Genomic DNA, 288,358 nt, shown 5'->3' with positions numbered 1-288,358 from the left:
GCAAGGCAACAAATTATCCACCCTGCGAACTCGCGGAAAAGGAGAGGCAGCGGGGGTGTTCGACCTGACTGGCCTACGCCACTGACTCGGTCATACCGGGGGCCATCTCTATACCTGTCCTATACTCCTAGCTCTGCGGGATTCATGACACGCGAACCTCGACTGTCTTTTTCTTTCTTTCTTCTTTATAACATGCGCAACATGTATGCACGCGCGTACGTTCGTACCCACACGACACGTGTACATACGCGCGCACGGGCACTGAAGTATCGTGCTTGCGCACACACACAGAAAGACTCGAATCGCATAACCAAAACGGATGCGTTATCCAGTTCTTACCGTTCCGCTCTCAGCCGCACATGCAGGTCGATGGGGCGGAACATAAAGTAGTCATTTTGTAGCTCAACTCCAGGTAACTTCTCCTCATGCCCCGAGCTCGAAGAGAGCGAGAATGTGAAGGGAGTTGCGTAGCTGGGGAAGTCGTCGCCTCGGCGCAGCCATGCATGAGGGACCTGGCGGTGTTCCCGCGTGACCTTTCCTCCCGGAGGTCACTCGGGGGGCTAAGACTTTGGCGTCGGGGCCGAGCTGTTTCCGCACTCCAGTCTAGATGACTTGCCACTCGGAGCGGAGCGCAAGCAAGAAGAAATATTGGCCGCGAGGAGCGGATAGAGCCCGCTGCCGCCGCAGGAATGTCTCGGAACCACGCGCACCTGGGATGCTGCTGAGCGGGCACACCGTCGTTCACGCCGTAGGGGTCGAGGGCCAGCACCCAGTCACGTGGAAGCGGCCTCTCCCCGCCCTCGATTTGTGCACTTTTTGCAGACGGCCTTGGGCCGCCGCTTTCGCTACGTGCCAATTCGTGGTCAAGATGTTTAGGCGGGCCGCCGCCGTGGGCGCCGGTCCGGCACTCGGGGAGGGAGCGCTCACCGGAGCGCCGTTCTTTGGCTGGGGAGGCCGCCGCGCTGCGGTTACACACTAAACGGTCCGGGGTTCCGATAAATCACTCTCGCCCGGGTAAGAGGACTCTTCAACTGGCCTCACTATATCGCGCTCACGACTCCGAGATCGGAACTTTGATTTCTGTGGCTCCGATTCCGATGGGCAACTCGCATCGGTGCGCGAAAGTGGCGCTTGAACCTTGCTGTTTGCGCGAGGGTGTAACCACCATTGTAAAAAGTCCTCTGCAGATTATTCGAAGTAGGCCTATATCTTCCACTGGCACGAAGAGTCGCAGTAACTATACTAAAAATGCCATGCGGCGACCACCTCCGCTTTAGTGACTGCGCGTCTACTTTCTTGCATAACGTTTTGAGGGCTACACTCCAGTAGACGGTAGGAGCTTGGCGGATCACGAGGCTGCAAAAAACCGCTTTGGCCTGCAAAAGTTTGGAATGCAACGCTGAGCACAACCTTGAACGTGCCAAACATCACACCCAGTGTCGGATCTCAGACTTCATTTTTCGGCGAAAACGTAGCTCTGGTAACATGACAACTCTCTCTTAGTATTAGTATTGCGTGACCGCAATACCAATCTGCCTACCGAGTGCTCTGCGCAAAATTGACGTACGAGCAGTTTTGGCTGAGTTATGGCGCGAATGATATCACCCTCAAATGTACAATGGTGTTACTCGCTCTCGAAGTACAAAAGTATACGCTTAGCTGTCGTCAAACAAGCAGCAATAAAAAAAAAAAAAGCACATTTGGGTAATTTACTTAAGAATGAAATTTAACTGCAAAAGTACAGTGTTGTGATCGGTCCGAGTCATTTTGGAGCACCTCGCTTGGAGCAGCCCAAAATTCATTTTGGAGCAGTGCGGTTCATTTTCATTCATATGACAGCAAATATTACATTCATATTCATGTGTCGGCCTGTCGAACTGAAAAACAATGTCTACCTTTTCTTCCCACTTGTGTGCAACCTTTCGTTAGTATAATTTGCACGGCAGGCCGGATTCCCTCAGGCACGGAACTAGCTGTTTAGTTTCGTGCGGAAGCTCCAAGCACGGCAAAAAGGTCAGCGATGAAGGACATAGTATGAACGGCCGTGAATGACTAATTAAGGTACGGAATCAATTTTAGGTAAAGAAAATACAGCCCCGGAGAGAGGGAGAACGACAGGGCGCGTCTTTTTAACGCGCTCCCCCCTGCCTTCCGCCGTGCCTCTCGAGCTGCGCCCGTGCGCTCGAGGGTCTCGGGGCGTCGAAGCGTTGTCAAAGGTAGGAAGCTCGCGCTGGAGGCGGGGAAACTAAAGTTCCTCCCTGATCTTCACACCTTCTAACACTGAAATAGTGTTAGAATATTATAGTTTTGAGCACCCAAATTGTTGTTTCGTAGTTCTGAACGATTGTAATAAAACTGCAATAGTTAATTCAGACTAAAAATAGTTGTTCTTTGATTATGAACATGAATGACGTTATTTGCGTAGAGATTAATGATATATATATATATCTTCCTGACGAAGGGAAGACTCTTGCCGAAACGTTGAAATAAACCTTCCGTGTTTTTGTTTCTCTGACTTGGAATTTTCAACTTTATATATATATATATATATATATATATATATATATATATATATATATATATATATATATATATATATATATATATATATAATAAGAGCATATCACACATACTGGTCGGTTTTATTAAGAAATTTTATTTCAAGGTGAAGGGTTGTTATATCAGCCTTCACCAAGTTCTTTTTCTCTTTTTATTTTTTAAATGTACTCGGTGCCTGCGTTTGTAAAGTTCCGCTCTCGAGGAGTGCTTTCCCCTTAGCACTTGGAGGCGCTGTGGCGAAGCAAGGCACAAAATCGCGATGCCTACTCCGCGGTTCTCGCTTTACTGCAGTACACCATCGCGCGGTGAGAGGTGCAATTAACGAAGCAAGCTATAGTCCGCCAGAATAGACCACGAACATGATAAATATTTAGCAACTGGCGACTACTCTCAGTGTTTGATAGAGAAATAAAATAGGGTAGTATTTTATTTGAGGCGATCACTGAAAGCTCTGTACATTCGCACACGCTTACTGTATCGATCCGGTCGTGCAGCGGGACCTGCACTATTATAGTTTCACTATTAACCAAATAAAACCAAGTTTTGGACTGGAGCAACGTTGGCGCGAATTCTTCACATTTTGGCGAATTCTAGACAGATGTAGTAGAGTAAGCACTTTGGCGCTCTTTGGCGCAAATGCGCAGCAATCACATCACTGCAACTACCTCGTCTAAAAAGGAGTTTCCTACAATAAGAATTACCAGCACGATAAAAGTAATTCATTGCAGTCATGCATTTCTTCTAGAAAGTAAACTTCGCAGTTACTTTCCTTTCAGAGCTACCCGACTTCATAGATGTTAATGTGATATCCGTTTAGTTCTGCACGGAAGTGTATTTACCCATTCCTTATCTGTCTTTTGAGGATTCAATACACGGAAATCGTACCATTTTCTGTTTTTTTTTTTCCCTACCAAGTTTTGAGAATGATACGGGTCAGTTGTCCCATTACCATTTGCAACACCATGAAGATTATGAATGTTCTTTTTATCACTGCAGTTTAAGGTAAAACTTATCTATTAGTACTTGTAGGCGTCGAAACATCCAAGTGGAGGCTCACACTTCTAAATGTTCTGCAAATGGCCAACATGAGTGTTGATAAAATATGCGATGTACACATCTATGCTGACTATGAAAGGCACTCTCGCTTTATGTGGAGCATCTTGGGCGCCGTACCTTTGACGGTTGCTTAGTTGTGCATCCTAACCTTCGTCTGTCCGCATTCGTCGGCCTGACACAGTGTCGGGGCGCTTTCAATGCACCACGTTTTGGCAGAAGAGCAATGAGCCGGATGCTTACCTTTATTTTCGCCTGTCAGTGACTGCACAATGAAGGTCTAGCCTCATAATACTGTCACGAATAAGAATAGGACATGAATGTAAAGCTGAAAATAAACCGCTTCAAGAGGCGAACTTGTGCATACAAACTTGAAGTGTCAGGTATAGCATGCATCTTGAGTCAGAGACGGAAGGGCAACTTTCGCCAAGCAGCGCGTTGTTCAGGAGTGTTCCGAACACTCACTGATAGCCGAGAAGGGGCTGAAACGTTCCACACACACACACACACACACGCACACACACACGCACACGCACACGCGCGCGCGCACGCACGCACGCACGCACGCACGCACGCACGCACGCACGCACAAACAAAAAAACTCGGTTACACGAGGTTTGCACGGGGTTCGAACCCCGTTCCTCCGCGTGGCAACGATGTGCGTTGCCAAATTCGACTCGCACGCGACATTACACCCCTCTAAGAAGCAGCGGCCCGTTATTTATCGAAATAGAGGCAAAAGGAAATTATTGAGCGCCCATAACAAAGTGTCTCGGCATTTTCACAATTCATCATGGTAACAGTTCCATCGTGGTCGCCTTTGTCGTGAGAAGTTCTTGTCGTTCGCGGTCAGCATTGGTCGTCGTTGTTAGGTTGTCGTTGTTGAGGCCGTCGTCGTTGGCCGTCGTCGTAAGCTGACGTTGTAGGTCGTCCTCGTAGGTTCGTCGTCGTCTTAGGTCGCTGTCGTCTTACGTCTTCGTTGTAGGTTGTCGTCGTCGGTCCTAGGCTTTCGTCGTCGTAGGTTATCGTCATAGGTCGTCGTGGTTTCTCGTCGTTCGTGTCAGAGCTTGCCATCGTTTGAAATGACTCGTCGTGGTCGTTGGGCATCGTCGGTCATTATCGTCTTGGTCCACTTGCGTACGTTGCCCTCACCGAGGGCGTTCGTCGTCATCTTCATGGGAGCGTTGAGCGTGGGAGAACGTTACCGGGCCCGAACCTACACCAGAATGTCACGAATAAAAATAAGAGATTAATGCAAAACTGAAAATAAACGTTTAATGAGGCGAGCTTACGCCTACAAACTCGAAGGGAAAGGTACCAGCATTTTGCGCCGGAGAAGGAAGGGCGCCCATTCCCAGGCAGCGCGTTACCGCTGCTCTTGTACGCGCGGCACGTTCAGGGGTGTACCGAACCAGCATACTCGCTGACAGCCGCGAATGGGCTGGAACTTTTCAGAATCGTACAGAAATGATAAAAGTAAGATCTGTGCCAAACAAGTTTTCACGGGGTTCGAACCCCGATCCTCCGTGTGGCAGCCACGTGCGTTGCCAACTTCGCTTTTTAAATTTTTTTTTTTAACATATTACGAACAGCCATTCGTCGCTAAAAAGCGATGTCGTGATAAGCGCTCAAGTTCTTCCGGGCGCACTGAAATTATTTCGCTTTTTTCGCACACAATCAAACAGATGAGCCTATTCCGGAGTCACCACTTCTGAGCGACTGTAGACTGACTGCACTTGTGCAACAAGCCTTTAAAATGCTCACTCACATGTCTTACGTCAACATCCCCGTGCCTGAGTGACAAGCGTGACTTCCATATGTTAAGCGGACCCAAAGCATTGAACATATCGTACGGAACACATCCGTGTTTGTTTACGGGTAATACTAAATAGAAAATGGTGACAGCTGTTATTTCCAGATCTTTTTTCAGTGCCCGTTTTAAGATGTCCTCCCAAAAGACCGCATCCCAACACTCTATACAGATATGTTTAATGGTTTCTGGGACCTTACATAAAAAAATAATTGACGGATCAAAGCACAAAAAATCCCCTCTCCTCGAGCCACGGTTTACCGGTAAGGTGCCACTATGAAGTTTGAAAAAAAAAAAAAAAGCAAAAAAAAAAAAAAAAAAAAACACAACGCTTTTACACTAGCGAAAATGCACATCCTTTTAAAACGACAAAGAATGTCTGGCCCGGGCTCCAAGCGTACATCATGCGATAAAAGGGGTAGAAAGTATATCTACAAGATCTCATGACAATTTCAGTTCAGTGGTATTGAGCAAATGCTCACGTGAAAAACGTGCTTGCGGAAATAAACGGGCGTCTCGCACTTCTTTCAAAAACCCAAACAAACTCTACTCGACACACTGAGATGAGAAAATTATTGTGGGAAGAGAATTTGCAAGTTTAGTCCAGATAATTGTTCGCAGAAAGGGATGGTTGTGAACGCGAAGGAAGAAAAAAACGTGCTATAAGCTGTCCTACAAGAAGGTATAGGTGAGGCCGATCCCGCCATGTTTTACATGTCTGAACAATTTATCGCGTTTCATTCTTTCCCAGAAGGTTCTCGAGACAAATGTTGCAAATACTCTATGCATTTTCTGTACATAAAATTCAGCGCAATGCAAGACTTGCATAACATACCAAACTTTAAAAAAAAAAAAAAAAGAAAAAGGTTACAAAACGGTGGTTTTAGCAGAGATCGACAATTCACGGTTTTCCCATTGCGATACTTTGTTTGTCAGCTCAGACACGACCTCGGACAAGTACACGGTGCTGATGCAGTACTTTTGCAGCGGTACTCCAATGTATATTTGCAAGGCGTGTTACTCCAGGTAATTCCCTCATGAATGCAGGTTTGGCGGCCAAATTTCCGTACCACATTTCGCAACGCTTTTGACAATTAATGACCGCTCTCGTAGTATCACAAATGGTCGCGGACACTGCCTTTTTTATGCTCTCTTTGTTCATGCAAAAAACAGCAGCATTATAGGCATCACCAGTGTTTTGATTTCGGTTTCGCTCAACACAATCCCGCGGATGCCGTCGTTGGCTGTGACGTGGAATATGGAAAGGCTCCATATATGAGAACAACAATGGTGAAAACGGACAACCTTGTCGAACAGGAGATGATAACGATATGTCTTCTGTTACATTGTTCTTCACAACAAGCCTTGTCATACATCTTGCATACGCCATTTTCACATCTTCAAGAACATACTTTGGTAATTTTTAATTACAGTAATTGAATTACTGTAATTTAATTACTTTTCTTAGTAATTTGTAATTGTCATTAATTACTTTCGGCTAAATGGAATCGCAACTGTAATTTAATTACTTTCTAGCGTCAGTAATTACAAAATTTCAGGCACAATTACAATTAATTTTGCAAAACTTCGCGGCTCCGACGGAACCTCTCTGAAAGCGTTAGCGCCCACACAAGCGGGCCAGCTCTCGGTGAAACGCCCGTACAGAGACACCTACTCGCACACACGCGCAACATAAATAGCTTCGCATTGTTTGTTGTTTTGTTGCTTACACTGCGGGCTGAGAGACAATTCCTATTTGCAGTCTACCTCAACAACGCCGTGTGGCGCCATTTACTGTCTCAGCAGAAAACAATAGCGTAAACATGCCAAAATATTGAAAGAAAACAAATTGTGCTTCAGCTTTCAGCCGAGGTTGGGAATTTCAACTGTCTATGAAGTTATTTTTCAATATTTTTTTGCCAGTTTTTTTTACGTCCCTCTTCCAGTACTGTCGCATATTTGTATCTTTGTTTTGTTTTCAAGTTTATTTCCTGTTGGTTTTACTTCGAGTATTTTTTGCGTACGCATTTTGGAGACTTACCTCGCGCCTGTGAATATTGTCACCAATGATTCGTGAGCCCCGATTCGGTTCTTATATATTTCTGAGCCATCATAATTTCAACTCAATGTAAGTAATTTATAATATTATGATGTTCGTATGTGAATGCGGTCGTATTAGCGCGTGTGGATTTTAGTTTTATATTAAAACTCGTAAAATATTCACATATGACTAATTGACGCATTTTTATTTGCCTGGCTAACAAAAAAAAAAAAGAAGTCGGTCAACCCACTTTAAAAAAAACTTGGGTTGTGTGTATGTTTATATAGCCTAGAACTTGGTCTGCCTCAACGGGCGACGAGTGTCCCCCAGCTGTAGATGAGCAATTTAGCCAGTGCAGTACAACCGCTAGCCTGGGGTCTTTAACGTGCACCACGCAGTAGTGATACACGACCCGCACGCCGGTACGATGCTCATCCAGATCGAAACGGGCGGGGGTGGGGATTGAACCCAGGATCCTGAGTTCTGCAGCGCGAGCTTTCGCTCCACGTGCTCCGAGCTGGTGTGCGCTAGACCACTAGTCCGCCATGTGCTTTTTTTTCCCCTTTATTTAAAAGTTTTATATATACATGGCTAAAAGGATGAACAGGCTTTTCTTCTAACCAGAGAAACATGTCTTGCGTGGTTACAGTGTCGCTCGGACAACGGCACGCACACCCGGCTTCGGATCCGACAAGAATAGCCACTCTCCGCTATCGCTTCATCACAATCCCCGATAGGTTTATGGCCTCAATGAGGTAAAGAGCTCATGTTCCACAGACAAAAGCGGCTGCCGCCCGCCGAGGGTCATGGCGCTTCAACGTTCACCTCTCGAAGTGAGTTCTCGCTTTTGCAATCTTGCATTCAATTGCGACCACCACTCAAAACCAGGTTGCTCCGTTACTTCAGTCAAAGAGCAGACGTACTTAAACCCGTCGACAAAATGCTGCCAGGCGGGCTTTCCTCTCTCCGCTACTTGTAAGTGGTCCGTCCTCGATCTCCATATTGCATGGAGACCAAGAAGGGCTAGTACTTCCCACGTCCTGCTCTCTGGCCCCTCTCCGAACTTCAAAAATGTTGCCGTTTCCATCCCACATACAGGTCGATCCTCAAGACCGCTCGGAGTTCTGCCCAAAAAAAGTTCCGCATTGGTGCAATACCAAAACACTCGGCCACCATGTGCTCTGTATGAGCCGCTGAAACCGCTCCCGAAGAGCACATGTCTCTGCGTCCGTTCGCTATCGCTGCCGTGGAAGCTGAGCTCGAGCTCCTCGTTGACCACTCCGCCTGCCGCGATATTACGGAGAATAGTTACGCAGGTTACACGTAATTAAATTACGACTACAATTACTTTTATGCAAAAGCCAAGAATTAAAATTACGAATTACTCATAAATATAATTAAATTACTAGCAATTGTGTAACTGAATTACTATAGTGGTATCCAGAAAAGCATGGCTCAGGCAGCTCGTACGACACCAAGGAATCGAACGCAGCTCGACCGTTCTGACTTTTGTATAGCTTTGACAAAGCGAGTCTCAATTGCTTCTGTCGGCTCCGGCGGCAGCGGAATGCGTCTTTCATGAGTCGGCGAGTCGACAGGCGTCGTCCCGGCACCGCAGGTAGACCGGTCAGTCACGGGGGTCTCTGGTGTTCGGCTGCAAACTGCAGCGTGCATTCGGCAGCACGGGGAAAAGCGACATTCTCCTGGAAAGGCTCCGAGAAAGACGTGAAGTATGGACGAGGGCCGACTTCGGAACGTACTCTTTGGCCAGGGCAAACAGAGGCCAAGTCCGGCTGCTTCCGCCGCGGAGACGAAATGGCAGGTTGTTTGTCCATCCGCATTCCTTTCATTATTGTGTCGGTGGTGGATTCTCGCTAGCCACTGTTTGCCGCAAATACGGCGAGAAATGGAACGAAGAAAATATTCGCGGCAGTCAAGTCCTTCGTCTCGAGTGTCTCAAAGAGTCGACCCGTTTTGTTTGCGGGGAAAAACAATCAGAGGAGGCAACGGGAGGGCGGCGCTTTTCTGACCTCTGGCGCGGGGCAGATCGTAACAGATAAGACCCCACGGCGTCCTGCTCCCAGGACCGGGCGCCGCACCGCGACGCGCACCACGTGGGACCGCCGAAACGGGCATTCCACTTACCGCGAGTCAAACAATGCGTTGCATGCGGCAGGGGATTCCGTCGTGAAGCGCTCGTGACGTGGGTGTCCGCATTACTGCACGGGGCCCGCACTGTTATAGGAAACGGCACCCTGCCGCTTCGCGGACTTTCGGCGGCGTTGCAAGTGCAATTGGGAAAGCCTTACAAATGGGACCTCGAACCGGAGTAATTTATGTCTCGCTACTGCTACTTGAAAAGCTATAATGCTCCCTAAAAGTATCATTGACCGAGATAGAATCTGGGCGCGGTAAGAAAAATATAGAATAAAGGCCCGGGAAAATGTGGTGCTTCCTCCACGGGGGGTCCGAAAGACGCCCCTGGATGGCGGGTCATGCGGCCCCTGCGGTGGCCAGCGTAGATACAAGGGTGCAGACGCGCACCTTCGTGTGTCTGGCGGCAGGTTAGCCCAGAGTTGTTGAAGGGTAAGACTGAGCGGCGTGGAGGAACACGAGAGATATTATGATAAACGTGGGATAAGTTGAACAGATACCAGACTCGTCTGTCGAGTAGTACACGCATTTATGCTCTTTGCATGTGTTTGCCACATGAATTTGTAGAGGAGGAACAACGACAGCGCTCATTTGCCTTTATCGTCGTGGACATTACTCGGAACTACGAAATCGACCGCGTGAGTATACACTAAACCGCCATAGGCGGTCACTTCTTAGGCAGTTGTAAAAGAAAGGGCCTCGACGCGTGGGGCGCACAAAAACACTTGGGGCTTCATATTCGAAAACTCTCAATTTTCCCATTAGATAAAGCGCATCACCCGCATGGTCTGAAATGAATTCAAGTCTAGAACATAGCTATGGTAAGAAGGTCATGCGTAGGTGCGGTTCCGTATTCTCGCTCCAAATGCTTTAAAAAAATTTTGTCTTTTTTTTTTTTTTATCTGGTGTGGCGAAACGGAGTATAGCACAACTAAATGCACAAGGGACTGTTAAAAACGCAGTCCCTCTCGAAGGTATCTACCACAGCACTGCGCGTTTAGAATCTGGTCTCAGTTCGTAAGAGTGGCGTAAGTTGGAACGGATACTGGGGCATAACGTTTTAGTCTCCAGATGTTTGTGCGAAGGATAGTTAAAGGAAGCAAAAAACAAATACTTTACAACGTATCTTGCTATATGCGGCTTTGAACAATTAGTCAAAGTCACAAATATAGCGGCGGGCTGCAAGTGTTTGCGATATCATCCTGAGCAACCTTCATTCATACCTCAAAAATACATCCGGCGACGGTAATAAAGTCGCACACATTAAGTGCCAATCTCTGCTGAGCACGTTCTAAATTTGGAAAACTGTTACTCCTAGACAGTTCCAGGTACGGAGCCGCACTCTAGTTTTGAAGGTAACATAACAGGGGTATCATTTAAGTTTGACGACAAGCGACGGCTCTTTGAAATCACGAGTTAGAAAACAAAACTTAAGACGCAAACCGGAACTAACGAAATGTGATTTATGGGCATTAAAACTAAGGAAGGAATTAGGGGCGTGCGAATAGTGTTCTGAATGGAATAGGGCATTATCAGTCGTAGCGTCAACACTACAGAGACAGCCGGTAATCTTGGCGTTTCTTTGCGCGATAAATGATACGGGATAACCCCACATTTTCTGCCCGAGAAAGAAGAAAGATAAGCATGCACGTCATGTTTAAACACAATTTCTGTTGAGCGCACCATGGCGAGATAGCAAATATATTGTCCTGGAATATTTCACTATCAGCATGCGATTTGACCTGTTTGTAGCACAATGTCATCAACGAATTGAAGCAATTCGAAATGTTTATACAAAGGAAAAACTTGCTACCAAAACTAATGAACAACAATGATCCCAAAGTATAGAAATTCCTGGGGAAAGCCAGATGAGGAAACGTACTACGATCTCTAACTCACAGCCGACGCGAACTTTGTTAGTGTGTTGAGAAAGATAGCTTGGAGGCCATAAATATTACGGAAGGCACCCCGGCATCCCTGTAGTTTACGCAGTAAGAGGCCGCCGTGTACTTAAGGTTCACAAGATCAAATAGATTGCTTGAGTCTAAATAAACGTCGTCGACCTTCCCTCGAAGTAGCCGGAACCATTTTTAGGGTCGTCGAGCTCACCACAACAATCCTTTATCTTCTCTCTCTCCCCCTCTCTCTTTCTCTAGTTTTAACTGACTTAGATTTAACAGAACCATGTTGTAAATCCTTTATAGATTAAAAAAAAAATGAGTTTAGATTTTTTTTTTTTAGATACTGCCCTCTGTTGGCAGCTGTGGAATCCCTGAACAATGGCGGACTAACGCCGCAACGTCACGGTACAGTTTATGCGTTTCGTTGGTTCGGAAGGCAGAAAAACACTGCGAAAGAGGTGATAGCGTCGAAAGTGACGTTGCACTTTTGACGCTGTTTGATTGGCTCGTTGGCTCCTAGCGTTGGCTGCACTCCGACGTTTTCTATCTTATGAAATGACTTGCACGTTCCAGGACGTCAGTTGTTCCGCCATTGCGTAGGGGTTCTGACCTTCTGATAAACTGCACGTGACTTTCGAAAGGGGTGTATAGTTCGTTTCACTGCACTGTATGTCAGACCGCAACCGACGTTGGCCCGATGGGGCCAATCAAAGAGCATCAAGAGTGCAACGTCACGGAATTCGTCATCTTCTGCATCTGCTCAGCGGTAACTGACTGAGCAAACAAGCGTAGTGAATGCGCAGTGACCTCACGCTCGTATATGCGTGTACATGTTTGAATGTTTTCTTAGCTTTTCTAGCTTTTAACTGTGTCCTTACTTAGAGTGAAACAAAGTACTACACTCTTTAAGAGTTAGAAAAATGTGGACAGAAAAGAAAATATGATAACAGCTGCCGAGTCCCTATATTTGGAAATATGCGCTGAAGTAACCGACTTTCATTTTTTTTTGTTTTGTTTTAAAGTGAGAGTTTGAATTAAAAATATAAACATATTGAAAAACCGAGTCTCTCCCTCTCTCTCTCTCAAACATACATGCATACATACATACATACATACATACATCATACATAGAGCCCGTGAATATATATATATATATAGAATGAGTGAAGATTCACAAGTGCAGCCGTAATAATATTGTGAACGAAGAGGGGAGAATGTGATTATTTAATTTATTGAATTAAAGATAAAGAAAGGGATATATATATATATATATATATATATATACAGGGTGTCTTTTTTAATCTTACACATTTGTTTAAAAAAAAACGTGAAAGCTACACTAATGCGGTTTGTGCAGGTGGGTCAGGCGGACATTATGTGGGTTGCTAATCTTTGCGATAAGTCGGCTAATTAAATAATATTCGTTAATTAACTTTTTAATTAGTGGAAATAAACATATGGTTTCAATTAGAAACTTGTAGAGCATCATCGAAAACCACTAAATCAACTAGTTTTGGAAGGATATAACGCCGGGGAAGCATTTTACGGCGTTCTGTAGAAGCGTTCCATTTGGACGCGTTTCTAGATTTCGGTTTCTTATCGGAGCGCATCACCGCGCCCGCGGTCCTGCTCCCCAGTGGCTAAGACGCGCAACACACGTGCGCCGTACTTACCTCCATTCTACGAGGGAGACGAGGAGATGGCTTCGCGCCGCGACCGCCGGGGAGCAGGATCGCGGGCGCGTAGATGCGCTCCGATAAGAAACCGAAATCTAGAAACGCGTCCAAATGGAGCGTTTTTACAGAACGCCGTAAAATGCTGCCCTGGCGTTATATCCTGCTAAAAATAGTTGATTTATGGGTTTTCGATGATGCTCATCAAGTTTCTAATTGAAACCATATGTTTATTTTCAGTAATTAAAAAGTTAATTAACGAATTTTAATTAATTAGCCGATTTATCGCAAAGATTAGCAACCCACATAATGTCCGCCTGGCCGTATAACCCACCTGCACAAGCCGCATTACTGTAGCTTTCACGGTTCTTTTTAAACAAATGTGTAAGATTAAAAAAAAAAAAAAACACCCTGTATATATATTTATATATATATTTCTCTCACTCACACGCACAACATAGAACTATTTTATAATACCGGCAAACAAAATACTTCCGAGCAGATTTGAAAAATACATGCTGATACAGCATTATCAGACCCGGATGAAAGTTTAGATTTCAACTGCCTAATGCATTTATCTTTTACTTCCAGGCATTGTTTAGATTAATCTGCACTTCGTTTCGAGTGCCATTACTGAAGTGTGCGTCCTCTTTCTGATAAAGGGACTTTACTTCCGTGTTAAACTTGGTGCATCATGTATCACCTTGGCAAACGTATATTGACGGTAAAACTGCAATGCTTATCTTGTGAAAACCAGAATGGAAACTTGTGCTGTTTACTCGCCATAACTGAAATAAATCAGTTTAAAGTGCTCATGGTTTGAATTCTGATTTTTTTTGCAGTATTTTGATGTGAGACTACGGCCCTGACTATTTTGGATACGTTTTTTGAACATGATAAAGTGTAAAGTATAACGATTCATTCATCTGTGGTTGTAAAACCAATTGATAACCTGAAGGTTTCTTCTTCGAGCGGTGAAGCCGAAATGAATTTGAAGGTTTTAATGAATACTAAAACAATTTCCATTTTCATATCGTCGACATTTTTTTTCACAATCTTTGCTTTATTGTTCTGTTCCCAGTGACTGGAAGGTCGGTGAAATTGTCCCGTTATTTAAATCAGGTGAACATAGCTCCCCCTTAAACTATCGGCCCATATCCATTACAAGCGTAGCCTCAAAAGTATTGAACATATATTATATTCGAACACCGTTCGGTTTTTAGAGGAAAAGCAATTACTTTTTAATTACCAGCGTGGGTTCCGGAAGGGTCATTCCTGCGAAACTTTACTTGTAGGATTCATTCATGATATCCATCTTTATATTGACTTCAGTTCCCAAACTGTTATTTTTCTTGATTTCGCCAAAGCGTTCGTAAGCGTCTGTTGAAAACACTTACCCATCTAAAATTAGATAGTAACATCATCCTGTGGATCAAAGACTGGCTTTCTGACTGAAGTCAGTACACGGTCGTAACCTCTCATAGTTCAACTTCTATTCCTGTGTTTTCGGGTGTACCTCAAAGGCTCCGTCCTTGGACCCTTGCTTTTCTTAATATATATTAACGACTTACTCTAATGCATTTCCTCCCGCTTTCTCTATTTTTGCAGACGACTGCTTTGTATACAGACAAATTTCTAACGAAGAAGGTAGCATTCAACTACAACAAGACCTCGCTAACATATCATTGTGGTGATCGACTTGGCTCCTGAAGCTTAGCCCTTCTAAATGCAAACTCATCTCATTCGTTAGAAAATAAACCTTTTTTTTTCTCATAACTATTTTATTGATCCTAACGCCTGTTGAGTCTGTTACATTTTATAAATACCTAAGTGTTCGAGTCGACCCGCATCTCTCCTGGAAGATATATATTCGGTCACTGTTATCATCGTGCAATCGTTTCTGGGATGCCTAAAACATACATTTTGTTGTGCTCCTCTTCACTTAAAGAAAACTGCATACCTTTGATTGATTCGGCCGAAACTTGAGTACGCATCGAGCATCTGGGATCCTCACCAAGCATATTCGATCACTGAAATATAAGCTTTTCAAAACCGAGTCGCGCGCTTTATTTTTTTTTTTAGTATTCTCGACATCGCAGCGTAACCTCATTAAAACAGCTAGAAAGCCGACCTTCCAGAACTGGCATTAAGGCACTAGCTTTCTTGCTTATGCCGTTTTCATCGCATTTACTATGCACCACCTCTCAGCCAATAAGGCACCCTAAACCCTGACACAGTCGGATTTAATTAGACCTCGTCTTAATCGTTCATGCAAGATTGACCGGTTCACCTGCCGCACTTCTTTTTTGTATTTCCACTTCCCCAAAACAGCAGTGTGGTGGAATTATCTAACAGAGCGCATCGTCACCGCGACGAACCCTGATTGTTTTCGTTCTCTTATCAGCAGCCATTTAGGTAATGTTTGAGCTACGATTTCTTGTATGTTTGCACTGCTGTGAAAGTTTTTATTTTAATATTTTATGTGTGTTTGATATATACTGTACTGATCCACCCCCCCCCCCCCCCCCCCCTTATTTAATGTCCTGCCCAAAAGGACCTTTGAAAAATAAATAAATACCATCTGCTACAAGCTGAGTGAAAGCGTCGCGAGTCAAATTTACGTCAGGGTTTGCCATCATCCGGGGCCACTCCGTGTTTGTGAAGTGTTCTTAAAGACCATAATAATTTCAATGCTTAAAGCCAGAAGAACCATAGTTTCACGTGGACAAGCTGAAGAAGCAACCTTACAGTTTATATAGACGGGTCGTGCCAAACATTTATTGGAACTCTCGATGCGTCAGTTGATGAAATTACAACAGTTGTTAGTAACGCATAGGTTCAACGCATTAGCAGCAAAGACACTGGTGATTTCACCCGCGCCTCTGCCTGTGGCTCCCTATCTTACAGAGAGAAACACAGGGGCCGTTGAAATCGAGCGCTCGGTGGTGTTCGAGAGGCGCCAACGACAGTCCCTAGGCCGCGACTTGACGGACCACCGGAGTGCCGAGCCTGGTGATGGCGGCGTGCGCCCGCCCTTGGGAGACGCCAGCCCCGAGAGCCACTTAGCACCCGGGAGGCCGCGACGGAGGGATTCGGGGCTGCCCGAGCAGCCCTCGAGGCAGGCGACCCGAGTGGCGCGAGGGCGCCGTAATGCAACGGTTAGGAGCTGCTCAGGTTTCGCTTCGTCGCCCACGGATACAATTTGCGGCAGCACTCAGACTAGACCGAGAGCCTCTCATTTTCACGGCAGTTAAAGACGCCTGGTGGCTTCTTGTTGGCAGCTCGTTCCTCCTGTGATCCCGAGCGCCGTCGCCTGTAATCACTCGCTTCCTGCGTCGTTCGTCAGTCGGGAGCTGGGCCGGCCGGAGCACGGCCAACCTCTGCGGCATCGAACTAATTGGAAAATTAGAACGCGGTGCGCTCGGAGGGCGGAGGAACGCCGTGAATGCGCAACGCGCACCCAACACACTTCGCGGACGACCAGACTTTGGCCCGCTGGATCCGGCTGGAGTCGTGCGCTTGGGCCTCGCTGGCCCGCTCGCCGCGGGATGCACCCCCCCCCCCCCCCCCCCCCCCCCCCACCTGCTCCTGGACTCTCTCGTCGGGCGCCGCGGCTGCTTGCCTGCGCTTGGTTTGCGCGCCCACCGCTGTTTCTTCGGCCCCTCTGCATACATTAGCGGCGAACAAACGAATATCGATAGCCTGGAGACTTCCCGCGGTCTGGATTCTCGCGACATCTCAACGCAGATGGGCTTCCCCGAAGGGCCGCGTACCGACTCAATTATAGGAATCGCCGCCGTTTCCAACATCTGTGTACAGTGTACTGTCCAAATCGGAGCGGCTTTTGAGCGGTGGAACCCCTTTACAGCCGGGCTTATCTATAGTTCGTTTGCCACCGAGTCGCCTTTGTCGCTCAGGCAGTCAATCGGTTTGATTGTTGGCGCAAGAAATAATGTTTCGTTTTAAAAGCGTTCAGATTTCACGAAAAGGGGGCTCGGTCATCGATTTCAGTTGTCATTTCGTGTTTCTTGTTTTCTTTCCTCACGGCAGGGAGACATTCGAACTTGACAGATGCGCCGGTCTTATCCCTTCATTTTCGATATAATGTCAAGGAGAAAAAAAAATAAAAAATAAAGACCAGAGGGGAGAGGAAGATCCATAGGCGGCGCCTTTCAGCGCAAGACGCGCGCTTCCGCCGAACGAAAAGCGACTCCGAAAATCGCGGTTTGAACAAATAAAACAAGATATGAACGGTCACCAAGTATCGAACTCTGGCTCGTTCGCCCGCGCTCGTGCGCGTGGATGAACACGTCTCATAAAATTTTGTTTGACAATGTCGGAGGCGAAGAAACGAGAAGGAAACGTCAGGCGTTGCTTACACAGAGTTGTAAAAGGAGCACAGGAACATGCCATTCGTAAATAGAGACCCCCGAAAGGAACCTTTTGCCGCTTGATGCATGCTCACGCCGGCAACAAGAAAAGGCCATAGAGGCGACAGAGGAGTCGTGTCTCGCCGCAGCCCAGCAAGTCGTCAATGTAGGTCCAGCGACAATGGGCCGGGGTGTGAGCACGGAGGGAGTGTTCTCGCGAATCCATTCTGCTTGTGACCGCGAACTAAGGAAAGGCGGCGCCCCGAACAAAGGCTGCGGTGCCGGACTTCAGCCTGACCAGTTCGGTCTCGCGTCGCACGCTCCCCACCCTGCCCCCCTTCCCTGCGAACCCCTCTCTCGGCGGCCTGATTTATTCACCGGCATCCACGAGCTCATAACGGTTGCTGTCACAAGAAAGACCGAACAGATTCCAGTTTTTTTTTCTTTTTTCTCCGGGTTCCAGACAGACAGGACACGTTTCCAAGAAAAAGAGTCACGGAAGCCAAGTTTTGTTAAGATATACTCTTCCTTGGTATCAGAGAACTTGTTTCGAGACGGGGTGTCCTATCTTGAACATGCCAACACGAAGAAATGATTGGAAATATGATTCCTATGTTCGCTAGATTGAATTAGCCGTGGCACGCGTGTTTTGCGCCTACGAAATCAAAAAAAGAAAAAAACTTTGAATGTGCATTACGTTGAAATAGCCTCACCCCGCGTTCCGAAATCCTGTCCATAAACCTAGCCGCTCTGATAACAACCGGGCTGCAAGCGCGACCAATGGCATGCAATGACCCGCGATATCTGTCCGCAGCCTCTGACGACACATTATTTATAGACGGTAGGTATTTTTTGCGTTGTTAGCTCCGAGCTCGGGCAAAGACGTCGCCGCGGTGGCTTTTATCATCACCCAAGAGCTCACAAATGACATGTGATGTGGTATTTCGGATGTTTGCTTTGCCGTAGATTACTGTCTGCCAAGAAAGACAAATTGAACGTTGCTGCTTGGTTTTCTGTTTTCGTCGAGTTCTTGACACATTACCAAGCCTAACCTTTTCTTTTTTTCCTCAGCTATAGGCGCAAACCACCGTGCCCGAGCGCCCGAAACTTATCCTCTCTAGTGGGCATGAACGAGATATGGTTCTGCCGCAATATCTCGCGGCAGCTCCAGGCTCCACGAGGACAGGGTTCAGAATTCTTCAGATACTTCCTCCGGATGCCGTAGCGCGTCCAGGTACACGAAAGCCTAGGCAGGCGGACAGGATATTAGCCATTAGAGATAATTTCTCCACCCTCCGCCTCCCATGCCCTCTCTTCCTGTCTCCTTATCTCGGAATTTCATTGGCGGTCCCTGGGGACTTTTTACAGGTGGCTCAGAATTTTTCGGGGGCAGAGAACTGTGCGCAGTGTTCTTCGCTAAAACGCTGAGACTGCACGGAGCGCAAGTTTGTCTGCTTCTTGCACGGGGGTTGCGATATGATGTCAGAAGGCCGAGATCTTATCGGCTGATTGAAAGGAAAGAAATAGTGGATGAAATAGTAGAAATAGTGGACTTCATCGAGGCATCGAGCATTGAGGTCTACCCACTATCTTTTCGATCAAAACCAATCACAGCTCGGCGTCGTTTTGACGTCACCGCAACTCCTGCGCATGAAGCAGACGACTTGCTCTCCGCATACAGTCACTGACAGGGTGAGAACGGCAGGGAGGAGCTTAAGTTGTCCCGCCTCTGGCGCGAAATGTTTGACGACGCTTCGGCGTCTCCCCGAGCGCGCGCGCGCAGCCAAAGCACGGCGGAAGGCGTGGAGCGCGTGCTCGACGCCGGGCGTTCGAAAGACACGCCCTTCTGTTCTTATTCTCTCTGTGACTATAGCCGTAGAGCGCCTAGGAGGGAGACTCGTCGTGTTGTGAACTCTTTGTTTTGAGGCCTTTGGCGTTTTTCATTGTCCCTTTTCCGCCCAGCCGATTTACGTCACTGAACAATAAACAAGGTTTCCACCGAGAACTAATAGAGGCTCGATCATTGTCCCAAGAAAACAAAAATTAAATCAGTCGTCAAGATCTCTACATGCTTGAATTATTGGTGATATAAACGCTATTCACAAAAATTAACGCTGAAATCGGGAAACAACAAAAAAAAAAAAAAGGTCAGCATTTAAACGTTGCGGGCGAATTGTTATTCCCCTGTAGCGTTATTTAACGAAGCGCCATCTGCAAAAACACGCTTCACCGCTGAAAAGAACCGCGTCAATAACCGGACTTCGTTGATAGTGCCACTTTCTTCCGGAGACGGAAACATTAACCGAACCTATAAAGGAGTTCTTTTATTCCTAATCTGAAAATGCAATATTGAAGAAACTTGTAACAGCAGACTCGACTCATCGGCACACGTGACTGTTCTCCTCGCAGGTTTCACGTGAACGGGAAGCAGAGTGAGGTCAGTGAGGTGGCATAAATAGGTTAAGCGTTGACTGGCCTTGCATGTATACACAGCCTCGACTGCACTGCGAGATTTGAAAGACCTTGAAACCATTCAATATGCAGCATAATACTGGCATAGCCGAGAAAAAACTAAGGAGACCGAAACTCTCTCTCCCGTCCCCCTCCCTCCGCCCCCCCCCCCTCCCCCTTTCTAAACTCCTTCTCCACTCAAACGAAATTTCGGTATCATACCTTGCCTTTGGGGTTTTATTTTCTACAATAACTTTTCTATTGCCACCGGAGAAGCTAATAGAAGACGTGGCTTGTTTTAAATTTCCGAAGTTCTCCCGGAGTAGCATTCCTACTACAGAATTCCCTCGGTTGGCTCAAAGGCTACTAATTCTTTATTCCTTTATTGAAAATCTCAAGCTACACCCATGAAGGGAAACGTAATATTTTTTTGTTTGTTTGTTTATAAACCATTTTAATAACGCCTGTTGTCAGAAAGGATCTAATAAAATTTCGGAAAGAAGCAAAACTGCCCTAGCAGGGATATTTTCACTAAACCATTTCAGTGTTTTGTACATATTCAAGCGCATGTATACAACGACACCCATAGACCTGTTGCAAAAAAATACAGTGCCGTCCGCAGCCTCGAAACGAATGCCGGGAACGATAGGTAAGAACCGGCTGCGCTGCAGTAGAAAACGAAGTCAACGAAGGAAACGCGGGCGGGCGGGCGGGCGTGGGCAGCGAAGCAAATGCGCTACCTTTTGTTTCTAGCTCTCTCTCTCTTTCTTTCTCTCTGCGGGGGCAAGAAAGAGCGTACAGGAGTTCGCGAGCGGTCTTTTGGGATTTTCGCAAGACGGACCATTTGCTTTTGCGAGGAAGCGACAAACGCAGTCGTCTAGCGTCTTCAAAAACCGACACTGAGAACAGTCTTTTAGCCTGTTACTTTTAATTTCACCACTTGCCTAGTATCATCCATGCTCATATCTGACCCTCTGAGCCATGTGCCGTCGTTGACCACCTCAGCGCGCTTTTCGTTTTCGGCGGCGCTTGCTCGAAAGAGTCCGGGGAGACTTCGGAGGGGCTCGTCGAAGGTCCCGACGCCTTGGGCGACCAAAAGTCGGGGCACGCCCACTTCACACACCTCACGGCGGCCGAGGTTGTTTTCGCACCCAAAGGGGCGCCACCCCAAAGGGAGTCTTCAGAAAAAAGCCTCGATGCCACGACAGTAGCGCCAGTGGGTTCTTCGCACGACGCCATGCACCGCCATCAGGAGGCCAGGAAACGCGTCCTCGAACAACTTCTCCGGTTGCCGGATGTAGGACTGCGCCTCCGTCGACCTAAAGAAAAAAAACAACAACACCCGTAGGTATTAACTTGGGAAAAGTTGGACGTAATCAGGCAATACTGCATCCATTCTCGCGAAGAAAAACAACATGTATAGAGAAGAAAGTTTAGAAATAACGCCGGCTTTTATGAGGATTTAAGAAAACGAAATTTTGGCACGATCCCAGCCTCAAAAAGTGTCCACTGCGCCTAAAACTTCCTCTCCATATTTTTTCTCCTTTATTCGTTTAGAAATGATGATTGCTCCACCAACACCACCTAGACGACAAGGCCACGGAAAATTACATGTTCCGTGTGCAATCGTTGGCGTTGCCTCGGAAATAGTGATTTCTTAGACTGACGTTTTATTTTATAGAGAATAAAAATATAGGACCTCCATATGCTTTCTACCTTTAAGGATAGTTCAAACCGCACCTTGAAGGCTTTGTTTCTACTAGATTTGTTGACTATAGAAGGGTCCATAGCGGAAAATAACTTCGTTGAGCAGACGTCGAGGCGGAAGGCGGCATGATTGAAACTTCTCGTATATTCTCTGTTTAAGAAAGCTCTTTCTGTGAGTACCGTCTCCATCCATAGCAGTAAAGATTATAGTGGCCTTATTTTTTAAAATTATTTATTCAATACTACTAGCTCCATTTTGGCTGCCAGGGCAGGAGTGGTTACATACAGTTTTTATTTTTATTTTTTATACATGTGACATCTCATGAGGAACAAAAGCATCAGCAAGAGAAACCAATAGGGCATATAGTACATACAATTGATAGAATGGGTAAAAAAGAAAACTGCTACACTCAGGAGTGAAGATAGCAACTATAAGACCAAACAAAGTTATTGGCAGGGGACATAAACATAGGGTGCCACAATCGCCGGTAAGAAATGACAAAAATAGCGGGGTGTTGCTGTGAACTTCATTCTCGAAGAGATAATGGAAAATAAAAGTAAAATAAACTCACTTTACTCACAAGTAGGTACCAATAGAACGTACAAAGACATCCTGGGATGTTGTACCGACCACGTCACGCGAAAGATCGCTCCATTCGGTTATCGTTCTCGGAAAAAAAGGAAACCGATATGGGCGTTTGTCCTGCATTGAGGCATCAGCATCGTTTTATTGTGTTGATTCCTAGTCGGTCGCGCTGTGCTAAATTGCATATAGTCGGGGAAATTCAGTCCTGTCTGGTTATCGACTACGTTAAAGAGGAGCTTTAGTCGATGACGCTGGCGGCGGGATTTTAATGTAGGAGCCCAGAACGGTTCAGAGTTCTGTCACCGAGACGTTTCTACCATAAGCGTGATAAGTGAATCGAAGCGCCTTCCTCTGTACGCGCTCGATGCATTCGGTATCGGTTTTTGTGTGGCGGTCCCAGATAATGTCACCGTACTCTAGTAGTGGTCTTACAAGAGATATGTAGGCTACCAACTTTGTTTTGCTAGTGTAATGTTTTAGCCGGTGTCTTAACAACCATAACCCTTTTCTAGCCGCCGAGACAATTCTAATAATGTTGTTCTTCGAACTTAGATTAGAAGTTATAATTATTTTAGGTAGTTAAACTGTGTGACTAGGCTAATCTCAGTATTATTCATATATCTGTACCTGAGCGGTCGTTTTTTTGCGTGTAATAGTCATATGTGTGCACTTAGCGGTATTTAAACTCATTTGCCAAGATTGCCACCATCCGGAAACGGCTGCTAGGAAATCATTTAGAGTTACCTGGTCGCCTGTAGACCATATACTATATATATAGCTAAATACGCACTGCAATCCTCTACAAAAAACAAAAAAAATCCGGCAGCGGACAGGTGAGTTGTATGCCAAGTCGTTGAAATAAATTAGGAAGGGAAGTGAGGGACTCCTGAAAGAATTGGTGGCAGAGGCGATTTGGTCCTGTCTATTTTAACGGATAAGTACGAGTCAAGCCACCGAAGACTTTGGTCGTTTTTTTTAGTAAATGTCGAAGTTTTAACATTATGTTATAGTGAGACACCCGTTCAAAAGGTTTTTCAAAATCCCCCCAAAACGGCATCGATTTTTCCGCCCTTGTCCAGAATGGACACAATTTCGTTGCTCGTGTGGAGTAGCTGGGCGACTGTTGAAAAGCCACGTCGAAAACCGCGCTGGCTACCCAAGAAAGAGTTCTTGTTCTCTAAGAGGGTACTTAGGTTCCATTTCATTACTCGCAATACTCAACAAGAATATTGGCGATAGTTAGAAACGGGGAACTTATCACCCGCTTTACGGACAGGGGTTACTCTAGCGATTTTCCAGTCTTCGGGCACTTATGCTTTTTGTAAGCGTTTGCTGAAAACGATATGGAGGTATTTCGTGCACCTTTCGGCATATCTGTAAAAAAATGCGTTTGGTATTTTGTCTGGCCTGGTCGACGTCTTTGTGTCTAAGTGAAGCAGAGCAGAGAAGATTCCCACCTCGTTGATAATCAGGTCTGGCACTTCAATACCAGCGCCTTGAAACTCGCACAAAAGCATTACAAGCAGAGTTTCGTGAGCACATGAAGTGTGAATTGATTCGAAATTTCCGATTCTTTTGGGCGGCTACATTTGACTATGTCGTTGTCATTTTTAATATTGTATGCTGAACGGTGACAAAAGTGCTGAATTAATCTTGTTACATTTTAGACCCGATCACTTTGCACCCGGATTAATACACTTTTCATATGGCAGCTGTAAATTCCCAACATCACCGTAATAAACATGAATCTTTGATAATATTCGTTCAGTGCTCTCAAATAAACATGCAAACAAAAATATATATAAAAAAACGTTTTGGGAATATTTTTTTTGTCATATGCACGAAACAAGAACAATGAACTTGAAAAAAAATATTCACCGAAAAAACCAAAAATTTAATTTTGCGATTAAAAAACAAAAACAAACAAAAAAAAAACCGTCAAATTTGAAGAAATAAAAAACGCACACACACACACACGAAAGCTTCAAACCCTGGTATACTTTTTCCCCTGTCCTAGAGGTCAGCAACTTTTTGTGCAACCTGTAAAAACCGATAGACGCCTTTTTTTCATTATTTTTTCAAGCAAAAAACTGCACAAGTCACCATAACTGTGGATTGAAAAAAACAAAAAAAAAAACAACAACAACAGAAGTCATGGGCTTGTTTGCAGAATTTGTGGGCTCAAAGGTCGCATAACGAGATTAAAATGTGCGCTTTTTCTCGAATCGTTCCCGCCGCGGAGGTTATAGTCGGATAAACAAGTCGTCATATTAGAATACATGTTTTACGTCAGTGTTTACCGAACTCTGGGTCGCGACCCCAAGGGGTGCTGCATAGTGACTCAAGAACTAAAAAAAAAAAAAAAAAAACTGGCTTCTTTGCGGTAAGGTCAATAAAAGCATACAGGTCGCAGCTCAACACCAATCAGAAACTGAGACTTGCGGTGTGGAAACTCAGCCCTCGTTTTGAGAAACTGCGCTCTAACAAACAAGCTCACTTTAGTTGTTATAAAAACAGTCATTTCTGCTGGCCTGTGTTCATTTCTCGATGGTTTCGGGCCCCGCCGATTCATTCTATTCAATAAAATGTCAGTGCCAATACTGCGTATTACCGCATACAAGCACTAAAATCGAAGGTGGCATGCATCGCCACAAGCCGAGGGGGTCGCGCCGCGCCACGCCGCGATATTTTTGTTTTTGGTGGGTCGAAGGGTAGCAGATTGGGAAGCACCGTTTTACGTGACTCGAAATCGGTGTCTGGGAAGTAAGGTCAGAAAATCAAATATATCTTAGCTCGGTGTTTTTACAGGTGTTAACCATGGTAGAGTCTCTACTTGTAAGTATAGTTTATTTATCCAAGCCTTCTGTCGCCTTTGCCAATAAAAAAAAAAAAAAACTTTTTAAAGAAAGAGCAGCTTTGAAATCTATTTTAAGTCGAACCGGCTGATCTATTAAGTTTATTTTTTATCCCGCTAATTAGGAGTATAAAAAGAAAAACAGCAGTCATTTTACTTGCCCAGGAAAGAACTATCATAAAAAAAAAAAGAATGAAAAATGCCGCTCTTAAAGCTTCTGGCCTCCCTGCATCTTCCAGCTTATCCAATATATATATACATTCGTTCGTCGCCAAGAATAGCTGCGCTACAGTTCAGGTTCTCGGTGGAATCTAGGCGTAATCTGTTTTCAGACTCTATATACAATTTTAGCGCGGTCACATCATATTTATCGGGCCTTCTGCACGATAGTATATATCTCAAACATGCTGTAAAATACCAACGAAACGCACATAACAATTTGTTATGCTTACAAATGCGTGCAATGTTTTTTTTTTCTCTTCTTATAAACCTATTTTGAAAACGCTGTACAGCAATATTTGAGAATTCTTCAAGGGTCTGTTGACGGCACATTCTAATGTAATAAATCTCCGGGAAACATTTTTTTTTTTAAACTGTGAGTTAGATTTCTGCTCTGTAATACAAATCCCGGTCGCTTTTCTTCTCGTTTGTGTTCAATTTGCAGTCTCTATAGCTCGGCTCTGCCAGGATATACGTAGCGTGAGCTTATGCGCACGAAATGAGAGGCGCTATCAAGTGGCTCCGGTGCAGCGTCAGACTTGGCTACTGCGCAACGGAGGCGCACAGCTGGGCACGCGCCGGCGCCAGTGCGTTTGCCGCGGCTATGATGTCACTCCTCCGGAATGCCCAGACCGTCGAGGCGGGCGCGGCGGCGGCTCCGGCGCGCCAGCTGTGCACCGTGTGAGGTCACTGCTCCTCGCGCATGCGCATCACGGCTCTTTGGGAGCCACGCGAAACCAGGGTGTCGAACCGGAACCGAACCGAACCGAAAACCGGAACAGAACCGTTATTTTTAGCCGAACCGGAACTGAACCGAACCGAAATCTTCGCCGCCATCCTGGAACTGAACCGGAACGGAACCGGAAAAAAATATAACGGTAACCGGTTCAAAACGGTTCACGGTAATTTTTTTTTGTTAGTATTACAAATTTATTATTTGGGAATAAAAAATTGGCACGTTAATTCCTCTAAGTATTGATCAAATCGTCATATACAGAATTCCAATGTATAATAAATCCTGGTTTTTTGCGGCGCTTTCTTATCGGCACTATGAATAGCCATGTGTCACATCGTCACGTGACGTCATAATGTCAAGACATGCTGTCAAGTAATGTCACATCACGTGACCCCGTGACGTCACGTGACTCACCGCGTAAAGTCGATTCAAATTGAGGACGTCGCTAGATCTATTAACGTTGTTGATACCGTGACGTCACATGACATCACAACTTCGCACTGAGAGTCCCATGACACCATGATGTACCCGATTGTCATGATCCCAAGTCAAATGCTCTGGTTCATGACAACCAGTATCGCCAAACATTCGGGTAACGGCTCGTGTTCAACTCAAAGATTATGATGGGCCCGAGTCCCACTAGAGCTAGAAGCAGAAGCAAACGAAAGCGACAAGCCTCAGACACATGCAGCATGTTCGCGATGGTACCTTTACACGGCTTTGAGTTGTTCGGTGCTCGCGAAGTTAGCAGGAGTGTTTACAAGCCTGCAAATGGTACCATCGTGTGCATGATACTCGTGTTTAAGCATAGCCTTCTTTATTCTACAAAGCCTGTCAAATCGCGAAATACTCTGGTTTAAGGCTAGCCGCTGTCGTTTGTTTCTGTTTGTCGCTTTAGTTGGGCTCGGACCCCATTATAGCCCAACTAAAACTATATCTGAAGATCAGCCCATGCTTCGCTTTGCCAACCCTGCTTATGACTATGATAAACACTGAAGCTGCATATATTAGGATCAGATCACGGGGCTGATAGTTCTAATTGCGAGTTGAGGAGGGGAAAGCTGTTTCATTTCTTTTTTTCGACTGTCTCTAATTTCTCGGAGGAACAAACTAATGGATGCTTTTGCAAGTTATCAACGTCAGGGATTACAACTTGGCGGTATTTATTGAACTGAAGGTAAAAAAAATGCTGCACGGCCCATTTTACATATATGCACACCATTGAGGCTCCCAAACATGTTTTCGTTATTGCTGAATTGCCTCAGAAAGTTGTACCGAGAATAGAAGTGTTAAAGGGTCTAAATGTGACGTATTAGTCCCACGTTACATGGAACTATTAGTGTGTACGTGAGGGATAGCTGAAAAGAAAGATCCTAGTGGTCTCACGGGGATAGCCAAACGTTGGCAGCCGCTCTAAGTCTCACAGGAGCGTCGTTCTCAAGTTCTCCAAGTTTCGACCGCCCTGTATTTTGTTTAACCTTCACAGTTTGGTGCAAAGTAAAAGCAAGGAAGAATTACTGTTAACGAGTGACACAAATATAATTGTCGAGTGAACACCACTCAATACGGAGCAGGCAATCCCTGAGGAATAAAAAGTATCTTGAGGAGCAACTAAAAAAAAGGGAGTGGGGAGGGGGGTAGTTTTAAAGCATACTGCGTCGTAAAGATTCCTCTACCGCGCACTTTCGGCGCAGACTAGAAAGCGTGGCCTGGAAACGATAGTGACAGATGGGTAGTTGGTACAACTTTTATTTGTAAAAACACTCTTGCCAGAAAGAACGTTTTCGCCGCGCCAGATACTCGCGCCGTGTCTAACGACGATACACCAACAAGAAAAATGTGTGCCTCTCAAATACATAGCTTGCACTGAGCGCGAAAATTTTGCAGCGTGCATTTTGCCCCATCGGGTTTGATATTCTCAGCAAGAACAACTCGCAATGACAACCAGTATCTAGTGCGATTACGTCACGTGCAAACCATGTTAAATACTTCAGCTTTCTGGTGAAGTGCGACGTTCGCAACACTAGCAGTAGACGTCCAAGGTGTAAAGTTGTGTAGTATTTATAGCAGTCTCGCGATGATATACGGCAGCCTAATGAAATGTTGCAGCACATGACTGATAAAGAACAGAGTCGTGAAGTAAGGTCCCAAAACAAGTGCACGTAAAACCTAAGATAACATTAGTAGTATCTCGCGACGTTTCGAGCTGAGGCAAGCTGATGCCCAAAAGTGACTTATATTAGGATTCTAAAAATCTTCATTTGCCCTGCGAGGAATCTATGTTTAATTAGGGATATCATTTTATGCATTTCTATGCATCTCTTTTTGCAGTAAAGCGTTGTGTAAGGGATTATTTAGAAAAAAATTGCGTGTCATCTCCTTATTTCTGCACATTTCGTGTATTTGCCTTGCGATATATCATGTGACCACAGTGTTTTTTGGCATACCCTGCAACCCAGTATTTTACACTGCAAAACAGCTAACAAAAGCACGTTGCCGAAGTCTCAACAGCTGGCGTATTTTCGAGTATCGTCCTTCCGTGTCGGTCTCAGGCGGTTTTGTGAACTTCATAAAGTCAAATTTATCGATGATAATACAAATATACTTAATTCCTGTAGGTGATTTGGAAAAGCTTTAAATAATGTTTTTTTTTTTTTTATTTTGAAGCTAATTTAAATAACTATATGTGTTCCTCACGCATATATAACTTCTCAAATATATAGAAGTTTATTATTGCGTTTTTTATGTGTTTTTATTATCGCCTTTTTTTACTGGAACGAATGATGGAACTATGACGATTGCACACTTAAACTCTCAGAAAGTGTCCAATTAAGTAGCTTCCGAATTGAGTAGAGCATGAAATCCCACTTTGTTCTATTTGACAAAAATCATCAATTAGAGAGGGTGATGCTTATTTGCAAATTAAATTGACCGGCATTTTGTCAAGAGCAAACCTCAGAACCAGGCTATGCCAGTTTATCCAATATAGAAAATGTTCGCATGGGTAAGCACTGTTTTAGGTCAGATTCGATCTCAGTACGAAGGAGCTCATAGGTTAGAGTGAACAATTTCAGCCACTCCTTTTCGCATGATTCGTCGCCCGCATCATGGTGCTGAGAGCAAACAATGCTAGTTAGAAAAAACAAGCATTGCGATTGTCGCTTAGTGTTTTTATAAAATATAGAGTGGAAGGACTTGTCCCATGACTTTCGTGACATTTTAAAAATTATATTGCCTTAAGATCAGTCGTCTCGTCGTCATATATATATTGTGAAATGTATTCCGTAAAACACATTTTATGGTATATATGGCGACGAGGTGCCCATTTCATGATTTTATTCACTGTAATTAATTTCTTAGTTCAAGGGCCAAACCACGATTCAACATCTAATACTGCGATACAAAGTTGTACCTGTCACGGGTATTTTAGGCAACCTACTTCACTTCGCGAAAACATTTCGATTCAGGTACAATGTATGTGACTCTGGTAAACGAAGGGAGGTTGAGTCGTATAAACACGACGTTTGGTATGTTAATGGAGATTTTCCTTTCTTGTTGTGTAGGTATAAATAACAGAATTTTATAATTTTTGTACCTGAAAACAAAACTGGATTGAACAAACGATAAAAAAAAAAGAAAACTATATACTGTAAACGACTTATTTTTCGTGGGCTCAATATTTCGCGATTTAGGTCAAAGCTGAAGTTTTGGAATAATTCGTGGGTCGTAATTTTCTCGACGCGGTGGAATCTCACTATAAATTTCAATCTGTTTACATTTTACCGAAATTGTTCGCGGGACCCATTTTTTCGCGAATTGTAGGCGATTCGCGAAATTATCAAAAATAGGTCCTCGCAAAAATCAGATTGTTTACAGCAGTTAGTTTCATGGCCTAAATAGTGCCTATTGACAGAACAACGCAGAAAATATATTCTCAATTTAGCGGTTCAAACCGGTTCGAACCGGTTTGAACCATTATTTTTGCGCCCCGGAACTGAACCGGAACTGAACCGAAAGCCGTGAACCCGAACCCGAACCGAACCGATAAAAATATCGGTTCGACACTCTGCGCGAAACTGCTCAACCTCGGCCAGATTAGCTCACGCTACAAAATCGCCTTCTGTGCGCTACCATCTTTGTCTGCAGGGCTGTGGAACGCCTTCCGAGCATGCGCTGTTGCTCTGCTGCGTGATATATATCGCACGCTGCGCATGCGTCCACAGCTCAGTGACTCGGCATTTTTCGCACGGGGTGATAAGCGGTGCAAAGATCTATACCCCATGTCAGTCCGACCGCAGCTGGCGGTTCGATCCGAAGGAGCCGGTCAGGGAGCGCCAAAAAGTGCATCGTCACGGCATTCGTCGCCTTTGTGCGTCTGCAGTCACCGACTCAACCAATCAAGCACAGTAAATGCGTCGCAATCCTGCGCGCTTTTTTTTTTGGACTTAAAGCGATAAGCTGGCAGCTGAAAGTGACCCCCCCCCCCCCCCCCCCCTCGCGGCCGCCGCCCATGTTGCCATTTTTGACCACTACACACGTGACCTTATGGTGTTACGTCTAGATTTTAACAAAGTACCGTGCACAGAATAATTGCTTATGGATCTTTAATAAAAGTACCGACGAGATAAGTTATGTGCCGTTCGTTTTAAGTCCAAAGTGTGCTTTTACGACAAAAACTTGTGCAGCTTCGCAAAGCCGCGGTTCAGTATTTTGAGTTTTTATCGGAGTTAGACACTGATCTCTTGGGCCAACTAGGGTGCCTACATGTTTCCGCCACTCCGTTGTTTAGGGTGGCGACAACGTTTGTGATACCTGTTGCCGACAAACCAGTGTTGCCTACCTCGTCACCATGGCAACCTCCGCTGTTTTCGTCGACCATTTTGTCACACTCGCCGGTCGCGCGCTCGGACTACGCCGCTAATCCTCGTTAGGGCTAGGGAGCGCTCACCGATCTCGTTCCGACGGCGAGGTTTCGGCGTTCAATGCCGGTCTGTTGCGTTCCATTTTGTCGCGGGAACTCGCGTTTCGATAAAAGCAACGCACACTTCCTGCTCGCAACTTCAATATATGAAACACCCGAATAAAGAGAGCGACAGCCACGACGACCGCCATCCCGCTGAGCCTCGCACTCCTCTCATGAACGGAAACGGAAGTGGCCTCACAGTGTTGCCGGTGTGTCGAGACTACAGAAACTCAACGTTGTTTACGTTTAGCAAAATAAGAAGTGGGAAAAAATGGCGGTGGGAGAGGATCTGCGAAAGGCTAACAAGAAGTTGGCGCCACTCTAAAGCGGAGCGGAGACATGTAGGCACCCTAGGGCCAACAGCATTGCAAAAGAAAAAAAAAATAGTTTGTAATGTTTTTTTTACAGCGATCGCAATACAAATCTCGGCTCAGTTTTGCGTATAAGCCTCAGGATTTGGTACGGTCTCGTGTCTAGTGGTCAAAATTGTACAACACAGTTTTTCGCTCTAAGCCTCGTTGTAGAAAACGCACAAAGGTGACGAGCGCCATGACGATGCACTTTCGGGCGGCACTCCCTCATTGTCTCTATGAGATTATCGCGTCGGCTGCGGTAGCGGACTCAAGTGAAACGGAGTATGTAGGCGAATGGTTTAAGACAAAAGCGAGTGAAGTACGTCGTATGCCCCCTGTCTTCTTAAAAAAAAAAAAAAAAAAAACACTTCAAACTGCTTACGTGTAGGAATGCGAGAGCATTTCTACACGCAGCGCATTCCTCCAAGCAGCGCGCCACGTCTTCCCTTTTTCACACGGCGTTCCGGCGGTGAAATCACGCTCCCCCACTGCGCAGGCGCGGCGAACCCCGCCTGGTGTTGCGAGGGCTCGGGAAAAAAACGGAAATTCTTTGGGGAAAAACCTGCTTTTTCTGGTTTTTCCCCCCGACATAGTATTCGAAAAAAAGAAAAAAAAAAAAGCAAAAACGAAACCCAAGTTTCTCAAGTATTAACAAACCTATTAAGCACATTTCTGCAATGAACTTTATAATTGATGTCACTGACCCCATCGAAAGGGAAAATAGTCATCACGCACCTCTGAATTGAGTTTTGTCGGCAGAGCAGGCGGAAACTTAATCACGCTATACTAACCATAATACATCTTTCAGCCCCCAAGAAAACAAAGCAACGCGACGACGGGGCAAGTGAGGAAACACGAGCACCTCGGGTTGTCTGCCGCCTCGCTCCGTCGTTGCACCGTTTGCGTTCTCTAAAAACTATGCACCAACCATCCCGAATGACCGTTGCTTTTTGTTGTTCAGCATGGCTATAAATATTTAAGACTTTGGTGAAAGCTTTAGACGGAGGAGAAATTACAGTGCTGTCTGAGGTTTGTTGGTGTAGTGTGTACGCATGCGATGAAGTCGTGTTTATAAGTCATCTATGGCGTGTTTCTCGGTCAATAAATTAATATATGAAACTCTCAACTTACAGCCAAGTCTCAACTACCGCACCAGCATGAACATAGCTTTAAGTGACATAAGAGCAGATTGACGAAATATAGTCGCATGCCAAACATTAAAGAAAGGAATTGCTGTATGTACTATCATGAAGGTAGTGCCATGTATTAATGCAACGTTAAATTATCACATTCAAGGGGCAGTGAAGTTTAACAACATTGATTTAGTTTGTCATGACCCATTTCTCTTCTAAGGATAGAACTAGTTCTTCACTAAAGAGTGCAGAACTAAACTAAGTACCAACCTTGGACGTGGTAGCTATGCACGCATTGACAAGATATCTTCTGTAACTTAAGACGGATATTCCAAAGCAGTCTGTTAGTTAGCGCTACTCTGAGTCTCTGTTGAGTCATCTCCGTCGTCGCATTTCAGATCAGGGCTGCTCAGATCGAGATTGGAGCAAACAAACACCAACTTCCGCACTCTGTGTCCCTTGAGTCGGTTAATACTTTTGGTGTGGACGCCGCTGAGCTTCGACCAGTTTCGTTCGCACGCAGCGGAGGAGGGTGTAACCTGAAGAAGGCGACAAGCAATTGGTGTCAGGGGCTCAGAGGTACACAGCCCTTGTCACCACGTGGACCGTGGAATATGCTTCGCCGAGTCCTTCAATGCCTTCTCCGACCAAGCACCTGACAGGACCCGATTTTCGGCAAGATTTGACAGCACTTTTCCAGCATCGAGACATAACCTCTCTGCCGTCTCTGTGATGTAGTCCATTGCGTAGCATACCTCTTTTTCACTTAAGCACACCGCTCTTCGAGCTTCGGGTCTAGCAAATTTGCGCCCGCATGTACTGGACGGCAAATAAAGTTGCGTCGTTCACGCAGAATTTCTGCTACTTTTTCTTTTCGCCCTGTGTCAAGGCAGAGTTTGGAAGGGCCTTTCGACTAGTCTTGTTTCTTTGAACATGATCCCATAGACGTCTGAGAGAACAGCAGTGTCTGAATCAACCTCTGAAATAGCACGGGTAACTGGCTGCAACACGTGGAAGGTGCTTGGCACATCTCGCCGAAAGTAGTTTTCATCTAATACTGTTCTTCCTATTTCCCTGCTCACTTGAAGCTATGCAGCGATCACAGTTTTCTGTAAAGCTTCTTTGTTCTCCAGTATGCCTTCCAGTGACATCAAAGTGCCCGCCCAGCGAGTTTCAGCTGGTAGTTTTAATGTGGTCTGGTTTCCAGCATAGCAGTCTTTTTGCCTCTTAGCAAAGTGAGCCGCAACCACGTGACTCTAACATACTTGATTACAGCCTTGGACCTTTTACATACTTCTTGCAATGTCACCAGTTTGAGCATGTCCGGCAGCAACAAGTTTTAGTCCATGAGCACAGCATCCAAGAATAGTGACGCTTCGATAACGCATACTGACTATTGTCCACGCGGTCTTCATGTTGCTTGCATTGTCGGTAACAAGAGCGAAAGCCTTTCTCCACAACCTTCAAAATCTCTCCGCGTTGTAGTTTTCTGTGAGCCTGTGATCTTCCGTCTCCACGGCGCTGTAGAAAATAGGCTTTGGTGTAGCCACCACAAAGTTCAAGATGCTCTCGCCCCGTACATTCGGTTAGCTGTCTGTGAGTACAGTGACGCAAAAAAGCGGCGTGGACTTCTTCTCCCACCTGCGTCATCACTCGGGCACACTCGGCCTCCAGGAGCCGTCCAGCTAAAAAATGCCTGGAAGGGGGCACGAACGCGGGCCTGAGGAGCTTGAGCGTTTCTCGCCAGTATCTGCTTTCCGTAACTGATAAAAGCGTTCCACTAGCATATATCGCTCGAATAGCGCCTCGTCAAGCTTGCTTTGACGCTCTTGCGTCATTCTATCAACGAACGCTTCTATAGATGTTCGCTGCTTGGCATACCTGTCGGCCTTATTTTGAGGAGCTTGGGGCTTTCATTTTCCACAGGTGCGCGCTCTGATCGTAAAACTTCCATAAATGGGCTCCTGGACCGACATGTCCCAGACTCTGATCTTGTCGGGTCGTCCGATGCTGCAGACCTGATGTTCGGCGGGCGCTTCGGACAAAATGCGATGCGCTGCCGCAAGCGGGTTGCGTTGGGAAATTCGTATTTGGCACAGCAAAACCTTCAGACCACTGGCCCCTTATCACTGTTTAGCTCGTCAAAGTTCCCCCAAACGTTGGAGCGCGGCTCACCATGGCGCACAGCGCACAGTTTTGACGGATCCACGGCGAAAGTTTATACCCGATCGAGAACGATGCACGCGAGGTTTCGGAAACGGCGCTGGGGAAGCTAAAGCAATATAGCTGCCCTGGATGGCCTCTCCAAGGCGCACATCACACAGTTTTGACAGATCCACGGTCCACGGCAAGCGTCTACACCCGAGTACGAGGCTCACGACTTTCACTCAGGGGCTGGGAAAGCTAAAGTGATATGGCTCCTCCGGCTGCCCGTCGAGAGTGCGCACGGCACTAACGGCGGGAACGAATAACTGCGTAGGTGCTATCGGTTGCTACCATATGAGTAGTCGAAGCTCAGCTAAATTAAAAAAAAAAAAAAAAAAGTTGTGTAAATGCTAAAAAAAAGTTCATATAATATAATAATCCACCGTAAGATTGGCGGAAATATCTTGTGGTTTTTGACCTCTGTGAATATATTTCGAATCATTACAGAATTATAGCAGTTGATAGAATTTTTCGAATGTTTCCTGAATTTCCGGAAGAAAACTTTTTTTTTGTAGTTTTTTTCCGGCCTTCAAAATGTCCGGAAATTTTCCATGATACCCCGCCGGCTTCACGACGGCTTCCGTGAAGAAGCATTGCGTTGCTGTGCTTTTGGCCAATAGGAATTTAACTGCCGTTTCGCTGTACAGACAGTTACGGCCAACGCCGGCTTCGCTTCATGGGACAGTTAATGCTTTCGTATTAAAAGTCAAACCACTGCAAATCAAACTCACAAGCTGTCGTAGTGCAATGCGCAGCATTTGATGAAGCGCAGGAGGCTCACGATGGCCGTGCTCGAGTCCTCGGTGGCGAACTTGTCTGTCACCACACACGGCGGCAAGCGATTCTTCTGCGCATAAGAAAGGGGTATTTACTCAACGGTGAAATGGAATATCACGCAGTGCTCGCTCTGGCATCGGAATACATCGAAGTGGCGAAGACCACTATAGAAGGAAAAGGCCCGCGCATAAATGAAGAGTTGAGTTTCTCATTGTGGCCAACTCGGGAGTAGCGATAGAAACGAGAAAAAATACACAAAATAGGAGGTACATGCGAATAAAATAATACAAAACATACGAGACAAATCGACGCTCCGAACGCCGTCGCAACTTTACGAGCATATATCGGCGGTGTCGACCGAAATCTCAGTAGAAAGTGCTGTTAGACGTTTCTAAGTATGTAAATAAACTGATTAGATACAAACAATATTGAGCCCGAGGCTGTGTCACGAAGATGATACAAATGCAAAATCAATGCTTTAGTCAGTATGTTAGACCATGTACAAGCTCGTCCTCGTTCTCAATATTTGAGCGTAGTATAAGTTTGAGATATCTTTAGTGTTCTGTTTAGTCTCTTTTGACATTTGTAAAATTAATCGAAAGCTGGTTATCAGAATCACATTTCTGATCCTCAATTGGTTTAATCTACCACCATGCCTATGACCGCCAAGGGCGCATAACGGGCTACGCAAAACGTGAAACAACTGACACGTGTGTAGTGGATCCAATTGCAATCCAAATGTGTCAATGGGTATTCCGTTTCATTGAAACATGGAAATGTCATACTTCTAACAAATAAATCGCCAACGGTAGAACCCCTACTCCGTATAGTATTTAGAGTCAATAAACAAACAAAGACACCTATTTTTAAATAAATAAAGAAACAAAAAAAAAATATAAATAAAACAAAACAAATTTTAGTCTGATAAAAAAAACGCGTCACATTTACTAATGCTAGTCTTTTTATCATTCAACGTGTCCATGAAATGCAAAACATATACTCTCCTAGAGAAGCAGGACAGTAGAGGCCAGTATTGTTTATTGCTATCTATGACTGGCATTTGGTAATAGAGTTACTTACTCGCCTAAACTGGACAAGGTGATATGCTCCGTCACCGTTCCGGGTCCACTTTTGTTTACGTCTCAACAGCGACGAAACGTAAATATAGATTAAAAAAAAAAGCCCCCTAAATCACTTAGTATTAACAAGAAGCGGCAGAAAGGTTCTCAAAAATTGATTGTGCGCGCAACCAGCTAAAAGCTGAAAAACGGCTTTGCAGGTCGTGGTGCACATAAGTGTTTTTTTTTTTTAACTTTCTATGTTGCAACGCCGAAATCACTAAGTGCACAAGAGTTTGCGAGACAAATACCCAGGTGACGAAGGCACTGCAAGACACCTCAAACTGCCTCAAGACGTCATCGGGCGGCCTGAAGAAAAGAAGGAGAAGATTGCACTGGAAAGTTGACAGTACGCACAATGATTCAGTCAGCCGCACGAGGGTGAGCTGCATCTCTAGAATATTTTGTTTTCAAAGTCTGATTTTACGATGCGAACGAATGTGACTATAGCTGACGATATCTAAATAAAAAAAAAAAAACAACTAAAACGTAATACGAGTCAATAAAATCCTTTATAATCGATGTAGGTAAGACATAATCCGTACAACCCCGCATATTTAAGTGTCGTACGCCAGGGAATACAGGATCATGGCCATTATTTTCCTCGTTGGACACAAGAACGCCGAAGGGATGTTGAAGTGAATTTGTTTAAATAGATTGCACAGGTGTTACCGACAATAGTTCAAGTTTTGATTCAGACAGCCGATTCTTACCCTACTTGAACAGTTAATAAGCCCAGCATACTGGTAGCGAGAAAGAAACGAAATTCGCAAGTAACGGCAGTGTCGCTGAAGTCGACAGGCACGTCAGAGCTGATTTCTCGACTATTAAACTCCATGATGATAAGTGACGTCACGGCACTCACTGGTCACGAACGCGAATCCAATATTCGTCGACAGATCGACTGTTGACGAGAACATAAGGTCCGAGTGACGCAGTGGACGTGTCCATCCAATACGTGAGCTGGCTTCGGCTGACGTGCTTGGTCACCGCGGATGTATCACAGTGAAAAGGCGGAGTGCTTTCAAAGGAAAGGTGGTAAGAAATAGTCCACTATATTTTAAAAATATCTTACCGAAAAGCGGGCTTTTTTCTCTCTATACCCTCGTGTACTAGTTCTGTTTTAACCCACTAAACGACCATGCGATTAGTACAAACCCAATCTAGAATCATTTATTCCTGCCAGAATTCATTCCATGGTCCGTTGCCGAATTACCGCTAGTGTTCCACGGCCTAAACGTGATTTTTCTCAGCTGCAGATGCGCACATGCTCAATTTGGTGCCCTAGAGATGCATTGTGTGCTTGTGCTCGGTGCATGCGAAAATGTATTGCGTGTAATTCTTTATTAATTTTTTTTTTATGCTTTGCCGCTCGACGTGTAACTTCGAAGTGATCATGGCCTCGTCAGGAGACATATACTGGTGCCCTTTTGCCGCACCTCGTGGACATATTGTACTTCTGTATTTATGCTCAAATAAACTTTAACTTAGTCACTGACAGAGTGAGAAGGGCAGGGAGGAGCCTCAGTTGTCCCGCCTCCAGCGCCAGCTTCCTACTTTCGACAACGCCCCGGAGTCCCGCGCCCCTCGAGCGCGCGCGGTCGGTCAAAACACGATGGAAGGTATGGAGCGCGTGTGGGAGGCCGGGAGTTCAAAAAACACTCCCTGCCGTTCTCACTCTGTCAGTGACTATGGTGCATCTCGTAGGTTTGAAGATAAGCTCATCGGGACCGCGTTATGCATATGGTTCAGGCTCCCTCCCTCTCACATCCTACAATGATGGACGTTCCTCGCTCTCCGTGTTGGAATCTGAACGTGTGTAGACATTTAAAACAACGGCACTGATCTTGAAGGACCTTAATCGAAAAGGGGGAAAGTGAATGGTGTTACCATTTCAGGTGTTGACGCTCCATCTCGAGCGCGACAGTCGACAAGAAAAACATGCGCTTCTTAGGTCCCCAGAATACGGGGTGCCTGCAAGGATTAAGGAGAACCAGTTGAAACTTGAACGACAGCCTCGCAGAGGATCGCCCTCCAACCAGGCAGGCACTGATTCTTCCTGCGTGTGCTGTAGCTTACAATATCAAACAGACAAAAGAATTTGGCAGAGACAGTTAAGATTGCGTACCTGTAGGAATGCGAAAGCATTCCTGCATGCAGCGCATTCCTACAAGCAGCGCGCCAAATCTTCTTTTTTCACACGGCGCTCCGGTGGTGACACCACACTTCCCCACTGCGCAGACGCAGCGAACCCCGCCGGCTCCACGGCTTCCGTGACGATGCATCTGCGTTGCTGTGCTTTTTTTTTTTGTGTTTTATTCCTTGGGCGCGTCCGCTTTGATCTCAAGTGCCAGGCCGGCTTCCGTGACGAAGCATTTGGTATGACGCGTCGCAGCCAATGGGGATTTAGGTGCCGTTTTCGCTGGACAGACAACGCCGGCTTTGCTCCATGGAACAGTTAATGCTTTCGCATTAAAAAGGGAACCCTCATTTCGACCTCTTCACATATTCAGGGCATTTGAAAATCATGAAAACTGTGCTTTAAGTGACCGCGAAAAAAAACACAACAAAACTGCGTACCGCCGAACCCTTATTTTTCGCCCAAATGCACATATATATATATATATATATATATATATATATATATATATATATATATATATATATATATATATATATATATATATACCATTACTATTTATCGAAAGATGGTGGTGCCAAATGCCAAAGTTTAGAATTTGCTGGTATTTTATTCAAAAGTTATGCGTGATTTTCGGAAATTTTCACTGAGACAATCGCGGCCATCAAAGCCCACGAATGTGCGGAAACGAATGTCATCGAACGTGCTCCATTTTCTCTTCGAAAATTTCCGAAAATCGCCTTCAACTTTTGAATCAAATAACAGTGAAGGCGTATTCGCACTTGCGACTCGCAGCAGTCGCGCAATCGGCTAGCGACATACGACTATTAGCCTCGAGAGCGAACCGTGTCGCCACCGTGCGGCGTGCGGCCGAAATAGGAAACATGCGAAAGCGGGGATACCGCCGTGCGTCCTCTGCTACGGGCGCACGTTGAGAAGCAGGGATCTTGACGACGCAAGCCCGTTTCCGGCTGAGCTGAGCCCTTTTCATTTAACGCTTGTTGGTTTTGTTGTCGTTTCTTCCTACTAAAGGTTGTGTTGTATCGTTTCACGTGCGTAAAAATTCTGCAAAGCGATTTTTGTTAAGTCGGAAGCTTCCATAATCGTAGTGTTGTGGTTTGTATACAACCGCTGGTCCCACACATTTTTCGTTTCTCTCACAAACCATAACTTTTTTAAAACTTTGAATGTTGATTGAGGTATGGTTTGATTAAAAAATGAAAGCCGTTTACAACTCCCTGTAACGCCCAATTAGAGCGCAGCTCTTGAGGGGGAGGATGGAAGGGTACTAAGGGAAGGGTATACCCCTCCTCCCTTCTCCTCACCACGTCATCCTGCCTAGTACTCCGCCACGGGGGCCACGTGGCCTCCGTGAGGTCACGCGACCCCCCTGAGGTCACGCGACCTCAGGGGGGGGGGGGGGAAGTCACGTGACCTCACGGTTACTCCGACGCCGCTCAAGCCGGGAACAGGCGCCTAAGAGCTGCGCTCTAAAAAAAATAATCTGAGGGATCGGTGCTCTTTAATAGACTAATCAATTGATATTGTCACGAATTACAATTGATGAGGCGATAATAACTGAAGAAACTGTACGTTTAATGGGGCCGAACTTGTGCCCAAAAACTAAAAAAAACTGGAACAGAAGAAAGCAGAGCGTCGCGGACGTTGAAGTCGGCGTGACAGCAGAGTCGAACGCTGGGGCGAAACTGACTGAGGATCGCCACGCGGAGCCCCTTATGTACAGTCGGCACGGAATGAAACACGAACAGTGGGTGCATGGTTTTCGCTAGATGCTGCACCTCCTGAACCAGATGGGAGCTGCAAAAAGATGACTCCTCCTTCGATGTGTTAGACTCTTGCTCAGTGCGTCCAAACCTTCGATGTTGCGTCTCTAGGTGACTCAGCGTGGGTCGAAAACCATGCGCTCCTTGTTCGCGTTTCATTCCGTGCCTACTGTACACACTTTGGATTCTGGAACAATCGGCCTAAAAGGTTCGGCAACGAGAACATTCGCACCTCGAACAAGCAAGAGGATTCTGGACTTTACTGGAACACTAAATTGCAAGGATAAACAAAAGACGCGTCGCTACTAGGAATCGAACCCTGGCACTTCACGTGGGAAGGAGGCACGATAACCGTTAGGCCACGGCCGCGCTGCCTACTTGGCTAGCTGCGCGCGCGGCAATATATTTGTTAGCTGATTTTTCACCATTCATATTGCATGAAAGAGATTAAAACTAACATTTTTTTGGCATAATGCATTCCTATTTTAAACTTCACGTTGTGACGTCTACAGAAATATGAACACGGGAAGACTTTTATCTAAAGTGAAGTCCTTTTAAAGTTATTATTTAAACAGTATAATCACCCTCGCTGACAATAGCAAGCATGCTGAAGTGGTTTGCATGTGTCCTAAAAGAAAGAAATACGTCAGAAATATTAAAGCGTCTATTTTTTTTTTTTAACTTTTTCCTGACTTTCTTTAGCACAAGATTCCGATTAAACAGCAAAAATATATATCGCACTTAAAGCATCACTTGAATGTAATCTGAAAGATAATCGATGAACTGCCCAGTCCCGATATGCGTTAGGTGAGGGCAGAGGGTGATCGGAAAGTCTCGTGAGAGTCGCTAGCCTTCATCAGTAAAAGACTAGTGTCACTGCGGCCGATATTGTCCATGTCGTAGTGCGGGTCGTTTGTTGAAGTTGCAGAGTCTACCATGTTTAAATAGAAGATTATATTAAGCGAACAATTTATAATATTAGCCTTTTGACGTCCGCGGCCCTTACCGAGAAAATTGAAGTGGGTGAACCCACACTACCGAGAAATGCATCGTATAACACGCACGCGACTGCGTTGCTCGGTTACACTCGCTTGTTCCACAGGTGGCAGACATATTAGAATAATTCGTTTCACTTGTTTCAATTGTCCTGCCAACGAACAGTTTCAGGATCGCAACAAGACGAGACACTCTCTCTTCATCGCAACGTAGTCGAATTGTTCAGACTCCGAAGAACTTACCCGCACCACGGTAAAGGAAAACATTGGCGACAGCGGAACTCAATAGCACGGTAATTTCCAACACAGCACTAACTTCTCTTTATTCTAAATATTTATATTACTGCATAAGCTAAAATTAAAAAAAAAGGCCATAGAACCTGCGATTTCATAGCCCACAGTACCTGTATTATGTTATCCGGGTTGGAATTCAATGTTTCGTTGAATTGCCACGGTAGTGAACCGATACATCTCTTAAAAAAAAATATTTAACATAAATATCGCAGCTCCCCCGGAGACAGGCATCCGTCGTGGTAATCCATGCTTCCCAACGTCTGCCTAGAGCAGACGACGCATCCACTTGAGCGTTTTTTTTTTTTTTTTTTTTTTAAATTTAGACCGTACGCTGGTAAGACGATTCGATCTTTACTGAAGCGCCGAACAGTACGGCCCCTATTTTCGCTAAAATGGTTTTCCCATTGATACTATGTGACAAAACAAACGCAAGAATCTACATGTGCACCGTCTCGCGCGCGAACGTGGAGAACATATATGGGGCGGCCCTGCTTCTATCCCTTCTTTGATGATGATGATAGCGCGACAGTAGCTCCAACTAGAGCCACTAAATGAGCTGCGCTTAGAGTATCGGTACAGTGTACTAGAATACTTGGGTAGTGTTGGGGACCGAACCGGCTCGGCAACGAGAGCTCGTGAGGGCGCGTGTATTGACAGTTCGTGGCGGTGCTGTAGTCGAGTTATCCGGAAAAAATCGCGCAGCCCGTTTTTTTTTTTTTTTTTTACTTTGAGCGGTGCACGTGTCTCCGTTTCACCTTATGTTGTACCGCAGCGAAGGCTAAAAGCGCGAGCTCATAGCGTTGGCACCTGCCCTTGGTGCACGAGAGCTTGTGCCGCCGAGATGTGCCATAGAGCAAGGAGCTCGCGCTTGTAGCCTTTCCTGCGGTACAACTGGGTACAACACAAGGTGAAACAGAGTATAGGGCACATAAAAAAAAATCGGTATTCTCAAATCTTTTTTTTTAATGCGGTAGGCAAAGGGTTAATGAACGGTTCAATGGGCCATGTTGCAATTGCAGCTTTAATGGGAGCCATTATTAAAGGGGAAACCCAATTTAGAAAGTTCGCGAACAGAACAACGAGCTTTGAGTGAAAGCAACACGGCGCTCGTTTTTGTTGTGTTTGTCCCTCCCTTCTCGTTTTCTTCCTCAAGTTTCATTAGACAGTTTTAGTATAGCGTTGCTGGCTCTTACGTACGCAATACACAATAGTATAGCGTACGCTAAAAATGACCTGCTCGGACCGAATTTAGTTGTGCGTTACGTTTTCGAGTGAACACCGCGCATGATCTTGGTTAGATTTGCTAGAGCTGCAGAATTCCACGTGCTTATAGCGCAACCATGCTCCTGGAAAAAAATATTGAAAATGAAAACGTGTCCAATCATTTTATTTCAAATTAAACCAAGCTGCAGCTGCCTCGTCAAGCGCGCTTTTCTGCGGGGTACAGTGGCTACGAGTAAAGGCCGGTTCTGACACTTGCGTTTGAGTGCGTTTGACTGCGTTGCGTCGAGAACCGAAAGCGAGTCACCGGCACATCTGTGCTTCGTGTGAAGCGTGCAATCTAATTCAAAGAATCATCTTTATAAGTAGCAGGGATGTCCTGGTTTCTCGCTGCCGCAACGCAGTCAAACGCAGTCTGACTGCGTTGCGGCCAAACTCGATCTGGGTCTGAACCAGGCTTAAGGGTGCGTAGCCAAATTCGATCACGGAGCCTCCGTCAATCTTCCCTTTGAAACGGCACCTTTTATCAATGCTATCGCGGAATAAAATTCATGACCTACTGATGTCCAGTACATAGCGAGAACTTCGGCGATTTCTTTTAGAGTCGCTCGTCCATCGGCGATGAACTGTGCGAATAGGCTTAGCGTTGAGCAGATCGCAGCGTTGACGCACATTCCAAGCGGCGAACATTTTCACTGTGCACTCCTTCAGCTGCACGGCGATCTGATTCGACCGCCGTGGGTCCCGGAAAGAATTGCCGAGCTGAACACCACGCAATTTCACGTAACACAGAACTTCGAAAACACCACGTCGCCTTTGCTGCGCCAGTCGAGGTAACCGCCATCTTGAAACTGGCGCTCTCGTTGGGTCCGAGATCTCTCGAGAACGTCCCGCAGAGCCCGCTAGCCCGCCACGCAAAATCCCCAGCGTTGCGTGCGTACGCAATACGCTAGCTCTTCTATTGCGTTCTGCGCACGCGCACTCCCGACCCGCAATTTTATTGCGTACGCAAGGCTTTAGCGTACGATCCACTAAAACTGTCTATTATCTCTACCAACCCGCTCGTTCTGTCCTGAGATATTCATCGCTAAAATTTTGCCTTTCTTCGCTTAATTAAAAAACCGCGCGCTGAAAGCGCGAATGAGGTTGTGCTGATATTCATGCGTAGAAGAATGACATAGTTGTTTCTGTCCCCTCGTCACTAACTCGACAGCGTGTCTTCGGCGGACTCGCCGGCGCCACACATCAAGACGACTAAATCACTATTCTACGTATTATTTTCATAACGCGGTTTCTGAATCATGCGAAGAAAGGTTAACTTTTACGATAAATTTCGCGAACCTCGTTGCTTTGTCGCGAATTGTCGAAATTGTGTTTTCCTTTAATAATTATTCTTTTTAAAACTGCAATTGCACCATAGCGAATTGAGCCGTTAATAAACAAGTTAACTAACAGATTTGGGTTAATTATTAAACGGTTATTCACCCATTAAACGGTTATTCACCCAAAACGGTTATTCACCCATTTATTGTCCACCGAGCCCTACAGATATAACGAAAGACGGCATCCACATATCTGCCACATTCTTTTTTTGTAAAATATGTAAAGTTCTGTAAACAATAAAACAAAAACACCCTGTATGTTTGCGTGAACCAGATACGCCCCCTGTGGAACCTTGGGTCTTTCCCTTCGGATACCCAGCTCAGGCGAGACTTATCTGGTTGTCAGAAAGCAGCTGTCGGTTAAATGTATTGTTATGAGCGTGTAGGTTTCAGATGGTTTACCCTCAAGAGGATAATGCGCTGCGTATTGTAACCATGCATGCGCTGCACATTGTAACCATTACTTCAATGCCGTGCTGTAAACTATTACAACTTTTTCTTGCCTGATCTACGTGTGCTCATGTTTTCTGCTCAAAATGATGTGAAATAGTTGCTTGTTTTCTTTGAATCTTATAAAGCATAAGTTGTTCAGCCCACGCTGTCTTAGTTTTTGGACTTAAGTTCAATGTTAAAACGCACGATAAAAATTGTCACGGCCTATAAGCCATTTCTTAGAAGTGAACGTCGGGTGGTCCTCGGATGGTCGTGGCAGCCATTAAGAAATAAAAGATTCTCACCATTTTGCGACCGTCGCTTGGGTGGTTCGTCGCATAAATGAACAGAAGAATGAGTGACAAGTGAAGCGAGCTGATTAAGATAAAAAAAAAAAAAAGACGGACAGAAAAGAAGTTAACCTGGGGTATTAAAAACATACGAAAACAATCTCGGACTTTAGTGTGTGCCGTTTCGTTTTATTATAAAATAAGATTAAAAAAAAAAAAAACTGCTTCCGAGTTTTAGATATTCCTTGCAAATATCTAGTGTTCGGCCTTTGCGACCAAGAAAATGGGCATTTCATTTAAAATGCTCACCATCCGACAAACCGAAAGTCGCAGCTAATTCTACGCTGAAACAACTTGCCATCCGCTTCTTTAAAGTCGCAATTGTTTTTATGAAAAGGAAGGGTAATGTAGTTTTTACTGCCCAATACATTGAAGCATCGTGTTGCTAACGATCGTGCCGCAGCGTAATTGATGCCGCGGTACGACCGCTGGCAGGTCGTAGCTGTATCAGAAATCCTATGTGCACCCCACCAAAGCGGCACCAAAGATTCATACTTTCGCGCGTGCAGCCGCGCATGCGCACACCATCTGGATAACGCGCCGGTGTCGACACCTGTCGCGATCAATACCACGCGCTTCAGGCGAGCCCCTCCGGTCCCCAACACTACCCAAGTATTCTAGTACACTGTATACTATCGGCACGCCGTTCCTCGACATTGTTGTGTGCGCCGCCATTTTGGCTGGTATGCAGAGCAGACGCAACTGCCCATCGTCATGATTCAAAAGTGCAACTTCTTCAGCATTAGACTCGGTGTTAGGAAGATAATTTAATATTGCTTTGCTCTGTCACGAACTGTTTAAACATTTGTGGAGGGCGGAAACGCGTTTCCTGTGATTTCAGATAAAGCTTCAGATAACTGGCGACCATGATTTTAAGACACAATATGGCCAAGTGTCGTTACTCTGAAGCGTAGCTTATTTAGTGGCACTAGCTCCACCTCAAGGTAGATCTCGAGGCCAATACTTAGTTTCACCCAAAGTCCAGACGCAGCCGGCGCTACGAGCTGATGGGACCAATCAGACAACGTCAAAAGCTTACCATCATGGTGTTCGTAATGTTTCGGTTTCTGTACGTGTTCTATATATATCATCGCTGAACCAATCATGAACTGAAAAGGCCTAATCACTTGCGCTTTTGACGCTGCTTGATAGATATCTTTACATCAAACGAGGTATACCGCGATCACCAATGTTGTTTCACACCCATTCGCGCGATCAGCGAATCGCGGCTCTTAAGAGCCGTTGACGATTCCATTCTTTCCGCCACGCGTATTCCGAAAAGCTTGCGAAAAACGTCAGCAGTCCGAATTCGGCACTCTGATTGGCGTGTTTTCGTGAACGTCCCATCAACTGGTTTACGGAATGAGGGAGAAGATGGGAAGGAGTGTGGCTTAGACACGCCTCAGTGATTTACGCCCTAGCCCTTAGCCGGCTCCCAGAATTATTGCTCACCCTTATCGGGTGAGCAAATCTGGGAGCTGGTTGAAGACAAGCGCGTGAATAACTGCAACAACCCCCCCCCCCCCCCCCCCCTCCTAAAGCAGGTGATGTGACATTTATGAAAACAAGCTAATCGGAGTGTTGAAATTGTGTTGACTTGCTCCACAAGATTTTCCGAAAACGCTTCCCGCAACAGGACGGATTCGAGTTACGCTGCTTTCCCCCTTAAATTGTCTTCGTCATAAAAAAAATGGTCTTGGGATATTTGTTTGTGGGTGGACTCGAAAAACAAGGGCATCCATGCGTATTGCACCAACACCACCTCGAATAATCGAAGCCTGAGAGACACTCGAATTTTGAAATCATCACAGTGAGATCGAGCGAAGGCGCAGATTGGATACGAGTGTTACGTAAGTGCTCGGCTCTGCCTCGTGTCCAATCAACGCATCGAAGGACGCTCGGCATGGGGCTCGGGTTCAATCGCTGAGTTGGCGTCATTCGACTGTGATGACGTCACATAGAAGTGCGTTTACCTGATAGCTTCGCTGGCGGATAATCGATACTCGGGCTCCAGAGTGACCAGGTGGTGCACGAGATCGTCAAGCTCCGCGTTGACGGGATTCAAGATGGGTCGGCCGCGCAGAATGTTCGTCTGGCATTCGAGGTCATTCTTGCCAAACAGGTGGTTCCCAGTCACCATGTAGTAGATCAGCATACCGGCAACCTTGCGAAGAAAGACGCCGAAACTGAAAAGGCTGTTCGTGTTTCTAACGGATGGCCGTATTTCTTGGAAAAGAAGCGTGCGATTGAACACTACCGGCGAGGCTGGCGAAACATGTGACGTCACAATTCTCATTCCCTCTCCTCTTCGCTTCGTCCCTTGGAGCTCGTGAACCGAAGCAGGAGGAGAGAAGCGAGGCCGTTTTTCCCCATTCCCAAATGATCCAGGAGGATCGTGAAGGTTATAGTCATCGCTTGATCGCGCCCTTCTTTTCCAAGAATATAGCCATTCATTTGCGATATCCATGTATGAGTTGTGTTCTTCGTAGCGTCCCGTTCAAAGCTTCTGCGGCCTTACTTTGCTTCGCTTCAGCATCCCTTTAAACGTACAGGAACGCGCCTACACTGAATAGACTGTCAGAAGGGAAAGAGTCCACTCTAAAAAAAGCCCGTGCGTCTACTTTCCCGCACAACACTCGGAGAGTCAATCAGTGTAACTTACGGAGGCAGCTCAGCAAATGACGATGCCGAAACTTATGTTTAGACCAAAAAACGCAGTCTGAGTTGTGACATTAAGCAATGCGAAACGTCACGCTTGCATTGCTTAATGTCTTGCATATTTTGCTTCCCCACCAAGCGCCTCGGCAAGTTGGTGGCGGTCGTAACGCTCCCCGAATTTAGTACACTCTAACACCGTTGTATAATTAACAGTGAACGAGGTGCTATTTGTAAAACCGTACTTTCGCGTCCCAATAAAGTCATATTGTTTTGTTCAGCACGATGCCAAGCAATAACTAAGTTGGATACTTGTCGGATCTGTCGCCATACGTAAAGTTCAAAGTAGGCGAGGTTTGTTTCCTCCGTCAAATACTTGTTTCTCAAGTGTACACAATTTACGACTCTCCACGAGGCAAACACAAACGGGGGCGACGCCGGATTGCATGAAACACGGCGACACCGGCGGGTTGCATGCAACGTGGGTTGCATGCAGCTTGGACTAAATGCATCCTGGGTTGCATGCAACACGTGTTCATACTGGCACCGGCGGGTTGCGTGCAACGCGGGTTGCATGCAACCTGAGCTGCATGCAACGCGCGGTTACGCCGACGGCGACGCCGCTCAAGCCGGAAACGGGCGCCGAAGAGCTGCGCTCTAAAACAATTCAATTCGCTTCATTCTGCTACGTAACTATTTAAGAACTGATTTACTTAACTATTTAGGAACTGATTTACAGAACTATTTAAGAACTGATTTATGGAACTATTTAAGAACGGCTTTACGAAACTACTTAAGAAGTAATTTAAGTTACTATATAAGAGCTTCTGATACGTAACTATTTAAGAAAACTGACTTACGTTACTATTTAGGAACCGAATTACATAACTATTAAGAACTGATTTACGTAACTATTTAGGAACTTCTACTTTGTAACTATTTAAAAACTGATTTACGTAACTATTTCAAAACTTCTGTTACGTAAGTATTTAGGAAATCTAAACAAAGCTACTGGAGATAACAATGTTTGTCCTAAAAATTTCACATGAACAAAATGCATATGCTGCGATCTATTCAGTCCTATTACAACAATCACTTGACTTAACAACCCATCCCGCGGACAGGAGACTCGGTAGAATTTTGCCTATGTTGAAGTCCGCAAAAAAAAAAAAAAAAAGAACGATTCAAATTATAAATTCATACTATTAAATAAAAAACAACGCAAAAAAAAAAAAAAAAAAAAAAAAACGAGGCACGAAATAAAGAAACTGAACAGACCAAGCGCTGACCTGTCCACTTTTTTACTCGTCCTTTTTTTCTTCTTCTTTTTCGCGCTGTTTTTATTTGAGATGCATTACTTACTAACCCATGTGTGTACAATATAATTAACTTGCATACCTTGCAAAATTATGGAACATTTTTTCTACTCTCACAGTATGAACGTTTTGTGAAAAAAAATCATTTAGTATACAACCATCAACATGGTTCCAGGAAAAAATGTTCGTGTGAGACCCAGCGTCGTTAATTCGTTACTGATCTGTATAACAACTTTTACTCGTTAAACCTACACGAACGCTGTTTTCATTGATTTCTAAAAATCATTAGGCATGGCTCATCACCATTAACTTCTGTAAAAACGTCATAAACTAAACATTCATCTTTCTATTATGAACAAGATAGCTGAATTTTTAACTAACCGTAAATAAGCTGTTCATCTTCGTCAGGACTAAAGACAAATCACCCACCCTTCCCCCTTATGTAAGCTGTTCCCCAGCCTCCAGGGTAGCGTTCTGGGTCCACTTTTATTGCTTATTTATATTTATTTATTTATATGCTTGAGGACCAGTTTCCGGGTATTACACAATGAAGGGTTTAAATACAATTTCAAAATTCTGTGTAATACATAACAAAAAACAATATGAGCATAGCACACAGAGGCATACAATTAAGACAATAATAAAATTACAATTCTCATTATAAGTTTAAGTTTCATCACTATGATTAATAAAGATAGTGATTTTTTCTTGAAATTTAGCGCTGTACGTTCTTGTAGCAACGTTATTTGGAAAGAGATTCCATTCCGCAATTGCAAGTGGTAACGCAATATGCGACGAAAGAAAGTGAAGCATGAATGAATTTGGTGTTACAAACATTGCCAATTCTGGCGGAAACGCGACCGGGGGTGTCGAGAATGGTTGTTTGGATCTGCGGATTGTGATAATAGATCTTATGAAGAAGGAGTAGCCGGGAAAGCTTACGCCGTAAGGAAAGAGTCTCGAGGCCTGGATGATTGCGAAGTGATGTGACGCTTGCATACGAAGAATAGTCCGAAAGAAATGTAGCTCAATGCTCTGTTCTGAATGCTGTCAACTTAATTAGTTAGATAACTTTAAAACGGTGAGCATATCGGCGACGCCAATTTAATTTATGATGTTACCAGACTAAATCGTGAAGTATAACGTCTTAATATCTGGTGAAGCGAATTTGAGGTTAGGACTTAGATACCCAAGTGTGCGAGGAGTCTTTAAAACAATTTCTTTAATGTAACCATTCCATGTGAGTCTGCTGGTGATGTGAAGTCCTAAATATTTATATGATGTGCAGTGACCAGTACTAATGCTGCTTAGTTGAGGGAAACTCGGGGAGGTGGTACTACGTGTGAATGCTAGTATTTGCGTTTTACCACGTTGAGGCTCATCCGCCAGTAATGGCAGATGATATTAATGACCTTCTTCTCCATCTAACATCTCCATTTAGGCTCTTTGCGGACAAATGCGCACTTGCCGTTCTATACTTACCCTAAAGATTCATTGTTACCACGGCAAGTTAAACACGCTATCACTATGGTGTAACATGGCATGGGAAGGTGAATGCAACCAAGAACAAACTACTCACAGTACCATTCACTGGTTAAAAAAAATCCCGAAATATAGAACGACATCTTACTGATATGATGAAGACGGCATGGGCGAGCTTCAGTTGTCCGACCTCCAGCGCTGACGTCCTACCTTCGACAGCGCTTTGACGTTTCGTGAACCTCGAGCGCGCGCGCGCAGCCAAAGCAAAACGGAAGGCATGGAGCGCGTGCTGGAGGCCGGGTGTTCGAAAGACACACCCTGCCGCTCCAACTCTGTCAGTGACCATAACACTGCCTATCAAGAAAACGTCGAGGTATAAATATCTGTAGTCGGTGCACAACCTCTCCAGTGTTCGCTCTGCTCAAGGGGAAAGGTTTCCCCTGGAATCTTAACCTGCAACCGACTGTTAGCGGCGAGATGTTTTGGTGGCACCCTTGTATGGTTAGCTCTCGTGACGTCATTATCTTGCGAAGAACAAATTCGATGGTGTGTCTAATGAGCATGGTGGAAGCTTGAAATCATTGCGCTCTGAAACCAACACTGCCAACATGGTTAAAATTGAAGTTCTTACATTCCTTTTATTTCCGTCGAAGAGAAATCCTTTGCTGACGTCATAGTCAGCATTCGGCCAATCGTGGAAGGCCGACATAGAGACGCTTTCAATCGCGCACGTCGCCAACAGGGAGTATTCACTGTCGGCCATATCTGTGTGTGCGACTGCTGAGCGCGCGCTGACTGCGAGGTTCCGCAGTTCCTTTGCAACGTGCATTCCGCACCATCAAGATTGCCGTCTTAGCAGGCTATTAATGTGAGCTAGTTCTGAGCATGCGCTCTCAACATCGCCCTCAAATATGACGTCCAGTGAATAGCCCCTATAGGTGTGAGATTTTCTGAAAACCTAAAATGGCATGCTCATATTAACACCATAGTGGTTAGCGCTTGTAAACCTTTAGCGTATATTTAACGCAACCTAAACCTTACACACAATCTGTTAAACTAACGGCTTATAATCTAAGTTGGACTACGTTAACTTCATGTGGTGGTCTCATCAGGCATATCTTATGAACAAACTTGGAAGATGTTCAAAACAACGTCTCTCGATTCATTTCTCATGACTACTTCCGGACGTCCAAGCATAACTACATTAAAATAAATCCTAGATATTTCTCCATTGACTGAAAGAACTAAACTTGCTCGTATTCTCATTTTCCACAAAATCTTGCATTCCTCTTCTTTTCGGTGCCATAACTGTCAACCGCCATCATGCACCTAGCTCCTTGCGTCGTGACTAGAACTTAGAAGTAAATCCTCTATTCGCGAGAACCACGTAATTTCGGAATACAGCTGCTTTTTCTAGCCATTAAAAATATGCATTCTCTCCCTGAAACGATTGTACTCAGAGCTAACCAGGATAGGTTCAATGATCTTTACAAGGAGCACCTGAAGCATGTCTTTCATTAATCAAGACGTTTTATGGTATAAATTTACTATTTATCGGTTCATTGCATTTTTATTATCTGTATGATGTGTATCTTGCTCCTAAGCAAACAGTTATTAAGCAACTCTCACAGTTAAATCTTGTTTACTAGATCAAACCCCCCTCCTCCTCATGTAATCTACTTCAGGTGAAGTGCCTCCGAGGAATAATAAACTGCACTGAACTGAACACAAATTTACGGTCGTTGCGATCGTCTGAGATGACCCACATAAAAAGAATGAAGAAAAAATCCGCCGCAAGCCAAAAAAGAAAAAAAGAGAGAGGTCACCGTCAGGCAGTCTTGTACACTCTACTCGATAAACTAATCGATTAAAATTACAATTACTTTTGCTTAAAAGGTACTTAATTAGATCACTCGATTACACGAGATAAAAAGTAATTGGCCCTTACTTGAAAAAGTAACCGTTACTTCTCTGATTACTTCAGATTTTCAAAGTAACAGATTTTTCTGCCGGTTCGATAACGGGTATTTTGTATTATTCATTAATGAATTAGAATCACCGAATTATGAACTATACATACCTTCTTAATCCACCAATTTTGCTAAATTATACTAATGTCGAAGATTTGGTTCGATGATTCCGTGGTAAGAAACTTGTAAGACAAAGGTCACCATAACAAACGGGAGGGGGAAAACAGTAACAGTTACGAGTAACTTCTAAAAGTAATCAGATCAGTGTTGCGATTACTTCCTGATAATCAAATAATTACAAAATTACTTCAAAAATAATCGATTGCAAGTAATTTGATTAGTACTTGGAATGAGTAGCGTAAAAGTCTGTCATCCGCTTCATCGGATGGACCGGGACGGCAGATGCGGAATTGTTTGCGGCGAGTGTACGAGGTCTCGGATTCCATGAATACGTACACCTTTTTCCGTTATAGGAAACCAAACGCGCGAGTGGCGCCCCGAGTGCGCAGGCAGCAACAGTGACTAGCCGAGGTTGGCGTGTCTGGCATTCTGACCGACGCTCGACGTCTGGACCGGTACACACAGATCGCTCTTCGGGTTTCGACCGTCATTCCTTTCCGGATTTTTGGGATGACAGCCGAAGTGCCTGCAGGGCTGCCGCGGCATTCATGACGTGCCATGTGCAACTGGAACCGCTCCAGCTTTAACTAACACCACCTGGAATAATCAAAGCCTGTGCACTAGAATTTCGACGTCATCAAAGCGAGATCTATCGAAGACACGGATTGGCTACGAGTGCTGCGTCAGTGCTCGGCTGGGCCTCGTGTCCAATTAACACGTCGAAGGACGCTCGGCATTGGGCTTGGGTCTAATTGCCGAGTTGGCGCCATCCGACTGTGATGAAGTCACATGGAGGAAGAGTGGGGCGTTCGAAGGCCGCCATTATTCTAGAAGATGGTGTTGGCTTGACTTGACCTCTCTACGCACGCTCTCTTCAAATAGTTTAAGCAAGATATTCTGCTGAAAGGACATGCCAATCGAGTCACGTGGCGGCATCACAAGTCCAGGAAGTTGAAACTCAGTTGACTAATGACGTTAGCCGATCTCTTCCGAAAATATCCGAAAGTACACGCGTCTACACAGTTCGTGCCGGGATGCCAATCTCTGGTCTTCTTGTTATCCGCTCCAGAACCAATGACGTGGCGGCAGGTTGAATATGCGTCAGTTCACGTTTCAACCACCCCGTTCCTGATGAACGGGACGTATATGTCGCCTCGCCGCATGAATGTTGAATCTGGAAATAGACCCTTTTCAAAAAGTATAAACTAGTAGCTGTAGCGCCAATTATCTGAGTCGGCTGTAGTTTGATCATATCCCCTGAGAATGTATTCAACACGAGAACCGCATCAGCGGTCAGTGTGAACTCGGATCCAATCAAACGCTTCATGCCCAAGGATGGATGGATGAATGGATGCTAACGGCTCTACCCTTTATAACGGGCGGTAAATTGTGCCACCTAGCCTAGAAATTAAGAACCAAAAGTATGATTTCTTTCCTTCGCCAATTTGCTAACCCTCTGTAACTTCCTAACTATCACCAGAAGGTGTGGAATATCACCAGGATGACCTTTATGCAGTGGCGCCACAAGGGGGGTGCGGGGGGGGGGGGGGGGGGGGGGAGCGGGCCGCTCCGGGTGCAGCGCTTCTGGTGTATATCCTATACGCAACAGCTCTTCTGGTGTATATCCTATTCCGCTCCTGCGCCCACAGTTCTATCTTGTCCGGGGGATACGCAAGAGTATAGAATTACACCCTAGTCTGGAAATCTTTAGTGTTTTCTTATTTTCTCGATAGAACCAACCTGCATGTCAGAGGCAGTAGACATCACCTTCGCTGCCAGCTCACTAGCCACTGCCTTGATAAGTTCTCGTGGCCGCCAACTGACGTCACTGACTGAAAGAAATATTGAATACCGTTGCGTGAAGTCTGTCTTAAGGCCCGTTCACACACCTGCGTTTGACTACAACCGACTGAGACAAGACCGGTTTTGAGGCGTCTATACTCCGTTTCACCTTCCGTCCGAGCACAGCGGACGCTAGGAGCCATCCCAGCCAATGCGGCGTTGAGGGAGTGTCATGCGACCTTGAGCTCCCTGTGTCGCCCCGCCCCACCGGCAGGTCACGCGACTTTCTCCCGGCGCTGGATCGGCTGGGATGGCTCGTGGCGTCCACTGCGCTCGGACTGAAGGTGAAACGGAGTATAGTGACGGCTTGCGACCAGCTCCGGAGCAGCGCATCCGGTGCTAAGCCGTTGCAAGAAGCTTAAAGGGGCACTGACACATCAAAATCATATTTTTTTTTATTATCCGAAACGGTTGAAAACGATGCCGGGGCATTACCCTCAAAATTTGAAATTTGGGAATTCAGTATTTGTGAAGTAAAAAAACAATTTCCAAATGCCGAATTCGAAGTTCCCGCGCGATCGGCGCCGGCGCCTTGACGTCAAAAATTGCAGAGACCTGAGAGTCCACTTTCCTGTCACCACTCCCTGCTGTTGCCATGGCGACCCAAAGCGAGGAGGATAGGAGCGAGCGCCGGCTAGCGCCGGCGTTGCGGCGGACCGGTTTTGAGCGGTGTCGCCTGTTTTCCGTTGGAGGATACAAATCCAGGAGACGGCACCACAACGAACTCCCGATTTTTGGTATTTCAAAAAGAAGGGCCGTAGTGCGTTCGCAATTGCGTTAAAAAACATGTTTTAGGATTGCCGTCATTAAATGTTATAAAGATGCCGCCTACAAAGCTTCTAAATTTCCTGATTTTTGACGTCACCGATCAAAAGAAGCGAGGAGGCGAGAGGCGGGAAAATCAAACGCCAAAAATAAAAAGGCGCGCGTGCGCGCGGGAAAATTTTTTTTCGCGATGCGGTTTTTTTTTGCGTGTCTATGGCTGCAACTTGCATCGTTTTAGACAATAAAAATAAATACGACCTTTGGGGTGTCAGTGCCCCTTTAAGTACCGGTTTTGTCTCAGTCAGTCGTACTCGTTTGCCAGTGTGTAAACGAACCTTTACTACGGGAAAACGCACAGTACAGAACTCCTACTCTAGGAAGGTGTCATTTTCTCAGCAATCTAATCTCACTCTAAACTTTAAGTACCACATGAAGTACCAATAAAAGTTACACAATACCAGACATACTATCGGAATAAAATGGTGTATGGAAGCTACTTGCTGTCTTCAATCCATATTTCTTTTTATACTAAGAGGATTTTCAGTGTCTATATATAAGGCATGCATGAAGCAGTGTAACTGCCCTCTGTAAAGCACGCTGAGAAGTAAACACATTATTTTTGCATTGATAAAACTAGAAATGCTGACGAACCTGTGTTTTTGCCTCTGCCTTCCACTGGAGTTTGGATAAAACCAAGTGGGACGTTTGTTAGGACTCCCTGCGGCATCAGATCAGACAGGAAAAGGATTCCCTTCGATGAAACCAGGATGTTTGAAGGCTGAAAAAAGGCACACAAATATAACGGAATTTCCACGGCCCACAATGAGGTGCTCTAACTTGTTATTCAAACGAATCAAGGTTATTAGCTTCCACAAACGTTCGAATAAATATCAATCGAAGTGGCCGGATTGTCGTTTGAAAAGACCCGATCACATCGAGAAAACACGGACGGTCGCGACATCAGCACAACATGTTCGACAACAGTCGGTCAACTTATTCGTCGTTCTCTCTGTTGCCCGACAATCCTGTCATAGTGTTGTAACATCAGCACAACACGGACGACAGTGGCAATGTTGCCTCGGTGTGACAGCCTTCTGCAACCGAAACAGTAGCAAATTGCGTTGTTGGACACCGCGCGTCGCCCGGTTCGGTAGAGGAGCAAATTTTGTGCCGAAAACACAGCCTATAGACGGCTTCAATGGTGAAACGCTCGATGAGTAACGTGGTTCTAACCATTTTCTCGAAGACACGAAAACTTATATTTAACAATAAGCAAGCCCGATGTCCAGCTGATATTATTTGATAAGTGAATAGCTAATTACAAAAAGCAAGCATAGAAAAGGTCACAGCTACAGTCTTGAACGTTCAAACCATCGTTGAAATAAAAATTGACCGCAATTGTCAGCATAGCTAGATGATTAATAATAACGTGCTATACTCGGATGTTGTATACAAGGTTAAAATCATGAACGAACTCGTACGATAGAAAAGACGGAGTGGGATAACGACCGCTGCCGTTCATGGTTGTTGATGTTTCGAGCTCAAAAACAGGCGCTGCCGGACACCTAAAATTGTTTTAAAACTCCAGGACGTTTGAGCGAACGAAGTGATCACACAGCAGACAGAAAAGGCAAATACAGTTTTGAAAAAATAGTATTACACCGATCGTTGTGACGACCGAACCGTCAGTCGCAGTTTTTAAACACTGAGAGCTCAGTTGAGCGTCACACATCAGAAAACGCTCGGGGTACAGTTACCGCTAATTTATTTTACACTAGAAATTGGGACTGCATGAGATGCAGGACCACTCCATATGCTGGCATAAATTGTGAATCTCATTTTCGTCGGTTAGGCCCACGTACTCCAAAAGCAACAATCTAAAAAAAAAAAAAAAAAGCCCGTGCGTCTACTTTCCCGTTCAACACTCGGAGAGCCAATCACCGCAACTAACGGAGGCAGCCCAGTGAATGACGATGCCGAAACCAGGACCAACTTAAATAAGGGGGAGACTTGTCTGCTGAACTGTGGCTCAACGCCGGCTTAGAAGTACGCGCACTCCTCACGAACGCTCGTGGTGGCGCTCGGAGCTCCCCCACCCTAAAGTATAGAGGTACCTTACCCCACCCTTCCCTACCGGATTCAGTCCGGGAAGCCTTGGGGAACACCGAAGTTCGGTGGCTACGCCGCTGGAATCTGTGTGTTACGATACGAAAATTGAAGTGTCGACTCAAACTGCGGGTAAATGGTACACTCTTGTGTGCAGCTGTGTATCTCGCACAGCATAAAGGGCAAATGATTTTCCTTTTACGAATTTCCATCATCGAGTGTCCGCGAAGAATGGATCAAAAATCAAAAGAATCTCGAGAGCCGGTAAGTGCCAATTTTTTGTTTATCTCTGGCATTTCGTGCAGTAAGAATAATAGTTTTATATTGTATTCGAAGAAGAAAAAACAATCAAAACATCTTTCAGTTTTTTTTTAAGGCGAAATGAATTTTTGTGGCGCCCAAGTAATAGCGGGGGCACTGTCCTATGCTCACTGCATTTTATAGCAGATGACTATAAGGAGAATGTGAATATAAAAAAAAGCTGAAAACCACAGCGGTGCCAACGGTGTTCCGTGTTCGAGATTTATCCGACCGACAAGCAGTACAATTCAAAGCAGACTAAAAAAAACGCGGTGACACCCGCACGACCGTCGCATAAACGAAGAAGGTATGCATTTATTTTCTTTTTGCGTGCAACTAATTTTTCAGAGTATTTGTAACACAATTATACATGGCGACACAAGAATTTTATCTGCTACGGACGGCGAGCCCGGTGAACGAGAGAAATGCTGCCTCGGAGGGGCCGAATGGAGCCGATGAATTTCTCGATATTTTGACTCGAGAACACATTCCTCGAGTATGTGAACAACTGAAAGAGAACCGCACCGTCGGTCAGCGTATTTGTAACGTCCGAGACTCACGAACCCCTGGCAGTCACAACGTTGTCTACTGTATTGTGCACACGTCATTTGATGGACCAAGGATTCAAGTACGTTTTAACGTTCAAGTTCACTTCAGACAGAGTATATTCGCCCTTTTCTACGGTGAGGCAGCTGAGCGGCTCCAACGACCGAACGTATAAATAAGGCGCCCTCTCCTCTCTGCACTAAATTCTTGTCATCATCATCATCATCACTTATTATCCTTGAAGGCTCTTACGGGCATTACGCAAGGAAGCGTCACTAAAGACTCAGAGTTCGATATCGGTGCGTTGCTGCAAAAGCCAGGACTGCAGCCTGCTGCTTCGCCGCGAAATATGAAGATTTTGCAACCCTTAAAGAAATTTCAGACGTTCTCAGGTGAGGAACATTTTTATCGTTTATAAAAAGTTAGAACTAGCCAAAAACGCAAAACAAATTTTTTGATAGGTTTCCCAGCTCCAGGACTGCAAACCAGCACGCTGGCACTTATCGGAGGTTTCCTCGTGGGGGCGGCTGAAGACAACATTGTCTGCGACAGGCGCTTGCACCAGCTCAAGTCCCCTCCACACAACAGCGCAATCGTTGCGATAGCACACAACCTGGACAGTGGGGTACCGTGCTATCCCAGCCCCCGCTTCGTCAACTTTCTGAGAACGCTTGAGAGCGCATCCAATTTTGCCAAGACGGGGTTATTAGCACTGAGGAAGCTACTGCTGACGTTTACAAAAAAGGTTCTGCCGGCAGTTGCGAGCAACCCGCTATTGGCCTGTGGAGTCAACGACTCACAAGATCACAGAACGACCCTGGTTACTCTCGTTGTCAGAAAGTTCACGAGGCCGTTTCTGACGAACATGGCATCAAACACGATGAAGGAGCACCGGGCAAAGCAGGTCATAAAAGAAAAACCGACTTCCCGAAAGGTGTTGAAGGTGCAGGACTTCTATGAGAAGCATGCATAGAATTTGTTTTATAATTAGTGTAAAAAATGCAGTATACAGCTATTTATTACTGTGCGAATCAAATAAAAAGAATTTTTAGCGCACAGAAGCGGCACCAGTGTTAAATAATTTCCTGAATGACGCCTGTAAGACAAAATCACAGGTTTCAGTACCGCACCGTGAATCGCGCAGCCTTCCCCATTCAAAACGATGGGGGGGGGGGGGGGGGGGGGGGGGGGGGGTGTCTTTGCGCGCCACCTCGTAGCCGCAACTTCAACTAGAGCTCCAGTAGCTCTCCCATAGTAGGGGCGCGCGATAGCCAGGTCTCCCCCCTATTCAAGTTGGTCCTGGCCGATACATATGCTTAAACCAAAAAACGTAGGCTGAGTTGTGACATTAAGCAATGCAAGCGTGACTTTTTGCATTGCTTCATGTCACAACTCAGACGGCGTTTTCTGGTCTAAACATATGTTTCGGCATCGTTATTTTCTGAGCTGCCTCAGTAAGTTGCGGTGATTGGCTCTCCGAGTGTTGTGCGGGAAAGTAGCCGCACGGGCTTTTTTTTTAGAGTGAAGAGCCTCCCAACAAAATAAAGAGCGTAGAAATGCTTCTCAGCTTGATTTTTCCAATTACTTGAACATCTTGGGAAGGAACAGTGGCAAAAAAACTTGGAGAAGGTTAAAGAAACACACGACAGGACGGCGCTGAGTTAACAACTGGTTTTTTAATACACAAAAAAGGAAGAAAGAAAACAGAAGCATCTTAATCAGACCAAATAGACACCGTCGTGTCGGGTGTGTTTCTTTACCCGTGTCCAAGTTTTTTTGCGGCTGTTCCTTCCCAAGATGTTCACTTCAAAGAAACTAGACGAATACGTCACATTATTTTCCAATCACTATCACTGATAGATCTCGTCCCGTGGTAAGTTTCGGCTCTTCGAACGCTCTAGCACTTTGTAGAGGCAAATTTCCAGTGATATCGCACAGCACACGAACGAATTTAACAAACAAGATGGCGGAGTGTTGTCAATATTCGCCGCGTCAACGCGGTGTGACGGGAGGGTTTTTCGGCTGCCGGAGAATAAGGCGGCGAAGATGATTTCTAGGTATGTTTCCCAACAGTTGCTTTTGCTTTAATGGGACTGGGTTAATGAAAACGGTGAAAACATATGTTTTACACGTGTTGACGGACAAAGTGCTCTATAAAATCGTGTTCACACTGAGGAATCAATTGGACAACTCTGTCCATCAACACGAGGAAATATGTTTTCGGCGACCCTGTCACAATGAGGCACCAGAAACTGTCGGGAAACACAATTTTTTTGTCGCCCGGCAACCGTGTTCGCCTATTTGTTGTCCGACAGCCGGAGAAAATCCTGTCACACCGTGTTGAAAGCGGGGCCAACACGGGGAACACTCTGCCATCTTGATTGTTTACCTTCATTCGTGTGCGGCGCGTCGGGACCGAAGATGTGACTCTACAAAGTGCTGGTGGGTTCGAAGGGTCCGAAATCACCACGGTACAACAACAACCAGTGACTGCGATTAAGAACTTGACAGGGAGAGTATTTTCTACTCTTATTTTTTCTCAAAATGTTCTTTATTCGCTGAAGAAGCAGCTACTCCTAACCGAAGAAGATGAGATCCCTGCTGTGTTCGTGATTTACACCACTGTACGAAGTGTTTCTGTTCGGTTCTGTTTTTCATGCAACTCCTAATTTTAGTGTAAAATTGAGTTAGCACTCGCAGTACACAAAAGTGTGTTTTATATACTCCGTTCACCCTTAAGCCGATACAAGAAGCTTCGCTTTCAGCGCGAGCTCGCTGGCTTCCGCAGTGCTTTCGTTGCGCGTGTCTGCGCGTTCGCGCTTGCGTTAGCAAGGGCAGAAAGCTCGCTCTGAAGGCGGAGCTTCTAGGCTCAGCTTAAGGGTGAACGGAGCATAGCGTGTTGTTGAGCTGAGCTGACAGTGTTTAAAAACTGCGACACCAACACGATCGGCCTTCATAACAATTGGTGGAATAAATAATTTTCAACGCCTGCTATGTCATCGCTTCATTCTCCAAAACGTCTTGGCGATTTTCGAAACAATAGACTGATCTCACAGCCAGTTTCATTTACGCCACCGCTGCCGCTATGCATCGTGGGATCTGTAGCCTTTCTGTACGCGCGACAACTCCATTGAGTGTCTCCGCGAGCAGAGCACGAGGCGGCACGAACTGTCTCGTGCACTGGCGCCTGCTTCTTGTGAACTACACTTAGGGCGGCTTCACGCATGCGTGGAACGCTTAGTGAGAACGGTCTTTTCAGGCGTCCGGAAGCGGCTGTTTTCAAGTTCCAAGCATCAGCAATCATGATCAGAGTGGTCATTTTCATGTTTCGATTTTTTAATCGCTTGCTTTCGTGGACGATTTTTATAAATTGTATCAACGGGTGAGCAGGTATGCCATTTTATGAATTCACTGGCTGTAATGTGAGCTGATCTCTCGGCAGTTCTAAATTAAACAACCGAGTGAACGTTCACAAACGTAGCTGTGACCATTTCGACAATCGCTCTCCGTAATTACGACCGTAAAAACATTAGTAAAATTATTTTACCTGCGCGCCAGCCTTAATTATTGTTAGATAGCTTAAATAGCGTTTTCTAGGCTATTATTTGAATACGTTCTTAAAAAAACGTGTTATTGATAGAAAACTCTGTCATCGAATCCATCTGCGTTGTCGTGTTGGCGGCACGAGATTCGTTCATTCACCGATCTGGGACGCACGCGTCGTCCAACGAAAGCTACTGGTGTTTTTGTTGCCAAAAGCTGTCACTCTGAGGCAACATTGTTGCTGTTGCCTGTGTTCTGCTGATGTTTCCGCGATGTGACAGGTTTGTCGGGCAACAGGGCGACTGAGATGAAAGTTGACCAACTGTTGACGAACATGTTGTGTAGCTGTCACCACCGTGTTTCCTCAATGTGACAGGAACTTAACTGTTTTCCCTATGTGACAGCGGCTGATGAGATGTTGGGAAACTGATTCATGGAAATCATAAGTTCAACAATTAAATGCACGACTATAAATCTAACTGAAGAGGACGTAAAAGACATATCTTATTTGAGTGCACTCAGAGTCCCCCCACGCAGTTTTACACTACAAACTAAAGGAACCCCGAAAACAAATTAAACGACTTACGAACATTAGCGCAGTTTTCGGTATGAGTGGCTGAGTTTGGTCACAATGATTTAGTTGTTCTTTTGAACGATGCGTTGAAAATAATGACAAGTAGCGCCGTGTGTCATATTTTCTTTTGATCAAATTTCTGTCTTAGAACGTTCAAGGTGTCTTCAAATGGACCGCACCTTTTTTCCTCAAATACAAAAGAATCGCTTCATTGAACAGCGTTATCAAATTATAACTTTACGGTTCTAGTTTTTTATCCGTTATCCACATAATCTAACGGTCGGTCTTGCGCATAGCAAACTGATAAAATACAAAGTTAGTGTTTTGGGAGCACATAAGCACACCGTCAGGTGCAAACTACTTGTTCTCCTTTTAACAATCAATATGAGGACCAACGGAACTAAAAGAGCAAGGGCGTGCGACGTTCCACGCCGTTACGGGGGGCCTTTTAAAACCCGGGGCTCTATCTACGAACGCAAGATTTATTGACGAAGCTGTCACACAACGAAAAACGCTTCATCAAAATGTCGCATTGTCGGTGCCGGGTCCGGTTCGCCGTTCCCGCATTGTTTAGTCATTCATCTCAATACTTCGTTCGGTTTTTAGCAGATTTTTCTTGCGGTGGTTTTCTGTGTTCGCGTGGCCATTTGTAACGAGGGTCCCATATGCGTACTTTATTTCGGGTCTTAATCATTCACAAACGTCACAGTAGACAAGTTTGATAGTACCCCCTGCCTAGAAGGCAGTTGGAGAGTGGCAGTCTATTGTAACGCGGTGAAAAATGTAACGGGCTTTTTTGTAGTGTTTGACTCCTCGCTTGTTGCCAGCTTATGGCAATTTTCCGTCAAAACAACACATGATCCCGACGTTTACGTGGTGCTCTGAACAACCTTCAAAACGTACTTAAGGGGACATAAACGAAATAATTTCTTTCACTACTTACGTTTAAGGCCCGTTCACACTCTTGCAACCGAGTACGACTGAGAGAGACAAGACCGGTTTTTAATCCTCTTGCGACTTCTTAGGACCAGCTCCGCAGCAGCGCGCCTGGTCCTAAGAAGTCGCAAGAGGATTAAAAACCGGTCTGGTCTATCTCGGTCGAAGTCAGTCGCAAGAGTTTGAACGCCGCTTTAGAGTGATCTAATAAACAGGACCCAGTAGAAAAAGTGAAACACCGCGTGTTCCATGGAACGTCCAATTGACGCTTGCTTCACAGATTCGTAGGTGAGATTTTCTCCACATCCGCCGGTTTTGCGGTGAGATTTTCTCCGATGAGTTTATCTCCATTGAGCTTTTGTTCCGCCGCCCGTAACTCCTATGCTCCACCCAGTACGTGAGCATGAGCAGTTTTGAAGACAAGGTCATTACAAAACAATAAAAAAAAAATAAAAAAATGAAACATATTTAACCGAGGTAAGGCAGCCTCTAATTCTATACTTGGAATCTCTCGCAACTTTCTGACGCTGTTAGGTCATGATAGCCATGCGTAGGGCAACTCTGCGCCATTTCGCCCTACGCATTTCACGGCGCTCGGTACAATATTCTCAAGAGAAGAAAAAAAAAACACTAAAAAACATCAATAATTGTAGAGAGTAGTGAACTTCTCGACTTTCTAGCGCCGCTGTGTTGGATCCGCGAGCACGGGGCGTCATTCATTGCACTGAGGTATTCACTGGACACCATATTTGAGGGCGATGTTTAGAGCGCATGCTCAGAACGATCTCACATGAATAGCCTGCTAAGACCGGCAACCTTGATGGTGCTAAATGCACGCTCCAAAAGGACTGCGGAAGCTCGCCGTCAGCACGCGCTCAGCAGCAGCGCACACGGATATGGCCGCCCAGTGAATACTCCCTATTCCAACAAAGTGCGTAAGATTGCTCCCTACGCCATTCAGCCCTTAAGGTGCGAACACTCCGACCGTCGAAAAAAATCACCACTAAAATCGCTCGTCCGTAAGACTATTAGTCGCTTTTATATAGCGTCCTTCACAGGCGGTTTCGTTTCGGCTTCACTGATCGTCCGAACGTGATACGCGTTTGAAATTACTTAAGTATAGGGTTCGAGTCTGTTTTCTTTAGTGGAAGCGTTCGTTCATCACCATATAATGAGGCGATAGAGCGTGACCTTTTTTATGGAAAGCTTTTGAAGTCGATACGTTCTGTGTTAGAATTATGAACCTTCTACAACCCGGATTCCCAGAACCGGCGATACCTTGGTCAGCAGTCTCGAACGTCAGTTAAAACCTACTGCTTTTTAAAGGGGCGGCGCAACAATGTTTGCACTTTCCGCAAATACCGCCTAGAATTATTCCTTGACATTCATAACCCATGAAACACGGGTTATTTTTTCTCCCCACGCAGTGGTAGTCGGAGAAAAATTTAAAGAAAAACAAGCAGCGTTTACGCCTTGAACTCGCAGCCAGAACAAGCGGCCACTTGATATGGAGCCAATTATATGGCGCCAACGCTTACTTATTTATTTATTTATTTTCAGTGCCTACCAACGGCCAGAAGCCTAGGATGGTAGAGCACCAAGTCATATTACAAAGGTGAAAACGACAAGCGAAATAAATCTAGAAGACGACCCGACGACAACGGACTAATTCAGATTGTCAACGCTTTTCTTGAATGATGTGATGTCCTCATTAAAAAAGTCAAGGCGCGTATCCAGATGATTGAAATAGTTCTGTATGCGACAATGCCTGGGATTAACGGTAAACGTGCGGGTGTTGCGAAAATGTCTAACAGGAACATTTACATTGATGCAAGACACCCTAAAAGGACAGTCATAATACCCATGCAGACACTTGAACAAAAATATGAGATCACATCTGCCACGTCTTTTTTTGAACTCCACCAATCGTAAGCGATTGAGCACATCCACATATGAGTAGGGCTCGAACAGGTCTTGTCTTGAGTGAAACCTATGTGTAAATCGTTTTTGGACACGCTCTACGTCGCTGTAGCAGTGGCACTAAAATTGTTCCAGGCAACTGGAGCAAAGTCTAATTTGGCAAAATAAGGCTTCTGTACAATACAAAAAAAAAAAAACAAAAAAAAAATAATCGCGAAACACAGAAATAAGGCGAGTAACAATGCCCAACACTTTAAAAGAGGCTGAGAGAATCATTCAGAAATGACTGTTGAAGTTCAGCTTTTCATCTAGCATAACGCCAAGATCCCGCACAACCGAGACACGTTTAATAACAGCGTTGTCTATACTGAGTAATAAAAAATAACAGAAAGGGTTTTGCGTGTGTGCGAAATGACCTGCGTTTTGCGAAGATTTAGGTCAGTCTGATTATCTACACACAATGTACTACATAGCACCGATGTCGATTTGCTACAGGTTTTACTTGAGCTAGTTGGTACATACTTGAATAGGATCGATTTGCGGCATGGCGCAGTCACGAAGACATTGAATTTTGCGATATAGCTTCATATCGTCAACGAACTGGGACAGGGTGGAGTGGTGTATCACTTCATGAATGGCCTTAACAAACACATTAAAAAGCAAAGGACCTAAATCTGAACCTTGCGGCCCTCCGGAGAGAACCGAGATCAAATGCGGCTTGGCTCCCCCGTGGGAAACGCAGTTTAGTCTATCTCGAAGATAGCTAGAAAACCACGAAAAGTAACAGACACTTAAACTATAAAAAGATCATTTACGAAGTAAGATTTCATGACTAACACGATAAAAGGCCTTACTGCAATCGAAATAGATTGTATCAGTTTGTTCTCGACAGGAAATGCTTGGTGCCACATCACTCAGGAAAGTGACAAGTTTAGTTGCAACGGAACGGCCACTCATAAAGCCATGCTGATTCTCAATATGACTCGTTTGAAGATGCTAGACAGATGCATGTGAACAACTTTTTCAAAAACTTTAGAGAATGCCGGTAACAAAGAGATTGGTCTGTAGTTAGCCACAGGGGTAGGTTTCCTGATTTCAGTAACAGAATCAAAACGCCTTTCTTCCAAACGCTCGGAAACACAGAATGTTTAAAAAACAATGTAAATACGTGAACGAGAAAAGGAGAAAAAATATCTGCACAGCATTTTACAATAATGCCTAGCGCTCGGGTTGGCAAAGCATAGGACACGCGCTGGGATCCCGACGTTGTTAGGGTTCGCCTATTGTCCCATTCCAGCAATCGGACACGAGCCACTACCCGAATACTTGTTGAATTATTTAATATCACGAGCCCGAATCGAGCGCTCACGCAATGCTTGAATACAATCTATGAGCAGCATTCAAATATCGTCACTCGCCGCAGGGGTGTCAGAACAGGGAGTGCAGGGGGAGCCACAGCTCCCCCTGTTTTACCCTAATGAGGTAGTGAACTGGACCAGTTGGTTGACGTTATACATAATGGGGAAAACAACTCAGAAAACGCGGACTACGAAGAAGAACAAACACGACCGGACAATGCTGTACTGGCAACTGAAGGATTTCAATGGAGGAGGGTATCTTAAAAGATTATACAAGATTACACACTCGCCAACTGTGAAGCGTATCAGTATTCTACATTTCTCGTTCACTATGTGACTCTTTTTTTTTTTTTTCTCGCAGGAAGGACAACTCTTTTGCTGACAGCGCCAATGAAGGTTCACTAACACATGAATGCCCATGACGAGAAATGTGGAAGGTCTCTATAATATCTCTCTCGTCACCCTAACCCCCTTAACCCTGTGTATGCTCAGAAGGGTGACCCTGCCAAAATCAGGCCGACATTTGCAACCCCTACAAATTTCTGCAATGAATTGGCAAAAGCCCCGAACCGTGGCTCCGAGCGAATACGAATGTTCTCTCAATCTATCATTCAGACATCTTTCTGTCCCACATAGCACCCGTTACATGACAAAAGGATCTGTACACCACACACGAAACACAAGTGACAAAAGGTTTTCTGTGCGGCTTGCTACACTCCGCCTTCGAACAACGCTCTGCACCCGTACCAACCATAGAACATATCTGTCCTATTTTTGGGGCGCAGAATACACTACCGGTATCCCATATCTGCCACCTACTTGTTTCAAGTTATGGGACACACGATGGAGGTAAGGGACCACCACCACCAGAAACGCATGGTGGTGGTGCCCTACGAACGAAGGACATCTGGGAAACCGAGAGAGACGGCTAGAAGTACGCAGTAACACTAGATCAGTAACTCCCTGTTCGTGCAGATGATCAAAATAAGGTGGAAACCAAGTAATTATAGTCCGAGTTGCAATAAATAAGCATTGCTCTATTCTCTCTGCTCGTGTATATTTGCGAAGATGCTTGTTCTGCGTTCGAAACATCACCCGCACGCTCGAAATCTCTGAGAAGAGGGAGAAGCCAGAAAACAGGTGCCCGATAGAAGCTGCCAGGTATATGAAATAATGGAGAGACACCTTAAATAGCTCGGGTACTTTATTATTTATGTGTTTGGATATTTTTAAAACGGTACTCCGGCGATTTTTTTAGCTGCCCCAACTTACTATAATTTGTGAATCCCCGACCTTTACCCGTTCTGGTATGCTATTTAGTATCCCGAAATTCAGAATAGTTATTGTTCCATCAGTAAATGAAAACGATGCCAAAAGCAACACCCAACTATACTTGCGCTTTTGAGTTCTGTGACGTCAGTGGCAGGGAGGCTTCCCAGTCGTGCCGGCAGTCTAAAAAAATGGACGATATGCCGAGCATTTACTTCGTGCTGCTGCGCGGGTGCTGGAACGAGCTTCCCAATCTTTCATTTGACACCATGAAACTGACTGTATTATCAGTTGGGAGCAATGTCTACAGTTCTAACAGTGACCTCCAGCCTTCTGCTGGCGGCACTTTTTCATTGTTGAAAGTAGAGACTTTCAGCTTGAAAAACACAGTGACGACCAAAATTCTAAAGTCAATAACGTTCCGAAAAAAAAAATTTGGCCTATTATATGTGATAATATTTCAGTGATGTTTGTTTGTGTCTAGAAAATTTTTAGGCAAATCGGAGACCATGAAGAAAACGCCAGAGTACCGCTTTAACCGCTCGTGAAGATGCACGACAAGGTCGTTATCATATAGTGAGGCCGGCATATTAGCAACATATCTATAAGCGTCCCCTTGAAAAAAACATACACTCCTTTCGATTTTTATTTTGCTTAGATTCGTGGCTTGTTTTTAGACACCTGCTGTGGAACGCAGGTTTGGCCTTCTCCGGCGTCTTCTTTATAGTTGCCGATTTGCCTGAAAATTCGTTAAACAGACAAACCAACATCACTGAAATAGTCCCCCAATATTGGGCAAACAAATTTTTTTTTTGCGAAGTTATTAAATTTACAATATTTGTCCTCGCCGTGTTTTTCGAAGCGAAAGTCTCTAATGGCAACAATGAAAAAGTGACGTAAGCGGAAGTGAGCTGTCCACTATTTTGACTATGGACTTTGTTCTTAACTGGTTACAGGCAGTTTCATGGTGTCAAACGAATGCTTTGGAAGCTCGCTCCAGCGTGCACCCGCGCAGCAGTACGAAACAAATGCTCGGCATAGACAAATTCTAGACTGCCTGGTCGACGCAGCCGGGGCTCTAAACTCGTCAAACACAAAGTTGTGGCCGAAGTTCACGGAGCGCACCGATCGGACTGTCATGCCGATGACTTGGCGCTTTTGTCGCCAGCGTCCAATCGGCGCTCTCCGCAAACTTTCGGCTCCAACTTTGTGTTTGACGAGTTTAGGGCCCCTGGAAGCATGCCTTCCACTGACGTCACGGCATTGAAAAGTCCGGGTATATTTGAATATTGTTTCGCATCATTTTCACTTGCCGATTTCGCAATAACTATTCTGAGTTTCGGGATACAAAATAGCATACCGAAAATGGTAAAGGCCGGTTATTCCGAAAATATAATTAGTTGGGATAGCTCAAAATAGCTTTAATTATAGCGAAGTTTAATATCGTTCAATAATAAAAAAATACTGCAACTAAAGCAATTCAACTTTTACAATGATAATAGGGGTACATACTATTCGGTACGACCCAAATAACAAAAATGATCCATGTTATTCTCCGACGAAGAGACAAAATGCACGCGCGTTTTTTCACACGAATGCACGGGAGCCCCTTTAAAAGTAGACTGGTTGCTGTCTGCTTAATTCCCAACTCGGAAGTCGCGTAGACACTAGTGTCAGTTGAACCTCTTGCGTACTTTATAATAACCCCATAGCGCGGTGAATCAGTCGCGCCATTCGCTTCTCTTGCAAGAGCGATACTTCGAGTAAACATTTGAGACCATTGCAATACCCTGTTCCGAAAGCGGAGCCATATACAGTTACTCTACTCCCAAACTACCCTGCCCCCTGCCCCCCCCCCCCCCCCCTCCCACCACACACAAATAGCAACTTCGCGAACGTCTACATCTTCACAACGCATGCTTAGAGTTTGACGGATTACCCACGCGATCGTCCAGCGTCGCGGAATCGACCGGTGGAACCTTTTAGAAAAAGAAACGTGAAGTCAGGGGCTCGTGTTCGGTGCACCGGAAAATAGAGACATCGGAAGCTTCGGGCAACATCCACTTCCAGTCCTGGCATATTTAGAATCCCGAAAAGCTCGTGGCTGTCTCTTCAGGATGATTGTCGTCTCTAGCCGTCTATTCCCGTGATATATAGCATCTCCGATCGGGCGGCCAGCAGCAAACACGCGAAATCGAGGCGCATGCTTTGGCAGATTACCCTGGGACGGGATTGCCCAGCATCGCGCACGGCCCGCGGCGAGGGTCAACCGACGCCAAAAAGCAACCGACCTGCCTAGTACTGTCGCAGGACGCCGCCTAATTAAAGGAAGGTTACCCGATGCCGCTGCCAGCGGACTACCGGGCGAGGTTCCCGAAGGACGGCGCCACCTAGTGGAGGCAGACATCGGGTACAACGGATAGGGCAAGCTGGACTTCGCCGAAAATAGAAAGGTCCCGTTCGGCTTGACCCTCCATTTTCTAAGCAGGATTAGTGGCTCATTCTGCAGTCCAGACATCTCTGGCGACGTTAACGGCCCAGACAGTGCCGGACATTGCCAGCGCCAGTGATTCGGCGCCAATGTCTGCCACGTCGAGGGGGAGTGCCATCTCCGCCAATGTCGGCACCTCTACGGGTAAACGGCAGTCTGTGTGTATTGACATCGGCATCTCGCGAGTTTACAGCGGGCCACTTTTCGACCCGTCTTCGAAGCGGCTTTGTGACCGCAGGTGCGTGCGCGCGCGTGCGTGCGCGTGCGTGCCCATAGGAATCGACCAGGGTGAAGCCAGGCAGTGTGACGTCGTCAGCTCTGCCGGCACTGGCTGCCAATGCTGATGCCGAGAAAAGCGAACCAGCGAGTTGCATCATCGTAACTTGTGCGCTCTCTGATACTGTACATTATAGTGGGGGAAGGTGATGAAAAGGAGGCGGTCGAATGATCCGGCAAGCGCGTGACTCCCACCACACTGCCTGCTTAGGGGTGAACAAAGTTTGGCAAAAAAGAAACGCAAAGCCGAAGGCTAATGTTAGGTATTTTTTTTTTTTATGTTTGCTCTAGGATATTGAAACGTCAGCGATTTATAAAATATTGCCTTCGCCTTTCAAAACAATTTTTAGTTTTATTGTGACTTCCATAGTTATGTGTTTAGCAAAACAAATACATTTGTGTATGTGTGTGTGTGTGAACCAGGCCGGGGGGGGGGGGGGGGGGGGGGTGGCATTGATTGTGCCGGAACAGTCGCTAAAATTAGTGTAATCTAAGCAAAGAAGGAAAAATTTTTTTTTCTCGGGACCGCAACACTTGTGGTGGCGGACGCGATACTTCATAAATAGTTCGCTAATTAATTAAAAATGACTAATTAACTTTCAGTTAGTGAAAATTGAAATATGGCTCCAATTAGAAACTTGCTCAGCGTCATCGAAAACCACCGACTCAATAATTTTCAGAGAGAAGTTGAGCACGTGGGAAGCGTAGTAGTTCGCTAAAGTTACCACTCGTGGTAACTTTAGTGGTTTTCGATGACGTTCAGCAAGTTTCTAATTGGAACCATATGTCTATTTTCACTAATTAAAAGCTAATTAGCCATTTTCCTTTAATTTGCGAACTAAGGGGTAAGTGATAATAATGCAATTAAATGCAAAGGTGCAAGCGAGCTGGACAAGAATGACGAAAATAATTCTTGGAGAAGGGGAACAAGAGGGACACAGGACAAACACAAATCTCCAAACACAGCTAGGTGACTGGTGCGCTACCGAAAAAATCCGCCAGGTCCGTGCATTTCCAGTGGAGCGCTCTACCAACTGAGCTAACGACTGGTTAGACGTCAGTAGAGCAGACAGTTTTTATCAGCTGCCACCTGCCTAACACCAACAAGGGTGAAAGACTTGCCATTTAAGGTTATGATAATAATGCAATTAAATGCAAGGGTGCAAGCGAGGTAGACAAGAATGGCAATAATAATCCCTGGAGAATCCCCTTCTCCAGGGATTATCATTGTCAATCGTGTCCACCTCGCTTGCACCTTTGCATTCCAATACAATAAAAAATAAATTCAACATAATTCCAATTAAACAAGAGGGACAACATTCTCTGACGTCCACCAACACGAGTAAGGCGGTCACGAGAAAATGATCTGTTTACCTCGAATACACTAATTTTAGGACTTTTTGGTCAGTCTTCGCTGAAACACCCGGTATAAAGCCTATTTCACTGTGTCGACATTCTGTGTTTCGTTTTCTGAAAATCTTGCTTACTTTTTTTCTTAAATTCTCTCTATACTTTTTGATTCTACCTTTCTTCCGTCTGTACAGAATTGAACTGTTATACGATGTGAAACTGAAGAATTTATATCTTTTGGCATTTTATATTTCTTTGAATTAATAAAAAAAGCTTTCACATAGGTTGCCTACTTTCACTGACAGGTTCCTCTCTGACGTTCCCCCATATCAATGCATACATGATGTCACTCTGTTTCGGTTGCAGATGCATAGATCCTGTTTTACAATCGTGCAACACACGTACCAGTACACAGACCTCGAGCAGCTGCAGCCAAAGCCTGGATGTCAAAGGCATTGTATTAAATAGGCATGAATATATACCACAGAATATCTGCAATATTTGATGAAAAGTCGACGCGCACAGAAAACACTATCCTGGCACTATTTTTTTAATTATATTCCGCAGCCGCTCCCACCTTCCACTCTGCTCACATAACTTGTAGTATAGCTTAAGCCCGCGTTTATGTAGCCGTGTTAATTGCTTTTTGGATATTAGTAACGTAGGCGTACCACTTCCTCCTTGTCTCCCATACGAACCCCTTAGAAAATAAGGGATTAATTGGATTGGATTGGATCGTGTTGGCCATTCCTTTGCATTGGATGAACAGAGTTCATGCTCTGCTCCACTGATCTCCACTAGAGGGGGCTGGATGGCGCATTGAGCAAGCAGGTATGAAGCCACCGGTAGTGAGATGCTTGTCCCGGAAGTGAGCGCTTGGCAGGCTTTGTAACCCTTCCGAGTGCTAATTCGAAAAGCGTCGAGGGCGCTGGATTTTCGCTTGTTCCCTCAAGAAAGCCTGCTTGTTGCGCAGTAAGAGCCCATGCGGACCCGAGAAGTATCATGGGAAGCCATTCATTGTAAACATTTTGAGATTCTAGTTGATCAAGTGTGAATATGTCCCAAGTTCAAATGCCTCATTCTCGGGATTTAATTCAGAACGAGAGTATTAAAACACAATCAAGGACACAAAAAAGCGTGGTCCAAAATACCAACTGAATGCACTAGGAAGCCCAGCGCACGCCCGACTTCCGGGACAAGCATCGAACTTCCGGTGGCTTCACTTGCACCAGGCTCGGAGACAAGGAGGATAGAAGGGTAGGAGAGGGCATGACGTCGGCCGCGTAGCCGCCACAAGCCATGCTTCCTTGACGCCTCACCTCTTTCTCATTTTTCTCCTTGCTCATCTCACTTATCAAGCCAACGTGACCACGTCACGTGACCGTAGCTAGCCTTCGTCTAGCTATGGGGTACTAGAATACACCACAGTCTAGCCTTCGATCTGATAAAACCTACCGGACGGAGCGCGCGTAAGCCTGCAAGGAATCCTCCTACAATCAACCACCCATCTCGCACGTGACATGTCACGCGCACTAATCGCCAGAGAGATCTGCGGTCACGCTGGGCACAAAATCGTTTAAACTTTTTATGGCTAGGCTTCACCAATATTGCAATGTGCCCCCTCCTAGTACTTATAACCTCCTTGCTCGGAGAGCAGCTAAGCGCCATCCAGCCCCCTATAGTAGAGATCAGTGCTCTGCTCCAGTCAGAACTAACTAGGTGGTGCATCTCCACTGTTTTTTGCTTTGACCTCACCAGTCCTCTCGTCTGCTATTTGTGCATTCTGCAATGATTTCGAGTCTTCGCGCCGATGATGATGATAATATTAACAACTATGACGACTGTTCTTTTTCTTTTGCTCCCCTCCCCCCCCCCCCCCCCCCCTCCAAAAAAAACAAAAAACATTTGACGTTTTTGTTACTTGAGGGACTACGCTAGATCTGCGACCTCGGAGATACGTCAAGTTTTGCAAAGCAGAACGCTCGCTTTTATCCTTGAAAATACACCGCAACAAAAAAGGTTCTCAGTCAGTGGCGTTGCGTGAGGGTATACTTGGGTCCCATATAGTGTCAGTAAGTTCGTGTAAAGTGAAAAAAATTCCAACATAATATCGGCTGCACTGCCTCTTTGAAAAGGCGCGGTACAAAACGCGAAAAACAGTGTATGGAAATAAATTATACTTACATTAAGTAGTTTCCGCTTACTAAATCTTTATCACGCATTTGTTTGATAGTAAGCTTTTAGCAAACAAGACGGCTTTGAACGTATTTTACTCTTTCAAAATTAGTTTTGCATACGTTTTTGATACAAATAAAAGTTTACCGTAACTATTGCAATTGCATATTGGTTTGCTAATTTTTATTATTTTTTTCTGAGTCACGCCACCGTGCAAAGACAACTGAGCAGCGCTTGGTGGGAATACTGCTTCTTTTCGTCGCGTCTTTGCGCTGTTGGTTTGAAAGGTCTAATTAACAATTAAAAAAAATACCGGAAGTCTTTTTTAATATATATAAGGTCATTTCGGTCCCAAATTATTAAACACGATGTATTAAATACTAGTTATTATTCCTACCTCACTTTACTCTCCACCCACTCGCTGGAGGGTGTTAAAATCAACTTCGGAAGATTTAAGTAAAAAACGAGTATATATTCTGTGAACAAATATGTTAGAAGTCAGAAACATGGAAAGTCTCCTCTTTGATCCAAACACAAGAAACCTTACGGAACTTGCGTTTCTTGGGCACGAAGGCGGACAAGGCGCACAAACTGATTAATGCTGGCGCTTTTGCGTTAATTAAAGTTGTATTGAAAACGTTATTTTCCCGCCCCTTGGAAGAGTGCCCCCTGAGAGTAACGGACCTTGAGCCGACCGTGCAGCACGGGATGTGTCCTCGAATGCAGAAAGGAGAGTGCGTCCAGCAGCTGAGGCATTGCAATTCTGGCCCACTGGACCAGCGAACACTTTAGTTCCCGGAGCATAGCGATGTGCTCTTCCAGATTTCGCTCTTGCGGCTGCCAGATCATATTCAGCACCTTTCCGGAATTCTCCCAGAGTACCTGGAAGACCGAGTTTATGCTTGAAACGCCCTGAAACTTCATACCTTGAGATCCATAACTTATCCACGAACTGAGAAGTCGAGTAGCGTTGACGATCATAGTTGGTAGTTCATTCTTAAAATTAACGGAGCAAAGACTCGGAAAGAGTAAGATTACACGCAGCGTTGTTGTATGTCAGTCTTATTTTACTCGGTCCGTGTCATTGCGGTGTTCGTACTTTTAAGAATGACAAGTCGATGGACGAATCGCTGCTTGCTTGCTGGGCGGGGATCACTGCTTTCGTTATATCAAAGCTCGCCTAATGCTAATATTCAGAATTAAATTATATATATATATATATATATATATATATATATATATATATATATATATATATATATATATATATATATATATATATACACATATATATATAATGTTCCAGGTGAGCAAAGCGCACATTCTTTCCCTGATAAAAAATATCGTATCTTGAAACCCATGACAAATAGAAACACGGAAGTTGTGGAGTTGCGCATCGATGAAGAAGAAAGCTCAGTGTATTTTGTGGTACCACGAAAGTTTATCGCCGGTTACAGTTCAACGACACTTGAGAAATAAGTAGGGGTGAGATCCATACTCATTTCATACGTCATGAATATGACGAGTTGACTTCTGAGGACAGCCTTGAAAATCGGTTAGCACGGCGTCAAGCAGTCTCTCCATTCACACTATACTCGTTTTCCCCTCAAGAGCCGCAGTGAAATAAAAGTCCGGCTCCTCGCGGAGCCTTACTAATTTCCCTGTTTATGAGGGGAATTAAGATATATGTAGGTGCATTGTAGATTAGATATGTGTTATCTTATCAAGACATACACGTTTCAAACGCCAAAATCATCGCTTCTTACTGCGACGGTCAGATCTTATAAGAACTAATTCGCGCGGTGTATGAACAATACGCAAAACTTCCTTTTTCTTTCTTCTTGAGGTGAAAACGAGTATAGGCCTACTACCATATTTACTCGAGTAATATTACACTGTTTATGAAGAAAACCTGTGTTCGGTTTTCCGCGGAGCACGCAGATTACCAATCACCACGATCGACAGCATGAGCTCAGCTGTTTACAGGACAGAGATAACGTTTTCGTTCGAAGATACCATCTGTATAGATTGCATTTGTATGGAGAATCGTGTTTTCGATCTGGTTATTCGCTATGTTATTTCTGCGCAACGCAATGATTGGCTGTATATGTGTTCTGTGGGAAAGTACACGCAAGGGCCTTGTTCATAAATAATGCGGCTATTACTCGAGTAAATACGGCAGTTCTGTGCCAGTCGCCGACACTGCCAGTTTCTTTAAAGTTTGCACACGATGTTTCAGTTGCTTTCAACATCTAGCGAATCTGCACACTCATCTCTGAACTGTCGTTGACTTTTTACCTGTGATATTTTTTTTATACAACAAAACGACACTGCGCTTTCTATTTCATTGATGCCACCATGAAACCGGTAATCACAGCTGTAGCTAAAAAAAAAAAAAAGATCGATGAATCGGTCTACTATAAAAAAAAAAATACTTGTGTAAGGTTACGAGTTTTTTGGAGTTCACGTTTGTTACACTTCGGAGCATTATTTTCCCCGGAGTTTATTGTATATCCAAGTCAGCATCTGCAATGGTCCCGATTCCAAGAAATTCTGCGTTTATCGGGGTCCAATTTTTTAGTCTCAATTTTCTGAACGCAGGAATAATAAAAGGGATGTTCAGAAATAAACGCACCAAAGGTCACAAAAGGCCGTTTTAATTTTGCGTAACATTCGCACGAGATCCGCGGATTACTGAATCCAAGGTTTTAAAAACACCGTCTCCATCTGCTACCAGTGAGCAGCCCAAATGGTACCGTATTTGCACGAGTAATAGTCGCACTATTTAAGAACAAGGCCCTTGCGTCTGCTTCACCGCAGAGCAGATATACAGCCAATCATCGCGTTGCGCAACAATAAGATCGCGAATAACTACATCGAGAACACGATTCTCCATACAAATGCAATCTTCACAGATGGTATCTTCGCTCGAACACGTTATCTCTGTCCTGTAAACCGCTGGAATCATGCTGCCGATCACGGTGATCGGCAAGCCGCATGCTCCGCGGGAAAGCGAACCCTCAGGTTTTCTTCATAAACAGTGCGGCTGTTACTCGAGTAAATACGGTATATGCACCCTGAGAAACCTGGAGCGTCTGCTGTCCCGCAAGGCACTCGGGGGAGCCAATCGCTGCAATCTACTGAGGGACTTCGGACAATGATGGGGCTGGTAATATGTTTAGACTTCAAGAAAACGGTCTGCGCCGTGGCACAACGCAGGAACAGTGGAGATAAGAGCCTTGATTGGTTACAGTCATGACTCAGATATGCAGCAACACTGGATCCTTGTCCTGAACTTACGCTGAGAATAAATACCCTTTGTTAATCGTCAAAACTTAGAAGAAAAAAAAAATACCCATGACCTCTCATCGGGCTTTTATTAGGACCGCTGACCAGGGTCTTTATACTAATGCGAGGTGTTCCATTTCTTTCCACCGTTCATGTTATTCTCGATTGACAATGCTGTTCTGTCGAAAATTTTACCGGCCCGTGTTCTTCCGTTATTTCCTGTTTTGTTATATCCGAGAGCCCGGAACCTTAAATGTACGCTATATTCCTGGACTCGAGGAGGCCAGGACCAGTTGTATCTGAGAAAACTGATTCGAATTAAAGTGCCGCGAGTGTTCTGCCTGCCGGAGGCATGCTCATGGCGAATTCCGGTGGTCAATCGCCGGCGAGATTGAGCCGGCGGCACCGACAACCAGAAACGCGCCGGCTGCACACCAGGTGACCCTCAGCACCCGAACATGAGACGCCAGACGGTGGAAGTGTACTTCACCACTGACCCGCAAGACACCGCTAGTGATAGGTGTTCGACAGTCGCTGCCGTCACCTATGTCCTCCATTTTCCTTGTGGTATTGTCCCAACGGCTTGGATTGACTCGAGTATTGATCGCTGAAGTGACTTCAGATTAGTTTTTCGGAGATGACGACACCGGATACAGTCTGGCACCCGTTCGCCCGGCCGTTCGAAGCTCGGGGAGGGAAAAGCGCCGGAAAGTTGCCGGTGCGAGCCGGAGAACCACTATTCGAACGGTGCTCGCCGGTCGGAAAGTGTCCACGCGAGCACTATAGCTGGTTTTCCGGCAAACTAAGTTGCCGACGATTGACCGCCCGAATTCGCTGTTAGTGGGAGGGCGGACATATTTTAAATACTTTTTAGGCCTTGTCCTTTGCTTGGTCCCTTCCACTGAATGCAATGGTACGCGTTCCAAAAAGAAGTAGACACGCGGTCATTTCATACAATGTAGCTCTGGTTTGTGCTGCAGTAAAACTCAAGAAAACGCAAACCCGGAATATTGTCATTCAGCGACTTTACGCACCTGTAGGCCGTTGATGTTTCTGTGGGCAAGGTCACAGTGCTTGAAACTACGCAGGCGTTCAAGCATAACTTCCGAGATCGGCGACTGGAGCTGTATTTTTTTCAGGATTACTTCCCGGCCGTTTTCGGCGATGCCCAGGTACACCGAGGTTGTGCCATCGTCTCTGGAGGACAGTTGTTTTGGGCAACGGATAAGTTGGGGCCCTGGTACGACTGTTAGGCAATGTGGGAACATTTACTATACCAGAATAAAACTAAAGCTTACTGTAAATACCTGAGAACTATACTCTCTTTGTTAATTTTGACCAGTCGGCGTCGCATAAATTATATCATACTCACAGAAAATATCGTAAAGACTTGACACCACATGAGTGGTGTTTACGCAAAATGTTCACGTCAGAGCGCGTGAAGGACCCGCTCCTCGCGTACACATAACTGTATCACATTGAAATTAAGTCGAAATACCTTAAATATAGTTTGAGTACAAATAAAAGATAAAAGCAACGTTACTAAAGTTCCTTTTAGAACAGTTGTTGTTATCCAGACTTAACGAATTGAAGAGCGCGTTGGAGGTGGAACGGGTAGTGAAAGGGCACCAACATTCATAGAGCTGCACGTTTCATTCCTCGTCCTGCTCGTTTTGGTCTTTTTCGTTGTAGTTTTTTTCGTCCCAGGATTTACGATTTTTTTGCGATTAACTTATAAACCAATCTGGAAACACTCAGTTTATTGACATTGCGTTTCATGGTACTCCAAGGAAACATTACTTCGGACAACCCTCTCTTTGTTTATACAATCATCTCAAATATCAACTGAACTCAGGGCCTCTAAAGTCATCAAACACTAAATTCGGGCCGAAGTTAATGGAGCGCACCGATTGGGGGGAAGGGGGGGGGGGGGGGGGGGGGGGGGGGGACTGCCGATGACTTTGCGCTTTTGTCGCCGACGTCCAATCGACGCGCTCCGCGATCTTTTGGCTCCAACTTTGTGTTTGACGAGTTTAGGGCTCCAGATGTCAAGTGTGGTAAATGAGGAACTATATATGGCAGCGGTTTTCTTTTTGGCCGGCCTCTATCACCCTAAAAAAAGCTCGTGCGTCTTTTTTCCCACACAACACTCGGAAAGCAAATCAAAGCGACTCACGGAGGCAGCTCAGGGAATGACGATGCCGAAACATGTGTTTAGACAAAAAAAAAAAACAAAAAAAAAAAAACGCAGTCTCAGTTGTGACATTAAGCAATGCAAAACGTCACGCTTGCATTGCTTAATGTCAGAACTTGGACTGCGTTTTTTTGGTTTTAACATCTGTTTCGGCATTGTCATTCGCTTGAGCTGACTCCGTAAGTTGCGGTGATTGGCTCTTCGAGTGTTGTGCGGGAAAGTAGACGCATGGACATTTTTTTTAGCGTGTATGATTACTCTACTTTCAGAAGTACGCTTTAAGAAATCATGCGCGTCTACTTACCCGCAAAACACTCAAAGAACCAATCTCTGTGATCTACGAAATCAGCTCAGCGAATGATGAGGCGGAACGTCCGTTTAGACCTCAAAATTAAGTCTGCGCTGTGGCATTACGCAATGCAAAGCGTCATGCTTGCATTGCGGAATGCCACAGCGCGGGCTTAAGGCCCGTTCACACTCTTGCGACCTCTTAAAACTGGGTTCCCTGAAACCTCTTACAACGAGAGGACACACTGGCGCCATCTATTGGGTAGCAGTGTAAACTTGGCGGTCCAGCATATTTTCTATTTCTCTCGCGCATTATTCTTACTTTCTTGGCTCGAAAAACTTTTGTCAACGTTATAAACGGGCCTTTCTCATAGGTATTACGCACATTTGACCTCGGAAATCTCGCAAAACCTTCGCTCTTGTAAAATGCAGTTCCAGGGTCACCGCATAGATGGCGCCAAAACGCCAGTGTGTTCCCTCGTCCTAAGAAATTTTAAGAGGTTTCAACAAGTCTCGTCTCTCTCGGTCGTTCTCGGTTGCAAGAGTGTGAACGGGCCTTTAGTTTTGAGGTCTAAAGCGATGTTCCGGCTCATACTTCACTGAGCTGATTTCGTAAATCACAGAGGTGGGCTCGTCAAGTGGTTTGCGGGTACGTAGACGCGCAGGCATTTTTTAGAGTCTACGTAAGCTGCACACTAGCTCTGGTTACGCCAACGTACTTAAAAAGACCCTGCAACAACTTTTGACTGGTTTTTAATTTGCACTAAACCTGAGCGCACTGAACGTAGTAACTTAAAGAAACTTTTCTTTTCTCAAATTTCGCTTTATTTTAAAAGTTATAGGCAAATTAGAATTACAAAAAACAAGCAAAACATAACCTCCTTCATGACGTCGTAGGTTCTCGTTTTAGTGGCCGTGAACTAGAGGAGGAGTAGTGAGATCATCGAGCGGTCACGGCTGCCGTCGACGGCTCGAGAGGGCGCCACTAAAGCCGTGTTGGATAGGCTGTATGAAGCGGGCGGCCAGGGCGGCTAGCATTGCTTTTGCTGCGCGATTAAAGACTAATTCGGCATAACATTTCATTGGCCACAAACGGCAGCAAACAGGGGGTAAAGACCAATTCAGAACGGGAGCCACTTCGCGCTGCCATACCGCCAAATGGCCAAATCGCCAGCCAAGCGAGCGCCGAAAGCCTTCGGAACGCCTGGAACCGGTCGGATCCTCGAGCCGGTATACGACCGCAGCGCCGCCGCGTACATCCGGGACCTTTCTACGCTTGCCGTTCGTTGGCACCTCATCCCACTAGCCCTTTCTAAAGGCTGGTTCAGACATGTACAACGAGCGCGATGCGTCCGTTGCAACCGGAGCGACCGGAACGACCGCTCAGCGCCGCGCGTACACACACATGCAACCGCTGCAACAAGCGCAGCGGATCGGCAGCACGGCGACCGCTTCTACGCCGCCGTCAGCTGTTTCAGCGGTGCCTCTAAAAAGGGGACGCACTGCCACTCAATGCCGTAACAGAATATACAGACAGACAGTTTTCTATAGCCTAAAGCTTTATTATTAATATTTTTTTTTCATGATAAGCTTGCAGGATACAGTGGATGAAAAAAACAAAAGAGAAGGATGGAGTACGCCGTCTTGGACGATCACGGCTCTGATACACGACTTTGCCGATAGTACAGATGTCGCCACACGCCTTTTCTACGATTATAAAAGACGATGTAATCTTATTAGCGATATAGCAACGTAGAAATATGATTTGGTAATCAGATAGACGTTGCGAGCGTTCAGGATTGCTAACACTAATCACTTTTCTCCGGTGATGAAAACGCGTGGAAATTCGCATCCTTTATACAGTACGCGCCAGTAATATCTTGAACTTGAGCACACGCATGAAATGCGCCAAATAAGAAATCCGAGCGATGTTCGAGGACACAAATGCTAAGAAAGCACCACTGTAGTCAAAGTAAACAAACACGACGGCATGGGCGTTTCTGCTGTCTTGAGAGTGCCGCCACGACATCGCCGCACGAGTAGGTGGATCTTCCCTTCTAGTACGTGCTGGGTTATCTAGCGACACACGACGAAAATTCTCAGTCAAGGATAGCGCTTTTATGCGGAACGATGAGCCTTCACCACGCCGTCCACGTCGACGATCACAACCGACGCCATGTTTGCAAATAGAAGGAGCCGGCCCGCGACCGGCGTGCAACGCCCGCGACCCATTCTCTTCGACGTGTGATTGGTCTGTCGTTGCGGTCGTTTCGGTTGTTTCGAACGCAGCGGGGAAAGTTGGGCTCGCTCCAACTCCTTGCGTCGTGAACGACACGTGCGTGCGTCCCTCCGTCGCTATGGCAACTGACGGTTGCAGACCCTCGCAACCGTCGTTTCGGTTGTTCCGGTCGTTCCGGTCGCTACGGACGCATGTTTTTGAACGGGCCTTTATATGCGCCGCTTTTTCCGCCGCTTGGTGGAGGGTTTGTCGACGGTTTTTTTTCTTGTTTCCGTACTTCATAAACTGTTTTTGCTTCTTTTCTGATCTAAAATACTGAACAAAAACTACTTTCATACATAATTGAAACGATTCGCGACACTTATATTTTGTATCTCGACTAAAAAAAAGCTCTTCGCTGCTCTGACCAGTAGTATGCTTAAGACCAAAAACGTCACATATTGCGCGCTTTCGGCAACGGGGGTCGCCTCCGTAGGTGAAGGAGGTTTCCGCGTCGTCCGGTTAAAATATGACTCACTGATATTTAGTTACTCTCTCCGTGCCCGCTGGCTTGCCCGAACCCCAAGAGACGTGGAAACCGCAAAAAAGGTAGACGCTTAATTATGATTGCAGGGCCCCTTTAATGAGCTAAAAGTCGCGCACTGGTTCAACAGCAGCTTCGTTATCAAAGGACGCACACTATACTCTAACGCTCCTTACCTTTTAAGGTGTTTAATAGCTTATGTGCTGAACGAGTTGCTACAGTTTGTTCAGCCTGCGAGATTATAAACAAAGAACGCTCACCGAGACATTGTAGGGATATGTTTCTTTTCCTCGTTGTAGAAGACGCCATTGGTGAGGGTAAGACTGCACAGGGGAGCGTGGGCGAGCTCCCGAAAAGTGCTTTCCCAACGCAGATTCTCAGACACCCAGACGCTTGACAAACTAGTCGGGTCTTCTTGAACCACAGTCCTCTCAGCGGTCGAGGCCAGGCCCTCAAACCATTCTCCAGCCAAATAGCAGTCCATGTTAGTTTCGATTAACGGCCTTTTCCTCCCCTCTTGTTGATCGCTGACAACTGCGAAGTCTTTTTCATCGTCAGTGCGCAACAAGAGCTCATGCAGACGAAAGTCGCTTTTGCCTTTAGAGTGTCTGGGCGTCAACGTATTTATGGAATTCATCATCGACTCCATGAGTGTCATTACGGTGGTCATAGCGTCTCGGTCTTCCGCCTTTGTCATTTGTAGAGACCGTATGATTTCGCCGAAGAGGTGTTCTTGCAATGCGTGCAGTCGCTGGCAGGGAAGCTTCCGCTTACATTGGTCGTAAGAGGATAAACATTCTTGGGCCCTTTGTTCGACGGCGCTCCTTGAGGCAGCGACATCATCTGTGGACTGGCGAGGGTTTGAACTCTCAGTAAGTCGCTCAGTTAGGATGCTTCTCCCGAGTGGTTCATCCTTGGTTGCGGTCAGGAAGGAAGTTTGCCTCACATCAGTCAGCTTGGTGTGAATCTCGCCAGCTGGAAGAGAAGAGTCAGGCGCATTACTTGTTTTCAAGGGTGGAAGCTCCTTGAAAAGCTCGATGGTTGCCGGAAAAGATGAGTTCGGGCCTGTGGAGCTCAACTCAGGATCGCTCTTCGTATGTCGAATTGCAAAGCCACCGCTGAAAGCATGCGGCAAAGTGGGTTGCGAGGAACAGCCAGCAAACTTCTGACAGCCCAGGAGACTGATGTCAGTCTCCTTCCAGGGATACGGAGTTTTCAGGTCGGTGAACTTGTACTTCGGCTGGTCACAGTCTCCCTAAAAGAAAAAATGAACGCACAAAATTCGTACCGCTTGCGGTTTGCCCGAACATGGTCACTGACAGCATAACAAAGGCGGGGCGTGGCGTATCATGATATGGTTTCTTAATTTGTGATTGGTTCTTCGACCTTGTTATCAGCTAATTCTACATTATGATTGGCTGCGGTGCAATAAGAGGATTATCCGGGACACGCCGTGCCCTGCCTTTCTACAGCCGTCAGCGCCTAAAGTGTCAAAGCATGAACGCTTATTCGAATACGATAAAAATAAAGGAACGATAATATTCTTACCGTTACCTCCGGAGAATGAAGGGAAGTCACTTCGTTAGGAATGTTGCTCTTAACAGCATTTGCATATCCTTGGAGAGGAAGGACGGTTGGAGTCACTTTGGGCGCCATCGACATCGCTTCAAATACATTCGCCGGCTCTGTTGAGCCTGCCCTGACATCGATCGGTTTTTGTGGATAGGTTAATGTTCCTCTTGCTTTCTTGGGAAACCGAGACTCCTCCGTGAACGTAACCTGAATCATTGTCTGAATAGCACGGGGACGTGCAATCTTTTTGTTCTGTGCCTTCTGGCCCGACTTTTTAGGAAGGAGCGCTGGGCCCTTGCCCCTGCTTAGGGTGGTCTGCGCGACGGAGTGAAGCGAGAATGCCGTGTTCGTGTCGAAATCCTGGCCATGCGCAGGTTCGTGTACGCAGTCTGGCGGCGAGCCTTTGGCCTCCAAATAAATTCGGGAGAAGTTCTCCTTGAACCTCTCCCACATGACGGATGTCTTCACCTGCTCGCCGTCTGCCCAATACGTGATTATGTCCTTCTTGTAAGCGAACTCGCGAAATGTAGGAAGCAGGTCTTCCAAGTGACTGCGGACCCATTGCAGTCCATCTTCCAACTCGGCCGCAGGCAATACTGGGAGCAGCACCGAGCATCGGCACAGAACATCGCACGGATCGCCGACTTTATAGGAAACCTCGTGTGTCAGATCTAATCCGCCGGCTTCGATGAACGCCTTCGCCATGTCGTAGTGGACGTACTTGCTGTAATCCGCCTTGTCGTGCAGTAGACAGGCGCACAGGTGGAAAAGGGGGCTCGTAATGGACGGATCACACGCGTGGCGCCGACCGCAGGCGATCAGGGCCTCGAAGACGTTGTGACACAGCAGGAGCTCTGTGCCGCCTTCCATTTGGCGTCGGATGGAGAGAAAAACCCTGAACAAGGTGTCTCGGAAGAAAGAGCGCTGATCGCGCGTTGGCGTGCTCGGCGGAGCCAATAGAGATACCCTCCTCTGCGAGAACAACGTGAGCACGTTGGACAACCATAGGGACACTTACCACTACCTTATCTCGATTAATACGTTCAGCTCAACATTTTGTGGCATACTTCAACGTTCGTTTAACGCGAAAGAAATTAGTGAGGAATTATCATCAGCTATCTGGCGTACTTTGAAAATTCCCGCACATAAATAAATAAGGATAACTGTATATTCCGACTTCCTATTTCAGGAAATAAAACTGTCATGAAAAAAAAAGACGACGCCTCGGTTTTATTTTTTTTAAAGTTAATAAAACGTTGAAGAATGTCAGCAGATTTATATGAAACAAAAATATATATCTTAGAATCCCTATTGTTTTTATTGTAGATATATCAGTTGAGCAACCTTGGTCCGCGCGAAGGAGCGTGAATTCAAATAAGCCTGGGGATTTTCGATATCTTTTAATCAAAGAATACCGACTAATGCTGTATCTTGTTTTTAAACTGAAAATCTCCCTTAAATGCCCTAGACACTAACAACCGTCATCTATTGAGGTTTATCCGGCATTCTACGCCGACCTTAAACAAAAACGACTGGTATGCTGGGAAGACAAGCTGCCAGGGGTATGCTTACCTCGACGTAGTGGTTTTTTTCCAGGGTGCCCATTTTATTTAATAAAAGATTAGCGGCCGTCCCGTGGCGCCTAGAGATTGCCAAGCATGCCGCAGTCGATGCTGACTGCAAAAAAATAATGGCCGAACCACGGCTGTTAGGATGTTCTTCATCGCAGTCAATGGAAAACAATCAATGGAAATCGGCCGCGAGCTAGGATACGCCCGAACATTTCAGACATATCTCGCAAAATATTCGCCAGAAGGGAAAACAATCTCCCTTCTCAACTTTACGAACAGTTCCGACCCGACCGCCGAAGCAAAAAAGCTGAATCCATTAATAGAAATGAAGAAAGAAGACAGAAAATCAGTCTCTTGCGTATTTTCCCTGCTCGTTGGTCGTCGTCTGCCTACGAAAACAAATAAATAAATTTAAAAAAAAAGCAGAAATCGCCATCTTATGCGCAGCCCGCCATGCTTCTCTTCTTGTCACGTGGTTCCCTGCCGCCTCGAAAAGTTTCCAACCGTCTGGAACCGCCACCGCTCTGCCGCTGCGGCTGCTCAGAGCGCCGCGGCGGCGGGAATCGCACCGCTTCATATCCAAAATCGCTGCATGTGAAGCGCGCACTGCTAAGAATCGTACGGACAGCTCCCTTCCCCGGCACCTAAAGCCCGAACCACATAGGGCGTATTTGCGGCGTATTTACGGGTGTTTTGACGGGCGTAATCCCGACATACAGCGGGCGTCGGGACGAGCGCTTCCTTGGTCGGCGTAAATACACGCGTATTCGGCGATCCTACCGAGACAGATCTCGGCGCTTCGGCGTATTTCGGCGTTGCCTATCTGGAAGCGTACGGCGCGGTGCCGGCCAATCAGCTCCAGTTGCTCGTGAATCGGCTTGCCTAGCGATTCGTCCGGCTGGCTGGCTTGACTCAGCCGGTGAAATGGGAGCTCGCTTGTCGCGTTCGCCGGTTTATAGGCGAACTGTACCAAATTGCTATATCTCTTTGGAACGAGCGATGAACGACTGAGACAGAAGAAAATAACATCGATATTGCGGGCGTTTTGAAGAGATTTACAAAAGGAGAGGTTTTGAGCAGAGATCGCGGCAGTCCTCCTGCGGGGAGTTTTTAACAACTTGACGTTTGCAACAAACATTTTTGAAACAGGTGTTAGCAAATTAGGCTTTGGCCGCTTATTAACATTCAGTTATTTCAGTCTCCTCGCGGAACGCAATAATATAGCAGCCTATCTACATTTTGCCTCCTTTCATGAAAGGCGCGAGTCGGGCTACACTGCACCAAACGCCGAGGAGACGTCGACGAAAAGCGTCGTGTGTGGTTTGGCGACCTTCCCCTCCTCCCTTCTGTAAAAAAAAACGCTCGCCAAATCCCGTGATTACGCCCGCTCAAACGCGCGTAAATTCGTCGAGAATACGCTCTATGTGGGTCGGCCGGCCAAAACTCCGGCCAAAACTCAAAATGAAATAAATTTCTGGTATCGCTGTAGTGACACAAAATACGACCCCAGCCAAAATATTACGTCCGTGGGACGCCGCATTCTCAACTAATGCCGATAATAAAAATGCGACCCGCCGCGAGCCGCTGCTCCTTAGCGGGCGGCCAGCGGGTTGCCGATCGCTAAAGCAACATTGGGCCGTGACGTCAGTATCGTTCTCTTTTTTTCCTCCGGTCCGGGCGTTGCGCGGAGTGCGCTTCTTTGAGCCGCTACCACCGCTACTTCGGCTTGTGATTGGCGTGTTTAGCCGTTGCTTTTATCTGTAGCCCGTGTAGCTTCTGTATAGCCTTTTGTTTATTTGCTCTTGTAAGGACTCCAAGACTCGTTTTAGCGAGCAACTTGGTGCGCTCAAGACTGCCCAGCTGTTCCTCGAAAGATGCCGAGTGCAGCTTATAGCGCTGTGGGCTGCTCAAACAACCCGCTGCGCAACCCGGAGGTGCTTTTTCACAAGTTTCCAACGGACCGGAAATTGAAGAAGGTGTGGGTGAACGCTGTTCGACGAGTGGACTTTGGACTTCTGCTTTTACGCGCCCGAAGAAAAAAGAACGAATAAACAGACGTGTACAGCCCAGCACACGTGTGTTCGGGCGCCGCAGCCGGCGCCGGAGAGCCTCAAAGCTTCGTGTCTGGGACTGACCCGCAGCGCGAAAGCGAGAGGGCCCCCAGTACTGTACGTCACTGGCAGCGCGGAACACAGGCTTGGGCCTAGAGGCTAGAATATAGCGCAGTTTAACATCGTTTACTAACGAATAAAAAAGCTGTAACCAAAGCCAATACACTTTACAGTGTTAATAAATGTAAATACTATCCGGTACGACCCAAATAACAAGTTATAACAAATAACAAAAAAAAAAAATGCACCCGTTTTTCATAAGAATGCACGGGAACACCGCAAAATATCGACTGGTTGCCGCCTGCTTCGATTTGCATCCCGGAGGTCGCATAGACACTAGCGCCAGTTAAACCTCTAGCGTACGTTATAATAACTCTATGCGTTTTCGAGCAAACGGCAGGAAGAACGGTGTCCCCCTTTTTTATATTTTTTTGTCAATTTACATATATGCAATTTTACCCGAATTTAATAGGCATTTAGGCCTATTATCAACAGTTTCAAACTCCTACTTTAAAGGATCGGAAATTATCCTAAAGATAGTAAAAAAAAAAAAAAAAAAAAAACGAGAACAAGAATAGTGACAAAAAAATCCTTGAGACTAGGGACAAAAATGGGACAACAGAACAGGGTACGTATTGTGTTGTCAGATTTTTTGTCCCTAGCCTCAAGGTCTTTGTTTTTTCACTATGATTGTTTAACAGCTCGCCTGCGGAGTAATTCTTATTTCAAGAAATGTGATCGTGGCGTTACGACACGTAGTTCAATGTGGATGTTTATTCACTTGCATGCAATAGTTTATCTACGGATTATCGAGCACAATATTTCATTAAAAGACGCAAATGTAAGGTTAATGCAATGACACGTTCCAATCTCAAAAACGTAACGGAAACGCGTTCCTTTAGAACCGCTGGAACTTGTAAAGGTGACTCGTTCCAAGATTGTTAAGGAACGGGGAAGGAGCTTTCGTTCCCGTTTTAGAGGAACGTGTACGACACTGATTTTTGTCGAACAAAATCTCTAACAACCCCCGCTGTAATAAAAAAAAAAAACTAAACAAAAACACAATAGGGGGCATGGGATACCCCAAATTTCAGAAAACGTGTGCGTGATCTGAATAGCTCGAAAAACGTCCCGGTACCCGTATCTGAAAGTGAAAAGATAAGATGCCGGGTTTCGGAAGAAAATACAGCCTCGCAGACTGTTCAGCGGGGTTGTGTTCCGACTCGATGAAAAATTAAGCTGTTTTCTTGCCACAAAGCCTTTTTTTTTTTTATACAAGGACAGTTATAATAAAGGTTTTTCAGTTTTCTCTACATTTTCATCGAACTAACTTCGGGTTTTACTTCTCGGAGTGTATCGGTATATAGTTATATACCGAAAACACGGAGCCTATTATACTTTTGACTAGAGGAATTCAGGTTCAGCCCACTGAATCCTTTGTCGAAGATTCAGGTTCGATGGAATGTGCCCATTCTGCATTAACTTAGGCGCGGTGGGAGCTTGGAGTTGGTCTGAACTTTCAATGAGTAAAACACAAAACAATTATGTTCATGGTAACTGTATCGCTCGGTGTATATGCCGACGGCCTAATGGGTCGATCAGCAAAGCTTACTTGCCATTATTTGAACACGTTGAAGCTACATTCGCTTACCTGATCTTCAGTTAGAAGGCGTACGCCTGCCTGGAGCAAGCGCTCCACCACTGCGGTCTGGCCCTCAGCGGCAGCACACATCAAAGGGGTTCTGCCTTCCTGAGAACAAATGATGTACAGAGTTATCTTGCAAGACAAGGGCTCTGATCGTTCCTTGAAAGCAATCAACCTATAAGTGATATTGTTATGTGTACCAGCGCACACCAGGCGTCATGTGCGGTGCGGTACGTATGAACCCTGTTTCTCCTATCGCTAAACTCTGTGTCAATATAAGTATGCATAAGTTTATGAACAGCTGGAGGTCGGCTTAACTTACTAAGCTTTATAGCAAATTGTCATTTTTCATGTCACTTTGTGCAAGCATTTTAGTCTTTGTGTGATTTAGATGTGTTCGTTTTCACTAGTAACAACCTAATAATCGCAAAGCTGCACATTTCTGTCAATTTTCAACTGTTTTTTGTACTTTTTTTTTAAGTTTTGGAGCTCTAGAAAGCACTCAGCTTGCACACACCTTTGACTAAGCCTGTTTACTAGTTGCTACAATATAAAAAGTGTTTCAGCAATGGATTTAAAAAACAATTACTACAAATAGAGTGGTTCAGGAAAAAAAATAAGAATCTCTTCCGGACACAAACTGCCACGTCAGGAATTGTAAAAAAAAAAAAACACTAATTAGCGAACTATATAACTAGAATTTACTAATTCTATTTTTAATTAGTAAAATTAAGCATGTGGTTTCAATGAAAAACTTGCTAAGAATAATCGAAAACCACGAAATCAACTCACCTTAGAAATATATAAAGCAGGGGCAGCATTCTAAGGCGTTCCGAAGAAACGCTAATTTCTGACGCTTTTATAGGTTTGGAATTCCTATCGGAGCGCATCTTTGCGCCAGCGGTCCTGCTCCCCACTGGTCGAGACGCGGAACACATGTGCGCTATATTTCCCTCCATCCGTCAAGGGTGACGAATCGGGGACTTCACTCCTCGGTCACAAGGGACCGGTACCGCTGGCGCAAAGATATGCGCTCCGATAAAAAGAACAAAAACCAAAAAAACCGAAAAAGCGTAAAAATCTTTTTTTTTTCTTTTTTTTTTTTTTGGGGGGGGGGGGGGGGGGGGGTGCCGTAAAACGCTGTTTTTGCGATATATAATTTTAAAAAGAGTTGCTTCAGTGGTTTTTGTGATGCTTAGCAAGATGCCCATTTGAGCCTTATAATTATTTTCATTATTATAAATATAATTAATAAATTTCTCTTAAATATCCAGCTAATTAGTCTGTTTTTGCAATCATTGACACCCGCCGTGGCTGGCAGTTTGTTCCCGTAAAAAGTTTATATTTTTTTCTCGATAACCCTAGCTTTAGGGATTTTTGAACGCCTTCGCCGAAACGCCCAGTACATGTGATATGCGTGCGGCACAAAATTCTCTCGAGAACGCTGAAAATGAAAAGGTCACGCTTCGCCGCGGTTTTAGCGTCGGCGGAGGAGATCTGGTGAAGCACACGACTGTTCGAAGGCGCACCACTGTAAACTTTTACTCCGTTGTCATAGGTTTCTGCCATGAATCTCGTATAGTGAGGATGTCGATATATGTGTCATAATGGCGATGAAGTCAGCACGAATTTCGGATCGTTAGATGCCATCGTGAAGGACACACACGGTCCCTCAAATAGACCGGACAAATAAATGGATGCTACGCGGCTCTTCTTATTTCTTTGAGAAAGATAGGACTTCGATTTGCCTTGCTGGTTTGCTCGACGTTTAGCGAAGAACGAGACAGGAGAAACGCAACACAGAAGTCCCAGCCGAGTTCCGCTGCAGCGTGGAGCATGTTTTTACCATTCTGAAATATGAAATGAAAGGTACACAAATCAACAGGGGCATTAAGAAGCACTCCAGTGTTTTTTTTTTTCTTTTTTTTTTCTTTGCAGAAGCTTGCTTTTGATGGGATATTGTATGTTGGGCTTTAGTCAATAAATGTAACCAGTTCTAGACGGCAATACGTCATATAGTAGACTCACAGCAATAGAAAATCACGGGCACTATTTTCTTTAGGGGGGAGAGGGGGGGGGGGGGGGGGGGAGGCCTTCTCGGGTCCCTACCACCCCCAAACAATGTGACCAGTGAAAATAGTTAATTGCGTAGAGATTCCGAACGTTAGTGTTATTGTTATTCTTAGACGCGTTGTGCATTATACTCTGACAAAATACGTCCAATAATTAGTTGTAGAAGACGTAATACAGCAATTATTGTTTGAAAACGACAAACGACGGCGCCCCCTGGTGTCTGCTCCAAGACACAGAAAAAGGGGCGCGTCAGGATGTTCGATTAAATCGTTAATATGAAATTCGGCCACACATGAATGTAATTTCGGGAGTTCTTTTTTTAGGATGCTTAGAGCCCGTTAGATTCAGTCATCACTATATATAAATCGACGATCTCAGAATCCACTTGAGCGACTCTTTAAAGCTGGCTTCCACACTTGCGACTGCTTACGACCGACTGCGTCGCAACCTCCTGTGTTCCCTTACGACGCGAGAACATAATAGGGAGTTTTCGTAGACCGTTTTCGCCATTCCGCAACGCCCTCCGCAACCCGCTACGATACCCGGAACTCTACAGTCAAGGCTATCGGCGCGCAGGCGCAGTAGCAACTTCTTCGTTGGGGAGGGCTTAGCGGGGGGCAAACGCGGTCTACGAAAACTCCCTAATGATGCCATCTATCGCGTAGCGGTGGTATACTTACGATTCCCGTATATTTTGTTTCGCGCATTATTCTTCCATTATTGGCTTTAAAAAATCTTTTTGACGATGTTGTAAAGGACCATTTTTCGGATAATGCTTGATGTCGCAAATACCGCAAAACCTGTGCCCTACTGAAATGCAGTTCCAGAGCCACCTCACAGATGGCCCCAGCGTGCCAGAGTGTTCTCGCGTCGTGCAAGAGGTCGCAAGAGGTTGTAGCATACTCAGTCGTAAGCAGTCGAAATTTTGCGAACCAGCGTTAAAGATATGCTCGGAAAAGATCGGGCATTTCGAGATGTGTATACGTTGCGCGACGACACAGTTTGCGAATTCTCGACTGCTGCTTTTTGCCTCCCCACACCGGTCGACTCCCCCTTCTTTTTTATTTCATACCTTTTTTTTTTTTTTTCGAAAGAAACTTTAAGATTTATATTCCGTTTCACGTTAAGCCTGATCGCAGCCAACGCTATACTATATACAAGTATAGGAGGGTGCCTATGAAGCTGCGCCAAAAGTTTATCGTCACGGCGTTCGTCGTCTTTGTGCGTTTTCTGTCACCGGCTAAAAGTCAATCACGCACATTTAATGCGGCGTGATCCGACGTTTGTTTTTTATTGGTTTAGTTGGTGACAGCAAGCGCACAAAGACGACGAACGCCGTGACGACTCACTTTTGGCATTGCTTGATTGGAACCCTCGTATATTGTAACGTTGGCTGCGGTTTGAACCTAATGTGAAGCGGAGCATGGCATACCGCAATGTGCCACGTGCATTCCGACGCACGCTTCACAATATATAAAAGAGCCCCCCCCCCCCTCGTTGTCGCCGATTGGAAGTGACGGTCCAAAAATCAGATTTTGGCCGAGCTGCCAGGGTGTTTCACGAAAGGTGGACAAATTTGATACTGCGAAAGCTACGCGTCGCGACAAGAAAAAGGATTGTGTCGTTTTGGTCCTGGGCCAGGGGCCTATTTAGCAAAATTATTAACGTCCGGAATAATAAGATTGTTAATTATTTTTTCGTAATTAACTTCTTTATTATTGTGTTTAAGGGCATAGTTTCGATTAAAAAATTGCTCAGCATCATCGAAAAATACTAAATCAAGAAATTGCAGAACGATAGAAGGCACGCGAAGCATTTTACGGCTTTCTGAAAAACCACACGAATTCGACGGGTTTTTAAGTTTCGGTTTGCAATCGGAGCGCATCTCCGCCCCGACGGCACCGTACCCCGGGGAGAAATAGTGCAACCAGCCTCTGCCGCGTTGCGCGAGGACAGCGCAGCAGAGGTTGGTTGCATTATTTCGCCACGGGGCGCTGTGCCGTCGGGGCCGAGATGCGCTCCGATTGCAAACCGAAACTTAAAAACCCGTCGAATTTGTGCGGTTTTTCAGAAAGCTATAAAATGCTGCGCGTGCCTTCTATCGTTCTGCAATTTGTTGATTTAGTGTTTTTCGGTGATGCTGAGCAATTTTGTAATTGGGTACATGCACTTAAACACAATATTGAAAAGTTAATTACGCAAAAATAATTAACAGTGTAATTATCATGGACTCGTGCACTTTAATAATTTTCCTAAATAAGCCTCTGGTCCAGGACCAAAATGACACAAGCCTTTTCTTGTTGCGACGCGTAGTTTTCGCAATATCGAATTTGTCCACTTTTCGTGGAACACCCTGTATATAGTCTGATGGAGGCTCATTGTTGTGCGGGTGTCGTGTAACTGGGATTTAGGTTACATGCCAAAGATTCCCATGACTGGCTTGCGCGAAACGAACTCGGATAAGATCACAGATGAGAGAGTCTGTAAGATGAAAGATTCTGTGCTCTTATGCAAATTTCACCCGGTTCAGTTTTGAAGAGAATTTCGGTTCTTCCGAAATAGCAATAGTGTGATGCTGCTAATTTTTTTTCTAGCAGTTATTTGGTGAATTTCAACACATCGATGACGCATCGTTGAGATCACTCGACAAATTTCATCGATGCAGTTTTGTACTTTTACGGGTTCTCTATTTTAAATAACGAAAGAGCGTGCGGCATTGCGTTAGCAGTAACTTGGTCTACAAAGTGGGAATTCTTTCTTAGAGTGAGAAAGAAAGAATTCTTCAAACAAGTCAACGAAAATTTAATAAAATCGAAAAGTGTTCTCGTGTTAGTGCTTCGGCTTAGGAAGCATCTAAGTTGAAACTATGCCACAGTTCGCTCGTAGCAAGTGCACCCCGGATGTCTAAATTAATCCTCAGTCCGTCGCTGGAGGCCAAACGTTTCTCGCTGGTTTAGGAAGTAAACCCCAAGAATTAGCTCGCATAATATTTTGTGACAAAAGGTGCTTCCTCTACGTTTTATTTTCAGAAATCACCACTTCGGAAAATTTTTGGTAGTGAGCGCGCGTGCGTATACAGCAAGAACTGGCACGGCCTCTCGATGAAAAGCCTGTCATTGTTGCGTGTAAGCTCGTAGAACACGACCATATTTTCGCTGCAAAATCATTATGCATTTTGTTTTCCGCTCATTTATGTAACTCTAAGTATCTTTCCAGAACATCTTGAACTAAGTAGCCTGCCGCTCTGAGAACAAAAGCTTGAGAGTAAATGTGAACGTTACGAGCGATGATCAGGCTGCAACGCGGACGAGAGAGAGAGAGAGAACCTTTGGATATAGCCGTTTCTTGACAAACCAAATTACCTTGTCGACTGCCGAGATGTTGATTCGGCCAGATTTCTCAAGACTGCTCCACAAATCATTGAACATGACGGCGTCCATCTTCCGTACCATCATGTGCATGGCACTCGTGCCATCCTGCAGTGATTTAATCGCGTCGGCAAACACATACACAAATTAGCAATCGTGTTCTGCACGGCCCAAGGCTAATCAGGTTTCATAATCTCACATACTCAATTTATACTCCGTGTCACTTTCGGCCGACCGCAGCTGACGCTATAGGGCCCGATGGTCAAGCAGCGACGAAATGAAGCGCCTTCGTGCGATCACCGACAAAACGAAGCACGCACAGCGAATGCAACGCGAGATCCTGCGCTTTTCTTCTGCGTCTTTGGTTTAGCCGGGGGTAGCGAACCCACAAAGAAAACAAGCGTCGGCTGCAGTCAAACATAAAGTGAAGCCGAGTTTAGCAATGCTGTGTGCAAACGTTTCTGCTGCGTCTGTGCCTTTCTGCGCGCGCCTAGTTAGCTTCTCGCCCGGTGGTCAGAGTGTGATTTGAGACGTGTGTGGACGGTGATTTTCGTAAACAGCAAAATCGTCAGTAGGTGTATAAGAATTCGTTTGGTGGGATACACTAAAACCTGGACTCCACGCAGAGGAAAAAAAAAAAAGAAAAGCGACGAATTTCACCCAGCGACGTTCGCGATCTGCGCGTGGCGTGGGATGACTTGCGCTGCGCGCAAAGCCCGGTGGCCGAAATTTGAGTCGGATGTTCGCCACGCCGCATATTCGCTCCGCGGAGTTGAGCTCTTGTAACGTGGGAGAATAGTACTTCTTGAGATCGTACTAGAATAGTTTCAGCGCGAAAGAGAAGCAGACCTAAGACAGACGACGCAGAGTATGACCCAAATCTTTTTGGGGGAGCCTATCAAGTCAACAGATGAAGGTTGTGACCGCGACTCTTGTAGGGAAGGAAACTGTCGTCCATCATTGTCCCCCATCGGGTTATTTCCTCCATGGCAGATGTCAGCAGAGATGTATGTACGGCTTAACAGTGGTGGGGAAACAAATATACCCACCTGGTTCACGAGGCACGAGTCGGCTCCTTGTTCAATCAGCTTGGAAGCAATGTCTCGGTGGCCTTGATTAATGGCCAGCATTAGAGGGGTGCTGCCATCCTTATCACGTGCAAATGTAATGGGAAATACGAGGTACGACATTAAATTGCTGTGGCATTTTTTGTTTGAAATAATTTATTTATTTTGTGCACTTTTGAAACATTATGTGATATCATATTTTTCTTCCGATGCACAGGACCCTACATTATAGTGTAATAAAGCAACGTAAAAAAGGAATGGGGTAATATTATAAAGGGAGCGGCCACATTGATCTCGCAAGAGTCGTGTTGCCCACCACGTAACTACTCTTGTTGCAGACATTATCTTGCAAAAGAATAAAACTCAGTTGCGTAATATTTAACTTCTAAAATGTGAAACGCAAAGCAATATGTCATTATCAGGAATTAATTTTATATGAGACCTGCCCAATGTCTTTTGACGTACGTCCAAAACAGCCGCACTAAACAAGGGACTATACACTCTAAAAAATGCCTGCTCGTCTACTTACCCGCAAAACATTCGTCTGTTTAGATCTCAAAATGAAGTCCCCGCAGTGGCATTACGCAATGCAAGCATGACGCTTTGCATTGCGTAGTGCCACAGCGCAGACTTCATTTTGAGGTCTAAACGGATGTTCCGCCTCATCATTCGCTCAGCTGATTTCGTTGGTCGCAGAGACGGCTCGTCGAGTGTTTTGCGGGTGAGTAGACTCGCAGGTATTTTTTCGAGTGTACTGATATTACTAATAAAACATTTTGTATAATAACCCCGAGCTCCCTAATTATGGTATACGGGTGCGAAATTATCAGTATTAGTAAATGATTTCAATTTTTATTACCTTGTCGTAAAACAATCCCGTTTCTTTTTTTTCTTTTTTTTTTCGTTTTTAGTAGGGAGATGACATGATGCATCATGTTTGGCGCGATGCATCACGCCAACCATGATGCATCGCGATTTTAGCGCGCCTCGAAGTAAGTCACTTTCCAGGAAAAAGCTTTTAATTCGTTCCCAGACTTCCAAAACTTTAAGCTCTGTAACAAACTCTACGACGTTTTGATGTCACATTTCATAATACTTACCCTAGCCGTTACATTCGGATCGTGACCCGCCTTAAGTAAAACGTCGACTGCTTCTCCGTGTCCACAGAACGCAGCAGCCAGCAATTGAGACCGTTTGTACTGAGAACAAACAGAAACGCAACGAAGGTTTTATTGCAGGTGTGTGGACATAATCAGCAAAGAAAAAAAAGAGAAGTTAGAGTGCAGCGAGCGCGTGGAAGTTTACCACGATGCAAATTAACCCGAGACAGGAGTAAAAATAAATTGTAAGATGAAAAATAGTAGAAGGGACAAAATAAAACAAAAATTTCCTTTGGTTGGTTTAGGAAAACTCCCCAAGGTGAAGACAATATACCCCATAAATAAATTTACTTTCACCTGAGGTCCAAGGAAACCCGCAGGTTGCAACTGGTATGCCGCTAAAAAACATCGGCGGCCTATAGGAGCCGCGAGTTGCGCGCCATCTCAGGTAGAATTTAGATGCCAATTAATTCTTGAATGAAAACAAAAATGTGTGTGTGTGTGTGGGGGGGGGGGGGGGGGGGGAGGAGTGCAGGCAGCGTCTTTGAGTGAAAATATTGATACCGTATTTACTCGAGTAATAGCCGCACTATTTATGAACAAGGCCCTTGCGTCTACTTTCCCCCAGAACACATATACAGCCAATCATCGCGTTGCGCATAAATAACATAGCCAGTGGCGTAGGCAGAGGGGTTTTGGGGGTCGAAACTCCTCCCGTATGTCAAAGCTACCCCCCCCCCGCCCCCGGGCCCGCTCGCTCCCCTGCAGACGCGGTCGGTTTTGCAGGAGGCAAGGAGAAACAGGGGTGCACGGACCATCTCGAACGGCTTACGGAAAAATTGTTTGCGGGGTATAAAAAGCTCAAATTAATCAAATATACAATATTGCTTAATTCATGTTTATTCGATGGGATGCGGAACTTGATCTCAGATATATAGAGAACGAATATTTCGAAACATTTATGGCCTGAAGGATGGCAATTTCAACGCAAAGTATAATAAGCTATCCTCACTGAAATACACAGTTCAATCAACCCAATGTGAACATGATAAAACGAACACACAGTGATAACATAAAACAATTTCAGTGATGTAAGGAATAATAAATGAATTGTAAAAAAAAAACAATCGCACTGTAAGCAACGGGTGGCGCTGCGCTAACGCACATCTTTTGTGATCAGAGTTACGTGCTTTCGACTAGAAATTACCGCGGATAAAAAGGTAACTCTGACTAGTTATATTAGAATGCAATTTACAGGTTCTCTTTATCATCTCATTTATGCCAAGCGCCTACACATTAAAATGAAGCCGCCTGCGTCCACGGAAAAAATATCCCGGACGTCCTCCGCTTGAACTTCAATGTCGCGGTGAACATTCAAAAACGCTATACTCGGTTTCAGCTTCGGTCCAGACGTAGCCGATGCTACAAGTGCGAGCTCCGGGCTTTCAGCGCCCCTGCCACGCACGCGCGCTCGTGCAGTGCAAGCACTGTTCAGGGCCACATGTTCACGCCTGTAGCATCGGCTGCGTCTGGAATTAAGCTCAAACGAAGTATAGACAGAGCAGTCGCTCACTCGAAGTGGACGCTCTCAGGTATGTTTTCAACCGTCGTAGTGAAGAGAACGAGCGCTCAGCTTCCGCCGTTGTTAAGGGCTGAGCCGCTAGGATCTTGAGGAGACGATGGACGTTCTGAAATAGGGCCTCCGGACAGAGCGCGACCGCCTGTATACCGCAGACGTGACGGGCGCTTAACGTTTCTCCCTCTTGCATTGGACGCCTAAAATTTCCCTATTTTTGGCGAAGTTTCCCTCACTTTGAGAAACTCGTCGCTCACGGATGCGATGAAGTTCGTCTTGCCTTCTGTTTTGTATGTCGAGGTGGCATCCGATGCAATTCCTTATTACTATTAGCTTAATCTCTTCGTTGCACGGAACATCAGAAACTTGAAGACACAAGCCTTCATATTCTCACTACGCACAGGCGCAAGGCTAGTCAAGTTCCTTTCCACGTTCGGCGTGCAGTCTCTTTGTGGTGCGTTATGTCTTTTCTCCGAGTGATGGAACGACGAGTTCGGGCTGATGACTTCTCATGACCCTGAGGATACGCTGCTGCTGTCTTTGGACCACGCTGCAAGATAAAACGGCCTAGAAAAGATAACGCTCTCTTTCCTTCGGCATCTGGTTCTGTAGCACGAATGTGTTAAACATTTAATAGATAATAGGTTCTGGTTTTGTGATTGTTCAGAATTACCTTCGCCCTAAAAATAAGCCCCTGGTGTTTGTGCGTGATCGGTTGCTCCAATTTTAATTGTAAAAAAATTTTGTTTGCTGTTTAATTTTTTTTTTTTTTTTGAAAGTATAGCTATCTTTGGTGTTTTGCCTGGCTTTTACGCGTTGGTAATGAAGTGCTACTTCGAAAAGCGGAGGGAGTTGTGTGTTCTGAGGAAGCTTTTAAAGTTGGTGGGCCGCAATTACGACGACAGTAGAACTGTGAGCCACCCCGCCCTTATCCCTGTAAATGAAGCCTGCTCCGTTTTGAAATATAACAATGCAGTTCGTTTTATCTTAACAGCGCCTCCCAATCTTTGCCTGAGCGTCCGTGTCGGCAAGCTGCACCCTCCGTCATTAAGGGGGGGGGGGGGGGGGGGATGCCGTTGAACCCCTCCCGAAATAAACTCCTGGCTACGCCACTGAACTTAGTGAATAACTAGAGCGAGAACACGATTCTCCACCCAAATGCAATCTTCACTGATGGTATCTTCGCGCGAAGGCGTTATCTCTGCCCTGTAAACCTCTGGAATCATGCTGTCGATTGCGGTGATTGGCAATCCGCGTGTTTCGCGGAAAAGCAAACCCTCAGGATTTTTTCATAGACAGCGCGGCTATTACTCGAGTAAATACGGTACATTTATTTCATTTTTTTTTTTTGCTTTTTTACTTCAGCTTTAGGATGATGATATTCAACAAGTTTTAGCTGGACCCTCTGTCTTTATTTATTTATTTATTTATTTATTCGCAGAAAGAAAGGCTGCAGGTTTTAACACTGATCATAATGCAGTTAATGCAAAGGTGCAACTGAGCTGGACAAGAATGACATTCACGCTAAAAGAAGCCCGTGCGTCTACTTCCCCGCACAACACTCGGAGAGCCAATCACCGCAACTTATGGAGGCAGCTCAGCGAATGAGAATGCCGAAACATATGTTTAGATTAAAAAACGCAGTCTGAGTTGTGACATTAAGCAATGCAAGCGTGGCGTTTTGCATTGCTTAATGTCACAACCCAGACTGCGTTTTTTGGCCTCAACATATATTTCGGCATCGTCATTCGCTGAGCTGCCTCCATAAGTTGCGGTGATTGGCTCTGCAAGTGTTGTGCGGGAACGTAGCCGCACGGGCTTTTTTTGGAGTGTTGATAATCTTTGGAGAAGGGGAACAATGGGGACAAAGGCGATTTGTGTTTGTCCGTTGTCTCCTTTGTTCCCCATCTCCAGGGGTTAATATTTTCAGACTTTAACTCGTTCGTAAACTGCAATTCACTCCCGTAAAACGTGTAAGAGAGAAATTTAAAGTACACATAGGCTCTCCTACGAGCAACTTTTTCAGGCACCAGTCACCTGACGCAATAGCAACACTACCGCTCACTATATGAGCGGCCTCGGTGGCTCCGAGGCCTGAGCGCCGGCCTGGGGATCCCCAGTTGGCGGGTTCGCATGCCAGCCGCCGAGCGCGCAATCTGACAGAGGCTGATTGGAGAGAAGGCGCCGCGAAACCGAGATTTCGGTTGCACGTCGCAAGATCCCCAGGTGGTCCAAAGTGATCCCCAGTTCTTCACTAGGACATGCCAGATGTCATTTGCTGGTATGGCACGTAAAACCCGCAAATTTGACTTTTGTCCCCGTGTGCTTAAAAAAAATTATAATATGTATTTCTAAAAGGCGAACTGCAGATCGCTCATCTGTGTTCATCTTTTCGTATTTTCGTTTTTATTGCTTCCTTTACAGCTACCAATATTTGGAGACGCGACTCTATAGTTTTAGTTTTCTTTAGCGCATCAGAAAATTTCGCACTATCATCTGATCATATGAACGGATTACTAGGTGTTTTTTTTTTTTTAAACTGGGGATATATTTAAAAAAACAAAAAGAGTAAACCGTCGGGGCAAATCATTTAAGCACAAACGAATGTACAGTTCTATGCTACCGCATAAAAATGCACTTAAATAAATTAGTAAGTCTCTTAACGTGCTTGTTTTAAATACGACCCGTTAATATTACAGTTGATAGCGGTCAAAGGAAAAAAAAGAAAAAGAACACTAACAAAATGGTTTGAGCTTTTTGGTGTGCTGCACCGTCCCCTTCAGTCTGCCGACTTGGAGTCCATTAAGATAATAAATAGCAATGTCAATGTCGTTAGCACTAAATCAATCCTGCACGCGTCTTGGGTACCTATTACCTTTATTTCTTGTGTGCGTTTTTCCCCTAAGATTTCCAACGGGGCGACTTAAACAACGTTTTGAGTTATATGCATTCCTCTCTTCTATAAGTACGTGCCTTAAATGCGAAAATTCGTCGGGTGGGTTATATTTCTCGTTCGATTCGTTTAAGAGAATATTAAAAACTTGCTCTCGCTCGCGTCTAAATCGCGATCGTAATACTCATATGCGGCCTTTTCAATGCAGTTTCGCCGCGCACTGTACAAATACATAGCGTACGTGAGGCTTATACAAAGGTGCGTCTTATATACGACCTTTTTTTCTGAAAACAGCCGTTTGTAGGACGGTGCCACTTCTAGGGGGTATTCACTGGCGGCCATAGCTGAGTGCGTACCCGCTCAGAGCGTGCTGACGCCGAGCTTCCACAGCGCTTTTGCAACATGAATTCCACACCAGAAAGATTGCCGGTCTTGGAAACCTATAAGTCTGAGCTCGTTCTGAGCATGCCCAGTGAAGAGTTCACTCAAGTATAGCTGTTTTCCCATGACGCCAATCCGTCATTTTGTTGTTAGATATCAGCGTGATGAAACTTATAAGCTTTTACCTACTACCAATTTGAGGGTGGTATGTGAATCGTCGGGGTGCTTGCCTTCTGCACACGCCAGACTGTTCATAACAACAAAATGATGGATGAAATTACGTCGGTGAAGACACCCTATACAAAGGCAGGAATTATAGATACTGAGACTACCGTAAATCGAATCGGAAACGATTTGTGTTACCACCAGGAAATGCTCATCCCCGTGGCAAGGGCTCAATGTGCGTACACCACGTCAGAAATGAAGGTTCGGGGTGCCCACCAATTCCTTGAGGTGCGCAGTCTTGCAGCGATCGGAGGTGGCCCCGAAGACCGTAGCCTGCAGCGCGTCCAATGTCTGACTGGCGCCAGAGTCCCAGTTGGAACACTCCTCGGCGTCCGTCTTCCAGCGGGACCGCTTTTTCGTGTGATCAAGCTGCTTCTTGCGAACCATGGCTCCGAAAATACGCAGACACCAAGGGCCACCTTTATACACCGTGGCAGACGTGGCATCACGCGAGGCACGCGGCTGCCGTCAGGGACGCAGCTGTTGCTGACCGAAGCGAACCCTACGATCGCGGTGCCCGACAGGAGTTGCGATTAATTCGATCAAGCATAAAGTGGGTGTGACGTTTCAATGTCGCGTGGTTTCATGGCACTGATTGCGGCGGTGTCGCCGACGAAAACGAAGAGAGGTTCAATCTTGCAATGTGAAAACCAGGCCAGCAGGCTTGACGCGGCTCGACCTTCTCACAATAAATCCAGAGGTGTGACGAGCACTCCATATCGAGCTCTCAGCGAAAATGGCCCGTCTCCCGTTGATTTTTCAGCATCGATTGTTGGAACACGATTTCGGCAGATATGGGGGCCTAAAACGCATTAACGCCCAGCTCGGGCGATATCCATTTGAGAGGATTACTACTAATTTACTATTGATGTATGGTGAAAGAGATTATAAACGAAACGAAAATTTTTAACTAGCCGACCCTAATCACTTTTAATTAGGGAGTCAGAAACCTATCAGGCCATATGCTCCATACACTGTGATTGTGTGCAATCACAGTGATTGTGTGCAATCACTGTGATTGTGTGCAATCACAGTGCCATCAAAGCCCTGGGCGCAAGTGCGCAGCTCGACAAGGCGCTTTGTTTGCTCAGCTCGAGTAAGAAGAGCACTTTAAAGCTACGCGCTCGTGGGCCGCGACTTCCAACACTGCACAGAACACTTGAGATCAAGTATTTCCTTATGCTCTGAGTGGTCGGACTCGAAGGGGCAGCTGTTTGAATGTTGAATATGTTTTTGTTGTTCCAAAGATCAAACAAGCGTATCCTCTTTCGCTTCGTTCGTTTTTGCTCCATTTTCTCCGGCCCCAAAATGTCAAAAATGTAATCGAGTCAAATCTTATTGTATGCACTGACCCAACCCAGCGCCACAGTTCGTTTGCATGATCTTCTTGTCTCGAAACCTCAAGCTCATCTACGCAGTCTGACGGAGAATTTATTTCGTTCAGGGTGCTTTGTTTTTTCTTTTTCAGATGATTGAACTTGGAGGCAGGTTTTTCTCTTCCTGGAATCGATGCAAAGTTCTGCTATACTACTCAGAGACGACGAGCTTGTGCTGTCAAGATCACAACTTCTGACAATTGAATCGCTATGTAATTTTTTTTTTCTGGATAAAATGAAGATTGATTGCGCATACGTAGGATAAACTCTAAAACATTGAGTAAAATCGGAAGCGTCTGGTGATCAAGACACAATGCTGGGACAGCGAATTCGCTACTTATTGGTGAATTTTTAATTCTTATTCTTACACGCTACTCGACTCGAGACTCCATTCGAACTCCACTCGAGGCCGGTTTTGCGTTTCATAGTTCAAACTCAGTGCGAAACTCGACTCGACTGAGGCAACACTCAACCATTTCCTCGAAAATTTTAATGTCGCGTCGGAGGTACGTCGAGACTTTCATCGAGACACGAGTATGTTTTTGGGTGTTATGGCGGCTGACATGTCATTCACCGAGTTAATTGGTTTTGTCCTCAGAACCGATGAACTCCTGCATGACATCGAAGATGGGAGCCTTCCAGTGCCACGGCGTGGTTTCAGGAACAGGCTGAACGCGATGGAGGTGTTCAACGGCCGCGAATTTCTGGCACGCTACTGCTTCACGAAAGCGACGGTAACGAGCCTCCTGAAGCTCCTGTCACTGGAGGAGTACGAGAACAGTCGCTGTCTGCAGATCCCTCCAGTGCCCCAGCTTTTGATCGCGTTGCAGTTCATGGCGTTGAGACATTCAGTTGTACGATTGCCCACAGTGTGTCGGGTCGTTGGGCAAGTGTGGCGGCTCATCGCCAGCACGTTTTTCCGCCGTCTTGGCAAGGTCCCGGGGAGCTCGGCGGACCTGAACCTTGTGAGTGAGACTTGTATAAACTCAGCTTATGCACTAAAAATTCTTGTTCGACACTGTATGAGCGAAACGTGCCAAAGAGGTGAATTCGCGTTTGTGCTGCTAAACACCCATTCATACTGCAGCATTTCACTACGATGGACTACCTGGCGGAGAAGTGACGGTCGTACTAAGGTCCCTTGATACACCATTGTTGTGAAAACGAAAAAGACATGTGCCACGAGCAAAAGCTCCGCCGCCATTCGCTTAAAAAAATTTAAAAAAATTGGGGAGTGTATATGTTTATAGAGCATAGAACTTAGTCTGCCTCAACGGGCGACTTGTCTCCCAGCTGTAGATGAGCAATTTAGCCAGTGCAATACAACCGCTAGCCTGGGGTCTTTAACGTGCAGCAGGCAGGAGTGATACACGACCGCACGCCGGTACGATGCTCATCCAGATCGAAACGGGCAGGGGTGTGGATCGAACCAAGGGTCCCTATGGTTCTGCAGCGCGAGCTTTCGCTCCACGTGCTCCGATCTAGTGTGCGCTAGCCCACTCGGCCATCAATCCCCCTTAAAAACAGCAACAACAACAACGTAGATCGTCCCAACAACTATGGCTAGACTTCCGTCCACTGCCACCCTCGGTGACTGCTCTGGAATGAAAGCGCGTGGTGGCGCTGCGAGCAATCGGCGTGCTAGAATTTGGCAGTTACCAAGCCACAAAAGAAATCTGAAGAAAATACGAGCGACATCAGCAAATTAGCACTTCGCAGATTAATTATTTACACCTCCTGGTCTTCGGAAGCCTTAGCCGCTCTCGCTAGTGGCACTAGCTCTCGCTTTGCTACCCTCTCGTTGTTCATTGCTTTGGCGCAAAGACGGAAAAGGAGGAGGATAAAGAACATGAGTATGCTTGTTATCGCCACTGCATGCACCTCACAGCCTAACAAAAGTAAATCTCTCCTTGCTAACAAGGCAGAGAAGTCAAAAATGCTTTCTTCATTAAGCTTGTTGAGACCGAAGAAGGTAAAGAGTGAGGAAGGTGGCAGCTATAACAGCACGCCCATCGCACGCAGCGCCCCCTGCAATTTCATCCAGACTTGTGCCCGCTACTTGAAAAATGTAGTGAATTACAATTACAAATTACCGAGACTCTAATGTAATAAATCACCGTTTCAAATTAATTTCGTTGAAAAGTAACGGATTACTTTACTCGTTACGTTACAAATTACTTTCACGTTACTTTTCCCGTAAACTCATCAAGAAAACAATAGAAACAATCTTGATGTTTTTTTTTTAAATTGTTCCGCAATACGAAGAGAGGAAACTGTCAACGTCCGGGTCCTGCCATCCCAGTCCGTCTTTGTCCCCGTCCCCCTCTGGCTTCTGGCGGCCGTTCGCGGTAGCACAAAGAGCTGACGGTTTTGTTGACCTCGGATAGATGGCGCAACTAAAACTCCGTACTATAAAGGTTTTGTCAATGATACCAGGTTCTTCAAGCATTTATATTTATGTTGCAACGACAAGATTTATAAAAAAAATACTTTTTATCGAGCAGGTATTTGTACAACTTGCTATCTTTTTAAAAGTCCCCCATTGTCGTCAGGCCACGTGGTACTCATGGCCGCCGCTCGCGGCTGCAGGTCGGGGAATATTCTAATTTTTGCCTCGCGATTACGCGGCAGAATCGCAACATTTCGAAGAAAGGATACGTGTTGCCTGTCCTTTGTGACAAGATAAACAGTGTCAAAAGTAGAAGATGCCAATTCTTTCAACATTAATATCGTTGCACAGCTCCGTTAAGGCGGTATGTCATAAGGTGAAATAGGAAAGTATATTTGATGAAACAAAGCCTGCCTTCTGCATAAATGCAATGTCCTCAGTTTTCACATGACTACACACTTGTTCATCATTATTGTTACAGTTTATAATCCCACTGGGATTCAGCTCGTGCTATTTCGTGTGCGGCATGCATTAGAGAGACCAAGCTAACCCAGAAGCAAACTATTTCGCGGATTGCAAAACACCTATGCTATTGGCCACGTATGTCGCAATAAACACAGAATATTCACAGCTTCGCATGTGGTCGCTCGGGTAAAACGATGTTGTTTGAAGAACAATTATTAAATCACGTGGCAAAAGCTCGCTGTCGGCAGGCGCTCAGTCGCAAACCCTAGGCAACCAGTGAATACTCATCATCGGCGCCGAGAAGATCGGTAGCTGTCAGCAGGTGGAGTTTTTCTATCGACCTTTTGTTCTGATTGAATCAATCAGGAGATAGCTTACAAAAAGCCCGAAGGTAATGAGGTAAAAGTGAGCGGTCAGCTAGAAAGATAGGGACAAAACACAGACAGGGAGAAACAGGGACATACACACCGCTGACTATCAAGTGAGACTTTATACTTCTTCTTCATCACTTTGACCCAAAGATTCACACCTAAAGTAATTCCAACAATACCCAAATCACACGGCAGCGTAAAGGTACCTTTAGCCCAGGTACCTGTCGTAAAGGTAGATGGAGATCGTGATCACACGGCGCATAAAGGTCCTTTTCGCTAAGGGAGGTCCTGTTTTAAACGTAGCTCGCCAAGCTCCCCTTACAGCCACAGGGAGCAGCCTCGGACCCACGAACTCAAAATAAAAATCAGGGATGCATAAATATATCTTGTTTAATGTAGTATAACAAATTGAATATATATAAGTATCAAATTATGAAATGATTGTGAACACAAATGCGATGGAATAATACATTAACGAGGAACGCATACTCTAGCTATCAGGTAGCAGCGGCGGCACGTGGAAAACAATATGTCTGCTACGAACCCGAGCGCAATGGACCACTGCGAGCTCTTTTTCGAGGTTGTAGACGAGTCGGCAGTTTGATACTTTAGACCCATGTTCTGGATAAAAAAAACAGGACGCGGGATGGCCAAAAAAACATGCTTTTCGTGCAAGGCTCGTCAAATTATGAGGCGCTGGAGAAATGCAGCCTTCTGCGTTAAGTCCCTATTTCGAACTCTTTTTGTTCGCCTTCCGCCCATTGAAAACCATGCGGCAAGGGCCTTAGAACGCGCCTGGTATCGCTGCGCCGCACCGTTCTTCCGCATCAAAAAGTTCGTCTGCTTTCCTCGCCGTCACCATGGCAACGAACGCCGAATGAATAGAAGCACGCACGGTACCGCCGCGTGAAGCCAGCAACAGCTGACGCCATTTTACGAACGCCGTCTGCTAGCCAAAGCCGAACGCGGTGTGTCAGATCAACCGCCTCCGCCGGTGCGCCGCTAGCAAAGACGACAAAGCTGAGACACGCCGACGGCGATCGAGCAAGCAACAACACCACGGGACGACTGCAACGGCGGCATTTATTTGGATCAAAGGCCGCCTTCGCCGGTGCGCCGCTAGCAAAGACAACGAAGCTGAGGCACGCCGACGGCGAATGGGCGAGCAACAGCACCGCGGGACGACTGCAACGGCGGCATTTATTGGGATCAAAGGCGCGAAATAAGCAAGAACAATTTTTATTTGAATCATAACACCCGATATCCAAGTTGGGGACCACATACCTTTGCTGAGTCTTTACTGTGAACTTTTTACAGAGACACGGGGTGCCGCATTCAAAACACAGCTCCGTTTGCAAAATATGGGGGCCCTGAAAAGGACCGTTAAGACCGCTACCAGAACCTATAACTGACGTAACGAGCACTTGACGAGCGGTTGGCGCATAAGTCGTCTTTATGCATGCAGGCGGGTGACGGGCTCAGCGCAGCGGATCCCTCGAAGTCACCGGGGCCGTCAGAATCCTCGCCCTGTCTGCGTCGGGGCTCTAGATTTTGGCGGCCGCGGCGACGAACGACTGGAATCTATCAGTGTTTCCGCGCGCCTTGTCTCTCCTCCAAAACATGAACTTTGCAAGGTGACCAGTGAAATGGTGGCTCTCGCGCCGTCCAGGTGGAAGAGAGTTTTTGACGTGGGCCCAGGTGCCCTCCGCCGTATTGGTGTGCGCACCAGTGTTCGGGTCGACAAAGTGCAGCTTGTGGTTAACGGTGAGGTGCGTGAAGCGAGCGTCATCTGCAAGCTTGCGATAGCCAGCCCAACAATCTGTGATTATTCTTGTTCCAGGGCGGACCCACTTGGCTATTAGCCCTTGCAGGGTTTTAGCGTCACGGGTCTCCACGGGAACAAAAAAGCAGCACCCGCTGCAACGCGCCACACCGCCGAAAACCCACTGGCCAGGCCTTAAATACCCGCGATGGTACTTGTGCCGACCGATCATACTCTCGTCTAGTTCTACAGTCACGCCTTCGCCACCAATCATGTCTGAATGCTTAAAGACGGCATTTACCACAACCTCCCGACAAAGGCTCGCCCAATCAGTTATTGTCTTACTTGCGATATCAGCCTCCCGCTGAATGACGGCGCACGGTAGGTTCTGGCATCCGGAGGATGATTTTCATGAGTTGGAGAAGCGTCAGGTGCGTGCGATCCTTCGAAAAAGGAACCGCTCCGTACCGAGACCCCGCCCCGGCACTGAACTTTGACCGGCTTCCTCTTGGGCACCTCACGAGTCATCCACACACCGCACCGCACCGCACCGCACCCTCGGCGCTTTGTTCTTCCAGAGGCGAGCATCGCAGTGCCATGGTGTTCAACTTGTGCCGTCTTCTTGGCGCCATGAAAGACCCTCTTGAAGCAATTAATTTGCTTTAGCGCGTTGGCCTGCTCCTGGCTCCTGGGTTTTCGTGCGTGTCCAAAGTGCGAAGCTGCGATGACAAGCTGCAAGTCCGCGCTAGATCTGCGGATGGCTACACGGGGGGGAAGGGGGGGGGGGGGGGGGGGGGGGGTGCGGTGTGTGGATGATTCGTGAGGTGCCCAAGAGGAAGTCGGTCAAAGTTCAGTGCCGGGGCGAAGTCTCGATACGAAGCGGTTCCCTTTTCGAAGGATCGCACGCACCTGACGCTTCTCCAACTCATGAAAATCATCCTCCGGATGCCAGAACCTACCGTGCGCCGTCATTCAGCGGGAGGCTGATATCGCAAGTAAGACAATAACTGATTGGGCGAGCCTTTGTCGGGAGGTTGTGCTAAATACCGTCTTTAAGCATTCAGACATGATTGGTGGCGACGGCGTGACTGTAGAACCAGACGAGAGTATGTTCGGTCGGCACAAGTACCATCGCGGGTATTTAAGGCCTGGCCAGTGGGTTTTCGGCGGTGTGGCGCGTTGCAGCGGGTGCTGCTTTCTTGTTCCCGTGGAGACCCGTGACGCTAAAACCCTGCAAGGGCTAATAGCCGAGTTGGTCCACCCTGGAACAAGAATAATTACTGACTGTTGGGCTGGCTATCGCAAGCTTGCAGATGACGCTCGCTTCACGCACCTCACCGTCAACCATAAGCTTAACTTTGTCGACGCGAACACTGGTGCGCACACCAATACGGTGGATTGCACCTGGGCCCACGTCAAAAACTCTCTTCCATCTGGACGGCGCGAGAGCCACCATTTCACTGGTCACCTTGCAAAGTTCATGTTTTGGAGGAGAGACAAGGCGCGCGGAAACACTGATAGATTCCAGTCGTTCGTCGCCGCGGCCGCCAAAATCTAGAGCCCCGACGCAGACAGGGCGAGGATTCTGACGGCCCCGGTGACTTCGAGTGATCCGCTGCGCTGAGCCTGTCACCCGTCTGCGTGCATAAAGACGACTTATGCGCCAACCGCTTGTCAAGTGCTCGTTATGTCAGTTATAGGTTCTGGCAGCGGTCTAAACGGCCCTTTTCAGGGCCCCATATTTTGCAAACGGAGCTGTTTTTTGAATGCCGCACCCCGTGTCTCTGTAAAAAGTTCACAGGAAAGACCCAGCAAAGGTATGTGGTCCCCAACTTGGATATCGGGTGTTATGATTCAAATAAAAATTGTTCTTGCTTATTTCGCGCCTGTGATCAAAATAAATGCCGCCGTTGCAGTCGTCCCGCGGTGCTGTTGCTCGCCCATTCGCCGTCGGCGTGCCTCAGCTTCGTCGTCTTTGCTAGCGGCGCACCGGCGAAGGCGGCCTTTGATCCGAATAAATGCCGCCGTTGCAGTCGTCCCGTGGTGTTGTTGCTTGCTCGATCGCCGTCGGCGTGCCTCAGCTTCGTCGTCTTTGCTAGCGGCGCACCGGCGGAGGCGGTTGATCTGACACACCGCGTTCGGCTTTGGCTAGCAGACGGCGTTCGTAAAATGGCGTCAGCTGTTGCTAGCTTCACGCGGCGGTACCGTGCGTGCTTCTATTCATTCGGCGTTCGTTGCCATGGTGACGGCGAGGAAAGCAGGCGAACTTTTTGATGCGGAAGAACGCTGCGGCGCAGCGATACCAGGTGCGTTCTAAGGCCCTTCCCGCATGCTTTTCAATGGGCGGAAGGCGAACAAAAAGAGTTCGAAATAAGGACTTAACGCAGAAGGCTGCATTTCTCCAGCGCCTCATAATTTGACGAGCCTTGCACGAAAAGCATGTTTTTAGACCGGAGTTTGGAGATAGTTTTTTTTACAACAACATGGGTCTAAAGTATCAATGTGCCGACGAGTCGCCCGACCCTCCCGCCCAGGACGCTTTATCTTCGTCGCCGTCCATCCCTTTCGATCGCGTGACTGGCGTAACCGTGAGACACCGTCGTGGTTCGTTTCTGCCGGGCACTATTTAGCTACTTCAGTGATAACTTTGCAAGAAAATGAAGCTGCTAAACATAAAAAGGGCGCCCACCTCGCGATGCAAACTCGTAAACGCAGATTATTTAGGGCACGTGTGGCCAGACGGGTAGGACGTTTTAAAGCAAGACTCATTTAGGTGCTTCCTTAGACTTAGAGAAAGAAGCAAAGTGCCGCAAAAGCAGACAGAAATAATATTTCGGTTTTAAATGTGATATTTCACATACAATAATTAAAAAAAAAACAAAAAAACTGAGCGTCAATCCGATTTCGAGGAATAATTATTTATCACGTGCTCCTCTCGCGGTTAAGCTGGAATGCAATTGACATCAACCTAAAGTGCTCCGTTTATTTATCGTGTGATCAAGAACGCCGTTTGCTACAGGTACCTTCAGCTAAGGGACCTAAGCTAAAGGTACCTTTGCGCTGCCGTGTGAATTGGGTATTAATCACCCTAAATCGTCACATTACACTACTAAATTAAAATACTAAATTAAAGTAAATTAAAATAAATTAAATTAACTTATTAAATTTGGTCACTAACACATCCCTCACCCAACCCACAAACCACCGCCGACATATATCCCTCCTATTCCTGTAATGAGATACTACGAACATTTAAAGAGTACATTCTGAGCAGTATGTGTGCAAGCTTTAGCTTTCGATGCACTGAAGGATTTTGTGAAACGTAGTGCTGTTTCAGTGTGCTCATAAGCGTGGGATGCGCGTACTTACACCATACTTCATACAACGTTGCACTCCACCCTTTGCGTGAAAAAAAAAAAAAAAAAGTTCGACAGAGACATTTAAGACTACTCACGTGCGGGGGAATGCGCAAACATGACGCACGCACTGCAGTGTTGTACACGTTCCTCAAAAAAAGGAACGAAAGCTCGTTCCTCGTTCCTTTTGAATTTTGGAACGCGTTCCCGTTACAAGTTCCATCTGTGAGAAAGGAACTCGTTCCCGTTACAATTTCAAAAATGGAACGTTTCGTACATATACGTTACATTTGTATTTTTCGAATTACCATATTTGGTTAGATCAAGCAAAGTTTTTTTTTTTTTTTTTATCTATCCCATCAAATGGGAACATACGAATTTATATGTCGTGACGGAAAGGCACCAGGAGAAAAAAATAAGCGGAATCAAAGTTTTATTTGTATATATATTCAGGTTTAAAAATCTCAGCCTTTAACCAGATTCACGTTTGTGGTGAACGATTCAGACAAGCCAAATCTACGGTTACCCCACATTGCACGAGCGTTTTACAACAACCTGACACGTTTCCATCTAACAAAGTCCCTTGTTCGAACTGAACAACAGTTGCTTCTTGATGTTGCTCTCCGCAAGACGAACACGTGAAGGAAGGCGTATGCTTTTGGAAAGTCAGGGTTGGATTCGTTGTTCAGTTTGAAGGTGGGGGAAAAAGGGAGAAGGAATAAAGGTTAATTTTCTGTATCGTTTAAGTGACCAATGTTCGGGTTACAAAAGTGCGTTCGATGTCTCGTAACCTGTGATTTTGCTGTAACTGTAGGTCTCTCTATAAAAGTTCAGAAATGGCTGTAGTCGGCCTTAGATTTCTGGGTGTATGAGGATTCGTGGAAGCCAATAACGTAGCTGAGTTTGAAGCGTCCCTCTTTGTGTCTTTTCGTGGGACTAAACGTTTTGCTTTTTGTACCAAAGTCTCAGGCACTCAAAGAAAACAAAAGAAAACATTTATGTCCACTTACTTTCCAGCAACCGCCTGTTACTAAGCGAGGACCACACACTATAAATCCTAAGATAAGTAACCAAAACGTAAACGATTTAAAAACAATATTTTCGTAATGATACAGCTTTTATACTTTTAAAATTTCCCTCGTAAAAAATAGAATAAAAATTGCCCCACTGAACAAAAGAAAGGAACGCCGTTCCTCTTTCCGTTCCAGTAAAAATGTAACGAGTTCCCGTTCCAGTTCCACCGATGTAAAACGGAACGGCGGCGTTCCTTCGTTCCTCCTAAAAGGAACGCGTTCCAGGAACGCCGTTCCTTAGAACGCCGTTCCGTACAACACTGCGCACTAGGCACAGTTTTAGTCAGCGGGAACCGTGGAGCCGCCATGGCGTCGGGGAAGCGTGTCCGTCTCGCTCCCCGGAGGCCCGGGTTCGATTCCAACCCACAGCGAAATGCGAGAAATTATCTTTTCAAAGCCATTCATTTACTTTGCAGGAACCTCTCCCTGAGACATTTTTCGCAGCCAAAAGGAATTTAGGGACAGTTTCGTTGCGACAGACAACGCCCAGCCAATGGGAATCTAGTTGCCGTGTTCGCCGGCTTCACCGGCTTCGCTCCATGAAATAGCTAATACTTTCGCATGAAAAAAAAAAAAAAATCACAGCGCTAGTTTGCCTGCACTGGCTGCACAAATCCCCAAATTAAGACGGCTACATTGCTTAAACACTGTGCAGCAGCTATCCACAGAACCACATTTTTTGACTGGCCAGTCATTTCATTTATCCCCGCACTCGTAGTAAAAATAATTCTGAGACTTTTAATGCTGCGCGTGTCCTTTTTAACCTCGCCATTACTTTGGTATGTTTTTGTTTTCTATTAAGGGTAAGACTCTCGTCCTACTTTGGGTTTACCAAACTCAATGTTCACAGCTGAGAGTAAGTTTATGTTTTCCAGTCTCGTGATTTTGGTGAAAATAAACACGCCAGTGACTTAAAGTACCCGACCAAAAGAAAACAGTTTATTTCTTTCAATTCTCGAGGAATTTTAATTCCTCAAGCTAGAGTTTTGAAAACCCATGCCTGAAAAGTTTACCGCATTTCCCTACGACGCGGAATTTTAGGTCACGTGACCGGCAGAGAGGGACGGCATGGAAACATGCCCCTCCCAGTGAGCGTCGCTCGCTTTGGAACTCATATGCAGTAGACGCTGCACTGTTTGTCAGCAATGAATGGTGCAGGAGGCTTTCACTTTGCCCTCCCTCACTTAAATCAAATAATGCTTGGAGTTGGGCTAGTTGGTTTGACATTGATGGAATGCTGCGCTGCGTAGTTACGCGGAACTACGCAGCGCAGCATTCCATCAATTCCATCACTTAAATCGGAAAGCATGAGCTTTCTTGATATCGTCTTTCGATTCTCACCATTCCTAAACCTAAAGGGAGGCGGTAATTCTCGACACGGCAACGTCTTTGGATTCCTTGTGGATTGTCTTGACTCGATCGGCCGGGTATTGATGGCCCGCAGAAGCAGACAACGTACTAATTTCCGCTGGAGCCGAAGCACACGATTTTAACCTTATGACGAAGGTTTTATGTACAGTTCTTACATGCTGGCCAACCATCCTGCCGGTGTGTAACCTCCCCCCCCCCCCCCCCCCCCCTTCGGTCTTTCACTGCTCATTTCTTCCTCAATTTCGGAAGTTTGCGGCGGGGACGAACGTTTTCCACGAAGGCTCCGCATCTCGCACCGAACGACGCGAAAATTTTCCTGTTTTCCGGAAAAGACTGATACCACGGAAGGAAGGAGGACGAGAGGAAAAGAAGGATAATACGGAAACGTGAGTGGGTCGCATATTACCGGCAATATCGACATTTTAGAGACAAGCCTACCCCCACGCGGGGATGGCATGGAGATGGACGAGACGGCCGCCGATGGCGAGAAAAGAATAGGCGGAATACCCGAGAGGGGTTGGAATTACATTATTAGAAAAAAGGATAAGAAAGTCAGCTCGTCCACCAGCGATGTCAAAAACAACATGGGGTCAACCGAGGAGCAGAAGCCAAAAAGGAGGAGATTCGGACCGATGCCGGGAGACGAGATAAAAATTACTGTTAGACCCGAAAAGGGTCTGAAACTCGGAGACACCAGAGAAGGATCCGTAGGCAAGGCACTAATTAAGGCCATCCGAAGAAACCATGCCCTCCGAGATGAGGAAATCACAACAAGAATATTGAAAGGTACCAACGCCATAATAGTCAGCACGAAAAGGGAAGACATCGCGAAAGCGGTGACAGAAATCGAAGAACTTGAGATCGAAGGGAAGAAGCACAGCTTCAAAGCTAAAGTCATCATGGAGGACACGGTAAAAGGAGTGGTATACAGAGTCTCTAAAGAGTTTACAGACGAAGAACTGGGAGAAAACTTCAGTGTAAGGGGCAAGTACGCCGACATTGAAATAATAGAAGCCAGAAGAATCAGGGATACGGAAGTTGTGGTCCTCACTTTTAGCGGGGACCGTTTGCCAAACCAAGTGTGCTTATACGGGCAAATGGCACACGTGTGGGAATACAGGCCGGTGAAGCAAGTATGTTTCGTCTGCATGAAGCCGGGACACAGGAGTGACGTATGCCCCACGCCAGACGCAAAGGGGTGCCGAAATTGCGGCCGAACGCACGCGGAAGGCGAAGAGAATTGCAGGGCAAGATGCGCATTCTGCGAAGGGGAACACCCCACCGGGGACAAGGAGTGCAAAAAGCGATACAAAGAACCGACGAAAAAGGTGCAGCCCAAAACTACTGATACACTGACCGACGTCAGCAAAAAGAAGGCGTGGGCGGAGGCGCAGAGCAACATAGAAGACTTCCCTACGCTGAGGTGGGTTACTGGGCAAGCCAACTACCCCACAATAGAGGGAGAGAAATCGGACAAGCAGAAAATTTCCGAGATGGAGGAGACAATTAGAGAGCTAAAGAAGGTGGCAGAGATACAAAGGGAACAATTTCAGAGAACAATGGAGATACAAAGGGAACAATTCCATAAAATGGAGGAGCAAAACGCCAAGATGGCGGAAACCATTAAAAGACTGGAAGGAAACTCTTGGAGACAAGAAGAGAAGCACAAGAAAGAACTGGAGACTCTCCGAAGACGGTGTGAAAACAAAACGGACGAGCCGAAAACTCAGCCGAAGCCGGCAGAGGCACCGAAAAAGACGCCCAAGGAAAGAAAGGGTCCGCTCGAGGAAAGAAAGGAGCAACTAGACAACAAATTCGAGAACAAGTTTGAGCTACTAGAAAGCAAATTCGAGCAACTGGAAAACAAATTCGAGCAAAGATTCGCTAAAATTGAACAGATGCTCGCAAGTTTACTGGACGGGGCGGCGGGCCCGCCTAGGAGGAAATGTGCAAAGGACGGCTACGAAAGCGATGTCAGCTGCGTGAGCAACGAAGGAGCCAAAGCAGAGGCAAAGCAACCGTATGGAAGGTAGGCTTCTGATATGGCAGTGGAATTGCAGAGCCTACCGAGGAAAACGAAGCAATTTTACATTTTATCTACAGGACGAAGTGGAAAAACCGCACCTAATCTTGCTGCAAGAACCGAATTCAGAAGCGAATCTGAGTGGGTACTACGTTTACGGCAACGATAAGAACAAGCCCAGGGTCGCCACGCTCGTCAATAAGAACATCACGGTCATACATCACGAAACAAAGCAAGAAGTAGAGAACGTTCTGACGGAAGTGGTGCCTAGCAACAAGGGAGGCAAGAGCACATTCGTGCTAAACGTGTACGCGCAACACAAGGGCTACAAGACCGAGGACCTCGCGGAAATCATGGAAACGGCATGCAAGATGGCCGGCAAGGACAACGCGATAGTCGTCGCGGGAGATTTCAACTCGGCGCATACGGAATGGGGCTACGTAAAGGACACGAAGAGGGGCAAAGAGTTACTCAAGCTAATCGAGATGCACGAACTAACGATCATCAACGACACAGACTGCCACACTAGAGTGGGAAACAGCGTGAGTCGAGACACAAACCCGGACCTCTCGATGATCAGGGGAGCCACGGCGGGATGGATAAACACGCAAGAAACCCTCGGAAGCGACCACTGCATCATTAGGATCGAAGTAGTGGCAGACGCCAAGCGTCGACGCATAGGAAAGAATCAGAGAACAGACTGGAGAAAGTTCAGACAGGAAGTGGAAACAAGACCCATAGACGACCTTGCGCGGTGGACAAGGGAACTAAAAAGAGCCAAAGAAGACTACACCAACGAGGTAGAGCTGACCGAAAAAGTCACTGCAGTTGACTCGCGACTCGAAACGCTGTGGAAGAAAAGGCGCAATTTGACTGTAAAGTGGAAAATCAACAAACTGAACCGGAATTTGAGACGTCGAGTGGCGGAACTCAACGAGGAAATAGAAAAGTACGCCGATGACTTGGCGCGACAAAACTGGTGGCAAAAATGCGACAAACTGCAGAACACTTTGGAAACAAAACAGACCTGGAACCTGCTCAAATACCTGGCGGACCCGGCATCGACAAGAGGCGAAACCAACCGAACTCTCACGAGGATTGTACACAAATTCCAAGGAGACGTGCTAGAATACATCAAGAACAGGTACGTCCCGGATCAAGGGACACCCGAAACCGGAAACGAGTATACGGGACGAACCAACGAGAGTCTTGACAGAGACTTTGACGTTGGGGAGCTGGTGGCAGCCGCCGCCGAAACGACCAACAGCACACCGGGGAGGGACGGCATCACCAACGCCACGCTACGGAATCTACCGCAGAAGACTCAGAAGCAACTCACAAACTTTATTAACGAGGTATGGAACAGCGGAAAAGTCCCGGAAGAGTGGAAGCACTCGCAAATCAAGCTCATTCCCAAGCAAGGAAAAAAACCGCATATAGACAACATGAGACCTATCTCGCTAACGTCGAACGTAGGCAAACTCATGGAACGCATGGTGAAAAACAGGCTACAGCGCTACCTGGAGGAAGAGGGGCTCATGCCGCACTGCATGTACGGTTTTAGGCCACACCTGAGCACTCAAGACGTGCTACTTCAGATCAGGGAAGAAGTGCTGAGCGGCAAAATCCCCGCCAAAGGGGAGCACATCGTGCTAGCCATAGACCTAAAGGCGGCCTTCGACAACGTTGCCCACTCCGCCATACTAGACAACTTGAACGCCACCAACGGAGGCGAAAAGACCTACAACTACGTACGCTCCTTCCTGGAAAACCGCAGCGCCACCATCCAGATTGATGACACAAAGACTAAGACGTTCGACATGCCCAACAAGGGGACGCCGCAAGGAGCGGTGCTGTCACCCCTACTTTTTAATATAGCGCTCTTCAAGCTATCCGAGAGACTGGCAAAGATCCCGAACATAGAGTACGCGGTATACGCAGATGACATTACGATATGGATCACAAAAGGGTCGCTAGGAGAAAAGGAGGAAAGGCTGCAAAAGGCGGCAGAAGTCATACAAGAGGTGGCAAAAGCAAGCGGACTCCACTGCTCGCCCGAAAAATCAGAGATTCTGAGGATTCATGGACGAAGGTACGACAGAAGCATACCCATCAACGTCACGATAGAAGGCCACACAGTGCCCGAAGTGAAAGAACTAAGGCTGCTGGGTATGTGGTTACAACATAATGGGAAAGCCACGCTACAATGGGAAAAGATCTCCAAAACCATAGACATCATGGGAAGGATGATTAAGAGAGTCACCCACAGGAAGTGGGGTCTAAAAGAACGAGACGTGGCGAAGATTGTTCAAGCCGTCGTCGTAAGTAGGATCACTTACTGCATGCCGTACCACCGGATCACCAAAACAGAAGAGAGAAAGATCGACTGCAAAATGAGGGGAGTGTACAAGCTAGCGCTAGGACTACCCATTACCACATCAACCGAAAAACTCATGGCCATGGGCATCTCTAACACGTACGGAGAGCACAAGGATGCCATGCTGACGGCGCAGAAAGAGAGACTCGGACGCAGCGAGACCGGAAGACGCCTGGCGACCAAACTCGGCTTCAACGACGTGAGGACAAAGGCGACCAGAACGGCCGACCTAAGCGATATGGCGAAAAATACGTACATCGTACGACCCATACCAAAACACATGAGACCGGATACGCATGAACAACGAAGACTAGCCAGAGCCAGGTACTACGAAAGGATAGCCAAAAAGGGAGAGGTGGCGTACGTCGACGCTGCCGACTACCCGGACCGGGATGCAAAGGTAGCCGTATACCTGGACAAAAACAAGATGGAGAAAAATAGCTGCTCGATGCCCAGGGCAACGACGGAAGAGGCCGAAGAGAGAGCCATAGCGCTCGCCATGATGGACGGCTATAGGAAGGGCAGTAGCATGCTCATCCTGTCGGACTCTCAACAGGCCTGTCGAAATTTTCTAAAAGGCAGGATTGGAGCGAGAACCGCCAAACTTATAAATAAGGTCACCCCGAAAAGTGCTGGAGTAACGCACGAAATCGCGTGGATTCCCGCTCACGCGGGCGTCACGGGTAACCAGGCAGCAGACGACCGAGCCCGTGCTCATACCTTCCGGGCCGGTCTGACGCAGCCGGGGAAAACCGTTATCGTGAACCCGAGCTACTCGGAGCTACTTGACCACTACAAGGCCTGCCGATTCCAGTTTCCGGAGCCCGCGGACAGGTTCGACAGAATAGATGCCGCCCTATGGAGGAGACTCCAGGCGGGCAACTTCCCGAACAAGGTGCTGGCCAGACACGTGGATCCGGACAGGTACGAAGACGACAGCTGCCCCTGGTGCGGCTCCCGAGCGACACTCTACCACTCCACGTGGGAATGTACGAATAACGACGAGCTTCCCAAGCTCCAAGACGAAGAAAAAGGCCAAGCCGGCTGGGAGAGGCTGCTGCGGAGCAGGGACCCCGGAGAGCAGCTTAGGCTGCTCGAAAGGGCCAAACTTGCTGGCCAGCTTCTAGGGATCCTGGAATGAGGAACCCTCCCCGCTAAGGCTCCACTTCCGTCATCATCAGCATCATCCCTCATGTTCCAATAAACGTTTTCCTCCTCCTCCTCCTTCCTCAATTTCTAGCACTGAACTTCGTCGTCCTCTCTCGCTCTGGTAGGGAAAGTTCAACGAGGCTTGCCTTGACTTCAGACAGCCAAAGACGGAATACTTCGCCAAACACGGGTTGATTTGGTTTTACCGTACCCATTATTTGTATACCGCGAGCACCAAAAAACGTTTTTCTTAAGCTCAAATTATGCCGCGCTGCTCCGCGAAAACCCAACAGCCCCCGTACTCGCGTCCATCTTTTTCAAAAGCTTTTCCACTAAAGCCACTTATATTCTCTAAAACAGCAGGTGACACAAGTTCCATAATAAAACACGGAGCCATCGCGCATCCAGCCCTCGTCGAACTTGGCTAAGTACTTGTACGTAGCTAGTAGTGAAGGGCGGTTAACTTTTGGCCGCGGTAAAGTTAACCGGCTTTGAGCCAACGGACCCAGGAATTCTGAATTTCAGGCAAGTGAAAAATACCACACTGTATCCAAGTGGCAGCACACACGATTTGTTGCGTTGATGTACAGATCTGGATGGCAATCCCATCGCCATCTGCTATATCAGAATCACACCAGCCAAGGTTGGTGTTGCACCTTAAAGGGATACTGAAACGTAATTTCGAGCTCACAAAACAAGGCTGGACGAATAGGCGGGACGATGTAAAACCCGAAAACATCACTCATACAGAGATATCTGTAACGGATCGCCGTATGTGTTGGAACAGAAGTGCGCGATCGAACACGGCGGACGAGGCCGACGAAACAAGTTACGTCACAATTCTCATTCCCTCTCCTCCCCGCTATGTACCGTCGAGCTGGTGAACCGAAGCGAGGAGGAGAGAAGCTAGGTCGCTTCCCATCATTCTCAAATTTTTCAGGATGACAATGACGTCATAGCCAGCGCTTAATCGCGCCCCTTTTTTTTTCTTTTCTCTCCAAAAGTACGGTCATCCGTTTGAGATGTCGATGTATAAGTGATGTTTTGGAGTTCGTAGCGTCCCGTTCAACGCTTCTGCGGCCTTATTTCGCGAAATCCATATTTCGGTTCAGTATCCCTTTAGCGTGCATCACGCAGCAGTGACACACGATCGCATGCTGGTACGATGCTCATCCAGGTGGGGAATTGAACGAAGGCTCTCTGCATGTTTAGCAGAGTGAGCTCCGTGCTTGGAACGGAGCTCGCGCTCCCGCATTTCTCCGCGTGCTCCGAGCTGCAGTGCGCTGATACACTTGGCTACCGATCCTCCAACGCACTTGGTTTAGTCCGATCGGGGTCCCTATCATTTCGTCGAAACTCGTTTCGTGGAATTACGTTTCGTGGACAACTTTTCGTGGACACACGTTTCATGGACACACGTTTCGTCGACAGTGTGACGTTTCGTCGACAATCGTTTCGTCGACAGCACCACAGTAAAACGTTTCGTCGACACACTTTTTTTTTTGCGGTTTTGAAAGGAATGCCGGAAACTTAAGGTACATGCGCTTGTAACGGATGAAAAAGACGATGCCTAGCACAGTTGCTCTCCAAGGTGAGCAACTGCGCTATCCTCTCGCTCTCATCCGTGTCAGATGGAAAAGCAAGAGCGCGCAGGACTTCGCGCGCGGCCTATTCGGATATTTGCAAGTTCCGATGCGCGTTTATAGAACCGAAAGTTACTGGAAGAAGAAAAGCGGTGGGAGAAAAATATCCGTAGGCACAATGCAAAACTTCGATCCAATGGTGGGTTGCGGAAAAGGGCGTAAACAGTTTTTTTTCTTCATAGTGGTTATTTTTAAACAAAACTACAGCTTGAAGCCTTTTATTGCAACATTACAACCCTAATATTTCAATTTAAATCAAGCATGTTCATTACCCTCAATCATTCAAAAGGAAAAGTGATGCAGTGTTTTACTGGCTACTGCGACTTATACGCGAAAAAACTGTTTAGTCACACTCGTTTCATCTTCATTTATCCCTAAGGGTCGATTAAAAAGGACATTACACAATAAGGGGGCTGTAAACAATGTCAAATAAGAATAAATAACAAAAGCAGGAAAACCAATAACACCCGCACTACCAGGAGCACGCTGCCCGCGAGTAAACCTAAAAAAAAAAGCAAAAAAAAAAAAAAAAGAAATAACCACATTGCAATGCAAAAAAAAAAAATGAACACGAGAATTGGTAACAGATAAGTAAAACAGTACATCAAGTTTAGTCGTATTACACAAAGTAAATCATAGTTGATATCGAATGTGCATCTTAATGCATTATATAGCTTCTCTCGGGCAGCCGCCACATGCAAGGCCTTGGAGGCGGTAGTGCCACTAGACGAAATCTGTCGGCAGCAGCCGACTGGTCCTCACACGCCACATTGAATTGTTCTTTTATCGATGCCAGCAGACAGGTACCTGGGGCAAGTTCGTAGCTCTTTTCATAAAAAAGCGACTTCCAAATTTAATGTTCTTTGGTCACATATTGGTTTATCTGCATGCAAAATTTCAGTACAGGCATAACATATTCAGAACTATTGTGTTATTCATTATCCAGAAGCTAAATAATTCTAAAGACTAAAAATCGTATGCGATCTGGTAAGTACAATACGTTCAATACCCAGTGTTTGGAGGAGAAAACAACCGTGTTTTATCACCGTGAAAGTAAACCACGCGTAGAAAAATGCTCAGTCTCCTTCAAAGTTTATTGCTAGCGGCTAAGACCAGATGCCAATTAGCTTGAAAACCGATTTTATACCATTTCCAACGGTAGGAAGGCTGTGCGCACCGCAAACAGACCTCGTTTATTCTTTCAAATATTCTTTATAAGAGCTTCAGTGTTTTGACATGTGGACTATCTATGCGATGTTCAGGTGGCTCTTGAGTGTTCTGCCAAAAGATGCGACGCGCAGAAAGATACGCTTGCTCTGGAAATGACCCAGCCACTTTTTCAAAATAGTCGGAGTGCCAGCGGCCAGCTCGCGAAGGGTTGCATTCGATGACGTACATCACGTATGCTGCCGAAAGCGTAGCCCTCAAGAGCAGCGCATATTGTTGAATGTTTTAAAAATCTAATTTGAGGAAGGACACTGGTCGATAACAAAACTTCCCGGCTTTGACTACGCTTCCCCAAAGGTTCGGGCAAAGACACGAGCGAAACCATTCAAATCGTAAGTTCCGAAATCAGTGCAATCGGCAAACCCCCCCCCCCCCCCCCCCCCCACGCCAAAAAAAAATTAAAAAAAATGTGCGATAGTTTAAGTTGGTGAGGCAAGATGGCTGAGCACTGGTTCGCCATACTTGGCTCAGTCGGCCATCTCAGAGCCGTATATGTAGAGAGTTTGGCCATTCGTTGGGAAGTATAGGATACAAATGAGGAGGCACCATTGGCTGAAAGCGGGCTGGGCGTGTTCCAGGGCGTCTGCAGAAATTCGAATGTGACCAACCAGAAGCCGGAAACAATACCCCGGCGGTGGTCACGAGAAACAAACCTGATAACTGCATTAGAGTAACTCTCGATGACTGAAAATATGGTACACGTGATGTTTCAATCACGCTCATCCAAAATGGTGGTGGAGGAGTGCGACTAGCGGAACGATCGACATAATCCGTACGCCAAGCGCCGAGGGCCGGGAATCCGCCGTCCGAGCGGTCACACTCTTCCGAGCAAAACGGAGCTGAGCGGCGCATTCGTTTCTTGCATCTTTCTGCATGATCATGATCAAAACAACACGTGCGCCCTATTTTAAACCACAAAGAGTTACTACACTTCACTCTTACGCGCTTATTAAAACCATAAACGGACATGTACCTTTGATCAGAACTGTTTCTCGCTACCACCGCTAGAAGATTCTTTTCGGCTTCTGGTTGGTCAAGAGAGCATGCCAAGCCCTCTTTCCGAGTCTGATGCACGCCCTGGCTCTGCCCGCGCCTCCCATTGACCAAACTCTCTAGATATACGGCTCTGGGCCATCTTTCATCCATCCATCCATCCAACACAAGGCCGCGCGCCGCGCAGGCGCAGAGGTCGCGAGGAGGCGCAGCTGGCGGTGCTGGCGGTGCCAGGAGCTGGCAGAGCGAGCTGTCGACGAAACGTCGCAGCATCTGTCGATGAAACGAGCGGGTGCTCGTTTCCACGAAACGATCTGTCGATGAAACATCGCAGTGTCGACGAAACGATTTGTCCATGAAACGTCGTTCGACGAACTGATTGCCACCGGTCCGATCGCACAGACACAAAAAGAGAACGTACTGCCTGAGCTCGCGCTCTTGACGCTGCTTCAGTGGCTTCATCAGCCTGTAGCGTTGGCTGCGCTTCGAACTAAGGTAAAGCGAAGCAAATATTCAGACCTTAGAGTTTTACAAGCCAAACCAACAAAAATCATCTGGCGCGCCCAGCGAAAAAAAAAAAAAAATCGCGGGCTCATTTTGACCAACTCGAGATCTTTTGACATGCAACCGAAATCTTAGATTAGCTTCCATCAGATTGCGGGCACCTCGGTCGGTATTCGAACCCGCCAAATAGAGATTCGTAGACTAGAGCGTTTATTCAGAGCCACTGAGACATTTCAATGTTTTGTGTTTTGTTTTAACATCCTTGCCAGTTAAAAGCCATCGAGGTGGTTGTGAAACAAGGTATAATCGAACCATTCCGACATGCCACAATCTGATTGTGAAAATGATTTCTGCAATTGACTCCGTAAGTGTGACGTCATGGGTCCAAACAAACCGTTGCTAGGGTCGTTGTTATGGACAAATACATGTGGCTAGGTTTCGCTACGAAAACCCGACCGTTCAAAAATCAGGAGTAGGATTTAAACTTCTAAAAATGTCAGATATAGAAAGCTTCTATGTCAAATATGTTTCAACAGAAGTGTGCCGGTAATCGCTTGTTTCTGAAATACTAACGACTGCAACTTCCGGTCCTCAAGATGCCTGCAGCAGACGACGAATGCAAGAAGTATGCCGTCTGCCACACGCCGGCAGGCCAAGCCGACGCCGTCGTTTGAATCGTGTGAATAAATACGATATTCTGATATTGCATTTGTTTGAAATATAATGAGTTTCAGACACCTATAAGAATTCATAGTGGGGTGCGATGCAAAGTATGGTTTATCGAAAGTCTGGGCGTCGACAGAGATGATCGTCTGCTAAACGATCGCACTGCACCCGTGAGAAAAGCACTTCAGGCGATCGGTTAAGATTCCAAATTTTGTTCGCGGACTCGTACTATGGGAGGGTTCATGGTACCTGGTTGTAATCATCGCGCGGAGAAGGATTCTTGTAGTTTCTTCAGATTTCCGCCAGACCCCAAAGCGCGAAAGAACTGGATACAAAACGTAAGGTGAGTACATGTGGCACTGGCGGACAGTTGCCTTGATGTAAAAAAAGGGCCAAACCAACCGAGAGCACGTAAAACCCATATTCTGTTCGCTCATAATGTCTTAAAATATGGCCGCTATATTTATATATTATTACTATAATGTTGATAAGGTAGTTGCATGCAAGAAGTAGTCAGAGTAAAATCCAGCTTAAACTTGCAGTAGTCGTATGCTGCTATATGGTAGAACAGCATTGAGAAGTATGCCTGTGTCCATGCGCTGTCCGGTTATCTTGTTTATGCTTTTGAAACACAATGAAAAAGCATCACCTTTGGTGACGCTTTTTCATTGTGCTCTTCGTATGCTGTTCGGACTAGCTTTTTAACTTAGTATTTAGTACAAGCCTCAATAATAATAATAATAAACGACTTACCTCGACGTCGTAAGATTTGTTTCTCATGCTGGTCAGCACTACGCCGATAATGCACTTCAGGTCGTCGTCATAACTGATCTGCATGACGTGGTTTGATTTTATGGCATTTTCACCCCTCTGAACTAAGCTGGATTCTTCACCGAAAAAAACGTACATTGCGGAGGTCTCTACGGCCACGGCGATGCACTTGTTTTTGTCGCTCGTTTACCGACGCAAATCAATGAAGACGCCCGCTGCAACAGAGGCCAGCAAATCTATCGTGTCGCCTGCTACCGAAGCAAAGTGGAGTGTAACACTTCAGAAATGACTTCCATCGTTGCAATACGACACTGAGACGACAAGAACATCTTCATAATTATTAAGCTCGCGTTGCGCCTTAAAGGCATGATTTTACCGAGCGCCAGGAGCGTTGCCGTGCTGACGGTGCCTGTGGTAACGCTATGCTAAAACTACCTATTAACGTCATCGGCGTGTTTAGGGGTTTTATTTATTGGTCTGTCAAGAATAAATATTTTAATATACGGTACGTTTGTGTACCGTGTTATTGGCATGCAACGTTGTGACCCCCCTCGCTAAAACTGCCTTTCTAAGCTCTCGTCACGAAAGGCTGGCTAACACAGATGCCCTAAAAATTCTTCGAGCATTTATTTGTTTGTTTTTGTAATTACCTGAAAGCAAGTAGGCGTATACTGTCTTTTGAAAGTGCTTGAAGGAAATGGTCGTGTTTCTTGTAACGGCCTTAAAACGCGAACCCCTTCCCGATGTCTATTGCTCGACCATAGCCTCCTCTACTCACAACGCCTGGCAGTTCGATGACGGAGCCATAGAGTGCCCGGTCGCAGATTTGAAGCGCGAGGATCTAGTATCACAGAGCATTTCTCGGGGAGTCTGGTATTCAGGGCACAGCTTTTGCAGCGGCGAGGACTAGAAACATGGTTTTCAAACCCGACGAGAAAAGAAACGATAGCCCGAGCAAAGCGAGAAGAACGAGCGGATATTCCATCGCTCGGGACAGGTGTGTTTCTGCGTCTCGCCACAGCGGGGCGCCCGTTACATGACTCTTGCCTGCCGCTCTACCTTTTCCCTTTCGGCGGCCGCGTCTCGTGGCGATCTGCCAGGCTTTGTCAGTATAGAGGAGGCTATGGCTCGACATACCGTTGCGCGATCAGGTTTCTCCTACTTAAAGCACACAATAAACTTTCCATAGACCATATGCTAGAACTCTACAATACTAGTGGGAGCGTTTGCCGTCACGTTAAACACAGATTGAGCTGGTGCCCACAAGAACAGAAATCCGCTGTGTATGGGGTATATGTCCCTAAAGAAATGAGACATCTCGGTCCCTTCGTGCAACGCTGTTGCGAGGCGGAACACAAGAACTCATAATTTAACGCACTCACTTTTTCGTTAAAACTGCTTCACGCACGTACTCGCCGACCAGAACCATACGGTAATAGCAACACCAAGGCGCCAAGGCCGACAGTCAATGCTACAGTGCCACCGGCTCCGCGCCGCCACCGCCGCTGCCGTCCCCGGTCCTCTAGTTCTCCCTTCGTCCGCGAGAGGGCGAGCGGCGGGCTGGAGTTGGTAATACCCGAGGACAACGTTTTGTGGCTATATAGTGAAAGCCAGCGATTCTATATAGTCAAATCTATGGGGGCACGGGCGCTTGCGCACCTTGAGCGTCGATCACACCTCTGTGCGCGCACTCTCCATTTCTTCTGAAATGCCACAGAAAGTTGTTCCATAGTAAAGCCGGTGGGCGAACCTCGTCTCGTTGTCCGTCGCACATTAGCTGCATGGCCTACAGCTTTTACCGGGCGAGTCCGGATTGGAGCTCACACGCAGTCGAATCACAACCGAATTGAACGGGCACGACGTAAACTTCCGTTGGTTACCTGTCAATGATTAGAAGGAACTTGCAACTGCGACAGAGGGAGAGAAGGAAAAACGAGTGCGACATCACTAGAAAAGAATTTATTTGAGTGTGTCGACGTCACATCGCTCTATCTCCAAGACAAGGAACAGGAGTGCTCGAGTAAGTCATTACAAAAAACTTCAGCGAGGAAGAATGGCAGGAAAAAGACAAAAGGGCTAAAGCGCGGACGAACCGGCACGCGTTAACCGTCCTAAGACGGATCTCACGACGGCGCTATCTGAAGCAATGTACTTATTGGTAACTTGTGCCTTTCCCATGTCTCGAAAAAAAAAGAGAAAAAAAAAAAATCTGATTTTACGCAAGGACATCATCGGCAGGGGACGGGGTCAACATTCAACTTTCATTGTGGGTCACTTCCATAAAGCCCAGACATAGAGGTTACCACGTTAGCTTTAAAGGTAACATATGATGCATTGTTTCCGCTTTCAGGTCCCTTTTCGTTTCCTGTCAGCAGAGAGAAAAAAGATGTCGTACTCGCTGTAGCAAAGGTTGTGCATCAGAGACAAAAAGCGTGCACAGAAGTAAAGAACAGTGGGCAATGTGAAAAGGAGACATTCAATGGGGCACTACCGCAAGAAGCGTGCAGGCGCCGGTGTAAGTATAAAGAACGAGAGAAAACCATAGCGGAAGAACACTACATTGGAACACAACTGTGAAGCGGAGTTTTTTTCTTTCTTTTTGTAGCTGACACGACCCAAAATGACTGGCACCTCAATGCGACTCGTCACATAACCAACAGTGTTCGCCTATTTGGCATTTCCGAGCGGGCAGTACCCGCGTTCACGTGAACGTGATGTCGCAATAGGACCGGCGCGGTGGTACAGACCTCAACGTACCGTGCGTGCGCCCATGAAGACCGACTGATGAGCGTCCCGGGGACTGACGTGAGAGATTTGGGGCGTTTCCTGGCGGTTCTCCCACGAATGCTTAAATGCTATGGCCAAACACGTGCCTTTGACTGGTGAATGGACGGACGGGAGTTTAGGCCGATTCTAAACTCGGAGGATATGGCATCCGGACATAAATGACTGGAGCTAAGTTCGGCACGCTACTACGACATCCGAGTTCTCTATCGTGGTCAGTGAATGAACGCCAGAGGGATGCTGGATCGTAGTTGCAAAATCTTCGTCAGTTAAGGAGGGCTAAAATATAAACAGAGATACATGAAGTGACGACGGGTTGAAATGCTAGAATAGGGATCTCCAGAAAGCTGCGCGCGACCCCAGTATTCTAAGTCCTTGCCCTAAAGTGACTTCCGGTGCAACGCGGCAAGTATTTGGACATTTGATTAGAAGCCGTTGGCAACCTTAAACTCGTGAACAAAGCAGAATACTCTCTGTTACGGTGATTCAAATACGCGCCTAGAGTTTGCTTTTGTCGTCAAATTGTTAACAGCCGGAAAGACCGGAACGCTACGCATCTGCACGTTTCGATCTTATCCTATACCTCGCTTTAGCACAATTTCGAAAACGGCAGTAGCTACGGCTCCAGCGAACTAAGAAGGATATCCCAGTGAGACATTTGACAAAGCGGTGACAGACACCACTCCAGCGAAGTGCTATCACTCACCTCGCTTCGACGCTATTGGCCGAGAGAGGCAATAGCGTCGGCAATGGCGTCGCGTTTGCAGGGTCTTGCTGAAACGAAATATAGCGAAAACGAAACTCAAGCTGTATTAGGTTTCTTAAATAAAAGATTGGCTGTAATGTCCAGACTAAAATTCTGATGGCTAGCGAATGCGCTTCAGTTGTTGCGAATCGTGTCACTTTCTGTTATTCATTTCAAAAGTGTTCTCGTGATAACCAATGAACAGTAAAGTACGCGTAAAATAATAATAATAAAAAAGACAGATCAATAGGAACTTCACTTATTTCTGGCACGTCGTTCAACGGCAGCCGTAAATATAATAAATCTCAACACATGTTTATTTGCCTCCTTGAAAACTGTAATGAATGCAAGAACAACAACAAACAAAAAATAGCTGGTTGACTAGAAATTAAGGTAAGATCTTGCGTGCTCCTCCGAGTGAATAGGACGGTTTAATGTAAACGGGACTAGGAGTTTTTCGCAGAGAGCATCTCATGACGGTGCACAATGCCCAACAAGAAGGACGTGGACATTGTATTTGTCCGGTGAAACAGCGGTCGGAGCCTCAGCACGCCAACAGAGTGCACACCAAAAGAGTGGGAAGCAAACCAGGCAGGTGCAAATTCCGCTCAAAAGAAACTGTTCGTTCATGACTGGTGAGGCACACTGGAGACATTCCGTATCACGGATTCAGACAGATGCCCGAAACAATGATTTGCCACGCACAGACGCACACGCAAACTGAGCACGGGAAAGCCACAACTGAATATGCACGTACACTGGTGAAAAATACAAACGGTGTCATCTGTGTAGCAGACACGCACACGCGTCAGGGGTAAAAATCACTCGACATACCCAAGCATCCCACCGACTCAGGGGACACAGAGGTGGACGTAGGGGCAAGGGGAGGCGCACAAACGCAACAGAAACGGCACTGGTCAAGTAGAAGCAGCATAAACCGGAAATTTGAGAACTGTTTTGACTTGGAGGGACTTACATCACTGAGCCATGTGCTTTCAAGAGAAATAGGAAAGAGAGAGAGTGGGAAAGCGGGAAAACGCCGAATCAAAATTCGAGTAGACTCAGAAATCAGGCAAAGGCTACAGCGTCGCTACTACAACTCGAGGCACTATTGGTGCTGCGTAAACGCTGTTAACGAGAGCCGCTTTGCACATCCTCGCTACTGGGAACTGCAGCGTTTCCAAGCAGCTTGATTTCCCCAACAAGTTATATTACGCAGCCGAACAACCGCGACGGAATAACAGCAAAAACGCGCCCGCTCGTCCCGCGTCAACACAACCATGTTCTCTTGGCAATAGGAGCACCGCAGCGCCAGCAAACTCGAGCGGTTGGCTTGTCGGAGACCACAGATAAAACTAGGAAAGAAACCGAACACTGAGAGTTTTTCGTAGCGCGAGGTAAGAAAGTGGCTCCTCCTTGGAGACGTCTGCCAGACACGGCGGATATGTCGCCACACGAAGGCGTCATGTCTGACGAGCAACGTAGTCCTCCGCGTCATGCAGGCGCGAGGGAGGCCATTTAGGACTAACGGTATATTTATGTCCAGTTGGGGCTTATTTATACATATATATGTTGTTGTTTTTTTCGTGAGCTGCAGGCTTTAGGGTAGAGTCTGCCCGAGGAAAATTCGTCATCAATTACCATACGCGAGCCTCTGCGGACTTCTTTCCCAAAGCTGTACGTCCTTTTCAATCAGCGTTTTACACAGCAACTTTCCGAATACCAAAAACGTCAAAAATTGCGGAGATTTAGTTTAGCGCGAGTGTTTGCTCTCGCATCCAGTAGACATAAACAAACAAAAGAGCACAACATTGTACAAGTGACCGGAGAAGCAAAGATGCTTGTACACTCCGCTTCGCCGTCAAACTCGGTTCAGACACTTGCGTCGCTTGCGGTGACGAAGAGTCACCGGAACAACTGTTTGCCGAACACAGCGCGACCAATGTAATGAGGAAAGCCACGTGTTTAAAAGCACAAAAATGCGTACAAGCGTGCCCACTTTCTATTCAACACGTGGTGTTCGTCCTTCAAATATTGAGTTCTTTGCCACGCGACATCCAATGCCATGCTTATCCAGATCACTCTGTCGCTGATGTCATTTCCGTTCAGGTGAACGCAGTCATCGCAAAAGACAGAACCAGTCTTAAGTGCGAGCGAAGTTGAAGCAACAAGAGCCAGCCCCAGCGTGCTGCAGGTGTAGAAATACGTCCGTGGCGTCAAGCGTTCTTCAAATCACTATGCTCGCGTTTGTAGCTCCAGCTTCGATCGCACTTACCGTGAAACCGAGCGTAGAAACGCATCCGAGGGCACCTGGTTAACGTACCTCGTTAAGAGCACATTCCTGCGAATTATCATAGGGATATTAAACGAGTGACTTCCTTTATTTTTTGGTTGATGGAACTCTTCTCATTTTCCAGCACCTGTGCTCCCTACCATAACGTGCTAGAGCTATCACGGAATTTCATCTCACAGTGTGTCGGGTGATCAGCTGCGATAATGTTACAGCGTTCGTGACAGTGTGTTCTGTGAGCTATACAAATGCTAAGCGAGCGACGGAGGAGAAACGACTATAGAAGAACCATACATCCCCGTGAAAATCACCTTTCTCTCGCAGTCGCGTCAACACGGTCGCGCTGAAAATGCTTATCACTCGGGTCACATCACCACCTCGCGTGTGCTCGTGGACTCTTACGTAGGGTGTGTGTCCCGCTTGTCTCCCATTACGACATGATCGTTAGAAGTACATTAGTCAACAACAACAACAACAAAAATTTTCGCGCGGCAAAAGCTTTTCTCATTCTCTGGCTCTTTCGGAAGAGCGCACCTGTAGGGAAAGTGGGTGTATACGATTCACAGCAGGAAAATAGGGAGGGTGTTAGCCTTGACGAATGATGATGGAATACAGGTTCGCGTGCGGAAGCTGAGTACGTCAACAGCCTGCGTCGAATCGCAGACGCACAAAAACAAAACGGGCACGTTCCTCGTTTCGCTCGTTTGTAGAAGATAGAGCACTGTCCTGCGTCATTTCTACACTAACCACCGTGTGTGGGACACGTGGTCGCCGGAAGTCCTGTGAGTAAATCCGATGCACTGTCGACGTTCAGGGTCGATAAAAGGTGCACGGAGAGAGAGAGAGAGAGAGAGAGAGCTGCGTGAAAATACGTGGAAAAAGTTCAATCCTATAGAACATCCGCATCGCATAGTCCGGTCCGGAAGCGTTGTGCGAGGGACATGCTCGGATAAAGAAACGTTTATTTATTCTGGCAAAGTATATATTTTCGTTTTACTATTTTTTTTTTTTTTTTTGCAAGTGAACATAGAGTGGGCGCAGCAGCATTTACTTCCCGCGCAACTCCGATAGGTCGTTGCCAAGAATAGATACGGAAAAATAACATATAATAAACTTCACCACATTTTGTTTAACCTTTGAGTCCCGATTGAAGCGCTGGCTCGGTAACGACTCTAATTGCCTGATGATGAGCGCAAGATAATCATGATCAGAAGAAATCAGCTCAAATAGTTCAAGCGTACCCCCAAAGAATTCAAACTTCTGATACGACGTGAGCGTCCCAGTTTTGCCTACTGGATGCACTGGTTGAAAGTCCTCGAAAAATTGAGCAGAAAGCAGAGGCGCCTAAAAGTGAGAACAAGCTACCGCGTGCATCCACAAGAGATATTTTTTCACAAAATAGATCGTATAATATTACCGCCTTGACGGAGCGAAGTCGAGCCAGCCGAGAAGGGTCTCTTTACATGGCGCATTTATCACAGTAAAATTTCGTGAGTAACTTTTAGAAATACAACATTTGAAACGAAAAGGCAAAACTCGTTCATGAAGGGGGCATAGGAACGTGACCAGGAATTCTGGGTAAGACAGATCTAGTTCTTCTACGCTCAGGAAGGAAGTTCAGCTTGCGGAAATAAGGCGATGCAATATCTCTATCATCTCGTTAGTCCGGTGGTACTAATATTAGTCACGGTGCTATCACGCGTTGCTGAGCTTCCTAATCACAAATCACGAAGCAAATCACTTTTTCGTTTCAAACTTGTACCTCAAAAAGGCTAGCTCATGAAATTTTAGGACAACAAATACAAGACATGCACCACCTAAAGACATCCTCGTGGCAAGTCCCCTCCGTCGATCCACTGACACGCGAGGTCCACTTTTCGAAGGAAGAGAGCGTGGGGGACAGGCGGTTGAACCGCGATAGACAGAGAGCGAGTGTGTGTCGGCGTGTGTGATTGTGTGTCTGCGTGTATCATCAACCAGCTAGCGACACGGACAATCGTCGCCGTCGTCAACCACTCCGTACAACAGAGCCCTAGCAGATTCCCGCCTCAGGGACAAGGCGACGCCCATGCATCGGAGTGGTCCAACGATGTCCCGGACAAGGGGACTGGCAAGGAGAACGTCCGCAGCCCAGACGGCAGTCGCCCGGAATGGCCGCCGTATGGCACACGCTTTGCTCTGATGAAGTGGCGGACGAACCGCGTCTGTGGCTGATCACTGCTGGCCCGGGGGCCTCTTGGTTCGGTGCCCTGGTGGCTTCGAGGGACGGCTACGTGAGAAGCTTGAAGAACATAATCGCCAGGCTGATGTTGATGAACAACACCAGCATCACCAACTGCTGCCTCGAGAACCAATCCTGGAAGGAGTAAGCAGCAGACGACGGCACGGGTCAGAGCAGCTTGGAATCTGCCGGGTGAGATCGAGAAAATGATGCATCCAGTGCTTTGGCCCGCATAAATAAACCACGCATCGCAGAGGGCTGAAACTCCGTGAGAAAATGACGCTAGTGGTTGTGATAAAACGCGAAAGTTTGGGCACATGCCGTTATCTGAATCAAAAGATAAAAATTAAAACAAAAATATATATATATGAGCCCACGTGCACTCTATAGCCTAATTTGCATCATACCGATATTTGAGATTGTGGGCGCTTGTAGGGCATTTATTTCAGTGAAAACTAGTTCATTCGGAAGAAAATATTGTTCTCTTTCTTGCTGCCAAGTTTTTTCACTTACATAATTGCTACACGCGCCCACGATCTCAAATGTGAATGTGAAGAATATTAGGCTTAGGCGAACATCGGCTCATAAAGATTCCTTTTTTTTTTTATCTTACGGTCTGGGTAGTGTCACAGGCTCAAACATTCGCATTTTATCGCCACCACTAGCACCACATTCTCACGGAGTTTCGGCTTTCTGAAATGCGTAGTTTATGCGGGTCAAAAAAAAAAAAAAAAAAAAAACAGTTTCATTTTCTCGATGTGACCCTGTCTATACGATTTCCGGTTGCAAACAGACGAGGGACTCAATGTCCGTGGCAGGCAGTTGCAGAAATACACTTTGGCAGACCGGGAGCTCCGCATAATGGAACAAAACACGTTTTGTGAGTCATTCGGCTAAATAAGACTGCTGCGGGACAAACACAAGCCTAGCATCCCAGGTCAAACTCTTACTGCTGCAGCATGGCTGTCAAGAGCCAGAACTCACCGGAACACAAAAAGGGTGATTCGGAAGCCTTTAAGATTTGTTGAATTTGTGCGGTGCCCCATTCTTATGCCCTCAAGGAATAAGAGAGCGTCAGACGAACCAGCGTTCTCCCGCTGAAGCCAGCACTAAATTGTGGCAGCAAAGATGCGCGCAATGCGCGGAAGAGGCAGCTGCGGTGCGAAAGCGACAGAGGGTGTACCGAGGAAAGGGCGGCGCACCTTGACGTCGGAATTGAAGAGGTAGAGCAGCGGGTTGGTGCGCAAACGGATGGCCTGCTCCTGCATCCTACGGAGCTCGTCCCTCCGCTGCGAGCTGAGCACGGACACCTCCTCGCGGGACATGAAGGCGGGCGTGGCGGCGGCGGCGTCGGCGATGTTGGGCAGGCTCTTCTTGCGCGTCAGGGTGTCCTGCGCCGGGGCGGCCAGCCGGTCCCGACGCCGTGGCGCCGCCACGTACAGGCTGGCCGTCCGCTGAACGCTGCCCTCGTCGGGCAGTACGTTGGGCAGCGTGGAGCGACGCCCCGCCTGCGGCACCCGTGTGGGCGACGAGTCCCCGTCCATGGACTCCGACACCCCGGAGTCTGGCGTGCAGTCGGCCCCGCCGCCGTAGATAGACGTGAGCGGCGGCAGCTGCTGCTCAGTCTTGTGAGGAGGCGTCCGCGACGGCGGCCTGGACGGAGGACGGGAGCTGGGCCGTTCGCGCCGGTACTGCTCGAAGTGGTCGTTCATGGCCTGCTGGAACGAGTAGCCCTCCCTCTGCTGGGGCCGCCCATGGAGTGAGCCGTGCGGCGTCCGCGGTGGGGGCTCCGGGGCGCCGGGCACCTGCGGCATCGCCTCTTCCTCGGCCTGCGCGCGTTGCTGGGGCTGTGGCTGCTGGTGTTGCGGCTGCTGGTGCTGAGGCTGCTGGTGCTGCGGCGCCGACTGGCCGAACTGCGGTGGATGAAATGGCCCGGGTGGCTTGGCGTTCGCTTGTGTCACGGGCGGGGTTCCCTGGCGCGAGCCAGGAGGATTGTGCTGGGCTTTGGTGAGGGCGTTGAGTAGCTGCTGCTGGGCAGCGTCGAGCTGCGGCGCCGTGAGCTCTTGAGTTCTCGTCGGCTGGAACAGGGACCGCCTCCGCTGAGGCGTCGCGCCTCCCGTGCTCACGCGTAGCTTGGCGAGGTCCGGTACTTCCGCTAGCTTCTTGAGCAGGTCCACTGCGGGAGAAAACGGGCCAAATCGTGAACGGTCGCGACAGCCAGAGTGCTACGAATGGAGGATCTATCACTCGGACACCTCGCAAAGCCAGGCTGGCTTGTCGCGGTAAGAGTTCGAGGGAAAATAGAAGCCCGCAACATGTTGGCCACTCCTTCAGACAGGAAAAGATCAGTTCCAGAAGGAAGGACCTGCAACGCTAAGGCAACCCTTGTAGGTCCCTCCTCTGAACATCTGACTCGGGCATTGCCCCTGAAGTCGGATGCTACAAAAGTAGTACGCTGCAAACATCCGAGTTCAACTCGATTTCCAGTGCCTCGAGGTCATGCAGCAGAGCTGGAGCGTGGGACCTCGCATTTCTATGGCATTTCCGAGCAGAGGAGTGCGCGTGTACTCGCACCACACCTATTGCTGAATTATCACAGAAACTTGTTCCCGAGCTTAGAGACGCCCGTGTCGCATTCAAAACCGCCCTGATCATGAGTTAAAAGTATTCGCGATCCTTTAGTTAACTTTAATGCGTCCACAAACAAACCACTACAAAGAAATAATTGTATATTCATCATAATATTCACCTAAGTCGGTTTTCTTAAAACCTGTTTACCGCCAATAAGACAGTCTTTTTCGCTCATGTTTTTATGGAAAGCGGAAGCAATACTAGCGCATAAGGTCGGTAGTGATCAAAACGCTGCTTGTGAACCACCGGTCTTCTTCTTGTTATCTTCTGTGAGGAAACTATAGAGGGTATTCACTGGATGCCATATTTGAGGGCGATGTTTAGAGCGCATTGTCTGAATGAGCTGCGGAATGAACGACGGAAAAGGACTGTGGAAGCCCGCCGTCAGTACGCGCTCAGCAGTCGAGCACACAGCTATGGCCACCAGTGAATACTCCCTATACTCTGTTTCATACTTAGTGCACAACGATGTCAGAGCTGCTGGCGCAAGAATGGGGTTTGATCTCGAGGGTCATTTGTAGTGTTCTAGCGCAAACGCAACCACATAGACGATTGCAAGCTGGGCCAGTGGCCGTCGCCATGTCTCTGCTCGAGCAGGTACGCCCGTGCGATTACAAGCATTCCAAAGCGACGTTCACGCCCACGGGGCACCATGCATTGCGCCAGGCTTGCCAGCGTCTATAGACGAAGCCATGCGCTCGCACCAATAGCTTTGACAACGTTGTATACTACGAATGAAACAGATTATAGATACGTACTATTGCACGCCGAATATTAAAAAGTATTACAGTGGGAACAACGAACACACATAACTGTCTTTTTATCATAGCAATCAAATAAAACAAAAGCTCGGAAGACGTTCGAATCGACGCGTTCGTGGGCGCGCTTCCCAAGATAGCCATCAAACTTTAATCGAACTGCATGGAACACATTCTGTAGAACGCACCACGGCGAAGAAGTTTCACGTGATGTCACTACGGCTCGCACCCTCACAAGAATTCATATTGATGAACAATCGCCCTCTGTTTCCCTGCGCAGACATTGTTTTACGGCTCAATTGGGTCATTTTGAGTCGTGATCAAAGATATATATGTACACACACACACACACACACACACACACACACACACACACACACACACACACACACACACATAAAAATAATATGCGTTCCACATAGTATCGATATCAGGGATTTATTCTGAACAGCACTCAAACGTGTTTCACATGCAGCGATTAAGCGGCGTGATTTCTGCCGTCGCGGCGCTCGTGCCGCTCAACCGCTGGTGCTGGCCAGAGCGCCGCGACGGCAGAAATCGCGCCGCTCTAGGGCCGAAACCGCTGCATGTGAAACACGCTTTAGGTGGACTGAGAAAATCGCACGGCCCATTTGAGGTTCATCCATACCTTTGACTTGTAAGTTTCAACGCATAGCTCCGAGGCGCCCGTTTTAGAGGTGGCACTTGACCACATTGGAACTTGGAATTCACGAGGGGTGAATTCCAAGTTTCAGGCCCCGCCTTTAAACGTGACCGGAAATTATTCGAACCTCGAAAATAATTTACAGATCGTTTGCTTTCATTTCCTCCATCATGGCACAAGCGAAAGAAAACAATTCGGCCGAGGGGCAAATACGTTACACGTGCATAACGCAACTCCCGCGAGCCTCACATCGCTTGCCTTTACATTCAAATGAAAACTATGCCCAGACAGCGGTTCTCACCGGCCAATGGTTGAGCAATTGTGTTTTACAAAGGCCGGAGCTGCGCAGGCGACGGCTCGCGGACCTCTCGCGCGTCTGCCATGTTCGTGCACCTGAGCGCAGTCGGCGGCCGCCAAAAAAGAACGCGGGTCTCGGAGCCGGTCGGCACACACGCTTCCAAGCGACCCGGCAGGCTGCCAGGGGGGATGGATATGTTGCCCACCAAAACGGAGATTTTACCCGTCCCGCAAGGTCAAACGTTGGTAAACAATGAAGACAGCCGCGGAGCCGACCGAGCGCCGTGCAAAGCGGCACCGGAAATCAAGCGGGGTTCACCGGCGGTTCGCGTGGTCGCGCACGCCGAGGGCAATAACGGGAAATTCGATCTCTACTCCGTCGTTCACATCAATCGTCCGACCGCAGCCGACGCTATACGATGGAGCCAATCAGGGAGCGCCAAAAAGTGCATCGTCACGGCGATGGTTGCGACCAGGGATGGGCAGTATTTGAAATACAAGTATTTGAAATACGTATTTCAAATACTTTGGGTATTTTGCCTCTGTATTTAATTACAAACTGGGTAATGTATTTGACGTGTGTATTTAAATACTAAAACGTGGGTATTTCAAATACAATTGTAATTAAATACAATTTTGTGGGCGAAAATACATCTTGTTTTTATGCATGTGGTTGTAAGATATAGTCTCTATCCTTTATTCGGCCATGGGGCTTTTTTTCTTTTTCTCCTCCGGCTTTATTTTAAAGGCACTCTCCAGAGGAGGAAGAAAACTACGTTCTGCACCGAATGCAGTGTCTCTCAACCAAGCACAAGCGTTTAGTGACATTGTAATTACGGTGCTAGTCCAGGGCAAGAGTAGTGACGAAATCGACGTTCACAGGCAGACTGGCTAAATAAGTGCCTGTGACAACTTGTGATGCTTTCCAGCCTAATTTCCATTCATATTTTTGCCTGGAACATTCTAAATGCGCGGGTCGTCCAGATTTTCGTAACTGGTGCGAGTTGCAACAATAAAGAAATTATCTAGCTAGTGCTGCGCGTCTTGGTCGTCTCGGTTCTTTGTTGGTCTATGCCAAAATGTAATCAACAAAAAAAGCTGCTCGAAGCACTGTACTTTTTTCACCTATTACGTCCACGCTGATTACAATTTTTTTTATTATATTTCTATTACGTTACTAGAGCCTCGCACACTAACTCCTGAGTGTGCGATGCAAAATTGAAATGAGATACCCAGAAACCCGTTGCAGGTGCCCTGAAGTCGCTGACGCAAATTTTGAGGAATGTATTTGGAAAAGTATTTGGAGGAGACCAAATACATTAGGTTGTATTTGTATCTTGTACTTAAATGCTTTTTTGGAAATGTAACTAGATTTGTAATTAAATACATTTTTGACGAAGTATTTTGTATTTGTATTTAGATACATATTTGCATGTATTTTGCCCATCCCTGGTTGCGACGATGGCCGTCTTTGTGCGTTTACTATATCGCCGGCTAATCCAATCGCGCGCAACGTGAATGCGCCGCAATCCTAACAAGTTTTTTTTTTGTTTTTTTTTTGTTTTTTGTGCGCGATTGGATGAGGTACAGTAAACGCACAAAGATGACCATCGCCGTGGCGACGCACTTGTCGGCGCCGCTTGGCTATCGGATGGTGTAATGTCAGCTGCGGTCAGACTTCGAGTGAAATGGAGTATAGACGACCAACTTTGTATAGGTATATCGTCGTATTCGCGCTCCTCGTTCGCATTGTCCACGAGTGTACACGTTCTTCGTTTGCAAGTATGTCCGGCGGTTTAACCGGAATCGTTTCCAAATAGATGGAGAGCCGTGAAGGCCCCATAAGGCAGGACGTTTTCGGAGCATATTGTGATTTCACTCGACCAATATACGCCTCGAATAGAAATGGGGAAAATGTGGACTTGAAATGGACGTTTCTTCCCGGAATCAGAAGGAAGAGGAAGGCGCGTTACGAAATATCTCTGCCAAAACCGCCAGACACTTGAGCGGGCCACTAACGATAAAAACACGAACAACAAAGAAGAGCAAAGGAAAGGCTGGAAGTACTAGAAAGAACTCATGAGAAAAGAGAAAGCGTAACGTGCACCATTTGTATATATTTGTAACGTTTGTGTAGGCGTTTTTGTTTTTCAGCATTCATAAGTTTTTATGCATGAAAAGTGAAATCGGTTGGAGCCAAACCGCAATCCAACCATGCTTTTCTAAAAAAAGAAAAAAAGGTTAGGTTACACGTTTAGCCCCCGATCAAATAGAAAACCGACAATAGCAAACATATACAACAGATAGTGTGTATAAACCAATAATTATATGGAACATATTCAGCGAAAAACTACACTTTCTTATGAACAAAAACATACGCACTAAAAAAACATTAAAAAGGTAAAAACAGTCAACAGAAAGTGGGCCACTCTGACCTTTTACAACTAATAAAACGCCGAAACAGAGCGTTCGGGAAATACTGTAAAAAAAAGTCGGAGATGACAGAAATAGGCTAAAGAGCTTGTCGTCCGAGTAGAAGTAACATGTTGCAAAATGTAAAATCCTGTATTTTCATAAGTCAAATAGCAACTTTGCGCACAATAAAAAAAAATAATTTTGCCGATTTGTGAAGAGCAGCGAGAAAGCTGACACTACCATACAGGCACTCCTTTTCGGAGGCGTCGATGTCACTGACGTCACTGCAAAAGCGAACTGTTTAAATGAGTACTTTAAATCCGTTTTCCACGCCAAGATTCAGACTGGGGAGGACACGTCACGTTTGGCGAATGCAGGATATGATCCAATGTCGTCGCCTATCATACAATACAAGGGAATCGAAAAACTACTGCTTATTCTTGGCGCGTCGAAAGCAACCGGGCCTAACGTCATTCCTGCTGTGGTGCTTAAAAGCTGCGCATCTATCCTGTCGTACTATCTGCAGATTATTTTTACAAAAAGCCTATCTGATGACAAGCCTCCAGATGACTGGAAAGCTGCAAATGTTGTGCCAATCCACAAAAGCGGTAGCAAAAATGCTGTTAGTAATTATCGGTCTATCTCCTTGACGTCGGACATATGTAAAATTCTTGAGCATGTCGTTTATAGTAGCGTAATTGCACATTTAGAGAAACATGAATATACTTTACAAAGGAGCAACATGGTTTCCGGTCCGGTTCATCGTCTACAACATTGTTAGCTGAATTTCATCATGACATCGCGCTTGCAATTGAGTCCGGAAAAAAGGTTGATTGCATCTTTCTTGATATGTCTAAGGCATTCGACAAAGTGGATCATTGTCAGTTACTAAGTTGGTTAGAGTGTTTGAATATCAATTTAGATGGCTTTAGCCTACTTGAGTGATAGAAAGCAATGTGTACTTTCCAAGGGTTGTTCATCCAATTAGTGTGACTCTGACTTCTGGTGTTCCCCAGGGTTTGGTGTTGGGACCTCTGCTCTTTTTGACGTATATTAATGACATCTGCTCATTTGTTTCTTCATTCTCTAAGTTTTTGCTGACGACTGCGTCATATGCAGAACAATTGAGGATGACGAAGATTATTTTAAACTTCAATTACATTCGGACCGTATATCGAATTGGTGCAGCAATTGGCGAATGGAGCTGAATGTAAAAAAAAAAAAAAAATGTAAAATGGTCAGATTTTCGTGAAAAGAGCAAGATAGGGAAAGTATGGGCTATGCCATTGACAATCAACAACGTGATAAAACAGATGCAATTCGTTATCTCGGTGTTACTTTTTTAGGCGACTTACTATGGAATAATATTATTAATTTTATAACGAATAAGGCAAACAGCATGTCCCGAATTTTGTGTCGTAATTTCCGTCATTGCCCAAAAGAACTGAAGGATACTTTTTTTTTTTTCGTTCGTTCAGTTCTAGAATATGCATGCATAATTCGGGGGGACCCCCAAACTAAAACTCTATCAGATAAATTAGAACGAGTACAAATTCGCTGCGCCAGATTTGTCTGGAATATTTACACGTCCAAAGCGAGCGTCACGGATATGAAAGAAGAGTTACGCTGGCAACTGCTCTCATGCAGACGGAAAAATTTAAGATTAAAACTTTTTTTATTGTCTATATATTGATACAACTTACATCAATTAAGAAAGTTACATCCGATGTCCTTTCTACGTATCAGAAAGAGTTGACCGTCAAGACAAAGCTGCAACTATTAACTCTTGTTGTGGATCATTTATTATTCGAATAGCATTAGAATGGGGAACATGCTCGATGAAAATATGTTTCCCTCCGCATTTTCACCTCAAATGTTGCTTGATAACCTCTCCCTGCAATAATGCGACCAAGGCGATGCGGGTAATCTCAATAAATAAAATAAATAAAGAAGTAGTAGGCAAGGCCATTGAAATAAAGAAGTAAAGCTCATCTTGGGCGCTCGCGGCAAATGGCTTAGGATATGAAAGATGCGCGGGCCACATCCCTTCCTTCTTCAAAGCGCGTCGCAAAAACCGAAGCTGTTTTTAGATTAGCTACAGTCACAGGATATACGTCTTAAATATTCTTCCTTGACAAAAGAGAAACACAAAGCGAAAGGAAGCACACCGAAATATCTATATTAATTTACTTTTTTGAAAGACTACAAAATATAAAAGCCGGATCAAAACTGTTCCACGCTTATACGACCCTCGAAGTATCAGCCGCGCAACAGTTACGAGAGTTTTCAAACGCACGCATTTTTTTCGACGTGTCGTTTTATCGTTTCCGAACCGATGAAAAATCGGACGAAATCTTGGGCAAAAGAATGATGGCGGCAGCGACTACCGCGCGCGCGTTGAAACCGAACGAGGGTGCGCACAGCGCCGCACGCTGCGCTTCTGTCGTCAAGGCCCAGAAGAGAGATGACATCATGTATTACAGGATCGCGCTCGACGCGAGAATTGATGTCGAAATATCCCGCCGAATCGTATACCAACGGTGCGCAGAGATCGAAAGCTATGAGCCAACTATTTCTCATTGCGGTTAGAATTGTACGGTAGAAGCTGGAGCTGAGCATAGATGTCGGGCCCGGAAGAGTTATTTCCAACAAGAATCGACTCGAGACGCCGAAGAGCTTCTTATATCGCTTTCCGGATAACTGAACATAGCTCTCTTCAAAACTTGAAATCAAACTGCTAGAACATAATATAAAATAGTTAAAAAACAAAAAAAAACTCGGTGTGCTCCTGGGCATTACTAAAAGCCTGTTGGTAAAGTAGCCAACACTTGACAATGTACCGCGACACTGAGTGCTTTACCAACCATCTTTTTTTTTCTTAGGTTATTTGTTGGCGATGTCACCGATAAATAACGGGAGCTGTCATTTAAATGCTACATCTGTCATGCAACCTCGCGTCTTTTATATATAAATTGGCGGAACTCCTTTTCTGAAAATTTACCTAGAGCTCCCCAACCCCGAGAAATATCACAAGAATAAGCTCTTGAGATTCGGCTTAATTCAGAAAACGTTTGCAGAGGTGCGTAGCTCGGGAAAACGATAACTTCCGAACCGCTCAGCGTAAATTGTTGCGCAAAAAAAAAAAATATATATATATTTTGGTCAGTAATGTTTTTAAAGGCATGAGTATAAAGCGAAGTCAAAGCTAGTGCTTCCAAGAAAAGTATTAGCTCGCCATATACCACCTTGTTCACTATTTACAAACAAGCTCCGCGTGAATGAAGGTGGTAAAACCAATAACTTTTTGTCACATCCTCTCTAATAGCATACGCTGTATGCCATTAGACAAATCCATAAAGTAATACCTCTGTCAGACAGGCACCTAAAAGGACCTTTTCCAAAGGCCTTTAGGATTTTCGAATGACCTTTAAGTTCTCCTTTGCCAGACAGCGAAAGTAAATGTCATTTAGACGATGTTTACAGCGATTGAATAATCGTAGGACTTTCAAACGCACAAATCACGTCCACGCCAGAAAAATAATAATTTGGCGATATAAATAATTTTTCAGGTTTTTCTTAAGCAAACAAGATATTAAAAAAAGCAAGAATTACCAGTTCCCAGTTCATCGCCGTCGTTCGACATATCGCACGACGCGAGAGTGAGATACAAAAATATATATGTACAAAAAGAAATGAAATATATGCAGTACAGCTAGCAATACACTATTAAAGGATGATAAAATATAAAGTAGAGAAATAAAAGCTAGACAACTATGGTTGTAAGGAAAATCGAGAGGAGGAAAACCGAAGTGCCGAAGAGGACGATGAAAGCATAAGAGTTGCGGGACGACGAGGCCTACTAGATAGCTGGGGCCGTGAGTACAGAAAACTATTAGAGCGAGGTCTGTGCAGAATATACGTGAAACACGCTTTTTTTCAATACTAAAACTACAAAAAAAACATCGATTTCAGATATCAGTACGATCTTTTATTTCAATTCGCTTCTCTAAGGCCGCTGCTGATGAGAGTAGGCCTTTAACAGCCGTAAAGGAGTTGCGGGAACTCAGGTTCACAGAAAAGGCCTTTACGCTACCTAAATGTCATTTGAGTCTTTTGGTCTTTTGGCGTAAAGGTCCTTTTATGTGCCCGTCTGACAGGAATATTACAGTGACTGACAGTGGAAGGCATTATATCGTGTTTTCTTACCAATATTGGCAACGGAAGCTTGCGCTGCCACCACTGCCATACCTAAGCATGTACTTTATGAAGCGTGCCCAAGGACCGGTATCCGACCTGCGACAACGATTTGCTAAAACTCCTTAATAAGTTAAAAGGCATATCTCGCCATTACTTCTTTACTCTAAAAAAAAGCCCGAGCGTCTACATTCCCGCACAACACTCGGAGAGCCAATCGGCAGTTCAGCGAATGACGGTGCCGAAACATATGTTTAGACCAAAAAACGCAGTTTCAGTTGTGACATTTAGCGATGCAAAACGCCACGCTTGCATTGCTTAATGTTACAACTCAGACTACGTTTTTTGGTCTAAACATATGTTTTCGCATCGTCATTTGCCGAGCTGCCTCCGTAAGATGCGGTGATTGGCTCTCAGAGTGTTGTGCGGGAAAGTAGACGCACGGGCTTTTTTTCAGCGTGTTGGTACTACATCTCAAGTGCGGCGTTTGTCTGGGGTACAGACCATGGTGTTTTTTTTCCGGTTTGTGTACCAAACGTCTAGCGGATTTGCCGTGAACTTGCAACCAGAACATATACAAAGCAGCTTGTCATGAAATTCTGCGTTTTATCGGTATTCCGAGAAAGCCCGATGAATATTCGTAAAAGCTCACACGAGCGCAAGGCTACAATAATCACTTCACTCGGAGACCGGCACCCGGCGCATTTGCGAGCCAAGGGGGGTAGGGTGTCAGGTTAGAGCTCGACAACTCGGAGGAAATGGCGAAGTATAGGTTATACCCGTGCCACACGGACAACTCAAATGCCATTTACAACGAATGACATTCGTGTGATCAACGAATCGGCTCGCGATCTGTCGCGCGTGGAACGACCCACGCTCGGAGTGTCGTGCGTTGATTGGCCGATCGTTCAAATCTCATTCGTTGTAAATGGAATTCGAGTTGCCCGTGTGGCACGGGTATCATCAGTCACGGAAATGTTGGGGTGCAAGAATGCTGCTTGTTCGCACAGTTCTTGACGTATGCATGACGGAGTTGCAGCGTGTACCACAGTGACAGTTCCAACGCCATCGTCACATGCCTGAGGAAGGGATGGATCGATGATGTTCTTCCGAAGCAAGACACCGGTGCACTTCTATTTTTCTCCTTCCACGGGGAAGTAAAACAAAATAAAGATACGAATAAAAACAAATGAAACGGGGGCGCCCGTCTGCATTACACAGAAACTAACATCCTCAAACTTTGCATGATGAAAATGCAAGCTTCCTCGTAACAAGATCGTCCAAATAATTGAAGACTTGTCTAAAGTACTCAGAAAATTTGAGTTCGCGTTCTCAGAGAACCGCGTAAAGCGCGGCAAATCAAGTCCCCAAAGGTCAACAACTTTCGAAAAGTACCTCACTTCTTGCCATTGGGCATGCGCAACAACCAATTTCCGGAAGTGTGCAAATAAACGTCCTTGCCGAGGGTTTTCCGAGGAAGAGTTCGTCTTATTCTTTGAAAACATCAAGTTTTCCGGCAAACTTCATACTTTCAAAGGGGAGTGGTAAAACAATGCGTGCAAACAACCACCAGCTAGAGTCGTCAAGGGGTACGCGCTAGAACTGGAGTGTGGTATCTAGACACGTCTGAACGAAACCGCGTACGCAAAAAAAAAGGGGGGGGGGAAGAAAAACATGACGAGGGGGGATGCGATCAGCGTAACGCGTCGCCACCACAACGTGCGACACGCCATGTAACGCTTCATTGAAACGCGAACTAAGCAAGCGCCAGAGCACGCATTCGTCTTTTTTTCTTTCGAGAGGTAGCTGAGAAGACAGCTGTTCGCGAAGCTAGTCCCAGACATCTAGCAGCTGGAGATCGATCATCCTCGAACGCAAACAGGCCAGAAATCGGGCGAGTGGCGCTTCTACGCGTCTTCCGAAAACGCGGTCAAGTGCAGAGAAAACTTACCAGGAGTCACCTCAATTCCGACGCACAGTGCCAGCCGCTTTGGGCCAGCCTCGATTTAGCAGTGGCGCAAGGTGGCGCCGCGAAACGCGGGCAAGCCTCGCAAGCGAGACCAGCGGGAATCCTCGAAGAGAAAGAGACATTCCGCGCAGGCAACGGTGGCTCCGAATGCGTGCCAAAATTCCAGCCACCGTCGTCGAAGTCCCCTCGCGCGCTGCTTTCAGCCCCCTGCCACCCTGCGTGCGTCCGTGTGCAAGACCCGTGGCTCGCTGCGATTTATCGCGCGTCCCTAGCCGTGGCTTAGCCTTTGACAGCCAGCAATTCTCGGGGGTGCGGCAGCAAGGCACCGCGGCTTGAGTCCGTTACCCAAAGCGGCCGGCTATCTGTTTTCGCAAAGTTATATTCGAAAGTGCTTTCACGTTCGCATTCCGGTTTAATTACACGCCGCAGTGCTCCAGGCGGAAATTACTCTTCCTCAAGTTTGGCACAATCCAGCAATTATTTGTGGAGTCGGCGAGTGGTTGCGAGCAAGCGCATGCAGAGAACCGCGGTGGCCGCTGTCCCTTTGCTGACGCTCATCTGTCTGTTCTTCCCTTGTCGAAGTGTTTACCACTTTTGCAAGCGTAAACAGTGGTAGATAACTGTAACCATCTTGATGTTCAGGCACTCGTCAATCACTCGAGTACCATAGATACAAGGAAATAGCACGTCTGTCCAGGCAAAACGAAGAAAGAAAAAAAGAATATATAACTAGGAAGCAACACGGGTTCTGCCCGCGCGATTCATGTTTAAAACAAAAAGCTATTGCCTCTTTTTTTATTGTATTCCTGGCAGAAAACAAGCCCTTGTTTGCACAGCATTTATAGTACGGCGCCATATCAGCCGGTCAAAGGTTGTCAAAACAAAACAACACGAGTGGATTAGACCGTTTACGGGTCATCGCGATCGCAGACAGGAAGACGTCTAGGTTCTTCGTACTGCTCAAAAATGGTTTTGTGTAAATAAAAGGCAGGGAACACGCACACACGAAAACGCTTCTGTAGTATTAGTAACGTGCCGACGAAAGCTGCTTAGAAGTGCCTACTTCATCGTTTGCTCAATAAAACGGAAGCTGTTACTTTTTTGTGGGGCAGGGGGGGGGGGGGGGGGGGGGGTTACGCCGTTTGCTTGGATCAGCAGGTGGCGTGAACGTAGGTACCTCTAGCAAGTCGGCGTTTGCCAACATCAAGTGTGCACGCTGCGCGTGCGCCGTGCCCACAGCAGCGGTACCTCAACGGCATGATCTCACAGTCGCGTGTTGGCCCCTATCAACATTATTCGATTAGCTCAGTTCTGGAACTCCCTTCAGTTCGCCACCTGTCGTTTGAAGCGCCATCTAGATATTCGCTTCAAAACTGTGTTCCATAGAGCACGGTGAAACGCCATCTAGACGCTATGATTAGAAACATACGTGTTCCATATAGAATGCACTGGAATTACTATAGCAGCCGTCCCTCAAAAACGGTGGCGCGTCGAATGACGGCAGGCGAAGCGGAGAAAGGGGGGTACTGCTCGTGCAAGCAGCGTCTTTGGGCAATTCCGTAACTGAGCTAATTGAGTAAATTTGGTCCGTATATACATGCGATTAAAAAGTTGCAGAAATCATACAGAACTGTAGACGTCAACATACAAGCAACACCAATCACAGACACACACACAAACATACAAAGATAAAACAAACACGGGTGACTGGGATGCGTTTAAGATGCACATTGGGGGGGAGGGAACTTCGGCCGATGTTGGACCAATACGAGAAGTCGCTTCTTTGCGACTGCAGAAGTAATATTACTAGCAAAACTGACCAGTTTGAAGCTCCTGTCAACCTCACTGCCAATTTCCATTCGCCGTATGTGCCCTTTGATTATGACTTTTAGTTTTAGGTCAATCGCACGGGGTGAAAATTTGCGATTCGGTTCAACTCTAAATTTGACGCTTGTTTGCCCTTGCCACGATTTGGAGCTTTGCGGTTTTGCCATGAACCCGTATCGCGGTCGTGTATACTGGATCGATGGCAGAAAGAAGAAGCCCGTCGTAGCAGACCCTTGACGTGATTTTAGAGATAGTGCGATACGGCTGATGACGTCGTATGGCACGATACACATGGAAATCGATCGGCGTAATCATATCTAGCCCTGTGTCGTCAACTGCATATCTGCTGTGCAGAACCTGACGCTTGATAAAGAAACGTGAGCAGCACGTGAAGAGTCGAATGGTTCGCTATGCTTTCTTCACCCTAACGCCGCGCACACACGATGGCGGGAGGGAGGAAAAACGCGCGTGTGATGTGTTCACAGTTGCAGGCATGTTTCTTTGCTCTATCATCGGAGCTCTGGATGGAGTCGCTCTGCTGTTCAAGAGCCTGGGCCGGTGATGCAGCTTCTCGCTGCTGCTCAAACTAGCACTTGGATTACAGTAAAAATATTATGCGCAATGTTTGGCCCACTTCAAACTCACTGTACACAGCTGGAGAAGTAATGAGTTCAGTCAAGATTTTTTTTCTTCTTGCAGTTAGATTTTTAGGAGAAAAAATTAGATTTTTTCTTTGTGGTATTTCTATTGAGTATTTTAGTTTTTGCGGTATTTGTATTTCAGTATTTTGTGCACCACAGTGGAGACTGAAAAGTTGTTTGTGGGCACAGAAACTAAAGAGTTACTATTATTATTATTATGCAGTGATACAATATGGTAAGGGTTTTTTTTTCCTACTAAAACCTAGTTAACATATGGCAGAGTTTGTGAGGAATTTGGGTATGACAGCGACAGGGACAATGACGCGATTTTCCAACTTGGGCTAACTACTGCTTAGGCTGAACTATTCATGTTCATGAAGCATGCAACTGAGAAAGACATGTGCAAGTTCGCAACAAATGAATGCTACAGATTTAAACTTGACATTTGTATAAGACAACACACTTCTACTTGCGCTTTCTCACATCTATAAAACAGACTTCCTTTTCCAACTGTAGTTAGGCGTTTGGTCTAAGTCATCCTGGAGTACCTTTCGGAGCAGCCAGAAGTCGAAAGCCAAAGTTGGTGGTTTTATGTGGCAAACCAACGAAGGTCATCTGGCACGTCCCGGGGGAAGACGGGAATAATTTCGAACACGTGTTTTGATGTACAACCGAAAGCTCGGTTACACGGCGCCTTCTCCGCAATAAGCCTCCGTCAGAATTGCGATCACCTCGGTTGGGAATCGAACCGGCCACCTGGGGATCCGTAGGCCTGCGCTTTGCCTCAGAGCCAATATAATGGATATATTATCCATTATATAAGTCACTTTTGAAGCTCAGTGACACGTTAAAGCGCCTCCATTCACACACTTGCAACCGGAGGACCGAGAGACAAGACCGGTTTCCAAGCCTCTTGCGACGGTGTACGACCTGCTCCGCAGCAGCGCATCCGGTCCTCCGCCGTCGCAAGAGACTTAAAAACCGGTCTTGTCTCTTTCCGTCTTACTCGGTTGCAAGTGTGTGACCGACGCTTTAAAGCTCCCCCCTAGGGGAAGTTCCTCGCCCCTTTTTCCACTTTGGCACAGCGAACACTGGGGTTGATGTCGTCTTCTCTTTCGCATACCCTCTGCTAAAAGTGGAAAGAGTTGGAGGAGCATCCCCTTTTCTTTCGCCACAAACTTCTCATTGGCGGAGAAGGGGTCACATGCGCCAAAAGTTAACTTTCGTGAATGCAGGAAAGCCACCTTGCGGAGCGCCGGCTTTGGAGCGGGACATGCGGATCTTGCACTAAAGTATGTGACAAACTGGAAGCTTCTTGAACCTTTGGACATTATGTGTGCTATGTAAATGGGTGTAATGGCGTTATTTTTATAACGCGAGCGCAGTTTCAAAGCGGCCGTGAGCAAGCAGACGACACGACGTCCACGACGGCCAACCCCGCGTCGCCCGTGCGCGCACGCCTCCGAGAAATTTTTGGAGATGTACGACGGCGCATACGCGGTGGTTCCGTCGCGACGTCGCATTTCCTGCAAGAGCGACGTTCGCTTCTCCCGCAATACTTCAAGTGAAAAATTTCAGACCGTTGCATTACTCTGCTTCGCAAGTGAAGCATATACTACACTAGAGCCACCGAGGCAGCTGAGCAGCCAGACGTCCACTTTGGAGCCAGACAAAAAAACGAAAAAAAAATGTCTGCAGCACAACGATAGAGTCCATTCCCAAACATTACACTACAAGTACCATGTTAAGATTCATGTGTTTTCCTGTCGAACTACAAGACGGCTACTTCTTTGTTTTCTCACTCATGTGAAACCATTCATTAGCGTCTATTGTACAGCAAAAACTCAACCAGCTATTTAGTTGGACCTAAAAGCACCAGCCATAGCAACAAAGATGTTGTGACAAGAGCTATATTTTTTATTAGGAAATATCCATTATATCAGTCACTTTTGAAGCACACGCTGAGTAATGAAGGGATATTGCAAGACCATGTGGATATGGTTAGTTTAGAAATAGAATCAAAGGTAAAACAAATAAATAGTATTCCACTGAAATAATGTTAAAATAGAATATTTTCGAGTATCAAAGTGGATGTTTCGTTTAAATTCTGATGTCCGTATTAAAACTGTGCACGTCTTCAATATGTTAGAAAACTCAAGCTTTTGTCATTTAATTATGCACATCGGTGGAATATTGCATGTAGAGTTTTATGATGATACAAAATCAGCACGTAGACGATAAATATATAATTTAAAAAAAAATTAAGCTGAACGGGCTAATGTGATTCCAAAACGTCCATTGGCCATCTGCTAAACCCCATTTAGTTTCAATTTATACCTTATTGACCACACCCTCCAAACGGTTGGATGCAGATATAAAACTGATAAGTAAATGAGGAATTTGACACAAAAACTCAATCTATAATACAACCTAACTATACCTAGTTAAGACTGCTTCGAAACGGGCAAGCTAGCGCTATACCCAAACATCCTGCCTCAAACCCCGAAATTTAAAGAAAAAAAAAAAAAAGACACGACAAAAGACAGACGTAACTTGTCAGGACTTCTCAACTTATCGCATTATTTTTGCATACGAGCCGCGCTTCTATTATAAACATTTTATTGCACGGTAGATTTGTCATTAAAGAATTCACTAAGCCCCTTTTTTTTATGTGAAACGTTTTTTGGCTAGGTGTTCAGTATTTCGTAAAGCTTGATAAGCGTGGCGCGAAGCTCGATGCTGCTTGGTTAACGGGGAAGGTCACGTGACCAGAGGGATGGGCGAGGAGGATCTCGACCACCTGTGCACACTGAGGGAGAGGCGCTCGAGAGTATGGAAGGCTCTGGAACATCGGCCAGGTTTATCAGCCCGATTAGCGGTAGTATATCGCCTCATTCTAGGAACAACCATCAAGTGTACACATGACACGCGTTAAACTATCTGATGAAGAGCGCCGTGAACGCAGCTGTCTGGCGCCTGGAAATTCAGAGTGTATCGCTCAACGTTTGCGACGCAAGAACGTTTCACGTATCCAACACATATGTCTAGCAATTTGCCATACATTTTGTTGTTGTTGCTTTTTTCACAGAGGATTTTAGAGTTGGGTTTCACAATGGCACAAATGCATCACTTGTGATGGGCGCGGAATTGAGCAGTACCTGCACTATCCTGATCCGGAGGAGGCCTTTTCCCCAAGCACGTGGCAGCGCTGAGGCGAGGCGAGATACGCAAAAAAGCGATGTCCAGTCTACTTGTGATGCTTCTCCCCAGTGAACGAGTGCGCGGTGGGAAGCGCACTTCTCTGAACGTCCTAACCGAACAGGTAACAAACAATGAGGAATATCGCGGAACTTTAGAGTCCTGTCAGTATCAGAAACGAAGATCGAATAGAATAGTACGCTATTGAAAGCGATAATTGAACGTTTTGAAAATTATCAAGATTATCATGAAACTCGGGGCCCACTACGACGTCGTCCGGCGTCGTAGTGGGCCCCGAGTTTCAGTATTGAAAAAGTAGCAAAATGTAGCAGGGCACTTTGGCATAGTTTGGTGCAAATGGCGGAGTACCTATTATATGTGCTTCTTAAGAGATCAAGTACGCGCTCGAGAAAAACATTATAAGCAACTGGAAAGCAGAAGGCACAACTCCAAATGTATGTTGCTCTTTCTCTCTCTACGATTTTTACAACCGTCGCAAAGCATTCATTAATGGTCAAATCCATAATGGTGCCAAACTTTAAAATTTTTGTCTCGTTTAAATATAGCATTTTTACATGCTTCACGATGGACTACCTACACACCTGAAGCTACCCTACAAAATGACCTGGCAGTGCCTTTCATTCTGTGTTAGAGATCCGCCAAAAGTAGGTAGCGAATGTTTGCTTAGAAGACATTCAACAGTCCTTCTGGATGGTATAACCCATATATTTGAACAATTTTCCGCTAATTTTAGCGGAGAAAAATTTGTTATTTAGGTCACGTAATGTGAACGTGCCCGATACATTTAGCGGGGAAACGGAATTGGTGTATAAGTCACGTGACGTAAATTTACCCACCAAATGTAGCGGAGAAACTGAATTGGTGTTTAGGGTCACGTAACATCCGTTTCCCCACTAAATTTAGCGAGCAAGCGGAATTGGTGCTTAGGTCACGGGACGCCAGGGGCCCTACGTCGGACGTTCCGCGAGAAAGTCGGCGAGATCGCTGACCGCCGCGATGGGCCAGTGCCGTGTTGCGATTGGCCAGTGCCGTGTTGCGATTGGCCAGTGCCAAGGTCAAGCGCGGCGCTGGCCAATCGCAACGGCCGGGGATCTCGCCGACTTTCTCGCCGTATGTCCGACTTAGAGCCCCAGGTCACATGACGTTGATTTCTCCGCTAAATTTAGCTCCGAAATGCCGGAAGGAACGGACGGACAAGGACTTGGGATTAAGAGGTTCCGTTAAATAGCATTTCATGCTTTAGTAAATAAAGGGAAGTTGACTGGAGAAGACAGTGACAGGAATTCACATCAAACTTCTCTGGCGACCATCATATTTCTACATCTCTATAAAAATATGAATCTCACAGCATCTGCTTTATAAAAATATATATGAATTTAACAACATTCGAGAGCATCTAATGCACGCAGTTATGAAACAAAAATTGTAAAAAGGTCTAATATCTAAACAAACTTGTAAAGTATGTTGCTGGGCTAACTGGTACATCTTTGGTACAAATTAGACAGCTAAAAAAGGACAAGGACAGCCGAGTATGACGGGACAGGCACAAACTTTCAACTACGGTAGCTTTTTTCGGGAAAGAGCAAGCACATATAAATTTTCTATCCATCATGAGTAATGGCATCATGCCGTAAAGTCAAAAAGGGAAAAAAAAAACTTGCAACCGGCGAGCAGTTTAGCTAAACTAAACAAATGTTTGTTCCTGAAATGTTATACCTTTTTTTGGCTTTACGCTATGGCAACATTACACATGCTGCATAGAAAGTTTATACAGGGTGTTTTATTTTAGGGTTTCCAGATTTGTTTTAATAAAAGCTGTAAAAGCTACAGAAATCCTGTCTGTGCGAGGTTTATAACCAGGGGGACATAATAGAGGGGGGAAAACCATCATAAGAAGTCGAATAATTAACTAAAATAGGTTCATCAACATCTTGTAAAAACAAACATTGTTTGAATTAAAGCTTGCTGAGCATCATCGAAGCCCACTGAATCAGTAAATGTTAGCAAGATTTGGAGCGCGTGGGAGGCGTGGTATGGGCTGAAGTTACCATTCGTATAACGGGCACAAGGCAAGAGGTGCGGGAACGCCAATGATAACACCACTGCACGCTTATCATTAGCCTGATACACGAGCGGTAACTTTAGCGTACTAGCGCGCTTTCCATGCGTTCCAAATCTTTCTAAAATTTACTGATGTAGTGGATTCCAATGACGCTCAGCAAGTTTTTGATTGAAACCTTATGTTTATTTTAAAGAATAAATAAAGCTCATTCACAAATTTTACCTCATTATTCAACCTGTCGTGACGCTTTGCCCCTTACACCATGTCCTCCTGGCCATATAGCTCACCTGCACAGACCGCATTAGTGTAGCTTTCACGGCTCTTTTAAAAACAAAAAGAAAACACCCTGTATATAGCGGCCTTTTCCCGGATAAAGCTAGTCAAAAGTTAGTGCCTGTCCTTCTTAACTTGCAATGCTTGTCCTTGTCCCATTTGTGCTATCTTATTTTTACCGGATAAACGAACTTGCCCTAAATGGGGCACGTGAAGGACAGTCGACCTTTGCCAATCGAGAAGGAAACCAACGCCATCTTTTTGTGCCCTCAGTCGCGGTTTGTCCACAGTCCACAGCGCCTGCTGGGCAAAGCTTAAAGAACATCCGTGTTTATTTGGGTGGCTATGTATCAAGCAGTGCTATCTGCCTAGAACCTAAAAAAACGTGTACACACCATACAGTAATGCGCCTATACCAGAAAAAAAAAAAAAAACCCTTGGAGGACGCTTAAGCTTTGTTTTTGAAAGCGGAGCGTAATACCGAAACATATAAAAAAAATTCCCAATCGGTCCCTAACAGTGCAAGCCTGCCTTGCATGGTCCAGACAGTAGCGTGTCTGCCTCGCAACCGAGGGTTTGCGGTTTGAATCCCTCCTAAAACTCTTCAATTTTTGTCTTTAAGTCCAATCAATTACTTCATAGACACGAGACCTTTATTCCGCATTACATGACATGCTTTTTTTTCAATTCCTTTCATTCTACGCGTGACCTCACGTTTTACGTGAGCGTTGTGGGTTGTGTGAAATTCCCGCGCGAGGTCACGCGGCTGTGACGTCATGACCCTATGGATGAATCAGGATTTTCGAGGCTCACCACCGATTTTTTGCGACACAAGCTCCTCAACGCTATCGCGTTAATATGGCATGTTTAAAAACCACATTGAGAGGTGTTCCATTAAACTCGAGGATACCGAAAAATATCCCAAGCTGTGCGTAAAATAACAGTTCGTACCTGGAGTGTAGAGCTCGGGTGCAAACTGCTTGGAAACGCCCCGTGCTACCTCGGCATCATCTTTGGCGTGCAAGGCTGCCACATCTGCCTGCTCAGCCTTGCCTCTCGCAGTTGCTGTCCTATGAAAGGGAGACGGGAGAAGGAAAGAATTGAAAGTCACCATAAAACCTGGCAGGGAATGTTGAACCTAGCATTGCAAGGTAGAATTTGTGATGTGTCTACGTGTTTACTACCTGAACACCGGCCATCTGGAAGACATACAGGGAGATGCTTTGATGGCAAGCACCTTAGTATTGTAAGATATGTGAAAGAGATAATAAGAGTTCCCGAATGTTTGTTATCTAGGAACTAAGGCAACTCATAAGTTGGTAATAATATATTTCTGGCTTTCCAATTTCCTGTATATCACTGGAGAAAAACTGTTGCATCACCTCCGTGTTTTCCAATCTATAAGTCGCACCCCCACCCCCCGATAAACGGCTGTTTAAAAAAAAAAAAACTGGTACGGTATATATAGATGGCATCTATATTCTATCTACGGTCGGTGCGGCGAAATTGCATTGAAAAGTCAGCATATGTATATTACGATCGCAATATATGTGCAAAAAGGGAGCAAGTTTCAATTATCTCGTGTACGAACCGAACGAAAAATATAAACCCCCGTGGCGAATTTCAGTAGTTAAAGTGCACGCTTATAGAAAGGAAAATGTATATGAGTTGTATAAAATGCACGAACAAAATTTTCTAAAAAAGAAAAAACAAAAGAAAACGCGATTTATACATTGGAAAATACGCTACGTCAAACACCGAGCATGAGCTCGGTGTTTGACGTAACGTTTGTCGGTGGTCTCAATGAGAGACCAATGACAACTTTTGAAACTTTTGAAAACTACGCCTGCCTCGGGCTCCTGAGATCACCTAGCTAACCGAATGCTCCTCTGCGTCGCTTCTCCGAGCATGCCCGTGCAAAGCGGTGAAGCTTAACGTGAGCGCGCCGGCGCGAAGCGGTGAAGCCCATCCTACCTTGAGACCCTAATGAAGTTTTGCTTTAAGCTTTAAAAAGAGCTCATGCCACAGGTTTTCAAGATTATCTCCAAATTGTAGGTGGGCGCTTGCTCTGAATTTTACGACCAAAATGCCTTTAGCAGGAAGAGGAATATTAGGTAGGTACTCTCCTGACGAACTGCTGCTTGTGTCACTTCATCTCTATAAAGTGTTGACAGTAGAATAACTCTGCAAATGTAATGATACACAAAACACTTAATCTTCAAAGTCAATTTTTTTCTTGTTTTTTTGTTTGTTCTAGCTTTAGTCACGTTATGCTCCAAATAACAGACACTGTCTCTATCTTCAGAATCAATATTTTGGAAAAGTATTAGAAAAGCTCGAAGCACCAGACCTTTAGCTTTCACAGCATCGAATGCCCCAGAATAGCGCCTTAGCACACAAGCACACATGCACCTTAAGGGGACTTCAAGCCTAAAATGTAAAAATGTCGAAATAAAATTTGAGGATGCAGTTCAGATGCACAATCTTGATTGGGTATATATAGGCCACTGTGGTTACAAATCGAATTCATAAAAATATCACACTACTTTTTTAAAGCGAAACACTCTGAATGTTAATCATATTTATTTCACATTTATTTTTGTTTGTGAAATCACTTCTGATGGCATACTGTACAGACTTCTACAACCCCATGTTTCAGCTGCCCTCTTTCTCCTTCCCTCTTGTCTCTGAAGACTTTAAAAGAACATACTGTTACAGTTATGTCTCACAAAAATGAACCCCGTTCATACGGCTGCCCTGCTATGAAGACAACATTGTTCGGGACAAACTGGTTAGCTACATGCATTTTTGTATCTTTGTTATGAACACCTCACATTACAGACTTAATGTCGAGAGTTGGGCTAGTTGGTATTCCTTGGGGGGTGAAGGGGCTGACACTTACATGTCTGAGTGAGAGTGCTGATTTGGGGGGTCTTCCTGGTGTGTGTGTTTTTATCTTATTTTCTTCCTTTTTCAAGTAATAAAGTTTCAGTTGCGAGTCAGCGCTTGTCCCGTCTGCGTGTTTCTTCTCCTTCGTCCGTGTTTGTTTGCGCTGTTTTTACATCATGATGACATTACAGACGATTTTCCGGAGAACACAGGTGTCCATAGTAACAAGGTATGACTGTCTACATTTTAAAGTGAAATTACAGCCCTTTCTCTAGGAAGTTATAATTTTACTATTAGTTCATTCCTATGCCTTACAGTGATGACTATACTATGAATATGCTTATGCACATAGAAGCTGGATTTCTCCAACTTAGATTAAAAAGTTAACGATGCAGTAAGATTTTCACTAAAATGTTTAATGCCGCATCTAGAAAATTATAAGCTCAGTGGCAATATATTTCTAGTTCCTTGTTGGAAATAAAATTACTGATATAGACAAACCATGCATAGCCATATCCCACTTTATCCAAAAAAGTTACTTTGCCTATTGGGGGTATTCACTGGACGCCATATTTGAGGGCGATGTTTAGAGCGCATGCTCAGAACGAACTCACATGAATAGGCTGCTAAGACCCGCAATCTTGATGGCCCAGAATGCACGTGGCAAAAAAAAACTGTGGAAGCTCTCCGTCAGCTTGCGCTCAGCAGTCGCGCACACAGGTATGGCCACCAGTCAATACTCCCCATACAATGCATACAATAAATTATTCAGTTTTTATGTCAAACACGTAGGAGCATGTTGGTCCCCAATAGAAAGAAAACAGCCTCAGCCTATCGAATATCAAATGAATGGTATCCGACCGTACGTAAACAGACATTTGACTGGCATGCTTTTTATGATAGTCTAACTTCACTTCGTTTGCCTGCTCAATACTCATAATATAGGCAGAAGGCTTTATTTCTAGAAGACTGCGAACAAGAAACCTGCGAGATACCAGAGGGCGCCAAAGCGAAGTATTCGGCTAAACATTACAATACTTTCAGTCATAGCTGCTATAGTTGCAATCCTAGAGAACAGTTTTTGACCAGGCTAACCACGGCTGACGTCAGCTTGTTCAGAACACAAGAGCCAACCTGGAAATGGCGATGTCGGCCTTCTGGAGCGCGATCTGCGAGGCCCGCACGGCAGCTGCCACTGCAGCCTCCACCCTCTCACGGAACTTGGCGGAGCGCAGCAAGAACAGGTGCTTCTTCTTGCCCGAGGTGACGAGCACATTGTTCTTGTACTTGCCCTCCTCACGTGTACCGTCCTTGAAACTGGTGACGCCGTAGCCGTACTTCTTGTTGTTGTACCACTCGCCCTCATACTTGAGCCCATCTGACCGCTCCGCGATGCCGTAGCCAGAGCGCCGGTCATTCTTCCATTCTCCCATGTAAGTCTCCATCACATTTTGGTCTGTTGTGTCCTCCTGCAGTGATGGCCGGTACACAATGTAATGCCTACGGTCTAGGAACTGTGTGGCAGAGCTTGTCAGTCTCAATTAAAGGCAGAAGGCTATGAACAGTATTCATAATATAAACTTTTGTACTGTTTATGCACTTAAAATGTATGCGTGCTTGCATTTTGACAAACCAAGGTACAGGTTCAGAGAGGAAAACTTATTGTGCCTTGCCTCGAGGGTCACAGGATCACCTTTTTAGGGACTTGAAGGATCGTAAAATATTATTTTGTACTTGTGGTTGCCGGCAAACCTTCAAGGGTGTGAAACAGTAATTTCTCACACCTTCCGAAGCCTGGTTAAATAAAAACAAGTTATTAATTATCAACTCTGTTTATCTTCAATGAGAAAACTACATGATTTGCAATGTCGACTTATGGTAGCAATCACTCAAACAATCCTTACACCTCACTCTAAATGTTTATCTGCATTGACTCAGAAAAAAAAACGGCTATAAATGAGTGTACTAATTATTTTTATTATGCAGTTTCAGGCTACCAAAACTATGCTGCATGAAAGAAGCCGTCAGAAGTGCACGAAATATGCGGAAAGATCTTCGGTCTTTATTTTCTTCATTAGTTCCTATCTAATGTATTCTAGATGAAGATCACAAGACAATTTTCTTCAATCGAGACATGATAGCTGATTACAGACAGATATTCTAAGTGAAATTAAAATTATTATGAATGTCCTGAGCAGGACACGGCATGTGTTGGGGGAAGCCGCATATATGGGTCATGGGCCTGAGTTTGTTCCTTCGTACCCTTGTTCCTACATGCCCTAGAACTGCAGGTTATTATTGCAAATAAAGTATATCTCCAAAATATATATAACTGGCCCTACAACATAAACTTTACCATGAGAAAATTTTTCACCAAATATTTTAATAAAAACAAGCCTCGTGAGGCTGCCAGTGTGTTTACTGGCAAAATATAATAGGTATACCAGGTTCTAAAGAACAAAACACAAACTGGCGAGGTTTGCACTGCAGTATTTGGTTTATAATTTTTAAGGTGGGTTTAAACTCGAAAGATAATAAATACGAGTCCTTTCTCAGCATTCGTTCATTTCGACCTGCTTACTCCTCAACAAGGCTGATTTAGTTTTGTCTCCAAAGGTTAAAAAGAGAGTTATGTGAACACCCTTATAGTGTTTTACTATTCCAAAAACAACAGTTACAGTCGCGATGCTAAGCACTGCAGGATACCACACAAGTACAATTCAAAAGCACAAGATAGCTATGACAGTAGTATTTCGGGGGTGGGGCACTCGATCGAGTCCAAATTATGCATAATATGTAGTATAATCTAGCCAATTCTGAAGCTTATGTAAACAAAGGACAGGCGCTCACAGATTCAATATTTTACAGGAAGCAATGTCGTATACAGGCTACAGCCAAGAGCCGATCAGGGGAAAAAATCCAATAGGTAGACATCCTCATCTCCCATTGTGCCAAGTTATTCCAATGTATAGAAAGAAGCAGAGGCACGAAAGTACAAACCTGAGACACAAAGGAGGCATTTGAATCGGTGTGCGCTTCGGTGAGCCCGGACTGGGCAGACTCAGAGCTGGCCGAGCTCATGTTGGAGCCCGACGAACGCAGCGACGAGCCCGAGCTCACGCCCCGCTTATCGATGTCGCCTGTGCTGTGCTGCTTCTTGATACGGAGGCCCTACAGGTGAAAGAAACAAAAATCAAAGGGAAAGTCAGCAACTGCCACATTTCACTTGTTGCAAATTTGAATTTGCAAGGCCAAAGGCAAGTTTCTTTTTATTCAATTACTCAGTGTCCACTATAACATGCGCCCAGTGAAGAATGCAGTTTGTGCAAGCACACTTTTCCATTGGCGCTAGTACAAATGAAAAAAAACACGTTATGATGACAGCTGTAACAAAAATAGTGCAAACATAAATACTTTGAACCTTCGAATGCTGTATGCATTCAATTGAAAATTTCTATAGTGAGTTTTCATAAACTGCCGTAGGGGTGTCCACACCCTACATTTTTCACACCCTTCAAAAAAGTAAATAAAGGTTCCACACATTCGACAACACTGTCTATATGGTTCGGCCAGCATCTCTGTAAATCGAGAACTGTAGTCACAATTGTAAGAGATTTATGGTACATAGTCTGGCTGATTAAATATCACAAAATGGTCACCCCTACTGCCAAATCTGAGCTTCATCTTATATACTTTCTGCTTAAATAATCAAGAGGTCAAATTAACCCTATTGTGGAGTACGGATCCTTATATAGAAACAGATGTTAATCTGCTGTATTCTACCCAAGCCTTTATTTTTAACAGGGGCGATTGATATTTTGAGAAGCATAAGGCTCGAGTCGCTGTCTTTCAAACATAGTGCCAAGTGGTTTAAAATAAGACACAGCATTTTAACAAGAACTTTATTTTTAACAAATGAGCACTAAAATATTTAGTGCGCATTGAGCGCACTAAATATTTTTTTTCCTTTCTCAGATATCTCATGCACCAGACAATTCTATCCTTTAAACATTTTGCCATTTCAGTACCATATTAATTCTTCTGTAAATTATGGCTTCCCAAGCATGCCTGAATTGTGGAACAGTATTGAGAGGCCTACATGTATTATATCTTAAAATGACTTTATTTTAGCTGTTGTCAAGCTTGCTTTTCCTTGATGTATGCTTGTGGTAAATGGTTATCTTCTAAAGTGTTCTTGTTTATTTACCCTTGCTGCAATTTGTTGTGCTGCGCCCCTGCAATAACCCGGTTGCCATATATGTAAATAAATAAATAAATAAAAGCCTATTCACATAAGTTTTATTCATGTGCTTCCAATACACGGTAAGTACCAAGTTTATATTATTCAGACGACATTTCTCTGCTGAGCCAAAATAGTTAAGACAGGATTATTCAAGCAATTTTACCCAAAGCGCCTCCACCTTCCATCTTATCCAAGAACAATACCCATGATTACCATATGCAAACTGCCTACTATACACATTTTTGGTTCCTTAATCTTAACAGAAATTCAACACATTCTTTGCCTTGCTAAAGTTTCGTATTTTGACTGAACTTTACTCATCAGAAGCCATTTTGGCTTCTCATGATGAGTAAATTGTAGATGGTGAAAACCCTGAACGTCGGCAAAGTATCTCCCACCACAAGCGGGCTCAAAACTGGCATTTTATTTGTGCACTGAGTCAAGTGATCTCAATTCAACACCAGCCCACCATCCCTGAGATCCATCACATTCATTTTAAAGACTCGGGAAATCTGCCAACAAAATCTAGGACTGAGTCAAAATTTAGTGCCCAGCATTGATGCACTATTAAATAAATGTACATAGATTGTAATTTGTATAAAAAATGATCTCCAGAATAATTATAGTATTGATGTCAAAAATATTCACAAAAATGCTGATTATTGGTAATCATTGCCCAATGACACACCTTGTTCACATATACAGGGTGCTTGATTTTAATTCTAACACATTTCTTAAATTAAATTTTTAAAAGAGATCTGAACTGCGTACCTGGAGAATGGACTTGTTGAAGTTGGATGATTTCTCGTATTAGACGAGTTTCATTTTCAATAGGTATTTATCAGGCTCGGTGGACATTGCATGAGGAGACGCTCGTCACGGTAAGTTGACTAAGTAACTAAAACCTGTGAATTAACTTTTTAATTAATGGTTTTAGAGCTCATGTTGCAATTGCAGTATTGACGACAATTACTATTAGAGGCCAGACCAGTTAAAATAACTTGTGAAAAGGTAATGGTTTTCTTAAATATGAGTCTATAAACTTTCGCATTTTATCGATCGATTTGAAAATTGCACTCTAAAAGAGCGTCGCAAGCCCTGCCTACAATAACGCTGGAAAGAGTAGCCTAGTCGTTTCGACAATGTCGTCACTATCTCGGCAGCGCGTCCTTTGCGGGTGCGCCGACAACACAAGTGACGACGTGACTTAAACAGCTACTTCACTCTTCCAGGCGTCATTGTGAGCAAGGCTTGCGATGCTCTTTTTGAGCAAAATTTTTCAATTGGACGAAAAAAATTCTAAAACTGAACCATTAATATCTCAAAAACCCTTACCTTTCCGCAAATTCTTTAAATTTCTCTGGCCTCTAATGGTAATTTCCGTCAATACTGCATTTCCGACATGATCTATAAAAACAATATTTAAAAAGTTAATTAACAAATTTTAGTTAATTACCATAAAGTTCCTAAACAACGCCCGCTCCGGAGAGATCGCCCATCCCATTTTTTTTGGGGGGAGGGGGGGGGGGGGGGCTAAATATCAGTAGCATTAAAATTCCGAAACATCGCCCACACCCGATTCCCGTCGGACGTCGCGCGATGTCCGAAGGGAGTTGCATCAACCGCGCAAATGAACTCGCGCCTGACAAGCGAGTTCATAGCGGGTTCCCGCGCTTTTGCCCGCGATGTGCGCGCGCGATATCGGCTCCCGTACCACGCGAGTTGTTCCCGCGTGTATGTCGCACCGTGAAATCCGAATCTGCTGCGTCCGCAATCTGCGGTATCCGTCCCCGTGACAAAGTTTGCAGCGGATTCCCGCATTTTTGTTCGCGATCTGCGCGCACTATCTCAATTTCACGGGAGTTGGTCCCGCGTGTATATTGCACCGTGAAATACGATTCGGCTGAGTTCGCGACCTGCGGTATTTGTACCCGAAACATACACGAGTCTGTAGCGGATTCCTGCGTTTTTGTCCGCGATCTGCGCGCGCGATATCGATTCTCGTGTAAGGCAAGTTTGTAGCGGGTTCCCGCGTGTTTATTGCACCACAAGATTTGCATCTGCTGCATCCGCGATTTGCGGTATCCTTTCCCGTGACACGGGAGTTTGTAGCAAATTCCCACGTGTTTATCGCGTCGTGAAACACGAATTTGCAGTGTCCGCGATTTTCGGTATCAGTTCCCGGGTCACGTGGTTTGTAGCAGGTGCCAGGGTGTTTATCATTAATTTTTTATAAGGTATTGCTGTGGCGTCCCCAAAGATAGCCCACTCCATGTTTTTCACCATTTATCTCTTCATTTTGGGTGGGCGTTCTTTCGGAACTTTACGGTAACCAACTTAACAGGATAATTATCTCCTCATCTCATATCCGCCGAGCCTGGTAAATATATGGTAAAAAGAAAGCTCGTCTAACCCTCACTTCGTTTTTTTTTTAAGTATGTTTGAATTAAAATCGCACACCTTGTTCAGTATCACCAATGATGGGAAAACTGCCAACCACTGGTGTTCCATCTTATTCGTGACCTACCTTGTTAGTGAGATCGGTTCTGGATGCTCGCAAGCTTTTTCTTTTTTTTATTTATTGATACTGTCAGCCCTTCTAGGGCTATTACAGGAGTGGTAATATACTATAAACAACATTTATGCACATGCAATTAAAGAAACGTCAATATATACAAACACATAAGAAAGCATAAATTCATGGCTTATTGTCAAATGCTGTGCTTTTTATATTTTGCACGAAATCACAAACATTTGTTTGTAAAAAGGAAGGCTTCACTAGGAAGTTCGTTCCACTCCCTAATTTCCCTTGGAGAGGAACTAAATTTAAATTGTGTCAAGGCCTGCAACAATGATCCAAACTGCGTACCTGGAGAATGGACTTTTTGAAGTTGGATGATTTCTCGACGAGGGAGCGCCTGCGCTGTGGGGGCTCGTCACTTCGTGCCTTGAGCACGAAACCCCCGCGGCAGTCGTCGATCTTGCGGTCCCTTTCGGAGGCTGGGTCCACGGGGTGGCTGCTACTGTCCAGCGACGTCTGCGAGGTACGCACCTCGGTCTTGCCTCCGGGGCCGGGGTTGCGGTTGTGCGCCGCCAGTCCAAAGGGGGCGCTCGACCGAACACCATAGCCGTGCCGTGTGCCACGCAACCACTGACCCTGGTATGTGCCTGTCAACAGAAAACACAAAGCAATGTTCACGGTCAGATGCTACGGGGAGGCAGAGTGCCCTCAAAGCTTTAAAGTGGCAGATAAGGTTACACTTGGAGCTAACATGGCAAATACAACTTGCAGTCCCATCACTGATGCGTCAGAGGAAAATAAAAAACAAAGATCATGTTAGGAAATCTCGGCTCACAGCTGACCATGTAGCAGTTCCAATAATAACTCGATACGAAAGAATCAAGCAGTGTGAGATACAGACATGCGAACTCCATGTTTTAATTAACGGAAAAATATGATTGCACATAGAGTGAAACCTCGCATTGCAAACTTAAATGATATGAGTTCGATTCCAACTCTATCCTTTTTCAATATAAGCCATCGTGCATCCAGGTAATCAATATAAGTGATGTGCATTAAAGCCCCCGGGTAAGTAGTCATACTGCCCTGACCCAATTTCTCTTTTACACTTTCGTGACTTTGGGACGTAAGCCACAACATTTCACGGCGACTGACTTTCTGCTTTAAAAATAACCATGGCATTCCATTCACTGAGATTGTTTGCACCAAGATGTCTGCTACTTCAGTTTTGAGCATAATGGCCGTGGCGTTGTATTATACAGTGCAACATATTTTCTGCAGTAAAACTGTGGAATACCCTGAAGACTTTTCTGCACCCTTCTTTCAGCTCTAAATCTACCTTTCAAAAGTTAGGTATGCCCCTCTTATTCCACTGCCAAAAAAAAAAAAAAAACACCTTGGCACTGCTCCTGAATAGAAGAGTGCTTCCAAGCCACGAAATGACTGTCACACCGTAAGTGCCAGATTGTTGGAACAGGCCCATTTGGCACGGTAAGCAATGAGCCACTGTTTATTAAAGCGGCATGTTTTGTTTAGTGTTCATTATGGGGACCAGAAATGCTAGTAACAGTTCTTACTCCCAGCCCAATGGCTATAGAAGAAATCTCACCTGCTGATTGCAATTTGCAAAAACTTTGTACCAGAGCGTTCTTTTGAATCATTAATGAGTGATTACCACTCTGTGATGTTTATTATCGATACCTGTGTTAAAACTGTACTGTAATGTATAAATTGTGCGGTTCAATAAGTTGAAGCTAGTATCACAATAACTCAACATACACTTCAGAAAAATGTCCTCGCATTCACTAGGACAAATATCATCAACGAGCTGTTATGCATAAAATAGTTCCATCGCAAGTTTCTTCGTTAGAGGCTACCATCAAATAGAGCTAAAATCATAACCAGCAAAATAACTTTTGGAGCATGAGAGCACATTTAATTTTAATTCGAACCACTACACATATTCAGATTAATATGTCGGCCTGCTTAACGAAAAGGCAATGTCTACTCTTCTCACTTACGTGCAACCCTTTGTAAGCATCAATTGCACAGTAGGAGCGATTCCCTCAAACACAGAGCTAGCAATTAATTGCGTGGAGAAGCACCAGACACGGTAACAAGATGACTGATGAAGGACAACACGAACTGCAGTGAAAGATTATTTTAGGCACTGAATCCCAGTGAAATAATGTTAGCATCCAATAATTTTAAGTGCCTAAATTAATGTTTCCTTGAAGTTCTAGAGGTTGTTAGGTTGTTATAAACTGCAATTAATAATTCAGATAAAAGCAAAGCACTTGTCATTTGATTGTGAACGATCAATGTGCCTTCTTAAAGAAATCCCGCCGAACTCGTTAAGGTTTTCCCAAGCTTCCATCCACTGCTCCTGTTAATTTAGTTCATTCAAACCACCTACTAAAAAGTGATAACGAAATAAAGGAGTTGGCATAAAAAATAAACCTACAAAAAGTTCATATGAACATTCTTGCAATACCGAAGCATCCTTGCTAAATTTGGAATTGGAAAGAGGTATCGCGAGCATATCGCAGTCTATCATACAAGCCGAAATGTATTCAGAAAGTGTCGCGTCTCGCTCGGGAGAAGTGCTTTCTCCTTACCACGCAGGTGCACTGCGGCTAAGCAAGACACGCGAAATGGCGATGCCTACTCCGCAGTTCACAGGGTGCGGTGAGAAGCGCACTGAACGAAACTAGCCTTACAAAGCAGACCAGGAACATGAAAATTATTGCGAAACGTCCGAATACTGTCAGTCTTTGATACGAAATACAATTGAATAGTACGTTATATGAGGCGATAATTAGAAGTTCTGAAAACTCGCATAAGTTTATCGTAAAGATCCGGCTGGTTAGAGAGGCCTGATCTATTATATTTTTCAGTATTATTAAAGTGAAATTAAGTTATGGCGCAATGTTGGCGCAAATTCTCCACGGTTCGCTAAAAGGTAGCAGGATGTGGCAGGGTGATCACGTTGGCGCCGTTTGGCCGAAACGGCGCAGCAATCACATCACCTCTGACCGCGCGTGATTTTCATCACAGGCTTCTCCGCAGCGCAGCTCTACTTAGGGGAAAGTGTGCGTTCCAGGCAAATGACAAAACGGAATACAATGGGTTTGACCTGCAACCAGGGGTGGATACAGGTGTCTCCAGAAAAGGGGGGGGGGGGGGGGGGGTGGAGAGGGCATAAGCGTATCAGATGTTTAAGCCCCCCCCCCTCCCCTTTCCCCGCCCTAAAATTTTTCACATGCGGAATCGGGAAGTGAGTTAGGACATCCGGATTCTCCCTCTGTGCTCGCCACTGCCTGTGACACCATTGCTGGTTGTGATTATCACTCCTAGTGGCATTCGGATTCAGTTTTGAGAAATGAAACTCTTCGACTCGTCATCTGGCAGCAGACTCTTGTTAAGGGCAGGAGGGGGAGGATGATCGCCCTCGATGGAAAGGAGGAAAACGCAAAAAAAAGTGGTTCTGATAAAAAAAAAGAAAAAAAATATATATATATAGTGTTCACTCAATGACCAGAAGAACAAAACCGACTTTTCTTTCGCGAAAAAAAAAAGTTGTCTTTGCGGAAACAAATTTAGAAGCACACTCTCAGCCCGAAGCGATTTGCGCGGATTGCGCCAAGTTGGCATTTCGGTCACCTCCCCCAAAACAACTGCTGAGGCTACGGGTCTAGATTTGCAGACAAATTACCAAATTACGTATAGGGAGGATTGACTCACAGCATTTACCGCAGTGTACCGACGTCATTAGTTTGCAAATATCGCAAACACGGGACATTGCGCAATGTCGCTTAACGTTGCTTTTTTTTCTTTTTGCATCTATAAATGCTATGATTTTCAAACGCTTCCAACATGTTGCCCAATATTTTGTTAATGTTTGATCTAAATATTGTTCTTTCTCGTTAGCGGGGCAAATTTATGAAAAACGCTGAAATGGGGTCATTTTACTAAAGTAACACTATTTTTGAAAATCTCTATAAAAAAAAACTGTCATCTTCGATTTCTTTTAAAATCTTACAATTTACGCTCAATGATATGTACTAACAGAATCTGCATACGACGCATTGCATTATTTTTGTGTGTTTGAAGTTATAAAGCGAGAAAATTTTGCCAAATTGAGGCTACCGCAGTGCCTTGAATGAGGCGTGTACATACCCGTAGTTGAGAAGTTCATTGTTTTTACAGGGCGTAAAAATGAATGGGGGTGGTGAAAAATAAACACATTAACGGCACAAAGACGGACGGTTGCCCTAAAGTCAGAATTTTAGGCGCGTTCTTGTACTAGAGTTGCAGAACATGCGTGTGATTTCAGTGATAAAACCTAAAAAACTACTGATTTGCGTTTGTTTCCGGCTGAATATTGGCAAAAATACCGACTTTCGTACTCCTAAAATTGGTTTGAGGACAATTTTATACTTTAACCAACCAAAAGACTGAAATGAACCGGTCAAAGAAGACCAAAACCAACCAATTAATTAACGTTTATGAGGGTGGCGACAACAAAGCACTATTGTTCAGCGCTTGCCAGGACTCGCCACTCAGTCGGCATGTTGGAATATCGCTCCATGCTGTTTCTTGAAGAACGAAAATACTGACTGCGCGTAAATTCTGAGGGTACAATAAATACCCACACGCGGTTAGTGGTTTTTTTAAATGACATGGGACATATGTGTTTTTTGGGCCATATGCGTTCTAAACTTCATTCCTAGCTATCATTACTTGATCTTTGCAGTTTAAGGATTACTATGAACTTCGACTCGGCCAGTGCGGCTAACATATACACATGCATTGCATTTTAAGCAAAGATCGAGTTCAGGCTTCACGTAAGGAGCTTTCGGGGAGTGTTGTGGTCACTAACATATCTAGATGCCGAATAAATTCGGAATGAAAACGTGAAAATTTAATTCCAATCTCATCTCTTTTTGTTTCTTCGTGGAATAATTTCCCGGTATAAAGAAACTATGTTTTATTCCTCATTAAAAAAAAGTGCTTCGCCATGTCGAGGCACATGAAGTCTTAACGGTTTAAACTGCTCTATCCTCATCACAAATATGTATTAAATTGCCATATAGACTTTGCCAGCAGTACCCGGATAACAAATGCCAACGAATGTGACCTTTGCTAAACAGTGATTTTTTTTTATGATAAGCGAAACATTTGACAGCAGTACAAGTTTGCATATTAATGGGAAAACAAATTTCACGGTTGGCTGTGGCTAAAATTAGTTTTTATATAATTGAACATGCCACATGAATTCAAATGCTGTCTGCATACACTTTCTGGACAACATAATCTCGATTGTCATACCACTTGGTCACTTCTTTCGTGAAGAGCTTCACATACCTCGTCGGGAAAACACAATGACAATATTTTAAACACATTTTCAGTGTCTGTGTGTGTTTTTTTTAGACGGAGCACGCCAGTTTGATTATGGCATAGAGTCGCATTTTCTGCGACTCTTGAACAAATACGCACCTAGGATTCTTACTGTAAAGCCCCCGTCCGTCCTTGTGCCGTCTATTTATTTTTGTCCACCCCCGTGCATTTTTGCGCCCTGTAAAAATGGTGAACTTATCTTTTATGGGGTATCTTCACGGCCCATTCACGGCACTGCGGTAGCCTCAATTTCTCTCTTTATAACTTCAAATACAAAACTAATGCAACATGTTGTTTGCATATTCTCTTAGTAAATATCATTAAGCTTAAATTGGAAGGTTTTAAAGGAAATCGAAGATAGCCTTTTTTTTATTAATTTTCAAAATATTCCGTATTTAATCAAATGGCCCCATTGAGCGTTTCTCGTGAATATGTTTCACTAACCAGGACAACAATATTCAACGCAAACGTGAACAATATACAGGGCAACATGGTGGCAAAGTTTGAAAAACCGAGCACGAAGAAAACAAGATATCACGCTTAAGCAATATTTCATAATACACTGTGTTTGCGATTTTTCTTTGCAAACTAATAAGGTCCATACACAGTGATAAATACTTTGGGTCTATCCTCCCTATACGTAATTTGTCAGCAAATATTTCGACTCGAAGCCACAGCAGTTGTTTAGACGGAGGTGCCCGAAATGCTGTCTTTGCGCAATCCGCAGAAACCGCTACGGACTGGGAGTGTGCTGCTAATATTTTCCGCAGAGACTTTTTTTTTTTCGGTGATTTAGTCAACAGATTCTTTTTCGTCAAAATCAAAATTGGTTACCGCACATGGTCGGCCGAACTTATCTGAAAACACGCTCCATTATTTTAAGGACGTCACTAGCCATCTATGAACGTTAACTTTTAGTTTAACGAAAAATATCAAACGTCGTTAGAACTCTTGGTTACCTGTCCTTAGGAAGCTGTCTACCTGAGGCTCTAAGTTGGACACTCGGCGAGAAAAAGACAGCGAGATCGCCGACCGCGGCTATTGGCCAGCGCCGCGCTTGACCTTTGGCGCTTGCCGATCACGATGGTCGGAAATTTCGCTGACTCTCTCGCCGAGTGTCCAACTTAGAGCCCCAGGATTACCCTTAATCATCCTTAACCGAAATTAGGAGTTCGCAAAATGAGGCCGCAGAAGCGTTGAACGGCACGCTACGAACTCCAAAACATCACTCAAACAACCATATCTTAAACGGATGGCCGTACTTTTGGAAAAGAAGGGCGCGGTCAAGCGAGGTCTTTGACGTCGTTATCCCCCTGGAAAATTTGAGAATGAGGGGAAGCAACCTCGCTTCTCTCCTCCTCGCTTTGGTCCACCAGCTCGACGGGACCTAGCGAGGGGGAAAGGGAATGGGAATCGTGGCGTCACATGTCTCGTCGGCCTCGTCAGCCGTGTTCAATCGCGCGCTTCTTTTCCAGAAATACGGTGATTTGTTAGAGATATCACTGTATGAGTGATGTTTTTGTGTTTTGCAGCATCCCGCCTATCCGTCCAGCCTTGTTTTGTCAGCTCGAAATTTCGGTTCAGTATTTCTTTAAGGATAGTGCACTTCGTACGGAATGCTTGGGCGGAAACGTCCTACGAGGAGGCTCTAGGCAGAGTCACCAAAACACGCGATTCTAATTCATGTAAGAGATACAATTTTATTTTCCACCTTCAGAGACAAAAGTTCTGATGCGACCTTTTACGCAAATCAAATTCGTGATTTTCCCGTTTTAGCAGCCGAAGCAGGCTCGCTTACTTCCCTGCCTTGGAGGAAAGAGGCGATAGAACAATTAGCGGGCAGAATACACAACTTTACCTGTTGAGGAGTGTGCACTTAGACGTGCATCGGTAGTTGAAGCATGCTCGTGGAGTGTAGACACATAAATACGTTTCCCACTTTTTTTTCTCGACATCACGAAAGTAAGTACAGCACCGCTATTCCATACATGGTTTGCGCACCGACCGAAGATGGGTGAGGGACGAATATAGAGGCGGGCCCTGTCGTTACTGCATTTGATGCTCTCTCTCTCTCTCTAGTGCCCTGAGAAAAAATGCAATAAACAGCGACCATGTTTTTACAACCCTCTTTCGCCTTTAGTTTGCAGTGAGTGTAGTTGGCAATAAAGTTTTGAAAACGCAGACGTGAAAACAAATCAAGTTCCGCTTTTTCCTGCGACAAAAGAGTAGCTGAGGAAAAGGACGGCCACCTTCTTTGACTAAAACCGTCGTTTAAAGTCTTTACCTTTGATAAACGCGACCACAACAAAGAGGAGAATTTTCTCAGATGTTGCGAAAGCCGCGCACTAGATGGCAGTATTACCCCGAGCGCTCCCCCCAGGACGGCGAAAACTACAGGCACGAGATCGCGGCGTTGCAACGTGCTTGCGCGACACGAGCGCTTGCGCTCGAAAGGCACGTTTCAAGGCAAGGGGTGCGTGCAAGTTCGCGCTGATATCCTTCGTTACGCTGTCAGCTTAAAGCTCCAACTCGCAACATTAATCTCCCGAAGGGTTCTCTCGTGGGTGTGTGCGTGCAACCAGGATCCAGTGTGTCTCATTTTTAGAATCTGGGTATTCTCTCGCAGGGCCCACAAAGATAACATACGTCAGAAGAAGGGGGCCCTTCATAAAGAAATCAAGAGACAGCCTGACAGCCGTTGCTATCCCAAAGGTTCAAGGTGAACACCTTCAAACTTGGCTGGTATCGTCCCAAACACCTCCTACAAATGACTTCTTTTTCAGCTTTTTTTTTTGTAGTAGCCTTTGTATTTTAAAAACTGAAAAAAAAAAAGAAAAAAACATCTGCTAAAGTCAAAACGTACAGCAGCTGATAAAACAGATTTTTCATCTTCACGCACACGTAAGCCCCAAGTTTGCTATCAATATCGTATTTCCCAGAAACCGACAAAACAGCTTCTTACGGAAGAGTTGCCACTGTCGGTGTTGAACGTTAGGTTTCGAAAGACGTGAATTACGAACGTACCCAGCTACGGAAGTACTAGACTGGCATATCTGACATTCTTACTAATCTGGGGGGCTTAAAAGCGCGAAGAAACACGGACGAGGAAGGGACACATACAGCAAAGACTGGCGGACCTGTCGTTTTTCACTGCGTATTCCCTATATGAGCCTGTTAAGAGTTCCAGTTGAAAACACAGAAGCCACCTTTGTATGAGGAAATAATTTGTTGCATTTTTCTTTAATATACATCTAATGTATAAAGAAGATGCGTGAGACCCCGCCCCACGTGCCTTTGATGAGGACGATCGTTAAAGTCGCCACGAATCACCCGATCTCGCACCTTCAATTCACGGCTCCCCAGAGCCAGGATACCGCCCTACATCACCCCCTGAAAGGTGTGCTTCTCCTCAATATGCACGAAACACTGCGGGAAAGCAGCAGTGCGGTGAGCTTGCCGCGCCACATCTCAGTGCTTGTAGACTTGTGTTTGTCCTTTGTCCCTCTTGTTCCCCTTCTCCAGGGATTACTATCCTTTATACTATCCCGCTCGCCTGCACCTTTGCATTAATACCAGATCCCTGAAACGTTTGTTTCCACGATATCCTTCCTGCCTAACGATACCTGGATGACTTCTGACGACACCCGGATGACCCTGATGCATTTCCACAAGCAGGAGAGTATGCAGTTTTGATGGTACTACTACCCTCATTCCACAGATCAGACACCCTTGATGCACAGTCCAGAGGTATGCCTAAGGAAGGCTTCATTTCCTCGTCAGTGATAGACGATGGCCAGCCGATGCTTGTCAAGTCGAGTACTTTGCTCAAGAAAGGGTCGTGACGTGTGAAACGAGCAATATCATGGCTAGTGACGGGTACTGTATCTAGACGCAGTAAATAGAAAGTTTCGTTTCCTTCTGTAGATTCATCTTCGACAATGTCAAGTGGCAATCTTGACAGGCAGTCTGCTTCAGCGTTGTCTCTTGATTTTTTGAACTGGAGCGAGTAGCTGTACATAGACAACGTCATTGCCGAGCGCTGCATCCGTGCAGCGGCCATTGCCGGAATGCCTGTTTTCGGGGCGAAAATAGATTGCAAAGGCTAATGGTCTGTTATCAGGGTAAATAAACAGCCGTAAATATAGAATTGCAACTTTTTAACTCCAGCCAGTGCTTCTTTCTCAATCTGACTGTAGTTCTTTTCAGCACCCGCTAAAGTACGAGACGCGTAAGCCACAGTTTGAACCTTTCCGTCCGGCGAAACTTGCGAAAGAACGGCGCCTATGCCGTATTGCGATGCGTCGCAGGCGAGCTGCAGGGGCCTCTTTGGGTCGTAATGAACTAAGATCAGTGGGGAAGTCATCGCAGCTTTGATCTTCAGAAAGACGGACGGGCAAACTTCGTCCCACGTCCATTCCTCTCATTGCCTCAGCAGCTTGTACAATGGGTGTGTTAGCGTGGAAAGTTGCGGAACGATTTTTCCGAAGTAGTTCACCATCCCAAGGAATGACTCCAGTTGTTGCTTGTTTTTCGGAGCAGGAGCATTCAATGGTTCAAACACTTTTTTAGGGGATGCGGAAACACCTTTGGCGTTGATGACGTGGCCTAGATAACGTAGTTCGTGCTGGAAAAACGAGCACTTGTCACGCCGCACTCGTACACCACGTTCTAGAAATCTCGACAAGACAGCTTCGCGATTGCTGAGGTGTTCTTGCTTCGACATTCCTGTGATCAGGATGTCATCGATATAGCAGCTGACTCCCTTCAGGACCTTGAACATATTATCCATTATTCTCTGGAAAACGCGTGGTGCTGATGAGATGGCAGAAGCCAGGCAGTTCATGGCATACAGCCCTTTGTGTGTTCAGCGTTAGCAACTTCTTTGAGTTGTCCGCCATTACCACTTGTTGGTAAGCCCTGCTGAGGTCGATTTTTGAGAATTTTTGTCCACCGGCTAAGGCCGCCAACAGCTCATCAATACGTGGTAGAGGGTACCTATCCACCTCAAGGCAGGCATTGAGCGTAGCCTTAAAATCTCCGCAGAGGCGGATATTGCCATCCTTCCTTACTACAGGCAAAAGGGGTGTCGCAAACTCGCTGGTAGCCACGGGCGTGATGATTCCCAACTTTTCCATTTTGCCAATTCTGTCTCGACTGCTGCTTGCAGTGCGAATGGAATGCATCTAGCCTTCAGAAACGTCCGCCGTGAACCTTCACGAAGAAAACGTTCGGCTTGTTCCCCAGAAATGGGGAAAAAAAAACGGAAACGCTTGTTTCCGCGATATCCTTCCTGCCTAACGAAGCAGTGCACATATAGCTATAATTTTTTTTCCAATGTTGCTTTGGTTAAATCATGAAAGTAGCGTATGCAACGATGGTGCATGTCTGTCCGCGCAGCAGAAGCGCGCTCTCAACCGTCAGTCTATGCTGGCGGATTCCAATGGTGTCATCGTAGATCCCAAAAGAAAGAAACATTCGTTGTGATATTTGTGCACACTTTTTTTTTTTGGTAGACAAAAATAAAGGATGTAGTACAAAGGACAAGTACCATACTTGATTCATTGAACCAGCAAGAGAATTAAGTTTGAGACCGCAGCCGAAATCCCCGAAAACGCCATTAGCTATAGCGCTTTTCAATGAATAGATGCTACGCCATATCTCAGAGTTGACATGCAAACATCGAAGAACTCCACCAATTACCAGGGGATGCACACGGCTGATACAGGCGTCAACGCAGCACCTCAACGATCAGCTCGCCATATACACGAGACGTCTTTACCAAGCCTAAGGGCACTTATCTCCTGCCGCTAGTACGCAAACAAGGGATGTGCCTTTCTCTGGCCATTTTTGCTGGCCATTTTTTAGGGGTTAATCGCACGTACGGTGTGCGTTTTCGGTATCGGGCGAGCGTCTTCTAACGCCGTTCGACGCTTTTGAACGAACTATAACGCGTCCGTTTCTAGTTGTTTACTGTGCCTCGAGGAGGGCTAAAGTCCTCAAGTGTGACGTTGAGTCATGGGTAGTGACATGGGTAGTTGATCTTGGGTAGTGATCTTGGGTGTGTGACAGTTGAAACTACACCCGTTCATATGCCTAGCCACGGGCTGCGGTTCTGGGACTGAGAAGGATGTTACAATACAACAAAATGCAACCACCGGAAACCGCTGTTCTATGATGGGAGTGTGGCAATACCAGGGCGTATGAAACACAATAGAAAGTAACAAGCAGGTAGTGTTTTAACCTGAAACAACGATTGGCATGGCGAAATTCACGCCGCAACATAATACGTTCGATGCCTGTGCGAGTCACCTTTTGTTTCCCTTTCGTGGCGATCGCGGCACAGGTAGCGCAGCGGTGCGATTACAATTTTGTTTTGTCTTTTTACTTTAAAATAACTAGTCGAAGAGGTGATGCGCGGGTGATCTCCAAGCAATGAAGTAACATTAACTCATTTCTTAAACGAAATGAGGCAAACAATTAGGCTATATACAGGAATACAAAACTCACGAAACCGCAGCCTGCATAAATTATTGTATGTCTGCCCTATGGAGAAAGAGCGCCCCAGAAACTTAATTAGCGGAGCAGCGGGCTCGCCAAAGTCGTTTATTGTTAAATTCCTGCACGGTACAGGCTATTTTTTTTTTTTTTTTTGCATTTGTCTAGACCTGTTCCAACAGCGATGTCTGTCGTTTGCATATATCCCTGATCTCAACTATACACACTACGCAAAAACGAGTTGCATTGGAAGTGTTAGTCCGAAAATGTGAACACAGTGTACTCCTGCCACCGTGGCCTTTTGTCTACATACAGAGCCGCCATGCGTGACAACGCATGTGGTATGTGCAATCTGATCTACCGAACCAAACCAGCGGCAGCGTAGACAGGGCGCTAAACCATCCTGCTTGCAATAGTGAATGTAAAGCCAAATTTCCGCGGTAAAATCAGACGGTGGACCGTGGGCCATAGTCGTGCTCGTCTATATTTCGTTTAACCTTAGAATAGACCGCAGCGAAAGCTACGAGCCCTCGCAGCCAATTCAGCCTTGTGGACGTTTTCATCTTCTTTCCTTCGTAAAAAATGACGACAGCACAAAGCGTTTTGATACAACCCAATGTCGGTACTGCATAATACATACATAGCTTGCACGTTAACAATCCCAGGGAGCCAAGGTGGTCATGGCCATGGCATCTGTGCCTCAAGATATCAACAGTTTGTTTGGATCAGTGGAGCACGAGCACAAGAACGTTGCCCTCCGCAGCGCAACGCTATCAGGGCCGGCTTGCTAGAACAGCGTCTGAGCCGAGTCTGGGTGAAAGAAAGGACTGCAAAAGGATGGGGCACGCGAGCGTCTTGAGACGCGGCTTGAGTCCCGCTCAGCTCGGGCGCTCGCTTTGGCAGTGCTTTCTTTCCCCCAGTCTCAGCTGAGACGCTGTTCCTAGCAGGGCGGCCCTGGACTCAAAACCGAGCCGTGCCGAGATTGGTACACTCAATTTTGCGCAGCCATGGGTGGCAGCAGACAGATGCGTGTATACGCATGGATCACTTGGCGTCACTGTTAGTGCGAACAAGAAATAGCCAGTTGTCTTTTTCTTTTCTTATCGATAATAAGGGGTTCCCAGTTGGGGTACTACCTAAGTACTCAGTTGGGGTACTAACCTGAGTGGTAAATCTTGATTCCCGCCAGTACCCGTTCGAAGTAAAATGCGAAAAAGCGCCGAAGTCGTGTTCACACTAACAGTGTCGCGCAGCGTGTACGTGAGGATCCCAGTAGTAGGACGACGCGAGTCACGGTAAAAGCCCCTTCCATATGCCAACACTCCGCACCCTGAGCGCCGATCAAAGATATCTCTAATGCTTCAATGGAAAGCTCGCGCTAATGGCATCTTTTTATCGTCGTTTGCCGGTTCCTTTCTCAGTAAGCAACCGAGTGGGGGCTCTGAGTTGGACTGAGAACGCACAGTAGACGGTCCAAAACTCGGTTAATGCTCGAGCCCAGTGCATACACGGGTGACGATAGTATGTGAACAGCATACCGGTCGTGACATGTGCTTGCAGGCCATGGGCGCATAATAGCACGTTCTTTGTAGATACTTCGCAGACCGTCCTTCTTCCGACGCCCTCACAATTGCTTTTGGGTATTTCCCAACCCCTCTGCGAAAAGTGGTCGCAATTTCAAATGACGGTATATCCAGAAGCACTGCTTTTTCGAACAGAGGCGCTACGCAAATCGAATTGACACCCATTTGGTGCAAGTGGCAAATCGGGCATTCAACACACTTCTTTGAGACTATGAGACGCCCCTCTCTGCAGTGTGCAACGACGAAAATGGTCTGACAAAACTCGGTACTTCCTCTTTATGCTTTATGTCACATATTTTCTACCCGTCTGACTGGTTCGCCTCTTTCCAACGCTGGCCTAAACGACAAACCAGCCCCAAGCAAGCCACTTTCTTTTTTAACAAACCTGCCCCGCGCTATTAACTGTTTAAGAAGCAAAGAAAAAGTATAAATGGGCAAACAAGCAACATTTACAACCAGCTGCACATGTCATTATCAGCACACGCGAAGATACACGTTGAAGCTACAGCACGCCCACGCACAGCCACACAACCCCCCCCCCCCTCACACACTCACGCACGATCACAAATGTAACGCACAGGCATAAGAGAGAATATGAGCACGAGTCCACCGTACGCAAAAAAGGAGAGAAAAAAAAAAAAGAAGGCCGTTGCGTGATAAAAGCCGTTAGCGGCGTCATCGGCCACGACGACGACGACGACGACCGGAGTCTCAGGCCGGGCCGAATGCCGGCCATGCGTTCGCGCTTGTTGGCCGCCCCGCCATCGATTGGGCACGGCGCACCCCACCGAGCCAAGCACGCACTCTGCGGCGCGCTTTTGCCGGACGATCCTCCACTTGCTTCGCGACGGACGTCAGACGCCCGACAACGGGACCCGTTCGGCCGCCCAACGACGTCGAGAGAGAGACCGTGCCCATGATAGCTTAACGAACAATCCGAAAACCAGCGGCGTTCGTAGACGCACGCTCGCCCAATAAAAACGAAGGAATGTCCATAGGCTATTCAAATGCGGACCTTTCCGAGGCTTCGCTCTTTTCAGAAAGGAAGCCGTACGCATTCAGCGGATACCAGAAAGAGCCGACGATCGAAGTGAGACAACCACGGAGCGAGCGTTTGACTGACGTCTCCATAAATGATTGACCCAATCACTCGACAAAGGGTACCGTATGTATACAACAAAGAAACAAAGGCGGCTCATTTATTTCGGCGCGTGGAAAAAAAAAAAAAGGATGCGACTGAAGGGAACGACAAGAAGTCGGTGCACCCCGCGACCTTATGCGCGCAGAAAGCCGGCTTAGGCGTGTGAGCCACTACCTTAATAACTTCGTTGTTCTCTCCGTTTTTTTTTTTTTGTTTTTTTTTATTGTTCCTGCTCTTCAGGGCTACTGTGGATGAGAGTGCACACTCGATGAGAGAGCCAGCAGCGTTTAAGAAGCACAGATTGGACAGTATCGCTGCGTGCAAGAGGAAATAGGAGGAAGCGCCCTCGGCGCGCGAACTGCGAAGACATCGACAAAGAAGCTCGTTCCGTCTCCGTCGGACGGAAGACACAAACAAATAGCGCGCACACGCTTCGTAGCTTCCAGCCAGGTGAGCGCGCAAAAACATTACGTCGAGAGCGGGAGTGAGAAAAGAGCGAAAGGATGAGAGCGAGACCACGGCCACAGCACCGTGACCAAGCCATGGCTCGCGTTATGAGCGCGTCAAACAAAAGAGAGGAGAAAAAAAAAAAAGACTGAATGAAGGAAACGAGTGGCACGTTTTATAATGACTTATATATGACCAGTTATAAAATGCTCCGCAAAAAGGGGGTCGGTGGGAATTTTTCTGTGTGCTCCCTTCGCCCTTAACCTTTACACTTAACCGTTAAGCAAACACTAAACGGGCCACTTTGTCGGTACGAATTCGAATTTTTTGAGAGGCGCAGTTGTGGAGCCTCCGCGTATCAGATACGGCTCTGCCATGTGTACGGCTCATAGTCCACTGTTCGCTTCTTTCGCGAAGAGCTGCCTATCGAAAACGCAAGCGAATGTGTAAACACTGTTGGTAACGTCTATTTTTTTTTCCGCTTACGTAGCTATAACAATTGCTTCTTTGTTTTTTTGTTTTTTTTTTTCTTGTAAAAATTAAAGGGTAACATTCTTATGTTACGACGTTGGAGTAACGTCGAGCATTTCTTTGCTCGATACGTTTTAAGCGAAACGAAATGCAGTCCTTGAAACAACGAACAGCAAGATAGGGTCTCGGCTTCTTCACGCTGAATATCTAAGCCTATTTGCCCTAATGCAAACACAACAGAGGGGAAATGTTTACTTCATCTCGGGATTGACCGTGTCTCAGTGGCACGTACGAAGCTGATAATTAAGGATGCTAATTTTAAATATGAACTACCATGAAGAAACCTGTTGACAGTAAGCATGCACACTATGCAGTTTTTGTTCCGTTTTTTTTTTTTTTTTCCAAGCGTTGTGGGTACGAATGTCTGACAGTCAGAAGCTCGACTGCCTTCTTGCTTTTACGTTGCACCAAGAATCTTTACACATATGGTATTGATATAAAAATGCTTGAAAATATGACATTCGCTAATGGCGCAAACGTTTCCATCGTTAATGTTTCCGAACATGCCAAATAAGTAGGGCTCACGAATATCTCAAAGAATCGCTGCATTTTCTTCTCCACTAAATTTTGCCTTAAATGCAGTTCAGGTGTCTAGACATTATACCAAACGAAAGTTAGTTTTTCTTTCGGCTTTTAACACATTGTAAGAAAATCGAGCAGTGCCAATCTTCGCAAATCGCGGCCATAACAAACGACTCCCCGTCTAGTAACAAAGGAAGGGCCGCAGATGCTGGCGATATTTATCGCGCCAGAGAATAATAATAATACTTGTTTCGTTTTATAATAATAACTTGGTTTTAGAGCGTACCCTCTGTATGTATTTTTGGGGGCGATACTTCGTTTTTGTGCTTTTGTTTTGTATTTTTCAGGCTGATTTTCTTCCTTTTTGTTCTCAACTGTGCGTGAATATATTGCACCGTTGCGTCCAGTAAAATTTATTTGCGAGTGAGCGGTCTGTCTGTGTCCTCTTCATCCAGTCCGTCGTTTTTTTTTTTTGTATTTTTTTTGCGTTGCTTTAACCTTTTAAATAATATTACTTTTTATCACCATCAACATTACAACAATGGAGGATACAAAAAAAAAAAAAGTTGCCTCAAGACAGCTTGACGAGCCCTTGGCCCCCTTTATAAACACACAGCTAGTAGGCGCAAACAAACAAACAAGCGAAAAAAAAGGAAGCATAGAACAAAATTGTAACATCACTTTTCATAGTTTCATAAAATACGCCGCAAGTTTGTAGAATACGATGCTTCTCACATTATTTTGTTTTCTTTTTTATCCAGACAATTTACAGCTTAAGAGGCGTATACCTTAACAGACAAGTAACAACAAACACGCGAACAAAAAAGTATAGGACAAAACAGTAACATCACTTTTCATTGTTTCATATATTACATACCAAGTTCGGAGAATGAGACACTTATTATATTTATTTCATTTTCATCTTGACAATTCCATAACTTAAGAAGTGTAAACTTTAAGATATGAAGACCATAGATATTTTCGCATCTGAAAACTTTCCAACGTTCAGCATGTCGAGTGCAATAAACTGACCTTGGAAAGAGGATAAGTCAGATAAAAAAAAAAAAAAAAAAAATTAAACTTCGTATTTGCTCAGTTTTAAAAGAGGTAGCCAGTTTGTAGTTATATAGTTGCTGTTGTTGCTTTAATCCAATATTTGAAACCGTTCAAATAGTTCTTCCGTATCGGAAAAAAAGGAATTATTTGAATGATTATAGTTTTTTTTTTTTTTTTTTTGTTACAAATATAGTTTCTCGAGGTTTGTATATGTTGTAGTATACCCCAAACAAGATGAAAATAATTTAAATGAGAATAAAGCAATGAGTTGTAAATGAGTACTTTGACTGTGATTGAGAGCAGATACTGATGACGATAGGCTACTCCTATAACACGTGATAACTTCGAGGTGACATGGTAGATATGGTCACTTCCACTAATCAGTTGGCTGTTGGCTGCACAAGTCAAATGCCCTGTCTTCGCAGCGTGATAATTTCGAAAGTCAGTCTCCAAGATCGTCTTTTTTTTTTTTTTATGGAATAGTTGACTGCTGACGAAACATGGTCCGTCTCGCAGACTAAGATTGTCTCACTTTGCAAGGAGGTTCTTGGAATGGAAATGAATTATTCTTGCTTAGAACGTGCTCATAGGCTGAGAGTATTTAGACCAAAGAATAACAGGCTTTTAATTGCCAAGTTCGTATCGTTTATATAAACAGGATTTTTTTTTTTTTTAGTGTACACGTTAAAGGACACTGGTTTCTCTCTTAGCGAAGTTTTTTCACCTAAGATCCGCAATGAGCGTAAAATTCGTCTAAATTTGCAAAGACCAAAAATGTCAAGTTTCGCCTTAGGAATAATCGTCCACATGTTGGTGACCAGACTTATTATGCAATCACTCAGTCCGTAAAAAGTAATAATACTTAGCAATCAAAGGGGCCTGGGCTTCACTCTTTTTCACCTTATAAAAATCTCGCAATTCTATATGTTAATTGTAGAAGCGTTCGAAACAAAGCAGACGACCTTGATGCTCGAATCTCTATCACTAACGCTAGTATCGTTATTGGGACTGAATCTTGGCTGGAAGAATCTATCTCCGGTCTGGAAGTTTTTCCTTCGCATTTCACCGTATATCGTAAAGACAGGAATGGTTCTGGTGGTGATGCCTTTTACTCATTCATGAACGTTTAAAAAGCTGCAAGATAGATTTCAGTGGCTTAACTCGTGAAACTGTCTGGTGTCGCGTCAGTCTTGAAAAAGGCGATTTTCTTATTATAAGCTGCTTTTATGGACCTCCGGCAAGTGACGTTAACGCGATTTTTTCTTTGTATAATGTTTTATCTAATGTCGGGGATGTTTTTGTTGTGGTTTGAGGTGACTTTAATTTGCCCGATGTCCAATGGTTGGATCGTCATCCCTTGACTGATAACTCTTCGGGTCTATATTCAGCATTTCTTAATCTTATCAACGGCTTTTAAGTTTCGTTTTTTATTTTTTATTTTTTTTTTTTGTTTCGTTGAATTTAGTAATTTAATATAACAATTTCAGTGCAAATCAATCACTTACTTAAATCAGTTTGCTAAGAAGCCCACAAGGACTTGTGCCAGCCGATCAAGCATCCTTGACCTTTTCAGAAACCATGATTTGGTGATCTCCGCTATAACAGTCATCACCGGTATAAGTGACCATAAGGCCTTGGTTGCGAATTTGACTTGTTCATTCGAACGGAGTATTTTGCTTCGTCCGAAGAAAGTGTATTTTTTGCGATAGAGGTGCTTATGCTGGCTTATCGAATAACCTAAGCTCATTCCTTCCTGTTTTTGAAGAACTCGGTACATCGGGTGACTTTACTTTCTTTGGGAATGTTTTTAAAGCTAGCTTATCAACTTTTTTTTTTTTTTTAATTTTTGCTCCATCAAGAATGCTTACGTTCAAGCGACGTTGTGACAAACCATGGTTTAATTCTGAGCTACGCAAGCTCCCGAATAAAAATAAACGTGCACCGAAACAATACCGCGTACGCAATGACTCTACGTCATATAATAAACCAATAAAGGTAGGAACTCTTCCCAAACGTGCAATCACGTCGTCTCGAGCAAATTATTTCGCGACGCTGAATACCAAGCTGAAACAGAACACCAAGGAGTTATGGAAGTTCATTCGGTCCAATCGCAAAGATAGTGTTGGTGTTCCGTCTCTGATCGTAGATGGTAACATTGTCTCTGAGGACCACGTAAAGGGTGTCAACTTAAATAATTACTTTGGGTCCATAATTACGGACGTCTATACGTGTAACTACATTCACTCGGATGCTGCGGCGAATCTTATGATTTGCATGCCCGAAATTCGATTTAATGTGCGAGGTATATTTAAAGTGCTAACCAAAATAAAACAAAGTCCAGCGACTGGTAATACAAGACTTTAAAACAGTATTTGGAATATCATCGGGATCCCGATGATATTCCAAATACTGTTATAAAGTCTTGCATTGATATTCTTTCTTGTTACTTGGTCATCATATTTATACTGTATCCTAACTCTGCTTTTTTACCACTTGACTGGAAGTGTGCGAATGTTGTCCCGATCCATAAGTCTGGTCCCAAAAATTTGGTTGAGAATTATAGGCCTATCCCCCTCACGAGTGAATCCTGTAAAACAGTGGAACACATAATTTACACCAATCTCATGAATCACCTAGCCCTAATTAATTTATTTACTCCAACTCAGCATGGTTTCCGCTCAGGGTCATCCTGCACCACGCAATTAACGGAATTCTATCGTGATACAGCACTGCCATCCATAAAAGTAAGCAAGTCGACTGCATTTTTCTGGACTCTCCAAAGCGACTTAGATGAGATTGAAGTTTGGTGTTTTCAATAGAGCATGTTTTTAAAGAGTGCGCGTGCATAGCTTTTAAAGCTATGCACGCATACTCCTGCTGTTTTCTAAAAGGTTAAAAAAAAGGCGTCACTACTGGTGTAAGTTCGGGGGAATATACCTAGAAATTTTGCACTGCACGCGTTGCCCACACGAGCGACACGCGCTTGGCGGCCGAAAGGTCTTTTTATGACGTAACAATTGGTCGGAGGCTTTTCATGTTTTCTCGCGTTTAGATACATCGTCTAGGAAAACAAACGTGATATTCAAATTCACGAGATAGAAATACTCTAAAATTCGCCCCTATCTCGCTTTTTTTTTTTCCAAGCACCTCCTCAGCTTTCCTTTAGTCGTCACACTCTCAATATCTATTTTATTAGAGCTATTACTTAACATATTTAAGTTAAAGTACCCATTGCAAATTAGGTTGTATCGATTAATGTTTATGAACGTTAGGAATTTTTTCAGAAAGGAAGAAAGCGTATATAGGTTATTGTCTGGCGGACGAGAGAACACAACGAAAATGGAGTTTTATGGAAGCGTTTTGCATCTCCAATCGGTACGCATACGATCGATATGATCGACAAACGACGTGTGCAAAAACGCGTTCTCGCCTCGGTCACAAAAACGATTTCGCTTGCCGAAACAAGATGAAAAGACTGAAAATATGCCCGAAATGAACCGTCGTTACATACTTAGCGACGCGTAAAGTTTTGGCCGAGAAATATTCTAATAAACAAAGATTAAATAAAAAAAAAAAAAAAAAAAAAGTCCTATGCGACCAGCGTCGAAATATATTTGTATATATCCCAAACAAGCAGAAATAGCGTCTGCATAGTGGCCGAGTGCTCTTGGCCGTCGCCTTCTGGAGGCAGCGTATACGCGCAAGGAGCATATGTCTTTTTCATTGCTTTCTTTCGTGCTTTTTTTATACGCTAACGCACGAGCGCATAGTTTAAACACTAATTCACCCTCGGAAGCTTTTATATTTATTCCTTGTATCTTCTTAGTGCTTGCAGTAGCGCCTCGGTAAGAAATACCAACTCTGATCTACCGTATGACGGCAGGCTGCAGCGCCCGGAACCGATCGTGAGTACACTCAGAACGGTGTGGTCGGGAACACCGATCTTCTTAGAAACACTGATCTTCTTTTTATTTAGAACACTTTGTCAGCGTTTTAGTGATGAGGGACCTAGACACAGGATAACAACGAAAACTGCGCTGGAAGATGTTGCTTTCGCCAAGGCGCTACTGCTAGCGTGAGCAGATACACATATTAAATATAAAAGCTTCGAAAAGTGAATTAGTGTATAAATTAAGCACTTGTGCCTTAGAATAAAACACCACACACACACACACACACATAAATAAAAGGAAGCAATAAAAAAGGAACTGCGCGTAGGTGTGCCCAAGCAAGTGACGACCCAGGCCATCGGGCACCATGCAGACGTTTATATCCGCTTGTTTAGAAGATATATAAACAAATTTGGCTAAAGTATGCTTAGAAGTCTAGGACCCTTTCGTTTTTTGTTAATCTTTGTTTATTACGTTCTTTCTTGGCCGAAACTTTACGCGTCTCTCCGTAAGTACTTATCGACGGTTCGTTTCGGTCATATTTCCAGCCTCTTCACCCTGTCTCGGCAAGCGAAATCCCTTCTTTTTTTTTTCTTTTTTTTTTTTTTTTTATCCGAACCGAGGACGCGTTCTTACACACGTCGTTTGGAGACCGTATCGATCGTATCCATAACGATCGGAGATGCAATACGGTTCCTTAAAACTTTCAATATTTCCATCAATCGCCCACCGAGAGTATTTCATAATCCTCTTTTACGCAGCAATATTCCGGAAATGCCTCGCAATTGAAGCAATCTCTAATCATCATCGACACGCCTCCACCTCGGGACCCAGTACGGTACAAAAGATGAGTGGTATACATAGGTAACTTAAAAAAAAATTACAGAACATTTACGTCATCCATGTACCGTGTCTCAGCTAGCATTATTACATCAAAAAGAATATCTAATTGGCAAAACAAATCTTCAAGACTAGTAACTGTGTTCTTAGGAGATTGTGTATTTAAGTGAAAAGATTTTACAAACGGTTTGCACCCAAGATAATGAATGTTTATTTTTCTTTTTTTCGGGTGAGAGGTAACTTTCCATAAAGAAAACAAGAGAAAATTGTAGGTGCTAGCTGGCCGTCTTCATAAAATACAAGCAATGTTATGACATTTCGACGTCTCTTGCGAAGCCCACAGAAACACGGACCCGTTTCTATGTGCGGTCCCAGTTGCAGTTGATCCTCAACACAAAGATGTGCCAATAGACCCTTTTCGAAATTCAGTGTCATCTGGTGGCTAAAATACCAGTTTAAGCTTTACCGTACCAATGGCAGTAATCGACCTTCAGTCTGTAGTATTCGTCGGGCATCTTCACTTCGATATAGTCAACAGCAGTCAAGAGTGTGTATCTGGATCTCTCAGTTTCGATGGCGACACATATACAACCGGCAAGGACGAAGCAGCGACCTACATTAAAGCCGAGACACAGTTTTATACATCAGAAAGCTGTAAAATCCGATTATGGGCCGCCAAAACATTTACCGGACCCGAGTCAGAAATGGATGCTTGTGCAAATCTTGTATTCAATTCCTGCGTCGCATCGTCCTCACGTCTCGAATGTATAGGCCTCGCATCATTCGCTTCGGAGCATTTTCAACTTGTTCCATCATCAGTAACCAGAAAGCCGCCAGTAGTACGACACATATGCCATTCCTCAGAAGATGATAGTGACCCAAAATGGCCAGACTGAATTTCGGAAAAGGTCTATAGGCGGTCTCGAAATAGGTTCAGCAGATCCGGAAACGTAACCGTTGGAATTGCCAACAGTGCCTAACATATCTATAAAGGTCTAGTCACTTTTTGTGAGACGTACAAAATCAGGCAGATAAAAATAGTGGAATTCCTGCCAGGCCTAAAAAAACGCATGGAGCGAGGCTTATGGTATTCACGCGTTCTTCGGAATTCTGATCGGCCCGCAACCTCATTGGCAGACTTGTACGTAACGAGTTACAAGTAACGGATTACTTGTAATCAGTTACATTTTATTGCACCTTTTTACCGCTTCCATTACTTTTTTTTTCTGCGGTAACGTTCGCTGTAATTTAATTATTATTTTTCTGTAACCAATTGTAAGTAATCAATAATATGTTTCCGAAACAGCTAAAATTATCGGGTTCAGTTTTTTTTACGTAAAAAATCGCTCTGTCTGCCCGTGCGTCACTGGTCTATTACTAAAGAAACAACTAAAGAAACATACCAATTGATACCAGAAGGATTAGAATGTCAACGTGCTCAGCGACGTTTTGACTGCCGAGCAGTCGAGAGTGCTTCGTTTCCTGTGTACAGGTTGTTACGAACCGGGTTTGCCGCGGCATAGACGCCTGTGTTCTATAGCGACCTCATCTAACCACAACAAAGAAAAGCCCCCCCCCCCCCCCCCCCGCCCCCCTCCTTCCATCTCGAAAAAGTTCACCGGCGCGTGCTTGTATTCGCAACTTTCAGCGATGGTGGTACCGTGGTGTGAGAATCGCGCTCCCTATAGCTCTTGGATGATCGGCTTTAAAACAAAGATGCTTGCTTACAGCTTCCTGACGTGGAAGTTTGACGTGAGGCTCTAATATCGCTCGTCTTTCACAAAATTCGAATTACTTACGATTCGCAGACCGAACCTCGTTCAGCTGTTCGACGACCATCATCCAGATGACAGCCATTTTGATAGGCACCATTGCGCCCCCTATAGGTCGTAAAAGTTGCGAATAAAACGTAGTCTAGAACACCGTCTCTGTGGAAGCTCCGGTTATTCTGTCCACGGACTATTTTTTCAGCTTTTCGCTGCCCACACCTAAAACGCTTTCAGCAGGGGGTCGCAACTGTGAAGCGCTTCGCCTCCTAGAGGACTCGGAAGCGTCCTTCGAAGCACTGCGCAACCACGAAATGGCACGCAAAATGTTTATGCGCTACAACACCGCTCTTCCCTCAAACGCAAATATCTTCACCAAGAAACGTGGGAAGATGACTGACGAGAACTTCCAACGGCAACTGCCGTCGAAGCTTAGCAAGGTGTGAATGACAAAAAGAAACAAAATGTAGCCACTTTGAACATATGTATACGTATTCTTGATTTCGTAATAAGAAGTTAAAAAAGTAACGTGTAAAGTAATCAATTAGATTCTGAAACTTTTTCAATTACTTTCAGTATGCAGTGATTGATTACTGTAACCAGTTACATTTTTCAATAAAATAATCGGTTACTTTTTTTTCAGAAACGCATACAAGACTCCTCAATGGCTGCGAAGCAATAATAAGTTGGCTCGCCCTGGCTTTCTTCGGCTGACCCCGACTAGAATATATAAAGAAATATCGGTAAAACATCCACTACCCTAAAAGAGGGATGCTTATTCTACCCGGATATAACAAGAGCAGAAATCCTCCTAAAGTCCTTGTATGACGTCGCGAAAAGAGAGCCAAGAATGTTGCTTTGACTATGCGCTTCTTCCATTGTGCGCGTATGACGAGCATTACGCTCCTTTTGACGTGCTTTTAAACCGTGACAAGGAAGGAAGGCGCCGCAGCAATCGCCAACAGCCGTGGATGCACAATGAAGCTCCAGAACGTTTGCTGCAAGAGTTTTAAAATATCCACAAATATACACGGCTCGTCGTGGTACAGATACGCGGCGCCCTTTGCAATACGTGTCATCGTGTTTGGGATGTCTGACAGCTATAATATCTCGGGACAAGGCGGCACAAGGCGCCTCTATAGAGTATTGTGTCGTCATATCGAGTATTTTGAGGAAATGTTTAATAATCATCGGTACTATCTTGATAGTAAAGCGATGATTATGAAACGTTGCGAGACAACAGATGCCCCTCTGCCTCGTTTAATATTCTATTCGAAACTATCAAACTTTATCTTGTCCTGCCCACAAACGCAGTTATTAGACTGACAGTGAGCGACTTGTTTGCATTTATTTTAGAGTTGATTTTAAGATATTTTAAAATTAAAAACTGCAGTTAAAAAAGTCGAGTTATACAAATGTACTTTGTTTCACGCCGGCACGCGTTAGCTTAAACACCTTAGTGCTGAATTTTAGTATTGCGTATGCGACCAAACGTAAGCACTGTGAGTTTGCGTTAACGTAGCGTGTTCCACATTGCGTCTTGGATTGGCGCATGGTGACGACGCGCGTCGCCATGCGCCATTCCCCACTCTATGGAGTTTCGTAGATAGATGGCGGAGAGGTATAGTTCCAAGACGGCAAAAGAGATGGGGACAGATTATCCAGGATTTTTTGTGCGCCTGCTCGCTGACGCCGGTCATAGCTAAGCTAAGCTAAGCGATCACGGCTGGACCATGTCCCGGATGACGGAGATGTTGACGTCCTTAGGAAAACGAGCGTGTTCATTTTTTGAAAGGTGCGCGGGAACCTCAGTTGCGTGTCCATTTTTAAATAGTGGCGGAGCGCTTTTTTCCCGTTGACAACGTCACTGTGTGTGTCAAAAAAGTTATCGAGGGTGATGAAGGTTTCGCGGTGTTTGCACTGTACGTACCTGGTCACCGGTGCTCTTAAAAAAAAAAAAGTGAGCCGCGCAGCTCCGGAAGAGCAGCGTTCGCATTGATGCCTCTGTGCAAGAGGCTCCCAAGTAAGTGCACATTGTCGCGGTTTTAGTGCACCGGAACGCGTTATCGACCCGCACTATGGTTACTAATAGGCCGGTCAAAGGCATGTTCACACATTGGGTGGAGCGCTACAAGCATAGCGCTGACCTCGCGCTAAGCGCGTGCTGATGGCAGCGTTCACCAGCTTTGTATCGCACCGTCAAAACTGTTCCTCAAGGCAGACGATAAGTAGCTGACGACACGTGAGCAGCGCTACATCAGCGCTTCGCATCATGTGAGAACCGGCCTTTAGCATAGCGTGAACTCAGGCTACTGCGACATGGCAACCGGAAGCTCGCTCGACAACACCGTTGGGCGAGCAGCCCTCTTTCATGCTTCCGGGAAAGAATAGACTTTTCGTAGATCGCACGCAAGAGCTTTGCACTACTAGCGGGAGCTTCTGTCGTCACGTTGAGCGCAGACTGAGCCGGCGACCGCAAGACCCAAAATCCACAGCGTATGCGATCTACGAAAAGCCTTCAATCACATGAGACATCCCGGTCCCATCGTGCAAAGCTCTTACGAAGCGGACCGCGACAATTCTTATTTTAATGCACTCGGTTTTTTTCGTTAAAACTGCGTGATGCACGAACACCCCGACCAAAAACAGCGCGGTAACAGCAGCACCAAGGCCGACACTCCCTGCCACCGTCTCCGCGCCGTTCCCGCCCCTCTGGTTCTTCGTCCGTCCGCGAGAGGGCGAGCGGAGGGCTGGAGTTGCGAATACTAAAAATCTCTAGTGTCTACAGATAAACGAGGTGCGATCAGAAAGTTCCGAGACTAGTTTCCTAGTGTAAAAAGAAAGGGCAGCACGGGGATGCGCGCGCTGCTGTCGAAGGCAGTGACCTTCATATGCCGTTACGCCAAAAGGCGTCGTTCTGTGACCAGTGACCACGTGCACAAGCACGTTGGCGATTTCAGGATTTCAGCATGGACAGCAAACTAAAGTGGAAGAGCGCACACACACCAATACTGTGTTAAAATGGGCAAATCTGGAAGAGAGATCTTTGAAATGATTCGGTCGGATTGTAGTGAAAAAGAAATACGTCGTACGAGGTGTATTGAGTGGCCCTCGCCGTTTCAAGAATCACATAACATCACTGGAACAGATTGAAGTAAGGGCGACCTTTCACGAGCACAACCAGGCACAACCCCGAAAATATTGACATAATTAGATAACTTGTGCACGAGGATCGTCGGAGAACCATTCAGATCATTGTTAAATGAATAGAGAGTTTTAGTAGATCGTTCCCATGACTCCGATAACGATATCCCGATACTTCGCCGCCGCCTCCCTTGTGCATGCATAGTATCGTTATCGGGGCTATCGGGGGTATCGGAACGATCTACTAAAACTCCCTAATTTCGGGCTGGGATTAATAATTTTAGATTGAGATTTTACTAATCGCATATCGTTTAGTGCAGGGGTGGACAACATACGGCCCGCGGGCCGCTTGGCTCAGCGCAGAAAGTAGCGGCCCCCGGCTTGGCTCAGCGTTTAGTGCAGTTGTTAAATACATATAAGAAAAGTAAGTGCTTTGTCGATTGCACCTCGTGTGCATGTCACGCATCTTTCTTTCGAATTAGCATCACTGTCAAGCACGTTCATGTGAATCTCTCATCCCATAACGCACAAATGACATGGAGAGTGTTCAATGAAAATAACTTCGGTGTGTTCCTTCGAGGCAGTTTCGTAGGGCATTCAACATCCGCCAGAAGTCAGCGTAGAAATATTTTCCGCGTCTTTCCGCGACACGATATAAAAAAAAAGGCCATTTGAATATTCTGCATATTCCAAAACGAGCTATCTAGAAAGCGCAAGTGAAATGGCTTTTTTTTTTTTTTTATTCTTCCAGACTATATAGCTTGGCTGTATATATGGTTCCGTACTTTTCACAGCTGAATCATTTCCGTTCGCTCTGCACACTGCTTATGTACGCTTTTTTTTCTGTTCAGCCCAGTTATTCTAGGATATATGTGTATTGTTCTTCTTAATTCATGTAGGGCAATCCTGCACAGATCACAGTTTAACAAAGGGACGCACGCTGCGACGCCGGCGGCGGTCTGATTATAGCATAGAGTGAAATACGTAATATAGCCCCATTAGGGAGGCAGCCGAAACATCTGCAAAGCTTACTAAAATGCAACGAGAGCGAAAGAACCCCTACGCAACTTCAGACAGACGCGAATAAATACAAAGTTAAAGGCTGTCAAGTGAACTAGCTTCAGCTGCTTTCGAAATACCGCACATTGAAAGCGTTTCCACAGAGGGTAATTTGCCTTCGCCAGGACACGCACCGAGACTTTCTCTGGTAGCTTTTACGTTGGTTCAGATACATAATGTATTGACTGAGCATGCAAGATGTAATGATATGATTATGATAATAATAATAATTAACATGAAATAAACACATGAAAACCGTTGATCGCGTAAGCTTCATTACGAGTGGCAACGATATGAATGGTCCCATCGATATAGCCGCTGAAAGTCTAAGATACAGAGGACGGGCCGAGTGCCGAACATCAATTATTATCGATCGCTCGTCAGCGAATGGAATATGGTGGCATAAGAGACCCGAAGAACCAATCACCAAGGAAGAGGCGTGATGCTAAGTAACCGCCCCCTGGGTTTCTTAAAGTGACTCTATAGACGCCTTCGAGGCATGCGCCTCGTAGATGCATAGGCGGTCTACAAATTTCTTTTTTTTTTTAAAGACCTAAAACAGCACATTGGTGACGAACTTTTCCAGCCCACACGTTAGCCAGATCCCAAAATATTAACCATCCAAGGGTGAGGAGATAGTAGTAGAAAAGGTGGTTCGGGGCAACTTATCCGCGTATAGGGTATACGACTCGAACATCTACAGACTGTAGACTTTACAACCTTCCTTGTAAGCGGTTCGCCCTCAAAACTTGTCACCGTTCATTACCTTCCCATTAGGTAATGCCACCGTTCATTACCTTCCCATTATAATCCCTCATAAAGAAACAAAAGCGATCGACACCCCAACGCGTCCTTTTGAGAATTCAAACATCTCTAGATTACGGTAGCTTTACGTTCGACCCCCGGATATCCGCACCGCTCTACATTAGGGCTAATTGGCAGAAGCAAAGAATAGATGAACGCTATAGGTTCTTTTTTAGTACGCCGTTCCCCCTACAAAATGCCGGAAGCTCGGGGTAACTTCAAAGTGCGGCGCTCAGTCACGAAAAGCGTCCTTCACAGCAGGCAAGAAAGGCCGGAAGCCCAACATGGAATTCTCCGAACCCTGACGCATCCGCTCCAAACGGGCAGCCAGTGGAGTACGAAGAGCGCAAGGACTAGAGCGAGCGGCTGGGCGCGTAGACCGGAAGGAAGGTCGAACGCGCGTGTACCTTCGTAAACCGCTGAAACGGCCTTTCACGGACGCCTGAAGGAGGAAACGGAGGCGAATTGCGTCACTATAAAAACCAAATAAAACACAACCACAAAAAAAAAAAAAATTTCTTTGATAAATGTGGAGTAATTACGCGAGCAAACTATGCTCAACTCCAGGACCTGCTCATATCCAAGTCTGCTTGAACAAGAAAACACCGAGAGTGCTAAAAAGAAGAAAAAAGAAATAAGAAAAAAGCTTAGAAACAAACAAAAAAATTCAGTGGACCCGCCCCTGCTTACGCGAAAAAAAAAAAACAGCTTCAAAAAAAAAAAAAAAAACACGAAAGCTGCAGATGGATAACGTAACATAACGGCGACGTTGGTGACTTAAAAATGTCGTCGCGTTGCAGTTCGGCTGGTGGAGACGTAACCTTCTTCGCTTCGAGACTCCTTGATTAAAACCTCATCGATCAAGACGTTGTCTTCCCGGTAGACAGCCTCGCGTTTTTGGAAACGTTAGTTATCAAGGATTGATAGGAATGGCGTTATGGAAGACGTACGACTCGATTCTTAAATTGTCAACGCGTGCGTTGTGTATGCCGAGACTCCTAACCAAGGCACCGATCTTGGCTCCGCTGCCGGACACTCATGCTGCGCTGGGAGGTTCACCGAGAGAAGCACAGGCAACGTATAAATCTGGGACTGATTAAAAATAGGGACCAATTTATAGCGAGCCATAATTATGGTACTAATTTATGGCTTGCTAAAAAAGGGGCCGGATGTGAGGGGACACCCTCGCTCCCCCTTTCCCGAACTTCCAACGCTGTCAGTTTCACGAAACTTAAACAGTGCATGTTATCCAGACAAGAAAAACTGGCAAGGTTGAAAGTATCTGTGTGCGTGTATATAGGATGCTTGAGAAATAAACCAGTTAGCTAAGTTTGAGGAGTTCCCTTCCGTGTTTGTTCCTTCGACTAAAAGTGTTTTTCCTTTTCTGCATCACAGCCTCAAGTGTTAAACGGCATAATTAGAAAAACTAGTTTGATTTATTTAACTAAAGCTTGAATTATTTTAAGGCTTCCTTTTATTTTGGTTCCAGCTATCCCTGCCTCAGCCACGGGCTCATAAATGTTCGACCGGCCCCAATCTTTGCGAATCCCTATCCGCTTCAGCGCTCGTATTATTCAGCGCCGCTCGTGAACCTCGCAAAATGACCCTTTTGGGAAAAAGACTGAGCAACGTAGCCCGTCTCTTTGATATTTTTGAGTGAGAAAGAGGTAATAATCAAAGACATCGCTCTTTCTCACACTCGCGGTACAACTTTAATTTTGAAATGTTTCTTAAATACACGAAGTTATAAATTTGTTTTCAGCCGTCAGGTATCTAATGTGACAGAGTGTTAACTTTTAAAAATTGCATCTCCATTCGGTGACAGTCTAAGGATGCAGTGAAAGCTCTGCCTCCAGCATGCGCTCACTGCATTCCGACGGGCTTCGGTTGGGCGTGTGACGTAGTGTGCTGAAATGCAGAAAGCTCGCGCTGGGGACGGAGCGCGTACTAAATTCTTTCACTGTCACCAACTAATATTGGCGATGTGAGCGATCGAAAGCGTCGCTGTGGTCGGCCCATTACGATTGGCCGAATGCTGACTATGACGTCGGCAAAGGATTTCTCATCGATACAAATAAGAGGAATCTAAGAACTTCCATTTTGACGGTGTTGGCAGTGTTGCTTTGAGAGCGCTATCATTTGAGGCTTTCACCATGCTCATTACAAACACCATCAAACTTGTTGTTCACAAGGTAATGCCGTCACGACAGGTAACCAAACGAGGGCGCCACCGATACATCTCGCCGCTAATAGGCACATTTCAGAACCTCGTACGTGGTGCGAGCTCAAGTCCATTTGGTGACGCGCGTCCACGAACAGGCTCGAACAGAGCATCGATACCCTGTGTAGATGAGGACACCCATCTTCGTCGAGCCGCACTGCGTAGCCGGGAGGAGAAGCTAATCAACGGCAGTTCTCAGTCTCCTTCAATACCAGCCAATAGAGACACCCATACCGATCGACGTCGAAGGCGGCCCTCCTGCGCAACAGGAGCTCGAAGGTATAGTTCGGCAAGGAATTACCCCACAATAGACGGACCCTGTTGTATTCAAGTCGACATCTAGATTTTTGTTTCTTTTTGTGATTAAAAGCAGAAGGTTGATCCTGAAACCGCATTCAGTACGACTGCCGCGTTCGGTCGATCGACAACGTGACGACAGCATTTGAATGCCATTCGACTTTTTTCTCTCTCTCTTTCTGTCTCTCTTCATTTTAACCATAATACCGGTATAAAACTGATTGACTCCCTAACCGATCAATAGCCGAGGACTCAGGGAGTACTTCCACAGCGACGGCCCGAGCTCCGAGCGCCGGTGACCTTGTTCAGCCAAGGGTTCCTCCTGGGCGCGAACGCCAGTTGCAGCGCGGAGTGCCAACGGGTATTGGCGTTGGGGAGCGGGGCGCGCGGAAGGCGCCAACGAGCGATCGGGTCCAGGTTTCCAGGAGCGCTGGCTGGCGTCCGGACGCGCGAAGGACTCCGCTTGTGCGTCCATCCGCCGACGGGAAGGAACAACGTACCCAGACGCAGAAAGGAGAGCGGCCTCGATGGCTCACCCGCCGCCGGGGCTCCCCACTTTGGGCGCTGCCCCCCTCCGCGCCGTCGGCTCCGAGCTCAAAATAGCGGCCCAGCCCAACCCCGTGCGGCAGCGTCCGTCCTCCGTTTCAGCGAGCCCGCGACGACAGGACTCCGCGGCCCGAGGCAGAGCCGGCGCACGGGACGGGCCCAACGAGCTGGGCCCACGGCTGCCCTGGCCGCGCCGGCCAGACCACTGGGGCGTCCACATGACCGCGTCTCTCGAGTCGCCGGCCGACGGCGTCAAAAAGATGGCAGGGCGTGGCTCGCCCCGAGTGCCTCGCTATCAGCCCGCGTGATCGCAGGACATCGGCCCAAGTGAACCGGGACGACACAGCTGAGGCGAACACGATAATTAGCTATCCTCCGCGCTCATGACGTCAGGGAGTGAGCAGCAAGGTCACACCGACAGTTGCTGTGCCTTTTTTTTTTTTCTACCTTTTTTCTATTATACTTCTTCGAAACAGCCCATTCGATAGCAATCACCGTGTACGTGGTGTGATTTCCTGTTCACGTCGAAAAAAAGGATCGTTTCGAGACATCCCGCAATGTATCAAAGCGCCGACCAAGGTATCGGCGTCAATAATTGAGCTCCTTCGTGCGATTCGTCCCTAAAGACAAATTTCCCGTGTAGGATTGGAATTGATCGGGTCGTTAGGGTTCGATGACTATACTGAGATCTGGATAACTCATTACCTCACTTTTCCAAGCGAAAAATATGTCCTTTTATTTTATTTTATTTTTTTATTACTTTATCTTCGGTGTAAGCAATTGATACGAGACGACGCCATTTCCAGATGTTTTACGTTTTAGAACCTCTTTGTTCGGTAAGCCCTCACAGTTAGTCCCTAGAAAATGTATTCCGGTCGATGTAAGGGTCGCCCTGTATGCGTGACACATTTCGTTCGTCAGCACGGCGGAATAGACTGCAGAATCTTTAGACAAGAGATATATTTCAGAAACCGCAGCCCCTTTTTATCCCAAAGAAGAAAAGTTCAATCAGACCGAGCCGAACAAAAACGGTTTCGACGAAAGAGCCCGTGGGAGTTAAGCTAAAAATGACGAACCGACTCGGGTCGGACGAACACTGGGAAAGTCGAACCGCGCATTCTTCGCGTGGCGAAGGGCGTTGCAGGCTTGCGGAGAACTAGCACAAGTCCGCGCCGCTTTAGGGTTTGGCTCGTCTGACTTCACGTGCGACGGTTGAGTGAGCTTCGAAAACCGTTGGACGTCTCGAAACTGAACTGAACATACATTCATGCCAAGCGACAAAGAGATAGAACAAGCCAAGACATTTATATATATAAGCTCTAAAAACGCGATGCGTTTCAGTATTAAGTTATTACTAGCGCGAGCTGCGTGTAAAGTAATGTATGGAGCTACGATCTACGAGAAACAACTTTGATGGTATGAACCAGGTGCAAGTTTGCATTCAGCACGCACTCAAAAACAACGCGCAGAGCAATGATGACCAGTATTCAGAGGCGGTTCATATCGTAGGAGCTCGCATGTATAAATAAACCAGTCCTGTAACTTAGGCCACAGGAGACGCAGGCCTTTCACAGTGTCACAGAAAAGTCAAGAGCTGTGGGAACTTGTCTAGAATATATATATATATATATATATATATATATATATATATATATATATATACAGGGTGTTTTTTTGTTTTAAGCTTGACAAATTTGTTTAAAAAAAAAAAAGTAAAAGTTACACTTATGCCGCTTGTGAAGGTGAGTTATACGGCCAGGGGGACATTATGTGGGTGGCTATCTTTGCGATAAGTCGGCTAATTAAATAAAAGTCGGTAATTAACTTTTTAATTAGTGAAAATAGACCTACGGTTCCTATTAGAAACTTGCTGAGCGTCATCGAAAACCACAAAATCAGTAATTTTCAGAAAGACTTTGAGCGCGTGAGAACCGTAGTATAGTGCACTAAAGTTACCACTCGTAGAGCAGGTACAAGACTAGCGGTTGCGGAACGCGGATGATTACAGTATCATCACGTTCCGCAACCGCTAGCCTTGTACCTGCTCCACGAGTGGTAACTTTAGTGCACCACTACGCTTCTCAGGCGCTTCTCAACGGCGGACACTCGGATGCGTACACAAAAAGATAGGTTAAACGCGTATGAGCCTCGTGGAAATTAAATACACCGCCTTGCATATAGGCCAGTGTTTCCCAAACCTCGAGTACCGGCCGACTTGATGGGAGTCGCGACGAATTCGGGGGGAAGGGGGTTCAAATGGCTTCGGAAACTTAAAAAAAAAAAAAAAAAAAAAAATGCGAACACGTTTTTTCTTGTTTTTTTTTTGTTTTTTTTTTTTTGCAGCAGAGTCGATTATTATAAAGTAATAGGTCGCAACTCAACATCAAGTCGGAACTGAGAGTCGTGGTGTCCAAACTACATTCTAGTTTTTTTGTGTGTGTGTTTTTTTTTTCGAGAAACTGTATAAGCTCATTTTAGTCATTGTACATGAAAAAAAATCATTCCCGCTCACATGCTTTTTTGTTGTTGTTGTTTTTTGCAACAGTTTTTGGACTAGTTGATTCACTCTGAGTACATTAACTGTCAAATAAATATTCAGCGTGAATTTTGTGCTTTACTGTTCATACACTGAAATCAAAAAAGCTTATGGCATCGCGGAAAGCCGGGGGGAAAGGGGGCGGGAAGGGGGGGGGGGGGGCGGGGTCGTTATAGTTTTGATGGCTCCAGGGTAGCAGAGTTTGGGAAGCACTGATCTATGAAATGGAGAGAGCGACCGAAAGACCGTCCAAACAGGTTGTCAGCTCGTCATCGGTGCTCGGTTTCCGTCACGGATCTGTTGCCTGGCGCAAATAAGAGTGCGGGCGAAGAGAAAACGACGCGGCAAGGCTGCGCCGGAAAGAGAAGCAGAGAAACACAAACGAGCTCACTGCTATTTAAAAAGCGACAGGGGGAAGGGGGCACGTTCCAATGACGAAAAACCGTGCTCGTAACCTTATGTCACGTCCCCTCCGTATTTCGCCTACCCCTCTCGGAGCCTGAGACACGGCTAGAACCGTCCAGATATTTCAGGTTGGTTGATGTAGAGTACGTATACACCCACAGGGTTTCCCAACAAATCATGTTTTATCTCTGCTTCCGTATCGTACCCCGCTGCCCCAAGCTAAATGAGCTTTAACCACGCTTCGCGGAAAAAAATGTCTGGTATTTCTACCTTGTCATTAGGGACTTTTAGCAAACCGCTAGAGTGTTCCGCGTACCGCACTTGGAGCATGCTTTGAATAAGCGCGCCCGGGTGATATACCGTGACCGCGGGACGCGCGCTTAAAAGCATGCTTCAAAGGCTTCGGCAGCGCGGTACGCGGAACACGGTAAAGGTTTGCTAAAAGTCCCTATTATCTCTCTGCCACCACGAGAGTTTTCCGTTGTTTCTAACACGTTTTTTTTTAATTGTATCTCGATCTGTCATGCAATTTACATGGTGCGTATTTGCTTTTGCAAATTCGCAGCTGCGACGTCGGGCACTGCAGCTTCCCCCACGCTTTCTTTAGCCGCACGAGCGACGTCGCAACCGCGAAATGGCAAGTAAAATCGCACCTAGTGATTCAGGCTTATCACGTCAGATAAGTGTTTTAGGGGTGTGCGAATACCGGTTCGAATCGAAAAGCGCTGCGTCACTCGTTACCTTCACAGTGGAAAGGAAAGCCACGACAACCGACAACCTCGCGGGAGCCTAATTATTAATATAGGCCATTTTATTCTATTAAACGACACCTCAATTTAGTGTAATCAATCACGGATAATTATACGAAACTCCATGCCCAATTTCGCAAGTATCAACGGCTGGGCTCCCATACCTGATGTGGCGTCACACCAGGCTTGCAATTGTCACAGCGTTCCGTTTGATTGGCCACTGTAAATCTTGCGGAGAAGTGTGGAGCGTGACAACCGCAGAACGACGGTCCCCTTCCTTTCATTCGTGCAATATTTTCGAGCGCAGCAACGAGGTTGAACCACGTCGTAGCGCTCACGCGGAGGACAACATTCGAAGGGCGCTTCGGTTCGGCGCGATCTTTGCGTCATGTTACGTCCGAGCCTGCGCTGCTCTGAAGTTGGAAGAGGAAAACTTATTTTATGCACGCTTGGGTTAAAATGCAATTACTCGTCCAGCGAAGCACACAAAATTCCGATTTATTGTGGAAGATGCTCTTATACCCGTGTCCCACTAGAGCGACATTCAGAAACAAAAGACAACGACAAGCCTCAAACCAGAGTCTTTCGCGATTTGAGAGGCTTTGTAGAGTAAAGGAGGCTTTGCTCAAACACGAGCATCATGCACGCGAGGGTATCTTTGGCAGACTTGCAATCTCTCGTGCTTATTTCGCGAGCACCGAACAACTAAACGCCTGCCAAAGGTACCATCGCGAGCATGCAGCATGGTTTTGAATCTTGTCACGGTCTTTTGTCTCTATCTGTGGCTCTACTGAGACACAGGCATTACAGCCATTGACAATGCAAGCATGACGCTTTGCATTGCGTAACGCCAAGCACAGACTTCATTTTTAGGTCTAAAACGGATGTTCCACCGCATCATTCGCTGAGCTGATTTCGCAGATCGCAGAGATTGGCTCTTTCAGTGTTTTGCGGGTAAGTAGACGCGCAGGCATTTCTTAGACTGTAGCATATAATGAATTTTTTATATTGAGGGGGGGGGGGGGGGCTTAATGGGAGCACAATAAAATGTGTATATGCTTTTTACTTCTACCCTTGCTGCGGTCTCAAAAGAGACAAGGGGCTCTAATCGGAAACTCTAATTTGGACATTTGCCGAAAACGTCGGCGAAGAAGTCGACCTCCGTGATCGGACGACGCCAAGGTCAGGCGCGGCGCCGGCCAATCACGGTCGCCGGATTCCTCGCCGACTTTTTCGCAAAGTGTCCGGATGAAAGCCCCAGCAGTAAGAAGTATGAATAAAAAAATAAAATAAATAAAACATTGACATCCGGATTTTTTTTTTTTTTTTTAGCTTAACGGTTTATGGAAGACCTGCACGTTGAGTAAGACTGATCACTTTTATTCAAAAACTGTGGTTTCTATGGTACGATCGTCTGATTTAATGAATCCTGTCTGCACATAAATACTCGCGAGTTGTCGACTCTGACCACACGGAAAGTAAACGATGTACGACAGTGCTGCGTGATTTAGGAACGGTGCTACGGATATGTCAAAGCGATCGAACTATATAATTCGATCGCTTTCGCGGTAAAAAAAAAAAAAAAAAAAAAAAGCGTTTACACCAGGCGGGGGTTGAATCCGGACCATATAGAAGAAGTGAGTGTCTTTCCAGCTTGTAACGACACCTTTTTTTTTTTTTTTTTTTTTTTTTATTGGGCATGTCACGACACATCACCGTGAGTTGAGGTGCCCCTTTGCAAGAAAGCCCTGCGGGGCATCTGCACTGCGTCCAGAAGATATCAAGTTGACACCCTGTCACGTTTTAACGTGAAATATCCTTTGGCTCGGTGTTCGGCACTTCGTGAAGCCCAGATGAAAGCGAATTCAGGATAATTGCGTGGCAGCAAGGCTCGATACTGATTATCGTCGTTATCGGGTCGGAGAGAAGGAGTGAGGTGCTCGACGCTGATTGGTTAACGGAGAGGTCATGTGACCAAAGGGGTAGGCGAAGACGATTGAGGTAGGCGAGGAGGATCTCGACCACCTGTGCGCACAAAGGGAAAGGAGCTCGAGAGTCTGGTTAAGCTCTGGAAGATCGCCAGGTTTATCAGCTCGATTAGCGGTAGGATCCCTTCATTCTAAGAACAACTATCAAGTGTACACAAGCCACGCGTTAAATTATTGGATGAAAAGCGCCGTGAACGTATACGCGTCTGGCATCTGGAAATTCAGAGTATCGCTAAACGTTTGTGATGCAAGAACGTTTCATGTATCCAACACAATTGCCTGGCGATTTGCCATACTTTTTTTTTTTCACAAAGGATTTCAGAAATCGGTTTAACGATGGCGCAAATGCATCACTTGTGATGGGCGCGGAATTGAGCAGTACCTTTGTACAGAGGAGGAGTTAGTCTAACATGTGCACTTTGAACGCCCTATGTCAGTTAATAAAAACGTTATGCACACTCTTGCATTACTTTCTGTACAGCCCTCGTCTATAGGGAGCGTAGTGGAAACGCATTAATTCACACGATTATTATTTGGCTATTTAGATAATCTTTGTAGTAGTCTTCTGTTTGCTTAGTAAAAACGATTGCCCTACCCAGAAGTCGTGCAGACGTTAAACTCGACTGTATGCGTGATTCAAAAAGGTAAAGAGCACTGCGCAAGTGAAGAAATACTATACAATTAGAAAGAAAATTTTAAAGACTCTTTCAGTAGACTTACGAGCGACCGTTTAGCGACTTATTCATTTGCAAGTCAGACACATTTTCTTAGCGACATGCTTCCGCAAATATTTCAGAAAATACTTCCTCAGACTTCGAAGTATAAGTTCAGTTGGTTAAGGTTTCAGCAAAAAAAATTTGGGTAGTACAGTATTAAAAATTGCACACGTGCGAGCACCAAGAGGTGTAAACTGGCTTCTTACTGTGGATATGTTCCTATATACGCTCTTCTCCAAAAGTCTCCGTCCCTACCGAATTTCTCTCGTACCAATATTATTTAGATAATAAAATGAAAGGCAATAGACTTCACCTACAACATTCGGAGGAACCTAATATTGACCAACGACGGCCTACATGGAGACAACGGGTGTTTTGGAAGTGCCTCGCTTTACTGAACAAATGTCGATGCTAAACAAATTTCGATGCATTTCAAGGCCAATGCGCACATGCGGCTGCCATTATGTTCCCCGTCGGCGATGACGAAGAAGCCGTAAGGTTCGGCTCATATGGGCTCGAGACCCCAAAAGAGGTCAGGCCTTCAGAGGGCAAGAACGTGCGTGACGTCATCTACATAGTGCTGGGTTTTATTTCCCTCGTTTTACGTCGGGAGTTAGAACCCTCGACGGAGCCCGTCGCGTTGCCGGAGCGACCGACGGATTGGTTGCTTGTTTACGTTGACCGTACGTCCGCTGCTTAAACGTCGGAGCCAATCCGCTAATGTTGCCCAAATCGAGGTGCAACATCTGCAGCTCTCATTCCGCCTCGCGAAGCGTTCCTCTTTCACTCACGCTAAATGGTCGGCTAGTTGCACCGATCAAAAGGGCGCGCGTGTAAAGGACCCACGTTGTTACGACATACGGCTCGTTAGAAAATGCGCATTTTCGCGCGGGAGAGCGCTACAAAGTTGGCGGTAGGAAATTAAGGGCCAATGGCAGGGAACACTCGCCAGAGAGAAAGCGAGACAAATATACTGCGTGCTAATTGACAAGGTTTGAACTTACGCGCACACGTAACAAAGAGATCGGTATACGCGAGTGCAGCAGGTCACGTGGTTAGCCCATCATACGAAGCAGCACGCACAGGACTCCTTGCACCTCGAATGGCCCGGACGGACGAATCTTTCGATCGAAAAACCATAAGTTTGGGGGGAGGGGGTCCCAATTGAGAGTATTCACAGACGAAAAAAATGTATATTCTTAGACCCCTTTTCCCATACAAGACACACCAAAACTTCAGTTCGACATACAGCGCGCTGACGTCGAAGTGACTGTCCCAACTTTTGCGAGAGGGTTGATACTGTATGTTACGTCCGCGAGCAGACTGAGTCGTTTGTTCGTTTAGTGTAGGTCGTCGTGGTGCTTAGGAAAGTAAAGAGACATTTCGAGAGCAGTTCGTACATAATCGTAACGAAGCGAGATTAACAACACGGATCGGGAAGCAAGCACGAAAATATATTCTTTCAATGACTAAGGCACCACAGGTGGAATTTCCAGGTAGCTCGTAAAGGGACACTGTTTGGGTATTTATGCTCGCCGGGGTTTTTACTTGAACATGACCTATAAGAGCCCATCTACCCAGAACATAATTTGCGGCTCGAAATTCGTTTTCTTTCCGTTCGAAAACAGCTGATCGAGAATTGGCCGGTTTCAGGCGCGCTCACTTTCTTTTTCATGGTCACGTGGCGTTCAAACTATGTGTACCAAATATATTCAAAGTCTTGGGTCATCTAAGGCACACATTCAATCTTAAATAATATAAAATATTATGAACCCCTTTTTTGTGGCCTCCAAGAAACTGCAAATACGTTGATCAGAAAAAGAAAATATTGCACAGATGAAAGAAAGTACATGTACGCGTCAGTCTCAATACGGCGACGTACCCCGGACTGGACGACGCGATGGCTGCGCACGGCGGATCAACGTTTCGGCGGACGTGGGGCCGCTACTTCGGGAACTGTCAATCGTAGTACCGGCCAATCGATCTTCAACCGCAGAACATCGATCGGAAGGGAAATAAGTGCTAACCAATCACACGACAAGCAGTGCACGCAACTTCGTCGTTTGCTTCACACGCAGGAGAAGCGGAGAAGGAAAAGCGCGGCGGTCGGGTGCTATCACGTGACTTCCGGCCATGAGCTTCCGTGCTCGTGTTTCGGTTTCGAGCAGTTGAGTGTTCTGGCTTTACTAAAATTTTACGTGACTCTGCAGCAAGACATTGTTTGAGCAGTCTCCTGACACCATATTAAATCACATGCCAAAATAAAAATTGTTTTCATTCCCTTTTCCTAACAAAAAAAAATGTTTTTTGCCCCCTGCCCAACCCCCCCCCCCTCCCCACCCTCCAAAAAAAAAAACTTTTTTTTTTTGAGGGGGGGGGGGTTGGGGAGGGGGGAGGATGTCAGTGTTTTTTTAAGTCTACAATGTATATAATAATATCTGAGTGTACACAACCAATTTAATTATAATAATTATGTACATACGCACAGCGGTGGCCAGAAAATACTAGCTTCGTAGAGTATCGATTAGGCAAAGTGTATTTAAAATACATTTTGTCAACCATGAGTGGTTCGTCCTTGTGAGTATCCGGAGCGACGTTTAGAAATCTATAAATACATATCTGCACCTCCGGACATCGATACATTGATGATCCTAAGGTGTCCCCGACGCCGTATTAAGCCTGAAGTACCAGAACCTGATAAAAAAAAAGACAAGCCCCTGCTGTCTTACCCAGGTAAAAGAGAGAGAGAGAGAGAAAACGCATCGTTCCACCCAGTATTGCATACGTTACCGAAAAAAAACTTATGGAATACGTTACTTGTAACTTGCAACAACAAACAAAAAGTAACGCGTTAGCGACCTACGTTACCTCAAAATAAAAGAAACGCGTTACCGTTACCGTTCCCGATAGAAAGTACCGCACGTTACTTTCGAGTTACTTTTTTTATATTATGAATTAACACGTTTTACTGTTCTGAGGTTACAGGTATGCATAAGCGCCATATTTCAAGAGAAAATATGCCCATGCAGAAACGGAACATAATTACCTTAGCTTTTTACGGTTTCACCTAAATGCTAATAAAAAAAAAACACAAATAAAATCGAAAAAAAAACCCTAAGACATTTACATGACTTCGAGCCTAGAAACACGAAAACAATTGTCAAGTTTAATTTGTTATGTCTTGGGAAAAATATGTAACGACTCTAGCGAGTAGGGCTGGGCAATTCATCAATTAACCTACTGATTAATCGATTTATGTTTTAATCGCGATTAATTCTTTTAAACGGTTAATCGGTAAAACTGACGAACCAAAAGAAAGTTTAAAAAAAATACACGCTTTCATCATGCGAACCTGGACGAGTACACCTGTATGAAGGGCACACTTTAGATCACATTTTAGAATAAAGTAAACTTCAACGCAATTCGAGTGTCCGTTGAGCGCAGCAGAGACTATTGTAAGCAATCAAAGGTGGCGGCTCTTGACAGAAAATATCAACCAACCCCTTTGTTCAAGCAGCTGAAGTAAGAATCTGCGAGTGTGAGTGTGTTTAAACTATTCTTAACTACACATAGAAATTGATTCATAATCCAAGTTCTATATTGTGCCGTTTTCACGTATTCAGCAACGCAAACAAAAAATATTAATTTAACCTTTTTTTTATATTATGCATAGAAATAAGCTAGACCAATTAATCGATTAATTAATCGATTAAAGGGTGGCGATTGATCGGGTTAAAAACTTTTCATCGACGCCCAGACCAGTAACGGGTAACCAAGTTACCCGTTACTCGAAGTAAGTAACGTAAGTGCTTACCCGTTGCTGTTTTGAAAATGTCACGAGTACGGTACGCATTACAGAAAAAAAGTAATGCGTTACCGGTAACGCCGTTACCTGCGAAGCGTTACCGCCAACACTGGTTCCACCTGACAACGGTACCCAGCGTTGATAAGACGATCATCGGGTAAGGTACTGGTCAAGTGTTCGGCTAATGTTCGCCAAGCAACACCCACAACCTCAATATGCATGTTTTCTTTTATCGGTCCCGATCATCCTATCCACAGATGAGTCACTCAATAAATGGCATAAAAAAATTACAGGAAGATCCATTGATGAATTCTTAGAGAATGAGTTAGCATGATACTTGGGAAACGCCATACAAGTCTCCCTTTGTGAATCACTAACGCTCAGCCCTTCACTTTTCTGTATGGGCTTTCTCTTTTGCTTCGTTTATTTTTGCTGCCTCTTTTTGGCCTCGTTACGGGGTCAGTCACTCGTGGAGGGAACCGCATCCATCGTTTTAACTAGACACACACATCACAGCCCCCGCACCGCTACTAGGGAAACCTAGAGCGAAGAACAACCGGCGACGGCAGAGGGGCAACTGAGCACGCCCACATTCCACCGTGCCGCGGCGCGTCCTCCTCTCTGGATCCGAGCCAGCTGTGCCCGTGTCTTTGAAGAAAACGAAAGGGCTCGTTTTGGCGAAAACCCGGCGGTGCCTGTCAGTTTGTCAGCGTCGGTGAGAGAGGGAGAGGTTGACATGTGCTGAGGTCAGCGCTTCGGACGAATGGGAGCGTTGTACGCGTCACCGTCTCCCCCTCCTCCTCCCTCTGCCCTCGGTGCTGACCAACGAAAGACACCGCCGGGTTTGCGTGAAAACGAGCGTTTTTAATGCTAACACATTAAAAAAAAATAATAAACCGGAAGTTTTAGATGCTGGTAGGAAGAACTGCAAAACAAACCTCCCGATTTTCCAGAAGCGAGATACCGGAGCGACACGTCGTCTGCCATTCTTAAGCGTGTTTCACATGCAGCGGTTTTGGTCCTAGAGCGGCGCGATTTCTGCCGTCGCGGTGCTCTGGCCAGCACCAGTGGTTGAGAGGCACGAGCGCAGCGACGGCAGAAATCGCGCCGCTCTAGGGCCAAAATCGCTGCATGTGAAACACGTTTTAGGCTTCCCGAAAGTTTCCTTTTCAGATCTGTTCTCGAGTGCTGCAATAGACCGATCTCACCAGACCGTTTCGTTGCACCACCGCTGCCGGCATGCATCGTGGGAACTGTAGTCTTTCTGTGCGCGCGACAACCCCACTGCGGGCCTGCGCGAGCAGAGCACGAGATGGCACGACCAGTCTTGTGCACTGGCACCTGCCCTCTACAGTCATGACGGCATCACGCTTATGTGGAACGCTTAGTGATATTGCGACTTTCATTAGCCGCTTTCCCCGCAGCTTGGACAACACCGCCGTAGCTTCCCCAGCCCTTCTGGGAAAGTTCGGCGGATCGAGGGGCTTACTGAGGGATTTGGCGGGCTTCCGTCGGCATAGTTGATACAACATTTATCAGCTATGTCGACGACACAAGTTTGCTTTTTTTTTTCTGCTGAAAATGTCGACGTGCTATTTGACACGGCAAATCAGGCGTTATATGCATTAGAAATTTGGAGTAGAATTAATTCACTACAAATCAACGTAGAAAAACATGAGCAGTGGTTTTTCGCCCAAAACATAAGCTGGTCACAGTTACAAGAGATATAGTTTTTAACTCACCAAAATAGAGATTGTAAACTCGTTCAAGCATCAGGTGCCATTTTTACCGAGAATGTTATCGGATAGTCATGACAACTACATCCCCTCCTCCTCCTTCGTACACTCCCCTCCTCCTCATGCGTACCCTCCCGTCACGCTGTATCGCAAAATAAAAGTACCTCAACTTATTGCTAAACTGTCACAAGTAGGTGTGATAAACCGCCACCAGTATGTGTTACCAGCAAAACGTAAAATTATTAGTATACAATTCGTTATTTTACTGCCACATAAATTATTGTAATTTATTCTGGGGTACAACAACGTCCACGAATCTAAAAAAAAAATGTACACTCTTTGCAAAAAAAAAAAAAAAAAAAGCTTTAAGGGCTTTGGAAGACGTTCTATTTGACTTCCACACAGCTAATTTATTTAAGAAGTTTCGCGTTATCAATATACATGCTCTATTTAGCTATAGACTTGTCACTATAGTCTAAAACTAGTACAAATTAGGGGTACAAACTTTTTAATAAACCTTGGACAGCTCTCTAAAAATATTCACGCCTAATCTACCCTTCGTGCGGAATGTTGGGAGGTGGTCACTGCAAGAACGAATTATGCACACAAAAGCTGAAACATACTATCCCAAAAATACTGAAACTAATTCCGAACATTGTTCCTTAGAGAAATTCGACTAATTTTCTTCAAAAATGAATCTGAGTATGAACTAGACTGTTGGGGTCTCGTGACTTTTGTCTGCAAATAGGTCACTTTTCTGTCATAGCCGATGGTAAAAGATATTTTGTCTGAAACACGGATTGTTAAATTGTGGTATCATGATTTGTAAATGTTTCTCCCTGTCAGGGCCGTTTTTTTATTTTTTTTTTAAGGAATTGTTGTTACACTTTTAGATAATAAAAAAAACGGGGAGAAATAGGGAGGAACTTTTTTTTTCCTCCCTGTGACCCGTGAAGGGGGAGGAAATTGATGCTGTTCCACCCTTTTGCTGATCTTAGCCGGCGCACTCTCTACCTGAGGTCGGAAAGGGGAGGACATTTCCTCCATCTCCGGTGATTACTGCTCTTCGCAAGTGAGCCTATTGAAGACGCGCGCGGTGATGGAATGAGGTTCTGCAACATGTTCGTGCGATTACCGGTGCGAGGACTGCTACCGAATTCCGTTTGCTTTCGACTCCGGGTGATGCAACTCGCATGAGATGTATTTTCCGCGACTACTTCAAGATTGCTCACCGCTCGCTGGCGCATATACACGGAGCCCGGACGCCGTCCCATCGCCGCTTTAGAAAATCGCCCCTGGCGATTCTCTATTTGGTGCGATAAAACACCGTAGACGTTTTGCGTACGCAATTAACGCTGGAGAAGTCTGGACTTAAGCTCAAACACTTCGCTTCAGCTTAAGTCCAGACGAAGACAATCCTACAAGCGCGAGTTTGTGACCCTAAACGCTGCCTGCACTGAACAAACGCGGGTGCTTGGCAGGGACGTTGAAAACCGGGAGATCGTGCTTGTAGCATCGGGCTTTGCGGGAAGCTCTCGAGAGATCTCGGGCCCATCGAGAGCACCAGTTTCAAGTAGGCGGTTACTTCGACTGCCGCAGCATCGGCGACGTGGTGTTCGCGAAGTTTAGTGTTACGTGAAATTACGTGGTGTTCAGCTCGGCAATTACTTCCTGGATCCTCCGCAGTCGCGTCAGATCGCCGTGCAGCTCAAGGAGTGCACAGTGAAAATGTTCACAGCTGGCGATGTGCGCGAACGCGGCAATCTGCTCAACGATAAACCTCTTCGCGCACTTCATCGCCGATGGACGAACGACTCTTCAAGTAATCGCTTACGTTGTCGCCGTGCACTGGACATCAGTAGGTCATGGATTTCTTCCCGCGATAGCAGTGATAAAAGGTGCCGTTTCCAGCGGACGATTGACGAAGGCTCCGTGATCGGATTTGGCTACGAACTCGTACTCGTAGCCCCCGAACCTTTCAGAAAAGCGCGCTTGATTAACTTGACCAAGCAGCTGCGGCTTGGCTTAGTTTAAAATAAACTGGTTGGTAACGTTTTCATTTTCAATATCTCTGTAAGCACGCGGAATACTAAGGTTCTCGCAAATTGAATCAAGATGATCATGCGAGATGTTCGCTCGGCAACGTTTACGGAACACAACTAAAATCGGTCCGAACAGGTAGTTTTTAGCCTAAGCTATACTATTGCGTACGTAAGACCCAGCAACGCTATCCTAAAACTGTCTGATGGTAGTACTAACATTCGGTGTTGCCTACTCAGAAGTAAAAAAAAAAAAAATATTTCTCCCTTCAAAGCCGCGATTTAGATTCCATAACTGCTGCTACCTTATACGCCTCGCAAGTGGGCTCATTTTCGTCTTCTGCGCATGAGAAAGGAAGTTGCGGTGACGTCAGAACGTCGAGCTCTGGTTGGCTGATCGCGACCCCCTATCTCAGCGTCGTCTGCTCCTTTGCAACGTCGTCTGCTCGCACCGTCTTCTGTGTCTGTCTTACCTTTCCTGCGACTTGCGGAAGTCGAGTGAGCTCAACTTCGCCTTTCAGAGAGGGCAGACGAAATAACTCGAGCGGTTTTTTGTTTTTGTCTAAGAACTAACAGACGCGCATCAAGGAGGCAAGTCAAAAGACTCACTGGCGAGGTGTCCCGAGGCGCCGAGGTTTGTTTGCTAAGAACCGAGAGGTGAGGGTGGTTAGTGTCCGCAAGTTCCCTCCCAAATACTTTTTCCCTCCTTTCGTGTGCGGAGAGACCCCTCACTCTTTAACGGCGTCGGCGGGTTGGCGCAGTTAACGCCGTCTGCTTTACGTCTGCTAGTCAAAGCGATGGCTGCTCTACCTTTCCTGCGTCTGTTGGAGATTCACCGCTTTTTTACCGGCGAGAGTCACCGTTGCCTCGGAAAACAAGGAGATGACAAGAGGAAGAGATTGACCTCTTAATCTCAAACTGAGGTCAGCGATCAAAGTATAAGACGGGAAGGGCTCACAAGGATCGCACGGGCATATTCCATTCAGCACGCCAGCCAGTCGTAGACGGTCGCCGAGTCGGAGTGCCTGTTAGGCCTATCTGCCGTGCTCGCTTGGTCGTTGTCGGTGGAATCGCGGCCGTTGGAGCTTTTCCCGGGTGTTTGTGGATCCAGCGTTCTTGTTCGTCGTGGTCTGATTCAATTACTTTTTACTTTTTTCTTGCTGCTTGAAGTCGGGACGCGTGAGAAGCGCACGTAGAAAAATAAACGTCTGTTGGTCGTCGCGACCGCGACGCTGTCGGCCATGCTGATTTGGATCGTAAGAAGTGCGTAAGACAGCTTCGGAGTTGTCGTAGGATTTCGTCGTAACCTGCGCAAAACTTACGAAAATTTCGTTTCGTGAATACGAATTTGTTCTCAGGTTTTGTCTTACGTATATTTTTGGCGTAAGATCGTTTTGTGAACCCCCTGCACCTTCGAAAGTCGCAGGAAAGGTAAGACAGACGAAGACGACGTTGCGAGCAGACGACGTTGCAAAGGAACAGACGACGCTCAGATAGGGGGTCGCGATCGGCCAATCAGGGCTCGGCGTTCTGACGTCACCGCTACCCCCTGCGCAAGGAGCAGACGAACTTGCCCTCCGCATTGCGCCTGCCGCTTGCATACCTATCCATGGATCAGGACCCTTTCACGTGCCATGCCTTCTTGGCATGGCACGTACCTATGATAGAGCTTGGAATATTCCTCCTGTCAGGGGAGAGGAAATTTTCTGCATGGTGGGAATTCGGCTCTTTTCAAGAGGGAGAAAATTTCCTCCATGCCTAAAATAGGGGTGGGAATTCTCCTCCTTTCAAGGGGGAGGAAATTTCTTCCATTCCTCAGATAGAGGTGGGAATTTGTCTCCTTCCTGAGGGGAGAACTTTCCTCCCTCCTCTGTGTGAGAAATGTTCCTCCTTTGGGGTGGTAACATATTGGACAAGTCAAGAACGGAGGAAGTATACTACTCCCCCCCCCCCCCCCTTTTTTTATTTTTTAGAGTGTACTGGTGCCTTGTATTCGGTCAAGGACTTGTCAAAGTGTGCCATACAGCTTTTTTCCTTGATCGCCACCATCAGCGTACGATGTAAATACACTTCATTATTATTATTATTATTATTATTATTATTATTATTATTATTATTATTATTATTATTATTATTATTATGTGCGTTATATCGAGCCGCGCGCGTCTCACGTAAAGCGCTAGATATCGACGGAAAGTTTTGGGTAGGATGGGCTTAATGTTCTTCTGTTTAGGTTGATACCCTTTCCATGTATTGGCAACCCCGAGAAGCTCAAGAGAGGAGGTCGTTTCGACTCTGTAGCCTGCTATCGCTACTTAGTCCTTGTAATCAGCATAGAAACAACCATCGTTTCCAGCTTTTGTTTTTATGCTTCCGCCGTGTCATTCCTACGCATTAAATAGAGGAAGGTTTCTACCGTCGAAACATCGCTTTGCTTTCATATATAAAACCGATTTTGCAATGCCGTGCAAGAAATTTATGGTGGTCCGCGTGCTGAACGGCAAAAACGACCTCCTTTCGTCCGCCATTTTTCCTGACCAGCGCGCCCCCTATAGTTCGCTGGAGACGCGATATCCGCGACTCCAGCAAACTACAGGGGGCGCGCTGGCACGAGCTCACAAGGAAGACACAAAGAAGTACCCGTAGGGAGTATTCATTGGCGGCCATAGCCGTTTGCGCGACTGCTGAGCGCATGCTGATAGCGAGCTTCCTCGGTTTTTTATTAATGTAAGCTCGTTGCGAGCATGCGCTCTGAACAGTGCACCCAAATATGCATCCAGTGAATACTTCCTCTAACAAAATTTCGCCGTAGCACACTCAATGCTAAGAGCTTCCATGTATTTCTGTCTAGGTTGAATTAAGCGGCCTTCATGGCTACTACAAAGAATGGCATCAACAACAGAAGAACACTGAGGCATCCTAGGGTAACTAGGCGACGCCATTATTTGTAGGAAAAGACAGCAGGGTCAAGAGGTGATCTCGTCAATTGATTGACTAACCTGGCTCAAATTTGAGTGCGGTCACACAGCGCCTTCACGACACACGATTCGTCCACTGCGGCCCACACAAGGGTGGTCCCCAGTGTACCCGTGCATCCGCGTCGTGGCCCCTGATGGCCCGCGGTCGGCGTTGCCCAAGGTGGCATCAATTATTCCAACGGACGCGTGGAGTCACGAGCGTGCAGCACGCACGCCCGGGGCGGCCCTTAGCAGACACACACTCATCCGTAGCGCACGCCAGACCCGCCCGCTGCGTGGCGCAACAAGCCGACTGCCCCGCAAAGGGATGCAACGGCCGATGCCTCGGAGTCACGCTCCGTGTGTCTGCCGCTTCTTAGAGTGAGCCCGGTCGAGTCTCGCCCTCGACGCTAGACGGGGACCGGAGGTTGAGGGCTCCCTTGAAAAGAACTGACCAAAGATCCGCTCTAAACAAAAAGTCAGGCTCGCCGGCCTACTTTTTGCGAGGCACGTCGACACCCAAGTAGTACGGTGTACTGAACTAACGCTGTGAATAACAAGGGCGAGGTAAAGGGAACGATTGGTTCGGAGAAACCCACTGCTCGTTTTGTTTCAAATTCATTTTGTGGAGCCAGCAGGTTCGCTAACGACCAAGATTCAAGAAGATATTTAGAACGAAAGCGTACAACGTGCGTGGCTAAAAACTGGAAACTACGCCATTTCGCCTGAGCATGAGATAATGACGGGCGTGAGGTTGAATTTCTTAGGAGGCAGACAGACCAACCAGCTGCCAAAGGTACGAGCTCGCATATACTGGCGACCGAATAACGAATGCAGACCCATACCATAAGGATACATAGGATAGACCGTATTTACTCGAGTAATAGCCGCACTGTTTATGAAAACAACCTGAGGGTTCGCTTTTCCGCGGAGCACGCGAATTGCCAATCACCGCAATCGACAGCATGATTCCAGCGGTTTACATGACAGAGATAACGTTTTCGCGCGAAGGTACCATTTGTGAAGATTGAATTTGTATGGAGAATCGTATTCTCGATTTGGTTATTCGTTATGTAATTTCTGCGCAACGCGATGATTGGCTGTATGTGTGTTTTGAGGGAAAACAGACGCAAGGACCTTCTTTATAAATAGTGCGGCTATTACTCGAGTAAATACGTACTATCGCCCATCGCCACTATACTTAGCACATTTTGGCCTTGTTCTTCGCTCTTTATCATCCTTTTTAACATGCAAACAGCACGATGCTAACGTTATATGGAGCATCATATGCCGTGTTCAGCATCGTTTTCCACCTTACTCGCTCAAGGTAACAGCTCATCGCAATATGTACCGGCCGATGGAATGCCCACCTAGTCAGAGTTTTTAATTTCAACTATTAAGTAAGCTTCAATTAAAAAGAAAACAGAAATATTAAGCATTTTAACAGTATGCTTCTAAATTTGAAATGAACAGAGCACGGCAAAGAATCCCGCATCGCTGCTAAGCGCGAGCATTCATTCAACATTCTCCACAACCGAAAGTTACAATCCGTGTGACGGTGGTGCCCCTTGGAAACCTTGTGCAGGCGCTTTCCGTCCCGCGGACTGAAACGAAAAGAATAAGTGTCCGCGTGGCTGGGGCCTCTCGGTGGGCTAGAGCGTTCGCTCCAGTCGAGCAAGATGGCGGAAACCACACAATTTCTCGCTATAACGATGTAATTATCTGGATGAGCATCGTACCGGCGTGCGGTCGTGTATCACTACTGCGTGATGCACGTTAAAGACCCCAGGCTAGCGGTTGTACTGCACTGGCTAAATTGCTCATCTACAGTGTAAACCAGTGTCGCCCCTACTGGCAGACCAACCTTACGCTGTATAAATCACTAAAACGTCCAAAAAAACAAAAAAAAAACGATGTAATTAGATGAGAATGATGGTTGGTATCCCAGGGGACAAACACCGGCCCTCGGATGGCCAAAAAAGAAAAAAACAGGTTTTTCGTTGAATTTTTATAAAAAAATATGTGCTCAAGAAAGTCAGCCATCTGCGTTAAGTCCTTATACGGAACTCTTTTTGTTCACGTTCCGCCCATTGAAATGCACGGTGAAAGGCTCAAGTACGCACCTGATCTCGCTACACCACCGTCTCCTTCCGCACAACAGAGCCCGTCTGCTATGGTCACCGAATGTCAATAGACGCGCACGCGAACGCATCGTCTGAAGCCAGCTACAGCCGCGCCATCTTCCGAATGTCGTCTGCTCCGGCTCCAAGCTAAGCTTCCAAACACACCGCGCTGCGCGCGCTTACCCCTCGCTTCGCTCGAAGAAGCTTCAGTGCGGAGCGCAAGTTCATCTGCTTCTTGCACAGGGGTTGCGATGTCAGAACACCGAGCTCTTATAGGGAGTATTCACTGGACGCCATATTTGTGGGTGCTGTTTACAGCGCATGCTCAGAACGAGCTCACATCAATAGGCTGCTAAGACCGGCACTCTTCATGGTGAGGAATGCACGTTGCAAAAGAACTAAGGAAGCTCGCCATCAGCACACGCTCAGCATTCGCGCACACAGCTATGGCCGCCAGCGAATACTCCATATTGGCTGGTTAAAAAAAATGATGTGTAGACCTCAAGGCATTTAGCATTGGGCGCGTTAAGTCCGCGCTCCTTTATTCATACTCCGACGCTCCGGGTTTCATACTCCGAGCGCAGCAACTAAACGACGGAAGGCGGACTGGAGCGCGATACAGTGAAACTATCGACCAGCCACAAGAGCTCCTTCCGACCGCACGGTTATGACGAACCCGGCATCTTGTGGACACGGGTAGCAGCAGCCAGAATTATTTCGAAGATAAATTAATTAGGCCTGCGCGGAGCGGCAGAATGTAAAGTAAAAAAGACGGCGAAGTTATGAAGACTCGCTTCGAGCACATATGTGGAAAGTTACCTTGGCCTATTTATTTATGGACCATGCATGCTGCTCATATTTAAATTAAAAACAAAATTCTTGAACCCGCTTGTCTACGCAGGACACCCTCAAACTTCTGATATTCCGTGGTTCCGTCTTGCAGCGCGAGACGGAAGCTGTCGATGTGCTACGCCGATTCCGGCACACCGTCGTTCAATAGAAAGCACGTCAATTCGTTTTCAGGAGAGGTGCATAAGCAAACCTTTTCCGCAACGCTAACTGATGTTTCGGCTTTCCAATCGAAGTATCTCGATTCGCTGCGCTAAACATTCTTCAGCGGTTCGACTGTCTTCTCATCTCGACAACTTTTCTGTCGCTGTGCTGTCGGCACGCTACCTCCCGACAGATGAATTCGAATTCAGGCGAGACGTATGAACAAAACCTTTCCCGCAACGCTAACTGATGTTCCGGCTTTCCAATCGAAGTATCTTTATTCCCTGCGGCTGGGCTAAGCATTTTAAGAAGGGTAGCGGTTTGTCTTTTTATCACGACAACGTTTCTGTCGCCGAGCTATCGGCACGCTTGTTCGATAGATCAATTCGTTTTCAGGCAAGACGGATGAACAAACCTTTTTCTCAGCGCTAACTGATGTTTCGGCTTTCCAATCGAAGTATCTCTATTCGCTGGGCTGAGCATTATAAAAGGGGCAGCGGTCCGAATGTATCCTCATTTCGACAAATTTTCTGTCGCTGTGCTATCGGCCCGCTACCGTTTGATAGATGAATTCGTTTTCAGGCGAGATGTACTAGCGAAAAAACACTTTCCGGAACGCTAATTGCTGTCTTGGCTTTCAAATGAAATCTTTTTTACCTGCTGGATTAAGCACTAATCAACTGAAAAAGGGCAACGGTCCGGCTACGACTTTCGTCTCCATGGTCTCGACAACAGCGCAGCCATCTTGTTTGTGGACGTCACGTCACAGAGCGCAAAGAAGTCACTCGCGCTCCGAGAAATACTCGCTGCATGAAGAGCGCGCTCGAGTCTCAGTTTCCGGCGGCAATACTGTTCATTTAGTGGAAGGAGCGCCAAATGCTCGCGCTCCGGAGCACGGACTTAACGCGCCCATTCAGGTCCACCTAGGGCCACTAAATAAGCTACGCTTCAGAGTAACGACACTTGGCCATATTGTGTCTTAAAATCATGGTTGCCAGCAATCTGAAGCTTTATCTGAAATCACAGGAAATGTTTTTCCGCCCTCCACAAATGTTTAAACCGTTCGCGACAGAGTAAAGCAATATTACATGACCTTCATAACACCGAATCTAATGCTGAGGAAGTCGCAATTTTGAATCATGACGATCGGCAGTTGCGTCTGTTCTGCATACGAGCCAAAATGGCGGCGCCCACAACAATGTCGGGGAACGGAGTGCCGATACTCTAAGCGCAGCTTATTTAGTGGCTCTAGGTCCACCCACTACCCTTTGAATCACTGCCAATCAGAGCTCGACATCGTTCTGACGTCACCGCAACCCCTCCGCAAGAAGTAGACGACTTGCTCTCCTCATAGAGAGTTTTAGTCGATCGCTTTCGAAGGCCCGAGCAAAGATGGTTCTTTTCGTGATGTTGTTTCGTGCCCCCGGATTGAGACACTGGGATCGCGGATGATGATCTTTGGGCCCGGGGCTCGCCTGAGGTAATAGTAGTGGTGAAGCAGGACTTCCAGACGTTGACTCTAATTGAACGTTTTATTAAGTGCAAATTTGAGGAATTTACAAACTATGAGATATTGGTACAAAGCAAAGAATAATTGATGCCATTGACGTGCAATAGATCGCTGAAGTTCACACCAAAAATTGCTCTTCCTCCGCTGCCTCTGGCTTCTTTAGAGGCCCGCATCCTCTCCCTCTGTCCGACACTGGCCAATCGGTCTCAACCAGGTCAGCGTCAGGTGGTGAGCGCGCGCCCAGTGAACACCTGAACTTAATACAAACATCCGCCGAGCACTTGACGCCAGAGCTGGCAGTAATGTAATTACTGTAATGAAATTACAGTAATTTAATTACTTGTTCCAGTAATTAGTAATGTAATTCATTACTTTTTGTAGCAGGTAATTTAGTAATGTAATGAATTACTCCAGCGACGGTAATTGTAATTAAATTACCTAATTACTTTTTCGCACCAGGCATATTTTTGTGTCCACAATACACAAGAGCGCTTTTCTTTTTATTTTACTTTTTCTTTTTCCTCTACACCTTTCCAAAAAACGCTCTTCGGCCGCCGCTACGTTGCTGATGCTAATGCGGCTGGTGCGACTCTCGCGCCCGCTATCAGCTAGACATTTTCTGCCACTCTTTTGAACTGTGAAAACCTGCTCAGCGCGATTCTCTACCTATGTTTTTGCGGTTTTGCATTCGACGTTTTCTGGCTCCTCTTGAAAGTTTCCGCTTACTTTTTCTGATGCATGCTGCGTACCCTCTCTGTGTTTTCTTCCACTGTGAGAAATAGGGCTGGTAAGTGCCTGCCATTCGAGTTTTTGTGCTCGACATTCTCGGGAAACGAAGGAGGGGAAGTAGGTCGAACTAAGGCCCCTGGTGGAACGGCCCTCGACGCGATTTTGCGAACGATGACAATTGTTCTCCCCCCTCCCAGAGATAATCTGCGTAGGGTCCTCAGTCATCTCCGAAAGTAGTTGTCCGGGTTGGGGTGGGAAACGGATCAGTCGCGTTCGTTCCTCTGTCCATCGGTAAACATGCTACAGAGAGTTCTAGCTGTGTGCCATGAACTGTGTAAATCATGTATATAAAGTTATCTGTAAAAGGAAGTTATCAATAGCTCCTTTATATTTAAAAGTATGCAAAAGTAATGCGAAAGTAATGTCATTACTTTTAAAAGTAATTTGTAATGGTAATTAATTACTTTCTGGCTGTGGTAATTTGTAATGTAATTTAATTACATTTCAGCAATTTTCAGCAAAGTAATTAGTAATGTAATTTAATTACAAAATATGAGTAATTTGGCCAGCTCTGCTTGACGCTCACGTCGGAATTCCTCGTATAGTCCCCTATGCTATAGTCCGTTGCAACTCAAGAAGGTAGGGAGAGGGAAGGGAAGGCTGGAGAGGAAGAAGCAGACGGAACGCTGGAGGGGAGAGGGGGAAACATCCTCATCTCTCCACCGTTCCATCTGCTTCCATCCTCCTTCCCGGCCTTCCTTTCCCTCGCCTTACCTTCTTGAGTTGCAACGACGTCGAAACCTCTGCAAAGTGTCACCCGTAAAACTATCGCTTTAAAAGAGTTCGAAATAAGGATTTAACAGAGATGGCTGATTTTCTCCAGCGCCTAATATTCTGACAAGTCTTAGACGAAAAGTATGGTTTTAGCTCGCAATTCGGAAGACTTTTTTTTTTTTATTATCACGACATGGGGTTAAATTACCCATGCGCCCGCTTTTTTATTGGCAGTTTTAGCATAGTGTTGTCGTACGAAGCGGTATTGCTATCGTGAGGTCGCTCTGTAACATCGAAGCATGCTCCACAGCGCGCGCCAGGCGCCGTACCCTGGCACGGACGGGCTAGAATTAAAGGCGCGCTTTCTTACGGCCTTCACAGTAAGGGATGCTTCTCTCTGCCACCGCAGCTCGGTACCATAATCTCCACCTTATTGGCCTAATCACTCCGGGATTGAACTGGAAGAATTTCCAGACTAGTCAGATCTACTAAAGCCCCTTCATGTTTCAAAAGTAGCGCAAGGTGCATCGATGCACGAGGCACGTGCAACGTGCAGCCCTTAGGAGATCATCGCGGCATAGCTCAGCACTGAGCTAGATTTCAGACATGGTGTAATACGCCAAAACAACAGGGACAAAAAACGAAGGGAGAACTAGACAGGACGCCGCGTCCTGTCTAGCTCTCCCTTCGTTTTTTGTCCCCGTTGTTTTGGCGTATTACACCATGATGCAAAACCAACTAGCCCAACAAGCCATCCTTAGATTTCAGACGCCATGTTCTTCCCAGAAGCGGCGCGCGGCACGTGTCTGGAGCATTTCCACAACAATGAATGGCGCCACTTTTCCCAGGATAGACGGGCTTTACGATCTACAGGCCTTGAGGCCGCCTGCCTGCAGGGAATTACGCAGAACACTTCTTCGTCTTCTCAAAACATAGTCTTTCATAAACAAGCGTCCACTTATCGGAAGCCAAAGGTATTTCATCAGCGCAATACAGTTGTTTCAAATGAGTGCATTGGCACACAGTCTCAATCACGGTGGTCGGTACAGTTGTTCAGGATGGTTCAGGCAGTACTCAGAGGGGTGGCTTTGTGGCGCCTCCACGCGGTCAAAAAGCTCCCATTGATTTTAAATCGAAAGCAAAGGCCATAAGGAATGACGCTCTCTAGTCCGGCAGTGACCGTGGCTACGGTAGCAAGCGGTAACGCTATGCTACAACTGCCTTATGTAAAAAATAAATAAATAAATAAACAATACATTTACCGTTGAAGGAATGGTGACAATAGTCCTTCGTCGACCACAGAGTAGCTGACCGGTTTCCCTGTCTTCAAGGCGAAATAAGATTCGGATGCAATACTAATAAGACCGCATGTACTACTGAGACCTGTCGACAGCTTCCGTTCTGATATAAGTGCGGTGATATTGATCAATAGACGCCGGATTAATTCTTCAGTTATAAATTATTTGTTCAGTCTGCTGCACCTTCCAAAAAATTGAAGGGAAGCACCCCTTAACCCCCCCCCCCCCCCCCCCCTCTTTTTCCCTTCTTGACTACACTACCGTGAAATGTCTGAAAAAGGTGAAACGAGGAGACATATTAGGGAGTTTTAGTAGGTAAGGTAACGACACCCGATAAGAATACTATGCATGCGCAAAGGCGTTGGCGGAGTATCAGATATCGCTACTGGAGTTATCGGAACGATCTACTAAAACTCCCTCTTAACTGTTTCCGCTTCACTGCCGTCTACACATCTTAGGTTATCGATTTGCGTAATAGTATTTGTAATTATAAAGGTGTAAAGCGGTTGGTACGTCTTTTCGAAACAGGCTAGTCAATGTTTCGAAGATATACATCTACCATCGGTTTAAATCTTTACGATGGTGCACACTTTTATCAGAAAATTTCTTCGTGAAAGCCGCATGTGTAGTCGCAGACGACGAAGGAGTGTCTCGGCTTGTCTCGAGAGGTAGCAATCAGAAAATCTATTAGGATCAGTCTGGAAAAGAGATACCTTCTTGCATCGTTACACCTTTAGATATCGCGTCGTCTATTTCTGTGTGCGCGTTCCACATTTCCGGTTATTCCTCAATGTCTGGGAGTTCACGGAAGGTTACCTAGGTGGCACTGCGGAACGTGCGACGTCACACGGCCGTGTTGTGTGTGAGCGTGCGGTGAGAACGTGGAGAGCTTCGCCATTCTAAGAAGCGCTCACTTCTGCTGCCCACACTCGTGCCGCCACTATAGACCTTTTCATCTCGGTAGTTACCCAACCGGCGGATAGAGGGCGCTGCCGCACTCGCCGCCATTCGGTGGCCTCAATTTGATTGGTTTCGGTTTCAGCGCGCTCGTGGCTGTGTTTATATGTTATGTCAGTTTCGCATAATTTCGTGGCAAAAATTTGCCGGTTATAGCACACAACTGATAAAACTGTGGTACTGAGCCAATTTGAGAACCACGAGGTGGTTTCGGGTCATAATGGCGGACTTTCTTACGAACACTTTACAATGCATCTGGTCATGTTCGTCGTTAATTTCTATCAGGTTTGGCGGTGAAATCACTATGATGAACAAGGATGATTTTAGTCGTCTACGGCCGTACCCACTGGCCTTAGTTTTCATAAAAATGAACTAATGAAGAGACTTGTGAGTAGATGTATATAATAAAAATGCAGGTCCACAACCTGATTAAAAACCTCCTGAATCGCGAAAATCACATGAAGTCGCCAGTTCACTGCTCACTGTCTGATTTTCGCGGACACCAATGTTTTGTGAACTTTAGAGATTCGAAATGTAACCAATAATAACGCAGGTATTCTAAAAAATAAGGGATATAATCTCGGGCTGTTATCTATAAAAAAAAAAATTAAGTACTCGAGAAATACTTCGATAGTTCGTCCTAGGTCGCATGGGAAATTCTTTTATCTATTGCCCCTGCTAAAGTAGTTATTAACAGCATTTCACAACGTTGGTGTTGGAAAATTAGCTATTTGTTTTACTGACATTTGATTACAACGTGCTTGGCACATTAGATGAGTGACAGGCCCCTCAGTTGAAGTCTGAAATGTTGTCTTTGTATAAACTTTGCCAAATAAAATTAAAGGGTCCGAGAGAAGTGATCTCCCATGCGTTTGAAGGTAAACGTTGCGCAGCCCTCTGCCTGGTTAGGAGTAGACATGAAGCGAAAAATAGGGACTCTAAGCAAAAATTTAATAAACATTTACCGGACGTTTCGAGCCCCCTACATCCGTATGTGCACTTAGACGACACGTGTTCTTTTCTTTTCGTCACTCACCCGTGAACAAGGGACCGAACCGGTCCCGAAACGTCGGGTGAATGTTTATTAAATGTTTGGTTAGAGTCCCTATTTTTCGCTTCATCCCGTACGTTTGACTGAAGTCGAATGCTTGGCACGACATCATGGACCTGTAGAGACAGATTTCCATTGAAACTAATGCGATCTAGAATCAGCAACACGGAAATCGGGTGATTTCTATATAGATGGTTTCTCTTCGGCATAACATAACGCGAGCCTTAGGCACTCTCAAGCTGCCTGTGACAGATTTTTTTTTTCACGGCGGTTTTTGTTGTAAAATAAATAAATAATATTTTGTGTTAAAAAAATGTCAATACGTTATAATGACAGCAGATATGGGACCGAACATGGTGTACAGTTCCTCTTAAATATATAAATAAATCAGGCAAACACTTATATTAAAAAGAAAAAAAAACATTAAGAAAGTCTAACAGATTAAGGTGTAATGTCGTGGACAAACAAATCGCCTGATGTGGACGTTACCATTATCCCGAGCATCAGATAAAATGTGAGTTGAATGTTCGTTACCTGTATATCTTGTATGTCCTATATAATCAAAAACAACTATTTTAAATTTGTTATGAAGGCAAGGCAGGGAGGCTTTCAGGAAACACACATAGCTTCATATGCTGAGTATTTTGGTCACAATCCTTAAGATACTAAACGCGCAGTTATACATATACATTGCACTACACTTGTTTAGATTATTCCGGCACTATCAGTGAGCAAACTTCAGTTGTCATAAATAATTGGCCTCAATATGCGCCAGGGCTGACGCTGATTATTGTACCTCCTCCCTCCTCATACGCATCCGGTACGCCGGCGATTAAAATAGTACAGATCTGTTACAAAATTAACTACAGATGTCGTCGTGCACATTATTATGGCATGCAATTTATTACGGCATGCAATCGGGCAGCGATTTACAATAACGCGAGAAACGCGAAGAAAAGTGACGAAAAGCGCGAATGCAACGCCTTCGGCAAGGCGCAGGGGGGAGAGGGGAACGACGAGTTAAAACCACCTTATGGCGGCCACGTTACGTGATTCCAAGATGGCAGCGCCCATGTCACGGAGGCTGAAAATATCTATAGGAAACAGTTGTAGCGGCGCGTTCAGGTCGACAAATGGTGACAGCTCTTGCGACATCCGAACCACGGTAATCCGAACTAGAGTCACTGACAGGATGGGAAGAGGAGGGCGCCGCTTTCGAATGCCTCCATGCACGCCCTCGTTGCCTTCCGTCATGCTTTGGCTGCGCGTGCAGACTCGTGGCGCACGAAATGTCCATGCGTTGTCGAAGGTGGGCTGGAGGCGGGAAAACTGGAGGAGCACATCCCTGGCCGTTCTCATTCTATCAGTGACTGTAGTGACTAATCTAAACATAACTGCACACTGACAGAGCACCACGATGCCACAACACATCGCCGCCGTGAATGGCAGAACTCCGGAGCACAGCATGTGCCGCGTGTGCATTGCCAACCAGTGTGCGTCCCTATGATGGATCATTGCAGGAAGGTATAGAGACGGGAGTGGAGTGTGGCGAATTGTAAACGCTAACATCGGTGGTCCCGAAAAAAACAAAACGAAAAAGAAAGCGACATAAAAGCGGGAAACAAAAAAGCAAACGACAGGTTAGGCGCGTTCATTTTACCGCGACGCGATGAAGTTGTTCATTTGCTTGTCAACCAACTAGGTTATCTTCGTGCAACGCAATCCCCCGTTATGTTTTTTTTTTTTTTTTTTTTTAAATAAAGCTAAGAAAGACTTTCCAATTGTATTTGGCTGCTTCGATGTGTTTAGACCTTCGCCAGCAATCTGGGTGCACCGATGTGTATGCTTCTATCTATAGGCCCAGTTGTTCCGAAGCAGCCGAAATGCTCGGGAGGATCGAGGACCTTTTCCTCGAGATTCGTTATTTTTTTTCATGAAACACTAGGCGCGTATAATCGGCGGCAGGTCACGTGGCCTCGTGTTCTGGCTGCGAGTAGAGGTGGTCAAAGCTAATCCTTTGTTTCTCCCACGAAATTCGGAACATGCATATGCGAAAATCTTTCCACGCTATTTTCGAAAAATTACAGTATTTACTTAACGTAAAGCGCAGACATGGTTTCGGTAAAATCGTGTTTGCGATTTATGCACCCCAAATATGCATATGACTGTCTTTTTCTTTTTTTTTCTTTATGGGGTGGAAATATTTTTTCCTGCTTCTAATGTCGTGCAATGTTTTGTCGGTTTTTTTTTATCAGACGGCTACAAGCACCAGCTCCTGATCGTATGCCCGAATCCCACTGGAGCGACAAGCAGGAACAACCGACACCGACAAGCCTCGTACACGTGCAGCACGCACGCAATGGTACCTTTGGCAGGCTTGCAATCCTTCGGTGCTCGTGAAGAGGGCCAAATGTATACCTTCGCGTGTATGCTGCGCGTGCACGAAGCTTGTCGGTGTCAATTGTTTCTGCTTGTCGCTCCAGCGGAACTGGGCCATAAGCTGACAGGGCAGCGAATGCGACACATGCAAGCTAGCTCGCACACTTCGCTTCGATATGTCTCTTTCTATACTTCGTTTCACCTTATGTTGTACCGCAGCGAAGGCAAGAAGCGCGAGCTCATAGCGTTGGCAGCAGCTCTTAATTCACGAGAGCTTGTGCCGCCGAGATGTGCCCCGGTGCAAGGAGCTCGCGCTTGTAGCCTTTCCTGCAATACATCATAAGGTGAAACAGAGTATAGTACGAGCGCTCGTTCCACAAAAGCAAGTTTCAAAGCGGCGATCAACGCCAGGAATGCACTTTCAGCAGTATCTATAGAAAGTAAGAAAATTTAAGGCTACAATGGATCTGGAGAAAAGAGTTTACGTGCTAAACCTCATGGTACTGTACAGAGCTCCCACCATGTAGCGTTTTTTTTTTTTTTTTTTCGTGGTCACGGGCGTTAGTGCCTGGCTTAAAGGGGTACTCCACCGATTTTTTGAGCTACCTCAACTTACTATATTTTCTGACTCCCCGGCCTTTACTCTCTCCGGTATGCTATTTAGAATCGCGAAATTCATAATAGTTATTGCGAAATCGGCAAATGAAAATGATGCAAAAACCAAAATTCAAATACACGCGCGCTTTTCAGGGCCGTGACGTCAGTGGCAGGCAGGCTTGCCAGTCGAGCAAGCAGCCAAAAAATAGAATATGCCAATCATTTGTTCCGTGCTGGAGCGCGGGTACTGCAGCGAGCTTCCCAAGCATTCATTTGACACCATGAAACTGCTTCGAATCAGTTTAAAACAAAATCTACAGCCCAAAGAGTGAACTCCTGCCTTCCACTGACGTCACTTTTTCATTGTTGCCAGTAGAGACTTCGAGCTTGAAAAACACGGTGAGGACCAAAACTGTAAATTCAATAACTTCGTGAAAAAACAATATTTTGACCTAATATTTGGGATACTATTTTCGCGATGTTTGTTGGTTAGTTTAGCAAAATTTCAACCAAATCGAAGACAATGAAAAAATCGGTGGAGTAGCCCTTTAAGAAGATGTTCTCTTCGCACGAACATATTGGATTTTCCCTTAGAATACAAATTACCTCCGTGTTAGCATGGACTAACCGCAAAGGTTACGAGCGCGAGCTCCTTGCTTTTGATCGCGCCTCAGCTGCACTAGCGCTCGTGCAGTGGGGCACCAGTTGAAGCTACCCGCTCGTGCGTGTAGACCTTGTGAATAGTCCATGGCTGAAGTGAAACAGGCACTTTATTTCATATTGAACGTTTGGTGTGAAAACGCGAAACGTTCCGCGGGGAACTTTGAGAGCAGAAGAACCTATGAAAATGTCAGGGGGGTTTTCACATTCGTATAACGGACGGTTAGCAACACCTGACCAGAAATGTATTCAACTGCCCGCAAAAGGCGCCGGAAAATAAGCCGGTCTTCTCGCTCACAAAAGAATGTCCCGAGCGAATTCTCTCCAAACCTTCGCTTCGTTCGGTTTCCGGTGGCGTTTATTTTTAGATCCCGAGGCCGAGGAGGTGAGGTGCGCCAGGTAGAGAACGAAGCGCTCTGATCGCCTTCCGCCAATTCCATTTCGTTCGAGAAGTAAACTCAAATCAAATCGAGTAAGTTATGTCGTTGCTTGAGCAGCAAGAATTGTTCGTTTGAATCGAAGTATATGTGACGCGTACCGAAACCACTGCAGCAGTACAACGAGAAATCTCGCACGCTCAACGCGTGGAACCAGTTCAATAAATCCAATTTAAGCCCTCTCGGAAACTGAGACGGAAAAACGAGGAATATTCCCAAAATTCACGCCGAAATGCGAGGCTATCGTGCAAATCTATAGTTACCGAGCGAGGCTCGCAGCGAGGGGACCTCAGTAAACAGATTGTGGCACAAACGGGAAACACTCAGCGTGTACGCTTCGGTGGTGCTTCACTTAATCCCGTGCGCAAGAGCGGGGAGATTAGTGCTCGCCTATGCAAACACGGTCGACCAAGATCTCGCGAGCTCCGCAACCACGGCAGCCGCTCTCTATACTGTCCCGGGAGCGTGCCTACTTTCGCACAATGCAGGTCTTTCGAGCGGAGACCATTTAACTGCTTACAAACATCTCAGAGTGGAATGAAAAGAGTCTAAAGGCTGGTTCATACAGCTCCGTTTACTTACGTTTTTCTTACGAAAGCTTACGTTACACCCCTGTGGCCATTGCCTGTGCAGTGTGCTCCAGGCAAAGTACATGAGCAGTATCTGGGCCGCAACAGAAGTGCAAAGCAACAAAAGAAAGTATTCGACAATGAATTGTGGCCTTCAAACTTGAACACAGTTTGCAAGTCGCAGCTTAGTATGTTCTTATTTCATTTTAAAGTGCGCAAGGCAGTGGTTAAAAAAAGAAAAAAAAGTGGGACAAGAATGTAAGGCTATACTAGCGGATGTAAGATAAAGATGACGTATGTCTCGGTTTTCACTGTCAGACTGTCTCTGTCCCCGCAGTTCTGAATTTGCCTGTATGTGCATGAACACGTAATTTTCTTTTCTTTTCTTCCTTTCGTGTTCTGTATTGCTTGCAATCGGACACCAAGTGGCTGAGGAAAAAAACAGAAGGTAGAAAGACAGTTGAACGCTCCAATTCACTCAGATGAGCACCTGTGTGTCTCAGTGTGATTAAAATCTTGTTTGCTCGATGATTTTTCGATTTCATAACAAAATCCCATGCACAAGAAAATACTTAAATGATAGACAAACGGTAAACAAATATATAGCTTTTTCTTTCTTTCTTTTGTGTAGCTCGAGAGCATGGGCGCATAAAAATTTTATCTGCATCCTTCAGAAAGCTGTCGCCAAGTCATCATTGGAAACGTTGTTTATTCACATGGGAGTGAATACACTCATGCTATCTTGGCTGGACTGCAGTCGCTGAGTATTAAAGAAGTTGTTTCCCTCGGCCATGTACTCTTGCCGCTTGGATTTCTCCACAACATAGCTTTACGTGGTTGCAACTTAAAATCAACGAAACAATCACTGTTCAGCGATGCCACAGCTAGATGAACGATTAACAAGGACGTTAAGATATATTAAAGGTACCCTGAGGAGGTTTCTGAGATCTCTTAAATATGGCGATAACTCACTCCGGGGGCTCTAAGCATCCTACGAATCCATAAATCCTGACGATGCGCGGCCGATTTTCTTATTCAAAAGACAACCAAAGATCGAACACACCGAGGTCATCTCCCGCGATGGGAGGAGCATTGTTCCGGCAGCCAGGACAACATGGGACCAATGAAACAGGCGACATTTCGTTGAGATTGCAAACACTGTCATTACAAAATGTGTATGCTTTTGAACTCTATAAAAGCAAATAAGAGTAGTAGAAAAATGTTAATTTTTCGCGGAGAAAGAACCTAATACAGCAATAATCGCTCAAAAACAATTATGTACTATCTTTTTTCTTTTTTTTTTTTTTTTTTTGGGGGGGGGGGGGGGTAGATGTGTTTGGTTTGGTCGTTAGCTCCCGAGCGCGCGCTCGCTGGGTTGAATCGTAGGCTGGGGTGTATAGGCAAGGAGCCGCGCGCATTCGAGATATCACTCCGCGGTTCCACCGGTCGGAAACGCGAGGATCCTTCGTTTGCTACTGCCTGACAGGAGTCCTGGTTTCGGAACATGCTCCTCCCATCGCCGGAGATAACCTCGGTGTATTGGGATCTTTGATTGCTTTTTACTATGGAAATCGGCGACGTATCGTTATGATTTAGGGATTTCTAGGATGCTTAGAGACAGCAGAGGGAGTTATCCCCATATGTAGGCGATCTCAGAAACCTCCTCAGGGCACTTTCAATGGCGAGCAAATACTTGATTCGCAAGACTAAAAGCAAATATTGCAACACATGTTGCTACCCTAAATTCGTAGTTAAACCCACGTACTGCAGTAGATTTATAAAATGAATGCCGCCACAAAAGTAGCCTCAGCAAAGAAGAAACGCAAAAAAAAAAAAAAAAACTGTCTTTTATTTGTAAGTTCAAGAGAATATCAGAACCATACCCATTTAAAACCTCAATTAATTCGGATGTAATTGCAAAAGTTGTCAAATTTATTTACAATTGTTGTGTGTTTCTTTGTTTGTTGTCACCTATCACAAGTCACGCCGTCTTGAGCCGGAGGTACGGAAGTATTAATCTCTAATTGAGACTTTTAATTTGTTTTTCTCAGTGCAGAAATTCTACTTTTTTTTCCCCCTGCTAAACCAAACAAGAACAACGCATACTCACGTAATGTTGGTCGGCCCATCGTCTAAGCAACGGAATAGGAAAGAGAAGACGTCATCACGATGATAACGTTTAATTGAGGCGAGCAGCTCAGCGTCTTTGCAAGTTCTCGCTAATGTGTCGTATGATCATTTTTTTAATGAAGCGTCCAATTTTATACAATGAGCGTGATACGACTCTGGTCTCTAGATCTAGCACCATAATCAGAAGAAGGGGCTTAAACATGGAAGCTCTTTCTTTTGCTCCTTTGATGAACAACACTGTCGAAAGAGCTCTAACAAAAAACGACATAAGTCACAAAAAAAAAAAAAAAAATCCTCGCTTTTGAAGCGACGTCTTTTTCGCATAATAAGATCCCCGTTTCGAAATCTACGTCAACTTGCAGATGCAAAAGTGCACGCTGGTAAGGTTGCGTCGACAGAGCCTTTCGTTCCTTTGCTCGTTTAGAGGACATCAAAAACAGACGGCGCAATCTTCCAAATAAAGGCGAAAGGACGAATCGTCTGTCATTGTCACTCTAGGCGTTCAAAATACACCAAAAGCAGCACAAAGCAGCCTCCCTTTCCAAGAAAAGCAATAATACGAGGCTAGAGTTCTCTCTTCGGAGTCATGCAAAGTGTCCTCGCATCGTGCTTGTCCCCGATTTCCTGATTCAGTCGTCGCTTTGCAGCGTTTGCGTTTTGCCTCGCCCCTGATCGAGACTCGCACGCGAGCCAAGGCGGAGCAGCGATAAGTGCGGCGATTTTCCATCGTTTACAGCGCAAACTGGTGCGGCGTCTCAGCAGTCGGAAAATGCCCAAGGCGGCCGGCTGTTGTTTTAGGTCATAGCTCTGGGTCGTCTTCTCAGTTTTGGTTTCCCGCCAGAATCGTTGTCCCTCGTCGTAGTCGGCTCGTTGTTGAAATTCACCCTAAGAGTTTACACGATGAAAACTACCCCTCGTACGTGTTCAGTGAATTCTATTGTAATTTCCCGTAAGCTGAAATAAGAATATTACTTTGGGATGAAAATAGTACGCTTGCGATCGATGCCTCGTAGAACACGACGTGTGTCCTTCTCTCCGGTTGGCTATTCACTATGCTACAGAAGGCGGAGAAAACAAGTAAGAAAAAAGGAAACACGTAGGCGCGAGCAAATCTTCAGTTACGCTACGCGCTTCTTTTGTGACGCAGAAAGACCGGGAGAACCAAGCGGGGGCCGGCCCCCAACTCCATAGCGCACACGAGCGAACGAATTTTGATCGATGCATGCGTTAACCGCACGCGCGCTCGTCGGTTTCCACCGTGATTACACGGGGTTTAGAAATAGATAATTATTTCGCTCCAAAATATTCGTGTGTTAATACCCACCTTCCTAAAGAGGCCTTTAAAGAGTAGCTGGAGCAATCCAATGATGTGCCGTGAAAGATATGTCGTTCCCGATTAGTTTCTTTATGTTAACGCTCCGCGACCAACCGAGAACTAGGGCTTTAGAAGTGGGAAACACGGACACCCAAGGTTCGTTTGTCTCTATTTTAGACAAGAAAAACACACGGCATATAACATCTCATTATGCGGTCATACTCGACACGGTGCAGCGGTTCCATAGAGCGGCTTCCCCCAGGCGAGCAGTGCAAAAAGGGTAAGCTTTTGGCTCGTGTTCTTGAGAAAGAACGGGAATACGCAAATTGACGGCAATTTAATTTAGGGAAGCACCACTTATATAAATCTAGAAAATACATTCTATTAGAAAAAAAAATACTATAAAGCATTTGCAATGTTTCACCGGAATTTCCAACGGAAAAATTATTTAGCCATTATTTATTATTTAACTCTCATTTATTTAACTCTCATCGATACCGCTTGTGCGTTCAATATAAAGTTAAGATGAGTAGGAATGTACGACATCTTGCGAGCTTAGCGTCTTTAAAAGAAAACAGTATATATGCATAACCAACGAGACATACAGAACGTTGGAAAGTCTTATTTTTCAGAACTAATCACGGCCTTCAAACCACGGCGTTTACCCTCCCAACCACCCTCAACTATTTTTGTGCGCAACGCAAAGAGCTTGAAAATATGCCTGCAAGTAACCTAAGGAACGTAATAATTCTTAGCCAAACCGATCAAATTTGAGTGGCATGTTTATATTTTCATTTCTCGTGATATCAAGACTATCGCTACTGTGACTTTTCTGATTTTCTTTTTTTTACCATCTTGTTGATGTTTATAATGATTTCTCAGTGAACTCTTTCCGCTGCTGTTACACTTCTGGGGGCTCGGGACCAGTCAAGTAACAGTTTTTTTCCCAAACCCCCACCAACACTGCACTTCAATCTTGGAAATAAAGAATTATTATTATTATTATTCGATACGTGTGAAATTCAGCTTGGATAAGCTGGCGTCACATTTAATTAGGGCACCGTTTGTACAAATTCACTACGATCGTTAGTGGAACATTGTCCGCCCGACATGGCAGAGGACGCATCCTCAATAGAATAGCAGAAAGGCAACAGCGAATTCTGAGGGCAAAGGGCCAGGCAAAAAGAATTTATAACGCTTTTAACGGTCCCTTTTAGCGCGGAAAAGGAAAGCTCTTATCGATTCCAAAATCGGTTCGCCACACGTTCTGCCCTCAAAAGCGTCCCTAAACCTGCAAAACTGAACCATGCAGGCAGTAGCAGACAGGTTGCATAACATCTTGTCGCAAAGCAAACGCACTGGGGTCTTACAAAATAGGAAACTGTCAGCGCGGCTCTTTTCACTGACCTGAATATAGAATTAAAAAAAAAAAAAAAAAACGCAAACATATGCGTTCAGCAATCCTTACTTGAGACATGAGTCTGAAACTAAAAAAAAATGTTTACCGTTACGTACAGATTTTATTGCCTTTCGGTTTTCGCGTTCCCCTACCTCATCATAGCTCCTTTTATTCGTCTCAGATATACTATACACTGAGTATATAGTATACTTCATGCAAGAAGGCGGATAAGGGAGACCTTCGGAACATCTAATGACGAAGAAAGAGCCTTGCTTCCGCAACAACTTCAACGATAAGCGTACAACAACCGATCTTGCGGCCTGTGTACATGGGGGAAACCATGGCGGATTCGCGTGTGAACCCCCAAGTCATCCAAACGAAAACAAAGAGACGGTGTGGAGGAGAATACGTCGGTAAATTCGTCACACGGTGCAGGATAGGGCCTAAACATCAAGAGCCAGTGTTTCATTCTTTCTAGACGCGGATAATTGATACATTCCGCCTCAGTCATGCATTTGTATTTAAAATAACGTCAACTTCGCGCGCACAGCACTTCAGACCCCTCACGAATGTAGCCGGCGAATGAAGCCAGCGAGTCTGAAAGCGCAGCGGTGCAAGGGAGCCGATACGAGGGTGATAAATGTAGATTAAGCTGCCTGCCTGTACATTATGATGTCCGTTTCGTAAGTTTATATTTCTCACTGAGCCTCAGACAAAATGTCCTTGAATATATCGAGTGTATGACACAGGCACAATAGGGTGGAGAATGTGTTACATATATGCATCCCTGTATGTGATCGGATTTAGAATATCTATATTCTATTTGCGAACATTGTAGTGCGTGGGACATCTGGATGAAAACCGCGCAGGAAATAATCCACAAAACTTGGTCTCGAGTCGTAAGGTATACAATACAGTCCAAAGCTGCAGCTGCATGCTGCTTTCGTGATATGATATAATAAAGGAAGACCTTGACTCATTTAAAATTTACTCATTAAACCAATTACACGTCAAAGTTAAAAAGGAAGCCATGGGTCTCTGGAAAACTTTATTCGCCAAAACAAAATAAGAGAAAAGTCACAATGATTGGCTTCCCTTTCTTCTCAGTTGTTATTGCAAGTAAACCTCTATAACTCGATTTTTTTTGTAACTATTGATTTATTTTGATTATTTTCGCGACACAACTGCACCAGCCACACCTTTATGAAAAATTACATTGTCATACCTCGCAACATCGATTATGGAAATTTATTTATTTAAAAAGGTGTATTATTCCATTCCGACAACTCGTATTGATTTGGCTATCCCGTTTACAAATCCATGCACAACTACACGAAATGTATGTAGGTTGTGCGTAAAGCGTATTCAGGAAAAGCAAATCAAATACAATACTTCATTTTTTTTTCATTTTTTTAGTAAGCGAGAATGATTTCTTTTACCTGATCACCTTTCAACAGACCTTGCTCTTTTTTGTTTTTATTTCGTTTTGTTTACTAAAATTAAAAGGAGAGGGTTTTATGGAACGTTAAACCTATAACAGAGAGAATCGACGTAGAACAGGTCCCGAAAACAAACGGAAAACAACAGAAACAACGAAGACGGGACGGAACTTCTTTTCAGCTAGCTGCCAGCTGCCCGTTGGGAAATCGGGCAGCTGCCCTGTCTTCTCGATTTTCTGTTTTTTTTTTTTTTTTTTTTTTTTCTGCGTCTGTTTTTTATTGTACCGTTGTAGTTTTTATTTTAAATTATGAAAACCGACCCGACCCGACTACCCACCGCTCTGAAAAACGAAAACGGAACGAAACATACAACGTAGTTGTTACGGTTCTTGTAACCGTAACCAAACCGTTAGTTTCGTTTTCCGGTTCAAGTACCTTTGAAAAACATAGATCCCGTCGAGAACACGTAAAGGGTTGGTCCGCCGACCGCGCGCGCGTACACCTCGTCACGAGACGTTTCCAGTGTAACCGCACACACTTTCCCAAACGACAAAAAAAAAAAAAGAAAGTTCGAGAAGCGCACGCAGGCCCACATAGCAGCACTTTCCCATCGAACGGACCCGGCGTCACTATCGACCGCGCGGTTCACCGCGTTCTTCTTTCAAATATATTTGCACGCACGCGCCAAATGTCTGTCTATATGCAAGCCGGTCATCATCCTTGAGGTATGCTCATCTCCCGAAGGTCTTCAAAACACACACACACACACACACACACACACACACACACACACACACACACAAACACACATATGTATATATATATATATATATATATTACCCGTGTTTCCGGCCTTATCGCGGGCGAACCGTTTGCTCCTTATCCCGCGCTCTCCCTAATGAACGAGTCGGCCGTTTCTTTTGTATATTCGGCGCGGTCGAAATTTACGACGGCTAACGATCGGGCCGCTCGAAAGTGCCGACGTACCCGGGAAAGTTGGCCGCTCTCGGGCTCCGGTGCCCGCGTCGATCCCGACCTTGATTCTTCCATTGTTACGCGGCCGCTCCGGTTAGGTGCGGTGCGCGCGCTTAGCTCCGGGGAGACGGATCGTCCGTCAGAACTCGAGAGCCGCAGTCCCCACTGATCGCGTACATCGCGCAAAAGAGGCCGTGTTCGATGCCGATAAAGAATTGTCTGCGAACACACGCCTCGAGCATCTTCGAAGCATGCTTGGTTCATGCTTGGTTCATGCATGCTGGCAATATATCTGCACACTGCTTTTGTACGAGGGGCACGCCCTGCAGTTCGAGCCCGGACACCGTCGCAGTCGGTGATCGTACCCCCCACAACTGGCGCCCAAATAGGGGCGCCAGTTTGGGGTCGTATTCTCCGCAATATGTACAAAGCAAATGTGATTCGAACACGCTCCAGTTGAGGCCTGTCCGCACATCATTCCCCAATCGTGCCTGCAGCGATCGCCGTGTCTTTTGTGTGATGTATGAGCAAGGGTCTTAAACACACCCGGTGCGCGGTGGTTTTCCTCCGGAAGTGGCGGAGAAGAGCCTCCATAATGAGCGACATTGAGCGCGACGTTTTACATGCTTGCGTCCCTCTGTGTCCCATACCGCAGACTTTGTCGGTTGTGATGACGTAATACGAATATTGACAGGGGACGGAAACGGGGGGGGGGGGGGGGGGGGGTTGGTTGGGTGCGGCGTGTGATTGGTCCAAGCCCGATTCAATCCGATGGTATCAGATTCGAGGAAAAGCCCCGATTTTAGGCGTAAACGTATTTTCGGTATAGCTGTGAAATCAATCGATTCATCTACCGGTTAATCGCCTAACGCATTATTCACCAGTTACATCTTAAACGATTCATCGATCAAAGGTGAACCGGTGGGAGTGTCGAGGGCATTATCTACACCGCTTCCAATCTCAACACCAAGAAATTATTCACCGGTGCGATTGAATTCTCCAAGAGGATGTCATTTTTCAAAGGTCTAAATAGAACTTTTCCAGATCTGGCACAAAAAATAATAGAAATCTCAACAAATAATAGAAATCTCACCAAATATACTATAGTATATTTGTTGCTTAGCTTCCTGCTAAGAAGCATTCCTTATTGGAGTTGTGTTCCGTTTTCCACATTCCTAGTGCCCACACTAAAGAGGGTAGACAATCAACAAAAACATCGTGCTGTTTTTTTGTGCTTTTTACGCTGTTATTTTATATTTCAGTCAAATAAACATATCTGACTAAACTAAGCACATTTCATACTTTTAGGTCATTTGAACGGCGCTTTGTAACGGGAAACTTAAACGTCAGCTATAAAGTAAATTCGATCTTTCTCAAAACGATATAATGCTTCTGAATCGCTATAAGGCTTCGCAAACACAAGAATTGTGTCCTCAAAGGGAGCACGTCATAAGTTCAGGATACTTTAACAATTCTATCACCTCCGTGTTCATTAATCGATTAAAGGTAATCGATCGATCGGTTAAAAACAGTTTTTGGCATTGTCCTCTTTCGCGCTTCCTCGGCAGATTGCAGCGATTGGCGTCTGTGTGCCGCGCAAAAAAAAAAAAAAAAAACTCACGGGACTTTTTTTTTTTCCTTTTTTGAAAAAATGGGTTGTGTGTGTGTTTATACAGCCTAGAACTTGGTCTGCCTCACAGGGGCGACGAGTCTCCCAGCTGTAGATGAGAAATTTAGCCAGTGCGGTACAGCCGCTAGCCTGGGGTCTTTAACGTGCATCACGCAGTAGTGATACACGACCGCACGCCGGTACGATGCTCATCCAGATCGAAACGGGCAGGGGTGGGGCTCGAACCCAGGATCCCTGGGTTCTGCAGCGCGAGCTTTCGCTCCACGTGCTCCGAGCTGGTGTGCGCTAGACCACTCGGCCACCGATCCCCCTTCCTTTTTTGAAAATTGGGTTGTGTGTGTGTTTATACAGCCTAGAACTTGGTCTGCCTCACAGGGGCGACGAGTCTCCCAGCTGTAGATGAGAAATTTAGCCAGTGCGGTACAGCCGCTAGCCTGGGGTCTTTAACGTGCATCACGCAGTAGTGATACACGACCGCACGCCGGTACGATGCTCATCCAGATCGAAACGGGCAGGGGTGGGGCTCGAACCCAGGATCCCTGGGTTCTGCAGCGCGAGCTTTCGCTCCACGTGCTCCGAGCTGGTGTGCGCTAGACCACTCGGCCACCGATCCCCCTTCCTTTTTTGAAAATTGGGTTGTGTGTGTGTTTATACAGCCTAGAACTTGGTCTGCCTCACAGGGGCGACGAGTCTCCCAGCTGTAGATGAGAAATTTAGCCAGTGCGGTACAGCCGCTAGCCTGGGGTCTTTAACGTGCATCACGCAGTAGTGATACACGACCGCACGCCGGTACGATGCTCATCCAGATCGAAACGGGCAGGGGTGGGGCTCGAACCCAGGATCCCTGGGTTCTGCAGCGCGAGCTTTCGCTCCACGTGCTCCGAGCTGGTGTGCGCTAGACCACTCGGCCACCGATCCCCCTTCCTTTTTTGAGTGCGCGCATAGACTGTGCTTTATTGCGCGCGGAGGACAGTTTGGGGTCAGTCAATACCATCCTGAAGACAGGCCTGCGCCTTTGCCCCCAATATCATCGCATATAGTAGCACGTGGCGACGGCAACACTGAAGCGGGTTTCACATGCAGCGATTTTGGCCCTAAAGCGGCGCGATTTCTGCCGTCGCGGCGCTCGTACCGCTTAACCGCTGGTGCTGGCCAGAGCGCCGCGACGGCAGAAATCGCGCCGCTCTAGGGCCAAAACCGCTGCATGTGAACCAGGCTTGACGCGTGTGCCGCTTTGCGGTGTATACTCTCGTCGAGCAGCTTCGGCATCAGCACGCGGACGGAGCGCCGGGCAAGTCGCCTGGTCCATCTGTGCGATGCATAGGAGGCCAGATCAACTTGACTTGGCTTCCTGGCTTGGTCTACAGTACGCCTTTGGCCCAACTCACTTCCTCTCTCTATAGTTTACTAAACGCGATGCATTCACTGGGCACACCTGTACGCCGTCATGCGCCATTTGTTGTAACTCGCAGAGACTCGCAGGCGCCACGCGCAAATAACATATTTAAAAAAAATTGCGGACGATATATCCCAGACGTCCTTATTGTCGTAAACTGAGGAGGAATTCCATCTTTCTTCGTGCAACATTCCCGCATTCAAGATCACCTTTGTGTTTCTGCGTCGCGTTTACCGAAGAATGAAGATCGACGTCGTTGGCACCTCAGTCAGTATCCATTGGATGTTGGTGGACGTCATGGCATTTCACGTTTATGTTTGACATCGTAATCAGCGTTTACTTCGTTAACACGAACGCAGTATTTAATGGTATCGACATAAACGCGACTGCAACACACATTTGGTGGGAAAAAAAAAAAGGATAAACGAAATGAGATAAAAGACTCCTCAAAGGCTTACAAAACACAGTCTAGGGGGGATCGGTGGCCGAGTGGTCTAGCGCACACCAGCTCGGAGCACGTGGAGCGAAAGCTCGCGTTGCAGAGCCCAGGGATCCTGGGTTCGAGCCCCACCCCTGCCCGTTTCGATCTGGATGAGCATCGTACCGGCGTGCGGTCGTGTATCACTACTGCGTGATGCACGTTAAAGACCCCAGGCTAGCGGCTGTACCGCACTGGCTAAATTTCTCATCTACAGCTGGGAGACTCGTCGCCCCTGTGAGGCAGACCAAGTTCTAGGCTGTATAAACACACACACAACCCAATTTATTTTTTAAAACACAGTCTAGTCACTGTAGCTTAACAAATGCAGGGCGTGGCTTCTGTTCATCCCACGTCTTGATTTGTGATTGGTTATTCGGCCAACTTATTGCCTAGCGTCATAGTGTCATTGGTTGTGGACCAATAATGAGATGTTCGGAATTCGTCACGCCCTGTGTTTCTTAAGCTCCCAGTGGCTAGAGTATACTTCAACCATAACAAGCAACTCTACAAAATGTTTTCTTTTTTTTTTTTTTTTTTGGGGGGGGGGGGGGGGGGGGGGTTGAGATCACGCTTTGGGGGTTTGCATTAAAAGTAGCTTATTCGAATTACCTCCACCTTTTGCACCGGTGCAGAAAAGCGTAGGGCAGTGTACTTTCGGTCGTGTCTCAATAGACATACCGGAAGTAAACTATCCTACACTCTTCTGCACCGGTGCAGAACGTGCAGGTAAATCGAACGAAGTGATTATTAGCCAATACTTTGTTAAACACGCGGACAACTTTCTGTGTGGCAATGCATCCAATGCTAGAGTGTCCGCCCCACTGATCTCTATGACAATTGCTGGATCGCGTTTGCCCGCTCCGCGAATGCGGTCACTGGCGGCCATCTTTAGGTAGAGTTATATCACCTCTAGCCAATGTAAGCTGCTGCAGCCGCTATCATCCATCCATGGCAGATAGCGTTTTGGCAGGTGGGTTGGCAGGCTGCGGTCAAAATAGCGTGGGTGATATTGCGTGCTTGATTAAAATTATTTGACGAAACATGTGTTTGAAACCCGGCGTGAACAGTAGTCCGGTTTTTGAGGACCTGGTAAAAGTTTCACGAAATCGCAGCACCGGGAGAAAAGCAGCACAGCACGTATCGAAAGTCGCATCGAAAGAAGCATCGAAAGCAGACGACGGTATGGAGTCTGCTTTTGATGCGAGCTGCGCTGCTTTCCCCCGGTGCTGCGCTTTCGTAGAACTTTTGCCGGGTCCTCAAAGATGAGGCTACCGTTCACGCTGGGTTTCAAGAATCTGCTTCGTCGAACAACTTCAATCAAGCACGCAATGTCACCCACGGTACCGTGTACTAGATCTACGGCTATTTTATGGCAGACTGCCGCCATTGCGCTGTCCGCCATATTACTATGATGGCTAGAGATGATATAACTCTACCTAAAGATGGCCGCCAGTGACCGCATTCCGGTCCATAGGAGGAGCTGGTCAAACGCGATCCAGCAAATAGACATAGAGATCAGTGGTCCGCCCGCTGCTCTGACCGAGCTTTCCTCCACTCTTCTGATTGCGCCAGAAAGTTATCCCCGACTATACAGGGTGTGCGAACCACTTCCGGCCGCCATGGCAGGAGGAGAGAAATACTTCCGGTTCTCCTATGTTTACCTTGTGTTTGGATGGGTGTGCGGTGACTCTTGGTTCACTAGCTTTCTAGCAATGCCCCACTGTCGTGCTTCTAAGTTGCCGATGCGTACCAGCATGAACAAAATGTCAGAAGTGAAATTTTTTCGATTATCTCAAGACGAGGGACGCCACCGAAACCGCCGAGCGTGGGTGATCACAGGACGACGGCAATGGCAATTAGTTTTTAATACAGCCCATCAAAGGAGGCTATACTTCGATGTGCTGCCGACAGATGGCGCAACGCGACGAACGCGAAAATGCCGCGCCTTGACCGACCATCCCCGCACAACGATGGGCCATTACGGCACGTACACATGCAATACGCACGGCGATCTGGGAAAGAAACCTTGAATAGCAAAGCAAGCAAGTCACAACACTCGAAAATTGTGCATTACCGACTCGCGCCGTGCTGAAGGAAGCGTAATAGAAACTGCGGGGAAGCCCGGCGCGTATCTTCGGCGCCTGGGGGAGATAGGTTGGTGCCCATCGCCGATGCTTTGCCGTTCACGAAGTATAGTTGAACGGGTTCAGTGATCTGTAGGTTTTAAGTCGTTCACAGGTATTCGCGACTCCAGCGAACTATAGGGGGCGCGCTGGTCAGGCAAAATAGCGGACGAAAGGAGGTCGCTTTCGTTGTTCAGCACGCGGACCACCGTAAATTTCTTGCACTGCAGCGTAGTATCAGTGTTACATATGAAAGCAAATAGATTTTTCGGCGGTAGAAACCTTTTTCTAGTCAGTGCGTAGGAATGAGACGGCGGAAGCATAAAATTAATTACTGGAAACAATGTTTCTTTCAATGCTGCCTACGAGAACCAAGCAGCGATAGCAGACGACAGAGTCGAAACGACTTTCTCTCTTGAGCTTCTTGGCATTGCCGTTACGCGGCGTCGATTTCGCTGGAGTCGCCAATAGTGACCAGGCTAGTCGAATAGGTAGTCCTGAAGATGCGCCCACGATACCTTGAGCATATTTGTGATTTCTTTGAGTAACAAGTGCGCTTTCCTTTCACCCAAGGGAACAGGAAAGGATGTCGATCCCATAGGTAAATTTCAGGAGGTACCGCAGTTAGTCCTCAGATGTGAGACTTTTAAAGTACGCGCTACTCATTAAGGGTCCTCAAAAACAAGCAAAAACAATAGCCAACAGGAAGTAAAATGCTCCCTTCTGAAGTTCGTCCATTATTTTTGTTTTTCTTTACCTCCGCACAACCCGTATAGCGCCGAATCGCTATAATATTTCGCTTACCGGTTATATTTTCTCTCTTCGGTTCCAGAGGCGGCTCATCATCTAATCTAGCGATTCTGCCACTGTTACGCAATATAGCAATTTAGGGTTTACGTCTCGGCTCTGGTTTGAGTCCCGGCTCAAGAAATTTAGTTTCCTGCTGGGAATGATCTCACCCGTCCTTGCAAGACGAAACCCATCGGAAGCCGACTGCATTTGTAGATGCATTGATTAGTTTTTAACACAGAATATGCCTAAGGGCTGAATTTTATGCGAAAAACCGTTATGCGCAGGCCAAGGCAACATAAAGCATACATAGCCAATAGCAAGCAATGCATAAACATGCAAAGCTTATAGATTGTATGCTTAGTCATAACTAATAATACTTAATCATAATTGGCAAGATGTACCGAGTGACGCTGCGGAAATCGCACCTTTGACAGTGCGATCCGACGTCCAACGCCTTTGCTTGGCGCCACGAGAAGGAAGCAAGAAGGAAGCTGGACTATGTACTTACAACTCAAGGGAGCCTGGGACGGAAGAGAACGCACCAACAGATGGCGCAGCGGTCGCATGACTTCACGACTTCGCACAGCTGCCAATAAATCGCACAGGGGGCACAATAAACCTTCTCCGCTTACGATAAGACATCACGTGACATAGCGTACGTTACCACCCGCAGCGTGAGACACCTCTCGCACCAGGCCAAGCGTCAAAGCCCATACGCACATTCGCGTTTGAGTGCGTTGCGACGTCCTTGCGGCCAGGAGCGGTCGCTTGCGGTGCGACGCGCTCCTTCCCGCAACGCTCGGTAGCACGACGCAAGCGAGTAGAGCGTCGCTCAACTTTCCCAAGCGTTGCGGTGCGCTCGACCAATCAGAAGCCGAGAGAGGAGAGGAAGGTCACGTGTTCGCTCGCGCCACTTGGCGAGGCTTATCCGGTTCTCTGCTCGCTGAACTTGCTTTTTTTCGTTTTGGGGAGCGGTGGGGACAGCTGCTTCTGAAATTGCGATGGTTCAAGCTCGACAAAATGTCGGGTAAACCAACAAGACTGTCCCAAGATCGAACACTTCGAAGCTGTCGCTGGGGGCCGCCATGTTGCCGTAAATTTCGCTTACTATTGGTGAGGCGCTAGCGACGATGGCGCGTTTTTATTGGCGCTTGACTGCGCTGAACTGCGTGTCAACGCAAATCTGTGTACAAGCTTGGCACAAGCGCTCTTCGCAAAGCAACGCGTCCGCTTGCCGCTACGGAACGCACCGCGCTGAAACGAAGATGTGCGTAGGGGCCTTCAGGCGATCTGATGCCACTGCCCATATAAGGCCAGCTCCCATATAAGGCGAAGGGAGCGCCGCGCCTTCGGACGGCGCACACTCTTATAGCAAACGCAGACGGCGCGGCCTGCCCATGCCAGCGACACGTAATCTAACCGAGGTAACGCAAAACCCCTCCGAAGCACCACCACCACGATGAGCTTGTGGTGGTGCACGCCGCTCGCAATGGGCTCCTTCCAAAATAACGAAGAGCTCAAGGCACTATACTCGCACCCTCGAAAGCAGAACCCACGGAAACTCCTCATTAAAGCATACTCCTCACACTTCACTCCTAAATAAACTTACACTTGTCTTGGAGGTAAACGTTCGGCAGCCCTCTGCTTGGTTAGTAATAGACATTAAGCGAAAAATATGAACTATAACCAAAAGTTTAATAAACATTTACCCAACGTTTCGAGACCGTGCAGTCCGTCATCCTGACAAAACCCGGGAAGCGGATCAGACTGTCGCGCGCGCGGCGCACCGGAACCCACCCAAAGCTTCTCGTAAACAAGCATACCAAATTATTATCCATGTGTAATGTACGCAGAACAACTTCAGCAATCCGATGCTTTATCAGAACGATCAAGACGAGTTTAAATGATATTGTTGTTTTCGCCTGTTTGTATTGGGTACAAATACAAAGGGCTCCTGAAGGCACGTCAAATTTCGAACGTTTTTAGAGCATACATATAAACATGCGCAGGGTGCTGAAAATGTGGCGGTGTTTTTTATGCACTGCATATTTTTCATGAATGTATCACCTTCTTATCCTACAGACAAAGCTTGAAGCTATTAGAGAAGTTGTGTGGCGCTCCGATTTCCTTATATTTAAGTGCCTTTCTTAGTCCCCCAGAGCGTCGTTGTTTGGTCGCTGAAACAAGCGGGTTTAGCCTAGTACGTCTGTTCGGCTATCTTCTGGCGACGCAATGAGGTGCGCTCCAAATCACTGATCTAACTTTCTAGTCTGCTGAAAGCATCGCGGCTGAAAATTTAAATTTTATTTCACATCCGAGGCAAACCAGTTAGAAGTTTGGCAACCATCATCAAGGGGTCCACTGCACTTGGTTTTGCGCAGCTACCACGAAGAAAATGCTGCTGCCCACAGTGGTGGTACAACATTTGTAAATAATTCCTACGTCAGGGTATTCTTTCTTTGTCGCGTATGAAGGTACACCGCGCATCGCTTTTTGCGGCCACCGCGAGACTAGAAAATGGAGTGGTCCGCTCCGCGGTATAACGCTCTTGAATAATTGATGCGTCGGGATGTTCTCTCGTGGCATGTCTTCACGCGGTTACCGAGGCAGTAAGCGGAAAAATAAATTCTGTACAAAAAAAAAATCGGCGGTAAAAATTATATTGGGGAAGCTGCAACGTAGTTCGAGGCGAGTGCCACACTGATAAGCCGCAATGACACGCTTAGACATCATAAAAAAAAATTAAAAAAACACGGTTCTTTGTTGCAGACATTATGGCACAATAAACTACTTCCAAAAATACCTGCACGCTACTACGCGTTGCATCATGGGATCTGGTTGGTCACAGAGAAGAGTTGCATGGTTTCGGTTTCAATCGCGTTGACGATCGAAGTATAGTGCATCTCAGCACTGCATGAAAATAACGTCAGTGCTTGCTCGCATTACACTCATTCATGTTCGTGAGAGCCCCCGTTGAAACACGTACCTCCAGCAGGCCGTAAGAGCCTGCCTATATTAGGCATAGCGAGGAGTAGGGCCTGCCGCGACCCATACCTTTCTGGCGGCCTGCAGCTATACCACCGCAGAGTGCAGAATGGCCCTCCCCGTTCACAAATAATTTCGGAAGCCTACAGTGGATACGGAGGAGCCGATGGAACAGGATGACCGGGCCCTATATATATATATACTTCTTCAACGTGCCACCGTTGTCCCGTGTTTAAAGCGCAAAAAAAAAAAAAAAAAAAAAAAAAAACTGTCGGGAGTTTGAAAACAAATGCGCCAATTTCAAAATGTCAGCACTGCATCTGGTCGAGACGCAATGTCATGAAGTGGGGTGATCCAATCGAAACCGACACTTACCGCTCGTTCACACTGGAAGCGGATCCGCGTTCGCAAAGCGGTTTCGAACGCGGTTGTATAAAGATCCACTACAATTGCACGCGCACTCGATGACGTCAAGTGCGCGTGCAACTGTACTGGATCTTTATAGAACCGCGTTCGCAACCGCTTCGCGAACGCGGATCCGCTTCCAGTGTGAATGAGCGGAAAGTGGCCGACGTCCAAGATGCTTCGCGTGGCATCTGGCTGCTAGGATCGCTTCGATTGTTGAAGAGGTATATCATCTGCGGAAACGCGTCAAGCATCTTCGAAGCATGTTGGAAGCGTCGAATGCGTCTGCAGGCAGTTTTTGTACGACCACTGCGACGTCATACAAGGAAGACCTCAGACAGTGCTGGCCGACTGTCTTTTTGTAGGATGCTTTAGCAGTGTCCCCGCGGCTTTTACGAGGACCGGTGTTCGCGCCACTCGGAACACGTATTAAACGAATATGCCACGAACAACCAACGAACTTCTGTCGGTGGTGTGTATATTGCGCTTTCCTCGTGATTAACCGCCACTCTTCTGGCGCGTAGAGCAAACGCCGCCGGGAGCAATTCGTCTCTTGTTCGGAGCGCATATTCGCTTTATGGTGTACAAGAGTCTTTTAAGACGAGATCAGATGACAAACGAGCCCGCAAAGTGCTTGTTTCGGGAAACGCAGTCTGCGCCGGATTCTGGGCACGCGTAAGAAGCCGCGTTCCGCCCGTGTCACGGCGCAGATTAAATTTTCGTACGAAAAAAACACGTTATTTTAGCCTTGTATTCGACAAGCACTTTCTGCATATCGAGTATTGATTGGTCGTGCGCGTGTGCTCTGTGGTTAAAATGTGATGTTGTAAGATCAACGCGGTTGAACGTAGGGACTAGAACTGCGCAAGGAAGTACACTCTAAAAAAAAAAAAAGGCCGTGCGTCTACTTTCCCGCACAACACCCTTGGAGAGGCAATCTCCGCAACTTACGGAGGCAGCTCAGCGAATGACGATGCCGAAACATATGTTTAGACCAAAAAAACGCAGTCTGGGTTGTGACATTAGGCAATGCAAAACGTCACGCTTGCATTGCCTAATGTCACAACTCAGACTGCGTTTTTCGGTCTAAACATATATGTTTCGGCATCGTCATTCGCTGAGCTGCCTCCGTAAGTTGCGGTGATTGGCTCTCCGAGTGTTGTGCGGCAAAGTAAACGCACGGGCTTTTTTAGAGTTTATGCGCCGTGAAAGTTTACATCCCTGTCACAGCGAGGGAACACTGATATTTCGATTGCTCAGTGACCCAAATGCAGTCTATCGTTTATCTAGGATTCTATCGCTGGCAGGGTGTTACAAAGTTCTAAGGGTGCCTCCGGGGAGGAGGGGAGGGGGGGGGGGGGGGGAGAGGGGAACGTGGTGGTGCTATAGGTATGTGTAATTAGAGTAAGAAATTCGGAAAAGGGGGAGGGGAAAGCGGCAGCATAAATATTTGCCCAGATGCACATCACACCTAAGGACCAACGCGTGGTTTGCACCATTGGCACTGCGTCCTAGAAATGCCCATGCGTACGCTTTTTCGCAGACTACTCGGAAAATACATTATTACATTCTGCGGAAAAATCTCGGAGAATTATGAGGCCGGGAAAACATTTTTACCTTTGGTTAATACTTCTTTTTTAAAACGTTAAGCGTACGTTCCAGCACCGTCATTTGCCGAGCTCACTGCGCTGCGATTGAAAGTAGACGCACGGGCACATTTTGGGGCGTATAGATTCTCCGATCGCAGTGAATAGTGCCCTGGTAACTCCGAAACCTATTCGCCACTCCAACGTCGCGCATTTAATCCCCTTTCTTTCTCATTTATCCCGCTAGGCCGCGCCAGTTTTCGCTTCACACATTGGGTATGGCAGTGGGTGACAGCTCCCTGCTTCTCCTTTTCGCGTTTGTCGACGTTTAGCGCACTCAAAAACCTGTCATTCAAGCATTCACACACCCAAAGAAAAAAAAAATTGGGTTGTGTGTGTGTTTATACAGCCTAGAACTTGGTCTGCCTCACAGGGGCGACGAGTCTCCCAGCTGTAGATGAGAAATTTAGCCAGTGCGGTACAGCCGCTAGCCTGGGGTCTTTAACGTGCATCACGCAGTAGTGATACACGACCGCACGCCGGTACGATGCTCATCCAGATCGAAACGGGCAGGGGTGGGGCTCGAACCCAGCAGAGCCGTTCTGGAACCCAGGATCCCTGGGTTCTGCAGCGCGAGCTTTCGCTCCACGTGCTCCGAGCTGGTGTGCGCTAGACCACTCGGCCACCGATCCCCCACACACCCAAAGGACACTCCTTTCACACAGCGCTCACTAACAACTTTGTATTTCGTGGTTTACTTCGGCTTCTTCTTCTTCAGATTTTTGACGACTTGCAAATAGAAAAAAGACGACATAAGAGTAAAAAAAAAAAAAATTCCTGTCTAACGCTTAGGCTAGTTCGCGGCTAAATAATTAATCTATTTTCGTGATAATTATTTAGCCCCGAATTAGCCTAAGCGTTAGACAGGAATTTTTTTTTTTTTACTCTTATGTCGTCTTTTTTCTATTTGCAAATCGTCAAAAATCTGAAGAAGTAGAAGCCGAAGTAAACCACGAAATACAAAGTTGTTAGTGAGCGCTGTGTGAAAGGAGTGTTCTTTGGGTGTGTGAGTGCTTGAATGACAGTTTTTTGAGTGCGCTAAACGTCGACAAACATGAACAACCAACTCGCCCAATCTCAAGTTCTCCTCTTCGCGTCTTTTTCCGTTGAATGGCGTCGCCTCCTCCGCTGTTGCGAATAGTCTGTTGCAACGTAAGAACCAGAAAGAACTAAAGGAGAGATTCCGTCCCCGAATTCCGAGAAAAAAATGGCGTCATTACGTCACTGAGTACGGACGTAGCATTTTTCGGACGTTACTAAAAAAAAAAAAAAACACCGTCAGCTTCTTTTTTCTTTTTTTTTTCGGGATTGGCGCTTGCACAAGCAAAGCTCCGCTTAATATCCAATATGCGCCTGGGTGCATTGGGAATTGAGTGGAGCGTTGATTTTAGTGGACCCTCTTGCAGTCCATGTTGCAACTTTATTATATTAGGGCTGGGCGTCGATTAAACATTTTAACTCGATTAATCACCACCTTCTAAAAGAGTAATTCATCAATTAATCGGTCTTGTTCATTTTTGTGCATAATATTTTTTAAAGTCAAAAATACATATATTTTTGTATGTCTCTGCTGAATATGCCATTCATATAGGTGTACTCCTCCATGTCTGAGTGGTGAAAGCATTAAATTTTTACTTCTTTTTTTACTTTGTCAAATATTTACCGATTAATCAGATTTTTAAAAAAAATTAATCGCGATTAAAGCATAATCGATTAATCGGTAGGTTAATCGATCAATTGCTCAACCCTAATTAGAATAAATGCGCGGGAGGCGGGACTTGTTCAGAATGCAGACCAGATATCAGTAAGGCGTTTGAAGCATGCTGGCTGTTGCGTCGCTCGAAAGCTGCTCATGTAGCAAACCACATGTGGTTTCGGGTTGTGCATCCTGGAATTGTTTAAAATTATTTATTTATTTTTTTATTAAATGCATATCGCGTTGAACGGGAGTGGAGTCTGATGGGCCCGATGGCGCTGAGCCACGCGTCGAGAGCGGACTTCTCGTTAAAGAAATTATGCCGGTGATAACAGCGAAGCTCAGGAGTCAAATCTGGGCACAAACAAAACAAGGAATGAAGAAAGCACTCATCTTTAAATTTATGTTATTTTCCCACCGTGGTTAGGATTCATCTCATGCTGTAAAAACTTGCGAAATGATTACACATAAAATAACAAGGCACATCTTGTTTTCTTTTTCTTTTTTTTCTGTTTTTTTTTTAGCTGTTTATTTTGACGTCGCAGTTCACTTAGAGGGCTATGTACTGCGTCTAACCATAAAATCGGTGCATTAAACAAATAACCGTGCCTACCTTTCTCGATGTTGCATACAAACACATCACCGAGGGGAAAGAAGAAAACAAATCGAACGACTCATGTCCGAAGAAACAACGGTACTTCACTCTAAGGCTCTGCCGGGCTAGGTGCAGCTGACAATGACGAGCCAGATTTGTATTTACTGTTCGGAACGCGTTGTACACTACAATATATCCGGGTTGCTTAAGCTCGATAGTACTGATTGTCGTACTAAAGTGACCTGGTAGTATATTGTGGGCGACTCGTTTAATTTCCCACCAGGAGGTATGATATAACACGAACGCCTACGGACTCGTCCGAGAGAATATCTGGGAGAGTTTCGAAGCACTAAAAAGTGACCGTGACCCTAACCCAGTGTTGGAACTAACGCGTAATAAGTAACGACTTTACTGGTAAAGCTAGTTTTTTTTTGCTAACGTACTAACGTACTCGTTAGAATGCCAAATGACTAACGAGTGAAATAATATCGTTATTATTTTACGGAATCTCCTATCAAATTACGTTACCCGTTACTTTTGATTAAAAATGGCCGCCTGATTGTATGAAAAAATTTTTTTATTATGTACACTACGTCAAAGTGGCAAAGAAACCCTGACAAAGCTATGTATAAGCGGCGTCATTTCAAACTCTTTGGGAAGACACTTTTAAAGTTTTCACGACCGGGCCCAAAAGGCGCGAGATTATCGCTGCGCGGAACCCCTAACCGTCCTTAGTGTAATCTTTGTATAGAAGCTGCTAAGATCACCGTCGCCGTACCGGTCCCTGAGCAGCTGTCTCGCTGGAAAGAGACATCCGTCCAGAAGGCAACAGGCTGCCACCGCTCGAAGGATTTCGCCTCAGCGTCCCTAGCCACGGTTTTAGTTGGGCTAGTTGGCACGTACTGTTGGCAATCGGGTAAGCTGAACACGGAAAAATAATGACACGAAGGATGTGACCAGCTACTCCAGCTGGTCACATCCGTCTCTTCAAAACAAATGAATTTTCGTTCTGTCACCAGCAGAAAGGATAGACTCTAAGTCTGGTAGCGTTGACGTTCCCACGCTTTGAACCAAAACAAGTGCGTCAGCGGTGGCCGGGTGCTGACGTGTAGTTAATTGGAAATGCGACGTTTTGTTTGTGAAGGAATAAAATAACGTTTAATTTACCGGATTAACCTTGATTACATGAAGAGATTTATTTTGCGTCCGTTATGTGGCGTGCATCCGGTCGTTCCTTTCAGAGCAGTTTCTTCTTCCCAGGCAGGTGCTACGGGCAAGGTTCAGTTCTCCGAATCGCGCTCACAAAGCGTCACGTGTTCGAAGATATACATTACACATCCTGCCGACAGTGAATCGTTTATTAACCTGATCAATGCAATGTGAATTTCTTTCTTAGTATTTTGCCGCTATTGAAATGTTATTATTGTGTGTTTTTTTAATGGTTTATTCATATTGTTGGTTGCTGGCTTGTGCTGCTTGTGTGAATTTCCAAAGTATAAATATGATCCGTACCCCACTCTTCTGCTGTAATGCTCCAGCGCTGCAGAGTACAAATAAATAAATAATCACTCTGAACAAGTGTATTCTTGCCGAAATTCATAGAAGCGGTTTATTATAAACAGCTGTCATATACTAACAGTGAAATACAAAGTAACGACGAACTAACGTAAAAGTAACGTCCGTTAGTCATGGCAAGTAACAAGACCGGTATTTCGTTACATCTGCAAAATGGGAACGGAGCTCTGTAACGCGTTATATTTTTTTCAAGCTAACGAGAAACGCTATTTCATTATTCATTTTCGGTAACGGGAACAACACTGTCGTAACCTAACCTAACCTAACCCCAACCTAACCACATAAACACACGCGCACGGACACGCGCATCAGTTTGCCCTCCAGGGGTGAATGACCCCGTGATTCTTTAATCCTCACCTGAAGCGGGACGACTAATTAATGAGAACGGGATGGAACAAACGGGGAAACAAAATACGTCACCTAAGGTCAATTGTCTCGCGCTCATTACTAAATTATTTTGCTAAAGCTCACTTTCCGGCTCTGCAGCGAAAGATTTGGTGCATCCCTCGCTAGTCAAAAGCTTGCGACACCCTCAGCATGTCGCACTTTTGCTTTGCTTCGGCTGAGTGCCCTTAGAGACTGCGTTGGCGAGCATTCGAGACGCAGAAGGAGAACAGCACGATCGACCCTGGTGGAAGTGGAACAAACAGACGAGCAAAGACGTGCCCGACAGCACCCATTTTGCTTGTATGTTCCAGTCTGGCGCGGAATCCACGCGCTCGTCACATTGCACAACGCGACGGAGAGTGTGAAAGGAAAGAACGTGCGCTTTCATTTTCTTGATCTGTTCAAAGTTTAGAGACCTTTTTTTTGTGTGTGTGTGTGTGTTTGTGTGTGTGTTTGTGTGTGTGTGTGTGTGTGTGTGTGTGTGTGTGTGTGTGTGTGTGTGTGTGTGTGTGTGTGTGTGTGTGTGTGAGCGTCATCAATTTTGTTTGTTACTTCAAGGTGTATGGAGGGAATCTCAAACTGCTTCGCTTTTTTGCACAAATCATTCGAAGTAAAAGTTGCCACACGTTTTGCAGGGTGCCTACAATGAAACGCCCCGACTTGGCAGGCTTTCTAAAAATAGGCCAACGCCTTCTTTTCTCAGTCCGGAGGCTCTCTTTGTACTACAGGAGGTCTGACAGTCGCCCGGCCTCCAGCATGACCTTCCTACCTTCGATAACGCTTTAGCGTCTTGTGAACCTCGAGTGTGCACGCGCCGCGACAGCACGACGGAAGGCAACGAGCATGTGCTAGAGGCCCGGCATTTTAAAGAGGCGCCCTGCGGTTCGTTTTCAAATTCCCGCTTCAACGTTCTTTCGACCGACTAGGTCGTGTTCCAGCGGTTTGCTGACCGAGCGATGCCGAGCGACGTTGAGTCAATGTTAACCAGTACGAACTGCCCGGCGACAGCACGTAGGTATGCTTGCTACACCCGTTTAAATCGACAGCGACAAAAATTAGATGCAGAAGAGAGGCTCACAACTTCGGATAAAGGAAATGGGTCAAAGGACTGTACTGCTCTACTCCACAGGCTTTTCTACCTATTTTTATCTGTTCCTATGCATCAGTCGACACTAACAAAGTGAAACACAAATAAAATAAAATAAAAACTGAAGAAAGGTACTGTTTCACTCTCAATGCTTTCACTACTCACCTGGGAAATGTAAGCGACAAACGAATCAAAAGGAATCGAAGCGTCAATTCCGCGCAAACTCAATGATCCGCAGATATAGACACGGCGCTGGACGCGTTAGTTAGTACCATCCATGTCGTTAACCTATAGTAGACACTAGGTACAAGTTAAGACTTCTCAAATGGGAGTATATGTGAGTGAGGGAGAAATGCTCTCCGAGAGTAAATATGTCGAAAAATCGCGTTTTGCCGGTTAGACCCATTCTTGCTCTAAAACTGGGATAACCAAAAAGGGACACAAATCGTGTCAACGCGTTTAGGGGGAATTCGTCCCCCAGACCAATGGGAATGTTAATCCTGCCTGTCGTTCGCAGTGGAGATCATACGGAACGCATAGAACCTCAGCGCGGGTAAGGCGATCATAACTTTACCTACACGGATTTTGTCGTGTTATTTTATGTACCGTGCCACCGTGGCGCTCCCCCATCTCCTCGCTTTGTCTGCTTGTGAGCTGGTGAGAACACTCAATTTGCCCAATTCTTTTGCAGTCTCTCTTTCAACCTATAGTCAATTCCCGTGATAGCAAAGAAACCGGCATCCTCCACGGGAAAACCGCAAAACGGCACCAAGCACTGTAATAGGCAGCGGTGACATCCTTGCATGGCGTAGCGTATTTGCAGCCCTTTCGATATGACGAAAGTACAGAATGACATCCAGCGGCTCTCCTTTGTCACGTGTGACACCTGGAGGTGCGTAATCGCGGTGTCCTTGTCGGGCCTCGTGTTCGAGCCGGCAGGACCGCCGGTCCCCGAGCCAGGGGAAGCCTGGGTTCCCGAGCGCGGGCAGAGAGCGGCGTCCGCGTCGTCATGGCAACGGACACGCGACGCCCGAGCGTACGGGTCCGCGACCAGGCGTCCCGAGCACGGCATGCTGCGGTCAACCGCTGGCGGGGAAAGGTTAGCGCGCAGTCGAAAATAGTTTCGCGGCAAGCGGAGCAACAAAGGGCCCAAGGTCGGCCCAGTGTGGCCCGACTCGGGTTGTCCCGAAGGGGCAGCGCGAGGGGCGCCGGGCGGGGACCGCTGCAAAGGAGCGGGCCAGCGCCCATTTGCAGGGGTCGGGGCGCGAGCAGAGGCGCGGGCCGGGCCGCCACCGGCAGCCGGGCTCGCCCCCCTCTTCGGCCCCTGGCGCGAGCCCAGATCGGGTTCCCACTGACCTCCGTCGGCGTACGTCTCGGAGCCGTAGCCGTCCTGCAGGCCGTTGGCCCAGGTGCCCTCGTACTTGGCGCCCGAGCTGAGCGACTGGCGCACGCCGTAGCGACCCTTGAAGCCCTGCGTCCACTCGCCGCGGTAGCGCCAGCGGCCCCTGGTCTCGACGCCCAGGCCGTGGCGCTTGCCGTTCTGCCACTGGCCCTCGTAGCCGCTACCCGAGGGCCACGTGTAGACGCCGGACACCTCGAAGCCGTAGTGCCACGAGCCGCAGTACTCGCCCTGGCCCTTGGGCCCCGTACACACGCCGTGGCCGTGCGCCTTGCCGTCCTCCCAGCCGCCGCAGTATGTGCCGCCATCGTCGAAATCGAAGCGGCCGCCGCTCATCCTCTTCGCTATCTAGCAGGGCACGGCCGTCGCCAGCGACGACATCTCCCGTCGTCGTCGTGCTCCCACTGGTTCGGGGTCGTTCGAAGGACACATTAGACGCTAACCGGGACGGCTTCGCAGTCTTCCGCGAGCTCCCTGCCGAACGCGCCCTGCGCGCCCCATGGATGGCATGCTCCGCCGACGGAGCTGCTGGCCGGGCTCCCCCGCTCCCGCCAGGGGGCCCGCCGCTGGCGCCCTCCGCGGACGCCGAAGCTTCGCGCCAGGAAGCGCGCTTCACGGCGCGGCAGCGCGGCACAGTGGCTGAGCCGCCGCGGCTGGCTGCAGCGAAGCGTCGCTGAGAAGCGCCCGCTCCAGAGCAGGCAGCGGAGCTCCTTTTCCGCGCTCTTAGGCGGATGCCGCCACTCATCTTGCAGTGCTCCGAGCAGCCGTCGACAGTCGCTCATGCGGCCCTCTGCTTCTCTCGAAAACAAGAAGAGATCCGAGTCGACCCTCCCAACGGTCGGTGTCTGTTTGGGCACTGCTGGCTCCGGGCAATTACTTGACATTTTCTAGAAAAATAGTAAAGGCACAAGTGCTGAGACAAGCGACCATTTAAGCACACACAACACCGTGGCGCTGTCGATGGCGACGTGGTGCAACGAAGTGTTTGGCAGTATTGCGCTAATTGAATTCCGCAAATAATCCATTTACGAAGCACACGTACCACCCAAGTTTAAATTTCTGGTTTGTAGTTATACACTGAGCATGTTAGACACTGACGTCGCTCCCGGTGTTTACATGCAAATTACATATCGCGCCCGATACACATTTCGGGCACTGTCATTCGTTATAGAAAAGGGTGAAGTAAGAGCGGCCGGTGGGGAATATTGGTCGCTCGTGTTCCTCGGTCACTTAAACCATCGGCGCCTTCCCTGCATGTTTGACTCCCCTTCATCAAGCGAAAACCTTCAGGAACGGACAAGTCAAACGCCCTACAAATAGAGATGCTGCACTTCGACTGCAAACGCGATTGGTTCGGCGTAGAAGTGAAGAACCTTTCAAATATACGTATACTCCTCATCAGCGTAACTTTCTAATCTCATATTCGTGTAGGCATTTTCGAGTGGCGCACAACCCAGTATTTTGCTCATGGCTGGTCGCGTTCCTCTCAGAAATGCACATGCGTTTCGTGTCCATTTTTGTGTTGAAAAAAAAAAAAAAAATCGGCGTTTATCAGGGCTTACGTAGAAGACAACTGGTGACGATCGTAGGATTCGACAACTCCCAGAGATCATGCACATTACCCAAATAGTTGGTGGTTTAGAGCAACAGCGGTCGTTGCAAAAAAAGGCAGCGCCCGCCCCCCCCCCTCCCCCCCCCCCTTTCCTGAGGATCAATCAATCAATCAATAGTTTATTTTCTTTCACAAGAAAGATGGCAGCTGGCATGATAGTTCGTAGAGCATAAGTACAGGCTGTGCGCCTAACGGTAGCAGGTAATGCAACGGAGGGTAGAAGATCCAGCGAAAATATTAACTAGCTATATTCAGTGCCGCAGGCGACCTGCTTACTCAAACAAACAATAGAGCCTTACACTCAAGAACAACGAAAATACTTCCTCCAACTATGTGGGATTAAAACAACCTACCTTCCATGATCCACCATTACTCAAACCAATTCATCTGACGAAATGCCACCACTTAGTCGACGTAATATAATTCACACTGTTTGAATGTATTCATCTGTTTACTCCTCTCCTCCTGGGCCTTCTGTGTCGAGGTACTGTAACTGTTATAACATGAACAAATTAACACATTTTTTGGTTTCAGCTTCTTCGGGGATGTGATTCAAGGTGATTCAAGGAGAGGCCATGCTCTTTAAATCGACTGCAAAATTCGGTTTCTTAACCTATCGCGCTACGACTTTGTGCAGCGTTGCCCACAGGTGGTGTTTTTTTTTTTGTTTTTTTTTTTTTTTTTTTGTAAAATTTGCAAAGAGTGAACTTACCTGAGGAAAAAGTAAAGAAGGAAAAAGGCTTAGCTCCTATGGAAACTCAGCGAAGCCACCGGTCTTGTCTCCCGTGCGAAACGGCGCCGTGTTGTTTGAAGACCGATGGCGTCGCTGCGTTTCAATAGGAGCCAAGCCTTTTTCTTGCTTTACTTTTTCCTCTGGTAAGTTCGCTCTTTGCAAATTTTACACAAAAAAATGCACCATGTGTGGGCAACGCTGCATAAAGTCGTAGCGTGATAGGTTAAGAAACCGAATTTTGCGGTCGATATAAGGAGCCTGGCCCCTCCTTGAATCACCCAGTATTTTTAAGTCGGAGAGCTACTGACGTCTATTTTCTCAGAATGTTTTGTTTGTGCGTATGTCCATTTTTTGTGTTGGAAAAACAAAAAATCGGCGTTTATCAGAGCCTATGTTGAAGAAAACTAGACATGATCGTGGGATTCGACAACACCCAGAGATCATGCACATACCCCAAATATTTGGAAAACCTCTTGGTACCAATAAAAGGAGCAACGAGACAATGGGGAGTGGTTCGAGAAGAGCGCAACAGCTTTATGAAACGTTCAATGGGAGGGGTGTTCCGGGTTAACAGAAAATAAATCTACATCAGGGGTCTCGAACACGCAGCCTGCGGGCCGCATGCGGCCCGCAACTCGTTGGTACGAGGCCCGCACGCGACCAGCTGCGAGTCCCGGTTCCCATGTCACGAGCGCTAGAAATTGCATGCACCATAGTGATCTCATCTCGTCGAATCATCTTCCCTCGAAAAGTAGCTCTGCTCTATTAACGCGTATTCACATAGTTTATACTCATCTGCGTTCATATGCCCTTTGTCTCGCTTTATTTTTTGCTTCCCGGATTTTCGTAATGTAAAACGATTCCACTACAAGGCTGCAAGCGCGAGCTCTTCGTTGAAGGACGCACCTCGGCTGAGCAAACTCTCAATCAGCAGGAACAACTGCGAAAGATAAAGCTACGAGCTCGGGATTCTCACCTTTAAAAAAATATCCTCGTTAAAAGATAGGTATTTGTTAAGAGTGCTGTAATAAAAAAAATCGTCAAGCAAGCAAGAACTGTCAAATTAATGGATTGTCTTTAGGGACATGTTGAGCTAAAATAATTCCTGAGTGAACTGAGTCACGGGAACGACCGTGTGCTTGCTCTCTTGTTCTATTAAAATGCCAGCACGTTGGCGGGGCGGTGACATTTTAATTATTGTTAAAATATCAGGTCAGGGACCAAAGTAGTCATGTAAACAAATAGAACCTGAAGATGTCACTTGAAAAACTCTGAATTTAAAAAAAAGCATAAAGAACAAGGTCTCTTCTGTTTAATAAAATCTTCTGAATCCCTCCCCTCCCCCCCCACCCCTTATAGCCCCTCAACTTACATTGGCCCTCGACCTTTCCAACTGGGCTATCTGGCCCCCACACTTAAATGAGTTTGAGACCACGGCTGTAGATAAACATGACTTCCTGAAAAGCTTGGGTTTTCTTTTTTCTTTTTTTATTAATTTCTTTTTTATTTAAGGAAAGTTTAAGGAAATCACCATATTCAAGTCGGTGCGGGGTTTTTCGCTTTTTCACCAGGGTGGAGAAGAAAAATCAAGATGAATTTAAATCGTGATGCAAATCGCACCGATTTTACTATGGTGATTTGAATCAAACACTTTTCCCCAAAAACAATTCCTGAAATGTTTTCCATTTACCGTTTGTCTGTGATTTTTTGCTCTCCGTGGGCATTTATTTTGCATTTAAAGAAAGGAAGGATCAAACAAGAAAGAGTTATATCAGGCAGCCAATTAAAAATATATATATATCTACTCACAAGAAGTCACTCTTTTCTTGATGAAATTATTTAAATCACATATATCTGATTTCAGTCGGATAAATCTCATTTATCTAAAATTAGAAGATAAAAATACATTTTTTAACTTCAATTTTCACGTTTTTCATAAAACCGGCTCAGGAGGTAACTTTCAGGGTTGCGCCACTTTGATTGACCCCAATGGGGTCAAACAAAGTGGCGCAAGTTCACGGCCTTTTAGTGTTTCAATGTGTATGCTACCTTCAACTCAATTATTCGAGTGGAAATGATGCGTGATAACATATTGCGATTTCAGTCTACGCTTCTCTGTGTGTGTTGTCACTAGCTTTATATATATTTTTTTTTCGAATTTTTTAAAGGACCCACCATTTTGTTTTTGCACGATTTGAGATGAAATTACTCACATGGGCATGTTGGCTTGGAGGCCGAAGGTGTAGAAAAGGGGGTGTGGAGTAACGGTGGAAAACCAGACAGGAGGATTTATTTGACGTTTTTACCTGAAACGTATAAATACAGGGTGTTTTTTTTTAATTAACAGATTTGTTTAAAAAAAACGCCGTGAAAGTTATAATAATGTGGTTTGTGCAGTTGAGTATACGGCCAGGTGGACATAGTATAGGGGGGCTAATTGTAGCGATCAGTCGGGTAATTAATTAAAATTCGTCAATTAACTTTCTAAATAAATAAAATAGACATATGGTTTCAATTGGAAACTTGCTCAGCGTCATCGAAAACCACTAAATCAACACCTTTTAGAAGGATATAACGCAGGGGCAGTATATTATGGCGTTCCGTAAAAACGCACAATTTGGACGCGTTTCTAGGTTTCGCTTTCTTATCGGAGCGCATCTCTGCGTCCGCGGTCCTGCTCCCCCGTGGCTGAGACGCGCAACACACGTGCACCCAACATCCCTCCACGCTACGAGCGAGGCGAGGGGCTCATCTTTGCGCCCGCGGTCCTGCACCCCGGTGGTCGCGGCGCGAAGCCGCGGTGGTCGCGCCGCGACCACCGGGGTGCAGGACCGCGGGCGCAAAGATGCGCTCCGATAAGAAGGCGAAACTTAGAAACGCGAACAAATTGAGCGTTTTTATTGAACGCCGTAATATACTGCCCCTTCATTATATCCTTCTAAAAAGAGTTGATTTAGGTGTGTTCGATGACGCTGAGCAAGTTGCGAAATAGAACCATATGTCCATCTATATATATATATATATATACAACACGGGCACTTCACACCATCGTACGTGGTCTCCGAGGAGGATATAAACGAACATATGCAAATCAATGAACCGTACTTAATCCAATTAATCAAAGAATCAAAGTTTTTCAGAAACCCGCCGAAAGCCAAATTTTCAATTCAATATTCAATTCAATAACGTGGCTCTTGATTTTCGCAGATGATGATGATACCGTGTTTCTAAAGCTCATAAAACAAAGAATGCTACATGTACACGGGACGAGACAAACAGTGGGAGGATTTCTGGAGCACAAACGAGCACGTACCACGTGACACCAAGCGTCGTACCGCGTTACACGCGGCGGCGTGTGTATATATATATATATATATATATGATGCACTAGTTTGGGCAGGGGAGTTATACGGCGAGGGGGACATCATATAGGTGGCTAATCTTTGCGATAAGTCCGATAATTAACTAAACCTCCATAATTAACTTTTCAATTAGTAAAAATATTCATATGGGTTCAATTAGGAGCATGCTGAGCATAATCGAGACGTGCATAATCGAGACGAGTCAAAACGAGACGTGCAGTTTTTTTGTTTTGTTTTTTTCAGAAGAAAGCCCACGTTGTGGGGAATGACTTAGAAACGTTTTATGGTTCTACTTAGATTTAACAATATATAAATGTTCCTTATCAAATATATATATATATATATGTATATATATCAGTGTGTCGAACCGAAAAAAATACGGGTTCGGTTACGGTTCAGGTTCAGGTAAATTTATTTTGTTCCGGTTCAGTTCCGGTTCGATTAATTTGATTCGCGAACCGGTTCGGAAATTATAAGTGACAAATTGCAACATCAAAATAAGTTACAAATAAAACATCTGAAATCAGCACATACGAAACGGGATACATTGTAGTGTAAGGCTCAGGGATTTCTACCAGGAATGGTTTCTTTATGTGCACTCAAAGGTTACCTCACCGACGTTTACGCATTCGGACTTCATCTAAGTGGGTCCAACGCAGTAGCTGTAAAATCCGCGACCTCCTTACAAACCCACTTACAAGTAGAACTCGCTAACTATCCCGCCACCTCGGCGTGTAAGCAATTGAAGGAACAGTGGGGAGAAAATACAGCTTTCTTTATTTGAACTAGCCTTCGGTAACTCAAATTAGACCCTTAAAGAAGTTTTCATTAAACAAGATACGGAATATGAAAAACACTTCACCGAACGCAACGCCAGAAGGACGTAATAGGATAAATATTAAAATAGAAGAGTTCGCTATCTCACAAATATGTTAGCTTCTAAGTGCCTATACGAAACCGGATGCATTATTATCCAACTCCACAGCCTTTTCTTTTCTCATTCCGATGGAAGCAAGCTTCAAGAGCTCACGCGTTCTAGAAACGTGTTATGAAATGAGCACACAGCAGCATTTAGGATTTACGAGATTGTAGGAAAATGAAATCCCATGATTCGATTTTTTTTTGTGCACAGCCTTCCAATTCTCTTTCTTCCGTGCAAGCCGCAACCAGCGCAATACTGGTTCCTATGTCAAGATTCATGGATGCAGCGTTTGTCAAGATTCATGGATGCAGCGTTTATATTCCTAAGACTGAGTGGAGAAGAAAAATATGTAAGCGAGGTGTGTGTCAGTTGACGGCACTTAAAAAAACAAATGGCATTGATAGCACATTCATTGTCAACAGCGCGTGGCCGAACCGTTTTGACATGAGCCGGTAACCGTTATTTTTTTTCCGGTTCAGTTTCGGTTCGGGTTCATCGCGATAACAATATAACGGTTCGGGTTCGGGTTCAGTTCCGGAAAAAATACCGGTTCGGTTCCGGTTTTCGGTTCGGTTCCGGTTCGACACCCTGATATATATATATACACACACAAGGTGTTTTTTTGTTTTTTTTTAAGCTTAACAAAATTTTTAAAAACACTCCATGGAAGCTAGGTTAATGTGGTCTGCGCAGGTGAGTTTTACGGCCAGGGGGCATAGTATAGGGGACTAATTGTAACGATCAGTCGGCTAATTAGTTAAAATTCGTTAATTAACTTTTTAATTAATGAAAATAAAATATAGTTGCAATTAGAAACTTCCTCAGCGACATCGGAAACCACTAGATCAGTAATTTTCAGAAAGACTTTGAACGCATGAGGAGCGTAGTAGTGCACTAAAGTTACCGCTCGTGGAGCAGGTACAAAGCTGGGGCTAGATAAGAGACGGAAAAATTGCGCGGGCGCCTTACCGCAACCGCTAGCTTTGTACGTGCTCCACGAGTGGTAACTTTAGTGCACTACCACGCTTCTCACGCGCTCAAAGTCTTTCTGAAAATTACTGATCTAGTGGTTTTCGATGACGCTGAGCAAATTTTTAGGTAGAACTATATGTCTATTTTCATTAATTAAAAAGTTCATTAACGAATTCTAACTAATTAGCCGACTGATCGTTACGATTAGTCCCCTATACTATGTCCCCCTGGCCATATAACTCGCCTGCGCAGACCGCATTAATCTAGCTTTCATGGTTTAAAAAAAAAAATCTGTTAAGCTTTAAAAAAAACACCCTGTACATATTTATAATTGGCCCATGCTTTAGTGTTTCTGAATGAAACTTGGTAAGCAGCAAGCAGAAATAGAACGGAAAGAACCTGGACAGTTTGAAGTCGCTCTTATAAAGTGAAACTGAGATTATGTCAAAACGAGTTGGGTCATATGTCAACCTACCGCCCTTCCCCCTTTGAGGGTGAACGGAGTATAGCCGGAATCACCGGTGAAACATGGTATTATAAAAAAAAACAAAAAAAAAACATATTAATTGTGCCGCAAAACCCTATCAATGTATTCTGTTGTATACAAATATCGGATTTCGGCTCGTCATACTTGGAATCTTGTCAGGTATACCTAGAAATCACCCAAGAGTTTGAGGTTGAGACTTTGTGTGTGGCTGTCCTTTGTCTTTTTTCCTGGCTTTAGGTTTATTGTGGAGTTAGTTCACCAGCTTGTTTGTGATTGTTTCCCATTCATTGTAGCTATCATTCTCCTCACTCTAATAAGAATATGAGCTTATGAGACTTGTGAATACAGGGTTTCAAGTCATAAAGTGCAAAGCCTTTTTCTTGCACGTCCTCTCGCTTCAACAATATCGTACAGCAGTAGGACTTCACGCTCCTCTGGCTCATTACTTGGGTCGACTACTCACTTCCTACTCGGCCAACCCTTCGATCAGCCGTTCCGCCATTCGTCGTTTAACTCGCATCAACTGGTGATTAAGACCCCTCCGAAACCACCCTACACGTTCACACGGAATACGCGCTGAGAGCAAGCGGCCGCCTGCGGCCCATTTCCGTTTCTAACCCCCCCCCCCCCCCCCTCCCTTCCAGTCCTCCTATTTATTCTCTTCCCCCTTACTTTTCGCCAACCCTTAATGCACTTTCTCTCTAGGATACACAGTGACTCTGACTCCCTAACCCCAGACAAAGGCGTATCCCCTCCTTACGGCCCCCTTCCTTCCTGCTATTCCTTAATCATAAGCGGATACTAGGGTTCCTACACGAGACCATTTTCAAAAATCCATCAAGCAACACTGGCAACCGCCATATTTTGGACATCGCTTCCTGAGCGAAGCTTGTGATTGGGTCGGAGTTAACGCCGAGTATTCACACGGCACACGTGTCGAATGAAAGTTTCTACCCGACTAAGCGGTGAACGATGACGCAATATTTCCGTGCAATGCATGCTTGAAGTTGGTGCCTGAAAAATTGTGGCCTCGGATAGTCGACTCAGCAGCTACTGGAAACTGCGCACGGTTGCTTTTATTTATTTATTTATTTGTTCATTTATTTATTTATTTATATTATTTATTTATTTATTTTAGTACCCTCAAGGTCCGAAGCCATTACAGAGGGGAGTGGGACAAACAAAAATAGAATACAATCAAAAATATACAATACACCAGGCACAAAAAAAAAAATTAAACATGTTATGAAATTTTAGAACAACGCCAACAGAGAGGTTATAATATTTACATAAATAATCAGTCGCAGAATTTTTTTTAAAATAAACCAAAGGATGGTATGTTTATTAAATGTGCAGGAAGGTGGTCCCATTTGGAGGATGTTCTGGGGATGCATGAGTTGTAATAAGCTGAAGTAACGCAATGAAGAATTTCGACTTTAAATTGATGATCAACGTGCGGTGAAATGAAAGCTGGATTTAACATGAGTGTGTCATTCAGTTACGTTTGGGAATGATAAATTTTGTTGAAAAAGACACAGACAAAATATATTTCGGCATAATGAAAGAGGAGGAAGTGATAAATTGGTTTTCATAGCTGAGACACGATCTGTGCGAGGATAGTTTGTGAATATAAAACGGGCGCCAACGATTCTGTAGGGCCTCAAGGTCAGCCACGAGAGTTATGAGGCCTAGATCCCAGATTGCTGTGGCATAGTCTAGTTTCGAACTGTCAAGAGTTTTATGCATTAGAAGTTTTAAACAGATTGGGGTTAACCTACAATTTCTCCTTATGTAACCAAGCATAGAATTAGCGTTAGAGATAATGTGATCAGTGTGCTTTCTCCATGAGTTGTTAGAAGTGATGTGAAAGTGAAGTTACTTGCAGCAGGTTACAGATACAAAAGAAATGTTACAAATTTATTAAATTGAAGATGCAGAGATTAGACTAGAAATTTTCATAGCTTTGTATGTGGTAGAGTTAAGAGAGATTTGCCAGAAGCCACGCCATTCAGCTAACGCTTGCAAGTAATTTTGAAGAAGTGTGACGTCAGTATTATTGGTAACTTCACGATAAATTATACAATCATCAGCGAAAAGGCTATTAGATGAAGATGCACACAGCAGTAAGTCGTTTACGTAAATTAAATAATAAGGGCCCTAAAACAGACCCTTGATAACATTGTTAGCGTTAATGCATTGAGAATGATTACTTGAAGAAAAAAAACAAAAAAACATGTAATCCAGAAGCCCTAAACTCGTCGAACACCAAGTTGGGGCAGAAGTTGAGGGAGCGCACCGATTGGACAATCACGACGATGACTTGGCGCTTTTGTCGCCAACATCCAATCGGCGCGCTCCGCGAACTTTGGGCTCCAACTTTGTGTTCGACGAGTTTAGGGCCCCAGGGGCCCTAAACTCGTCAACCACAAAGTTGGAGCCGGAAGTTCGCGGAGCGCGCCGATTGAACGTCGGCGTAAAAAGTGCGAAGTCATCGTCGTGATAGGCCAATCGGTGCACTCCATCAACTTCGGCCCCAACTTTGTGTTCGACGAGTTTAGCGACTCAGGACAGCATGTTAGGATCGAGGTTAAGTTGACTGAGTTTACAAAGTAAACGTTTATGAAGAACTTTTTCGAATGCTTTTTACAAAACGCTTTTAAGACAGTCAAGTAAGAGAACAGATCATTAGTGAAGATTAGTACAGTTGAGTCTCACAAGAAAACGATTTACGACAACCATGTTATGAGGGAAAAAAGAAAGGATTAAAGTCTAAGTAGCTAACTAAATGAGTGAATATTATGGGCTCTAAAAGTTTGCAAGGTGTTCTGATTAAAAAAATGGGGCGGTAGTTAAGAGGGCGATGTTTATCACCAGACTTCTGAAGTAGAACCACCTTCCCTATTTTCCACTCGTCAGGTAATGCACTAAAGCAAGCGATGGTTAGAAAATCTTGAAAATATAAATTGAGATGAAAATTGTATATTGTAGTACTCTTAAGAAGTGTGGGGATAATATTCCCCGTCATAGTCATTAGCAAGAGGGTCCTTTGGAAGAAAGTCAAAATTGGGGTATGTATTGCCAATCTTCATCTTTACAAAACGCTTTTACAAATATATCGTCTAGAACAGAGGCAAATGATCATTTGGAATAACAACACCATCATTTTCAGTGAGCGAGAATATGCTCCCTTTGTTTCCATGTATAACACAGCGAAACTGTTTTAAACTTTTGATTAACACAAAAGGTAAAGTCACATTTGTAAAAAAAAAAAAAAAAAAAATTAGCATCTTCGGCTCTGTTATAGGTTTACCAACGTGTGTCACTACAAGATAAGTTTATAGCACGAATCAAACGTTTATTATTATTGTTAAGAAGCTTAAGTTCTACATTAAACCAAGAAGACCTATATGGGATGAACAACTTAATTAGACTAATTTAATTTCTAAATACGGTCCAATTACTTTCAACCGAACGTTCTGAGAAATTAGGAAGAAATTCATCAAGGAAGCCAGCTAATTTATTGTTTATCGCATCAACATTTGCCTTACTATAGTCCAAGAAATGGTTTGTCGATTTACTTGAAATACCCGTTGAAGTAAGCAAGCTGAAATGTAGAATAGAATGCTCGCTAATACCCGGTAGGTAACTGGGTTATGGAAGAGGCAACGTTCGAGTCAGAGGAGAGAATGAGATCTAGTATACAGCGGCCGTAGAATCAGTGACTCGAGTGAGCAACAAGTTGCAAAAAAGAAAAACACGTACGCAACCCGTCAGGCGAGACACAGCGACCGCTGAGGTGTGACGTCGGAGCCGCTAAGGTGTCATTTCGGAGCAGATCAACTGAATGAATGGCAATGGTGCGAGCGCGCACCACAGAGTCCGCATAGGCCCCCTTTCGTATTAAACCGAATAACGCACCGGACAAAAATTCCATAGCGTTACGGTCCCAATGAGGGTGCATTAAGTAAAGAGCATCTCAGCTGTCTGCGTAAGAGGGGAGCGTGTTTTCGTACGTCGCTTCGATACAAATAGTCCACACGTGCTAAACGAAAAGCGCCGAAAACACAGGGACAAGGAAGTAGACAAGACGAAGTGCACTTTCAAATAAAGGTTTATTGAAGCAAACACACACTAATAATACCATTTTCTGGCTATTTGTTTAGAAAATAAAGGAGCATATATTGGAAGATCCTCAAGGAATGTGTTAGCATGACCCTTGGGAAACGCAACACACATCCTCCTTTGGGAAAAGCTAAAGCTGACCCCCTCACTCTTCTTTATTGACTTTCTCTTTTGGCTTTCCCTTCTTCCTCTACATTTTTTTTTTTTTGCCTTTTCTTGGCTTTGTTACGGGGTTAGCGTTAGCGTTTTCCAAAGGAGAACGTGTGTTGCGTTTCCCAAGGGTCATGCTAACGTATTTCCTAAGGAACCACCGATGGATCTCACTTTAATTTTTTCCGGCTTCGGGGGTTTCTTTTTCTAGGCGCTGCTTCCTCTCCCGTGTTTCGTCCGTCCGCCTTGCACGCTTAGCAGCGGCATCCGCTGCCTGACGCTGCTTTCGCTGTTCACCGGTTTCGGCAGGCCGTCGCCGCAGGGGTCAGTTATCTCACCGACTCTCTTCAACTTGGCGATGCACACCCTCCCACACCGTCTTGAAGCAGTGCCTGGACTAGGTCATACAATATATGCCGATGACATCACGCTTTGGGCAACAGACGGGTCTATCGGCCAGCAGGAAGACATACTCCAAAATGCCCTAAACATTATCTACAGTTTTGCAACCGAAATTGGACTCAGCGCATCTCCAGAGAAGACTGAATACTTAGCCATACACGGCGGCCATAGTACTCCCTCCAAGAAAGCCGAGAACATGTACAGCCTCTCTATCGGAGACCAACCGATCACCAAAAAATCTACCATTCGCATCCTGGGCATGTACCTGGACGAAAATAGCACAGCCAACAGATGGTTCCAAAAAACGACTGGATCAGGAAAAAAGATCCTACACGTCCTTCGACGAATCTCAACAAGCACCCGCGGTGTCCGCGAACGCGAGGTGAGGCAATTCGTGCAGGCATTTGTCGTCTCACGGCTCCTCTATGGTCTTCCCTATCATCCAGTCAATCGGACTCAGATGCTAGCTCTAGACAGACTTATCAACGAGGCCCGAAGACTCATTACAGGCCTTCCCAGGTACACACGCCTAGACGCGCTCAAGAGTTGCGGGGGCATCAATGATCTCAGCGAACTCGTATCCGCGCACTACAACATCCAGGAGGCACGGCTTCGCACAACACCAGCCGACCGGTCTATCCTTGCCAAACTAGGCTACACCGTGCACGATCTGCCCGAACTCCCACAACCAGGGGGAGGGGGGGGGGGGGAGGGGGAGGGAAGGAGGGAAAGGGAATGCGGCGCAAGGCGGGGGCGGCCATATTAAAACCGCTTACGTTGCCAGCATAGGTTTTGCAGCGGAGAAGTTGCTGCCATATATGGCGGACTGAGTTTTACTTACTTTTTTGTTTTGGAAAGAGAATATATTGTTGTGTTACATAAGTCCTCCTACATACAGACAACAAAGTTTAATTTTATTTGTCTTGTTTACTTGGTTTCAAACCCTAAAAACGGGTTTTTGACGACTTATTGGTTTCATCATTTTGGAGTACGTAAGGCAGTTATCTCGCTGCTCTGGTTTCGGTCACAAAAGCAAGGCAAGACGCTCGTAGTTCCCGCCTTCGGTACACGTTGGACACCTTCCACTCTTTGACACCGGATAACTAGGATGAACAAGGATTTACATTTACTTCAGAGGTCACTTTCGCCGCTTCCTCACCGTCGAGCAGCCGGATCAGCTGGCGGCAAGCCGCGTATGAAAGGCTTGAGCATCAACAGCCTAGAGCAGGGGTCTCAAACACGCGGCCCGCGGGCCGCATGTGGCCCGTGATTCGCTGGGACGCGGCACGCAGGCAACCGGCTACGAGTCGCGGTTCCCATGTCTCGAGCGCTAGAAAAAGCATGCGGCTTCGTGATCTCTTCTCGTCGATTCATTTTCGCTCGAAAAGTAGCTCTGCTCTTTTAACGCATACACATAGTTTATACTTATCTGTGTTTATTTGCCCTATGTTTCGCTTTATTTTTTGCTTCCCAGCTTTTTATAATGTACTACTGTTCCGCTACCAGGCCGCAAGCGCGAGCTATTCGTTGAAGGGTGCATCTCGGGGCTGCGCGAACTTTCGATCAGCCGGAGCAACCGCCAAAAATAAAGCTACGAGCTCGGGATCCCCGGCTTCAAAAAATGTCACAATGAAAAATCAAGTATTTGCTCAGTGTTGTAATAAAAATCGTAAGGAAAGCAAAAACTGCCAAATTAACCGATTTTTTTTTATTATTATGTTTAGAGCTCGGGAACCCGACAGTGTACATCTTCCCTTCTTTTATTAAAAATGGCCGCACGTTGGCGAAGCGGTGTCATTTTAATTCTAGTTATCACATCACGGCAGAGCCCAGAGTAGTCATAAAACACATGAAAGCGAAAGACCTCAATGGCAAAACTGTGATTTTACAAAAAGCATAGAGAGCGAGGTCTCTTCTCTATAAAATTTTATGCCCTTCCCTCCTCCGCCGTCTTACGTTGCCTCGCGACTTTTCCGGTGTAGTCTATTTGGCCCCCACACTTGAATGAGCTTGAGACCGCTGGCCTAGAGCCACTACAATAGCACAGGTGCACTGAGTGCCGATGCGGGCGATGCGGGCTCCTGTCAACCGGTAGCCTAGCACAAACCGTGAACTTTCCAGCTCTTCGTCATGACACAGTGTTGAAAAAAGCAGGGTAAAATACAACCTACATGGACCACCGAATCAAACGCACTGTTATCGTAAATCTTGGCTTGTGATTGCACCTTTGTAGATGCAGAGTCGCAAACGAGGGGGATAACAAAATCGTTTTCATGTTCCGCATACCTCGCAAAAGCACTTCCCCAGTCACCTTGCGAAAGCACGAAACACGGAGTCTGCACCGTCCTGACTTACCAGTCTTTTACCTGCTTTAGAGCAGTTTGTACCTGCTAGTATGTCTACTGAAACTGCAACTTGAAACTAGGAGCAGTGCCAGAGAGAAAAAAGACAAAGTTGGGAAAGCTTGTTCACTCTCCCCAATTTCTAAACTCTCAAGTGATTGTACCATAATGAATTCACCAACACCTCTTCCCAAAATAAAAAAAAAAAATCATTATATGTTCACTGCGTAAAAAAATGGTCTCAGTTCATGCATCTGTAGGCAGGTAGGAAACGTTGCCCTAATTTATTCACACCGCATGATGATCGCAACAAACTCACACGAGGTTTACAGAAAATATCGGATGTGACAAGTTTCCCTGAAATTCTGTATAACCGGTCGTCTGCAGGACCGAATCATCTAGCTACTCGGGCGGTGCGCGTCGCTGTGCAAACGCAGACCAACAACTCGAAGCATAAAAACGGCAGATCTAGAACAACCATCCGGATTCCATTGTTCAATTAAAATGACGTAATTTTGTTGGAAACGCCCGCCGCTTTTTACTCACGGTATGCGTCGAGAATACTCCATATTTTGAAACGGAACGAAGGAAGATTTACTTTGAAAAAGGTTGGCTGCGTCTTCCCACACCAGCTGGACCGGATCAGCTGACGAAGACGGGACTAATCCGTTGAACCTCTACCCCACAATAACCAATTTGCGCTTCGTGTTACTATGGGCTTCTACCTCCAAGCACCACACCACACGCCACGAACGTTTCAACTCTTTGTCGCACCGCCGTGTTGCACACACCAAACAGAACACGATCGCCGAAGTCAACGCAGCGCTGTCGTGAACCTTGGCTCGTGGCTGCGCACTCGTGGACCCTGTGACCCCTCCGCTTTCAAAGCGCACACGACGATTACGAATGATATTTTCCGTCTTCCGTGAACATCTAGCAGGGGCACTTCTCCGGTCACGTCTTCGCTACATGTGCTCGCAAACCGCGTCAAACCAAAACAATACGTGCGTTGTTGCCAGATTGTCTCCGACCAAACAAAAACAACGAAAGCAAACCGGCTCTAGCTTCCAGCGTACATCGGCGTTGCGCCGTGGCCAGATGTTCTCCGTCAGCTCTAACTTAAAGATGACCTACAGATACAGCAACACTGGTATCAAGTTTTAATATGGCGGCCCCCAGGGAGCGCCGTAAATTCTGAGGAGGTTGCATGGGAAGCGGCGGCACCTTCCCCTCCCTCCCCCCCCCCCCCCCCCCTGCCCACAACAGACCCCGCCGTGGCAACACATTGTCCTCACCGACGGGACTCCTCTACCTCAGCGGATACAGAGGACCGGCAGGCGCCTCCCTCTCAAAAGACGGCACTTAAAGTACATTCGCTCGCTTGACGATTGCACCCACGTGATCTACGTCGATGTATCCCTGCCAGCTGATCACAAATGCGCTGTCTACGCCACGGCGTGTTACAATTGTAACACAGAAGCACAGGCACGATACCTGCACACAACGACTACGCCCCCGCTCAGCACCCAAGCGGAGCTTCAAGCCATCACGGACTATGCGTGCGACGCACTTCTTACGGCAAAGGAAGACGCACCAGTCACGCACATCATTTATACTGACTCGCAAGCGTCACACCACATATGCTCGGACACCAAATATACCGGACCTACCTCACACGAGCTCAAGGTGGCCGTCTCATCTCTGAGACTGTCTGGCCATCAATTCATCATATGATGGGTCCCTGCCCACTGTGGCATACCCGGTAATGAGAAAGCCCACAGACTAGCGCGCGCACACCTCCTATCCGCGCTGGCCAAGGGACCCTCCTCTTCCTCATCTCTAGGCAACCCCTCCCAGGAAAGTGCCAACCCTTGGCACGACTTGCGCTCTACCAAAGCCCAGCGAGCCACCTACCTCTCCATGGCCGCTAACCCGCTATCCATCCCTAAGATTCCCTCCCAACATTTCTCTCGTAGGGAAGCCGTCATGATTCGGCAAATTCAGACAGGGACCCTACTGACACCGCATCTCTTACAGCGGCTTCGCGGGAACGACGGGGCGGGATCTTCCACAGCCTCTGGCATCTGCAAGAACTGCAACTCTAAGGCAGACCTGGTCCATCTCATATGGTCTTGCCCTTTGTATGATATTCCACGACAACGGGCTTTGGACTTCATCACAAACGCCCCAGTACCCGCATCCCTGAACGCCTGGGCATGTCCAGACACCACCATATCCCCCAAGCATGCTTTGGAGCTCTGGGAGGCACTACTCACCTTCATAAAAGACACAACTGAGCCTCCAGTGGGGGACCGGCTCCTTCCGGCTACAGCCAAGAGGATGCGGCCTCCCCCTCCCTCGTCGACGAAGGCCTTGAAGCCATAAAGTGTTGCCCTCCTCCTCCTCTCCTCTTCTTTGGGCCCCGCTTCCTAATCCCTATCCTCCTTTTAACTGACCTCCGCAGCGCGCTCCACGCAATATAAGGTCAATAAACGCGTTTTCAATCAATCTCCTTCGTTCACAATCCGACTTCTTTTGCCGCCTACTTGGGCCAGCGCTAGTACTTGGTTCACACTCCATTTTGTAGCACAAACCAAGGCATAGGCGCTCCGCACACCTTCAAGTTCAGACTCGCCCCAGCATCCGCGCGCGTTTCGGCTTCCCCCCGTGGCGTCTCCTCCTTCTCGCCTTTGTCCTTCACTACTCTCTTCCTTTCTTCGCGACGCACTTCCCTTTCCACTGTTTTGTCCGTGCACAGACGGACGCCGTACCTGTCATGTGGGTACTGATGCTAACGCATTAAATTAACTGTCAGGTGCATTGGCGGGGCACTAACGCACTTGCTTTCCCCTTGCTTTCTGATACAGAATGCATCGGAAAATTCGGAGGCTGTTTTATCGCGTATCTCCCGAGAATTGTTTGTGCTAATTCTGGGTCACATGGGCACCTATTCGAGTACACTGACAGAGTGCCCGGTGGGAACTGTTTTACTGACCAAGCGTATTATCTTGCTACCATGCATGACCATGCATGTTATCTTGCTTGCTTGTCATCTTGTTATCAGCGGCCCGTGAATCTTTTGGCGGAGTGCCGAAAATGGCCCGCGTCGATATGGAGCGAGGTCGACGACGCGAAACCGCAAAGTGTCCCACTAACAGCTATCGCTGCACTATCGCTGTACAGATTCGAACAAAATTGAGGAAGTCGAAGTAGATTGTAGAATTGCAAGTAGTAGTTGGAAATGCACCAGGTCAGTCGGTAAGGGGAAGGTTAAAATCGCCGAGTAAAAACAAGGGTCCAAGAGGAAACCTAGTTGTAATTGTGCATAACGCCTCATGCAAGTCAGGGCGTCTATTTACTATTTACGTCTATATTTGAAGAGGGTCTATTGCACTTGAGTACAAGTCAATGCCTTGCGACTCATTGCGTACTACTAAGGCACGTTTCGCGGACTAGGGGTTTAGCAACCCCTAGTAGCGTCTCGTCATCAGTCATACGCAGTAACGAAGTCAGTCGTACTCACATAATAATTTACACCTCTACCGGTGTAAATAATTATTTCATCATCACAATTTCTGTGTAAACATTACGCTCCTTTCAGAATAGCCTCACACAGACACACATAGACGACGAAAGTGGGTTTGGTTCGGGTGTTACCTCTGTTCCCAAACCTAAAAAGCGTGCCCGTTTTTCTCTATTTTTGACAAAGAAAAATGTTCTTTGCGGGACGCACACGGCCATCAACACAACATATCTCACAATATAAAAAATGTACTTACCCAATTCAGATTATCGTTATTTGGTTTTATAATATTGTTATGTTTTATTCAAGAAATTATGAAGCAAGTGGGAAGAAAACTTGAATACGAAGCTTTAGAGAAGCCCTACGCGCCATTGGGAATGACAGAAAAACATTTTGTGCAAGACATGAATTACACGTACGCGCACAAAAATAGTACGGTCTTTTAAATAACGATGGGAAATAGGTACATGAGCCACATCAAACGTTTATGTTCTTTTGACAAGCACAGAAACTACATAGGGAAGCATTTGCTAGCCATCATTTTAGTCGATTGGATTATATTTGAAGTTAAAATTATCTTCTCGTTCTTTTGCTTCTTCATATTGGTGCCTTGTCTAAAACCATACAATCCTATAGGTTACAAATATTTAATATTTGCAGTGGAGACTATTAAACATATGGTCTCTAGTGTTAGAATCATGGCACGAATGCATTGTAGAGCTCCTCTTCTTTAATAAATATGTATTCATGCGGAGCGCAAGTTCGTCTGCTTCTTTTGTAGGGGTTGTGGTGACGTCAGAGTGCCGAGCTCTAAGTTGGTTCTGATTGAAGGGTAGTGAGCAGACCTCAAAACAAGCTGCCTTGAGGTCCGCCCACTATCTTTCAATAAGGACCAATCAGAGCCCGGCGTTCTGACGTCACCACAACCCCTGCAAAAGAGGCAAACAAACTTGCGCTCCATATTGGAGATGTCGGCACTGCCTGTGTAGTGCCGGCTACTCCATTTATTGCAGAGCTCTAAACGTTGGTTTGATGTACATAAATTTTGTTAAAATTGAATGCTGCCCCAAATTGTGTTGCAAAAACTTAGGTTAGGTGGGAACAAAATAAAGCACTATAAAGTCGTGTTCTCACACTAAGTGGAAGAGTGAAACCGTGGCGGTACGTCGAACTGTCAACTGGTGCAATCTTTTATCTAAATAATTTGCATGGATGTCTCACGATATAGTATAAAAAAAAAACTTGAGTGTGTGTTCCAAAATTATTCAAAATATCTATAGGACTTGAAATAAATATGTGTAGGCGTAGAATATTTTTTACAAAAAACAATGTCTGCGTTAAAGCCTAATCCGTTATCTCGTGTCCATGTCCCCAACCTTGACAAAGTAAAAGTAACAGCACCAACAGATTTAGGGTTATTCGCAGGGGGTAAACATATGTGCAGCGTCGTCTGCATAATTAATTATTTAGCAGTATGATCTGTACTCACAATATAATTCATGTACAGGTTAAGAGAAAGGAACCCAACAAGATTGTTTTTCAGAACACCCGAAACAATACTGTTTATATATGAAATGTATATTGGAAGCGCTGACTCTAACATGAATCAAGAAGTAATAACGGCAGCCTTTGAATACTATTATTCAGGTTTAAAAAAAAACAGAATGTTTTAGTCAACAAACTCAAACCTTTACTTAAAATCAACGAAGTAGAACTATGAATTTTTTTTCTCTGGTGTTTTCAATATTATATATTCTTTTTTAACTAAGAAAGCTACCTCCTTTAAGTGATCGATGTTTTCTAAGATCACGCTGGGAAAATGACAGCTAATACCTATCTGCAAAATGTATTATGTGGGACTTTATTAAATATTGATGCCTTTAGAAAATTAGATCAATCACTAATGACTAATATTATTTTCTTATTGAGAGGGATACCTTCGCTACGTTGATCGCCTTAGGAAACCCTGCAGAAAAAAAAAACATTTTGAAAATGTTTGCTTTTTATATGTTCCCAGTTTAAAATTTAACTAAGCCAGGTCTGATAAAGTCTACTTTATTAATGTCGGTAATTAATGATCACAGTGTTTTCCTTTGTGGAATGAATTTGGAGCATGTAAAAATGTGTGACAGTGGAAGTCGACGTATATTTAATTACAAAAAATCTAACATTTCTGAAATCTATATTTCACTGGATGCATATTTTGTACTTTTTTAAACACCCGCAGAATCATATCCTTTTACTAAACTCTGGGTATTTTTTTAGAGGGAAGGTCTTGGAATTGAAAGATCGCTTTGTCCCTTTGTGGATTTTAACCGAAAGACGTAAGAAAAGTAAGCCATGGTTTACAAAACTACTACTGAAGTTGATGCAGCGAAAACAAAGAATTTATCACGCTTTTAAAAAACCAATCGGTCTCCTGAAAATATCGGAAAATGGAGAGTATTACCAGTGAGCAAAACATCGAGTTAGTGAAAGCAATATCTATTTTCTTTGGATCATTTCAGTCTAAAATCAGAGAACCCCAAAGAAATTTGGTAATAAGTAAAAATAAATAAAAAGGATAACGTATCTATTTCGTCTCTTGTGAAAAATGACGTTGTAATCACTGAAGCTTCTCAAAAGGCAGAATGTTTTAACGCTTACTTTCGCAATGTTATTAGAGTCCATAAATGCTTAAAATGTTGATGGTCCTGATTGCCTGCCGACAGCATTGCTAAAATATTGTGCTCGTTCAGTGTCCCCACACCTTAAAATTTTTTTGTCATTGAATGATTGCCCTCTACCAGGTGACAGGAGGATAGCCTTTGTCGTACCAGTCCATAAATCTGGGCCTCCTAACAACGTCTTAAATTACCGTCCTTTTTCATTGATTTCCGTTTCTTGTAACATTCCAGAACACATCTTGTACACGTCTATTGTTCAACATATGGATGCTCATTCATTGTTGAATCCGAAACAGCATGGTTTCCAGAGGCGGTTATCCTGCGTCACGCAGTTAACCGAGTTTCCTCACGATTTGTCTGAGGCAATGGATAACCATAAAAGTGGAAACTGTTTTTTTTTTTTTTTTGACTTCATACCTCGTAAGTTATTGCTAGAAAAGTTATCGTATTATAAAATTAATTGTCAAGTTATTACTTGGATTTCGGACTATTTGCACGAAAGATGCCAGTGCGTTGTAGTAAATGGAAGTAAATCAAGAACTGCACAAGAAACATCAGGAGTCCCACATGAGTCGGATTTGGGACCTTTTAGATCTTTAATTTATGGAAATTATATTAATGAGCCCGTCTCTTCATGCATGATAATGTTCGCTGACGATTGCCTATTAAATAGAGAAGTAACATGCTCTAGTGAGAATTTCATGATTCAAAGAAATATTGATATGATATCAACAACACTAGCTTAAAACCGGTTTCAGATTACAAGTATTTAGGTGTTTACCTCACATCCTCGCTGAGCTGGCATCGGCATGTAGATTATACCGTAGCAAAAGCTTCAAAATCTTTGGTTTTTTTGCGCCGAAGCACTCATAACTTGCCACGGGTTACGCGGGAACCATTATATAAAACAACCATGATACCTATATTAGAATATGCCTGCACTGTGTGGGACCCTCCAACTAGTCTAGATAAAAATAAATTAGAAAAAAAGTTCAAAATCCAGCGGATGGGTGTGTTTTAGGAAAATCTTCAAACGATAGAGAGTTTAGTGCAACGCGCTCAAGACAAATGTTGAAATGGAATACACTGGAATGCCTCAGAGTAAGGCTTCGTTTAAAGTTTTCCACCGTATATTGCACTCCAAGTCTGACATCCCACGACAAACCTACCTGTTTCCCCCACATTACATATCCGCACGTGTGGATCATATTCATTAAGCGCGTGAATATAGAGCAGGACTGGCGGCATTTAAGAGTTCATTTATTTTCCAAAGACAGTGTGCCAGTGGAACAAATAACGATTAGAATGCAATTAAATGCGAGCTGTACAAGAATGTTGGTGTCAGACTGGTGGCAGCTGATAAAACCCGTTTGCTCTACTGACGTCTAACCCCTGGTTAGCTCAGTTGCTAGAGCGCTCCACCTGTAATGGAGAGGTCCCGGGTTCGATACCCGGACCAGGCGGATTTTTTCGGTCGCTCACCTAGTTGTGTTTGGAGATTTGTGTTTGTCCTTTGTCCCTCTCGTTCCCTTTCTCTAGGGATTATTTTCGTTGAACAAATTACCTTGTATTGTTGTCTCAGTTTAATAAAACGATGCCTTTTAAACTGCTTTAGAAACGGTAGGCTCGTTTGATTTATATGACTGCGTAAAAGATAAAACCCAGGCAGGAGCTTCATTAACACAGTAGATTATAATTATATATGTATAGGTGCTGCACACTTTGTTCACTCTAAGAAATAGGGGGTGTATAGGGGTACACCCCTTGTTCCATATGTAACACCCCTAAACAACAATTCGACGTTCAGTCCACAGATGTCGAACCAACGATACCAACTATCAAGAGCGGCTTGATAGTCGACCGATACAACCTAATAAAATAACTAATGTACGCATTAAAAGCTACAATAAGGTAATCAAAGTTTTTTCGGCCCTGCTGCAAAACCTCAGTGTTTCTTTGTTTATAGCCCTTGATACGCACATTAGTTATTTAGTACGTTATATCCAACAGCTATCAAGCCGCTGGTAAAAGTTGGTATTGCCAGCTTGACGTCCGTGGATTGGACGGCCAAATGTAGTTTTGGGGTGTTACATATGGGACAAGAGGTGTACCCCTAAACACCCCCTATTTCTAAGAGTGACTCTGAGGGATAGGGTTTCATGTATTGTTTATTTGTTTTCTATGTCGTGAAGTGGGATGGGGTGCGTTGAGTGACCCCAAATCTGAGGGGTACTTTGGATGTCGCGAGATATTAATTTGTAGAAGAATTTGCTTTCTTTCTGTTCATCTGCTGTTCTTTTTTGTGTGTTTGTGTGTGTGTGTGAATCTCGCTGCTATAATGCCGAAAGGCGAAGCGGGTACTGAATAAATAAATAAATAATTAACGTGCTTTACTGGGATAATTTGCATATCACGACAGTCGCAGATAAAGCCAACATCTGTCCCAGTGGCATCCATCGAGAAAATATGTTTACTGAAGTGTTTTGTAACGATTTTTTGGAGCGACGATTTTGAAACTTCATGGATGCATGCGTTGCAGGGTCAGAAGTTGTAAAGCATCAGCGCTCCGGATATTTTACTGGTATTATTATTATCACCCATACTATGTAACATACTTAGAAACTCAGTTAAGTCAGTTGTATTTCCAGTAACATGGAAACTTGCGGTGATTATTCCAATTCATAAGTCAGGAAGAGGCAGGGATGCATGAGATTATAGGCCCATCTCTCTCCTATGCTCGCTTTCAAAGATTTTAGAAACGGTTGTTCACAGGTCTTAATAATTTTCATTTCAAAGCGTACTTATTCCTGACCAACACGGCTTTGTTTGTGGCAGGTCTCTTTCACATCAAGGGCCTCTCGTGTTTTATGTAAACAAGATCAACTCGACGTTGTTTATTTCGATTTAAGTAAGGCTTTTGACCCGGTTGACCATAGCATGTTAATATCTAAGCTTTCTCACATCGGTGTATGTTGGCAGGTGCTCAAATGGTTTAGGAGCTACCCACTGGACAGAGAAGGTTTCGTTCGAGTTAACCATGTAAATCCCACGACATACAGAATGGATTCAGAAGTGCCTCAAGGGTCTGTTTTAGGTGTCCTCTCTTTCTGTATTTGCCTCTGATGTTTGTGATGTCATCTAGCATACATATTTCTTACAGTATGCTTACTATACTAAAATATACCGCTAAATTCGCTAACTCGATGACTGCATGAGGCTTCAGGACCACATGAGTTCATCCAAGGATTAGTGAACAGCAAACGGGATTTCCCTAAATCGTTCAAAAACTAAAGTGATGACGTCATCTCGAAAAACTCAGAACGTCTGTTTCGCGTATCGTATTCTTGGAGATTTACTGTCTTGCGCGAGTGGTATAAAAGATCTCGGCGTTACATTTGATTCAAACCTATGATTTGATGACCATGTAAACAAAATAGTTGGGGCCTCTTTGCGAACTCTTGGAATCGGATGTCGCCTAACAAGGAAATTTAACAACCCATCTGCACTCCTGGCACTCTATTGTTCATTGAGTCGTGCCCAGTTAGAACACTTGTTGGTTGCGTGTAACGGCATCTGCAAAACTAACTCCTTAAGAATAGAACGTGTGCAAAAGAAATAGAGCTCTATTTTTAAATATTGTTAATTGAATGAGAACAAGCATTACCAGAACTATAAGGCTGTGCTGACACACTCAAACTTGCTTTACATCAAGGTCGGGAGAAAGCAGACTTGTTGTTCATTTTCAAAACTCTGCATGGTTTGATTGATTCTCCGGGCCTCTTGCCTGAAGTTTGTATCAGCGTCCTGCGAGTTTTTACAAGGCTCAAATCGACATTTTATGCAACCATAAATCTTAGTCGACACAATACAACATTTCGATTTGTAGAGTGCTATAATTGTTACTCCGAAGAACTTGATATTTTTAACTCGTGCCGTCAGAACTTTGATAAACAGATGACACACCTCTTCAAGTCGGGACAGAAATACGCAGCACGAATTATTTGAACTGACAACCTAAAATGCACTGCTTGTGCAATTAGTTGTTGTTGTTGTTGTTTTACCGCGATATCAAGTATGTTTGCTTTGTTGTTCTCTGATAATTAAAATCGATATTTCTTTTCTCTGTCTTGAAGACTACTAATGTCTAAGACGTTTTGTGCAATCTTGTAATTCACTACTGTCAAGATGCGATAGCCAATCGTCCCCCCTTCCTCATGCTGTGCACTACGGACTGTGTCTTCTACTCGAAGTGCAACGGGGTGTGTGCATATACGTCTGGTCAATGTATTCGTGGCGTTTGTGTTTTCGTGTCGTCAGTTTTGTGTTTAATTTATTATGTGTGTAAGTATCGGAGTGCCAGCACCAAGACCGTAAGGTTGCTTCTGGGCACGAAATAAAATTGATTCTCGATTCTTGATTATTATAAATATTAACGATATTATTATTATTATTATTATTTTAATAGTAGTAGTAGTAGTAGTAGTAGTAGTAGTAGTAGTAGTAGTAGTAGTAGTAGTAGTAGTAGTAGTAGTAGTAGTAATAATAATAATAATAGTAGTAGTAGTAGGAGGAGGAGGTTTTTTCATCTACACAAGGAGAAGAGGCCCTCTGGGACAATAGTTCGGCGTCATTCTATCTACTGAAGGAGGAGAAATTGGTTGATGTAACCGCTGCCGCCATGATCCAAGCTCCTGCCAAGATCCAAAACGGTCGGCCTGCCCCAGTGAAACCGCTTGCCTGGTAAGCAGCCCACTTCGTGATTCTGCATTCGCGCGGTCTCCAACGCATCCTCATCGGCGCTCCATGTGCTACAATATTACCGGTGTTCTGCTGTCTTCAGCGCGTCGTCATCAGCGCTCTATACGCTGCAGTTTCTCCGGTGTTCTGGGATCTTCAGCCCCGTCGTCTTCGGCGCTCTATGCATTATAGTTTCACCGGTGTTTTCTAACCTACACAGGTGAAACCGAGGGTCACTTTGTCACAGTCTTATGCAGCTTTCTGCCGTCGACTGCACAGTGTGTTAATCGTCTTAAAATTGTGTGAGCGTTTGCTTAGCCATATTTTTGTTTCATAAGTACTATGCCTTCTACGAAGTACAATCGCCTGCTACCGACTGACGGGACATTCTTCACCTGCGCTTCTTGTCAAAACGGTTACCATCTTGGGAAACCCTGCTCAGGTGTCTCAAATGGTACGTTTTCGGAAATGAGCACTTCTCGAATAGAAAACTAGATATGCCCAACCTGCCGTAAAAACGAGCCTCGCTTAGATTCGGGGGCTAGAGCGAACGCTTCAATAGACGACTCCGACCACACTGACCTTAGCCCAACAGGAGCAAACCGCGCACTTTAATCACAATAGACAGTTGGCTTCAATCAGTGCCACTGTAAGTCAGTTCCTACCTTTGAAGACGAGTGTGGACGCCCTTCTGCTTCTACCGTCGACGGAAGACCAGTTGCTGGCTATAAAATCAGTTGTTGACGAACTTCGCCGCATGGTTTGCAGCCTTCAATCAGCCGTTGACTTTTTTAGTGCGAAGTATGATTCCGTCCTATCCTTGGCTAAAAATAAAGAGAAATCTGTGAATGTTCTAGAAAATGAATTAAGTACTTTTTTCTATTGCCATGGAGGAGCAATCCCTAGAAATTTCACGCCTGAGAGGAGAGGTGAATGACGCAGCAATATAACCGCCGCTGCAACCAAGGAACCATGGTCTCCCTCTCGTTTCCGACGAGGACTTATTTAAGATGATGCAAGATCTCTCATTAAAGCTCAGCCTTCCATTGCTTCAATCTTCAGATGTCTTAGAATTCATCGCCTCCCGATGAGACGTGACTCAGCTCCGACGGTTCTGATTCGCTTCGCTTCGGTGACCATAAAAGATGTCTGGATGGCAGCACGTAGTAGGCAACACAAGCTGGGCAAATCTGATTACCAACCTGAGTTGTTTTTCAACGGCAACCTCACCCAAGCGAACATAGCTCTTTTGGATGGCGCGATCGAATGGCAAGGAAAATGGTTACCGTTTTGCGTGGCTTAAAAACGCTCAAATTTACCCAAGGAAAGCTGTGGGATCTTCGGCTCTACGCCTAAACACAGTAAAGGGCCTTGAAAATATCATCTAAGGAATGACAAATTGCTTTTCGGTTCCAGGTTGTAGCTCATTTAATCAGGTTATGGGACCTATTTCTAAGCATTCTTTAACGATTATTCATGTAAATATTAGAAGCCTGAGAAATCGGCATTCGGACGAGTTTCAAATCGTGGACAGCAACTTGGACCCACTAGTAGATATTTTTATTCTTACCCAGATTAGGTTTCCCCTCGTTTGAATGCAATCAGTTTCTATTGAATGGCCATAATGAATGTTTTTACACGCGTGATAATCCACAGGCGGGGGTATTGCATTACATATAATATTAGAGACAAATAAGTGATGCCACCCTCGAGTGTACCTGTTAAGTTTGTAGAAATCCTGCTTATTAGCGTCGGCATTTTTTTTTTTTTTTTAGCTTTCTATGTTTGTGTCGGCGGGGCCAGAGCGGCCGCGATGCGGAAGCGGTTCCCCCCCCCCCCCCCCCCCGGTCGTTAAGAAGCGTCTCGGGTTTCGGCAGCCTGCTCGGACCGGGAGCGGGACAGCCCGCGCTTGTAGAGGCTTGGAGCTTTTAGCCGAATCTGCCTGTACATAGAGGATTTTGCCGCCTAGTATCAAATTGTCGCTTTTTACCCGATGTAATAATTTAGCTGTTGGCGCCAGCCCGTCTGCGTAAAATGCAGGGGTTGATTCTAGAAAGAATTTGGATTTGGCGGTTGGAAGTGCCAGGCTGACAGCTCGCCGACCATTGGAGAACAGTGTACCACGTGGGAGTGGTGAAATTTGAAGGGATTGGTTGGACCCTGAGGGGAAAGGAGGCCCCTACGAGGCTACAAAAGGATCCCCGAGAGGGATTCTAGAGGATTGGCTTCGATTCGATTTTGGGAGACTGGGAACAAAAGTACGGGGTTTAATTTTAGGATTTTAACTCACTGTTGAGTTGTTTTGTTTCATAATAAACGTGGCCACACTGGCCACCGTGAAGTCAACCAACGTCGCAATGTGTTCAGCGGGATCGAACAACTTTTAGTTTTTTTGGTTTTTTTTTATTATCAACTTCCCGGGGGCTGTCATCGGGCGAGCACCGTCATCGGTCGTCACCATCCGGACCAGGACGCGCCCATCCCTACACCACCAGGTCCAGGCCCTCCCTCGGAAAGTTGACTGGCGCAGTCGACAGGATCCTGCTGACTTTCTGCGACGGGTTGCGAGAAGAACGCCACAACGTCAGGTGATGGTGAGCCCCGCCAACATCCGAGTGAGAAGACGGAGGCAATAGCCTGTTGCGTTGTGTGAGGCGGACGGAGCGGCATCCCAGCGAGAGGCTCCGGGAGTCAAGGGACTCAAGAGGAACGAACGCCACGACGTCAGCTGATGGTGAGCCCCGCCAATATCTGCGTGAGAAGACGGCGGCAATAGCCTGTTGCGTCGTGTGCGGCGGACGGAGCGGCATCCCAGCGAGAGGCTCCGGGTGTCAAGGGACTCAAGAGGAACGAACGCCACGACGTCAGCTGATGGTGAGCCCCGCCAATATCTGCGTGAGAAGACGGCGGCAATAGCCTGTTGCGTCGTGTGCGGCGGACGGAGCGGCATCCCAGAGAGGGGCTCCGGGAGTCAAGGGACTCAAGAGGAACGAACGCCACGACGTCAGCTGATGGTGAGCCCCGCCAATATCTGCGTGAGAAGACGGCGGCAATAGCCTGTTGCGTCGTGTGCGGCGGACGGAGCGGCATCCCAGCGAGAGGCTCCGGGAGTCAAGGGACTCAAGAGGAACGAACGCCACGACGTCAGCTGATGGTGAGCCCCGCCAATATCTGCGTGAGAAGACGGCGGCAATAGCCTGTTGCGTCGTGTGCGGCGGACGGAGCGGCATCCCAGAGAGGGGCTCCGGGAGTCAAGGGACTCAAGAGGAACGAACGCCACGACGTCAGCTGATGGTGAGCCCCGCCAATATCTGCGTGAGAAGACGGCGGCAATAGCCTGTTGCGTCGTGTGCGGCGGACGGAGCGGCATCCCAGCGAGAGGCTCCGGGAGTCAAGGGACTCAAGAGGAACGAACGCCACGACGTCAGCTGATGGTGAGCCCCGCCAATATCTGCGTGAGAAGACGGCGGCAATAGCCTGTTGCGTCGTGTGCGGCGGACGGAGCGGCATCCCAGCGAGAGGCTCCGGGAGTCAAGGGACTCAAGAGGAACGAACGCCACGACGTCAGCTGATGGTGAGCCCCGCCAATATCTGCGTGAGAAGACGGCGGCAATAGCCTGTTGCGTCGTGTGCGGCGGACGGAGCGGCATCCCAGCGAGAGGCTCCGGGAGTCAAGGGACTCAAGAGGAACGAACGCCACGACGTCAGCTGATGGTGAGCCCCGCCAATATCTGCGTGAGAAGACGGCGGCAATAGCCTGTTGCGTCGTGTGCGGCGGACGGAGCGGCATCCCAGCGAGAGGCTCCGGGAGTCAAGGGACTCAAGAGGAACGAACGCCACGACGTCAGCTGATGGTGAGCCCCGCCAATATCTGCGTGAGAAGACGGCGGCAATAGCCTGTTGCGTCGTGTGAGGCGGACGGAGCGGCATCCCAGCGAGAGGCTCCGGGAGTCAAGGGACTCAAGAGGAACGAACGCCACGACGTCAGCTGATGGTGAGCCCCGCCAATATCTGCGTGAGAAGACGGCGGCAATAGCCTGTTGCGTCGTGTGCGGCGGACGGAGCGGCATCCCAGAGAGGGGCTCCGGGAGTCAAGGGACTCAAGAGGAACGAACGCCACGACGTCAGCTGATGGTGAGCCCCGCCAATATCTGCGTGAGAAGACGGCGGCAATAGCCTGTTGCGTCGTGTGCGGCGGACGGAGCGGCATCCCAGCGAGAGGCTCCGGGAGTCAAGGGACTCAAGAGGAACGAACGCCACGACGTCAGCTGATGGTGAGCCCCGCCAATATCTGCGTGAGAAGACGGCGGCAATAGCCTGTTGCGTCGTGTGCGGCGGACGGAGCGGCATCCCAGCGAGAGGCTCCGGGAGTCAAGGGACTCAAGAGGAACGAACGCCACGACGTCAGCTGATGGTGAGCCCCGCCAATATCTGCGTGAGAAGACGGCGGCAATAGCCTGTTGCGTCGTGTGCGGCGGACGGAGCGGCATCCCAGCGAGAGGCTCCGGGAGTCAAGGGACTCAAGAGGAACGAACGCCACGACGTCAGCTGATGGTGAGCCCCGCCAATATCTGCGTGAGAAGACGGCGGCAATAGCCTGTTGCGTCGTGTGCGGCGGACGGAGCGGCATCCCAGCGAGAGGCTCCGGGAGTCAAGGGACTCAAGAGGAACGAACGCCACGACGTCAGCTGATGGTGAGCCCCGCCAATATCTGCGTGAGAAGACGGCGGCAATAGCCTGTTGCGTCGTGTGAGGCGGACGGAGCGGCATCCCAGCGAGAGGCTCCGGGAGTCAAGGGACTCAAGAGGAACGAACGCCACGACGTCAGCTGATGGTGAGCCCCGCCAATATCTGCGTGAGAAGACGGCGGCAATAGCCTGTTGCGTCGTGTGCGGCGGACGGAGCGGCATCCCAGCGAGAGGCTCCGGGAGTCAAGGGACTCAAGAGGAACGAACGCCACGACGTCAGCTGATGGTGAGCCCCGCCAATATCTGCGTGAGAAGACGGCGGCAATAGCCTGTTGCGTCGTGTGCGGCGGACGGAGCGGCATCCCAGAGAGGGGCTCCGGGAGTCAAGGGACTCAAGAGGAACGAACGCCACGACGTCAGCTGATGGTGAGCCCCGCCAATATCTGCGTGAGAAGACGGCGGCAATAGCCTGTTGCGTCGTGTGCGGCGGACGGAGCGGCATCCCAGCGAGAGGCTCCGGGAGTCAAGGGACTCAAGAGGAACGAACGCCACGACGTCAGCTGATGGTGAGCCCCGCCAATATCTGCGTGAGAAGACGGCGGCAATAGCCTGTTGCGTCGTGTGCGGCGGACGGAGCGGCATCCCAGCGAGAGGCTCCGGGAGTCAAGGGACTCAAGAGGAACGAACGCCACGACGTCAGCTGATGGTGAGCCCCGCCAATATCTGCGTGAGAAGACGGCGGCAATAGCCTGTTGCGTCGTGTGCGGCGGACGGAGCGGCATCCCAGCGAGAGGCTCCGGGAGTCAAGGGACTCAAGAGGAACGAACGCCACGACGTCAGCTGATGGTGAGCCCCGCCAATATCTGCGTGAGAAGACGGCGGCAATAGCCTGTTGCGTCGTGTGCGGCGGACGGAGCGGCATCCCAGCGAGAGGCTCCGGGAGTCAAGGGACTCAAGAGGAACGAACGCCACGACGTCAGCTGATGGTGAGCCCCGCCAATATCTGCGTGAGAAGACGGCGGCAATAGCCTGTTGCGTCGTGTGAGGCGGACGGAGCGGCATCCCAGCGAGAGGCTCCGGGAGTCAAGGGACTCAAGAGGAACGAACGCCACGACGTCAGCTGATGGTGAGCCCCGCCAATATCTGCGTGAGAAGACGGCGGCAATAGCCTGTTGCGTCGTGTGCGGCGGACGGAGCGGCATCCCAGAGAGGGGCTCCGGGAGTCAAGGGACTCAAGAGGAACGAACGCCACGACGTCAGCTGATGGTGAGCCCCGCCAATATCTGCGTGAGAAGACGGCGGCAATAGCCTGTTGCGTCGTGTGCGGCGGACGGAGCGGCATCCCAGCGAGAGGCTCCGGGAGTCAAGGGACTCAAGAGGAACGAACGCCACGACGTCAGCTGATGGTGAGCCCCGCCAATATCTGCGTGAGAAGACGGCGGCAATAGCCTGTTGCGTCGTGTGCGGCGGACGGAGCGGCATCCCAGCGAGAGGCTCCGGGAGTCAAGGGACTCAAGAGGAACGAACGCCACGACGTCAGCTGATGGTGAGCCCCGCCAATATCTGCGTGAGAAGACGGCGGCAATAGCCTGTTGCGTCGTGTGCGGCGGACGGAGCGGCATCCCAGCGAGAGGCTCCGGGAGTCAAGGGACTCAAGAGGAACGAACGCCACGACGTCAGCTGATGGTGAGCCCCGCCAATATCTGCGTGAGAAGACGGCGGCAATAGCCTGTTGCGTCGTGTGCGGCGGACGGAGCGGCATCCCAGCGAGAGGCTCCGGGAGTCAAGGGACTCAAGAGGAACGAACGCCACGACGTCAGCTGATGGTGAGCCCCGCCAATATCTGCGTGAGAAGACGGCGGCAATAGCCTGTTGCGTCGTGTGAGGCGGACGGAGCGGCATCCCAGCGAGAGGCTCCGGGAGTCAAGGGACTCAAGAGGAACGAACGCCACGACGTCAGCTGATGGTGAGCCCCGCCAATATCTGCGTGAGAAGACGGCGGCAATAGCCTGTTGCGTCGTGTGCGGCGGACGGAGCGGCATCCCAGAGAGGGGCTCCGGGAGTCAAGGGACTCAAGAGGAACGAACGCCACGACGTCAGCTGATGGTGAGCCCCGCCAATATCTGCGTGAGAAGACGGCGGCAATAGCCTGTTGCGTCGTGTGCGGCGGACGGAGCGGCATCCCAGCGAGAGGCTCCGGGAGTCAAGGGACTCAAGAGGAACGAACGCCACGACGTCAGCTGATGGTGAGCCCCGCCAATATCTGCGTGAGAAGACGGCGGCAATAGCCTGTTGCGTCGTGTGCGGCGGACGGAGCGGCATCCCAGCGAGAGGCTCCGGGAGTCAAGGGACTCAAGAGGAACGAACGCCACGACGTCAGCTGATGGTGAGCCCCGCCAATATCTGCGTGAGAAGACGGCGGCAATAGCCTGTTGCGTCGTGTGCGGCGGACGGAGCGGCATCCCAGCGAGAGGCTCCGGGAGTCAAGGGACTCAAGAGGAACGAACGCCACGACGTCAGCTGATGGTGAGCCCCGCCAATATCTGCGTGAGAAGACGGCGGCAATAGCCTGTTGCGTCGTGTGCGGCGGACGGAGCGGCATCCCAGCGAGAGGCTCCGGGAGTCAAGGGACTCAAGAGGAACGAACGCCACGACGTCAGCTGATGGTGAGCCCCGCCAATATCTGCGTGAGAAGACGGCGGCAATAGCCTGTTGCGTCGTGTGAGGCGGACGGAGCGGCATCCCAGCGAGAGGCTCCGGGAGTCAAGGGACTCAAGAGGAACGAACGCCACGACGTCAGCTGATGGTGAGCCCCGCCAATATCTGCGTGAGAAGACGGCGGCAATAGCCTGTTGCGTCGTGTGCGGCGGACGGAGCGGCATCCCAGCGAGAGGCTCCGGGAGTCAAGGGACTCAAGAGGAACGAACGCCACGACGTCAGCTGATGGTGAGCCCCGCCAATATCTGCGTGAGAAGACGGCGGCAATAGCCTGTTGCGTCCTGTGCGGCGGACGGAGCGGCATCCCAGAGAGGGGCTCCGGGAGTCAAGGGACTCAAGAGGAACGAACGCCACGACGTCAGCTGATGGTGAGCCCCGCCAATATCTGCGTGAGAAGACGGCGGCAATAGCCTGTTGCGTCGTGTGCGGCGGACGGAGCGGCATCCCAGCGAGAGGCTCCGGGAGTCAAGGGACTCAAGAGGAACGAACGCCACGACGTCAGCTGATGGTGAGCCCCGCCAATATCTGCGTGAGAAGACGGCGGCAATAGCCTGTTGCGTCGTGTGCGGCGGACGGAGCGGCATCCCAGCGAGAGGCTCCGGGAGTCAAGGGACTCAAGAGGAACGAACGCCACGACGTCAGCTGATGGTGAGCCCCGCCAATATCTGCGTGAGAAGACGGCGGCAATAGCCTGTTGCGTCGTGTGCGGCGGACGGAGCGGCATCCCAGCGAGAGGCTCCGGGAGTCAAGGGACTCAAGAGGAACGAACGCCACGACGTCAGCTGATGGTGAGCCCCGCCAATATCTGCGTGAGAAGACGGCGGCAATAGCCTGTTGCGTCGTGTGCGGCGGACGGAGCGGCATCCCAGCGAGAGGCTCCGGGAGTCAAGGGACTCAAGAGGAACGAACGCCACGACGTCAGCTGATGGTGAGCCCCGCCAATATCTGCGTGAGAAGACGGCGGCAATAGCCTGTTGCGTCGTGTGAGGCGGACGGAGCGGCATCCCAGCGAGAGGCTCCGGGAGTCAAGGGACTCAAGAGGAACGAACGCCACGACGTCAGCTGATGGTGAGCCCCGCCAATATCTGCGTGAGAAGACGGCGGCAATAGCCTGTTGCGTCGTGTGCGGCGGACGGAGCGGCATCCCAGAGAGGGGCTCCGGGAGTCAAGGGACTCAAGAGGAACGAACGCCACGACGTCAGCTGATGGTGAGCCCCGCCAATATCTGCGTGAGAAGACGGCGGCAATAGCCTGTTGCGTCGTGTGCGGCGGACGGAGCGGCATCCCAGCGAGAGGCTCCGGGAGTCAAGGGACTCAAGAGGAACGAACGCCACGACGTCAGCTGATGGTGAGCCCCGCCAATATCTGCGTGAGAAGACGGCGGCAATAGCCTGTTGCGTCGTGTGCGGCGGACGGAGCGGCATCCCAGCGAGAGGCTCCGGGAGTCAAGGGACTCAAGAGGAACGAACGCCACGACGTCAGCTGATGGTGAGCCCCGCCAATATCTGCGTGAGAAGACGGCGGCAATAGCCTGTTGCGTCGTGTGCGGCGGACGGAGCGGCATCCCAGCGAGAGGCTCCGGGAGTCAAGGGACTCAAGAGGAACGAACGCCACGACGTCAGCTGATGGTGAGCCCCGCCAATATCTGCGTGAGAAGACGGCGGCAATAGCCTGTTGCGTCGTGTGCGGCGGACGGAGCGGCATCCCAGCGAGAGGCTCCGGGAGTCAAGGGACTCAAGAGGAACGAACGCCACGACGTCAGCTGATGGTGAGCCCCGCCAATATCTGCGTGAGAAGACGGCGGCAATAGCCTGTTGCGTCGTGTGAGGCGGACGGAGCGGCATCCCAGCGAGAGGCTCCGGGAGTCAAGGGACTCAAGAGGAACGAACGCCACGACGTCAGCTGATGGTGAGCCCCGCCAATATCTGCGTGAGAAGACGGCGGCAATAGCCTGTTGCGTCGTGTGCGGCGGACGGAGCGGCATCCCAGCGAGAGGCTCCGGGAGTCAAGGGACTCAAGAGGAACGAACGCCACGACGTCAGCTGATGGTGAGCCCCGCCAATATCTGCGTGAGAAGACGGCGGCAATAGCCTGTTGCGTCGTGTGCGGCGGACGGAGCGGCATCCCAGAGAGGGGCTCCGGGAGTCAAGGGCTCGAGACCGGCGGAAGGAGGCAACACAAGGGAGCCA

The 288,358-nt window shown here is 46.1% G+C and overlaps 2 protein-coding genes and 1 pseudogene across 2 annotated transcripts; 1 reads left to right on the top strand and 2 right to left on the bottom strand.

Annotated features, from left to right (window-relative positions):
• Positions 1-21,175: 21,175 nt before the first annotated feature.
• Positions 21,176-102,756, bottom strand: LOC121045872. Its single transcript, XM_040499270.2, has 19 exons — positions 102,586-102,756; positions 97,295-97,393; positions 96,177-96,275; positions 95,122-95,235; positions 91,435-91,536; positions 89,693-89,791; positions 85,932-86,036; positions 84,336-85,331; positions 83,790-84,042; positions 83,048-83,630; positions 78,578-78,740; positions 74,940-75,137; positions 56,063-56,189; positions 54,545-54,636; positions 47,235-47,425; positions 38,554-38,637; positions 36,915-36,972; positions 35,500-35,615; positions 21,176-21,331 (listed from the first exon to the last, which is right to left on the bottom strand). Exons 1-19 carry the CDS (start codon positions 102,754-102,756, stop codon positions 21,193-21,195), a joined length of 3,789 nt encoding a protein of 1,262 aa, XP_040355204.1. The 3' UTR covers positions 21,176-21,192.
• Positions 102,757-127,829: 25,073 nt separating this feature from the next.
• Positions 127,830-253,328, bottom strand: LOC8029763 (junctophilin-1). The gene is made up of 7 exons (XM_029992946.4): positions 252,691-253,328; positions 164,877-165,175; positions 160,765-160,935; positions 158,899-159,233; positions 155,827-155,945; positions 135,128-136,101; positions 127,830-134,060 (listed from the first exon to the last, which is right to left on the bottom strand). The coding sequence occupies exons 1-7, from the start codon at positions 253,067-253,069 to the stop codon at positions 133,974-133,976; spliced, it is 2,364 nt and encodes a 787-aa protein (XP_029848806.1). The 5' UTR covers positions 253,070-253,328; the 3' UTR covers positions 127,830-133,973.
• Positions 253,329-254,055: 727 nt separating this feature from the next.
• Positions 254,056-270,222, top strand: LOC115330923 (annotated as a pseudogene).
• Positions 270,223-288,358: the final 18,136 nt, after the last annotated feature.

This window comes from Ixodes scapularis, unplaced genomic scaffold, assembly GCF_016920785.2.
Source record: "Ixodes scapularis isolate PalLabHiFi unplaced genomic scaffold, ASM1692078v2 PGA_scaffold9__187_contigs__length_104089568, whole genome shotgun sequence".
Classification (NCBI taxonomy): domain Eukaryota; kingdom Metazoa; phylum Arthropoda; class Arachnida; order Ixodida; family Ixodidae; genus Ixodes; species Ixodes scapularis.
The sequence above is the reverse complement of the archived record's forward strand: the minus strand, read 5'-3'. Positions and strand labels throughout refer to the sequence as shown.

Coding starts and splice junctions, on each gene's coding strand:
- LOC121045872 (XM_040499270.2), bottom strand. CDS start 102,756: ATGGTTCGCAAGAAGCAGCTTGATCACACGAAAAAGCGGTCCCGCTGG. Junction 84,043..84,335: donor TTCATTCTCCGGAGGTAACG/GTAAGAATATTA, acceptor TTTTTCTTTTAG/GGAGACTGTGACCAGCCGAA. Junction 47,426..54,544: donor CTACTGCCTCTGACATGCAG/GTTGGTTCTATC, acceptor TTTCTTCGCAAG/GTTGCCGGTATGCTGATCTA.
- LOC8029763 (XM_029992946.4), bottom strand. CDS start 253,069: ATGAGCGGCGGCCGCTTCGATTTCGACGATGGCGGCACATACTGCGGC. Junction 155,946..158,898: donor GCCGACATCGCCATTTCCAG/GTTGGCTCTTGT, acceptor TCCCTTTCATAG/GACAGCAACTGCGAGAGGCA. Junction 136,102..155,826: donor ACCCGAGCTCTACACTCCAG/GTACGAACTGTT, acceptor TTTCTCCCGCAG/TGGACCTGCTCAAGAAGCTA.